At 47.2% G+C, this 288,358-nt stretch overlaps 2 protein-coding genes and 1 pseudogene across 2 annotated transcripts; 1 reads left to right on the top strand and 2 right to left on the bottom strand.

Moving 5' to 3' along the window:
- Positions 1-9,850: 9,850 nt before the first annotated feature.
- Positions 9,851-125,354, top strand: B4GALNT3 (beta-1,4-N-acetyl-galactosaminyltransferase 3). Its single transcript, XM_075553151.1, has 20 exons — positions 9,851-10,019; positions 98,452-98,555; positions 99,404-99,481; positions 108,088-108,183; positions 108,606-108,696; positions 109,027-109,127; positions 109,573-109,640; positions 110,532-110,610; positions 110,699-110,765; positions 112,300-112,443; positions 114,191-114,300; positions 115,241-115,341; positions 115,612-115,673; positions 116,522-117,302; positions 119,500-119,819; positions 121,469-121,622; positions 121,833-121,905; positions 122,319-122,472; positions 122,930-123,056; positions 125,246-125,354. Exons 1-20 carry the CDS (start codon positions 9,851-9,853, stop codon positions 125,352-125,354), a joined length of 2,988 nt encoding a protein of 995 aa, XP_075409266.1.
- Positions 125,355-129,265: 3,911 nt separating this feature from the next.
- NINJ2 (ninjurin 2) lies at positions 129,266-130,531 on the bottom strand. Its single transcript, XM_075553152.1, has 2 exons — positions 130,300-130,531; positions 129,266-129,432 (listed from the first exon to the last, which is right to left on the bottom strand). The coding sequence occupies exons 1-2, from the start codon at positions 130,451-130,453 to the stop codon at positions 129,266-129,268; spliced, it is 321 nt and encodes a 106-aa protein (XP_075409267.1). The 5' UTR covers positions 130,454-130,531.
- A 135,078-nt stretch (positions 130,532-265,609) lies between these two features.
- LOC142451970 (U2 spliceosomal RNA) lies at positions 265,610-265,787 on the bottom strand (annotated as a pseudogene).
- Between the last annotated feature and the right edge of the window lie 22,571 nt (positions 265,788-288,358).

Here is a 288,358-nt window from a genome sequence, read left to right on the forward strand (position 1 = left end):
ACCGGCGCATGTACAGTGGTACAGATAAGAGTTCTCGATACACAGAATCCAGAACAGATAATCCTACCAGGAACAGTAATGGGAGTAGCGATATCATGAGGGTAGGGGGAAGGTGGGGGAAAAAGGGGAGAAAGGGGGACCTAATTGCAAGGATCAACATATAACCCCCTGCCCTGCCCTCAAGGGGGATGAACAACAGAAATGTGGGTGAAGGGAGACAGAGGATAGTGTAAGATATGAAAACAATAATAATTTATAATTTATCAAGGGTTCATGAGGATTGGGGTGGGGATAAAAGAGGAGCTGATATCAAGGGCTCAAGTAGAAAGAAAATGTTTTTTAAATGATGGCAATATATCTACAAATATGCTTGATACATTTGATGTTATAAGGACTGTAAGAGCCCCCAATGACGCAATTTGTAAAAAATAAAGTGAAAAAGCAGCAGCAAGTGCATTGGGATCTGAAGTTAGAGAGTCTGAGGTTACAGCCTCTAGTTATGATATGTACGGATTACCTACATGACCTTGAGCAAGTTATTTAACATCACAGAGTCCATCTTTTAAAAATTCATTTTATTAGGGGCTCATATCACAATCCATACATACATCAATTGTGTAAAGCACATTTATGCATTCATTGCCTTCATCATTCTCAAAACATTTGCTCTCCACGTAAGCCCCAGGCATCAGCTCTTCATTTTTTCCCCTCCCCGCTCCCCTCTCTCTCATGAACCCTTGATAATTCATAAATTATTTAGTCATATCTTGCACTGTCCGACATCTCCCCTCACCCACTCTTCCGTTGTCCGTCCCCAGGGAGGAGGTCACATGTGGATCCTTGTATTTGGTTCCCTCTTTCCAACCCACCCTCCCTCTGCCCTCCCAGTGTCTCCACTCTCAGCACTGGTCCTGAAGGGATCATCTGCCCGGATTCCCTGTGTTTCCAGTTCCTATCTGTACCAGTGTACATCCTCTGGTCTAGCTAGACTTGTAAGGTAGAACTGGGATCATGATAGTGGGGGAGGAGGAAGTATTTAGGAACTAGAGGAAAGTTGTATGTTTCATTGTTGCTACATCACACCCTGACTGAGAGCTCGTGTCTTTATCTATGAAATGGAATCAATGAAACTACCACCTCTGGGTAAGAATGATTTACATGAGATGAAGGAGGACGACCACTAGTTCAATTTAATGTAAAAGAAAGTCAGAATTATCCCTTTTTATGATACCATTAAAAGTCAGAAATTGATGTCCCCACCCCCAGCCAGTCCTGGGGCTTTGGGGCTTGGCTCAAGGGGAGTCCCTCTGGGACATGGGGTACAGTGAATGGTATGACTCCTTGCTGGGCATGCCTACACAGTAGGGTATGCTGGGCCCCCCTAGGGTTTCCCATATGGGCTCCAATAAATGTCTTTTCTTTTGCTTAAAAAAAAGCCAGAAATTGATTCAGAGCAAGCAATATGCAAACAGGTTTGAAAGTGAGGGGTGCATGTCTTAGTGGAATGGACACAACAGCAGCAGGAAACAGAATCTAAAACCAAACCTGCTGTCATGGAGCCGATTTGACTCACAGTGACCCTGTAAAACAGAGTAGAACTGTCTTTTTGGGTTTTCGAGGCTGTAAATCTTTATCGGAGTACATAGTCTCGTCTTCTTTTCTTGGATCTACTAGTAGAGTTGAACAGTTGCCTTGTGGCTAGGAGCCCAACGCAGAACCCTTGACTTTTCCAGATAAGAGAATTAAAAAGCAAAAAAAATTAAAAAAAGAGAACCAAAAAGCAAAACAAAACAAAACTCCCTGCCACTGAGTCAATTCTGACTAAAAGAGGAGCGACAAAGGAGAGATGTGAGTCACAAGGATTTCCTTTCTTCCTTACACTTCCCTTCCCTGTATCCTCTCACCACGAGCACTGAAAGCAATCATTTCTTCAAGATGTAGCAACAGAGTAAAAGCAAGACAAGGAGGGCACAAAATTGAGAGGTGCGGGGTGATCTCCTTTGTCTTCTGAATTTCATTGGCATTGACGACAATCCGACAATCCGTAGCTCTCAAATGGGCTCTGACTCACGGCAGTCCCATGTGTTGCCAAGTGGAAACGTGGTCATCAGGCTCCCACGGCTGAGGCTTTTTGGAAGCAGATCACCAGGCCTTACTATGGGCAGGTTCAAACGGCCAACCCTTTTGCTTTGTAGTCCAGTGTCTGTAATCCAGCGGTTCGTGCCACCAGTGAGTCAGAGCCTGCAGTCTGTAGGCTTCTTTTTCTGTGATATGTTTATTCCCTTGAACTAAAGGCATGTTTTATAGCTCTTCCAGTTTCCCCATAACAGATACATCAAGCGTTTGGTTAATTGAAATGATTGCACGAGACCTCTCAGGAGCGCCAGACTTAAGCAGAGAATTGGATGGGCTGCCTGCCACATAGTTCCATGACAAAGTGCTGAACGTGGCTTGGTCTGACAACTCCAATGAGAGAAGATGACTAATGATTACAATCTAGCCTACCGGATGGGGCAATTCTGCTCTACAACATGTGATCGCTGAGTCAGAATTGATTCGATGGCACTGTCAGGTGAGCCTTGGGCTACTAAACACAGGCTGCTGTCTCCAACCTGCCAGCCAGCGGAGAAGGAGAAAGTTGTCTATTCCCAGAAAGATTTACAAAGCCTCAGAAACTAGATATAGGGTCATCGTGAGTTGTAATAGACTCAATAGCAGGAAGGGGTTTGCAGGGGAGGGAGGGGAAAAAATGAGGAGCTGATACCAAGGGCTCAGGCAGAATGCAAGTGTTTTGAGAATGATGATGACAACACATGTACAAATGTGCTTGACACAATGGATCAATGGATGGATTATGATAAGAGTTGTACGAGCGCCATGTGTCAATCAGAGATGTTGCCAGGAGATTGTTTATTCCACCTGTCTTATGTGGATAGACCTGCAGAGATAATGATATGGACAAAAAACAAGCACAGCAAAACAAAGCAACAAAAGAAAACAAAACAACAACAAGAAAAAAGAAAAGCCTATGAATAGTTCAAGGTCTATTTGTTGACCTCTAGGAGTGTTTTCCGGTTGAGTTTGCTGGGGTGTCATGCCTTGGCCCCAAGGTCAAATTTTGGTATTCCTTGGGTACTTCGTTGCTTTGCTCCACTCTCCACCCAAACCCCTGGCATCAGGTCCTCATTTTTCCCCTCTCTCCCCACTCCCCCTCCCTCATGAGCCCTTGATAATTTATAAATTATTATTTTGTCATAAAAAAGAGTTGTACGAGCCCCTAATAAAAGAATTTTTAAAAATATAGACTCAATGGCAGTTGGTAACATCAAACATAGGAATTGCCCTTCAGGCTCCCTTTTTGCTAAAGAACTAAACTGAAAGGTCTAGGGGTATTCACTCAAAGTGCTACCCTCATCTTCAAACATCACTGAATTCCAAATGGACTTTGTGTTCCAGGGTAGGAATGCAAAGTCTCCACTTTGGAAGTCTAACAGTGAACTAGAGAAACAAGACTGAAACTCAAAGTTAGCCTCAACAGACCAGCGGTTGGTATAGACTGTGCATTCTACTAAAGCTCTAAGAAGGGGTTGCTAAGGACTAGATGGGGCCACGAAAGCTTCGTATACCCTGACATGGACCTCAAAGAAGAGAAAACTGTGCTGGAGGACAGTGAATAAACTCATTTTAGCTGGAGTAGGCTGCATGCCAGATGATGTTGGAAAAGTTTCTTGGAACGCCTTGAATTCCTGATTAATAGTTTGCATTTTAATCAATAAGCACTGAGAAGTCATTTACCATTCTTGAGCAGGCATGCGTATGCATGATGGGTTGAGGGCGGGATGGCTAGAATGGAGATAAAGTATCCGAGAGTCACGGAGCTCTTTAAGAAAAGTGACAATAATTCCATAGAGATGACTGGGTGTCTCACCAAGTGGCAGCAGAGAGAAGGGAAAGCAAAGCACAACACTCAATTCTGGGACTCCCTCTCTTAGAAGATGTGTTAGTCTGGTAACTTTAGAGAAACAAATCCACAGAAACTCATGTATAAGAGAGAGTTTTATATAAAGGTTAAGTGCACATGAAGTAAACATCGCAACCCAGTGCTGCCTAAGCCCACAAGTCCAACATTATCCCATAAGACCGCCACCAATCCACAAAGTCCTCCTCCATCTCACAAAACACACACACAATGATACCGCATCTGTAGGAGAAAAGCTGAGTCAGTGAATGTGTAAGCATCTCAGTGCTGGCAGGGGTCTCCACACGGCTGCTCCAGCACCCAGGGCTGCATCAGGGCTTCTCCTTGTGGAATGTCTTGCAGGAAGTCAGCGGTGCAAGCTGAAGCAGGGAACTGCTAAGGCAGCTGCAACTTGGTGTGACCATCACAAAGCAAGAGACCTGAAAACTCCAAAGGCAAGGCTCATTGAGCCATTTATCCCTCCGCCCTTCAATTAACCCCACATGTGTTTACCGGCCAGGTTGGCACAATAAACTAACTACCTCAGAAGAGTATCTGGATACTATTTATTTGATTTTCAATTGTGCAGGATTTCATTTGACCTTTCACCTTTCTTTTAAGTCCAGAGACCTTTTCCCATGAGAGAAAGGAAGAAAAAAATTATACATTCTTTGCTCTATGACTTTGGGTAATTCATTTTGCTCCTCTGGACCATGATTATCTGTTTAAAGTTTGTCCTCTATTAACCAGAAACCTGAAGAAGAATTAATACCTTTGAATTGTGTTGTTGGTGAAGAACACTGAACATACTCTGGATTGCTAGGAGAATGAACAAATTAGTCTTAGGTGAAGTACAATCAGAACGCTCCTTAGAAGTGGGGATGGCTCCTTTGGACATGTAATCAGGAAGGACCCGTCCTTGAGGAAGGACTCCATGTTTGGTAGAGGGGTCATTGAAAAGGAGACAGAGTTTCAGTTAGAGGGGCTGACATGGAGTCTGCAACAGTGGGCTTCAGCGGAGTGAGATTGTGAGGAAGTGCAGAACCAGGCAATGGATTCACTCTGTGGTACACAGGGTCACTACGAGTCAGAACTGGCTCACCAGCTTCTGACAACACCCACCACCGGAGGGGTGTCACGTCAACCCCACCCAGTGGCACAATGGAAGAAAGATCCGGTGATCTGTTTCTGTCAAAATGGAAAACTCCCAGGTCTGTCTGAATAAGACAGTCTTGATGAACAATCTGGAGGAGAAACCAACCGATGATGGTTCCGGGTGACATGGGAGAGGGGGAGGTGGGGGGAAAGGAAGTGGTGTTAACAAACCCAGGGACAAGGGAACAACAAGTGATCCAAATCAGTGGCGAGGAGGGTATAGGAGGCCTGGTAGGGCGTGAGCAAGGGTAATGTAACCGAGAGGAATTACTGAAACCCAAATGAAGACTGAGCATGATAGTGGGACAAGAGGAAAGTAAAAGGAAATAGAGGGTAAGAGCTAGGAGGCAAAGGGCATTTATAGAGGTCTAAATACAGGCATGTACATATGTAAATATATTTATATATGAGGATGGGGAAATAGATTTATGTGAATATATTTATAGGTTTAGTATTAAGGTAGCAGGTGGACATTGAGCCTCCACTCAAGTACCCCCTCAATGCAAGAGTACTTTGTTCTATTAAACTGGCATTCCATGATGCTCACCTTCCTGACACGGTCACTGAAGACAAAGTGGGTGCATAAGCAAATGTGGTGAAGAAAGCTGATGGTGCCTGGCTATCAAAAGATATAGCGTCTGTGGTCCGAAAGGCTTGAAGGTAAACAAGTGGCCAACTAGCTCAGAAGCAACAAAGCCCATATGGAAGAAGCACACCAGCCTGTGTGATCACGAGGTGTCGAAGGGATCAGATATCAAGCATCAAAGAACAAAAAGTCAAATCATTGTAAATGAGGGGGAGTACAGATTGGGGACCCAAGACCCATCTGTAGGCAACTGGACATCCCGTTACAGAAGGGTCGTTGGGACGAGATGAGCCAGTCAGGGTGCAGTATAGCAATGATGAAACATACAACTTTCCTCCAGTTCCTAAATGCTTTCTCCACCCCACCCCCCTCCCCACTATCATGATCCCAATTCTACCTTACGAATCTGGCTAGATCAGAAGATGTACACTGGTACTGATAGAAATTGGAAACACAGGGAATCCTGGACAGATGATCCCTTCAGGACCAGTGCCAAGAGTGGCAATACCAGGAGGGTGAGGAAGTGGGGTTGGAAAGGGGGAACTGATTACAAGTATCTACATATAACCTCCTCCTTGGGGGATGGACAACAGAAAAGTGGGTGAAGGGAGACATCAGACAGTGTAAGATATGACAAAAATAATAATTTATAAATTGTCAAGGGTTCATGGGGGACGGGGAGAGAGGGGGAAAAATGAGGAGCTGATGCCAGGGGCTTGAGGGGAGAGCAGATGTTTGGAGAATGATCAGGGCAGTGAATGTACAGATGTGCATGACACAATTGATGTATGTATAGATTGTGATAAGAGTTGTATGAACCTCCAATAAAATTATTGAAAACAAAAGATTGAAAACTAAAAATAAAATCAAACTTATTGCTATCAAGTTGATTATAGCCAAGAAAACTCTATGGGGCAGTTCTATTCTATAATGCCTGAGATCACTGTGATGGATTGAATTATATCCTCCAGAAATATGTGTTGTAAACTGTACTCCTTATACCTGGTTTCAGGGGCGATAGTGCTATAGTAAGGAGACCTGATGGCATAGTGGGTTACGTGTTAGACTGCTAACTGCAAGGTTAACAGCTTGAAACCACCAGCCTTTCTGAGGGAGCAAGATGAGGCTTTCCACTCCAGTAATGATTTACAGTCTCAGAAACCCACAGGGGAAGTTCCACTTTGTCCTATAGGGTCACTATGAGGCAGAATCAACTTGATAGCAGTGAGTTTGGTTTGGTGGCACAGTAGTAGCCTTGGTGACACTGTCAGGTAAACAATGGATTGTTGACTCCAAGAGCCATGGTCCAAACCCACAGCTGCTCTCAGAAGAAAAAAGAGGCTGTCTGCTGCTGTGATTACTCAAGGCCAGCAGTTCGAAACCACCAGCTGCTCCAAGAAGATGAGGCTTTCTACTGCCATAAAGAGGCACAGTCTCAGAAACCTTTCAGGCAATTCTACCCTGTCCTTTGGGTCAACAGAAAAGGACATGGTAGGGAATTGTTGAGGTTATTTGCTTCTGTAAAGATCTAAAGCCTCAGCAACCCTAACTAGGGTTCCTATGAGTCTGAATGAATTCGGTGGCAAGTGGGTTCCATATACCTGTGATTTAGAGTGAGGGTGTATTAGCTTATCTCTCTGGCTATTTGGGAAATGGTTGTCTTTGTTATGTTAATAAGACAGTGTGCATGTAGGTTGTATCTTAAATCAACCTTTTCTTTAAAAAAATTTTTTTAAATCAACCTTTTCTGAGATTTAAAAAAAGAAAAAAGCTCAAGCTTGCAGAATGGGGAAGATGGGTGTCATGTCCCATGATTGCCACGTGCTGTTGTTAGACGGCACCGAGTCATCTCAGAATGACATCGGCCCTAGTTCAGGGTGAAGCACTCCCCAGTCCAGCGCTAACCTCTCAATTACTCTATAGTTGAGCCCATTGTTGCAGCCACTGTGTCAGTCCACCTCCTCTTCCTCTTTTTCACTGACCCTCCTCTGTACCAAGTACTTCTCCAGGGACTGTTCTTTCATGACAACGTGTCCCAGTAGGTGAGACAAAGTGTCACCATCATTACCTCCAAGGAACATGGATGGCAAGATGGGGGTCTCACCTACTTTGGATATGCTGCCATCTTATAGACGCTCAAAAGAGACAAGGATCGATCTTCCTCCAGAGTCAACAGAGAGAGGAAACTTTCTTTGCGAGAGACAGCACCCTAAATTTGGACTTCTAGCCTCCTAACTGTGAGAAAATAAATTTGCTTGTGAAGGTCACCCACTCGTAGAAAGTCTGCTAGAGCCACCCCAGGTAACTAAGACAGCTGCCGCGAGTCTGACTTAGTGACAATGGGGTGGGTTTTTTGGTTTGATGTTTTCCTTGACCCACAGCTGAGAAGTGGGATGCATATCTTGATCTTTCCGCCTCTAAAAGGGGATTCCTGTCCTCTTTTGACTTTTAATTCTCCTGCAGAGCGATTCCATGTCAGTCTGGGAGAGACTACTTTGCCCTGACAAGGCCATTGTGATTCTCCTGGAATCCAGATTTCAGAGTTCACGGAGTTGGGTGACCTACCCAGCCTGTCTGCTCTTACATGTTCTTATGAACCGTGAGCCTTTAAGAACTGTTCTCCTAAAGTCACCTACCAGTCCAACAATAGCCAAGTAAGCTGGGGTTGTTTTTTTTTTAACCTCTGGAGCACTGGCTCTTTTGGAGAATTGCCATTTGGAAGAGCAGGAACCCCAGCGTCTGACTGAAAAATGTATGACGTGTCCTTAGGGATTCAGGTTCTCCAAAGAGCTGGAGCTCTGCACAATGTTTTGATGCGATCTCCTGAGAAATCAATGTAACAATAATCTATGTAACTTCTTCCAGTGCCTCCCCCCTTTGACTACCTTCTCTTTTTGAAAAAAAATATTTTGCCACCTTCTCAATATGTTTAGGTTGATTCTGTCCGATTCAAATCCTATCTAATCACAATAAATATATTGTTATATATTTTTTGGTTGCAAACTAAATTTACTAAAGGCACTATTATTGAACTTATAACTACATATGTTACCAAAAAAAGGTACATTAGTGTAAACACGACAAACGATTTCAAGAAATACACAGCTAGTAGGTAAATGATACAATAAAATACATTCTTACACTAGTTTTTAGTGTTTCTCTGAGCATTTACGTTTTTTGGAGCCCCGAGGGGCTGTGTAAGTGCCTCAGGGTCTCTCTGAGATGTGGCCGAGGTTGGAAAGGAAGGGTCATCAAATCTGACCTGGAAGAAGCTGTGGGTGAATTAAGTATTCTTCGCTTCCCCCCTTGCTAGTATGTCTATTCTTTCTGTCTCATGTAGGGAGTAAGGAAGGTGCAAGTCAGGAAAAGCCTCGAAGTCAGAGCCTTGGCGTCACTCAGACAGGTACCCAGTGTCTCCCAAGTGAAGCTTCACTTCTGGGGAGCAGCGAGGGCCCCAGCGGGCCGGCTGGCCGTTCGGCACTTTAGTTTCCCCGGGACACCTGGAGTCCAGATCATAACCAGCCCCTTTCCATAGCCCATCCATCTCCAGTTAGCCGTGGGGCCGGGGACCACTTCTCAGGCCCCATCTCTTGTTCCGCCTGAGAGGCCGGACTGCAGGCAGGTCCGCAGGCCAGCAGGGGCTCCGTCCCCTTCCGTGGGCTCTCGGGGGCGGAGTCCACCTGCGCCCGGGGGCGGGGCCAGGGCGGGGGCGGGACAGGTGGGGCTGGCGGCTTTCCGGCTCGCGCGCAGCCCGAGCTGGGAGCTGAAGGAAGCTAGAGGCGAGCCCAGAGGGCAATTAGGGATCCCTCCTCCTGGGGGTTCGTGGAAGCGCGAGCCGGGGAGGCCGAGGGGCGGCGGCGTGGAGGAGAGCCGAGCGCCCAGCGGGGACACCCGCGGGAGGAGGCGTCGGGCTCGGCTCCGGGAGAGGGACCTGCGAGCCGGCGAGCGGCGCCCGCGCAGCCGGAGGGAGCCGCTCGGAGCATGAGCCCGCGTCCCGCTGGAGAGCGGCCGGCGGAGACGGCCTCGGAGCAGCCCTGAACCCCCGGGACCGGGCCGGGGACGCCGGGCGCCAGGGGCGCTGGGCCGGGCCGCGGGGCCGGGGCTGGGTGGGGAGCAGCCCGCGCTGGCGGCGGCCGCCTCCGCCCCGCGCCATGGGGAGCCCCCGGGCCGCGCTGCAACTGCTGCTGCTGCGCCCGGTCAAGCTGCTGCGGAGACGCTTCCGGCTGCTGCTGGCGCTTGCCCTGGTGTCCGTGGCGCTCTGGACTCTCTATCTGGAGCTGGTGGTCTCGGCCCAGGTCGGCGGGAACCCCTTGAACCGGAGTAAGTAGCGCGGGGGCGAGGGGAGGCGGGCAGGGGGTTGGGGGGAGGCCGCGCCGAGCGCGCCCGCGTTGGGGGGACCCGCCTCTCAGCCTCAGACCCGGGTTCCTACTCGCTTTCCTCTCCCAGGTGTCCGGCGCCGCCCCGCTGTCTTCGCGGGGCCAGGCGCGGATGTTGGGACCGGGGGCGCGAAGGGCGAGCGGCTCTCCGCTCGCCCCTAGGAGACTTGGGGCACCTCCGCCGCCCTAAACTTTCTGCATCCTGGAAGAGAAAGGTGCGGTCCCCGCGCGGGCGTGGCATTTATGTCTGGGAGGTCGTCTGCCCGGTCCACCCAGGCCCCGCGCCCCAGTGTGCGCGGCCCAAACACTGCCCACCGCCTGTCCAGTGGCTCCCTCGGTTTCCCCTCCTGCTAGGTCTTCTGGGGCTCTCTCTGCCTTTAAACAATACCTCTGGACACCTCTCGCAACTCTCTGCCCTCTTCTTCCAAGTCTCCTGTCTCCTCACCAAATCTTCTCCTTGTCACTTGTCCTGCCCCCCCCACCCCCCCGCTAGTTATCTGACCCAAAAACCCATCAAATCGATTCGGACTCAGCGACCCTATAGAGCCGCTATCCCCCACCTGCCCCCGTGGGTTTCCAGGACTAACTTTTTAGCCTTATCTTTCAATGGCCAAGTGGCTGGTGGCTTTTTTTTCTTTTCTTACTTTTATCAGGGGCTCTTAACATCTCTTATCACAATCCAGTGTGTCAAGCACATTCACACATATGCTGCCATCATCATTTTCAAAGCATTCTCTTCTCACTTGAGCCCCTGATATCAGCTCCCCAATTCTTCCCCCTCCCTACCCCCCCTCCCTCATGAACCCTTGATAAGTTATAATGATTACTTTCATATCTTAAACATCGTCCTCTGTCTCCCCTCACCCACTTTTCTGTTATTCATCCCCCTGGGAGGGAGTTTTAGGCTGATTCTTGTGATCAATTTCCCCCTTTCTCTCCCCACCGTCCCCTAATCCTACTGGTATCTCTACTCGAATTGTTGGACCTGAGAGGTTTATCTATACTGAATGCCTTGTATGTTGGGCTCTTATCTGTAGCAGTGTGCAGGTTCTGGTCTAATCCGATTTGTAAGGCAGAACTGAGGTCATGATAGTGGGGGGAAGGAAGCACCAAAGAACTAGAGGAAAGTTGTGTGCTTCATTGGTGCTATGCTGTACCCTGACTGGCTCCTGTCTTCCCTGTGACCCCTCTGTGAGGGGATGTCCAATTGTCTACAGATGGGCACTCCATGCCCCCACCCATTCACCTTGGGTATGATTTTGTTCTGGGTCTTAGATGCCTGATAACTGATCCCTTTGACACCTAATGATCCCACAGGCTAGTATGCTTCTTCCATGTGGGGTTTGTAGCTTCTGAGCTTGATGCCTGCTAGTTTATCTTCAAGCCTTTAAGTCCCCAGACGCTGTATCTTTTGATAGCTGGGCACCATCAGCTTTTTTCACCACATTTGGTTATGCACCCATTTTGTCTTCAGTGATCATGTCGGGAAGGTGAGCATCACAGGATGTTGGATTGTTAGAACAAAGTGTTCTTGTGTTGAGGCTGGTGGTTCCCACTGCAATAGAGCTCCTTCAGAGACGTTAATGTTTAAAAGGTTAAGATAATAGCCAGAAGAAGAAAATAAAAAAGAGGAACCCCAGGACTGTCAGGTGCCCTTCCGAAGCCTGAAGGGCTTCAAAGTTCTAGACCAGGGATCAGCAAACTTTTGAGATGGAAGAGCCAATCCTGTCCCTCACAAAAATTAAAAAATCATTTGAAGGCCATACATATAGTCTTACAAATAAATGTAATCACCATTCTCGGAGTAACGCGCTTTAAAGATGACTTACTTTACTTCATAACCACATATACATACCACATGAGCCACAGATGGCTCGTGGGCTGCAGTGTGCCGACCCCTGTTCTAGAAGATTGCCTCACATGCTTTACTTCATCCTTTCAAGAAACTCAGAGAAAAAGCCCTAACCCCATCTGTGGAGGAATGGAGAAATAAACTCTGGCCCATGTGCACATATGCACCCTTAAGAAACAAGGACAAGACTGTCAAACACTTCATGACAAGAACAGCATTAGAAGACATGGTGCCAGCAGTTATTCAGTCTCATAAAGACAAATACTGCGGGAGACCACTATCATAAAGGGAAAAAAGGTTTTACACCAAAAAGGCAAAGACTTTGAAGACTGATGATGCTTGGAGTGGAAAGAACCGTGTAAGAGGGGGTGGGACGGGCAGGGAGGAGAGGTGGGGGGCATAAAATGAAAGAACCACATACATGAGTGCGAGGTTGACTGGGGTTGGGGTACTGTCATTTTTTGGTGAGATGCACTGTGCTTGTGTTCCAGTCTTTGTATGTGTCATATTCCACAAATAAAAGAGAGAAAATACCGTATATTCTCGAGGATAAGCTGAGTTTTTTTCAGCAAATTTTTTATGCTGCAAAAGCCCCCCAATTTTTTGTGGCAAAATTAGATGCCTCAGCTTATCCTCAAGTATATACAGTAGATAAATTAAAAACAAAACAAAAAACCGGGTCACAGGCTTAAAAACCGTCCTAGAGGTTTTTCCTAGATTCCTTACCTGTCAGATCTAAACGCTGGTCTGCACTGCTTATAAACGGAGAAAAAATAAAATTGAAACGGACCTCTTTGTGACATGAGCTAGTTTCAAACAAAAAAAAAATTAAAAGAACACTCAGGGAGAATGACTGATGGGTGTTCACCCCTCTGCCCAGAACTGGGTGTGGTGCTTTCCCTCCTGTGGCCAAAGAGAGGCAATGAGGCTGGGTCAGGCGAGAAGGATATATTTATGTCCTAACTCTATAGCAGTGGAAATTATTCCGGCCAGTTGGGAGATGGGTCCTAATCTTAGCTCCGCCTCTAAGTAGCTGGGGGATCGAGGGAGAAGGGCAACTCTCTCCGGTCAGTGAGGATGGCTGCTCACAGGAGCTCCAATGCCCTTTTCCTCCTGGACCCTCGGAAGGTCGGGGTCTGCACTTAGTGGTCCCAGAGTTAGACAGCTCAGCACATCTCACGGAAGGCTGTTCCCCAGCCCTAATTGGGAAGGTTTTCCCTTTCCTCCAATGACCACAATCTGAGTGGGTTACACCTGGGGTTGGTAACACAGGTAGACAGTTTGAAAACCACTAGCTGCTCTGTGGGCTTTCTACTCCCAGAAAGAGTTACAGCCCCAGAAACCCACAGGGACAGTTCTACTCGGCCCTCTAGGGTGGCTGTGTGTTCGAACCACTCAGTGGAAGTGAGTTTGGGTTTTTGCGTCCCCTCCTCTAGGTCTTTCCTCTGCAAGACATGCCCCTCAGATAGGCCAAGTGGACGAGCCCAGTTGGAATGTGCATAGGAGAGGAGACCCTGGGAGGGACCGTTCTTTTCTCTGTGGATACTCCTTGCCCACATGGCTACTATTAGTGTGGGGAAGCAGGAGAGCACTTGCTTTTTGGCCCTGAATTCAGTGACCCTTCTCCCACCCAACATTTCCTCTGTCTACAGTGTACTTTTTTTCTTCCTTTCCTTTGTTGGGGTCTTGATCGATCATCCACATACCATAAACGTAACCGCTTAAAGGTGTGTAATTCAATGGTTTGGGTATATTTCCTCCAGGGTACTCACTCCCCCCCTCCCCCCAGACCAGGGCCCAGTTTGCCAGCCGAGTCATGGAGCGCCCTGGCTCCTGCGCTGTGGATGGTCTGTATCCTCAGCACAAGCTATCATCGCCCTTCAGTCTGTTGTGTTTACCGTTTGGGTGGATCTCACCTCACTCAGTGAGTTCCCTTATACGTCGTGTCCTCTTCCCAACAGCATTTTCTCCAGAAGAAAGTGTTCTGGCTTTCTATTCCAGATCTGGCTCTGTCCTTAATCATCCTTCTTCACAAGACTCTGCCCTACCCTGGCCATGGCAGGCCGCTGCTTTCCCTGATGCTGTGCTGGAGGGCCCTTTTCATGCTGAACTGACCTATTGCTCTTTTATAATTTTCTTGGTTTTTCCTTTTGGAAGGGGACTTGGGTACATAGGCAGCCTCATGACCCATTGTCTCCACCTTTTTTAATTTTCGCAGTAAAACACGAATTAAGATAGGGTAGGAACTAATCATATCCATTTATATTTGCCTAACTGACTTGGAAAAAATAACCAAACTCTGGAAAGATACACAAGCCACTTGCAATGTAGTCACCCCTTGGTGAGAGGGGTCTGTCTCCCATTCTGTGTGTGTGTGTCTGTTACGAAGTCCAGCCATGTTGCCTCAAAGTTTCCTCTTATTCTTTAGGTCTGAGCTCTCGGGAGCTATTGCTCTTCAGGGGGAGTAGGGAACAAAAGAACTAGGAAACAGAGGTAGGAAGGGAGTTGCTGCATTCCCTCTTCTACACCCTGGCCGACTAACAGCAACCAGGGCAGTAAAACTGCCCCTCCCAGGACTGTAGCCATGGCCTTGACCACAGCAACCAGAGCGGCATCCTGGCTTTACTCCCCAACCAGCCGCCCTGCCTCCTCTTGCTAGCAATCCCTGCCAGCTTATTCCACCGCGAGTTTTCCTGTCAGCTGAAGAGCCAGCCTCTTTTCCACAGGACCTTTCATTTGCCTGTCCCTGTGTGACGGATGCATGGATCTAGCCCTGAAGGAAGTGCATGGAGAGATGGCAGTCATAAACTCCAGGGTGGCCAAGTAAATGAGAGGGAGCAGGCTTCCTGCTTCGTCTTCTTAGAATAACCCAGTAGTTTCAGATATAGATGGTGTGCAATTTGGGCTCCTTATATAGAAAATAAAAGATGTGACCCAAATTGGAGTTGTTTCAGAGGCAGAGCACCATCATTAATGGGTAGAAACTGGGTCCCCTGTTCAAAAGAATTAGACTGCGCATTCATTCATTTGAGCAAATATGTCTTTAGCACACCCTTAGTAGAGCAAGGCGCTGTCCCCCATCATTTGGAAGACACGAGATTAAACAGGCTAGGTTTCTGCCCTCTTGCAGCCCCCTGTGAAGAAAGAGAGTGTGTAGAAACCATAGAAAGCAGTCAATACGCTTCACAAAATGTAGAACTAGACGGTGCTGTGAGATTTCTGAACGGAAGGCACCGTTCTTTCAGGGAAGATCTCTTTCAGGAGATTTGGCAGACTTGGTAAGATTTTGATGGCTACAGAAAGAGAAGGCTATGCTAGGCAGAAGGAAAAAAACCAGAGTGTAAACAAAGGCCAAATGTCAGACAAAGGCTCAGAAAAACTCAAAGTCACTGTCATCCCATCAATTCCGACTCATAGCGACACTACAGGACATAGTAGAGCTGCCCCCTTTGCGTTTCTTAGGCTTTTCATCTGTTTGAGAAGCGGCAGCTTCATCTTTCTCCCAAGGAGTGGCGGTGGGTTCAAGCCTCTGACCTGGTTAGCAGTTCAGTGTGTAGCCCACTGCACAACCAGGTGTCCTCGGAAAGGCTGGGGCTGGGAAATGAGAGCCCATTGGGTCTGGTGAAGCAGAGGGTGGGAGGGAGAACATAGGCTGGTGTCTGTAGAACAGCCAGGCAAGCTTTGCAACAGAACAGAGCCTTAGGACAAACGGATGAATGCTTGACTGAGGGACAAATGGCTGCAGTCAGAACCCACTAGCTGCAGGGAAAGAAAGACCTGGTAATGTGCTCCTGGGAAAGAAAAAGCAAGCGGCAGCCAAGACAGCTCCATGGACAGTCCTCCTCTCAAGGAGCCCTGGGGGTGGAGCCGTTATGGGTTGGGCTGCTAACCCCAAGGTCTGCAGCTTGACACCACCAGTCACTGTGCGGGAGAAAGACGGGGCTTTCTACTCCAGTGCCAGAACCTCACAGGGGCCGGTCTACGCCGTCTTAGAAGGTCAGCATCGACTCGCTGGTGCCGAGTTTTACTTTTAGTGTTTTGAGTCTCACTCTTGTCACCTGGGGTTGGCATGAGTCGGAACGGGCCGGATGGCACCAAACAACAACATTGTAGAAAGGCAGAAGCATGAGGGATAGTAAAAATACTGAACACGTTTGATCTAGGATGGTGATGCTGGAACATTAACCCTTCTGAATCATGACGCTGCCTTGGGGGGAGAAGGAAGGGTGGTGGTAGGGTATTTAGAAGTCCTGGGGTGTTCACTGTTTACCATGGTGGGCAAAAGTACAACAGTATTTTAACGACTGGTGTGTGCTGGCAGAAATACAGCCCCAGGAGCAATTAGGGGACGTGAAAGACTCCGTTCTGGACGGTTTTAATGCTGTACTCATTTGATCAGATTGGATTAGTGGAGGCCCTGCCTGAAGACAGACCTGCACTAAAATGGTTTCTAGGCTCGGCTCTAATTGACCTATTGCTGGGACCCAGTGAGCGCCAGAGCCAAGCTATCACATGTGGGTACGGAGCCAGGGCAGAGAAGGACAGCATGTGCCAGTCTCTTTCCAGAGCTCACAGGTCTGGGCCTGGCATGTGCGCTCCTGTGGAAGCGCCAGGTTTTTACCTGCAGCACCCCGAAGTGTTCTCCATTAGGTTCTCGGGAACCTAATTGGCTTGAACTGGCTTTAATTTCTTAACGAATCTCAGTTTGGCCTCTGATTTCTAATTGACTCTGAGTTTTGAGTGGGCCCAGGGAGGCACACCCACACAAGTCAGGGAAGCATTTCAGCTGGTGTTGGTCGGGCAGGAGAAGTGTCGCCACAACCATTCAGATCTGGAAAGAATACAAACCCTCCACTCACAGAGGTAACTCAGGGCAGAGCAGTCACCTGAGAAGCCGAGGCAGGGAGAGAGCGAGCGAATGGGACAGATGTGTGGGCAGTGGAGGGATGGCATGATGGCTTCAGCTGAAATGGGGAGAGAAGCAAGTGCAGAAGGAACGTACGACTCGGGTGTGCAGTGCCAGTGTCTCAAGCTGCCCTGCCTGGGCTGCCTCTCTTCCATGGGATCTCTGGCTCCTTCTCCTGTGTCCTATTTGCCTCTGTTTGCACTGACATGCGTCTTCCAATCAGTTTTCAACGCCAGCTGCAGACTGTGCACTCACATAAATACCTTCTAGCTCTGGTTACTGAGCTCTGCATTTACAAACACCCACTAGCTTCCACTCACTGGTACCCTGCTTATCAGTGACCCTGAGCATCGAAAGGTCCGTGGGGAAATGGGATGAACACATCCTAGGCTCATACGTATAAAGAAATCACCGTTAAGCTCAAATACAGATGACATTAAATTAAGCCAGTGCTTATTTACTTAGTCTAAGCCTGTTTAAGAGGTTACAGGATAGAAGATAGGAGACCTTGCTCCAGGTTTGGCCAGCAGACTCTCAACCACCCCAGTCTGCCACCTCCATCCTGCCTTCACCCAGGGATGGGAGCGGGGGCGGGGTGGTGGGGGACTCAAAGACTCCCACACCACCAGTCTGAGTGGAGGTCCCTTTGCCTGCTCTGTGTTGCTGGGGGCTGCCTGCCACTCCCTGTCATGGGAGTTGTTCAGTCCCCACCCCAGCTCGGTTCCTAGTGCTCTTCTGAAGCCACCACTTATGTGCTGGCCTCAGGAGGGGCTAGTAGGTGCACAGCAGTAATTTTCCAGGCCCAGAGTCTGGCCTTGCCCTCTAGAGTGAGTTTCATGGAGCAGAGCTGGGCCGCTACCGCCATCACAAAGTTTGCTTTGGATGGGGGCCTAGAGGCTGCTCCTGGAGTCTGCCACTCACTCTCTAATTTTCTCCCCAAACTAGCTCCAGCAGCCTCCCCTTTTACTGTCCACAGGCATGTTTCCTGTGGACGAGAAGTACGCCTAAGCTAGGTCTGCCCCACAGTTTGAGCTTCCAGACTATTCTCCTTTGAGCGGTGGCCACACAGTCCTCCCTGTCTAAATGAAAAGCACAGCTGGAAGAGATAAGTCATTTGAGTGGTGTAAAGAGAGTGTGTCGGGCTGATTATGTTTTATATTCCGAGCAAAGCAGGACAGGTGAAAAAGCCCAAACCACAAAACGTGGCTGTCGAGGCGAATCCGACTGAGGGAGACAGGATGGGAGCTCGCGTTTCCACGGCTGTCATCTCTGACGATCTTGACCTCCGGCCATTCTGCTCAGCAGCTGAGCACTCTGTGCCATCGGGGCTCCTTCATGTCCGGCAGAGCTCTACTTATTTTTCACGAGACGCCTAGACTCTCACAGAGTCTGTTTATATAACAGGAGGTCCAGTATTGCCTTCAGGTGCCTCCACTCCACTGGTTCTATAGGGGATCAGCTCTGCACGAGCAGATCCTGGGTCTTTCTCTCTCCTGTGGAGCGGCTGGGTGGGTCCAGTCCAACAAACTTCCTGTTAGCAGCCCAGTGCTTACTGTTACAAGCACCACGAACCTTAGCACCACCAAGGCCCTGGGATTGTGCACTAGGTCAGAGGTCATTGTATGCAGCTCTTTCGTTATGTACACTTGGCTCCGAAGTAAAACTGAAAATGAAATTAAGACTATCCAGGGTGTGACGTGGCACCGAAGAAGAATACAGCTCTCCTCTAGTTCCTAAATGCTCCCCCGCCCCCCCACTGTCATGATCCGGATTCTACCTTGCAAGTCTGGATAGAGCAGAGGATGTACACTGGTGCAGATAGGAGCTGGAGGCACAGGGAATCCAGGGTGGATGATCCCTTCAGGACCAGGGATGTGAGGGGCGATACTGGGAGGGTAGAGGGTGAGTGGGTTGGAAAGAGGGAACAGATTACAAGGATCTACATGTGACCTCCTCCCTGGGGGAATGACAACAGAAAAGGGGGTGAAGGGAGATGTCGTACAGGGCAAGATATGACAAAATAATAACCTATAAATTATCAAGGGCTCATGAGGGAGGAGGGAGGGGAAAAAAGAGGACTTGATGCAAAGGGCTTAAGTGGAGAGCAAGTGTTTTGAAAATGATGAGGGCAATGAATGTACAGATGTACTTTACACAATTGATGTATGTATGGATTGTGATAAGAGTTGTATGAGCCCCTAATAAAATGTTTTTTTTTAAAAAGAAAATAAGACTATCATAGTTTCATTTATAAAATTTTTAAAGAATTTTATTCAGATAATGGTAATTTCATTGGTAAATATGTATTTATGGCTCTCAAGCATTTTTAAATTGTTGTGAGGGACACTATTGGTTCTTCTGTCCCAAACGTTTGCCGACCCCTACGGCAGGTAAACAAAATGATGATTTAAAAAAAAATTCTTGTGCTTTTAAAAATATGTGTTTTTTTAATCATATGTTTATATTCCTAATGACAAAATTTCTGATATTGACCAACTTCAAAAAGAATACATGTAAATTATCCTTGTGATCCTCTGTTAAATTTTTATTCAAGCCCATTGGACATAGAGAAAGGTAGCCATGGATGGGTACAACTTAATGCATTCTGACAAATGGCATATGCCTGGCCAAGGAGCAAAGCACCTTGATGAAGAATCAGCTCCCCCTGCTTTTTACAAAATTTCTTCAACATTTATTTTAATATTATTAGAATAGTTGATGATCTAGGATGATTTCTTTTGAGCAATAAATTCTTTTAAAAAATATTTTTATTGGGGGTGCTTACATCTCTTATTACAATCCATACATTCCTCCACTATCAAACACATTTGCACATATGCCGCCATCATCATTTCCAAAGCATTCTCTTCCTACTTGAGCCCTTGATATCAGCTCCCCATTTCTTGCCCCTCCCTCCCCTGCGACCCTCCCTCCTGAACCCTTGATAAATTATAGATTATTTTTAATCAACTCCCTTTCAAGTAAGGCCATCAACATATATGAATTTTATTTCTTATGATTATAAAAATAATACATCTTCATTCTCCCAAAAGACAGCTGTGTTTCTGGGCAGTATTAACTCCTGAAAAGTAGTGTGTTTGTATGTGTGTGTGTTTTGAAGGCACCCTAATACAATGGCTATAATAACGGATAAAATGTCTAAGGAACACCAAGTTCTAAATGCTATAAAAGGAGTCCAAGGAACTCCATTGAGGCAGCCAGGAAACACCACCGCCCCAAATGCTATAAAATAGGACCCTCTGCAGCAAGTTAACAGGAGTAGCTGTACTTCTTTTGAGCAGCTAGCTATATTCCGTTTTGACTTTTGAGCTTTTGACTGCAGGTTAGGTGGCGGTTCGGAGATCAGGTCATCCGCCCTGTTTCATTCAGCCCATGCGTGGCCATCCCCTCAGTGCCCCGTACCTGCTGTCCTTCCTCTCTGCTAGCGCTTTCCACCCATTCCTCCTTCTTTTCTCGCCTCTGTACTTTGTCCCTGGTCAACGCTGCCCTTCAGCCATGGGTTTTTACCACCCCCCCAAAAAAATGGTTTGTAATGACAGTTGTATATCCCCTCCCGCTCTCCCTTTGGGGGGGTTCTTGTCATCAAGTGCTGTCGACTCTGGCTCAAGTCAAATCATCGTTGTGACTGTACAATAGGAAACCCGTCGGATCCGGCCTTCCTCACGTTGTCATGTTCGAGCCCATCACTGCTGCCGACGTGTCAGTCCATTTTGTCATGGCTCTTCCCTTTATCAAGGCTGGTGGTGCAACTGGTTAGGTGCTGGGCTGTGAGCCCCGTGGTTGGCAGCCCCGCAGGAGACAGACTGGGCTTTTAACTCCTGTGAACTTACAGTCTCAGGAACCCATAGCGTTTGCGGTGGGCCACGCGGTGAGTGTTCAGCTTTAACACTCCTAGTGTCCTTTTCCAGGCACTGGTCTCTCCTTTAGTGTTGGCTACTAGAAAGTAGAACAGGCGTCCTCCAACTATGGCCCGCGGGCCACGTGCTGCCTGCAGAGGACATTTATCCGGCCCGCCGGGTGTTTTTGCCCGTTTGTTTTTTTACTTCAAACTAAGATATGTGCAGTGTGCATAGGAATTTGTCCATAGTTTTTTTTAAAACTATAGTCTGGCCCTCCAACAGGTCTGAGGGACAGTGAACTGGTCCCCTGTTTAAAAAGTTTGAGGAGCCCCTAAAGTAGAGAATTCAAGTTTTTGTTCACCTGGAAAAAAGTGTCAAGCGTGTTATGTTCTGTATTTTTGTATCAGTTTTGTGCCTATATCTTCATTTTCCTTTCCCCCACTCCCAAAGCTACTTCAAATTTTTGTTATCTCACAGTCTGTGGTCCCTTGTAAGTACTTTAACACGCCGTCCCCCTCCTCCCCTGCTCGCTTGAGTCAAGCACAGCAAAGGCAGGCAAAGAGCAAATGGTTTACAGGACAGAATGACGATACCAACCATTACTACTGTGACCTTAGCTGTCATTAAAAGGAAAAAGTAAAGGACAACAAGCCGTGATAACCAGATGCTGCATTCTGTAAGACCTTAAAGAAGAATTGTAGATTTTTAAAAGTTATAACTTATTTTTGACTCCCCACTGTTTTTAGTTTATTTACATGTGGAAAAATTGAATGATAATGATAAAGACTACCTAAACTTGGGATTTACTCCCAGATGTTGCAGCCCGGACCACTGGGATTGAAAACTGGCATAAATACAAGGATGACTCAGTAAAGCTGGAAGTACCCTGATAATGACCGAGAAAACATTGTAAAGGGCTGCCCAAGAAGAACCGAGAGAGTTTGCCATGCAAGCACCTCTCTCAGGGAAGCCCCTCAAACCGGCAGGAAAGACCTCTTGCTTGACCCGCGGCTGATAAACACATAAAGTCATATATATTACAGAGCCCAAGGCTGGGAAAGCAGGGAAGAAAAGTGGGGGCGGAATCATGACGTGGCACTCCAGACAGACCAAGGATTCGGTACATAAATGGCCAAGAAATTGAGTAATGAGTATTTTTTTTCACTTTTCACTTACTTTGCAAATCTTGATATTTTTTGAATGCAAAAAATATGTTCGGCAAACTAACTTAAAAAAATAGAGGACCAAGTTGACGGTTTCTGGAAAGCATGGAATTTGAATGCAGAGCGGGTGTGAATGCAAGCTCTATTACTCCCCACAACACATACAGCCAGGGCACAAAAGCTCAGGGACTGGCAGACAGTTGCCTGTCACAGGCATCTCAGTTTCAATCCAGGTTACTGTAAGTCCTTGAGCAAGTCCCTTTTGAGCACGTCAGTTTAATAATCTTGGAGTGGGGTGGCTGTTTCAGGGTCGGGGTGAATTATTTTTCATACCGCTGCTTAAGAAGGGCAAGGGGACACTCAGTCTTTGGCATTCTGGTACTAGTCTTTCAAGCGTCAGTGGCCTCAGCGAAGAAGGCGGTTGTCCCAGTACTTCTGGCCACTTGCCCTCCAAGGTCATCTCTGACAGCATGGTGTCATACGGGCTGTTGACTCAATGATTAAAGACTTCCCTGCTGAGATCTTCTTACCAATCCTCTGATCCACTTCTTTGCACCCTGCCTGCCAATCCAGGGTGCAATCGGATGCAGGCAGGTGTGTGTACACACACCCACTCCCTCCTTCACCCACCAAGCTAGTCCTGACTGTTCACCACCACCACCTCTGAGTCAAAGAGGACATTCAGGATTTCCTAATGAACCAGTGACAAAATGTAATACATGTTCTCAATTCATCCTTTCTATTTCTACTGGGTGGAAAGCCTGGGGTAAAAAGCACATTCCAGGTGAGTGACTGAGCCGCTGATGCTGGGGACATTGCACAAGCTCAAAGAAGGAGGGGAGAAATTGAGGGAGTGAACGGCTTTATTTTCATTTAACTTTAGTGACTATTTTTCATATCTCCCAGCTTTATTTATTTCTGTTTCAAATTCTCTAGTCCCTTTTAAAATACAGTCATGGAAAGCCATGGCAAGATAAATGGCTTTCCAATAGCACCGATGGTGGGTGATTGCCCACCTCATTTGAGGGAGGGAAAGCCCCTTCCCTCGCTGTCACCTATCCCCTACCCCTGCCTTCCCTATAACACCTTCTATCAGTTGTTACAACATCACACTGTGTTAGGCAGCGTTCTCCAGAGAAACAAACCAGGACACTTATAATTATAATATATATATAATTATATATATATTAATTACTGAACAATTAATATACTGAAGGCCCTTCAACTTCTAGGGCTGCTGGTCCAAGGTCAAGGAAGTAGACAGCAAAGAAGCCTGCCCTCAGGCAAGGCAGGTAGAGTGGACGCCCAGGCAGTAGGGTGGGACAGCAACAGTCAGTAGCGTGGGGGCACAGGGAAGCAGGCCCAATGGGGTCTCCACCTCCAGCGATGTACCAATTCAACAGGATCCAAAGGAGTAACATGATCCACAAATTGGCTCAGCCCACAGGTAGTACAGCACACAATTGAGGCAAAGAACTAGCTCAAGCAGCAGTATGCTGTCCAGTCACTGGGGACAAAGCAAGAGGGGAACTGGCCTTTGAAAGCCATTTATCTCGCCACCCTCCAGTCAAGCTGTGACCTGGTTAAACTCCGCCCACATGTTTCTATGGAAGCCTACTTGACACAATAAACCTAACAATCACAACCACATTTTAAGTTAGTTTCTCAAGCTGAGGACTCTTGGAATAAATTTGAACCTAAAGAGCCCTGCTGGCCTAGTGGTTACACATTGGTCTGATAACCACAAGGTCAACAGTTCGAAACTACCAGCTGTTCCATGGGAGAAAGACATGTCTTTCTCCTTTCGTAAAGAGTTATAGTCTCAGAAACTCACATGGGCATTTCTACCCTGGACTATTGGGTGGTGATGAATCAGAATGGACTAGATGGCAGTGAGTTTGAAAGCATATAGGAGGGCAAGCCTGTGATTACCGATTCTCAGGAGAGATTGCTTTTTCTTTTCCCCAACAGTTTTATTGACACATCATTTACATATCATTAAATTGAATAATTTAATTATTCAATCATATTAAGGGGAATTGTACAATCAGCACCATACCTATCAGAGCATTCTCAGTGATCGTGTCATGAAGGTGAGTATTGAGCAGGGCCGTGATGTAAGAACTGATTGTTCTTAAATTGGTGCTAGGATTTAGTGTGAGTCTAGAACTTATTCCTGGATCTATGCTATTTTTCTTTTCTTTTTCAATTTGCTGTGAGATTACTCCAAGAGAGCCCAGGCAGACTTTCTTGTCTCCCTTGTACAGGTGGAAACTTTAAAATTTTATTTTTCATAGTTCAGCCTTTCAGTGATGATATAACCTTTTAAAAGGCCCAATTTCATGAGGAATCTCATTTGTCAGCCTCAGCTGGACCTAAAGTCTTCTGGCACAGTCATTAGCACCTGGGCCATACAGTTACTGCCTCTGACACACTTAGGGGCTGCCAAAGTGTTAACTTACTGCCTGTTGCACTAATTTTCACATTTTTTTTGGCCACTGGAGATTTCCCTGCTTTATTGAGGGCTTAACTGTGTTGGTATATATACTTTTTCTTAAGTTGGTTATATTTTATTGAGTATTTTGGTGCGGGTCTTCTCCAAAAGGCATGGATATCTAAGACCGCCTCCAGCTAGCTCTAGTGGTCTGTGACTATCGGTGTGATGGTGACACACAAGCCAGAGTGACTATTGCCATCGGGGACTGTAGCATAAGCCAAGTGAATGTTCAGGGAATCCAAGTTCTGTATTGAAGAGGATCTCACAATAAGGCAGTCACGGCCTGATTGTGGAGTCTCTTGTGTGCTGGTTATTGCTCTGGTTGGATTGTGCACCTCCCAATATAAAGGGACTTCAAAAATTTTGGGGGAAATGCCATTATCTTATAATTCCATGTTCCCATGAACTTTTTACCACTCCCTTCCCCCCATGTGTTGTAAATCCTAAATTCTGTGCCTCTAGTTCTCATCTCATATAGGAATAAGTTTTTCATTACGGTAACAAGGCGGGATTAGAGCAGAGTGTGTTTTGAGTTAATCTGTTAGTAGAGCTAAAAGGAGCAGGTTGGGCCAGCAGAGATGAGGGGCGAGGGGTGCCAACCCACACGAAGACTGGCTCAGAGAGAAACTCAATGGAAACAAAGGACCTTCCCCAGAGCCAACAAGCAGACAGAGTCTCAGGCTGGCTCCCTGGATTTGGATTTAGAGCCTCCTAACCTGTGAGAAAGTAACTTTTTTTGTGGGTTCAAGCTATCAAGCTGTGGTATTTCTGTTATAACAGCACCAGGTAACTAAGGCAGCTGCTGAGTTTGGACTTGGTAGAGAGTAACAAGTGCACTTAAGGGTTTGATATGATAAAGGTAGATTTCTTTTTGTTTGCTCTTTTTAAAAAAAAAATCCACCAATTCTTCTATTTACTAACAGCTTCTGTAGCCCAGGAACTTGGGTCACACAGGTAGATCAAGCTCCTGGAAGATTGCAGGCTGGCTTGGAGCAGCTTCTGTGGTGGAGTCTGCAGCACCTGGAGGTGGGCAATGAATGCCCAGCTGAGAAGGGTGGTAGAAGGAAGCCGAGACACATCGAAGAAAGAAGTGACAGCCTTGGAGAGTCGAGTTGATGTTGAAAACTGCAGAAGACTACTGTGCGGTATCCGGGATTCATAGCTGGTTCTCTGGAGACACTCAGCTGTACTAGGGCTGCAACAGCAGTGAGCTTGAGCCTGACCTTGGACACCCGGGATCTCAAACATGCTCTCCTGATGGGGCTGGGGAAATGCCTTCATTCCACCTTCTGTCCATCTCTGGGGTTTGGATACTGTGCTGGCCCTGCAGGAGACTACAAAGGGAGTGGGAGACGCACTTATTTAGTCAATATGCATTTATAGAGTGCTTATTATATATCTGACAGCCTTTCAGGTATTAGGGTTGCTATGAGTAAGAATTGGCTCTACAGCAGCAGGTGTATGTGTGTGTGTGTCTGTGTGTGTGTATAGGGGGTATGTCACAGCCAGGAACATGAAATTGAGTCTCTGCAGACATGGAGTTTCCATTTCTGGTGAGGAAAAGAAATACAGTAGTAACATAAATAAGAATTCTAGCTGGTGGTGAATTCTTGGAAGAAAGTAAATGCATCAAGATAATAGCACAAAGTGACTGGCTGTAGGGAGGGAGTGAGGGATGATTGGCTGGGAGTGCGAGGCCTGAGGAAGGTTCCTAGCCAGGTGGGCTTGGGGGGAAGATGGATCATGTAGGGCTCTCCGAGCTGGTTCTCACTCAGGGAGAAGAGACCCATGCTCCTTTGGGTTTTCAGTGCCTGGTTTTTTTGGAACTGGCTCCTCAGGCATTTCTTCTGAGGCACCCCTGGTGGACCCGAACCTCTCCCCTTTCGGTTAGTAGTGCAGCAGCACATTCACTCTCTGGCCCAGAGGAGCGCCGCTTTATGGGTGGAAGACCTGACTAAGCAGGAGAAGCGAGTCAGGGTTAAAGGGACCTCGGAAGTCGGGAAGGGGAGCTGAGTGGAAGAGGGAAGAATGTAGAACAGGTCATTGCTCATTTGTAGGATGAACGGCTCCTTCCGAGCCCCTCCCTTTGTCCTGAAAACAACGCTCTCCTTACCTCCCTGGCAGGAGTCTCAGCTCGGGGTTTCCTACTGGGAGTTTTGAGAGAGCACTCTTGGCAAAGGGGCACGGGCCTGGGCAGAAACTAATGGTGGCGGTTTTTATCTTCGTAACAAACCTGGACTCTGCAAGCAGGAGGGTGGGGTGGGGTGGGGTGTGCGGCAGGTGGACGTCCTACTGCAAGCCCAATTGGAATTGACCTCTGCTTCCTCCCGCCCCCACACTTATTTATTTATCTTGGTACCCCCATTAGTGCACTTATCAAAGTCTGCTTTGCACCAGTTATTTATGTCTGCGTTGGTCTTCCCCCATGGGATTGGGAATTTCTCGAGGGCTGGTCTGGGCATCTCCCCACCTTGGTCTCCCTGGCACAGAGATCTTAACCTTCTGTGGCTTCTAACAGTCTGATGATAAAATGAAAGGGTGAATCTTTTCCTCAAAATATTTGCTCCTCCCCACTCCTGTTCTCCCCACCTACTGTCTACTGGCAGCCCCTGGGCAGCACAAATGGCTAAGCTCTTGATTATGCGTCAAAAGGTTAGCAGTTAGACCTGCCCAGCCACACCTTCAGAAGACAGGCATGCCACCTGCTTGCGAAAGGTCAGCCTTGACAACCCCCTGGCGCCCGTTCTGCTCCGCACACATGGGGTCGTCATGAAGCAGAATGGACCCAACAATAACTAACAACATATTTTTACATACTATTTTCGGGAGGCACATGGGTTTCTGCCACCTGTTCGCACATCACTCGTTAAGACTCGGCCCGAGTGCTTTGCCCACGCCCGCCACATAGTGACGTTTGGTTGACTTGTGAACGGTGCCCCGATGAAAGCCCCTTTCTGCTGCACTTCGTTTGCAAGGGACAGATGTTAGGTAGGAGGACCAGAGCCAGGAAGCAGCCCTGTTGCTAGGAGATGCAGAAGCGTGTGTAAGCTCTGTAAGCAACTGACTAGACGAGAGCAGGGGTCGGCAAACTTTTGAAACTGAAGAACCAGTCCCGCCCCTCACAACAATGTAAAACTTATTGGAGAACCATAAATATATATGTATTTTCACAAACCTATGAAGTCACTGTTAATCTGAATAAAGAGCTTTTAAACTTTTCCAGGTTTACTTCAGCGCCCACGTACCTACTGAGAGTCACAGAGGGCTCAGGAGCCGCAGTCTGCCGCCCCCCTGGCTAGTGCATGGTAGCTTCCCTCTCGGCCTTCTTGACTTTAGGGAACCGGAGCTGGGACTTTCTTCCTCCTTGGTCTCGTCTTCTCTTGGATTTTCTAGTGCTGAGCCCTTTTCGTTTGCTCCTGCGGTTCCCTAGTCTCATGAAATCTCGTGTTGGAGAACTCTGCTCATCCTTTAAATCCCACCTCTTCCCTGTAGTCTCCCTCGTGCCCTTTTTGGAACTTCTCCTGTACTTGTCTAGTGAATGCTTACTTTCTTTTATTCTTCCTTTTTTTCTGGGTTAGTCAGGTGTCTGTCAACTGCATTCTTAGAGTAGATGGTTCCCAAGTGTCTGGACAGGATACTTTCTTTCTCTCTTCCTCAGTATAAGCACCGCGGAAGAGAATAGAGTCCGCATAGCCTTCACAGTGCCCTTGTTTCCTTCACACGGCCTCGCCATCTTTCCTGCCTTGCCTTCTGGAGTTGCTGCTGTGTCACATGCCAGTGTTGTTACGTCCACTTTCTGTCTCCTTTCATCATGCCAGAGTGGTCAATGCCAAGGTCCTGATCTCAGACTACCTGAGTTTGAATCCTGCTTCAGTGCAGATTGTTGAGCTTCCTTATGTCCAGTCTAGTCCCTACCCATAAACTGAGAATATGACTTTACCGAGAGGAATCCAAGCAAGCTGCCCAGAGCAAAGTGCTGAGCTCAGGATCAGATCTCCGGACTCCTAGACGGAGCTCTTCCTGCCTCAACATGTCACTCCATCCTGCCGTTGATCACTCCCTTTTGGTTTGCTGAGAATGCCTTCTTGCCTTGCTGAGCTTCATGAGGTCAGGAAAATTCATTTTTCCTTCCAGCTGTCCAACCATTCAAGCAAGCCCTGGTGGTGTAGTGTTACATGTTGGGCTGTTACCCCAAGGTCAGTACTTCAAACCCACCAGCCACTTCAAGGGAGAAAGATGAGGCGTTCTGCTCCCATAAAGATCGATAGCTTCAGAGACCCCCAAGGGGTGAGTTTTACTGTGTCTGACAGGGTCGTCATGAATCAGAGTGGACCTGATGGCAGTGTCCAGGCAACCTGATGGTGCTGTGCATGTGCATCACCTACTTTCCGTGGCTGTCACAAAATCTGTTCCTCTCTCCTTATCAGTGAACTAGCTAGTTGTTCCTGCCTGGTTTGGGATGGGTCATACTCCAACTCAGCTACTGGTGGAGGGGAATCTGTGGTTTTCTGAAGCTTCTTTAGTGAGTCCCTACATTGATATCGAGAAGTGATTGCATTCTTTTATTTCCACTTTGGGTGAGGGTATGCAGTAACATGTAGCCTTTCAACAATTTCTACATGTACAATTCAGGGACGTTGATTATTCTCTTCACCTGTGTCACCCCTCTTCCCAAATTTCTTACCACCCTTGACTTGGCTAAGTTCACTGCTCCTAAACTTCTCATCTGTGCTTTCGAGTTCCTGCTATCAATTTGATTTCATATAGATAATGGGCTAGTTGACGTTCAACCATTTTAAGATAGAGCATATAAAAAAGAACCAATGGCACTGGCAGAAGAAGTCCAAGCTGCGCTGAAAGCACTGGCCAAAAGTAAGCTCAGGAATTGATGGAAAAACAATTCAAATGTTTCAACAAGCTGATGAAGCGCTGGAAGCACTCACGACTCTATGCCTGGAAATTTGAAAGACAGCTCCTTGGCCAACTGACTGGAAGAGATCCATATTTGTGCCCCATGCAAAGAAGGTAACCCAACAGAATGCTCGAATCATAGAACAATATCATTAACATGTGAAGGTAAACATTTGCTGAAGATCAATAACAGTTGCAGCAGTACATTGACAAGGAACTACCAGAGATTCAGAAGAGGCTATTTACCAAGGAATATCACTGTTGACATCAGATGGATCTTCCTGAAAGCAGAGCATACCAGGAAGGTGTTTACTGGTGTTTTATTGACTGTGCTAATTCATTCAGCTGTGTGGAACATGGATTAGGAAAATTTTCCGTCATAATAAGTCCAATGAGTCTAGGTTTCTTAAGAAATTTTAATTCTGTTTCCTTTGTTTTTTTCCCTTCTGATCAGGATTTATAAATTGAGTCCTTGATCAAAATGTTCCTCAGTAGTAGCAGAGTACCATTTAATTCTTGTTTCATAATAAAGGAGGCTGTGTTAGTCCAGGTAGACTAGAGAAATAAATCCAGGGAGATTCATATGCATATGTGTATAAGAAAGCACTTTATATAAAGAGTAATTGTATATTAAGAAAACATCCCAGCCCAGTCCAGATCAAGTCCTAAAGTCCAATATTAGCTCATATGTCCGATACCACCCTATAAATTCCTCTTTAGACTCACGCAACACATGTAATGATGCCGAATGCAGGAAGACAACAGGCCAGTGGGTGGAAAGTCTTGTGGATCCAGTGGCCATGGAAGCATCTCAGCACTGGAGTGGGTCTCCACATGGCTCCTCCAGCTCCGGGACTCTGACTCCATCAGTGTAGTTCCATATGGCTTGTCAACAGGAATGTGAAGCAGAGAGAGTGTGTGTCTGGCCTCCAGGGAGCTATTTACCTCGGTCGTACCTGCAACCTGATTCTCAGGCTAAAATTCACTTCTTCATTCTTTTTATTTTTTCACTACTTCACTCTTACTAGTCTCAAGTTGACACCAGATTATGTAACTACTACAGAGGCAGTTATTGATAGAGACAAATAGATCTTATCCCAATTCCTCCTTTGCTGCTTCAGATGAATAGAGACCATTATTTTAGTGTGTATGACTGCTCAAAAGCTTTTCAAACACCAGGAACTACTCAAGGAACTAGGAGTTAAGAAAGAAAATAGATAGCCCATTGCACTATCTCATTAAAGCATGACGCTGTACTTTAGAGTCAAGAAAACGAATCCTAAGATGTTTGAGTCTGCCTAAGTCCTATCAGCAGCTGCTCCTTTTTATTTATTGGCTTGATTGTTGCTGTAACAACATCCGCCAATTTGCCCCATTTCGGTTATATGACTTAGTGATACCAGTTACACCAGTGTCCTCCCTTTTGCTATTGTGACTCATTCTGCAGTGACTATAGGCCAGTTCACCTGGCGATTTTTAGGTCCCTAGGGAATACACCCAGGAAGCAGAAGAGGCTCTTTGCTCCCATAACTGTTTACAGTTTTGAAACCCACCTGCCCGTAGGGTTGCTGTGAGCTGCCGTTGACTGGATGGCGGTGATTTTGGTTGGTGTGAGGGCACATACATAGGAGGAGAATTGCTGGTCATACGACAGTTCTATTTTTTCAGCTTATTCTTTTTTGAGGAATTGCCCTACTGTTTTCCACAGCTTTTATACCATTTTCTGTCCCCACAAGTCATGGGCCAGTGGTCCAGTCTCACACAGCTCCCCGATAAGGACTGAGTGTTCTCTTTTTTAACTTCATATTTCGCTAGTTGATCTCTCTAGGTTCTAATATCCATTTGTGATGACTACACAGAAACTCATAGACCAAAGTCGTGAGTAAAGGATGTTAACAAGTTCTAATGTCATTGACAAATGCTCAGGGTAGTTGTTAACCAGTACACGTTACCAAGTTTCAGGTCTGCTAATAAGTGCCCAAAGGCACCCTGCTCTGCTATGAGCCTGAAGGTATTCAGCTTAAGCTCCAGGGGTCAGCAAACCCAACTTCCTGAATGAAGTGTGCAGAGGCACTCCGCTTCAGTAAGCTCCAACCCAATGACCCTCAGTTCCACTTTCGTGGGTCAGCAAGTCCAACGTCTCCAATTAAGTGCCCAGAGGCACCCTACTCTGCAAGCCAGCCTCCACACAAAAGCACTCATCTCGACTTGCCCCATGGGTTGGAAGTCCATCATTCTGTTCCATGCTCTGGCTCCTGGTTCTGCTGCTGCCCGTCACATGGCACAACGGTCTTCTGGACCAGGAGTTAAGGAGCCTCCAGAGGACAGGCTCCACTCCCAGCGATTGCTGATAATGAGATCTCGCATCCTGCTTCTCATTTTGTACCCCGCAGAACGCCACTCCATGGAATCCTGTTCACAATTACCCACAGGTGATTTCTATCCGTATCCTCCCCACACGTTCTTCCCAGACCCATGCAGGGAAAGGTCATTTAGTGGCAGTTAGAAACTTAGGCTGGAAAAGCTACATTCAATAATTCACTGCCCCTGCACTCACCAACTTCTTGAGTGCAAAACTATGTTTATTTTATTTATTTAATTTTGTTTGAGATGAACTTGTTTGTCACTAAAGACTCCAAGTCTATTTCTGTTTTACTTTTCCTTACTTTTTAATTTTTGATGTTTATTTGAACCACATGAATCAGATCTTTGACTACACAGAGACCAGGATCACAATTAATGGTCCTGAACAGAAAGGGAGGGACAAAAAGGAACAACATTCAAAATCTTTTTAAAAAATCCAAAAGATTAGACTTGCAGGTCTCATAGAGACTTGTGGAACCCTTCAGCCTGCCTTTTAAAAAAGGGTTTTAAAATATCACGTACATAATACAAACCTCAAACCATTACAACTCAGTCTGACATTGTACAGGATTTCCAAGACTGTAAATCTTTACAGAAGCAGCTAGTGAGTTTGAACCATTAACCTTAAGGCTAACAGTCCAACACTTATCTAACAGCGTTACCAGGGCTCCATTAGTATACATATATTGGGTGTTAAATCTGATGCTATTTTTATTTCTGTGGGAAAAAATTCCAGTAAATCCTAATTGGCCCTTTCTTTAGTTAACTTACTCCATAAATCATTATAATTAAACCATTATTATAACTCCTATACATAATTATTACTAAGTGTGAACACTTATAAATTAGTTTTAAGTCACTGGAGAGAAAAACCCCAATAATAATACTAAAATATATATATTTTTAAGTTGATGAGGATGTGGGTGGTTGGACCGTTTGTCCATTTCATTGTGGGGTCTTAGGAAATTGAGAGGGGCCATCTGAGATGCAACTATTTGTTTTATCCAAAGCAAAGATGAGCGAAGAAGACCTAAGGGAACAGTTAGTCCAAAGGACTGTGGACCACGTGGGTTACACATCCCACTATGCCAAGACGAGGACCACGTGGGTTACACATCCCACTATTGCCAAGACTAGAACCAGGATCGCAACAAAAGGTCCTGAACAGCAACAACAAAAGGTCCTGAAAGGAAAAGGCGTGAAGAAAAGTAGAGCAACATTCAACAACATAAAAATAGCCTAGGTTTGCTGATTGGATAGACTGGCAGACTTTGACCCTTTTAGACACACTTCAAACTTGGAACTCAACTCTCCCAGTAAGTCAACTTTCAGCCAAATAATACAGGGGCCTGTTAAGTGAGTAAAAGGTCCTCTTCAGTACAGTCTACTGTACAAGCATCGCTGGACCCAATTGGGCCCCCCATTTACCCAAAAACAAAGCTTAGACGAAGGCAGGGGCAGTAAAGAGGGACTCAGTAGACACAGGGAGCCCAGGGAGGAAGTGGGGACAGTGCTCCAACCGACATCCAGGAGTTGCAACTGGTCTTAGGAAACAACATGTGCAGAAGTTTTGTGAATGTTAAAGTAGAATGTGAAACTAATTTATACTGTACACTATCATCTAAACCACAATTTCTAAAAACCAAAGAACAGAAAACTAATTTGCACTGTAAACGTTCATCCAATCCATAATAAGATGTTTTAAGAAAAATTGGTTTGTACCACTTTATAAAAAAGAAAAGTGCATAAACAGCTTATGAAGAGTAAGATTTCTGGAAAAGTGGAAATAAATTGTAAAATTTTTAAGGAAACAATTATGTTTTTTTTTCCAGTGTCCTTTACAGACCTGAAGTAGTTTTTTTTTTGGTTAGGTTAGCAAGATAAGCATGTATTGTGCATAACTTAGTTTGCTCCAAATGAGTACACTTGGTATGTTTAGAAATCGGAAGCCTTGAAAGACAGAAAAAGAACACACCAAAGGTGGTTGTTTTTTGGTTTTTTTTTGTCCTAAAATCAAGGAGGGAATAGCACCATAAAAGTTTGGGGGTATTTTTTCTGATCCGTGTACTTCTAAGAAGGTTTGGGAAGTTTGAGGGTGGGGAACACTTTCCCTGAGCTGGTAGTTTTTGTGAGCCAGTCGCAAGATGGAGCCGAGGGCGAGAGAGAACGATCGTACCTTGTTTGCGCTCGGAACCTCTCTCAAAGGTACACAGAGCCACTTAGGCTGCAGTCACGTTTCAGGAACAGACGTCACTGCCTCTCTGCTCCTTGAAGATCGGCCTTCCTCTGCCTCTTTGGGAAGGAGTTCTTTGCCATAGCTTAGGACGCACAGAGCGTCACGGGGATAGAGGCGGCACTCTCCCAGAACCATAAATCCTGGGGAGACAGAAGGCAGAGCTTGTCACCATCTCTGTATTGAGGGAAGAAGCTAAGGCAGGCTCACTGGACCCTTTAATACCGAGGTCCAGGCCGACCCGTCAGGAGTTGGGAAGCTTACCCAGTGTTCTGGTTCTCAGCACTAAGTAAGGGGCATGGGCTGGTTCAGAAGTACAGAGTATGTTCCAGAACCTCTTTGGGGTAACTTCGCTCTCCCGGAGGATGTGGCTGTAGCTTTGATGGTGTGATTGTCGTACTGTACCCAGAACGCTCCCCTAGGCCTGTGCGTGCATGTTGCTCCCGTGGACGGCCAAACGGGGGGTTCCGGACCTTTGACTTTGGTCAAGAACGGGAAGAGGATACACGTGGGTCAGCTCCTGACTGCCTACAGAGAGCCAATGGAGGAGAGAAAGGAACGATGGGGAAGGGGTGGTGCTTCTCGGGACTCTTGATGAGGGAGGAGACGAGCAACTGTGTCACCTGCAGAGGAGAGGCATGGAGGGGTGAGGCGCAGGGAGCAATCAGCACCTTTGGGCAAGGAGCGGGAGCAGCCACGGGGGGTGGGGGGGACTGTGTGGGCACCTGCTACCTGTCTTAGCCAGGAAAGCGAGGGAAGCCATGTTTCAGAATTGTACAGTGCTCGTGCTCGCCAAGGTCCCGGAGCTTACCTATCGTACTCAAACTGAGGCCACCCTGGATTAGGGATTTAAATACAGTCCCCATGTTTTTGTCTTTGCTTTTTTTTATAACCACATGGGCGTGTGGCGGCGATTTTTTCTTTTCAGAGATCCTGGGGTTTGTGACAGCAGCAAGAGGGATACGATACGAAAAGCAAAAGATATGAAACTCCTCGGTAGGATTCCTGAGACTAGTAAGTCTTCGTGGATAAAACGGCCTCATTTGTCTCCTGGGGAGCAACGGGTGGGTTTAAACTGCTGACCTTATGATGTATAGCAGCTAAATACACAACCCACTGGGCCACTAGGGTTCTTGTAGCAACCAGATAATAGAATACCAAAAACAAACACCTTCATTGCCATTGAGTTGATTCCAGGTGACAGCAACCCCATAGGGCAGAGTCGACTATATGGCTAATGGCTATGGCCATAGGAAGCCCGACTGTCTCCTTCCTGCAGAGCAGCGGGTAGCTCGGAACTGCTGACTGCGTTGGCATCCCAACAAGTAACCCACTGTGCCATCAGGGTCGTGGCTTATTCAGAACCAACACCACCAAGGCATGAGTCGTCTTTCTTGTAGGCATATGGTGAGTGGTAAGAACCCAGGCTTGGGAGTCAGGGTGCTGGGTTCCAGTCTTGGTTCTTATAGGAACTGACTCTGTGACTTGGGGCTAGTCATTTCGGCCTCCTGAACCTTCTCTGTAAGTGGAGGAGGATTAGCTAGCTGGTCCTCAAGATTCCCGCTAGCTGATAAAATGGTACTTGCTCCAGTGCTGTGGATCCTGAGTGGGAAGTGGCTGGCTTCAAATGCTGCCTTCCCTCGGCTAGTAGCTGGGCACCATGCCTTCTTGTACATTCAGGAATTGAGGCTTGGATCCCGGGCACAACAGCTGTGCTCCCTGAGACAATAGCTGCCCTCCCCCTTCTCACACTCCCTCTTCCCTTTACCTGGGAGCAGAAGGGTTGTTTTTCTGGGATCAGGGAGCAGCGAGGGAAGGGGTGTGCTTGCCTGTGCCCTAGGCGATGAGGGTTGGGTTTTCATAGGCCCTGGTGACTGGTCATTCTCATTGTTTTCCTATTCCTCCTTTGTACTTCCAGGAGCCCTGGCGGTGGAATGGGTTGATAGTTGGGCTGCTGACTGCAGGGTCAGTAGTTCAAAACACCAGCTGCTCTGTGGGAGAAAGGTGAAAAGATTTGCAGACTGGAAACCAGCAGGGGCAGCTCTAGTCTGCTCTACAGGGTGACTATGAGTTGGCATCGTCTAGATGGCAGTTGGTAGGAGTCTTTGCCCTTTTCAGCTGGGGACCAGACCCACCCTTAGAGCCTTCCCTCCTTCCCCTACCTGCTGGGCAGCCATCATATAACACTGTAGCCTGTTCACAGCGGGACTTCGGCCCAGGGACTGGCTGTAGGGCACCAGCTTATTTTGGCAGTTCCCTCCAGACTTCCCGAGGAGACCATCCGAAGCTGAGGGAAATATTGATGGGAGTCTGGGAATCCCTCCAGGAAGTGACTTCCCCTCCTCAGCAGGGTTCCTGACTAGGTCAAGTAATTTGCTGAACATCCCGAGATGGATGTGGCACATCCTATTAGACGGGAAAAACGCACTCTAGCTCCACAAGGTTGTCACGGCCAGTTGAACGCCTGGCATTTCCTAAACTCTTGCTAACGGCGAGTTTTCCCTTCCCTTGGTGTGTCTCGAGGTGAATGTAGACAGCGCACACCTCGCAGGTGTAGATAGGGAGGGGGACAAAGCCAAAACAAACGGAAGGGACACAAAATCAAGTTCCACACAGGGATGCCTTGTTTCTCTTGCATTTCACCAGTTCCCAGTCCAACTGACGGTGCTGGGGAGCGGGGCTTCGCTCTGGGCTGCCTTTGCTAAGCCCTTGCCATCCTGAGGCAGACAGCTCTCAGTCATTACCTCACCCGGGGCCCCAGGCGCCCGGAGCGAGTGGTGGAACTGCCTGGGTGGAGAGCTAGAAGCTAATTTTAGACCTGGAGACTCCCTGCTAAAAGCTGTGGCTGGGTCCAGGCAGCTGGACTGGAACAACCCAGGGAAAGGCTACGTCTTCTTGCAGGGAGCCCTGGACACGGCCCTCCACGGCTGCTCCCGGCACCTCCTGCCTCTGTGTCCACTGCCTGGGAGGCCTGGCACAAGGGTTCCTCTGGACAGAGGGTGGGTCCTTGAAGCCACCGCTTCCTTTCTCCCCCTTGCATTAAAGGATATTTTTATCCTCTAGCCTCTCTTGCCAGATGGCTCTGGAGGCCAGAAACTACTGATAGGGGACCTCATAAAGCCACCAGAAGGGGCTCTGAAAAGGGCCAGATGAAGACAGTGGGCGAAGAAGCCCTCCCCACCTGTCCTGACGAAAGGTCTCCAACCCCACACCAGAGTGGCCAGAACTGTTCATGCCTTTCGCTGTTAGCCTGAAGGTGCGAGGGTGGAGTCCACTCAGAGGCACCTCCTAAGAAAGGCCTGGCAATCGGCTTCTGAAAAATACCCCACGGCAAACCGTGTGGGGCACAGTGCCTGACACACATGGAGTCACCAGGAGTCCGCAGAGACTTAGTTTGAGTCTTGTTGGGTGTGTATGACATTAAATGAGCATTTTCTTTACAGGCTCTATTCATAAATGATCAAGTTGCTTTTTAACGGCATATGAGTCCTCAAGGACCTACTGATGACAAGTAGATCAGTGGGGTGGCTCCTGGGTGCGTGACCGTGTGTTCGCACTATTGTGCTCATATTCACACAGGGATGGACTCTTCCTTGCCTGCTGGGCTGGGCTCCTGGGCTCTCACAGCACCCCAGGTGGCTCCAGGCACCTGTGTGGCCCAGGTGTGACCTCATGAGAGAAGTAGGCAAAGAGATGGAGCTTGGGGAGCTCCCTCCTTGGAGCTGCTCTGCCTTTGTTTATCCTGGAAGACATCGCCATGGATTTGCAGATTCCTCACTCACAGATTCTGTCTCGATCCAAACTTTCCCCCGCCCTACAAGGGGCTGCAGTACTCTGGAGACCCTGCAGTGGTGTGCAGTGCCGTACCCGTGGTTTTCTGACCCACAGCAAACTGTAGGCGAGCTTTATGTGTCTAAAAGCCTGGTTGGAGGAGCACTGGTGGCATTGTGGTTACTCGGTTACATGTTGGGCTGCTCTTGAAAGGTCAGCAGTTCAAAGCCACTATCCACTTTGGGGGGAAGAAAGATGGGGCTGTCTACTCCTGTCAAAAGTTACCGTCTCAGAAACTCACGGAGGCAGTTCTCCCCTGTCCTCCAGGATTGCTGAGTCGCAGTGAGTTCGGGTGCTCCTTAGGGAGAGGGCACAGATCATGTTTGCTGCTCTGGTTGTTCTGCACCAGGTAGCTGCAACGTGGCGCCTGCTGATGGCTCCCCGAGACCGTAGCTACTTCCCCAGGGGAAAGGCTGTGCCCATGCTTTCTCCTAGGATCCCACAGAACTAGGGCTCCTATATACCACAGACTGTCAAGAAGACAAACGGATCAGTCTTGGAAGAAGTACGGCCAGAGTGCTCCATAGAGGCAAGGTGGGTGAGACTTCGTCTTACATACTTTGGACATGTGATAAGCCGCTGGCGCAATCAGTCTCTGGAGAAAGCGTCCTAGGGCAAGTAGAGGGCAGTGACACAGAGGAAGGCCCTCAATGAGGTGGATGGACACCATGGCTGCAGCCATGGGCTCGCGCACAGGAACCACGTGAGGACGGGCAGCACCGGGCCGGGCGTCCTTCTGTGCAGAGGGTCACTGTGCTTTAGAAGCGACTCGATGGCACCTGACCACAACAGTCACCTTTCGCTGACTCTCAGAATTTCTATTCTAACAAATTGCTTTCCTCCCAGCCCCGCCAGGGTGCTGGCGTCTGCACTGGCAGTGATTGTCCTTCTGAGGCTGAGATGCTAGTGATAAGAAGCATCTTGTCCTTGTCCCACCCCAAGAACAAGCAATTCTGTTGTGTTGGCGCATGCCAGGTTCCCCACTTATCTTTGGGGGTCATCAGCTTCGGCTGAAAAGGCTGAGGCTTTGAAATCCTTGGTCCACCCCAGTGAGTCTCAGCCTGGCGGCACAGTAGAATCACCGAGAGAGCAGGTGCTAAGGCCTTGCTGCTTCACAGGCTTGATGGCCGGGGGAGTGCGGGCGGCGTGGGGAGTTAAGCATCCGCTCACCGGGTGGACTGTAATGAGCAGCCAGGTGAAGAACTACAGGTCTACCCTTGCTCTTGAGATGGAATGAGGCAAGGGGGGTCCACAGAGTTCCTGAGGGTGGGGGGAGAGGAGAGAATTCCACGACCTTTTCATTCCGTTCCTCCAACTTTTTGAAGCCCACTTGTATGGCTGAGTGCTCAGATAAGAATGCCCTTGGGTTCCTCACGGATTCGATCAGGGAAGGTGGGAAATGTGTCTTCATTTTCTCCCTAAGCTCCATGAAATTTTGTGTATATGTTTATGACTGTATGCTGTTTTCTTTTTTTTTCCACCCCCACCCCCTGACTATATGCTGTTTTCTCACCAAACTTCTGTCAAAATACCTGTTTGTCGCTAAGTATTCCTGTAGAGGTTGCAATAATTGATCTTTATTGGACAATAATTTATGTATAGCACAGACTTTTATTGCAGACACTATACACACCCTTCCTACTATCATGTAAATTAAGTCATTAGAACATTCCATCACACCAGGAAGTTCACACAAGACCCTTTCTCCTTTTCTCCTTCCTCCAAGCAACCATCTTCTGATTTCTAGAATAGTTTTGCTTCCTCTTAAACTTTCTAAATGGAATTATCCTCTCAAGTGTGTATTTTTATGATGCAATTTATCTATTTTTTACAAGACCTATTTATTGGGAGGTAACACATATCTTATCATTCCATAGTTGAATCACATCGAGCTGTATTGTACAACTGCTACCACAATCACTTACAAAACACTTTCTTCTTGAGCTCCTTGATATCAGCTCCCCTGGCACCCTCAAGTATGTATTCTTTTGTGCCTGATTTTTCTCATTTGAAATAATGCTTTCAAGGTCTTTCCATAGTGTATCAGTAGTTTACTTTTTAATGGATAGGTAGTATTCTGTTTTATGGCTATATCACAGTTGTGTCTTGATGGATATTTTACTTTGAGCTTTTACTAATAAAGCACAAACCATTCTTGCTCAAGGCTTTGTGTAGATATACAAGGGTGCATCAAAAAGTTCATGGCAAAGTTGAAGGAAAAGAGAATAGAATTTCCCCATGAACTTTTAAAAGTCCACTTGTATTCTTAAATTTCTCCTCTGTATGTAAGAAGAGAATTGCTGTGTTAACAGGGTAAGTGGGATATATAATTGTAGAAGAAATTGTCAAAACTGTTTCTTTCTCTCTCTCTTTAAACTGTTTTTCAATTCACCACTTCCTTGGCAACACTTAGCATCGTCAGTCTTTTTAATTTTAATAATTCAAGTGGGTATAAAGGGATATCACATTATGGCCTTACTGTGCATTTCCCTTATGACCAATGAAATTGATAATCTTTTCACTTGTTTGGCAGTTATTCATATATCTTCATGAAGTATCTGTTAAAATCATTTGTTCATTTTTTATTGGATTATCTTATTGATTTGCCAGAGCCCTTTCTATATCCTGGATATGAACTTTGGGTCAGATAGGCGTGGCAAATACCTTCCCCACCCCAGCTGATGACTTGCCTTTCACTTTTTTAGTCCTGTGATGAGCATAAGTTGTTTTTTTTAAATCGTGTTGGAATATAATTCACGTATCATACAATTCGGTAGTTTAATCATATTAAGAAGAGTTGTACTAACATCACCACAATCAATCTTAGAACATTTTCTTTTTTCTTGTACTCATTATTAGCTCCCCATTTCCTCCCAACCTCCTCTGACATACCCCCAAGAAACCATTAATCCAGTTACTCTGTATAGATTTACCAGTCTTGGATTTCATGTACAGAAAAACACACAGTGAAACAAAAAACTAACAACATAGCAAAGTACAACAGAGAAAAACCTCAGTTGAAAAGAAAGAGAATATTAAAAAGCTAGAACAAATTTAAAGTGGGTCAAAAGGGAGATCAAATGATAAGGTGTTCAGTTTTAACTGTATCTGCCATAATTCACTTTCTAATGCACTCTGCATGATAGCAAGGCTAATCACATTGCTGGTCTTTGGCCAGAGGGGGTTCACTGGAAGCTTACTCCATGTTTGCATCCTGAAAATAGAGTTTGGGCTTCGTCATGCATAACCTTCAAAGAAATCAGGTGTTCACAATTGAAGTTCTGATACCATTCCCTCCTTCGGATTTGGATTTTATTGTTTACAATCCTTAGATCACACTGTGCTTTTCCCAAGTGAACTTAGTTGGTGCCTCATGTAGATGGCTCTTTGTCTAAAGACAAGCCTTTAAGTTGCTATTCTTTCTGATAACCAGTTGCTATTCTTTCTAGTTTCTTTGCCACACCCAGTGATCTCCATGAGGGGAGCATCCAGCAGGGCCATGTCATAAGAACTAATTGTTCTTAGTTTGGGGCTGGAATTAGTACATTAAGCCCATTCACTTATCTGTGGTTTATATTTATCTCTGCTTCACCTTGGAGACATCATTGACATTTTATGGTAGAGAACATTATCACTTCACTTAGTTTTTAAGTTTGATGAAATTCAATTATTCTTTTATTTTTAGGCTTGTGCCTTTTATGTCATGTTTAAGAAGTCTCTGCCTATTCTAAGGTTATTAAAATATCATTTATATGTTCTAGAAGTCTACAGTTTTAGCTTTTGAGTTTAAGTCTATAATTGATTTTCTTTCAATTTTTTTTTCTTTTTCTCCTTTTTTTTTTAAAGCATTTAAATTAGGAATTAGGTGGTGGGGTTTGCATTCAGACCATCGACTCTGCATTCAACAGTTCAAACCTCTTGTTGGTCCTCCCCTGCAGATCATAGCCACCCCCTTTCCCCCCAATTTCTCTTCTCCCTCTGGAGCTCCATCCTCCCTCTCAGCCACATCATTAGTGATAGCTTGTAGTCCGTTACTCCATCTTCCCTCCCTGGGGAACCTCCCAAGTCTGTTCCCTTTGCTTTGCAAGCCTTTGTCTTGGGTTTGATCCGTGTAGCATGTGTTCATATGGTATTTGCCCTTTTATACTTGACTTGCTTTACTCAGCGTGATCGTGTCCAGATCCAGCAGGTCATGAGGTGTTTCATGGTTTCATCATTTGCATATAGAAGTACAGGGTTGGAGTGTTGGCAAAGACTGAGTGTCTGTGGAGCCTTTCTATGTCCTCTGTGGCACAGTGGTTGACGGGGTTGACTGTTCACTGAAAGACTGGCAGTTTGAAGCCACTCGTCTCTTTACAGGGGAAAGATGTGGCAGCCCTCGGGCCGTCCACAGCTTGCAATCCTGTAGGGTCCATATGAGTCAGAATTGGCTCAGTGGCTGTGGGTTTGGTTTGTGCTCTTTGTGCCAGGCACTCTGTGAAGTACTGTGCATGCAGTAGATAATTGTAATCTTTAAACTTTCCCTGCTAAAAAACAAACAAACTTTGCCTGTGAGGCATTATTTTCCTTTTATAGATAAGTAAATCAGGTCCCAGCATAGTTAAATAACTTGCCCCAAGTTATACAGGCACTCTGTTACAAAACCAACACTTTAAATCACATCCGACTCAATCACTTCAACACCTGAGACTCCGCCTTGCTTAATGCCCCACGGTGGCTCTCTTTCCATTATGGTCTGGATATTTCTCTCTCTGCTTTTGAGATGGCTCTTACGCAGAGAGAAGGGTTTTGATGGAGGTGTGGTTTTTGTCTTTCAGCACAACATAGCCCCCCAAAACAAAGGATGCCCCCCCAAGGGGACGAATATCAGACATATGGGTGAAGGGAGACAATGGACGGTGTAAGATACAAAATAACAATAATAATATATAATTGATCAAGGATTCATGAGGGTGGGGGGGGGGAGGATCTGATACCAGAGGCTCAAATAGAAAGAAAATATTTTGTAAATGTTGATGGCAACATATGTACAAGTGTGCTTAATACAATCGAATGATGGATTGATAGGATTTGTAAGAGCCCCCCCCCATAAGATGAAGAAAAGAAAACAAAGGATGGTGACTTGGTTCGTACCCTCTAGTAAGGTGGAGACTCAAAATACATCCCACCTTAATCCAGTTCATGAGCATAGCAGAGAGCTCCCTCCAAAATGGGCTCATAACCAGACACAGACACTCAAACCCCCAAAACTCACTGACATAGAGGCAATTTCAACCCACATCGACCCTGTAGAACAGAGTAAAACTGCCCCTGTGGGCTTCCTTGACTGTAACTCGTTATGAGATTAGAAAGCCTCATCATTCTTCCAAGGAGGGCCTGGTGGTTTCTAACTGTTGACCTTGCAGTTAGTAGCCCGATGCATAACCCACTATGCCACCCACAACCGTAGCTGGCAAGAATTTATAAAATATCAATCACATAAGGGATTATGGATAAAGAGCCACATTAATTTCCTACATCTCTAGTATCATTACGACTGAAGGGTGGTTTTGACTGAGATTCTGCCTCTCCCCAGCTAGCATGTCACCGTTTCCACCCAAGTCTAATGGCCACCGAAAGACCAGACACTTCAGATTGCTGACCACTCTATGTTGATCTGGGGTGCTCCAAACCTGTGCCCTCTCCTGTGCACTCGGATGACCGTAATGACCATAGGGCAGTGGTTCTCAACCTTCCTTGTGCCGCGACCCTTTCATACAGTTCCTCATGTGATGGTGACCCCAACCATAACATTATTTTCGTTGTTACTTCATAACTGTAATTTTGCTACTGTGATGAATTATCATGTAAACATCTGATAGGCAGAATGTGTTTTCATTGTTATAGATTGAACATAATTAAAGCATAGTAATTAATCACAAAAACAATATAGAATTATATTGTGAAATATTTATTTCTAATTACAAATAAATGGAATTTTGGTTTGAAGCACGGTATAGCATGGGTAACAGTCTTCACACTAGGTACTTATAGGTGGGCGTAACTGCATGTGGGTGGACCTGCCAGGAGACGGATAGAGGAGCCATGTCTCGATTCTCCAGGCCATCAGAAATATTTGTTTTCCGATGGTCTTAGGCGACTCCTGTGAAAGGATCATTCAACCCCCAAAGAGGTCACAACCCACAGGTTGAGAACCGCTGCCCTAGGGGATTGGTCATATATGAATTGATTATAATGAATTGCAGCAACTATACCTGTGGCCCATTTGGTGTGACGATCTGATTTGTTTTGTCCTTGATACATGTCTTATAGTTGCCTATGTGCATGCTGATTTCTGATTAGCTCTCAGGAGTCAGGGATTCCTAACTGTGTGAGACAACAATAACAACATGCACTCCAAATAGAAGAAAGAGGCAGGAATGACTGGGATGGCACCTATGGAAACAAGAACATGACTGTTATAACAAGCTGACAAAGCAGAACTGTGGGGCTAGGCTCGTTGGTAGAAAGCCTAGAAGGCCAAGGTTGAGAATGTATGTCGATAAGCACATCCTTAGAGAGGTTTCTTCCAGGGAGCTGTGCAAGTAGGAGACATTCATTGCCCTGTCCTAAAAGCTCTCAGGGATGATGTGACCTAAATCCACAATAAACAGCCAGTTGGCGAGTTTAGGGACAGACCAATACAGCTTTGGTGTAGAAAGAAGACACAGAATTGAGAGTCCAGTGTTCCATCTGAGGACAGGACTCCTGGAGGCAGAGCGTCCAGCCATTCCAGTTGGACCCATCTCCTGAGAATCTGCACTTCCACCCAAGGTATACTGAATCAGAATCTACATTTTAATCGCTAAAGGATTCTAATGTATACATATGTAACTAAGATCTGTAAGAGTCACCCAGGACGGAGATTCAAGGAGACAGCAAATCTGAAATGTTATCACAAATTGCGCCTGTATTTTAGTGCTCCCACCTCACAGGTAAATTCACCATGACCACCAAGTCCATTCTGACTCAAAGTAATTCTACAGGACAGAGTAGAAAACTGCCCCTGTGGGTTTCTGAGACTTTCACTTTATGGGAGCAAACAGGAGCAATTGGTGGGTTTGAACTATTGACCTTGTGGTTATCTGATCAGTCTGTAGTCTACTACACCTCCAGGGCTCCACTCTTCCAACTTACAGTGACCCCTGTATAGAGTTTCTGAGGTTGTAGGTCTTTATGGGAACAGACAACCTCAGCTGGTGGGTTTGAATCACTTGTGGTTAGCAATCTACAACGTACTCGACAGGGCACCAGGGCTCCTTCATGTCTTCCCTGATGAATCAAATTCCACATGTTACAAACAAAAACACACTCCCCCAGGGACAAGTAGAAGGTGGAAGCAGTATAATTGAACTGGGCAGAGGGGCGTAGTTGAAGGAGCATGGCTTTGGATCATCATGGACATTGAGCTGGTCTATATTTATACAGTCATTTCATTTTGTGTTGAAAGACTTCTGTACTGGTAGGAACTAACCAGCTTCTTTCCTGAGTGTCATCCCTAGCCCAGCCTTGAACTTCTACATTTCCACACAACTCATCAACCCAAGGGCTGGCATCCATTCTCAGTGATCAGTACCCTGCTCCAGCTTCAGTTACGTGTTTTTAGCTCAACCCCAGGTGAAATTGAGTATGAGTGTTGGCACCACTTACTTTTTGGCTTAGGATTTTGCCTTGACAAATTATTTGAGCTCTTTCCATTTAACTTTCTTCATCCATAAAAGTGGGATTGCTGTGTATTGTAGACTCAATCCCGACTCATAGTGACTCCATAGGACAAAGGAGAACTACCCCATAGGGCAGGGGGGTCAAACTGGCCATCTATGGACTGCATGCGGCCCCCCCGAGGTAATTTATTGTGGCCCGAGATGCTCTGAAATAAAATGAAAATAGAAACAATTGTTATGAAGAAAATAGCGCTCAGGGGAGATGGAGGCAATACCGAATACACAATTCCCTCGTTAACCCTTGAACTGCTGAAGACGAGTGTGCACGTGGCCCAGGGCCTTCCCTGGGGGCCTGTGGACATGGATAAACGCGCTGACTCGGTTCCAGCGACGTTTGGAAGCCATGTATCTGCCACTCTCAGTGTCACGTCATGCAAACACATCCCAAGAGCGAGAAGGTTAAAAAGAGCGCTCTGGGTGTGCTGTGAGGAATCAGACCTCGCGGCAGCGCTGGTGAACATGTTTAGAGGGAAGCCATGACAATTGTGCATCACGTTTGTCAGCTGTCCAACATTTTGTTTTTTATTAGTTACTTTGTTATATTTTCCCGTCACAACATAAGAGGTAAGTGAAAACCAGTAGGAGGAGAGCACTGACAAGTTTTGGTAAAAAGAATAATTTTAGTTTTATAAGTCCATGAAATAAAATAAATGTTGAAATAAAAGTAATTATATAGTGTTTAATTATCCTACCCATATGCTCCTGAATCCTCACTTCAAAATATAAATTTAACAAAATGTGTACATGTGATGTGGCCCGCGTGCATCTTGCCTGTTGCACCAAATGGCCCGTTGAAGTTGAGTCCGACCCCTGGCATAGGCTTTCCTGGCTGTGGTCTCTGTGGGAGCAGATCCCCAGGTCTTGTCCCAACCTCCGACCTTTGGGGATTGCACAGACGGCATGACCTGGTGGCTCTCAGAAGTTGGTGGTGCCCAGTTAGCTGCTAACAAATCACCAGGGAGGTTGTTAAATGTACAGACCTCTAGAGAAATTCTAATTCAGTAGATCTGGGTGGGGTCTAGCAATCCTAATCATTACCTAGTGCCCATAGGTGATCTTGATTGACAGCTGAATCTAGAAATCAGTCTACTCTCTTTTCAGGGGCAGGACGGGGCCATCTCCTGCCTTAGCCTCTCCACACACCACCTGGAAGAGCAGTGCACCAATGGTGGGTGCTCAGCCCCCCCACCCCCCGAACTGACTGATGCACTCAGTTGGACCAAGGAGGTCCCTTAGCTCTTTGGATTGAGAGCCTTCTCCTCACCCTCTATGGCTGCCTCTGTCACAAACCTCATCCCATCCCCTAGGGAGGGGCTAGGCTTCTAAGGATGAGAGCAAAGGACAAGGAGAAACAAGTCTGAGCGTCTTATTAGACTTCAGGATGAACTAGCCACACAAGGTGAAGATTGGGTTTCCTTCCCAGGAGGGGTAGATCCGGTCTAGGCAGATTAGCTTGTTTATGAGTGTTTTCGTCATCACCCCCCCCCCCCCCGGGCTTGGACCCAGTTGGCTGACCTTGTCCAAGCCACCTGTTAATAGGGCTTCCTGTGTCCTGTGCTGGGCCCCCAGCACCCTCCTGGCCTACCACTGGCTCTCTGATTCGCAACAGCTGTCACTGAGCTCTTTCGCTCGGGCAGCTGCACTCAGTGCCTCGTAATTATGCCCTCGGGGGCCCCCTTGGAGGGGGACTATTGCACCATGGCTGCAGGATGCTTCTCCCAAGTTTGCATTCGTTCCAATTGGCAAAGATATGGAAGGTGGCATGGGGCCGGGGTAGAGGGCTGAGACACAGATCTTAGGAGACAGGCACAGAGGGGTGAGGAGAAAAGGAAACAAAAAGGAGAAGGCAGGTGGGAGGACGGGCAGAGGAAAGAGAAGTTAAAGTCTGGAAAGGCAAGGAAGAGGGGAGCGGCCCCGGGGCAGTCTGAGCCCAGAGGTTGAGAGTGGGATCATCCTCGTCATTAAAGGAGGAGCACTCTCCCCCGTTTTTGTTTCAACACGTCCCAGATGCTGTGACACAGTAGAGACAACGGGTAGGATGTCTTGGGAGTTGCAGCGCACCACCGATGATCCTGCAGAATGAGATCCCAGGGGATGGTGGGGAGTGTGCGTCGTGACTCACACACACGCCCATGGCCTCTCTGGTTTGTTGCCCCAGCCTTGCATACCTGTTTTCTCACCAACCCACTACCTACTCAGCGACCACACCCCGCGGGTGCCAGGATCCTCCACAGGCTTCCTCCCCGGCCTCGCAGGGCCAGCCATGCTCACACGGTCTTCCCTCTTACAAGCTCAGGTTTCCTGGGAGCCATGACCTGTCTGCGATCAGTTTTCAAATCCTGCAGGGCTCTCGCACAAGGCATTATTCCTGTCCGGGTCTCGGCTTTCTGACCTGTAAAATGAACCTCTGGCCCACTGCTCGCTTCTTACTCTGTGGAGCCATGAATGGGTGTTTTCACGGAGCTGAAAGCCTGTCTGAGTCCTGGTGGCACAGTGGGTGGAATGTGGGGCCTGCTAATTGATAGGCCAGTGGTTCAAGCCCACCAGCGGCTCCGTGGAGGAAGTCGTGGCCATCTGCTTCCTTGTTAATAAGTACGGTTTCGGAAACGGGAAGGGGGCAATTTGTGTCACACAGGGTGGCTCTGTGTCGCTATCGACTCTTCTGCGGGGAGTTGCGTTGCGTTGCGTTGGGAGCTTGTCAGTTGAAAGGTCCTAAAGTCGGCTTCTCCTCTTCCCCCTCCGCCTGTCCCCACCTTCAGTTCTGCTAGGCAGATCCTCTCTTCTCCCGGGGAGGGCAGGGACCCACTAAATGACAGCGTGCCAACGTGATTCCATGCACTAATGATGAAAATGCCGGCTCAGATCACACAGATAAGGCCTGGATTAGCAAAGCCAATCACTGAAGGTCTCCGAGTCTTGGTGGTAGACCTCAACTCCCCAATTCATTGGCCTAAGTCCTCATCCCACTCAACCTCTGCACGTCTGGACCCTGTTGGCCACCTGCTTCCTTTTTAAAATTCAGAAAGCAATGCGTGTCCACGACTTAAAAAGGAAGAAAAAGAGAAGCCATAAGTCCTGTCATCTGTCCATCCAATCATGAAATGTGTCTCCAATTCAGCCTCATCCCCCCATCCCGTGCTCTGGGCCTTCACCATGGCATCTCACATCACGTGCGTTTAAGTGTCTGTTGCTACCTAGTTGGGGTCGGGGACTGCTCCTCTCTCTATACCTTCATTGTTGGGCACTATGCCAGCACCTCTAGGCTTTCTCTAAGTATCTGTTGAAAGAATAAATGAATGAATAAGTGTGTGAATCATAAGAAAATTGGATTTAGTCATAAGACTAGCATTCGCATCTTTGCTCTACCACTTAATTGTTACCTCAATTTCTGAACCCTTAAAATTGGGGGTAATTATCTATGCCTGCCCTGCTGCCCTTTGGAGTTCTTGTGAAATTCACGTTGAAGCAGTCACGCAGAGCACCAACCCAGTGCTAGTTGAATCCGTTTCTAAATGGACCCAGTTGCTTTCCTCTGTCTCCACACCTGCAGGCCGCCCCTCTGCTGCTGAATGCTCCCACGTGCAGAGCCACAGAATGGGACCAGCAGTTATGAGCCTGCCTGGGTGGGGGGTATGTGTGTCCTACGGATTCATTAGCAGGTAGAGTCCAACCCCACCCAGTGGAGCTTAGGTGCAGATGCTGAGCCAAAGACCCAGTGCTTGGGAACGGGGAAGGGAGGAAGACACAGGAAGGGATTTGAGGGGAGTATTTGGAGCGGTAGAAATAGGGTAGTTAGTTTGAAGTGAATGAATTTATTTTAGGACAATGTTTATAGACTTAGAATCTTTTAAAAAAATCATTTTATTAAGGGCTCATACAACTCTTTTTACAATCCGTACATACATCATTTGTGTTCAGCACATTGGCACATGTGTTGCCATCATCATTCTCGACTTAGACTGTTTTTTAATGAGTGGTAGGATGACATCACTGCTATCTCTTCAAGTCTCCATCCATCATCCCATGTCTGGGACTCAACCTTTTGCCCTTGATTCACCCCCAAACACACACACATACACACACACACACACACACACACACTCAGTACACACGCGTACACATTGTAGATCTGACTGGAACAGCAGTTCAGAACCACGATCCTTACTGGAACTATGTGGAGTCATTCCTCCTCCTCTGCAAGGGACACGTTCCCAGACCCCCTCGGGGATCCTGAAGCCCTGGGGAAGCACCAGACCCTTTCTGTACTATGCTTTTCTCACACCCACACACCTAGTGTAAGGTTTAATTACTCAGGCACCTTTCCTAAGCATCAAACGCATTGCCATCAGGTCGATTCTGACTGGCAGAGACCCTGTGTGGGTTCCTAGACTGTACATCTTTCTGGGAGCAGACAGAATCCTCTTTCTCTGGAGGAGCAGCTGCAGGGTTTGGGGCGCCGACCTGCACTTACCAGCCCAGTGTCTAACCTACAGCATGACCATGGCGCTATGAATTTGGCACTGTAAGTGATTAACAGTAACTAGTTAAAATGAGCGATTATTAAGTTTAAGACCGATCACTTAAACGTAAACACTGTAGGAACTTGGCAGTGATACCCCCAGTGGCGACTAAGTGGCTAATGGCAGGTAGCCTGCACTGCGTGGAACAGCTAGACAAGAGGACGAGTCACACATCCTGGGGGACGGGCCCACAGGGGGGAACTGCGTATGAGATTTCATTGTGCCACTCCAAAAGATATACAATTTAAAACTTACACATTGCTTATTTCTAGAGTTTTCCATTTCATATTTTTGGACCATGGCAAAATGGGGATCACTGGAACCTTGGAATGCAAAATCGCAGATAAGGGGAAACAATTATACTTTATTTTAAATTTAATTGTTTGGTGTTTTTTTTCACCCCAAACCATTTGATTGGGGGTTAATACAGATATCATATTATTCCATAGTTCAATCACATCAAGCAGTATTGCACAGTTGCTACCACAATCAGTTTCAGAACATTCTCCTTTCTTGAACTCCTGATATCAGCTCCCTTTCACCCCCACCCACCCTGCACCTCCAGGAACCCTTATTCTCGTTGCTGTGTCTATAGGCTCATCAGTCCTTGGTTTCATATACTGGAAAAGAGAAAAACATATCATGAAAATTCAAGAGGGCTACCCCCAGTGACAAGATACATCAGAGGTAAACCCCAATATGAAAAAAACAAAAACCCCAGAATGTTTGAAAACCAAATCAGGCCCAATGTGTATCAACTGACAAGGTTTTAACCGTTCAAGTCAGGTTTATCATATTTATCTCCCGTAGTCATCTCTCCAGTGCATTCTGTTTGGTTAACTATCCCTCTTATTTTGGATAGAGGGAAATCACTGGAGGCAATTATACTTTAATGAAATATAAACATGTATCTATGTTGTTTGTGTCCCACTAACTTGATTTCAGACTTCACGGTAGGTTGAGGCCCTCTGTTTGTTAACCACTGCCTGTCTGACTCAACAGTTTGCTTTCAATTCCATGCTGCTACATCGTGTGGGCCTCCATTTTCACTTGAAGATGCAGCATGGCCAACAGTCAAATCCCCGTGTGTTTGACTTCAAAGCCCACGTGCTGAGTCATGGCTCTTCCTCTGGCCCTTGGCTAGGGCCCCCATCAGCCTTTAATTGGGTCGTTAATCAAGACTCATTATATTTGGCCTGCTTCCTCGTACCCCAGGATATTTGGCCAAGGTGACAGTCAAGTCAGCCTTGTGTTATTAAGAGGCACATAGCCTGCAGCTGAGCAGACAGCCCTTGGATGGTAAGAGGTGGAATCTCCCTTCTGCATTAGGCTATTGTTGGGTGCCATCTAGTAGATTTCAGCTCAGAGTGACCCCAGGTGACAGTAGAACTGGCCCACAGGGTTTCTTAGGCTGTGATCCTTACAGAAGCAGATCACCAGGTCCTGTGTGAGTGGCTGGGTGTGTTTTAACTCTCACCTTTTGGCTAGATGTTTTAACTGTTGTGCTGCTTTGGTCCAGGTGCCAAGATGACTACAGAGAAGCACAGTAAGAGTGACCTGCTGCACCTTGGCCAGGTGCAGGCGAACACAGAGGCAGGCAGTTTCCCCAGGCACTTGTCTTTACCGTCCTTGGAGAGGGAGAGGTGTGAGGACAGCTTTGTCTTATCTTGCCTCTTTCCCGCTCTTCTTTGGACTCTCCTGGAAGTTGAGGCGGGTCTCCTGTGCCACCCCAAGCTCTGTTGCTGTGGAGGCAATTCTGACTCATGGCCACCCTGTAAGACAATTAGAATTGCCCCGAAGGGTTTCCAGGTCTGTAATCTTGATGGAAGCAGACAGTCATATCTTCTTCCCCTAGAGTGGCTGCTGGGTTCAAGCCACTGCCCTTTTGGTTAGCAGCCTCACCACTGGCCTCCTTTCCTATGCCCCCACCTTATAGAGCAGTGGTTCTCAACCTTCCTCATGCCGCGGCTCTGTAATACTGTTCCTCATGTTGTGGTGGTCCCCCCAACCATAAAATTATTTTCGTTGCCACTTCATAACTGGAATTTTGCTACTGTTATGAATTGGGAAACTCCTGTGAAAGGGTCGTTCAACCCCCAAAGGGGTCATGACCCACAGGTTGAGAACCGCTGTTGTAGAAGGATCCCAGCTGGATAGATCCACCTGGACTCTGGATCCCACCTCCTCGGCTAGATCTCTTGATCTTATAAAGTGGAGCAAACAGAAAAGAAAGAAAGAGCAAGAAAGAAGGACCGCGTCAACAAAGGGAAGGAGGGAGGATGGGCGGAGAGTCCAAATAGTAATTAGAGAAGAAAGACGAACTGGAGAAAGGGGCTAAGGAACAGGCGTGGACACAGAAGAGAACTTCCAGAGAGGCTGTTCCTGCAGCCACAGGCCTCTAATATCTTTGAACTTCAAAAGCTGCCGGAAGGCACTGGTAGTGACTGTGGGCTTTATGGGGAGAAAGGCAAGTAAAGGGGTGTTCCAGTCCCAGTTGTAAACTCCTGGGCAGTGGGAGGCGAGAGGAAGGAGCTCCTGAGTGTCTCACAGTAGGGATGATGCCTGTTGAGATAAGGGAGAAGTAAACAGAGATGTCCTGCCAAGCTTGTCCTTTCCCCTCCTGTGCCAAGCAGTGGACCATTGATGGGATGACTGTGCATGCGAATGTCTGACCAGGCTGCGAGGAAGCACGGGCTGTAGAACAAGGACCGCTCTTGTGATGGGTTTGTTTTTGAAACCTCTTCTATTTAAAATTAGAAACTTTGTTAGTCTGGGTAGACTAGAGACACAAATTTATAGACATAAGTGTATAAGAAAGCTTTACATACAAGAGCAATTGTACATTAAGATGGCATCCCAGCCCAGTCCAAGCCCCTAAGCCCGATATTAGCCCCTATGCTCATTACCAGTTGATAAATTCCTCTTCAGACTCACACAACACATGCAATGACATTGAATGCAGGAAGATCACAGGCCAGTGGGTGGGAACTCTTGTGGATCCAGTGGCGGTAGAGGCATCTCAATGCTGGCAGCGGTCTCCACATGTTTCCTCCAGCTCAGGAAACTAGCATAGTTCCATGTGTCTTGTCAGCTGCACTATCTCCCATTGAGTGAGCTGAGCTAGAGAGTGTCTCCCACCTCTGAGGAGGAAGACAGGAGTTCCTGGAATCCTTGGGAGAAGGTCATGCCTACACAGAGGCCTCATTGGCTGTGAGCTAGTTGACAGGCTAGACTCTACCCTTTCTCTCTTAATCCTCTCAAATTGGCAAACAGTTATATAACCACCACAGAAACCAACACGCAAAACTGGTCTGAAGTGATCTCAGCATTCCCCCACCCCCACCCCATGAACCTCATAAAACCCCACAGATGATAATACATTTGAGGTTTGCTTTTCATTGATTTCTATGGTGTTGGTTTTGGGTACCGTCAATCCTTTCTTGACTCATGGAGACCCCGTGTGATGAAACAGAACAGCCCCGTCGGTTTTCTTGGTTGTAATCTTTATGGAAGCGGGTCAACAGGCCATCCTCCTTGAGAGCTGCCAGCTTTGTGCCTGGCAGCCTGGTGCTTAACCACTACCACCAGGGCTCCTTTCCCTGGTTCCTAGAGAGTCTTGGGAGGGGCAAGGGTTCATGGCTTCAAATGAAACAAAAAATGGCTCAGCCCTCCATTGAAGGTGGCAGCGTGGTGCATAGGAGGACCAAAATGAAGATCCCAAGTGGTACCTTACTGCCTCAACTGCCAGAGCAAGGATGGGTTTCTCCCGCCTTTAAAACAATGTCTCCCTCAGACGTGCGCATAAGCAAACGTGGTGAAGAAAGCAGATGGTGCCCGGCTATCAAAAAGATATAGCGTCTGGGGTCTTAAAGGCTTGAAGGCAAACAAGTGGCCATCTAGCTCAGAAGCAACAAAACCCACAGAGAAGAAGCACACAAGCCTTAGTGAATACGAAGTGTTGAAGGGACCAGGTAGCAGACACCAAAGAACAAAAACCATCATTGTGTGATCACCTTGCCCACATAAACGCTGAAGACGAATGTGTGCATAAGTAAGTGTGGTGAAGAAGGCTGATGGTGCCCGGCTACTGAGAGATATAGTATCTGGGGACTTAAAGGGTTGAAAATAAACTAGCGGCCATCTAGCCCAGAAGCAACAAAGCCCACATGGAAGCAGCACACCAGCCTGTGTGATCATGAAGGACCGAGGGGACCAGGTTTCAAGCAACAAAGGCAGGGGGGCGGGGGAAATCATATCATCGTGAATGAGGGGAGTGTGTGATGGGGACCCAATTCCCATCTGTAGACAGCTGGACATCCCTTGCAGAGTGGGTAGCGAGGAGACGAGTCACTCAGGGTTCAGGATAGCAACAATGAAACTCAAAACCTTCCTCTAGTTGTTGAATGCTTCCTCCCCTCCCAATTATCATGACCCCAATTCTACCTTGCGGACCTGGTTAGACCAGAGGATGCACAGCGGTGCAGTAGGGCTCTGGAAGCACAGGGAATCTAGGACGGATGAACCCCCTCAGGACCAGTGGTGAGAATGGCGACACCGGAAGGGAAGGGGATATAGAAAGGGGGTACTGATCTCGGGGATCTACATGTAACCTCCTCTCTGGGGGTTGGGCAACAGGAAAGTGGGTGACGGGAGACGCCTGGCAGTGTAAGATAGGATAGAGTAATAATTTATAAGTTATTAAGGGTTCTTGAGGGAGGGGGGAGCAGGGAGGGGGGAGGAAAAAAGGAAAATGAGCTGATTCCAGGAACCCAAGTGGAAGGCGAATTTTGAGAATGATGAGGGCAACGAATGTATAAGGGTGCTTTACTCACTTGATGTATGTATGGATTGTGATAAGAGTTGTATGAGCCCCAATAAAATGATATATTAAACAAAAAAGAATGAATAAGCATGTTATCAGACAGAGGGTATTGTAGAGTAGATTTTAGTAGCTAAAGTTAAAGGTAAAATGTAACATCACATTTGATTCCCCTTTCGACTCATTTAAAAGTTGTATCCGTTTTTGAAAAGTAAAGGTGAAATTCATGGAGATTAACCCTCTGGCACATCTCCTTGAACATAGACATGGGCTGTGACTCGCCTAGCTGTCACGCATGCTGCCTAAGGAAGTGGATTACGGCAGATTGGCTACAGTAAAATTGAGCACCTTATCATTTAATCTCCCTTTTGACCCATTTTAGACTTGCTCTAGTTTTTAATATTTTCTGCTTTCTTTTTGATTGAGGTTTTTCTCTATCTTTGTTGCTAGCTTTTTCGTTTCGTTGGTTTTTGTTTAGTATGTTGTTCAGTATATGAAACTCAGGATGAGTGAATCTCTAGAGACAGTAGCTAATTAATGGTGTGCAGGGGATTTGACAGGAGTGCTGAGGGGAAATGGGGAGCTAATAACAAAGAGTACAAGAAAGAATAAAATGTTCTAGAATTGATTGTCGTGATTATTGTACAACTATTCTTGAGCTGACTGAACTATAGGATTGTATGACTTGGGGGTTATTTCCCAATAAAATTATCTAAATAAATAAATAAGTAAAACAATGTCTCCCTTCCAAAAAGCCCTCTTCGAATAGCTATTTAGTTCTCAACTCTCAAACTCCCTGTCATCCAGTGGATTCTGACCCAGAGGTCTAGCCACTCTAGCGCCATGCCTGCCATCCTCTGACACCGTTGTTGGTTGCCTTGGAATCGATGAGACTGACTAACGAGACCCCCGTGTGCAGAGTAGAACTGACTGCCGCACCCGGTTTGCAAGACTGTGATCGGTCAGAAGCTGATCGCCAAGCCTGTCTCCGGAGGTGCCTCTGGATAGGTCCTACCCTCCCACCTTTGGGTGAGGAGTTGAGCACCCTCGGCTTCCATCGCATCCATGCCTGCTTAGTGCGACCCTGTAGGACAGGGTGGAACTGCCCCGTGAGTTTCTGAGACTAATTCTTTAAGGGAGTAGAAATCCCCATCTTTCTCCTGGGGAGCGGCTAGTGGGTTCCAACTGCTGACCTTACAGTTAGCAGCCCGATTTGTGACCACTCTGACACCAGGGCTCCCGTCTGCTTGCTAATGTGTACTATATTAACTTATATCTGTTGGCGCCTTTTTAAAGCAAACAAAAAACACTTTTCTCTTTTTTACTATATATATATATGCAACAAAACACTTAACATCTCAACAATCCTCATATGCATATCATCACGTTGCTCAACCTTATTGTTTCCAGATTTTCCATCACCCTGGACAGGAGCCCCACATGCCCAGAACAATGGTTCCTCCTTTCCCTCTCCTTCCCTCCTGCCCCTGGTAACCACTAACTAACGTTGGTCTCTTTTGCCTGTTCTAGATATTTCATGTAAGTACTTAAAAAAAAAAACCAAACACCTGTTTCTTCCCTCTTTGTATCATTTACTCCAGGATCCTCACGTTTGAGAATCAGCTTCTTGACATCAGGGAACCAACTCTTAACCCCCTGGGCCTTCAATCCCTCGTCTTCTCCCCCTGCAGAACACCCCACCTGTATTTCTAGTCTCACCTATTTTGTAAAGCATCTACCTTAGGGCTTAACACATATTCTATCCTATAACCAAGGAACTAACGAGTTATTTGGTAGCTCTGATTAAAGACCACTTGGGGTTAGCCCCCCTCGTAGATAAATAGCATCCAGTAAAAGGGTAAGGAGAGAGGTTGGCAAGGCAGTCGCTCGCATAGCATGGCACCTTCTTCCCAACAGTCTCCAACTTTAGACTCCTTTGACCCATCAGGGAAGGCGTACCCCCACTGCCACCACCCCTTCCTCACCCCTGCATTGGAGACTTGCTTGGGAGACACTCCAGGTCAAGAATTGGCTGAGTGTACTTGTGGGTGGGGTGGGGGTGGGTGCCAGCGGGGGGGTGGTAGAGGGAGTGGCCCCTGTTCCTTGTGATTTCTGTTCTTTCTCATGCTTTCCTGCCCCGTTTTCAGAATGTCCCCACTGGATGAGATGTTGTCTGCCCTCCACAGGACATCATCAAGGGGGAGAGTGTCCTGAAGCCCCTTGTTTCACATTACCCAGGCCAGGTTTGCTATCTCCAGAGAGATAGAGGGCTGAAGAGGTCTGCCTCTCAAATTGTCCTGCAGCTGGGATCGGTGAATGGCGAGCTGGAAACAAAGCTCTGTGGAACGTGCCAAGGATTTTCATCTCTCCCACGAAGAGCCCTAGATCAGTGACTAGTGGCAGACTTGCCATTTGCAACTCCATCCATCGTTTTTTGTCTTCTTTCATTTGCATAGATTTGAGCCAGTTAAGCATCAAGCTGTAACCCAATTTCTCTCTCTTTCTCTGCCGCAGCCTGGGCCTCTAAAGGATCATCAGTGCAATGTACCTATGAATCCTAGGTACAGTGTACCTATAGATATGCCCCTGAAAAAGCCTATGCAGGCCAAGTGGGTTGCTGTCGTCACGGCGGGGTGCCCTCGCGTTGGCTCCCACTCACGGCGACCTCACGTAGAGCAGAAGGAAACAGCACCCGGTCGGGCGCCATCCTCACAGTGGCCATGATGTTTGAGCCTATTGCTGCAGCCACCGTGTCCCACCGTCTCCTAGAGGGGCTTCCTCTATTTTTTGACCTTTTACTTTATCAAGCATGACATCTTTCTCCAGGGCCTGGTCCCCACCTGACAAGAGGTCCAGCAAAGTATGCTCACCGCTGTCTCTTCTGGCTCCTGGTGACTTGTGTGTGCGGAGTAGCACTGCTTCAGGGGGGTTCATGCTGGGGCCTTTGAGGTGCCTCTGACTGGATTTTAACCGCTAGTTTTCTTTTTTTTTTAATCATTTTTTGGGGGCTCGTACAACTCTTTTTTTTAAAACATTTTATTAGGGGCTCATACAACTCTTATCACAATCCACACATATACATGCATCAATTGTATAAAGCACATCCGTACATTCTTTGCCCTAATCACTCTGAAAGCATTTGCTCTCCACTTAAGCCCTTGGCATCAGGTCCTCTTTTTTTTCCCCCTCCCTCCCCACTCCCCCCTCCCTCATGAGCCCTCGATAATTTATAAATTATTATTTTGTCATATCTTGTCCTATCCGGCGTCTCCCTTCACCCCCTTTTCTGTTGTCCGTCCCCCAGGGAGGAGGTCACATGTAGATCCTTGTAATCTGTTCCCCCTTTCCAACCCATTCACCCTCTACTCTCCCAGTATCACCCCTCACACTCCTGGTCCTGAATTAACTGCTAGTTTTCTGATGAGTAGTCCAATGCTTAACTCTGTGCTCTACCCAGGGATTATTTTTAATGCCCCAAATGAGGGGGCTCATTACTTAAAGGAACCCAGGATGAGGGTTGGGTTCCACTTGTGTGCTGGTCATCAAGTCTCAGAAGCTCATAGCTGGAACAGGCCTTAAAGGTCATTGTTTTTAGTATGAATGCTGAGGATTCAAAGGGTCACTGGTTTCACAAAACTGATGGGTGAACAGGACCAAACCTTAGGCCTCCTGGCTGGTAGTCCACAGGAGCCACGGAATGCGGCAGAACTTTCTAATCTTGATTCTCTTGTATTTTTAGTCATATCCTTTCTTCTTCCACTTAAAAATCACTCTGATTATTTTTTTAAAATTCAAAAGCGTATATAAAATAAGGAGTCTCTTCCCACGGATTACCATTATAGAAATTCAATAATGCCACTTTCTGAATGGCTTCCAGGTTGTTTTGTGCTGAACAGGTTTCAGTGGAGCTTCCAGACTGAGATGGACTAGAAAGAAAGGCCTGGTGAGCTACTGCTCAACAAAGCCAGCCAACAGAAACCCTGTGGATGGCAACAGTCTGATCTCGACCAATCAGAATAGTGGTGAAATGCAGTTCAAATGTGCTAGTCACTGCTCCGGAGACAGAAGCAGTCTGCTTTCCTAAAGCCCTGTACGGCTGGTCTACTCTGTTCTGTAGGCTTGGAATTTATTAGAATTGTGTTGACAGCACTGGGTTTTGGTTTGGTATGCTATATATAAACATAATGTATACATTCTTGCATATATAGACAGTGGTACTTTATTTTTCAAAACCATTGATTGGGAGTTAATACAGATGTCATTCCATAGTTCAGTCACCTCAACAGCCTTGTACAATTGCTACCACAATGAGTTTCAAAACATCCTCTTCTAGAAATTCTTGAACTCCTTGACATCGGCTCCCTTTTACGCCCCCCTCCCCTCTTCCCACATAAGTACATTTTAAAATACATGTCTGATTTCTAAATAGCTCTTTGAAGACCTTATATAGGGTGGCTGTGAGTTGGAAACTACTCGATGGCAGCGGATTTAGTTCATAATAATGCATCCAAATTGATTTCCCAGTTGTGATCCTGGGCCTTACTAATGAAAGATGCTAGCAATCGAAGAAACGTGTGGAACAGATGGGAATTCTCTGCCCTGCCTTCATGAATAATTTTGCAAATCTAAAGTTATTTTAAAATCCAAAGTGTATTTTAAAGTGTACTTATATCTCTAGATGCAGAAATGTATCTGTGTGTGTCGTCAAGTCAGTTCCAACTGAGAGCAGCTCTCTAGGAGAGAGCTTCGTCTTCCTCTGGTGGGGCGGCTGGGGGTGTGAATCGTCAGCCTGGGCCTAGGAGCTCAATACCGAACCCACAGGGCCAGAAGGCCTCCTCACTCCTTTCAAATGACCTTTTTGGCTTCCAGGACCCCATCGAGGACACCCAGCACCTTTAATCGTCACGTCTCTTTGGGTGCCTCTTGGCTGTGATGGCTTTAATTCGATTTACTTTTGTAACAGGTGGAAGCCCTTTTCCTATCAAAAAGCTGCGTGTTCTGGTCTGTGTGTGCTGCTTTCCGCATCTGTTTACATCACCACAGGGCTCCATTGGTTCACCGTGCCCACCGTTTTATACTGGCTGTGGCAGGCCGGCGCTGTCTGAATGCGTGGCTGGACCTAGGTGCTGCCTAGTGAATTAGTCATGCACTCCCTACTGCCTCAGAGTTTGGACAAGATGGGAGGTCTAGGACACCGAGGTGAGTGGATTGATCAAGCTCAGAGGGAGGGAACAGCGCGATCTGGAGTACTGAGTCACCATCGCCACTGACACCTCACCCCACATGCGGCTCCCTGCATATGTGAACACTTACATCTCTGGCTGAAAGACTTGATCGTGAGGCTGGTTGGACTTGATGTGCAGGCTCCAGCAGAGAGCGGCGCTTGGTAACTGCGTTAGTCTGAGTTGACTAGAGAAACACATTCATAGACACTCATGTGTGTAAGAGAGAACTTTATATCAAAGAGAAATTGTACATTAAGGAAACATCCCAGCCTAGTCCAGATGAAGTCCCTAAGTCCGATATTAGCCCATATGTCTATATGAGTCCATAAATTCCTCTTAAGACTCATGCAACACCTGCAATGACACCAAGTGCAGGAAGATCACAGGCCAGTGGGTGGAAAGTCTTGTGGATCCACTGGTGGTGGAAGCATCTCAGCGCTGGCGAGGGTTTCCATGTGGCTCCTACAGCTCCAAGGCTCTGGCATAGCTCCACGTGGCTTGTCAACAGGCATGTCTTACAGGGAGGCAAAGCAGAGAGAGTGTCTCCCATCTCCAAGAAGAATACCGGAGTTCCCAAAATCCTCAGGAGAAGGCCACGCCCAAAGAGAGTCCTCATTGGCTATGGCCTGATAGACTCCACCCCTTTGCAAGTTGACAGGAGAATATGTAACTATCACAGTAACCATGGGAGTCAAGCAACAGCTGGGCACTGCCTTGACGTGCAGAGGGACGTTTCTGGTGCCACTTGGTGGCCCCCTGTCAGGAGTACTTGAATAGAGTGTTGGTATTAACTGATAGCGTCTCTGGGTGGTGCAGAAGGAGCACGGCTGCTAACTGAGGTTCTAGTCCACCTGGGAGGAACAGAACAGCCTGGTGATCTGTTTCAGAAAACTCAGCCACTGAACCCCTGAGGAGCACAGTTCTACAGGAACCTCATGAGGATTTCCATCAATGAGCCCTGACTCAGCAGCCCCGTGTTTGTGAACTTGTGAAAGAAACTTCTAACGGTCAGCTGTTACAACTGGAAGGGACCTGAAAAGTTACCCCAGCCAATGCCCACCACCAGAGAGGGCAGCACGGCTCTGCGTACTGCCACTTTCTTCTGACTCCTTCAGCCTCACAACCATGTCAAAGACACACATCTGGTTAACGTTAGTAGGTGACAGACATGTTTTCAGCCACTTCTGAACAGGTTCTGAGTTCCAGAAGGGAATTTCACATTCCTTCATGTCATCGCCTTAGATGAGCTAGTACATATTTTGAAACAACTTAGAAAAAAGAAAAAAGATTTTTTATAAAATATAGCCATTTTAACTCAGATTTGGTTCTCTGTGGATGTCCCTTAGAATTGGCTCTGGCCTCTGATCTGCTTTAAGTTTCCCTCACCCACCCACCCTCCAACCTTCACCACCATGGACCCTCAACTTGACCTCCAGCTCCCAAAGCAGAGGTTTAGGACTGCTAGCCTGCCTGCAGGCATTACAAGGTCTTTTTAGGATATCCTTGGGCTTGGGACTTCATAAACTCCAGGAAAGGGAAAAATAGACAGCTCTTTCTGTCTCGTTCTGCAGAAGCCCCTGACTGTAAACTAGAGCAGACCACGGCTCAGAGAGGAGTCAGGGAGCCATGGTCTGGAGCTTTCTTCTTTGCAGCCTTGTGAGGTAGACAGGACAGTGTGTGACCCAGGCTTGGGCAGAGGTACCAGGCTAGGGTGTTACTCAGGAAAGGTGGAGACACACTCAACTGGTTTTTCTCACCCAACACGCTCTCTCTGCCAGGCCCCAGCAAGCATTTGACGGGCACATTCCTACCACCCTGGCTGCCAACATTTTACGATGATGGACAGCTTGTCCCGAGGCTCCGTGGGGGCAGAGGACCTGTGCTCCTCCCCCCTTCTGGAACTCAGGACCTGTTCAGAATGGGTAGATGGGGCCTCTGATCAGAAAGGTCAACAGACACCTAAGAACTACTTTGCAAAATGCAATTGCTTAATAATACATAGGCATTACAAGGCGACCTAGGGCCACCATCTTCAGGAGACAGGGCAGTTTTTAGGGCAAGGGGGACTTGGGAAGCCACTCTGGAGCGGGTGAGAGTGCCCTCTTGGGGGATTAAAATGATATTCAGCCCGGATATGGAGTAGGAAAAAAAAATAGCAACTTTGCTCCCAGGGAGTCTCTACTCTCCCAAGTGCTGATTTCATTGACCCAAATCAGGTCTCTGCTGCTATTTGCTGGGACCTATTTTAAGAGAGTCTTATAAATACACAAAGGCGGAAATGCCTGGGAGGAGGGTGGCAAGAGGATGTGGTTCCACTCCAGGACAGGATCTAACTGAAATCACACCTCCCCTCTGGATTCCAAACTGACAGGAGGGATGCCTCTCTCAAGGGGTGTTTGGAAGGAGGTGCTGAGAGCAGAACTGGCCTTGAGAGATGCCTACCAGTCCTGATGATGCATGTCCCGGGGAGGAGGCCAGGGAAGGGGTGGGGTGGTGGGGACAGCATGGGAGCTCATTGTATGCCAGTCATCGCCTGCTGCACCAACAGTGTCTTCCCGGAGGACAGGGAGGCTCGGTGTGAGTGAGCTCCATCAGTACTTAGAGTATTGGACCTTGACAAGGCTTCATATCCAGGAAAATAGGCTCGACCCTTCCCCTTATTTTTTAGGTAGGTGAGTGCTGAGGCCAAGTTGTTCCAGCTAACTGCTTCATCCCGAAGCCAAGTTTTGAGGAGCGTGGGGCACCCGGAGAGACAGTGGTGGGTACCAATGTGTGTGGCTAAGCCATGGCAGCAAAAGGGCAGGCAAGAGGGCACCAGATACCCACCTGGCAATTGTACACAAGACAAGCCTTTGAAGAACTGGAATTCTACAGGCTTTTGTCCAGATGCTGAGCTGGCTACCGGCTGGCTTAGTAAGCTATGGAACTAAGAAGGCTATTGTGTCAACTCTTGGAGGGGTTGGTATGGTCTTCCTGGAGGCTAAGGAAGCCGGTGGGTAGGAGTAGCAACTCTCCCTGATCCTCAGGTTTCTTCCTGAGAAAAGCTTTGTGGGAGGTGCTGGGCTGGGGGAGGGCTGGTAAGGGGAGTCCGCTGGGCTGCGGGAGGCAGGCTCTTTCAAGTGCTAGTCAGACTGTTTTGTAAGCTGTTTAACCCCCCCACCGCCGCCGCCGCAGACCCAAGGGTGCAATGTGAGTCATTTAATCTAATTGGTTTAATAAGTAAATGATCGGGGTACAAAGAGGAGGGGGTGGGCACGGAAGGGAGGGGCAGCACTATCTACAAACCACAAGGAGTCAGCTATGAAAAGAAACCTGCTGCCAGCTCTCTATGGATCCTAATAATTCCACTGGGTAGTGATGCTTTGGGAAGGAGGGAGAATGGAGAAACCCAGATGTTGGGGTGGAAGGAAGAGATAGAGGCCATTGGCCACAGAGTCTCAGTATCCATCTTAAAGAATGAAACGTTCACATATTATTATTGAACAAGTATGTAAAGCATTCTTTACTTTGAAAAAATTGAGCTCTAATTTATAGATTAAAAAGGTCACTATTAAAAATGGTTCAGGGGCATTTAGCACATTCAAAATGGTTGGCAAACAAATGAAGAGGGAAAGAGAGAGAGTGGAACACATCCTGGCTCACCGAGCCGAGCCCTAGGATGATACTCCTGCTCAGAGCAGCCAATGCACAGAGAGGACCATAGGACCAGCCCCATCAGGAGACACGATTTCCCTCACTGACCCAAAGCGCTGTGAGGGACAACACTGGAGGCACAGTGTGAGAATTGTGCCCGATCTGACCCCACCACACCATGGGCAAAAAGCTAAGGGCGTGCAACAGCGCAGCAAGGGGAGGAAAGCAATGATGCCTTGGGGATACCAACAAAAGACTTTGGAGCCAGGGCGTGGCACCCCATCAGACTCAACCCGCCTAAAGGTCAGCAAACAGAGCCGAAACTATTTGTGGACTTTCCTTTTCTGTCGTTTTTTGTTTTGCTGTCTTGTTTTTGTGCTTTTTATTGTCTCTGCATGTCTATCTAGATAAGATAGGTGTGTTAAACAATTCGGAGGAGAAAACAATGGACCATCGGTTCTGGTGGGGGACATGGGAGAGAGGGAGATGGGGGAAAGGAAATGGGTGTTAACAAATCCAGGGACTAGGGAATAACAAGTGATCTAAAATCTATGGTGAGGAGGGTGGAAGATGCCTGGTAGAGCGTGTTCAAGGGCAGTGTAGCTGCGAGGAATGACTAAAATTCAGATGAAGGTTGAACATGATAGTGGGACAAGAGGAAAGAAAAAGGAAATAGAGGAAAGAACTAGGAGGCAAAGGACATTTATAGAGGTCTAAATATAGGCATGTACATATGTAAATGTATTTATAAGGATAGGGAAATAGATCTATGTACATATATTTATATGTTAAGTATTAAGGAAGCAAGTGGACATTGGGCCTCTACTCAAGTACTCCTTCAATGCAAGAACACTTTGTTCTAATAACCTGGCATTCCATGATGCTCACCTTCCCGACATGATCACTGAAGACAAAGTGGGTGCATAAGCAAGTGTGGTGAAGAAAGCTGATGGTGCCCAGCTATCAAAAGATGCGGCACCTGGGGTCTTAAGGGCTTGAAGGTAAACAAGCAGCCATCTAGCTGAGAAGCAACAAAGTCCACATGGAAGAAGCACACCAGCCTGTGTGATCATGAGGTGTCGATGGGATCAGGTATATGTCAGTCCAAGTAGACTAGAGAAACAAATTCATAGAGACACCATATGTCTATGAGAAAGAGGTTTATATACAAGACCAATTGAATATAAAGAAAGCATCCCAACCCAGACTAGTCCAAGCCCATAAGTCCAATATTAGCCCATATGTCAGATATCAATCTATAAAGCCCTCTTCAGACTCATGAAACACAAGTAATGACGCCGAATGCAGGACAGTCACAGGCCAGTGGGTAGAAAGTCTTTGGATCAGTGGTGTTGTAAGCTTCTCAGTGCTGGCAGGGATCTCCATGTGGCTTCTCCAGCACCCCGGGCTGCATCAGGGTAGGTCCATATGGCTTCTCCTCAGGGACGTCTCACAGGGAGTCAGCCTTGTCAGTAGAATGTCTCTCAGGGAGTGAACAGAGAGAGACAGTGTCTTCCCCCTCCAAAGAGGAAATCCCAAAGTTTTCCCAGAATCCCCAGGAGAAAGCCATGTCCACGCAGAGGCCTCGTTGGCTATGGCCCAATTAACAGACTAGGCTCCATCCCTTCACCCCTAACCCTCTCAAGTCCCAAATTGACACCAGATTATGTAACTGCCACAGGGTATGAGGCATCAAAGACCCAGAACAAAATCATATCAATGGGAATAAGGGGGAGTGAGGAGTGGAGACCCAAAGCCCATCTGTAGACAATTGGACATCCCCTTACAGAAGGGTCACAAGGAAGAAAATAGCCCGTCAGGTACAGTATAGCACTGAAGAATCATATAACTTTCCTCTAGTTCTTTAATACTTCCTCCCCCCCCCACTATTATGACCCCAATTCTACCTTACTAATCAGGCTAGACCAGAGCATGTACATGGGTACAGATAAGAGCTGGAAACACAGGGGATCCAGGACAGATAAACCCCTCAGGACCAATACTGAGAGTAGCCATACCAGGAGGGGAAGGAGAAGGTGGGGGGCAAAAAGGGGGAACTGATCACAAGGATCTACATATAACCCCCTCCCAGGGGGATGAGCAACAGAAAAGTGGGTGAAGGGAGACATTGGCCAGTATAAGACATGGAAAATAATAACTTATAAATTATCAAGGGTTCATGAGGGAGGGAGGGAAAAATGAGCTGATGCCAAGGGCTCAAATAGAAAATGTTTTGAAAATGATGATGGCAACATATGTACAAATGTGTTTGACGCAATGGATGGATGTATAGATTGTGATAAGAGCTGTATGAGCCCAATAATATAATAACAACAAAATGGTTTACAACCTTCAACTCTTATCTAGTTCCCAAACTTTCTCAACACTCCCCCCACACCCAACCACCGCGCCAGCACAGACCCATTAAGTAATCATTCCCCAATTGCTGGAGAAGGTCACGGTGTTGGATAAAGTAAGCTCTAATTCACTGTGATCAGGTTGAATGTGATTCTTCGTTGCCCTATAGGACAGAGTCCATCTGCCCCAGTGGGTTTTGGACGCTGTAAATCTTTCTGGGAGCAGAAAGCCTTTCTCCTTTGGAGCAGCTGCGGGGTTCACACTGCTGACCTTGAAGTCAGTAGCCCAGTTGTAGCCCACTGTGTCACAGGGATCCCTGGGATAAAATGAAGGGTCCAGGGAAAAGGAGGAGGCTCAATGGGATGGATTGACGTGGTGACTGCCACAGTGGGTGCTGACAAACCAACGGGCTGTGAGGATGGTGAAGGACTGGGTGCATTTTGTTCTGTTACGTGAAAGGCAAAAGAAGGAGAGATTATTCTAACAAGTCCATAACCACTTCACCAAGTACTAAGGAGGCTATAATAATAAAAGACCTAAAAGGAAGTCGTGTGGGCAAGGATGTGCAGAGACTGGAGCTGTCCTTCACTCCTGGGGAGGAGAGCATTAAATGGGGCAGCCGCTGTGAAAAACAATTCTCGGCCATAGCTCAGAAGCTTAAACCCGGACTCACAGGACCCCTCTGCGCAGAGTAGACCTGCTCCCCCGGGTCTACCCAGCTGTGTCCTGTGGAAGCTGATCTCCGGGCCTTGCTGCTGAGGTTCTTCTTTCTGAATCTGCACAGCCAACCTTCCGGCTACAGCGTCAACACTTAGCCAGTTGTGCTACCCAGACACCAAAAGTATCTTAATTTTTCTTTTTAAAGTCCATTGCTATTGATTAAATTCTTTTTAATTTATTTTTTTAAATCATTTTATTGGGGGCACAGGCAACTCTTATCACAATCCATACATACGCCCATTGTGTCAAGCACATTTGTACATATGTTGCCATTATCATTTTCAAAACATTTTCTTTCTACTTGAGCCCTTGGTATCAGCTCCTTATTTTTTCCCTTCCTCCCTCCCTCGCTCCCTCCCTCATGAACCCTTGATAACTTATAAATTATTATTATTTTTCCATTTCTTACACTGACCGATGTTTCCCTTCACCCACTTTTCTGTTGTCTATCCCCTGGGAGGGGGTTATATATAGATCCTTATGATCGGGTCCCTCTCTCTCCCCCCACTTTCTACTTCCCCTCCTGGTATGGCTACTCTCAGTATTGGTTCTGAGGGGCTTATCTGTCCTGGATCCCCTGTGTTTCCAGCTCTTATCTGTACCCATGTACATGCTCTGGTCTAGCCAAATTTGTAAGGTAGAATTGGGGTCATGATAGTGGGGAGGGAAGCATTAAAGAACTAGAGGAAAGTTATATATTTCATCAGTGCTATACTGCACCCGGACTGGCTTGTCTCCTCCCTGTGACTCTTCCATAAGGGGATGTCCAATTGCCTACAGATGGGCTTTGGGTCTCCACTCTGCACTTTCCCTCATTTACAATGATATGATTTTTTTGTTCTGATGATGCCTGATACCTGATCCCATCGACATATCATGATCACACAGGCTGGTGTGGACTTTGTTGCTTGTCAGCTAGATGGTGACTTGTTTATCTTCAAGCCTTTAAGACCCCAGATGCTATATCTTTTGATAGCCGGGCACCATCAGCTTTCTTCACCACACTTGCTTACATATCCTCTTTGTCTTCAGCAATCGTGTCAGGATGGTGAGTATAATGAGATGCCAGGTTAATAAAACAAAGTGTTCTTGCGTTGAGGGAGTACTTGAGTAGAGAACAATGTATATCTGCTACCTTAATAGTAAACCTCTGTACATAGATCTATTTCCCTATCATTATATATAAATATATTTGCATATGTACATGCCTGTATTTAGACCTCAATAAATGCCCTTTGCCCCCTAGCTCTTTCCTCTATATCCTTTTACTTTCCTCTTGTCCCACCAATCATGTTCAGCCTTCATTTGGGTTTCAGTAATTCCTCTGGGTTACATTGCCCTTGATCAAGCCCTACCAGACCTCCTACACCCCTCTCACCATTGATTTTAGATACCTTGTTGTTCCCTTGTCCCTGGGTTTATTAACACCCACTTCCTTTTCCCCACCTCCTCCTTTCCCATGTCCCCCCAGAACTGACAATTCATTGTTTTCTCCTCCAAATTGTTTATCACACCTAACTTATCTAGATAGACATGCAGAGACGATAATAAGTACAAAAACAAGACAGAGCAAAACAACAAAATAGAAAAGCCTATAAATAGTTCCAGGTCTGTTTGTTGACCTTTAAGAGTATTTTTCCAGTGCCATGCCCTTGCCCAAAAATCTATTTTTGGTATTCCCTGGGACTTCATTGTTTTGCTCCCCTTGCTGGTCTGTTGCATGCTCTTAGCGTTTCGCCCCAGTGTGGTGGAGTCAGATCAGGCACAATTCCTGCACTGTTCCTCCAGTGTCATCCCTCACAGTGCTGTGGGCAGTGAGGGATGTTGGGTCTCATGGTGGGGCTAGCCCTATGTTCCTCTCTGTGCATTGGCTGCTCTGAGCTGGAATATTGTCCTCGGGGCTTGGTGGGCCAGGGTGTGTTCCACATTCTCTTATTCCCACTCCGTTCGCTCCCGAGTGCTCTGATCAGACATGCCCCTCTCCCTGGGCTGCAGCTTCATTGCTGTCCTCTGAAGTGAATTCTTCTGTGGGGAGGAGGGGTTGTTTACAGAGTTGGGATTGGAACTGGCCCCACAGACCTCTCTATTGGTTCCCTGCTTTGTGCCAGTATGTTGCATTCACGGTTGTTACACCTGGTTGAAGTCTTGTTTCTCTCTCCCTCTCCTGTGGAGATGTAAACAGCACCTTCCTCTTGGGTGGTTTAGTGCCTTATTCCCCTGCTACCCATGTCTTTTTTTTTTCTTTCCCCCTCCTTTTTAGTTGGCTGCTGCACCCCTGGATTGAGTCTGGCCCCTGTCGTAGTACCTGGGTCTCACCCCAGGAATATATATATATATATATATATATATATATATATATATATATATATATATATATATATATATATATATATATATATATATATATTAGCTTTTTCCCTATTCCCCTTTTGCATTTTTAAGCTTACCTCAGCAGACTCGTGTTGTACTTGTCCTTTTGTGCTTGGCTTACTTCGCTTAGCATAATTTCCTCCAGTTCTTCCCATGCAAGAATGTGCTTCATACGTTCATCACTGCTCTTTAGGATGCATAGTACTCCATTGTATGTATGTACCACAGTTTTTTAATCCATTCATCTGTTGATGGAAATTTGAGTTGTTTCCAACTCCTTGCAATTGTGAACTGTGCCGTGATGAACATTGGAGCACAGATGTCTGGCCGTGGTTTGGTTCTTGCCTCTTCTGGGTATATGCCCAGTAGGAAGTTGCTGGGTCGTATGGTAGCTCAGTTTCCATCTGTTTTATATCACCAGATCGATTTCCATAGTGGCTGTACATACCTACAGGTCCACCAGCATTGGATGAGAGTTCCTGTCTCCCCACAGCCCCTCCAACACTTGTTGCTTTCTGATTTTTTGAATTGGTCTGTCTTTCAGGATGTTAGGTGGTGTCTTATAGTTGTTATAATTTGCATTTCTCTTATGGCTAATGATTGGGAACATTTATTTTTATCATATGTTTATTGGCCATTCAGATTTCTGCCCTTGTGAAACTTCTGTTCAGGTCCTTTGCCCACCTCCTTAATGGACAATTATTTTTTTTCATTTTGGAAACTAGCAGAGTACTATAGATTGTAGTAATCAAGCCTTTGTCTGATGTGTCATTGCTAAAGATGTTTTCCCAGTCCATGGGCTCTCTTATTACTCTCTTGGTGAATTCTTTCAATGTACACGGGTGTTTTATCTTCAGTATATCCTACTTTTCAATTTTTGCCTCATCTGTATTTGTGTTTTATGTCCTTCCCTATTTCCAATAGCTATTTATTCCATGTGCCAAAGTTCTCAGGTTTGTCTCAATTCCCTCATTGATGGCCCTAATAGTTTGGGGTTTTACCTCGAGGTCTGTGATCCACCTTGAGTTTTTTCTTGTGCATGGAGTGAGATAAGAGTCTTGCTTCATTTTTCTGCAGGACAATATCCATTTTTTTCCAGCATCTTGTTGAAAAGGGCATCTACTTCCCATTGGACATTTTTTGGGCCCTTGTCAAAGATCAGTTGTCCATATGCTGATAATTGTATTTCTGGGTTTTCAGTTCTTTTCCATTGGTCTGAGTATCTGTCATTATACCATGCGGTTTTGACAACAGTGGCTGTGTAGTATGTGCTAACGTCAGGTAAAGCAAGCCCGCCCACTGTGTCCTTCTTCTTGAGGAGTTCTCTGCTAATTCTGGGCTTCTTCCCTCTCCAAGTTGGTAATCAGTTTTTTCATTTCTTTGAAGAAAGATGAGGGTAATTTTATTGGGATGGCATTAAACATTAAGCAGTGTCTTGGACAGAACTGACATCTTTACTATCTTGAGTCTTCCGTTCCACGAGCATGGGATATTCTTCCATTTGTTGAGGTCACTCTTGGTTTCTTGTAATAGCGTTCTGTAGTTTTCCTCATACAAATCCTTTGTCTTTTTAGTCAGGTATATCCCTAGATGTGTCAATTTGTGCTTGGCTATTGTGAAGGATACTTCCCTTTTGATCCCCTCTTCCATGGTCTTGTCCAATGTGTATAGCAGTCTGCTGATTGTGTATCCTGCCACTCTGCCATATTCCTCTATCACTTCCAGTACTACTCTTGTGGAGCTTTTGGGATTTTCCATATATAAAATATCATCTGCAAATCACTTCCTCCTTCCCCAGACGAATCCCTTTGATGTCTTTTCTTTGCCCTATGCTGTTACCTAGGACCTCCAGTATGATGTTAAATAAGAGTGGGGACAAGGGGCATCCTTGTCTGATCCCCTTTTTCAGTGGGATTGTGTTAGTCTTTTCTCCATTGACTACCACGTTGGCTGTTGGTTTTTCATGTATAGCTTGTATTGTCTTGAGGAAGTTTCCTTCCATTCCTATCTTCTCAAGTGTCTTAAACAGGAATTGGTGTTGGATGTTGTCGAATGCTTTTTCTGCATCTATCGCTATTATCATGTGGTTATTGTCATTTTTCAAGTCAATGTGGTGCATATTACTAATGGTCTTTTGTATGTTGAACCATCTCTGCCTGCTTCCTTGGTATGAATCCCACTTGTTCATAGTGAATTGTTTGTTTTCTATACTTTTGTATCCCATTGACCAGTACTTTGTTAAGGATTTTTGCATTGGTGTTCATTAGGGATACTGGTCTGTAGGTCTTGATTCTTGTGGGATCCTTGCCCGGTTTAGGTCCCATCTGTGTTTTAAAAATATATACTCCCATCTGATGGGTAAAAATTCAAGGCATAATGTGTGGTATTGATGGGGTTGCCTGGAAACAGACTCTCTTAAACAATGCAGATGGCAATGTGAATCATTTTCAAAATTTTGGGAGATTAATATTCAATATTCACTAAAATTTAAAATATACACCTTTTAATCCAGCACTCTGACCTTGGAACTTGATGTATAGAATCATAGCAGTTAGGTGCCGTCTCAATCCATAGCAAAACCCGTTGTACAACACAGGGAAACACTGCCTGGTCTTGCTCCATCCTTGCAGTTACGTCTGAGCTCATTGTTGCAGGCCCTGTGTTAGTCCTTCTCATTGTGGCTCTTCCTCTGTTCTGCTGACCATCCACCAAGTATGATGTCCTTTTCCGGGAACTGGTCTCTCCTGATAGCATGTTAAGGCACGTGAGACGTTCTTGGCATCCTCGCTTCTAGGGAGCATTCTGGCTGCACTTGTCAGACAGATTTATTTGTTCAGTATTCTTCAACACCAAGATTCACTGGTGCCATTTCTCCCTGTCTTCCTTATTTATTCATTAGGCAGCTTTCACATGCTTATGAGGTGCCTAGCTGATCAAGGATATTTACCTCAGCATTGCATGATTCTGCCCTGTTACTATCACATGACTGGTTATCGTAAGGAGTGTGTACCGCTGTTATCAGTCACTTTATAGACCTGTCTTTTGTTTGGCAGAAAATTGAACCATGGGGGTGAGGTATTGACAGGCATAATGGGGAGCTATGGGTCACAGGCTCTGGTGTCCCATGAGTATTTATTCAACTAGTTTTTTAAATTAAAAGATCATTTTATTGGGGACTCTTATAGCTCTTATAACACTCCATACATCAATTGTATCAAGCGTATTTGTACATTTGTTGACATCATTATTTTCTAAACATTTACTTTCTATTTGAGCCCCTGGTATTAACTCCTTTTTCCCCCCTCCCCCTCCCACCCTCATGATCCCTTGATAACTGATAAATTATTATTATTTTCATATCTTACAGGGACCGCTGTCTCCCTTCCCCCATGGTTTTTGTCGTTTGTCCCCCAGAGTGGGGGTGGTGGTGAAGGGGGTTATGCATCCATCATTGTGATCGGTTTCCCCCTCCCTGCCCACCTTCCCTCTAACCTCCTGGTATCAATACTCCCATTCCAGTTCCCATCAGAACTCTTTTAATAAGCAGGCTCAAAAGGCCAATTTAGAAAATAAATAACAGACTCTGGCATCTCTGTGAGAATCCGTAGCTGTTTTTGTAAGGTGGTGGCCTCCAGGGAAACCTAGCTCTTGTGTCTCTGCCCGCTCATGGGAATAACTGCATCTGACCTGACAAATTGCCGGCAACAGGTTCTTTCAGCGATGGAAAACATATACCCCGATGACCTGGAAATGCTAAGCAGTTAATGGCTTCCCAGGGGTTTTAGGTGTTACTAGGATACCGACAGGTCATTAAAGATCAAAGTTTGTGCTCAGAACACTTCAAATTCACTGTGCTTCAGTTAGCTTCACAAGTACGCACGTAGGAGAACTGGTCTGCGGGGTAGAGCGGTGACATTAGCAGCGTGCAACTGGGCGTGGGGAGGGGGCAGTCATCAGTCACCCTCTTGCTTTGGTGACTCCTTCAAATCGCTTCTCTCTTACCTTCTCCTTAAAACAATTTTTTTTTCTGAAGTAAAACAGTTTATTGGAAATCTATTTAATACATTTTAAATGGTAGCTCAGTATTTCCAAACAGGGTGGGCTGGAGAAGGGTGCTACCACCTGGGGACAGGTGTCTGGCCCAGCTGCTGCAGGAGCTGGTCTGTGCTCCTCCCCGACTCAGCTGCGGTCAGGAGGCTGCTTCCCGGGGCTCCTGTCAGAGAGCTGTTGCCTGCACAGGCCTTTCCATGCAAGACCTCCGAGAGCTGAGCAGGGGCCATCAGTAACTCGGGGTAAATGTGGGCTGGTCTAGCAGGCCGGGGACGGCCATGTCAGGAAGTGCCCTGGCCCCAGGGCCGTCGGACAGCGTAGCTGGGCTGTTTCTTTGCGGCAGCAGAGCGCCTGTGCTGGGCCTGGCTCAGCCTCGCCGACCTGGAGGTCAGCTCCACAGGTGGGAGCAGCATCACATGTCACATGCAGGTTCCTAACAAGCAGTCGAGAGAGTCACCTGTGCCATGGAAGGGCAGATGCCCAAGAACAGGGGCGGGCCGGAGGGAGGAGACAGGCCCAGTGCCCCAGGGCTCCAGTTAAAACAATTTTTTTAATAAGGTTCAAAGTAGCCTGCCCCACTTCTGAGTTTTTCATCAGCTCATCTTAGACCGACTCAATTTCCTTGGGTCCCCACCAGGCCTGATTGATCTGTTGCTTCTCTGGACTTATTTCCGAAAAAACGAGGCACGTTCAGATTGTGTGGCTGCTGATTCCCGGCTCAGCAGCAAAAGGTGAAGAGAGCGGAACGTCTCACTCAGCCTTCAGCCGGGCTGGACCGGTCCACGGAAGCTTCCAGGGAGTTTTCTGTGATTTGCCACGCCCCCTCCCTATGCTCGTGTGGGAGTATTTCAAAATAGGCTTGACCGAGGAGTGGCTCTCTGCCGCCCCACTTCTGTGTGTGGTTTGGGCCAGCTGTGCCTTTGTCCATGCATGGTGCAGTACCTGGATTAGGGAAAGGAGAGTGGCGGGGGGGATGCTAGGGGACTGGCAAGTCTGGAAGGCATGGGGTGATGGAGGGGGAGTCTTGGGATGAACATTTTTTTCCTCTTGAGCTATTTGTGCATTTTTAACGAACTTTCTCATTGACCTGGCTGTAAGTGGGGTAGGTGGATATGGACGGGTCAGCCCTGTCTGGTTCTTTTATTAGCAAAATGAGTACCTTTGGTAGGGCTGAGGCCAGTAGGAACCCTGGTGGTGTGGTGGGCTCAGTGTTTGGCTGGTCAAGATGCAAGGTCAGCGGTTCAAGCCCACCAGCGCCCCTACAGAGAAAGATGAGGCTGTCTGTCCTAGTAAAGAGGTACAGTGTCAGCTGATCCAAAAGGCTCAAGTAGAAAGCACATGTGTAGAAAATGATGATGACTCAAAGACCCAGAATAAAAAATACTCATATCATTGTGAATGAGGGGGAGTGCAGAGTGGAGACCCAAAGCCCATCTGTAGACAATTGGACATCGCCTTACAGAAGGAAGAGAGGAGTCAGTCAAGGTGCAGTGTAACACTGATGAAACATGCAACTTTCCTCTAGTTCTTTAATGCTTCCTCCCCCCCACCACTATCATGACCTCAATTCTACCTTACAAATCTGGCTAGAACAGAGCATGTACGTGGGTATAGATAAGAGCTGGAAATATCAGAATCCAGGACAGATAACCCCCTCAGGACCAATATTGAGAGTAGCAATATCAGGTGCGTAAGGGTAAGGTGGGGGGAGAAAGGGAGAACCGATCACAATGAACTATGTATAACCCCCTCCCAGGGGGATGGACAACAGAAAAATGGGTGAAAGGAGACATTGGTCAGTGTAAGACATGAAAAAATAATAATAATTTATAAATTATCAAGGGTTCATGAGGGAGGGAGGGAAAAATGAGCTGATACTAAGGACTCAAGTAGAAAGAAAATGTTTTGAAAATGATGATGGCAACATATGTACAAATGTGCTTGATACAATTGATGTATGGATTGTTATAAGAGCTGTAAGAGTCCCCAATAAAATGATCATATATATATATATATATATATATGTGTGTGTGTGTGTGTGTGTGTGTGTGTGTGTAAATTGTTTTCCTAACTGATTTATTGATTACATTTCTAAACTTCTAAATGTACAGAATAAGTTGCTAGGTGAAAAAAAAACATGTGACGTGTCGGGAGCCCAAAGGAGCCGGCCCATTCAGTGTGACAGTGTCCCTGTGAGTTAGAATTGCGTGATGGCAGTGGCTAAGGACAATAGAGGACCCCTGGTGGTGAAGTGGTTAAGGACTTGGCTGCTAACCAACTGGTTTGGGTTTCGAACCCCCCAGAGGATCTGTGGGAGAAACAGACCCAGCAATACGCTCCCATAAAGATGAGAATTTAACTCACTGCTATGGAGTTGATGCCAGTTCAGAGCAAGCCTACAGAACAAAGTTGAACTGCTCCCATGGGTTTTTGTGACTATAACTCTTCACAGGAGTAGACAAAAATCCCTTCTTTCTCCTGAGGAATAGCTGGTGGTTTCGAACCGCTGACCTTGTGGTTAGTAGCCTAAAGCGTAACCACTGTGCCACCATAAGGATTACAACCCTGGACATTATATGGGGCAGTTCTGCTCTGACCTCAAGGGGCTCGATGAGTTGGAATGGACTTGACGGTACATGATAACAAAAGCAAGGGCAACAGAGGCAGCCTAAACAAACCCCAAACCTACTGCTACCAAGGCAGTGCCAACTTACAGGGCAGAACTGCCTCACACAGTTTCCAAAAAGCTGTTTAAGAAAAAAAAAAAAAACAGACAAGGAAACCTTTTATTGTGGTTTGGGTGAAAGTTTACAGAGCAAATTAGTTTTGCTGGTTGTAATCCCGCAATGTGGCAGCACTTTGCCCACTCCTTGCTGGTGCTCGCCGGTTCTCTGCGGCCTTCTTTTCATCCTCGGAGCTCTGGTCCTGGGTCCCTGCTGCCCTTTGCATCGGGGGGTCGCTGGTTGTTCTGAGGAGTCTGCCCCCGCCCCACCCCCTGAGGTTAGTGTTCATCGCTGTCTATTGCTTGGCTGAAAGTTGAGTCCCAGGGTGGGGTCATTTCCAGGCTTGACCCCCAGGCCACAATCTAGGGGGTTCCATCAGACCATCAGAAGTTTGTTCCACATTCCCGTCCGCATGTTCTCTCTACCCCATCCCCCAGTACCTGATCCTTCAGTTGCGATCCTGATCAGAATGGGGGGTTTGGGGTGGTAGCTGGGCACCATGTAGTTCTCTGGGTCTCACAGTAGTGGAACCCATGGTTCACCTGGCCCCTAAACCTTTGGACCAATCATTTTCCTTGAGTTTTGGGGATCGCTGATTTTCTTCACTCTGCTTTGCCCTGGATGGGAAAAAAAACAAAAGTTGGGTGTTAGATGGCTGGCCACTCACAAGCTTTTAAAAAAATCATTTTATTGGGGGCTCTTACAGCTCTTATAACATTCTATACATCAATTATATCAAGCATGTTTGTACATATGTTGCCATCATGTTTTTCTAAATACTTACGTTCTATTTGAGCCCTGGACTTGCAAGCTTTCAAGACGTTTGATGCTGCCCACCAAAGTAGGATTGTAAACCCTTGTCTTTGTGGATTGTTATGCCACTTGATGGAGATGTCCTCTGAAACTGTGGTGCTAAGCCACCCCCCCCCCCCATCCCCACGCCCAGGGCCTCCTTCCCTTTCGATGTTTGGGTATGCCTACAATTTCCAAGCTGCCCTGGTGTATGCTCAACTCTGTCCATGGTTAAACCTGGAGGACATTATGCTGAGTGAAAGAAACCTGTCCCCAAAGGACAAACATTGAATGTCGCTACTAGTAGAAAGGAAAATGTTCACACACAGAATCATTCTTCCATGGTTCCCGGGGGTGAATCACTAACTAGAGAGTCAACATTTGGGTGAAGGGAAAGAAGAGGGAGGTCAGCACAACGTGACCACGATAAAGGGAGAGTCAGACAGCAAAGGAGAATGCTCCTGCGCCAATGAAAATCAACCACCTACAGTAAGGAGGTGGATAGGTAGACATGCACCCACCAGTACATGTCGGGATGGCAGAGGCTCTTTCTATGTGTGTATTTGCAGGGGCTGCAGATATATCTGAGGTTGTGAATCTCCACAGAAGCCAGCAGCCACATCTTTCTCCCGTCGAGTGGCTAGGAGGTTAGAACGGCAGGCCTGAGTGCTTAACCACGGCGCCACCAGAGCACCTCAGAGGAAACCTAGTTCGTGCAAGTAGCCAACCACCCGATTACCAGCTTGAAAAGTTGGGGTTAAACTCACCCACCCAACTGCACCTCCAACTGCCCGACGATCTGCCTTGAAAGCTGGCGTGGGCAGTTCTACCCCGCACCCCTGGGGTTGGTATGAGTTAGAGCGCTGGCTGGACGGCAGTGGGTTTATCTTATTAAGGACATGAGAGATCTGTGAAACTGATCATGCAGTATCAAATAAGCGATGCGACTATGTGGGCTGGATTTCCAGGAAAACGATTCGTTGCATGTTACGATGGCCAGGCCACATGTCCTGATTTGTGGTGTAGAAAATACGGTCACTGCTACATGAGACAACCAGTTGACTAAGTCACATTTTTGGATTTAATGTCATTTTCCTTTTAGACGAAGAGCTGGTGCTTAGACTGTGAGACAATATAAACCAGACATGAAGTAGGTGAGCCAGGGTCCTAAGAGTGGAGAGTGAAGGTAAACGGGCAGAGATGGTTTTGTGACTTTGACCAATGGCCGAGCCAAAGAATGATACTTTTAAAATCACACTGCCACCCAGTGATAGATTATTCGAAAAGATGGAAAACAAATGTAAATGTTATTGTATTTGAATAACTGATTATTGATAGTGTCTTTCCTTGTTGCTGATTATTGGTAGCTCGTTGATGATCAAGAGCCTCTTTCTGATTATTGGTTATTACTGATAGCTTTATTCTTTGTTGCTTACTATTGGTGGCTTATTGATTACTGATAGCCTCTTCCTGATTATTGGTATCAATAGCGTCTTTCCTTGCTGTTGTTACTGGTTCCACTCAGGTCATGCACAGCTGTGTCCATCTGGCTGGGCTCTTTCAGAAGCAGGTGGCCCACGCTTTCTTACGAGATGCCTCTGTGGAGTTTTGAACTGCCAACCCTTTGGCTCATAGTTAGTTAAAGTTCTTAGCCATTTGTGCCACCCAAATTCCTCCCCCTTCTCAGACTTGCAATGGCTCTAAAAAGTGTGAACCCAGAGAAAACGACTGCTTTTCCTCTTCCACGAAGAATATGAAGCAGGAGAAAGTTTAACGTGCTTGTGGCTTTTTCTGCGTAAGTAGGTTAGCAAAGGCACTTGGAGAACGAAAGAATGAACGCCAATCAAAGGTGTTTCAGTGAAAGGCAATAGACACTTACCTAGATATTTAAAGCTAGTGAAGGTGGCATTCAAGGGTGAGTGACACAGCCCCGCTCGTGAGGCGCTCAGACGCGTCTGGAGATGATAACAGATTCTAGATTGAGGACTGGCCTGGCTCCCCACACTCAGAGAAGCGTGTTCTCCAGGCCATTGGCTCTTCCATCTTGACGTTATTCTCACCAGGAGGACTGTTCAGGGCTAGGAGTCCAGACTACAAAGCATCACCTTTCTGCTCCTGGCAAGGCTGTAATTCCAACGTCAGGTTCATAACCTGGAAGCAGCCCCACACGTTGGGGTGTGGTGTGATCTGAAAACTCCTGGGCTGGAAGAGAGAAAACATGCTTTCTTTCCCTGGTTCTACTTCAGACTTGCTCTGTGACCACAGACCTATCATTCAGTGACCCCCGCCCTCAAGACTTACGAATTCCTAAATAAGTCTCATGTGGGGGCTTACAGCAATGATCTCTAGAGTGGAAATGAATGATGGACTCAGACAGCAACAATCTTAGTATTATAATTTAAAAAAATCTTTGTTAAAAATTTCAAAGGCCCAGTCAGATGATTATTTGACATCATCTTTCAAAAAAAAAAAAAAAGGGTTTTGAACTTGACTGTCTGCATGAGTCTGGAACTTACTTTTCCTGGGGATATTTTACTCAATCAACTCTTCCATCGTCCACGTGATCTGTGCAGTCTTTTAAGTATTGTTGAGCTAACTTCACGCATCCGTGTCTGTGTCTGCTTGGTTTCTGGAAATACATAATGACTTGCAGACAAGCCCACGTGTGTTTTAGGAACAACAGGAACAATCCAGCTGTTTTCACATAAAAGGTTCAGAAAAATCCCATGTTAAGATGGTCCCTTCCCCCATCCACTTCCCTGAATGAAGCTAATGGAGCTACCAGGATCTCACCCCAACCACCACCCACTACACACATCACACACACAACTACAAGGGCACATGGCCCAGACACTTGCCTGAGACTCTGAGTCCCAACTACCACACAGGTGTTTGCAGTATTGTCTAGCTGCTGAGATTCCACTTGCTGCTAGTTCCTGGCCTTTCTGGGGGCTGGTTGTATGGTTCCCCCTGTAGCCTTTGCCAAGATTCTCTTTTGCCCCCAGTGGAGCAGAGAGTGGAGTATTGGGCTGTTAATCATGGACCAGCAGTTTGTACCCACGAATATTGCCATAACAATGACAAACAAACAAACAAGCAAGCAACCACTGTCATCGAGTTGACTTGGACTCATAGAAACCCTATAAGCAAGGTGGGACTGTCCTGGGCTTTCTCAGACTGCAAGTCTTCACAGAACAGACAACCTCATCTATCTCCTCTCCTGCAAAGCGACCCGGTGGGTTTGAGCTTCTGACCTCACAGTGAGCAGCTCAGTGTATAACTCACTACACCATCATTCTTGAAAGCCTACATGGCAGTTCTACTGCATCCTAGAGGGTTGCTAAGAGTCAGAATTGACTCGAAGGCAGTGAGTTAAGTTAGGAAGGGAGGCAGGCCGGCCGGGATGCTAGCTAGAACAAACTACCTGCAGTGAAGGACCAGTTTTTCCAGTTTGCTTTTTTAAAAAATATATTAAATTTCTAATCTGCTACCTACTGCTGTGAGGTCATGCGATATAGTACCAGCGTGCAGCTTGTTCCGCATGCAACTCATTACAAGAGTCCAAGATATCCACGATGGTGTATTCACGTTCAGTGAGACAAGCCCACTGATCACACAGCTGGGTCTTGCCACCATAGCAGGTTGCTATAACTGTTTCAAAGGAGTACTCAAAGTTTCTGTGCCTTCCTTGTGTGGCGCAGTACCCAGTGGTTTGCAGACCAGTGTTGGCACTGAACTGGACTCTCTAGGGACCCAGGCGATTTCACCCTCCCTGAAGCTGGGATGTGCTCTCCCCAGGTCAGTGGACTAGGATCTCACGACCCTTGGGCTCAACTAGAAGTTCATTCTCACCTCTTAGTGTCTAGAATTTCTCCTACTCTACCCTGCCTTCATCCTCTGCTCTCCACTCATTCCCACCCTCCTTCTCACTCCCTGTTCCCCATTCACTCTACCCTCCTCCTCCTCAATCCTGCTCCCATCCACTCCCACCCTCCTCCACTCTTGTTCCCCATCCTCCTCTTTAACTTTTCTCTCCATTCACCCTCACTCTCTTCCATCACCTCTGCTCCCCACTCCACCCTCCTCCACTGCCAAGCCCAGCCCTCTCCTCCTCCACCGCCCCTGCTCCCCAGCCTTTCCTCATCCTCATTTGAACACAGGCTCCGATCCACACTGGGAGGCCAGCATAAGGCCTGTCTCCGCCTTCAGCTCCCGCTTAGAGCTCAGGGAGAGCGAGACAGTCTCTTGTATGCCCAGGTAGAATGCCATGAAGAAAGAGGTCTCTTGGCGTCTCCTTTGGGGTTGTGGCTTTGCTAGCTGTGCCCCAGGGAGCACCAGTGCAGTGCGGAGACAGCCTTCAGCTGGGTGCTGCTTCCCCAGACCGTTGGGGCAGTGCCTGCCAATCCATGCCACCCCTGGCCCAGAGGAGTGGCCAGAAGACACCCGAGCCTCCTGTAAACCCCGCTTGTCCCTTAGTCCCTCCACGTGTGGCAAATGGCTGAGGCTCACCGTAGGAATATAGAATCAGGCCCAGGTCATGGAGCCCCTCTCTGTAGATGCGGTGTGTTGGGACCCCTCATTCAGCTGACGGATAGGGTGGGACTAATCTCTGTGAAGGAGACGTGGTTCCTGACTGCACCGTGCTGGTGTCCAACCCTGCCATCGAGTGGGCAGAGTCCTCCCTCTCGAGCAGCCAGAGCGAAGCACCACACTGTGGCACTGTGACTGGCCTGGCCCTTGACGCTGGCTCCTCTTTGATATAAACCATTCTAAGCACTTATCATGCCCCGATCAGCAAAATCAAAAGCCTGGGGGCACAACGGGTTAAGTGTTTTGGGGGCTAACGGAAAGGTGGGTGGTGCAACATACCCCAGCTGTTCTGCAGAAGAAAGCTGTGGCAGTCTGCCCCCTTAAGGACCTTATGGACCGTCGGTTCTGCTCTGCCCTAGGTGGGTTGAGCTGGGTTTTATCAGCACATGGGAAATGACAATAGGATGGATTGGAATAAGCCAAGGGATGAGACCAGGAGTAGGAATGAACGCGGCTATAAAAACATGCGCTGGGTCGACTGTGGTGGGGTCGTTGGTTCTAGCACGGGAGCTAACAGACAGCCCACATATGTGGGTGGTGGGTGAGAGGGCCTATGCTTTCCTCTCTGCCCTGTCCTTGAATCACTCTATGGGGCACACGAATACTCTCACACATATGGGGCCACCGTAAGTTGGAACTGACCCCACGCAAGTGGTTGTACATGCTTTCTCAGATAATTGCCAATTCCACCATTTCACACATTCAATTCCGTGACCTTCGTTACATATAGTCGCTGGGTTGTGCAGTGCTGTAGTTTATTGTGCCAGCCTGGCCGATAAACACAAGTAGGATTAACTGAAGGGCAGAGGGATAAATGGCTCGGTGAGCCACACCTTGGTTGTTCTGTGCCTCAGTTTAAAGGGGTACACTACCTGTGGGATGCCTAGCCTGTGGACTGTGTCGCTGTAAGTTGAGGTCCCTTTAAGCCCACATGATTGGAATGTTCATCTCTGGAGCTGGGGACCAACAGTTGATGACAGTTGGGGACCTGCCTTGCTGTTTGCTGCCTGTAGAGAGAGCCCAGCTCTCTCTACAGAAGGGGACTGGTAACTGGCAGCCCTCAAAACTTGAAGGACTGCTAGTGTCTCACTGCTTTATAATTTAACTGTTAATGTCTTATATTATCTATCTGTATATTATTTAATGGTTTATTTCTTGAATTATATATCTATCTTTATAAATATATTTATATATAATTACTAGCAATCTGGTTTGTCTCTCTAGAGAACCCTGTCCAATACATGCAGTCACTGCCACCATCCGATTCCAGATTATTCTGCCACCATTGGCAGAGACGTTGGGCACCCTGAGCGAAGTCTTCCTACCTACCCACCCACCCCCGCCCTGTCACCATTCTTGTCTCTATACATCAAGAGGAACTTCCCCGTCCCATTCCTCACCCCACCTTCCCAAGAACAGGTTAGGACAACCTCAGCTTGGCTCGGCAAGGCACCTACATCAGACCTCCCAGATGTAGCACCTGGCAGCCCTCCTGATCAGAGAATGCATCTGATTTGCTTTCCAGTCTGGTCCAGAAAAGAGGGGGAGTTCAACAAGATGCGTACAAGTATGTTCCAAGAGGAGACATCAAGCGGAAGGAGCACTGAGGGCGGGGGGGTTTGGGGAGGGCTGGTTCTGGACCCCAGATCCTACGTGGCCCTAGAAAATGTGCTTGGCCTGCGGTCCTTGTTCTCTCTGCCCCCCTTGGATTCTGCTCCTGCTTGTACTCAGTGCGCAGACAGGTACACGGAGGATGCAGGTGAAGGGAGAGAAAGTGTGAGCGCAGTGTCCTGGTGTGGAAATCTGTTCTTTAGAGGTCGTGAGGTCTTGGGTAGATATGTATGTACCCATCTGAGTGGTCAGGAGGGGACACTTCCACCCAGGGTCCTCTATAATCTCTTCACCCGGGTCTCACACCTCGCCACTCAGGAAGGGGCCCCGCTGATACCGTGGGCAGGTTACCATTGGGCCACGAGGTCAGCAGTTGGAAACTACCAGCCATTCTCTGGTGGGAAGAAGAGGCTTTCGAATCCCGTACAGAGGTACAGTCTCAAAAACCCACATGGGCCAGGCCCTTCTCCCCTGTCCCACAGGGTCGCTGTGAGTCAGAATCGGTCAACCCTCAGGACCTTCATACTGTCACTTGTAAACTGGGAATGGTAAAAAACAAAAACAAAACTGGGAATGGTAATATCTACCCCTGAAAGAATTGTTACGGAGATTAAATGAGACAGCTCACTGACTGGCCTTGGGTACATGCCCATAGCATTGACCCCTTAGTAGCCTGAGGGCGCTGATGTGTGAGGGAAGCTTTGTCTCCCAGTCCTCTCTGGCTTCCACTGCTGCAGGCTGTTGTTTCCGTCGGTCGCCGTTGTGTCAGGGCCACCTCACGGGGACTTTATGTAAGCAGAGTAGCATGTTGCTGTGGAACTGGCCCCTCTGATCCAAGCCACGGTGGGGCCACCTCGAGTGGGCCAGGAGAGAGACTTCCTGGGATCTGGGGCCTCCTCCCAAATGAAAAGAGAAGTCGAAGTGAGAACTCAGGCTCTCCACTCGCTGCCAGGCTGCTGTCCCGCTGTGACTCCAAACCCTCAGGCCTTCCTTGGGCAACCGCAGAGCTTCAGGCAGATGAGTCTGTCTATGCCTTTTCATCCACTGCTCCACTGCTGTCTCACAGAATCAGAGTTTTCCCATGCCTCCGTGGCTTTTCCAGAACTCCTGGGGACCCTGATTACCCATTCCCTTATCCCAGAAAATGTCTATGGAAAATCTCTACCTGAGATTCCTGCAAGTCTGGAAAATGGAAAATCACCGAGCAACATCCCAATTGTTAGCATCAGGAAGCCTGGCTGTCTAATGTGTGTCTGCCTGCTTGCATAAAGCAGAACTGGCTGGTGCATGCCCTGCCTGTGGGTACGGGCATGAGTGCTGGGGCCACCCACATGCCCACGGACCTGGGGGTCTTTTCATTCATCACAGACAACTGCCCTAGTTTCACCAAGACACAGATGGAGCTGAAAATCTCAGTTTGTAATTTTCCATGACAGTAGTTAACAATGTAGAAATATGGTGAAGAAAGCATATGGTGCCCGGCTATCAATCGGAATAGTGTCTGGGGCCTGAAAGGCTTGCACTCAAACAAGGAGCCATCTAAGTGAGCAGTCAACTAAGTCCACATGTTAGAAGCACACCAGCCGGTGTGATCCAAGGATGACAATAACAAAATCCAAATATGACAAAGGGAAAAGTATATGAGCTTAAATTGTGAACCCCAATTTGTGGAAGGTTATGGAGGACAGTGGGAACCTCAAATCCATCTGCAGAGTGTCTAGTCAGATTAAGCCTCTGGCACATCCTCTCTTGCCACAGGGGAGGGACTCAAACAGTTTGTCAGAGATTATTGGAAACTTGATTATGGTGAATCGAACCATGGTATAATATGATAGGTACTTGGTCAACTGACCTCCCTCTTGACCCAACCCAAATTTGCTCTAGGCGCAAATATTTCTCGTTTGTTCCATGACAGAAATTTCTTCTCTGGCTTTTTAAATATATATATATATATACATATATTTAATCATTTTATTAGGGGCTCATACAACTCTTTTCACAATCCATACATACATCATTTGTGTCCAGCACATTCGTACGTATGTTGCCATCATCATTCTCAAAACACCTGCTTTCTACTTGAGCCCTTGGCATCAGCTCCTCATTTTCCCCCTCCCTCTCTGCTCCCCTCTCCCCTTGATAATTTAAATAATTATTATTTTATCATATCTTACACCATCCGACGTCTCCCTCACCCAGTTCTCTGCTGTCCGTCCTCCAGGGAGGAGGTTACATGTAACCTTGTCATCTGTTCCCCCTTTCTCGTTCACTCTCCCTTCACCCTCCTGATATTGCCACTCTCACCACTGATCCTGAGGGGTTCATCTGTCCTGAATCCCCTGTATTTCCAGTTCCTATCTGTGCCAGTGTACATCTTCTGGTCTAGTTGGTTATGTAAGGTAGAATTGGGATCATGATGGTGGGGGGAGGAAGCATTTAAGAACTAGAGGAAAATTGTATGTTTCATCGTAGTTACAGTGCACTCTGACTGGCTCGTCACCTCCCCACAACCCTTCTGCAAGGGGATGTCCAGTTTCCCCCAGATGGGCCCTGGGTCCCCACTCTGCACTCCCCCCTCATTCACAACGCTATGATTTTTTTTTTTTTTTTTTTGGTCTTTGACGCCTGATACCTGATCCCTTCAATGCCTTTTCATCTCACAGGCGGGTGTGCATTTTCCATGTGGGCTTTGTTGTTTCTTAGCTAGATGGCCACCTTCAAGCCTTTAAAGACCCTGATACTATATCATTTGATTGGCTTTTTAATATTGTTGGTGGTCTTTTCTTTCTTACTTTTTAATTTATTTTTATCTTTATATTATTGTTATTTTCTTTTGTGTGTGTGTGTGTTTTCTGTTAGTTTTCCCAGTTTATGAAGCACCGAAGGAGTGAATGCATAGAGATAGTAACTGATGTCATGGATTATCAGGGCCAGGGAGGCCCAGGGGGATTGGGGAACACACAATGTATTCTGGAGGGGAGAGGGAGCACTAGAACTGATGGTGATGATGTATAGACAACTCTTTTTAAAAGCAATTTAAAACCAGAGGAGGGAGGGGAGAGGAGGACTGGTAGGGAGTGTGACTAAGAGCAAGGTAACTGAGAGGAATTACTGAAACCAGAATGAAGGCTAAACATGGTAGTGGGACGGGAGGAAAGCATGCTATAGTTTATTTCTCTAGAAGCACTCCTGGTACCAAAATGTATTGGACAGGGTTCTCTAGAGAGACAAACCAGATTGCTAGTAATTATATATAAATATATTTATAAAGAGATATATAATTCAAGAAATAAACCGTTAAATAATATACTGATAGATAGTACAAGAAATTAACAGTTAAATTATAAAGCAGTGAGACACTAGCAGTCCATCAAGTTTTGAGAGCTGCCAGTTGCCAGTCCCCTTCTGTAGAGAGAGCTGGGCTGTATATACCCAGGCAGCAAACAGCAAGGCAGGTCCCCAACTGTCATCAACTGTCAGTCCCCAGCTCCAGAGATGAACATTCCAATCATGTGGGCTTAAAGGGACCTCAACTTACAGCGACACAGTCCACAGGCTAGGCATCCCACAGGTAGTATACCCCGTTAAACTGAGGCACGGAACAACCAAGGTGAGGCTCACCGAGCCATTTATCCCTCTGCCCTTCAGTTAATCCTACTTGTGTTTATCGGCCAGGCTGGCACAATAAACTATAGCAAAAGTGAAAGGAAATAGAGGAAAGGAGTAGGAGTCAAAGTGCATACAGAGAAGCCTAAATATAGACATGTACATATGTAAATATATTTATGATTATGGGGGCAATAGACTTATGTGCATATATTTATAGGTTCAGTAGTAAGGTAGCAGATGGACATTGGGCCTCCTCATGCATAATCCCCCAATACAATAGCACCTCGCCCTGCTAAACGGTCATTGCATGATACCCACCTTCCCGACATGATCACTGAAGACAGATGTGTGTGTAAGCAAACATGGTGAAGAAAGCTGATGGTGTCCAGCTATCAAAAAGATATAGCATCTGGGGTCTTAAAGGCTTGAAGGCAAACAAGCGGCCATCTAGCTCAGAAGCAACAAAGCCCACAGAGAAGAAGCACACAGCCTAAGCGAATACAAGGTGTTGAATGGACCATGTAGCAGACACCAAGGAACAAAAACAATCATTGTGTGATCACCTTCCTCACATAATCGCTGAAGACGAAGGTGTGCATAAGCAAGTGTGGTGAAGAAGGCTGATGGTGCCAGGCTACTGAGAGATATAGCGTCTGGGGACTTAAAGGCTTGAAAGCAAACAAGCAGCCATCTAGCCCGGAAGCAACAAAGCCCACACGGAAGCAGCACACCAACATGTGTGATCATGAAGGGCAGAGGGGACCAGGTCTCCAACAACAAAGGTGGGGTGGTGGTGAGAATCACATCACCGTGAAAGAGGGGGAGTGCATGATGGGGACCCAATGCCCACCTGTAGACAGCTGGACACCCCTTCCAGAGGGGTAGTGGGGAGGAGATGAGTCACTCAGGGTTCAGTGTAGCAACAATGAAACTCAAAATCTTCCTCTAGTTCCTGAATGCTTCCTCCCCTCCCAATTATCATGACCCCAATTCTACCTTGCAGACCCGGTTATACAGCAGTGCAGTAGGGATCTGGAAACACAGGGAATCTAGGACGGACGAACCCCTCAACACCCGCGGTCGGAGTGGTGACACCAGGAGGGAAGGAGATGTAGAAAGGGAGAACCGATCTTGGAGATCTATGTGTAACCTCCTCTCTGGGAGATTGGCAAGGGGGAGGCGGGTGAGGGGAGACGCCGGGGAGTATAAGATAAGATATAATAATTATTTATAAACTATCAAGGGACCAGGGGTGGGATCGGGGAGGGAGGGGGATGGGGGGAAAAAAAGGGAAACCGAGCTGATTCCAGGAACCCAAGTGGAAGGTGAATTATGAGAATGACGAGTGCAACGAATGTATAAGGGTGCTTTGCTCAATTGATGTATGTACAGATTGTGATAAGAGCCTTATGAGTCCCAATAAAAAGATTTATTAATTTTTTAAAAAGCAATTTAACTGTGGAAGTGAATGATATGTAAATATTGTATCAAGGAAACTACTGGGGGAAAAAAGCCAGAAAAGAAACCAGACTTGACCAGTGGTTCCATGGGTGAAGGAGGAAGAGGTCTGCTTAGGGGGCACTCAGTTTATGTGAAGGACGGTAGAATAACTTGGAAAAGGACATCAGTAGTGGGTCTACAACACAGCGTATCATCAATGGCACTGAAATACACATGCATAGTTGTTGGGTTGTAGAATATTTTGTTTGTATTTTTGCCACAGTTCAAAGAATAGTTAAATAGTTAACGTGCATGATACTGGTATACAACAGGTGCTTAATGTGTGCCTAGTGGTTGGTTGGCTGGTTCATTTATGTGTTCATCAATACCTTCTCCCATCTCTGACCGCTGGCCGCTACCTGCCACTAAACTTCATTTTCAAAAGGCTCCCAGGAAGGTTTTCCCCTGCCTTCATTCCAGGTTCAGAGGCCTGTCTTTGTTGCTGTCTGGAAGTGCAGCCCAGTGGACTTGGGAAGTCTGTCCTAACATAGGGATGTGGTAAACCAAAGTTGTCCTTGTCTTTTTTTTTCTTTTTTCTTTAAATCGTTTCATTGGGGGCTCATGCAACTCTTCTAACAATACATACGTACATCCATCCATTGTGTGGAGCACATTTTACATTTGTGGCCATCATCATTTTCCAAACATGTTCTTTCTACTCGCTCCTCATTTTTCCCCTCTCTCCCCTCTCCTCCCTCTCTCCCTCCCCCATGAACCCTTGATAATTTATAAATTATTATTATTTTTCATGTCTTACACTGACCTGTATCTCCCTTCACCCCCTTTTCTGTTGTCTGTCCCCCTGGGAGGGGCTTATAGGTAGATCATTGTGATCGGTTCCCCCTTTCTCCCCCCACCTTCCCCTTATCCTGATATCGATAACTCTCAATTTTGATCCTGAGGGGTTTATCTGTCCTGCATTCCCAGTGTTTCCAGCTCTTATTCTGTACCAGTGTACATGCTCTGGTCTAGTCGTATCTGTAAGGTAAAATTTGGGTCGTGATAGTGGGGGGGCCACTAAAGGACTAGAGGAAAGTCGTATGTTTCATCGTTTCTACACTGCACCCTGACTGGTTCATCTCTTCCTTGTGACCCTTTTGTAGGGGGATGTCCAATGGTCTACAGATGGACTTTGGGTCTCTACTCTGCACTCCCCCTCATTCACAATGATACGATTTTTTGTTTTGGGTCTTTAATGCCTGATACCTGATCCCACTGACACCTCATGATCACACGGGCTGGTGTGCTTCTTCCATGTGAACTTTGTTGCTTCTCAGCTAAATGGCCGCTTGTTTATCTTCAAGCCTTTAAGACCCCAGGTGGTTCTTGTCTTGATCCTGGGCATGTGGGGATCCTTGTCTTGGTCCTTGGTCCTTGATCCGAGTCAGGCTGCTTGGACAGGCCTTCCAAGTCCTGGACCCACAGTCCTCTGGGTTCTTTGGAAACCATCCCATTTCTTCAGAGATCTTTAGACACAACTGTATTAGTGACTGTAATTATCCTGTTATAACAACAACCCAACCAGCTGCAACCAAGCTGACTACTGACTCATGGCAAACCCACGTGTGTCAGAGTAGAAGGGGGCTCCCTTCGATTTTCGGTGGCTGTGATCTTTGACGAATACCTGAGTGCTTAACCTGTGCACCACTCAGCGACTTCTCTGCCATAATACTGACTAGCAAACAAAAGCCCCCAAAACAGAAACAAACGAAACTCACTGCCATCAAGTTGATTTTGACTTATAGCGACCCTATAGGGCAGAGAAGAACTTTCCTTGTGGCCTTCTGAACATGAAACTCTTTATAGAAGTAGAAACCCTCAGCTTTCTCCCAAGGCGCAGTGGATGGTTTCAAGCTGCTGACCTTGAGGTTAGTAACCCACTATGCCACCCAGGCTCGTTGACAAGCAAACAGGTCCTTCGTTTTTTGTAATGATGGTAGCCATGATGCTAGTGAGTGACTCAGGGCCTGACCACACTCTCTGGGGCTTCTGTCAGTCACATCCACGGGTTAGGGAATGGAAAGCTATTGATGTAGGCCACGTGTGCAGGTGCTACGTACCCAGAGCAGTGGTAACAGGATATCAGGGACATTCGTTCTCCCTGCCTCCTCTCCTCATCCACTCGCTCGGTTTTTAATAGAATCTGGCTGTTTGGGTCAAGCAGAGACAAGCAGGGAGGTTTGCGTGAGCAGGCACCACTGACAGCAGAAGTGAAGTACATAGCACATTCCTGGCACAGGCTCTGATACCCTCTTTGGGCTCCCTTAGTGACACCAACCAAGGCAGTAAATGGAGCCCCGCTGTCTAGCTGGCAAGCCGTGGCCTGCCAGCCTTCTGGGTTCAAGCTGCCCACCTCCTGCAGTTGAATGTTGAACCACTTACGCCAGCAGAGCTTCCTCTGTTGCTCTTCACGGTTGTGACTCCCAGCAAGGTTTGTAACCTCATTAAGCCCTGTTCCTCTCCGCCCCCATTGTGATTATTGAAATAATCTATGTGCCTGACACAAATAGTAATGATATGGCTATAGGAAGAGTAATTTTTATTGTATCCAGTTGCCTGCATGTCCCCGTCTGGAACTTGAAGGTGAGATTTGGGTCTGTCTGGAAGACCCCTCCCTGCTTTCTTCCCTGACTGTCCCCAGCTTTGTCCTGCTGAGGACATGTGACTGGTCCTTCAGTGCTCTCCAGGGACAGCCACAGTCCCTGCTGTTCCTCCTGTGACTCGGAGCTTGCTCCTGGAATTTGTGGGATGGTGCCCTGGGTCTCACAGCCTCGCTCTCTTGGATAAGTGTTGGGCTTCTTCATTGCCCTTCTCCTTCCAGGTTTAGTGTCTGGTGAGCAAAATATTGTGCAAATTCACCCAAGGTCTGAGTCCTTGGCATTGGGTGGAGATGGTGGGACCAGTCCACGTAAACAGCTCTCCTCCTTCCTCGGTTTTCCCTCAGGCGTGCGAACCTTTGGCAGTGGAGCCTGCCAAAACTGGAGAGAGAGAGAGAGAGAGAGAGAGAGAGAGAGAGAGAGAGAGAGAGAGAGAGAGAGAGAGCGAGAGAGAGAGAGAGAGGTTGCTATTGTTAGGTGTCGTCGAGTTGGTTACAGCTCATCGCGATGACCTAATGTACGAAGGGACAGGACCCTGCCCCATCCTCAGTCTTAGCTGTGGGGAGCCCATTTGTTTCCAGCCATGATGTCAGTCTGTCTCTCTGAGGGTCTTCCTTTGTTTGCTGAGCCAAGCCAGATGTCCTTCTCCAGGTACTTGCTCCTGAGAGCAGGTCCAAAGAATGTGTGACAAGGCCTTACCTGTCTTGCTTCTAAGGAGCATCCGGACGAACGTCCAAGACAGAAGACTTGCAGTCTTTTGGAAGTCCATGATATAACTGATACTCTCTGCCAACGCCAAAGGTTATTAATTCTTTTCAGTCATCTCTATTTACTTTTCAACTTTCGAAAATACCTTAGCTGCCAGACTGACCTAAGTCCTTAAAGTGACATCTTGTCTCTTTACTACGTTATTCTTAAGCTCATAAAGTATGAACATTTATCGATGTTGGTGCAAGAAAAAAATCATGGGAGTGAGAAGTGACTGGATCTAACTCATTTGAGGCTGATGGTATGGCGTTCTGTGTCGATCTGTAGACCATGGGACCAGATTTAGGGAAATACAGTGTGAAAGCCAGAACCTGTGCAAAGCAGAAACTATTCAACAAAGGAATATTGAAATTAAGTGGTTAGATTATACCTGGTCAAAGATAGAAAATTGTTGAGACAAAGAAAGACAAGACTTACCGAAAACCAAATTCACTGCCATCGAGTCAATTCTGTCTCATAGAGATCCTATAGGACAGCGTAGGACAACCCCGGTAGCCACTGGTAGTGCCACTGGTTGAGTGTTAGACTGTTAACCTTGAGGTTAGTGGTTCAAATCCAGCCATCTCACCTCGAAAGAAAGATGAGGCTGCCTGCTCCTGTAAAGATTGACAGCCTTCAAAACCCTGTGTTGTTGTTGTTAGGTGCCGTTGAGTGGGTTCCGACCCACAGTGATCCTCCATACAATAGAATGAAACCATGCCTGGTCCTGTACTGTCTCACAGTGATTCCTATGCTCAAGTCCACAGAAACCCTATGGAGTGTCACAATCAACTCGGTGACTCCCTTCTTCAGGCACAGGGGTTAGGATTTGGGTGGGAGATGGAGAAGGGTGACCCTAGTTCACCCTTAACAGTGCGTCCAGCCAGAGGCTTTATTAATTAACAAGCCTTAAGACTTCACACAAGCATTTCTTCGGAACTTTTGGCCTGCTGTGTTAAAAGTGCTTTCAACTGATTTCTGACCGGGGACAAGAGTTAATGGCTCAGGCCCCCCGCTCTGCTGCTGAGCAGGGAGGGACCTCCTTTCTCCCTGCTCTGATGGCTTCAGATCACCATATGGACCACAGTCAGAGCAGAGGTGGAAGAATGAAAGCCAGCTCCAGGTCTCCTGCAGCGTGAACCGGGTAAAGCAGAACGCAGAGCGGTGTGTGGAGTGCTCGTGCGACTCAGGCACAAAAGCCTGTACCTGGATGAGGCATACTTCCTCACTGAGTGGCCTTGGCTGACGACTCCGCCGCTCAGTGTCTGTTCCCTCGCGTCTGGAGTGGAGATGACAGACATCGTGCAGGGAGGTCGTGAGCGAGCCGTGAAATCGTGTCCGTGAGAGTCTTCTGAGAACACACACACACACAGGTGGCCTGTGTGCCCTCTTGTCACGGAGTCTCAGTGATAGTCGTCAGGAGTTTGCAGAGCTGCCTCCCACCGAGGAGGGTGCTGGCCATTTGATAGCCCAGCTTTGGGAGGGCAGACTGTCAGGACCGCGGCGGGGCGAGTCTGTCACCTGAGATCGGGGTGCCTGTCTCCTGATTCAAACGTGACACCTGTTGCAGGAGGAACAGGCTCTGGCAGCTGGCACTCAGGGAGGAGAGGCGCAGCCCTGAACAGGAGGGCTTGCTTCACTGACCAGAGGGCCAGGGACAAGTGTCAACAGCAAAATCAGCCCCGTCGTCAGTTGCCAGTTCCCCAGGGGGCCAGCAGTGCCTGGCAGGGTGGAGGCAGAGCAGAGGAGTTGCTCAACTGCCCACCCCCCTGTCAGATATATAATATGTACTTGAGGAATGCATTTATGGCATGATGGGAAGTGGGGAGCTGGATGGGTGGGGGATCAAAATGCAGTACCTGTGAAGCAAGCAGGCAGGGTTGTGCCTGGCACCTAGTGCTGTGCTGCCACTGAGCCATTGCTGGCCCTCGGGTTGGTCACTGCCAGAGAGCTGATCGTGACTCATAGCCCACCCTAGGGCAGCGGGGCTCAACCTGTGGGTCGCAACCCCTTTGGAGGGAGTGTCCAATGACCCTTTCATAGGGGTAGCCCGATTCATAACAGTCGTAAAATGACAGTGATGAAGTAGCAACAAAAATAATTGTTACGGTTGGGGGGTCACCACCACATGAGGCGCTGAATGAAAGGGTCGTGACGTGAGGAAGGTTGGGAACCACTGCCATAGGGTTTACATGGACTTCGGCATAGGAATCATTGTGGCGACAGGACAGGACCAGGCATGGTTTCGTTATGTTGTTGGAACCAACTCAGTGACACCTAACAACAACAACAACAACCACTTGGGGTTTCCGAAGAAACCTTTGCAGGAACAGACAGCCCCGTCTTTCTTTCGAGGTGAGGCTGCTGTATTTGAACCACTGACCTGGAGGTTAGCAGTCTGACACTTAACTGGTGGCACTACCAGTGACTAAGGACAGTCTGCAGTTTTTTTGGTTCCTAGGACCAAGTTGTTTCTCCTCCATCAACAAAAACTCACTGCCTTCTAAACTAGTCTTTTGAGCTATTATCAATTGGGTCCCCTAGAGATAGTTCTTAAAAGAGCAGACTGCTCAATGCAGACACTTTTTTTAATACATTTTATTAGGGGCTCAAACAACTCTTATCACAATCCATACATATACGTACATCAGTTGTATAAAGCACATCCGTACATTCTTTGCCCTAATCATTTTCAAAGCATTTGCTCTCCACTTAAGCCCTTTGCATCAGGTCCTCTTTTTTTTTTCTCCTCCCTCCCCGCTGCCCCCTCCCTCATGAGCCCTTGATAATCCACAGATTGTTATTTTGTCATATCTTGCCCTATCCGGAGTCTCCCTTCCCCCCCTGCTCTGCTGTCCATCTCCCAGGGAGGAGGTCACATGTGGATCCTTGTAATCAGTTCCCCCTTTCCAAACCACTCACCCTCTACTCTCCCAGTATCGCCCCTCACACCCGTGGTCCTGAAGGTATCATCCACCCTGGATTCCCTGTGCCTCCAGCTCCCATATGCACCAGTGTACAACCTCTGCCCTATCCAGCCCTGCAAGGTAGAATTCAGATCATGGTAGTTGGGAGGAGGAAGCATCCAGGATCTGGGGGAAAGCTGTGTTCTTCATCGGTACTACATCACACCCTGACTGACCCATCTCCTCTCCTAAACCCCTCTGTGAGGGGATCTCCAGTGGCCGACAAATGGGCCTTGGGTCTCCACTCTGCACTTCCCCCTTAATTCACTATGGTTTTATATATTGTGTGTGTGTGTGTGTGTGTGTATATATATATATATATTTTTTTTTTTTGCATGATGCCTTATACCTGGTCCCTTTGGCACCTCGTGATTGCACAGGCTGGTGTGCTTCTTCCATGTGGGCTTTATTGCTTCTGAGCTAGATGGCCACTTGTTCACCTTCAAGCCTTTAAGACCCCAGACACTATCTCTTTTGATAGCCAGGCACCATCAGCTTTCTTTGCCACATTTGCTTATGCACCTGTTTGTCTTTGGCGATTGTATCATGGAGGTGTGCAGCCAATGATATGATTTTTTGTTCTTTGATGCCTGATAACTGATCCCTTCGGGACCACGCGATCACACAGGCTGGTATGTTCTTCCATGTGGGCTTTATTGCTTCTGAGCTAGATGGCCGCTTGTTTATCTTCAAGCCTTTAAGACCTTAGACGCTATCTCTTTTGATAGCCGGGCATCATCAGCTTTCTTCACCACATTTACTTGTTCACCTGCTTTGATTTCAGCAGTTGTGTCGGGAGTGTGAGCATCATAGAGTGCCAATTTAATAAAAGAAGGTATTCATGCATTGAGAGAGTGCTTGAGTAGAGGCCCAAGGTACTTCCGCCACCTTAATACTAAACCTATAAATATAGACACATAGATCTATTTCCCCATCCTCATATATATATTTGCACGTACATGTCTTTGTCTAGATCTCTATAAATGCCCTTTGACTCCTAGCTCTTTCCTCCATCTCCCTTGACTTTCCTCCTGCCCTACTACCATGCTCCGTCCCCACCTGGGTTACAGCTATACCTCTTCTTTACGTAACCTTACCCTTGATCATTCAGGAGGAGATGAAGGGGGAGGAGGAGAGAGTGGAGCACAGCCTTGCCCACCAGGCCGTGAATATGATGTTCCTGAGTAGAGCAGCCAGTCCACAGAGAGAACAACATGGCTGGCCCCACTATGAGGCATGATGCCCCTCAGTGACTAAGGACGATACAGGGGACAGCACCGGAGACACAGTTTGGGAATTGCACCTGACCTGATCCCACCACACCGAGGCAAAGCACTGGGGGAGTGCAGCGGAACAGCTAGGGAATGTACCGGCAAGGTCCCCAGGGAATGCTGAAAGTGGACTTTGGGCCCCTTGATCCCAGTTCTCTTATGGAAGTTTTGATTTAAAAGTTTTTGATAAAAAGGTAGCCGGGCACGGTTCATTTCTTCTGGTCTCCTGGTGAAAGAGGCAAAGCAAATGGCATTGTATTAGTAGTTCTTCTCACACCCTTGCCTAGAAGTAGATGGTCCTTAGTCATAAGGGCAAAGCCAAGGAAGAGATGACCTAATAATTCAGGGGCAGGGGCAGGTCAAGGCCTGTCCTACCCCTCCCAAGGGTGACTCATCTTTCACCCAGGACTCTGAGCCCCCAACCCACTAGCCAACAGCTCCCCAGGGCTGGGAAGGGTGAGGGAGGACTCCTACTGTAGCCAGTGTTTGAGTCTGGATTAGCAGACACTTCTCCTGTGAACTCATCCAGACGTGCCAGGTGTGGACTCCACGCGTGCTTTGTCTCTCTCACGTTGCACAGCGTCCTGATTCCCCAGTATCTACCCCTGCCCTGAACTAGTTTGACCTGTTTCTGGCTGCCAGCTGGTCCTCCATGGAAACAGAAGAGACCTTGCTGCCGAAGTCCCCATAACCATAACAAACCCAGCTGGGTAGGGGGGTGGAGATAGAGAGAGATAGAAAGAGTGTGTGTGTGTGCGCTGAAACCCAAAGGCACAGCCTTCAACCGGAGGCCTGGGCCCCAGGGGCTCCATGCAGTCTGTGCCACAAAGTGCCCGTAGGAGAACATGGGCATGACAAGACGCTGACTCTGGACACAGAGAGACTGTCTTTTCTGGTCCTGGCTTTGGGAAAACTGGCTCTGGGCCTTTAAATTCTCTGGGCCTCTCTGACTCGGGCTGTAAAATGGGGAGTAAATCGGACCTGCCTCAGGTCACAAGATTCTTCTAAGAATTGCATGAGATCCTGGCTGCAAGATGCTCAGTAAGTGATAGAGGGCCACAGGAAACTTCAGTGTGTGGGCGAAGCACCCACGCCCGGGCACACCTCCCCACCCCTGCGTTCCAATGCGTGGCCTCCCCAATTCCAAGGGAACAGCACAGGAGCACCCAGAAGAACCCTGGCGTTCACGTCACGTGAGGCCCACGTTTATGGGCTGTGCTCTTGGTCTGTGCCTGGTGGCTGCCCGGATCCTTTCAGGTGGCCAAGCAGGGGCTCCTGTGACCCTTGTGCTCACTGCCCACTGCTGGACCCCAGGGGAAGCTGGCGGTCAGCTTCACCCCTCTTGTGCAGTGCCCGCCACAGTGCTGTGGAGGCTTCTTGCTGAAGTGGGCTCCTGGAGATGCGTCTGAGCACTTGGGTCCGAGAGACCCTAGAGAAGTGCTTTAATCGCCTGCTCCCGTTTCCCTCAGTTGTAACCTGAGGACTAAGTCTTCTTCTTCTTCTTTTTAATTAAAAGGTCATTTTATTAGGGACTCTTACAATTGTTACAATCCACTCATCGATTGCGTCAGGCAAGTTTGTACATATGTGGCCTTCATTCTTTTCTAGACATTTACTTTCTATTGAGCCCTTGATATCAGCTCCTCTTTTTTTCCCCTCTACCCCCCATCACCCCCTGATAGATTATACATTGTTATTATTCTCATATCTCACACCGACCGCTGTCTCCCGTCCCCCGTGTTTCTGTTGTTCTCCCCCTGGAGAGGGGTGTCTGGTTCTGTGTCGATCATTGTGATTGGTTCCCCCTTTCTCCCTTTCCCTTTCCCTCCCCCACTTCCCCCTCCCCTTCGGTCTCGCTATTGTCACCACTACTGGATTCTGTGTGTCCCTTTGTCCATGCCTGTGCACATGCTCCAGTCTGGTCTGAACTGGGAGGAACCACTGGGGTTAGGATAGTTGGGGGTGAGGAAGCCTCAAGGAACCAGAGGAATATTGTGTGTTTCATCGTTACTGCACCCTGGTTGACTCACCCTTCCCTCTGGCCCCTCTGTGGGGGGTTTGTTCCTTTGGGACTAAGTCATCCTGAAAGCCACATCAAGCTCCCGCTAGTCGGTGATACCATTTTATGGCCACCCGCGGTTGACTTGTGCGTGCCGGGCATCCTCTTTGGCAGGGCACTGAGCTCTGGTGAGGGGAGAGGTTGACCACTGCCCGTGGGCACCCCACGCCTCTCCTGGGCTCTTCTCCATACTCTTGGCTTTTTGCCTTCCCAGATGTGTGAAGCGGGGCCTTCAGGATGCAGACATCGTCAATCAATCACAGCCTCGAGATCAGTCCAGGAATAGCCGGGCCTCCAATCTTTCCGCCCCGGTGGTTTATGAATGGACTTGACACACGCATTTCACAACTGTTTCTCCACTGCTGCCTTTGGGAGAGATTGCCGTCTGGCGGGGCAGGGGGTGGGGGGCGGATCGTCAACAAAGAAGAAGGGTCCGTTTGCCCTGACTCTGGGTGTGCTGTTGAGTTGATTTCCCTCACAGCGACCCCATGTGACAGTAGTAGAATGGGCCCTCTTTTCAGTTCCTGAACTGGAAACAGACTGCCAGACCTGGTCTCCCATGAAGTGGCGTTGCATCCCTGCCCTTTCTGTGCGCAGCCGCGTGCTTCCTGGAGCCCCACCAGGGCTCCTCCGCCGAAGGAGGGGGAGGCGACAACTTCTCGTAGGATGTGCTGCGCCCATGTTCTCTTCCTGCCCAAATGGCCTTGGCCCAGTTGGTAACTGCCCCCACGTTTTCACCCTTCTCTGAGCAGGGATGGCAGAAGCAAGGTGCTCTGCTGAAACGTAATGAGCTCTCCGGGTTACAGAGCCTCTCCGTCCTCCGCTCCTTTCCCTAGGATATAGCAGCTGGAGAGAACTAGCCAAAGCGCTGTCCAGCAGGGACATCCCAGCCGGGGACCCCAAGCTCCAGTTCTACCGCCCGCAGAAGCTGAGCCGCCAGGTATGTGGTCAGCACGTTAACGCAGCCCCTACGGCCTTGGAGGAAAGCTCCACTTTTCCATGTGTAGAAGAGGAAGAGGAACCAGCCCCTGAACCCCTAGTCTGGTATCTGGGGTTTCTGACTGAGGGAGCAGAGATGTCTACTCGGCTCTCCTCAAAACACAGGGACTGGCTATCCTCTTTCTGCTTTTGTCTGGGTGTTTAAGATGCCCAGCCCGACCTTCTCCAGGCATGTGGCCACTGTCGCCAACAGCAGCAGAAGGCCTGAGACAGAGCCAGCATGTCCTGCCTCGTGCTGGCGTGAGGCTGATGTCAGATCCATCGCTGCTCAGAGTCCGCGATGATGAGGCAGGCCGACTCTCCTCCCTGCTCCTAGCCAAGGGTAGAGATTTGTAAAGGAACATTCTCCCTGGAATGTTTCTGGGGCCGATAATCCCCAGAGAGAAAGGACCAGCTCTTGGTAGGATGTAGGGGATCTGGGGTTTAATGTAGTCTGGAGCCCTTAGGAGACCTCTGGGCAGAAACAATCTATGTGGTGGGATCAGAACCGAACTGGCCTGTGAATCTGAATGGGTAAGGGAAGGGGGCACTGGGATGTTCTCTATGGGTAACACCTCTGGGCCCCTGCATTCAGGGGGTCCTACTCTAATTAGAAACGCCGTTTCTTTTCTTCGCATGGGAAAGACTGGGGGAATTCAGGAAAGTTTAAGAACCTCAGATATATACATTGATAAAACTCCTCGGGAAGCATACTCAGGCACAGAGTATTTCCCCACAGGACAGGTACTGAACCCTGTCTGGTCCCCAGTTCTCTTCATGTCCTCCCTCACTTCTGTGTTCTCCCACTAGGACCAGGAAGCTGACCGAGGAGGGAGCAATAACAGCAGCTACTTGAAGTGGAACCAACCTGTTCCCTGGCTCTCAGAGGTAAGGGACTCTGTACCATGTTCTTTGAAAGGATTAAAAAGTAGAGGGGGGGGGGGGGTTGTTTGTTTGTTTCTGACAGATAATCCCAGAGGCCACAGAATAAGTTTTTCCCTTGGCTGTTACTTCCAAAAGTTTTTACCACCAAGGAAGGGTTCGAGACTCATTGGATTTTTTTCCTTTAAAGCAGACCAACTTTATTACATGCACCATCTCATGTCAGACTTCACACTAAGTTCGCACCATTGTTCTTGTTTTATGAGTGGCGGAGACAAGGCTTGGGAGGCTTAGAGAACGTGTTGTGGCTACACGGATCCCCATTCGAAGAGCTAGACTTTCCTAAATGGCCTTTCTTGGGCCATTAGGCCCTACAAACTATCCCAAGGAAAAAGCGGCTGTTTGTTAAAAAGGCAAGTGGAGGACACTGCATTCTACATCATCTTCTTGGAAATGTACGTTAGCGTGTGACAGGTCTGTGAAGCCCCACAGTAACCACTCAGCCAACTCTGACCACTGAATTGCTTCCCTGCACCACCACCCTCCCCAAAAACCACCCACTAACATTCTGTGAAAGCAAGTGTTCTGTGGGGCATACGTTGTTGTTGTTGTTAGGTGGCCTTGAATCCGTGCCAACCCATAGCGCCCTTACACACAGCAGAAGGAAGCACGGCCGTCCTGTCCCATCCTCACAGTGGCCCCTCTGTTTGAGCCCATAGTTGCAGTTACTGAGTCAGTCCCCCTGGTCAAGATCCTTCTTCTTTTCTGCTGCCCCTCTGCTTCACCAATTGCGATGTCCTTCTCCAGGGACCGGTTTTCCCTGACACCATGTCCAGAGTACATGAGATGAAGTCCCCCGTCCTTGCCTCTACGGAGCATTCTGTCTGTACTTCTTCTTCTTTTTTTTTTTAATACATTTTATTAGGGGCTCATACAACTCTTATCACAATCCATACATATACATACATCAATTGTATAAAGCACATCTGTACATTCTTTGCCCTAATCATTCTCAAAGCATTTGCTCTCCACTTAAGCCCTCTGCATCAGGTCCTCTTTTTTTCCCCCTCCCTCCCCGCTCCCCCTTCCCTCATGAGCCCTTGATAATTTATAGATTGTTATTTTGTCATATCTTGCCCTATCCGGAGTCTCCCTTCCCCCCTTCTCTGCCGTCCATCTCCCAGGGAGGAGGTCACATGTGGATCCTTGTAATCAGTTCCCCCTTTCCAACCCACTCACCCTCCACTCTCCCAGCATCGCCCCTCACACCCTTGGTCCTGAAGGTATCATCCACCCTGGATTCCCTGTGTCTCCAGCTCCCATATGCACCAGTGTACAACGTCTGCCCTATCCAGTCCTGCAAGGTAGAATTCGGACCATGGTAGTTGGGGGAGGAAGCATCCAGGATCTAGGGGAAAGTTGTGTTCTTCATCGGTGCTACATCGCACCCTGACTGACCCATCTCCTCTCCTAAACCCCTCTATGAGGGGATCTCCAGTGGCCGACAAATGGGCTTTGGGTCTCCACTCTGCACTTCCCCCTTCATTCACTATGGTGTATATATATACATGTATATATATATATTTTTTGCATGATGCCTTATATCTGGTCCCTTTGGCACCTTGTGATTGCACAGGCTGGTGTGCTTCTTCCATGTGGGCTTTATTGCTTCTGAGCTAGATGGCCGCTTGTTCACCTTCAAGCTTTTAAGACCCCAGACACTATCTCTTTTGATAGCCGGGCACCATCAGCTTTCTTCACCACATTTGCTTATGCACCCATTTGTCTTCGGTGATCGTATCATGGAGGTGTGCAGCCAATGATATGATTTTTTGTTCTTTGATGCCTGATAACTGATCCCTTCGGGACCACGTGATCACACAGGCTGGTGTGTTCTTCCATGTGGGCTTTATTGCTTCTGAGCTAGATGGCCGCTTATTTATCTTCAAGCCTTTAAGACCCTAGACACTATCTCTTTTGATAGCCGGGCACCATCAGCTTTCTTCACCACATTTACTTGTTCACCTGCTTTGGCTTCAGCAGTTGTGTCGGGAGGATGAGCATTGTAGAGTTCCAATTTAATAAAAGAAGGTATTCATGCATTGAGGGAGTGCTTGAGTAGAGGCCCAAGGTCCTTCCGCCACCTTACTACTAAACCTATCTGTCTGTGCTTCTTCCAGACAGATCTGTTTGCTCTCCGGCAGTCCATGGTACTTTCAATATTCTTCACCAGCACCTTAATGCAAACACATCGATCCATCTTCCTTATTCAATGTCAATAAGGTCTTCCTTAGTCAATGTCCAGCTCTTTTAAAAAAGCATTTTATTGGGGGCTTGTACAGCTCTTATCAGAATCTATCCATTGTGCCAAGCGCATTTGTACATATGCTGCCATCATCATTGTCAAAGCATTTTCTTTCTACTCGAGCCCTTGGTATCAGCTCCTCGTTTTTCCTCCTCCCTCCCTCCAGTGTCCAACTCGTGTATGCCTGTCAGACTATTAAAGACTCTGGCTTGGGCCAGGCGCCCCAAAGTCCTCAAAGTAAGAGCCTCCCTTCAACCCTTTAAAGACGTCTGGTGCATCAGATTGAGCCCATGCCATGCGCCGTTGGCTGGAACAGACAGTAGGAAATTATTTTAGGGAACTTTTAGAGGAAGATGCAAACACAAGCATCCTAACCATGTTGGTACCATTTATTACAGAGGTTGGATAAATTGGACAGGGTCTTTTTCTTCTGGCGAAGAAGGAAGGCTCGGGAAAGTTCATTAACGCCCTCTAGATTGTGTTGAGTAAGTGCTTATGCCAAGATTCCCTAGCAGTAGAGTGCGTTGGGGACAGCAGGCTTAACTTGGGTCTCTTATTCTACAGCCTGCCCACAGCTCAGTGTCTTTGGGTCCTGAGGCCTGTGGGCAGAGACTACTTTTCGTGGCCTGCTAGAATCGGCCAGTTCACCGTCTTTGTCCATGTCTTCACAGAAACCTTCATTAAACAGAAATATCAAAATGCCCTCCAACTAGATCTATACACTTCTTTTTGCCCCCAGTCTGTTTAAAAAAATCATTTTATTGGGGACTTATACAACTCTTATCACAATAGCTTATATCCATCTATTGTATCAAGCACATTTGTACATTTGTTGCCATCAAATTTTCAAACATTTTCTTTCTACTTGAGCCCTTGGGATCAGCTCTTCTTTTCCCCCCTCCCTTCCTCCCCCTCCCTCCCTTATAAGCCCTTGATAATTTATAAATTATTATTATTTCATGTCTTACACTGTCCGATGTCTCCGAGCTTCACCCACTTTTCTGTTGTCTGTCCCCCTGAGAGGGGGTTATATGTAGATCATTGTGATCAGTTTCCCCTTTCTCCCCCCACCTTACCCTTACCCTCTTGATATTGCTACTCTCATTATTGGACCTGAGTAGTTTATCTGTCCTGGATTCCCTCCCTGTGTTTCCAGCTCTTACCTGTACCCATGTACATGCTCTGGTCTAGCCTGATTTGTAAGGTAGAATTGGGGTCATGATAGTGGGGTGGGGAAGCACTAAAGAACTAGAGGAAGGTTGTATGTTTCGTCGGTGCTATACTGCACCCTGACTGGTTCGTCTCTTCCTTGTGACCCTTCTGTAAGGGGGGTGCTCAATTGTCTAAGATAGGCTTTGCATCTCCACTCTGCATCCCCCCTCATTCACATTGATATGATTTTTTGGTTCTGGGATTTCACGGGCTGGAAGTCACTGTTAACACCCTATCAGCAGCTGGCATCGTATAGAGGGTGTCAAAGAGAGAGAGAGAGAGACCGATTGGATTAGACAGGGGGGTGCTTATTAATATCATCCCACTTCACAGACAATAACGAACAAACCCAACACCCATCTCTTCATGTTCTGGTCACTGTGACCATCTCTTGACCAGATCGCGGTGTCTGCGCTCCAGGACACTTTCCATAGAAAACCAAAATAGTTTCAAGGAGGGCATTCGGCAAAGACAAAATCCGAGCAAGCCAGGGTTTGGGCAGGTGATTTCCCGCGGGCTTTGGTCAGGCGATGTCTCTCTCTTGCCGACCGGGCGGCGACACAGATCGGACGTTGCTTGTTGTACTTTTTCACCAGGTAGGTTGACACAGCTTTCCGTGAGCCCACAGAGCTGACCCACCACCTGCTTTAGCACATTCTTACTACCCTGCACCCACTAGCAGGCACGCCACGCCCTTCGCGCCCCACCTCTGGGGGGCTGCGACCTGCCCTCCATCCCCACAGGCTTGCCTATTCTGGAAATCTAATACCAACGGCTTAGTACATCAGGGTGGTGCTGAGGGTAAGGCATGGAGCTGCTACCCGGGAGGTCACCAGTTCAACCCCGCAGCTGCTCCTCTGGAGAAAGAGGAGGCGGTCTGTACCCACAAAGACACATCGTCTTGGAAAGCCTAGGTAGGGCTGCACTGAGTCGGAATCGGGGGCATTGGGTTTGGGGGTCCTTTGTGATGGGCTCCTTTCGCTTAGCGTCATGTTTCTGAGGTCCGTCCGTGCTGTAGCCTGTAGCGGGGCTGGCTTCCTTTAGATTGCTGAGTAGCGTTCGGCAGCGTGCACACCCCGTGTTAGCCTCTCGCCAGCTGGTGGGCCGTTGGATAGTGGTGGTTTTGTGGTTGCGGTAAGCAGCACTGCTGTGGGCCTACTATGTGCTTTCTTCAGAATCCCAACCCATGTCCAGTCTGCACCTTCAGCATGGTGCCTCAGTGGGCTGTGTGCAGCACCTCAGTGCAGGTGCTGGCTGAGCATCAGGACGGGGATCGAGGTGTGCATGCTCCAGCTTTTTATCCTCCTGGGGGCATTCCCTGAATGACAGGTGCCAGCAGGGCGCTGAGAGTAGATTTGAAACAAAAACCCAGAACCCGAAGCGACTGCTACCATCGAGTCAGCCCTGTGCCATAGCGACTCTGGAGAACAGAATAGAATTGCTCCCTGTGGTTCCCAAGGTGGCAAATCTTGATGGGAGCAGGCAGCCTCCTCTTCCCCGCATCCCCGAGCTGCTGGTGGGTTTGAACCACTGGCTTTGCTGTTAACAACCCAAGATGTAGCCCACTATGCCCCAGGGCTCCTTGAGAGCAGATGAAGTACTATGGGGAGGGGGAGGGAGAGGTGATTTTGGGAGTCAGCAAGGAAGGTGGGGGGCGATGCTGACACAACTCATTTTAAAGGCGAGTTAATCGTGGGGGGCGGGAATGTTCTGAAATGGATTGTGGTGATGGTTGTACAGTTCTTCTCGATAGGATCCATCTACTGGATTGTGTGATGTGTGGGTTAAGTGCCCATAAAACTGTTTTAAAAAAAGAGTTGATGAAGTACTTGGACGCGTTGGGTAGGAAGCTGGTCTGTAGGAACCTGTGTCCTGATCCACCTGCTAAGTTTGAAGTCACGTGGTCCTGACTTGCATGCTTCTCTGCCAAGGTGAGGTCTCACTGGCCCTTGAGTTGAACCATCAGCCATGTGTGGTAGTCTGATCAGCTAAGCAGCCTGCTCTGGATAGGGAGGGACCACTGAGGGCTTGCATGCTATGATCCCTCCTGACCTCTCCTGAGGGTAGAACCAGCCACTCCTCTACCCCCTTCTGTAACTCACACCTCTGGGCTGGCTCCTGGTGCAAGTGACACACCAGTTTGCTTAGTCCTTGTCCTTGGAGGACCACATTTCTTTCATCTGTAACCACAGGCCTGGAACACACCAGACACTCGCTGCTTAACGTGTCCCAGCCCTCCCTTCTCCAAGCATTGTTCATTTGCATGCTTACTATGCTTACTACTGTCCAGTCCTGCCCAGAAAGAGAGCCGCTAACCATGGCGAGGATGGGGGAGCACCCCCAAGGGGAGAAACCATCCGGGAGGAGCCTGGAAGGATGAGCAGGCTTCTGCCACGTGCGGAGGGAGAACAGAAGGGCCTTCCATTCAAGAACTAGTACAGGGCACTTCAAAAAGTGAGGGGGACAATTCCACGAGCCTGTCATCCCATTTCTTCACAAGCTTTCCGAAGCCCCCTGGTAACTGTCGAGGCGTGGAGAGACTGAGGAAAGAGAATGGCATTGTTTGCTGGAGGAGAACCTGGTGTGGGTAGAGGACAGGCGTGGTGCGAGGGGAGGGGAGGCTGGGAAACCAGACCTCCATGTGCCAGGGGCAGGCTTGGGCAGTTGTGACGTCATCAGGTCTGTGTCTTATAGAACGCCAGCTCTAGAGGGAGTCTGAGGACCCGTGGAGAGGGGCTGGGAGCCTGTGAGGAGGCTCCGCTGCAGGCCTGGCCGAGGCAGGGAGTGGACAGTTCTGGGGCCTGGCCCTGCCCTTTCTTTGTGTCTTTGTGTTCCTGTCCACCTCCACCGCCCCACAGGTTCATTCTTACATATCCTTGGGTAATCAGTTGACCTCTCCTCCCTCCATATCCTCATCTCGAACGTGACAAGGTCCCAGTAGGTCTTTTCTCCTCCATCCTTAACTGGGAGTTCAAATCCAGCAGTGGCCACAGGTATGCTCTGTGTCCTTGCCTGGGCTTAGTCCCACCTAGACAACGGTGAGAGTTGTCTGGGAGAATGGGCCAGAGACCTGTGTCCCTGACAGGTACAGGTACAGAGTGCCCCCCCCCAATTGGAACAATGCCAGCCCTGGTGGGGTCACCGGTGGGGTCACAGGTCAGGCCAAGGGGAGGAAGTCAGCACTCCCTGGGACTGTGGGAAGCATGGTCCAAGGACTAGCTTCATGCTGGGTAAGGGACCAGATGCCACCGGAGAGGGGCGCTCCCTCATGTACCCTGTTCCCCACAGGGCCTCAGGCAACCATTGCTGAGCAAAGAAAGCCATGGCAGGAGGGGCAAGGAAGCTAGCCCAGCTCTTCCCTTGCCGTGTGTGTGTGTGTGTGTGTGTGTGTGTGCCTGCCTCCCCACCCCCCAGGAACTTCTGGCCTCCTGGCCAGCCGTACAAACTGCTCTGGTAGGATGCTTGCTTCCCCATGGACCATGGCTAGCGGGCAGGAGCTGGGCACACTGCCCTGAAAGTCTTCCAGGGAGGGGGCAGCGAGGAGGCTATTCCAGGAGAAGGCAGCGTCTTGTAAACCAAATTGAAGGAATTTCCCCAGAAGGAGTACAATGTCCCCATTCTTTCTCTCCATGAAGCCTTTACCCAGCTGCCCCCACCACCCCAGCCTTCATTCCCTCCCACCCACCCTGGCCCCCTGCTCATGGTCCCAGAGCTGTGTGGCTGCTTCCCAAGGACCTGCATTCCGAGCAGCCAGTGAGCGTGGACCAGCCAGTGTGCTCCTGAGGTGCCAAGTCGCTGAAGTGTGTCAGGAGTGACAGACCCTCCTGTGTCTTTTCTGGTTCCAGCTGTGTAGTCGTGTTTCCTGGAGCCTGGGAACTGCCCCCTCCGCCCCCCTACCCGCCCCAACTCAGATCCTCGCTATTCCTCCTGAGGTCTCCCTTACCACCATCAGACCCCCTCCCATCCTCCAGACCCTGGGCCACTGCCTTCTGTCTGGGTATCCCTTCTACCCCGTCCCCTGTTCCTCTGGGCAGCCCTGGCTTCCTATCTGATGTGCTTCTGGGGAGAGCAGGGCAGGGCCTGCTGGGACAGAGTACATTGAGCCCCACCTCCCCCAACTGGAGGGGGCAGGGAGGGAGACAGGGACTGTCAGGGGGTAACCTGAACCTCTTTGTCAGAGGAACCTGGGCCTCTATCACCACCGCTTCCCCTCCGCTCTCCAAGCCCTGCCTTTCACCGCTCAGAGCACACATGCACAGGCTCCTGCCTCCGCCCTTTCTTCTGAAGGGGACCCTTTGCTCCAGGTCTCAAGGCTCCCTCTGGTCCCTCACAACACCTCAGCCTGGCCAGGGGCAAGGGTGCTCCCTGGGCAGCCCAGCACCTGTGTGGGTGGGTGTCCTGGGGCCAGCCTGACCCAGTGGGCGTGCGAGCTCTGGAAAGGGCAGAGGGGAGGCGGGGAGCATGAGCTGCAGGGGCAGCCAGATGGGGCCCCCAGAAACCTCCTGCAGTGCTCTCCCAGCTGCCTCTCAGCCGGGGAGCAGATAGGGTTTCATCTGCAGGCAGCTGTGCAGCGTTCTTTTATTGGGCCCTTGGGGAGTTAGGGGGAGCCCCAACCCAGCTCCACCCAGTTCTGTCCCCTGATCTCCCCCTGCCGTCAACTTGGCATGTCTGTAGTGGAAGTCACCTCTCTGCTGGAAAGCACAAAATCAGACTGCCATTTTGCTGCATGGACAGAGGGAAACGGAAGAGAGAGAGAGAGAGAGAGAGAGAGAGAGAGAGAGAGAGAGAGAGAGAGAGAGAGAGAGAGAGAGAGAGAGAGAGCGAGCGAGCACAGGAGGGGGAGGGCGGGGGAGGCTCTTCAGAAAAACAGACCCAGCCCTGGGGGAGGAACCCACAGATTGGGTATCATTGCTTTCCCACCCAGCCACCCCCAAGAAGCTGGGTTTCCAAGGGTGGGGACTAGACCTGAGAGGGAGCTGTGACCTGAGCATGGGCATCTGTCTGCCCTCTCAGCTCCTCAAGCGAGGAGCCTCATGGTCATCTGGGGAGGTGTGCCCTGCCTCACCTGCCCCACCCCATGCCTTGCCCTGTACAGTTCCAGGGTCATGCCAACCTGCATGTGTTTGAAGACTGGTGTGGCAGCTCCATCCAGCAGCTCCGGAGGAACCTCCACTTCCCACTGTACCCTCATGTGAGTACCTGCCCGGCCTGCCTCCCCCCTCTCCCCATCACCCCTGTGACTCCCCACCGCCCCCTCCTGGCTCTCGGATTGGTCCTCATCCTTGCCTTCTTTACTGGCTCATCTTCTAGACTTTGGTTCCCCTTTTCCTCTGCCTGCAACACCTCCCTGGTACCACCACCCCTCCCCTCCCCTGGGAGTCCTGCCGCTTCTCGGCCAAGCTCACTCTGAGACTCTCACTGTGGTGCCCAGTGCCCTTCACCCAGGGCCACCACCTAATAGCGTGCATGGTGCATGCCGGGCAAGGCCACCTGGACAGAGAGGCCACTTTCCAACCCGGCCTGCCTATCTTTCCCCTCCCTGGTCCTCCTTCTGTGGACCAGTCTCCTCTCCCCTCTTCCCAATCACAGTTTCCTTCCCCTTTCCTGGCCCAGATCCGCACAACCCTGAGGAAGCTGGCTGTGTCCCCCAAATGGACCAACTACGGCCTCCGCATCTTTGGCTACCTGCACCCCTTCACCAATGGTAAGACCCGCCCCAAAGCCCTGTCCACCTCCGTCCTGCCCCAGAATGGCCTGGTCCCCAGAGCTCTGCCTGCCCTTGAGAAACAAGCCAAGAGGAGGTGCCACGTTGCTCCTAGTCTGTCACCGGTTTAAGAGGGGCCGTGGATTCTTGGTGACATCGTTTCTGGAATAACTAACCCTTTCCCCGTCTGAGTCTGCCCATCTTCACCGTGCCTCCCATGCAGGCAGGAGGCCAAGGCACCGAGCCCCCTGCAGAGAATTTAACCACGGCGACATTTTAAGAAGTCACCCGGCTTCCACACCGACGCCTGTTTCTCTCTCTCTTTCCCAGGGAAGGTCCAGTTTGCCATTTCCGCCGATGACAATGCCGAATTCTGGCTGAGCCACGATGACCAGGTCGCAGGCCTTCAGCTGCTGGCCAGTGTCGGCAAGGTAGGGTCAGCTCAGCCGCAGGGGCTTCTGGGAGCCAGGACATCCCGTCAGCATGCTCTCATTCCCACTAGCTTCTCTGGTGTGGCTCCTGGGGGAGAAGGGGCCCCGGGGAGAAGGGGCCCCAAAGCAGCACCCTCCTCCTCATGCCCAGTCCATTTGTACAGAGGGACAAACTGAGGTACGGGAGAGGTACAGCATCTGATTATGAGGGAAATGCCAGAAGGATCCATCCCTGGGTCGGGACTAGGAGCCCCTCGCCCACACATGTACTGAGGGCTCACTCGGTGCGCTGGCTGGTGGCTCTGGGCCCTCCTGAGATGGGCCAGGTGCCCCTCCCTTGAGCCCCTTTTCACCCCTTTTCATTCTTTCTGTTTTCTCTTCTGTTCCGCCTGTCCTCCTCTCCCCCTTCTTCCTCTTCTCTTGATATCTGTGCCCACCCCCCCAGACTGGAAAGGAGTGGACTGCCCCCGGAGAGTTTGGGAAATTTCAGAGTCAGATTTCGAAGCCAGTGAGGTAAGTAGGGAGCGTCACAGGGCACATAGCTCAAGCCAAGGTCAAATCAAAGTTGGAGAACCCGGCTGCCTTCTCCCCGGCCTTCTGGGCCGGTGGAGTCTGGCCCAGGTTTCCTCCATCTATAGATGGGGAAGCTGAGGCCAGGGGAGGGGTGGGACTTTGTGGAAGGTCAAACAAGTGTTTTGTGACACTTTGGAGCAGGAAATTGGTCTCCCTTCTCTCTCCAAGTCCTCGCCCTTCCCATCCCAGAATTGTTGACCTCAACCCAGAATTGCCCACCTCTGTGGGTGCTGGGCTCCTGGAAGTGCCTAGGCTGTTGGTGAGTTTGCAGGATCCTCTTAGTAACCCAGAGGATCCTCCTGGGCCTTCTCCGGCCCCTCAGAGTGACTGGACTAAGGTCCACATGCTGGGAGAGAGGACCCAGCCCAACTTCAGAGTGCCACCTGGTGGCCAGTCCAGCAACACGGTGATCAACAGCATGGACTCTGAAGCAGGACTGAAGTAGGACTCCCCGGAACAAATACCAGCCCCACAGCTCACGACCTGGATGACTTTGGGCAAATGACCCAAGAGTCTGGGCCTCGGTGTTAAGCAGGCCCTGCCTGAATTAGTATATAGAAAGCACTTAGAACAACACCTGGCATATAGCAGCTCCTCTCGTGGGTTAGTTGTGATGGTTTCCTTTGATCCTCAATTATCCTGTGAAGTAAGTCCTCTCTGTCCCCTCGGATCGATGAGAGGACTCGTGTCACATGGTAGGAAGTGGCAGAGTGGGTGTCCTAGCCCCAGGGGCTCCATGCATGCTCCTGAGATCCTGAGCACACAGAAGGAAGGACCGAGGGGGGTGATCACAGGGACCTGAGGAGACACCTTGCTTTGTCCTCCTGCCAGTCTGTCAGCCGCCCGCAGGTACTACTTCGAGGTCCTGCACAAACAGAATGACGAAGGCACCGATCACGTGGAAGTGGCGGTGAGTGCACCCACCTGTCCCTTGATCTCTTCCTACCGGAGACCCAGCTGCCTCCAGCCCATCACAGCCACCCTCTCTCCTCTTCCAGTGGCGGCGGAACGAGCCTGGAGCCAAGTTCACCATCATCGATTCAGCTGCCTTGTCCCTCTTCACGAGTGAGTAGGCCCTGCCCTCAAGCCAGTGGCTGAGGTGACTGACAGTCTCCTTCACCTCTGTGATCCCTGGTCCCACTAAGACTCTGTCTATCAGCAAGCCCTCCTTTGTCTGGTCTTTGTTCCTTTGAGACTAAATAAATGTTCTCCTTAAAAAAAAAAAAACAGATAATGGTGGGGCAGAATAGGAGGGGGAGGAACTACCTTGGCCTTGACTGCCAGGAGGCAGCCTTCTTGGGGCCAAACTCAAAGCTCACTGCCATCAAGTTAATTCTGACTCAGTGGCGCTATAGGACAGAGTAGAACTGCCCCATGGAGTTCCTGAGACATTAGATCTTTATGGGAGCAGACAGCCTCATCTTTGTCCTGCTGGGTGGCTGGTGGGTTCAAACTGCTGACCTTGCATGGTAGTCATGGCTGATTTGTGTGACTCTGTAGCTCGACTGCCTGGGTTCAAACTCAGCTTAGTCCCCATCATTAAGCCCTGGTGGCGTAATGTTTAAGCCAAAAGACTGGTGGTTTGAACCCAGTAGCCGCCACTCTGCAGAAGAGAAGACCTGGGGGTCTGTGCCTGTAAAGAGGGTGGGCTTGAAAGCCCATGGGAGCAGATGTAGTCCATCCTGTGGGGTCACATGAGTCAGAATCTACAAGGCAGCAAATGACAGAGGGTGCAACACGAGGCAAACTACTTAGCTTCTCCATGCCCGAGTTCTTCCCCTGTAGAATAGAAAGGACAACTGTATAGAACTCTTGTGTTAGTTTTGAAGCTTCAATGGGTTGGCATTTAGTAAGATACTTGCAGAATAGTATCTGGCTTATCAGGTGGTAAGCGCTCTATAAGTCGCTGCCGAATTGATTCATGATATTTATTAATTGTATTGTAGTATATATATACGTATAGCTCAGGGTGAACGCTCAGCATTCCCAGGCGTACCGCTGAGCCATGTCAAGGACATCAATGCCCCCAGAATCAGTGCAGACTCATCTTTAGGACACGGATACTCCCTGCTCTCAAAACATCGGCTCGCCCCTTCCCACCCACAGCAGGTCGCCAATAATGAACTGGGCCTCCTCAGGATGGCCTGTTCTTGACATTTCCTCCGAGGCTCTGAGAAGCTCACCACAGGTATTCGTCCTCTGGTGAGTCAGCAGGTGATCTCCCAGACCCCTCATGTTGTAGCAGAGCTGACAGCTCCGTGGCTGTCTTCTGTTGCTATGCCGTGCTTGGTTCATCCCTTGCTCCGTCTCTCGGAGGCATCTATGACTAGCAGAAAGCAGTCTGAAGAGGAGGTGTCATTCTAGTCTACATGCAGTGGTGGTGCGAGCTGGCCACCCCTCTGGTTCAGGGGCCATCGCGTGACAAGATGCTGAAACGACAAGGCAGGGGGTCAGGGCTAGAGGGGAGAGGCTCAAAGGACATCCCAGAAGGGCCCCTCTGGACGACAGACATCTTGTCCCAGTCTTCCCCTGCCCCTCAGGGAAGAGGGGAACTGGCTGTGGACCTCAACGCTTCCCTCTTCTTCCTCCCTGGACCCAGATGAGACAATCCTAAGGATGGATGAGGTGGGCCACATCCCACAGACAGCCGCCAGCCACTCTGGCTCCCCAGACTCTGTGCCCAGGGATGACCAGTTCCCTGCTGACATGCTGAGGCCTGACGCTCGGGACTCCCTCTTTCGAGGTAATGCCTTGGCCGCCCGCTTGCCACTGGGGGCAGTGCGGTGCCAGGTCCACAGGTGGATGTGGGAGGTGGGCATCGCGAGACTCAGGCGAGGCGTCAGTGTGAAAGGAGGGTCCCTGGTGCTCCAGCTGCTAACCCACCCGGTTGGTAGTGTGAGCCCACTGGACGTTCCTTGGGAGCAAGGTGTGGCCATCTGCTCCCGTGAAGATGTCCAGCCGGGGAACCCTGTGGGGCATGTCTGCTCCATCTTGTAGGGTCCCGACGGGTCAGAGTCAACTCCACAGCAATGGGTGGTAAGCCAGGTAAAATGTACCTGGAAAAGTACCCCCAAATGAACGGACCATTGGACGATCATGCAGATGGCGACAAAGGAAACATTTGCATGACCTGTACTGTGTTAGGATAGACTAGAGAAACAGATCCAGAGACACTCATATGTGTGTAAGAGAGAGTTTTGTATCAAAGAGTAATTGTGTAGTGAGAAAACATCCCAGCTCAGTCCAGATCAAGCCCATAAGTCCTGTATTAGCCCATGTGTCCGATACTCTCTTCAGACTCACGCAGCACATGCAATGATGCAGGAAGATCACAGGTCAGTGGGTGGAGAGTGTTGTGGACCCAGTGGCAGTGGAAGCATCTTAGCGCTGGTGTGGGTCTTCACGTGGCTCCTCCATCTCCAGGGCTCTGGCTCCATCAGAGTAGCTCCATGTGGCCTGTCAACAGAAATGTATGACAGAGAGTATGTCTCCCGCCTCCAGTAAGAAGATGTGAGCTCCCAGAATCCCCAGCGGAAGGCCATGCCCACACAGAGGCCTCACTGGTTATGACCTAACAGGCTAGCCTCCACCCCTTCGCTCAAGTTGAAAAGAGATTATGTAACTGTGGCATGCACCCAGAACAAAAAATAGAGCCAGACCCTGAAGTCCCTCCCGCTGCGCCCCTCCTGGACTACACATGTCACGGTGGCTTCCGGAGCTCTCATCCAGTGAGAGAAACACGAACGCACTGCACTGTTCCAGTCTGCGTGCCTCCTCTTCTTCCTCCCCAGCAGTTTTGTTGGGGTGTCATTCGCACGCCCAGCCATCCAGTCGTTCTGGTGCATCGAGAAGAGGGGTACATCGTCACCACAATCCATTTCAGGACATGTTCCTCGGTCTCATCCTCATCCTCATCCTCATTCTCCTCCGGGCCTTATTCGCCTTGACAGTGTTGGCATTTCCAAAACAGTGGGGGGGGGACACGACACAGTGACCAGCGGAAGAGCAGGGGGTCACCCACGGAAGGCAGTTCAGTCCTTGGCATTTCATGAGCTGCGGGGCCTTGTGTCCCGCTGGCTGTTCGAGGCCTTTAGTGAGGTTAGCCGTGGGGCCCAAGGGGTAAGCTGACTGGTTAACAGCTGCTGCGACCTTGTCGTGTGCTCTGCTGAAGAGGAGAGCCTGGGAAACCCTGCAAGCAGCTCAACTGGGAATTGGAGTCAGGTCCTCAGCATCCAGGAACCATAGCAACAACCTGTGTTTTTATTCCAAAGGCGCTGCAACCCTTTCCTGGCCTTGGCCGGGGGCGGGGCCCCGGGCTGTGCTCCCCAGTGTTCCCACAGCTCAGTTGGGCAGCTGCAGATAGTGGATGGCCAGCAGGGCTCTGGCCACAGCCACCATTGGTGACTAGAAAAAGGTCCTGCTTAGGCCGAGGACCGCACCCCTCGTCACAGACGTACATCAGCCTCATCTTCTTCCCTTCCCGCCCTCAGTGCCTCTGATCCCCAAGTCGCATCTCCGCCACGTCCTGCCCGACTGTCCCTACAAGCCCAGCTACCTGGTGGATGGGCTCCCTCTGCAGCGCTACCAGGGCCTCCGCTTTGTGAGTCTGGGGGGCCTGGGCAGTGAGGGGAAGGAGCGGGAAAGGGCTTGATGCCTGTGCCTGAGGTGGGAGGTGGGGACTCGGACTCCCTCCCCTTGCCCCTCGGCCCTCCCCCGCTTGCCTCTGACCCCAGTAGACTGCCTTGCGACACTCCAGCTCAAGCGCCTACTTAAAGGCTACCCTACCCTTCCCTCTCCCAACTCTATGCCAGGCAGGATGTCAAGAGAACTGACCCCAGGTTTCCTGCTCTTTGCTGCCAGGGACACACAGCCCAGTCCAGTCCAGCCAGGGTCATACAGCTAACTAGAGCAGCGGTTCTCAACCTGTGGGGTTGAACGACCCTTTCACAGGGGTTGCCCTATTCATAACAGTAGCAAAGTTACAGTGATGAAGTAGCAACGAAAATAATTTTATGGCTGAGGGTCGCCACAACATGAGAAACTGTATGAAAGGGTCGCGGCAAGAGGCAGGTTGAGAACCACTGGACTAGCTGATCAGCCAACTGTATTGATGAGCCTTGTATACAAGACACGGGAGAAAAGCAACTGTGGAGGCGGGCTTCACTTTCAAGAACCTTTCGGTACACACCGAAGAGGCAGAGTGAACAGTAGAAATCCAGACGTGGAGTTGGCCACCAGAGGGACTGCGAGCTGGGTCTGAAGGGGACAAGGGAACCTGTATCATCCACAGCTAGCCAGTGGAGGTGTGAAGATTCAGGGATCTGGTGGCGGAGAGAACTGGGAATGGTTCCCAGCTGCCTCTGAGATGTGAACCAGACAGGAGAGGAGGCAGGAAAGGCTGTGGCGTTGTGGTCCTGTCATGCAGAGCCAGGACCCTGCTGTCCCATGGCAGGTATCTAGGAGCCCTAACAGACTCCAGCTGGGGATTGCTTACCAAGACCCTGCCCTCTTATGCTTTCGGCTGCTCTCCATTCTCCCAGGTCCATCTGTCCTTTGTTTACCCCAACGACTACACCCGCCTGAGCCACATGGAGACCCATAATAAATGCTTCTACCAGGAAAGCAGCTACTACCAGGACAGGTCAGTGATGCCGGCGAGACTTACAGAAAGGGGCCCAGCTGGGACCAGGGGAGTGCCTGGGCCGACACCAATGCTCTGCAGCCCAGGAGCCCCTGCTGAGTTCACTTACCCTCTGCTCCCGCCTCCTTCCTTGGCACTACCTCCAGTGTGCTTTCAGGTCTCTGCTGGGCCCTCCAGCCAGCAAGGGCTGGGCCCTGTCTACGAGGTTAATCTGCACAGCTGGCTCCTGCCCCTCACTGGCTCAAGTCTCCATCTCTTTTCCTCCTGCAGGTTCAGCTTTCAGGAGTACATCAAGATTGACCAGCCTGAGAGCCAAGGACCTGAGCAGCCAGGTATAGAGTGGCTACTGGGACCTCGGGGGAGTCGGGGCAACCACTTTCTGCTTCTATGAGAAGCTCAGGCTCTGCCAGCTCTCCCTGGGGAAGCTTCCACTCCACACGCCCACCCCCACACGCAGGGGAGTCAGGAGCGGTACCTCCTACCTCAAGGCATGTGTAACACGTGGCCCTCTGTTCCTTTTCCTTTAAATCTCGTGTTATGTTTGCTGTTGAGAATAAGCAGCAATTCACCCGGCTCTACAGGCACAGTTGAGTGACACGTGACATTCTGGGAGTTGTGCGACTTTTCCGAGTCTTTGTTTCCAAGGGCACACTGGTTGGCTGGGGGTCCTTTGGAGCCCTGGGTTGCTAGTCTTTCCAAGCACACCTTACTGAGAGGGCAGGACATAGGTGGGGCCATTTATTGGGCCCCTACCTATACCAGTATCTGCTAGCTCTTTATGAACGGTGTATAACTCAACCCTCACAATCACCCTAGAGGGGAAACAGATCCTTGTCCCGTTCGTGGAGTGGGAGAAACTGGGATCAATTGAGATGGAGTAATATGCCCCTGGGATCTTACTTAGTGGCGGACTGCTTATGCGTAGGACTGCCAACCTCAAGGTCAGCAGTTTGAAAGCGCCCGCCTTCAGGCTTTCTCATCTTGGGACCCACAGGGGAAGTTCTGCTCTGCCCTGGAGGGTCGCAGTGAGTCTCAATGGACTCAGTGGCAGTGAGAATTTGTCCAAGGTCCGCACAGCACCGTCAGGAACACGGGGTGTGTCTCACACGGGCTCTTGTGGGGAGAAGGGTGGGAAGCCCCTGACGGGAGGCTTCGTATGATTCCTGGTGTGGTCTTGCAGGGTCTGAAGAGGGCCTTGAAGACGCACAGTATGGCGATGCCGCCGAGCAGGCGCTGGCGCGTGGTGAAGAGGGGAACCGCAGGCTGCCTGCCTCCACCCCCGGGCAGGACGTCAATCACCTCCGCAGCCCGCTGCGGCGGCTCCTGGCTCAGCCTCAGGAGAGCCTGTTGGTGCCCTTGACCAGGCAGAACGCCACCGCTTCCTCCCCAGTGAGGACCAGTGATGTCCCAGCCCAGCAAGCAAAGATGGCAGCAAGAAAGGCCAGCCCCAAGCCTGGCCAGGATGCTCGTCTTGGTGACCCTCGGCTCCCTGAGCGCCTGGCAGGGAGCCTGCCACGAGTTAGGAGGGCGGGGACGGCTGGGGACGGCCCTAGGAAGACCCTAGAACAGTCCCAGTGGCTGAATCAAGTGGAGTCATTCATTGCAGAGCAGAGGAAGGGAGACCAGATGGAGCCTAAGGTCCCCAGGAGGGATTGGCACGATGGGGAGGAGGAGTTGGTAGTGGCCGCTGCAGGCCAGGAAACCCAAGAGGAAGGAGAGGAAGAGGGGGGAGAAGAGGAGGAAGAATTGGATATGAGCGAGGTGTTCGAATACGTGCCTGTGTTTGACCCAGTAGTAAACTGGGACCAGACCTTTAGTGCCCGCAACCTTGACTTGCAAGCCCTGCGGACCGACTGGATTGACCTGAACTGTAACACGTCTGGCAACCTGCTGCTTCCTGAGCAGGAGGCTCTCGAAGTCACAAGGATCTTCTTGAAGAAGCTCAACCAGAGGACCCGGGGGTAAGGTAAAGGGGCTCTCCTAGGGCCAGGGGCTGGGCCACACCACAGCCAGCAGCCCCTACCCCCACCCCACCCCGCTAACTGTAGAAGTAGCTGGATCTCTGCTCTCCAATCCAGGCTCCTGAAAAGGCCAAGTGCCTCGGAGATGCTGCCCTGGAGGGAGGTTCTGGGTGGGGAGGGGGGGTCCTGAGGTCTCCCGTCCACCCCACCCCCCCACCGGAAAGGAGCAAGGCAGACACACAGCAAACAAAGCCAAGACAAAAACCCACAACTACACGTGAAAGTTTTAGATGGGGGCTAGAAGGCTAGGGCACGAGGTGTGACTATGTCTTTGTTTTCTTATTCAACCAAGCAACCTTTTTTTTTGGGGGGGGGTTGAGTAAGTAAAATTCATCACTTAAAAGTATACAATTCACTGGTTTTTAGTGATTCACAGAATCGAGTAACCATCACCATTTTCTAATTCAAGAACATTTTCATCTCCCTGAAAAGAAACCTCATATCTATTAGCATCACCCGTGCCCTCCCTCCCTCTCCAGAACCCCTAGACACCCCTGTCTGTCTCCATGGATTGGCCTTTTCTGAATAGTTCGTGTCAGTGGAGACCTGCGACACGGGATCTGTTGTGGGTGAAGTCTTACACTTGGCACGGCGTTTTCTAGGTTCACCCACGTGGTAGCACGTCTGACTACTTTTTTATGACTGACTACTCTTCCACTGAGGAGCTTCATGACCCCAGTGGTGCAATAGTCAAGCACTCAGCTGCTAACCCAAAGACAAGGCCATTAGAACCCCCGGGCTGCTCTGGTGGTGGAGGGGCTACCCATGGGGCTGCTCACCAGGATGTCAGCGGTTTGAAGCCACCAGCCACCCCCTGGGAGAAAGATGAGACCCACTGCTCCCCAGGGGCAGCTCTTCCTTGGCCTGTGGGGTGGCCGCGAGTCGGCGTCCACTCGATGGCAGGATGTGAGCTGCTCTGTGGAAGAAAACACTTGGAGAAGGTTTGCAGCCTAGCACACCGATGGGGGCAGTTCCGCTCGGCTCTGCACGTGGCAGGGAGTTTGACAGTAACTCGACGGCACACGACACACATCTGTGTGAACAGACCCGTTTTCTTGGTCTTTTCCCCAGTGGGTGGGCATTTGAGTTGCTCCCACTTGGGGGTGGGGGGTAGGGAATAATGTTGCCATGGACATTTGTGTACAAGTGGTTATGCGAATGTATGTTACAAACCCCGAGGAGTGGAATTGTTGGGCCATGTGAGAACTCTGTGGCTAGTCTTCTGAACCACTGCCAGACTCCTTTCCCAAGTGGTCAGGCCTTCTTGTCCATTTCTGCCAGCACACATGAGGTTCCGGTTTCTCCAGATCCTCACAACATGTCTAGTGGTCTTTTTAGTAAGGTCATCCTGGCGCTTGTGAAATGATATTTCATGGTGGATTGGATCTGTAGTTCCCTCGTGGCTAATGAAGAGGAAGGAGCCTTGGTGGGGTAGTGAGTGGGCTGCTAACTTCAAAGTCAACAGTTCAAAACCACCCCACAGAAGAAAGAGGAGCCTTTCCACTCCCGTAAAGCACTACAGTCTCAGAAACCCACAGGGCAGTTCTACCCTGTCCTGCAGGCTCACTGTGAGTCAGAATCAGCTCAGGGTGGAGAGCTTGGGTTTTTGTTTTTTGTTTTTTAATGACTCATGAAAGGAGCCCTGATGGCTGCGTAGGGGGTTACACGCTGGGCCACTCACTGCAGAGCCAACAGTCCCAACCCCCTCGCCATCCCCAGGAGAAGGAGCAGGCTTTCTACTCCGATGGAGATCAACAGGCTGAGAAGCCCATAAAGTCAATTCTGCACTGTCCTATGAGTTGGAACCTTTTCTCTGGCAGTGAGTCTGTTTTTGTTTTCAGAGTGCCTGATGATGTGTCCACCAATCAACTTTTGGTTTGAACAGAACATTGTAGGAATGAGGGTCGACTTCGCTGTGAGCCCTCCCACTCACTGTCAGTACTTAGGCTCTGAGAGCTGTCAGCGCCAACAGAGATCATCAGGCCGAATGGGCACATTGCAATGGTTGCATTGGATCCTGGAGTGGTTGAAATCTCACCCAAGGTCCCCAGTTAGCCAGTGAGGAAGCCCTGCTGTCCATGGTGGAGGAAAAGGGGGAGAGGGAGATGACTCCAATCCCACCCCTCTTCCGCCACAGGAGGTACCAGCTCCAGCGCATTGTGAACGTGGAGAAGCGGCAGGACCACCTCCGGGGGGGCCGCTACCTGCTGGAACTTGAGCTGCTGGAACAAGGCCAGCGCCTGGTTCGGCTCTCCGAGTATGTGTCTACACGAGGCTGGCAGGGCATCGATCCGGCTGGCGGGGATGAAGTTGAGGTCCGGAACCTGCAAGGCCTGGTCTGGGGCCCACACAACCACCGGAGACACATCCTGAATGCCCAGACACCCGAGCCCAAACTGTGCTGGCCTTTGGGCTTCTCCTGGAATCACCGAGCCACGGTCCACTTCATCGTGCCTGGTGAGCCTCAAGCCGGGTCCTGGGCATTGGGTCCCAGGGCAGGGAGCCTCCTAGTGACCATGAGCACCTAGGTCTGCTTGAGAGAGGGGAGGAAGCCGAGGCTCACAAAAGAAAAGGGCTTGGCCACATCCATTTCTAGTGAGTGTCAGAGCTGGAAAGGGACCCCGGCTCCTAGGCCAGTGCTCCAGGTCTTAGGCTTAGAAGCACTGTCAGTGGCAAGGAGGGTGTAGGCGGCCTGGTAGGGTGTGATCAAGGCCAATGTAACTGAGAGGAATGTAACGATGGAGAAATAGATCTATGTGCATATAGTTATATGTTAAGTATTAAGATAGCAGATGGACATTGGGTCTCTACTCAAGTACTCCCTCAATGCAAGAACACTTAGTTCTATTAAACTGGCATTCCATGATGCTCACCTTTCCCACGATCACTAAAGACTAAGCGGGCGCATAAGCAAACGTGGTGAAGAAAGCTGATGGTGCCCAGCTATCAAAAGATATAGCATCTGTGTTTTAAAGACTTGGCGATAAATAAGCAGCCATCTAACGGAGAAGCAACAAAGCCCACATGGAAGAAGCATAGGATCTGGTATCAGGCATCAAAGAACAAAAAATCATATCATTGTGAATGAGGGGGAGTGCAGAGTAGAGACTCAAAGCCCATCTGTAGGCAACTTACAGAAGGGTCCTGGGGAGGAGACGAGCCAGTCAGGGTTCAGTATAGCACTGATGAATCATACAACTTTCTTCTAGTTCTTTAATGCTTCCCCCACCCCCACTATCATGATCCCAATTCTATCTTACAAATCTAGCTAGACCAGAGCATGTACACGGGTACAAATAAGAGCTGGAAACACAGGGAATCCAGGACAGATAAACCCCTCAGGACCAATACTGAAAGTAGCGGTACCAAGAGGGGAAGGGGAAGGTGGGGGGAGAAAGGGGGAACCAATCACATTGATTTACATATAAACCCCCTCCCTGGGGGATGGACGACAGAGAAGTGGGTGAAGGGAGACATCTGACAGTATAAGACATGACAAAATAATTTATAAATTATCAAGGGTTCGTGAGAGAGGGAGGGGATAAAAATGAGCTGATACCAAGGGCTCAAGTAGAAAGTAAATGTTTTGAGAATGATGATGGCAACAAATGTACAAATGTGCTTGACACAGTGGATGGATGTATGGATTGTGATAAGAGCTGTACGAGCCCCCAATAAAATGATTTTTTAAAAAAAGAAGAAGCACTAGTCAGCCTGCGGTTCCAACTAGTCCAGGGGAACTAGACGATGTAGTGGTTCACAGAGCTGCTCGGCTGGCTCTTAGAGGAAGAGGAACCCAGCAGCAGGGGTCCGGCCAGGAGGCGGCATGGGCAACCGCCGATGATAGCGAGCAGGCAGGCCTTGGGATTGTTGGAGAGAGCGGAACTCTGGTGATGAGCTTAGGCTGAGGCTTTCCGCAGGGCCTGTCTGGGTGGGAGAGGGGGTTGAGCGCAGAGGCCCCTTTTGTCGTGGACCCTTCCTCTTCCCTTGTGTCTCTGTGTTGCGCAGCCCCTTAAGCAGAACACCCAGTTCACCACGTCCCCTAGAGCAGAGGTGCTCACCTGTTGTCGCCCTCTGCTGCCTCCCTCCACCCCCCACTGAGGTAGTAAAGAACCAGGCGCGCTGGGTGCAGCAGTTCATCAGGGACATGGAAAAGCTGTTCCAGGTCACCGGTGACCCACACTTCAACATCATCATTACTGACTACAGCAGCGAGGACATGGATGTGGAGAAGGCACTGAAGAGGTCCAAGCTGCGGAGGTGAGAGGCGGGTGCTGGACCAGGGCTCTCCCCTGCCTCGGCTGCCTCCTTCCCTGGGTCCCAGGACTGCCAGGTCTGGTGCCGAGACAGTGCTCCACCTCACCTCCTGATTCCTTCTCCAAGAACTCACCTCCCCAGATACCACCAGCAACAGCCCCTCCAGCTCCTCAGTCCTCATCCCCAGCCCCCTCGCCTCTCTTCTCCCTGCAGCTACCAGTACATGAAGCTCAGTGGGAACTTTGAGCGCTCAGCTGGGCTGCAGGCCGGCATTGACCTGGTGAAGGTGCGTGGCCTAGGAGGTGTGTGCGATTCAAGGCTGGGAGAGGCAGACATTGGGGTGTGCAGTGTGGTCAACTCGTAGGGGAGGAAGACAGAACACAGGCAGGGAGGACCTATCCGTATGCAGGGCCAGTGGTGAGGGACACTAGGCTGGGGACGATGTAGTGCACATGCAGTCATCCAGAGCGCAAGGGGTTCATAATGAACGGCAGCACGGGCAGCTCAGAATCCACCCCGATCACTAAAATCTATGCTCTGATCCCCAGAGCTGTGGGGCTCCTCCCAACAGTCCGTCTTAGGGCTGTCTTTCAGTCATTCCAACGATGGGGAAGAGCCGGGGGATTTGTCGGAGCAGGGGACCTGCTCTCCTATCTCAGGTCTGTCGGGCCTGCTGACCCAGCTCCCGTCTGTCCCCAGGACGCACACAGCATCATCTTCCTCTGTGACCTCCACATCCACTTTCCAGCTGGAGTCGTCGATGCCATCCGGAAGCACTGCGTGGAGGGCAAGATGGCTTTCGCCCCCATGGTGATGAGGCTGCACTGTGGAGCCACCCCCCAGTGGCCGGAGGGTGAGCCCCGCCCCAGGCTACAGAGGGTGGGGAAGACCTCTCTGATCATGGCCCTCGGCCTCGGAGCCTCATGTCTGCCAGTGCCAACCTCTCCTCCCGGCAGCCCCAGCTCCCGCTGCCTTTGCTCCCCAGAAAGGGCCCCGGTGACGGCAACAGTAGCAGCAGCAAACATTCCCAGCTTCAGCATTGGCCTGTGGTCACCCCTGTGTGTTTGCTGGCCACTGGATCTCGGCATAGGGGTATCTCCCCCAAACAGACCAGGAATTATTTTTTCTCTCACTAAGACAAGTTCTCGGTTCCAGCTGACCATCTCCCTCCCACAGGGGCCCCCTTGGTGCCCCTCCTTCAGAAGTGCATCATCAAGGAGCCCACACCAGCCCCCAGGCTTCCTCACGCCACCCTCTAGCCTCACGAGCATGGCTTGGCTCAGCGCAACCCTCTTCTCGTTTGCCCACAGGCTACTGGGAGGTGAACGGATTCGGACTGCTTGGCATCTACAAGTCAGACCTGGACAGGATCGGGGGCATGAACACCAAGGAGTTTCGAGACCGCTGGGGCGGGGAGGACTGGGAGCTCCTGGACAGGTGACTGGGGAGAGGAGGACAGTGAAAGGCTGGGACTGGAATTCTTTCCCATCAGGGGCCTTGGGGAGGGAATGGGGCTGGACCAGCCCAGGAGGCCAGTCAGATGCTGCGAGAAGAGCAATGAAACGGGGGCGCCTCCCGCTTCATGGGGGTCAAATGTATCTCACAGGGACTCTGCGATCTTAATCTGTTAGGGAGGATGACCTCCCTTTGCCTGCGTCACAGGGCTGGTGCAGAAGTGTTTGGTAGATGGACAGGGGAAAACAAAACCTGCAGTAGCACGGACCTCCCGGACAATGCTCTCAGCACCAGGCAAGGCAGACGCTCCGTGAAACTATGCTGACTCTCTCCCAAGTCTGGAGCAGCTCCCGTGTCTCTGCAGTAGCCCAGAGGTGGCGGCTGAAGATGGGCGCCCAGATAACTGACCCTGGGCAGGGGGTCAGCAAAAGAGACCAGGTGGGCCCTTAAAGGGCAACAAGACCCCCAGCCGGGTCCCTGGAAGCCTAGGGAGAAGAGGGGGTGGGGGAGGAGGAAGTGGCCAGTGGGGGGGTAGAGCCCCAGACCTGCAGGTGGGCAGGAAGAGTACTCACCAGGAGCCAGTGTGGGACTGGCATGAGGCTGTAGAGGTCTGAGGAGGTGTGGATGGTGAGGAAGTGGAGACCTTAGTGGGAGATTCTCCTTTCAAGAACTTAACCACCAAGAGAAGGGGAGGGAGATAGGATGGTATCTTGAGGTGGCCGCTTAAGGGGAACAGATGAGAGAGAGAGAGAAATCCAGAAAAGGAAGAAGTCTCCTTGAGGCAGGGATCTGAGAGGAGGTGGGCAGACAAGGTCGGGAGTACCTGGCATGGTGGTGGGGGGGGGGGCACGAAGCAGCACACTTCTTGAGAAACAGCTCGAGTGAGAGCCAGTGAGGGTCTCATCTCTTCCCTCATTATCAAAAGCCCTCTTGGAAGTGTTCAAAGGCATTGGTGTCACGTGGAGCTCTAAGGTGTCCCTCCAACACCCGAGCCGGGGTGCCCCCAACCACTTCATGTGCACGGGGAAGCCGGATGGTGAGTGGAGATGCCACCGAAGAGCCAATGCCTTTGAATGACGGTGTTGGAACCACAGGCCACTAGAAGAACAAGGTGACCCATTTTGGGAAAAGTGTGGCCGGAATGCTCCTTGGAAGCACAGGGAGTGAGACTTTGTCTCACATCCTTTAGACACGTGGCCGGCAGGGGCTAGTCCCTGGGGCCATCATCTTGGGTACATGGTTATCAAAGCAGAGAGATCTTCAGGGAGCTAGACTGACCCTCCTCCGTGGCCCTGACCCTGAGCTCAGACACGGCAATGATTGGGAGGACGGTGTGGGACCAGGCAGTGTTTCCTGGCAGCCCCGAACCACACCGCGCCTCATTGACTCCCTTCCCTGCCCTCCACCGAGCTCCGGAAGGTAGATGTAAGCACCTCCATTTCTCAGGTAAGAAAACGGAGTCTGGAAGAGAAGTTTAATAACTGACTCCAAATCTTAAAATGAGTAAGTGTCAGACGGATCAACCAGGCCTGTTCGTTTGTTTGTTTGTTTTTCGGCCGAGAGAGAAGGAAGGAACGGGAGATGGCAGCACTAAGGGAGTTGAAGGCAGCAGGGAGGGACGTTGGAGGTTAATCCAGGTGTCCTGAAGCCCAGTCGGAGGAGAGCCCAGAGTGGACTGAAACCATGGGTTGGGAGGCCTGGTCTGCTGTTCCTGCCGCTCGGGATCTTCATGCTGGACCAGGCCTTCGGATAGAGCTTGCCCCCAGCCCAATCCTTCCCAGCCCCGCCAGAGACCTCCCGGTGCTGCCCATGTGACAGAGGAGCGGGAAGGCTGGTCCCCTGCTTCCACCCAGCACTTGCGTCAAACGCTGGAGGCGGAACCACAGTTACTGGTCACCTCGTGTGTGTAAAATCTGTGGCCTCTCCTGGTTCACAGACTCTCTTTCTGGAGACAAGCAGACTGAGGAGCTGAGCGATAGCACTGCTGACATCTCTACTAAGTCACGAAGTCGGAATTCAACCCCACTCTCTCCTTCACTCCTCCCTGCTGCCCAGCGGGAGGCAGACTGGGGAGGAAAGGGACAGGGCCCCACACAGTTGTGGAAGGGCAGGTTCCTGGGGGCTGGGACCTCTCCGCTTTGCTTGGCTCATTCTGCCCTCCCCCCATTCAGGATCCTCCAAGCAGGCCTGGAAGTGGAACGCCTCTCCCTCAGGAATTTCTTCCATCACTTCCACTCCAAGCGTGGCATGTGGAACCGCCGCCAGATGAGGACACCGTAACCCTCAGGGGTGGCCCGCTGGACCAACCACTTCCTGCTCCTTGTCTCCGTGCTGCAGTTGCTCCCCCGGGGCCCGGCTCTGCTGGGGAAGGACAGACGGACAGACAGGAAAAGGGCAAAGGCTGGGCCCTAGGAAGCCTCAGAGCGAAGACACTCCCCGCCCCCACTCCATGGGGCCTGTCCCCTCACTCAGAGAGAGGTGTCTCCATCTCCTTCTCCATCTGGGCCTCTGGAAGGGAGGGGGAGAGGGGCCGGGGAAGGTGGGGGCTGCCACAGCTGACAGAGATGGATCAGCTCCTGAGAAGGACGAAAGACGGGACAAGGAGGTGGAGGGAAGAAAGAGCGCTTGAGAGAGAGAGAGACCACGTTATCCACGAGGATGAGTCCCCGCGCACCTCACAGGGAGTCTAGACATGGACTGAAAACTTCGTCTGGACATGTTTTATTAGGACTTTTTTTTTTTAACTGAAAACCCATACAGTAGCTGCCCAGTCCCTCTCGCACCTAGCAGCGGCTGCGGCTGGAACTGCACATCTGGACAGAGCCCCGCGTGCATACCTCAGACCCACTCCGATGTGGCGGGCTGGCCCCACGGGGAGTGGGCTCACTTCTTCCCCTTGCCCGTGCCTTCCAGACACACACACACACACCCACACACACACCCATACACACACACACACACACACACACACACCACCACCACCCCCTCTCCCAGGGAGCCACAGAAACTATCCTGACCCTCCAGGTGGAGCTAAAGCCACATGGAGCAGAATCACAGAACATGACATCATCTATCTAGTGTGACAGGGGCATTGGGAGAAGGGGTGGGTGGACAGTGGGCCAGGCTCTTCCTTCACCCACGTGTGGCACACAGGACTCGACTGTGGAAAGGGCAGGTAAGGGGCGCCCCTCTCCTCTCATAGCTTGCCTGTGAGGTTCAGCCTCACGGGACAATGTGAAGACGAGGGAGCACCGATGTAGGGGTCCTTCTGTTCACTGGCTCCCTTCAGATGAGGCGAGGGGTGGCGGCAGACAGGAAGGATGGAAAGGCATGTGGGAACCCTGGAGCAGTCTTCGCCACCCAGCACCCACCCTTGTGGACTTGCCCTCCTGCCTGGACGACCCCAGCAGCAAGGGCTGGCTGCTGTTGAGAGGAATGTACTGCACCTGTGCCTTGAGGGGAAGAAGAGGAGACGGGTGGTGCCGTGAGCCAGTGGGCAGGGCGGGGAGGGGACAAGCTGAGAAGGTTGGGGAGGTGTGGGCATCTTCAAGTGGAAGGGAGAAGGGGACATGAGGGAAGCCTTTTCAGGGAAAGAAAAAAGAAAGCCCTTGACCTTCATAGTCTACTGCCACCTCCCCTCTCCTGCTGACCCCACCTGGTGACCACACACTTATCTTGCACTAACTATCCCCAGGTGCCTTTGTGGCTGGGGACTTTTCTACTGCTGCGCTGCTGCCTCTATTGCTGCTGAATTCACCAATGGTGCACTGGATGCTGGGGCTTGAACTCCAGGATCTGTTCAGTGGGGTGAGCTCAGGGCTTCTGCTGTGCAGGATGGCAAGGGGCAGCAGGGCCGTGAGACCAGTGAGCGGTGCGCCATCCTGTGATAACCCAATGCACAGCATTAGGAGCATCAGGGTCTACCTGGTGGGTTGGCTCCACACCCGCCAAGAGCTTAATCACCTTGGTGGAAGAAGAACGGAGCTGCATGAGCACCTTCTGTGGGAGAAACCCTGTCTCCCTCTCAGGAGTCAGGACTAGGTGTGGCTTACAGATGCCAGGCCGGACCCCTGGCCCTGGCTTTTTATGATCTCTACTCAGGCTTGTTGCCTTCTAGAAGGAGCTCCTGGGCAGTGGGAGGTGAGCCACCTGGTGGGACCCAGGTTTCCTTGTGGGGCCACTTTCATCTTTGGGCATTGCAGCACCATTGGCAAGCCTGCAACAGTCCAAAGAGCCCCCTGGCCTCACCTGCTGATGAGCCAGCCCAGCCTGCCCTCTGCCCTGCCCACCCATCCCCCCCTCTGTCCCTGGGCCAGTGCCTTGTGTTTGATGTTTGTTATCTCTACACCATCTGCCTTAAGGGGATGGGCCTGTCTGGGCCTCCACTCTGTAGGGAAAAGCCTTGGGTTTGGGGAGGGAGGGGGAGAGGGGGTGGGGGTGGGGTTAATAAAGTATCTTCTTAGAAAAAGAAAAATGGCTCTAGTGTGTGTTCCTGTCATCTTGCATGGTGGGAGAGGGTGGGACTGAGGGGCGCAGGCATCACATCTCTGCCCTTCCTCTGCCAGGCAGGCACCTGATTGGCATGCCCCATCCGCCCCCATCCATGCTACCGCCACCCTGTACAGCCAGCCTGTGTGAGCACTGGAAAGGACCTGTCTGTCTGTCCTAGGCGCTCACGGTTAGATAGATGAGCCGGCATTTTCTGAGGGACGGTTCCAAATGAGAAAGAATTCGGGATTCCCTAGGCCAGTGGTTCTCCAACCATAACATTATTTTCGTTGCTACTTCATCACTGCTACTGTTATGAATCAGGAGACCCCTGTGAGTCATTCTAGCCCCAAAGGGGTCTCGACCCACAGGTTGAGAACTGCCACCCTAGGCGAAGGCCAGACAGCAGTGGAGAGGAGCCAAGGCATGACTTAGTCTAAAATAAGCAGGCAATTGAATCATTTGCGTTTGAGCTGGGGCTGCCTGTGATGTTTTACAGGTGCAAATTTCCCTTCCTAGTTCTATTTTGCCTAAGCAGAGATCATAATTAGTCTGCATTCCTTAAACACGTGTTTAAGAGAATGTGTAAATGTGAAAGCTAGAGTAGGCTTGTAGTAGATTCTGGAAGGAGATTGTGTAGATGTACCCACCAATCCAGAAGTGACTAGTGTGGAATTGTTATAGCAGATGATAATTAGTCAAAGGTATGTGGTTCTAAGGTAGGTTGAATCAGAGCTGGGCCCCAGGAAAGGGGTGATTTTTAAAGTCTGGGGTGTGTTTCTCCAAGCCTTTCCCAGGACACAGGTGGAGAGGGGCCTTCAGACACCATCCCTGATGGCTGGGCCTTCACCACTGAAGACATACAGGTTGACTCACCATGGAGTTGCTGAAAACTTTATAGACAGAAATCATTCCATTTCACAGAGAGTAAAAGACCCGGAGCAGAGCAAAGGGGCGGGGCAGGGTCAGAAATAGCTTCTGAAACCGGGAAGATTTGGTGCTTCTGGTACACTCCGTTCGGGAGTTGCTACCACGAGGGAAAGATTGGCAGTAGCTGGGCCGGAGCTCAAGGCTCCAGAGCAAGATGGAATTCGCTGAATGAAAGTATCAACTCTTGATTCAGATGCTTGTAAGGAGAGAGCAAGAGGATCTACATTTCCCTTTGAGAAGCTCTCAGGAGGCTGTGCTCAGCAGCCTAGGAGATCCAGGAGGAAGGAGGTGGAAGCAGTTCGGGGATCAGTACCTGCAGAAGAAACACAGGGGCCATGAGAGGGCAGTGCTCCTCACACCTGAATGCGTACACGGTTCACCTGGCAATCTTGACTCTGGGGAGGGGCCTCAATGAGGTTTTCAACCTTTCATGTGGTGGTGGCTGATACTGCTGGCCCATGGGCCACACTTCGAGCCCTCAGGATGCTGGACCAAGCCACGGAGGAACTTCCTCCAGGCTTCCAGCTTTCTTCCCCTACTACACAGCCACTCCTTCCCACCACCACCAAGTCTACAGAGAAACCCCAAACTGAAGGAGAGCCAGGCACTTACAGACCACGAGGGGGCTCAGGGCATGCTTTCTGGTCAATCCAAGCGCTTCTCCAAGATCCCTTCTTCATCCCCCTATTCTAAAGTCTCCTTTGGCTGGGTCTCACCCCAACCACTCTGACAGGCCTCCCAGCCTTCTCCCTCACCTGGACCCCAGGCTCTGTTCAGAGAGGATGTCTTGAGGCCCTGGCAGCCAGGACCCCTGACTTATGTGCCCCGAAGGCCGTGATGAAGATGTTGATGACAACAGTGATGAAGACCAAGGCGGTGGCGGCATTGTTGAGCTGGTTTAATTTCCACTGCTTCGCCACTTCGTTCAGGTTCAGTCGCGCTGCGGAGAATGGGGAGAAGGGAGGTAAGGGTGAGCGCCTCAGCCTGGAGCTCCCTCTGACACCACTGGAGTTTGGAGACAAGTTGTGATAGAAAGCAAGGGGGCGGGGATAGAAAGCACTGGGCTGAGCCTTTTGCTCTCACTGAACAGCCCCACATGGTGCTTATTGGGGTGTGGATTTGGGAACTTACACTGGGTCACCTACCTCAAATAAACAAACTCACCTGCACTGAGTCAATTTTGACTCAAAGTGACCCTAGAGGACAGGGTAGAACTGTCCCCTGGGTTTCCAAAGCTGTAGCTCTTTACAGGAGTAGAAAGCCTCGTCTTTCTCCTGTGGAGCTGACGGATGGTTTTGAACTGCCGACCTTGTGACTAGTAGCCCTACAGGTAATCCCGGGCTCTGATGGTGGGAATGAATGTGCTCACAGAACAGAATGGGCTATGAGGAAACTCTGGCACAAGGCAGGGCAGTCATTCCACAGGTCTTTGGGGTAGGTAGTGGGGGGGATGGGTGAGGCAAGCTATGAAATGCCAGGAGGTAGGACTTCAGACTCCTCACTGTCTAGGAACTGGCATTTGGGCATTTGTGGACGCAGAAGGCGCTTGCCAGCTGCTCTTGGGTGCGTTCTGACTCCTGGTGACACCGTGCGTGCAGAGCAGTGCTGCTGCCACCTTTCAGATCACCGGCTCTGTCTCCGGGGGCCTCTCTGGGTGGCTTCCAATCGCCAAGCAATGGCTCCCAATGCCAACTTAGCTTCTGTTGGCAGCTGGATACACAGTGTTTTGTAGGGGGCGGGGTAGGGGGGGGTGGAAGGCTTTCTCCCGCCTCCAGGGGGCGCTGAAGGCCACCGCTGAGCTCCTCACCTATGACCACGAGGAGGATCCCGATGACCACCTGCAGCAGCAGGGAGATGCTGAGGAGGGCGATGAGCGGCGTGTAGTAATGAGAAGATGGCCCCTGCTCCAGCACCGCCTTCAGCCGCGTGGCGTTGGACAGGAAGAGGGCCACGTCCAGCATGCTCTCTGCCACACTCTTCTTGGTGGCATAGTGGTTCAGGTTGATGGTCTGGTTCCCCCTAGGGTTGCCGTTCCCAGGCTGCAAGGGCGAAAGCACAAGCTTTGACCTGGGAGGTTCCCCACCAGCAGCAATTGAAGATATAAAAGGTAGAACAAGCGGCTTTTACGTTTTAGTGCCCCTTTCCCCCTCCTCCAAAGCAGGTGCGCCACCTAGGGCAAAATCAAACCCCACAAACATCCTTCTCGGTTGGTTTTGTGACCTGGAAAAAGTAGAGTTGGGCCAGATGAGCTTTAAGCACCTTTGAGCGCCCTGAAATGATGTGCGGTGATTAGTACCCCAGAGAGGATTCTCCGCACACCCCCTCACACCTTCAGAGGTCCTTCTGAAGAGAGGGTTGAAAATGGACCGTCAGCATTTTATTCCCTGTGTTCTCTGCGTTGGTCACAGAGGTGCTGCGGCACAGATGAAACAGGAAAAAGTACACGGCCTAAGGCAGCTTAGCAAATAGTCCGCGGTTTGTAATTATTGTGACTCCAGCAGCCACACCAACCATAAGACCAATTGGAGGACCGCAGCCGCTCTGAACAGGACTTTTGCACCAGCAATCCACTGGCATTGAGTCAATCCTGGCTCGTAGGGACCCTATCAGGATAGGGCTTCCAAGAGGGGGACTTAAAAAGAAATTTTAGGTATGTTTCCTTTTTTAAAAAAAATTGGTAACTGGTTTTTATTATTGGTTGTTCTGAGGCTCAGTAGAGAGAAATTATAAACAATTTGTACATAAACCTTTTGTTGTTGTTCGGGGTCGCACTGGCTATATATTTTAATGTGTGGGGTTGGAAGGAGGTGCGAGGGCGGGTAGTTTGACCGCTTTGCTGCCATTGGCTGAGGCTAAGACGGTAAATCTTTATGAGAGCAAACAGCCTCCTCTTTCTCCTACAGAGCCATGGGCGGGTTTGAACCCCTGGCAGTTAGCAGCCCAGTGCCTGACACTCGGTGCCACCAGAGCTCCTTAAGACTCCAAACTCACTGCCCTGAAGTTGATTCCAGCTCAGAGTGACCCCACAGGGCAGAGATGAACCAACTCTGTGGGTTTCTGAGACTCTAAATCTTTACTGAAAGAGACTTTAAGCCTTTCCAGAAAGCCTCATCTTTCTCCGGTGGAGCATCTGGTAGGATTGAACTACCGACCTTGTGGTTAGCAGCCCAACACATAACCCACTACATCACCAGAGCTCCTTAAGAGGTCTTGAAATACGGTGGTCTCCAAGCTTTCTTGATAGTGCACTAGAAAAAAAGGTTTTGACACTGCATCCTTAATAATGTATGCATTATTTCATTGTAAAGTATATACATACCCATCAGGTTACTATATGTTAGAGAACTTTAAATGATTGCATACAAATACATAGAAGTAGAAGTTTAATATTTTCTTATCGTTTCCCAACGGGGGGACTTGAGACATGTCTTTGTGAGATGTCTTCTATAGAATCAATATGCCTTGCTACAGATGGACCCACACCTCACCTGAGCCCACAGAGGAGAGCCTTTGTCCCTCCAGCCTCCTGAAGTTTGCCCTCAAGGTTAAGCTCCAAGTCCTCATTCTCTTCTACCTCCTCCAGCAGGGTCCTCCTCTCCTGACCCCTTGCTCCCTCTGCTGGGAGGACACTCACAGCTCCATCTGAGGCAGGGGCTGGGATGGCAAAGACACCTGGTCTAGGGGACAGGCTCAGCCGTGGTAACGCATGTCACTTGGGACCACTCCATTTCCCCGACCATCACCAGAGGGTCCCGAGCAAAGAGCAAAGGGTGCTTCTTTCATGTTGCCCCTGGGACACACGTTCCTCCAGGGTGTCGGCATTTACACAGGGCAATTTCCTGGGCCTGGGTTGCCCCTTATCAACACTTCATCTGTACTCAACTCCTGGACAGGCTGGGAGCCCTAGAAGCCAATCAACAGTATGTACCTAGGTCGGGGTGGCAGCTTGTCTATTGGTGCTGGGGAGTGAGCAGCAGAGGTCAGGGCTAGGGCCTGGAATTGCCCTCAAGAGCAGGTAAGAAACTGCTGACTTGTCCCTAGGTACCTGGTGAGCATGTACCCACTGTGCTGTTGGCTACTCATCCCAGGCCCTGGTTCAAACCCGCCCCCCCCACCCTGCCCGCTGTGGCCCAAATCAGCCTGGGTCCCTGAGCCCCAGGAATAGATATGGCCGTTTCCCTCAAAGAAACCGGGCTGCAGGCCAAGGGAGTACATGTTTCCTGCCTCTCCTTGGCTCCTTCCTGTTTGACCTCGGCCCTGGGCTCCAGCCAGTGCTGCGCAGAGCGAGCTTCAGGGTTGAAGGAGATGTAAAGCCTACAGTCTGGGTCCAGCGCTTTGGAGATGCGGTCTGCATGAGCCTGAGCTTGTCTGTGTCCGGGTTAATGAGGGTGAGGGCCTCCCAAGACCAACACAAAGGCTGCGTGATCCAGGCCCATTTGCTAAAACTTTGTTTCATCTCAAAGGCTGCCCAATAAATGAGAGAGTAGCTGGTTCAGCCACAGCCTCCCCACCTGACCAACCCAGGCACAGCTGTGAGTCGGAGCTTCCCTGCCCTCTGACTCTCCCTAGGGCAGAACCCACTCCTCCCCCTTTGTCCACCACATCCTCAAGTGTGCCCAGCAGCTACCAGGCTGCAAGCGTTGCCCTCTCTCCTTCCAAATCCACATCTGGTAAGGTCTTAAGGGCAGGCCCCTTCCATGAAATTTTGCATTTTAACCATGGTCAAAACTGTTCACTGTTGTATTTTGAGCGCTGACCAAACTGGGGGGAATTGGGGGAACTCTGGGGGATGTAAAGATCTTCTCAAGCGGGCCAGCCCCATTACCAACTAAGTGGACAGCCCCCACCTCCACCCCCCAGAAGAATTCGTTTCAGAGGACAGCACTGAAGCTACAGCTCAAGGAGAGGTAGGGACGTATCTGATCAGAGCACGCAGAAGCAAACGAAGGGGGAGGAAAAAAGAGTGGAGCACATCCTGGCCCAAGACCTAAGGACAATATTTCTGCTCAGAGCAGGAAATGCACAGAGAGGACCAGGCCCCACCATGGGACACGATGTTCCTCACAGACCCATAGCATCATGGGGATAACACTGGGGACACATGGTGGGAATTGTGCCTGTCCTGACCCCACCACACTGAGGTGAGACGCTGGGGGTATGCAACAGAACAGCAAGGGGAGCAGAGCAATGACTACAGAGCAGCAAGGGGAGCAGAGCAATGAAGTCCCCAGGGAACACCAAAAATAGACTGTGGGGCCAGGGAGGGGCACCCTATCAGAAAACACCCATAAAGTAAAGGTGTTTGAGCGATTTATAGGCTTTTCTTTCTTTCTGTTTTTTCTTCTTTTTTTTTTCTGTTTTTCATCATTGCCTTTTGTTCTTATTGCCATTGTTTTATTTTCTATTGTTGTTTTGTTGTGCTCAGGCTTTTGTTTGTCACTGTGTGTCTATCTGGATGGGATAGGCAGAATAAACAAGCCGGAAGAGAGAACAACAGGATGACAATGCAGGCGGGGGGGGGGGGGGGGAGACTTGGGAGAGGGGGAGGCAGGGGAAAGGAAGTGGGTCAAGGGACAAGGGAACAACAAGTGACTGAAAATCGATGGCAAGGAGGGTGTAGGAGGTCTGGTAGGGCTTGATCAAGGGCAATGTAACCTAGAGGAATTCCTGAAACCCAAATGAAGGCTGAACATGATAGTGGGACAAGAGGAAAGTACAAAGAAATAGAGGAAAGAACTAGGAAGCAGAGGGTAGTGATAGAGATCTAAATACAGGCATAATCAGATGTTAATCTATTTATATACAACGAAGGAGAAATAGATCTATGTACATATATTTATAGGTATAGTATTAAGGAAATAGATGGACGTTGGGCCTCTACTAAAGTACTCCCTCAACACAAAAACACTTTTTTCTAATGATCCGGCACTCTAAGATGCTCACCTTCCCAACATGATCACTAAAGACAAAGCAGGTACATAAGCAAATGTGATGAAGAAAGCTGATGGTGCCTGGCTATCAAAAGATATAGCATCTGGTGTCTTAAAGGCTTGAAGGTAAACAAGTGGCCATCTAGCTGAGAAACAACAAAGCCCACATGGAAGAAGCACACCAGCCTGTGTGATCATGAAGTGTTGATGAGATCAGGAATCAGGCACCAAAGACCCAGAGCAAAAAAATCATAATGTGAAAGAGGTGGGGAGTGTGGAGTGGAGGACCAAAGCCAATCTGTAAGCAATTGGACATACTTACAGGTTTGTGGGGAGAAGATGGGCCAGTAAAGTGTAGCACCAATGAAACATACAGCTTTCCTGTGGTTCTTTAATGCTCTCCCCCCCACTATCATAACCCTAATTCTACCTTACAAATCTAGCTAGACCAGAGCACGTACATGGGTACAGATAAGAGTTGGAAACATAGGGAATATAGGACAGATAATTGAGAGTAGCCATACCAGGAGGAGAAAAGGAAGGTAGGGGGATAAAGGGGGAAGTGATCACAATGATCTACCTATAACCCACTCCCAGGGGGATGTACAACAGACAAGGGGGTGGGGGGAGACACTGGACAGTGCAGGACATGAATAATGATTTGTAAATTATCAAGGGTTCATGAGGGAGGTAGGGAAGGGGAGGGAGGGGAAAATGAGGAGCTGAAACCAAGGGCTCAAGTAGAAAATGCTTTGAAAACGATGATGGCAACAGGTACAAATGTACTGGAGACAATGGATGTATGTGTATGGATTGTGATAAGAGTTGTATGAGCCCCCAATAAAATGATTTAAAAAAAAAAAACAACTTCCAAAGCTTCCATGAAGACTACCGCTACGTGGAAGTCACAGTGGACTGTGGGCCTTATACTTTCTCCTCTCTCGATGTCTGGCCTGTTTTATTTCGTGCCAGCCTCGGTAAGACTGCTTTACAACAGGTTGCCTTTTCAGGGATTTACTAGGTGGCAATGGGTACTTTTGTTCGGGTGGGGTGGGGGAAGTGCATCTCAGCAGGGCGCCGGCCCCCTCCGACGTGCAGAAGCCAGCCGTTCTCCAGAGCGGCCACGTGGCGGCGAGCGGGGTTCAGAGAAGGGGTTTCCCGGGCTTGGCAACACTGCAGCCATGCTAAGGGGTCTAGACTGAGGAACCCAAGACATGGCAGGGTGGGTGAGAAAGGTGGGCTCCCTCGAGATGCCGGACCCGGTGCCCGTTGGCACGTCCACTCAGGGCATCAAGCTACGTGTCAAAAGAGTTCTAGAACAAACGACAAGGCGGGCCTGGGTGGGGCTGGGGGTGGGGTGGGGCTAGGGCAGGAGAGAAACGCTGGGGGATATGTGGGGGTGTGGGGTTGGACTCCGGCCGATCAGGGGTGTGGGTCGGAGGGAGGCCGTTGGGAGACTGGAAGAAGTCGCTGGGACGCGGATTCCTTCCCCAAGGAAAGATTCTCTTCGTCCCTCTGAGCTCCCTTGGGTGCGTCCAGCCAAGAAGCAGAAGGGTGCTGCTAATCTAGCCCGAGGGGTGAATTGCTAAGTAGCCCCTAAATCCCGCAGGCTGACACCCGGAGCAACGTGGCCAGGGGTCAGGAGAGACAAAGATGTCACGGGGCGCAGCAGAGCGACCCTGGCGCCCGCTCCCGAGGAGCTGGGCCTTTAAGGCCCGGCCCCGCAGCCCGGGAACAAAGGCCGGGAATGTGGGCGGGACCCGCGATCCGAGCCGCCCGGCGCGTGAGTCATTCCCACGGGCTCGGGCTCACGCCCGCCCCGCCCCGTCCCGCCCCGCCCCTAGGCCAGGCCCGCCCCCTCGCCCCCCCCTCCCCCGTTGACCTCTGGAGGCCGCCCGCGGGCGCCCGCTGCAGCCTGCCTGCCGGGCCTTTGGGCGGGCGCTTCCCCTCCCCCTCCCCGCGGGCCCACCCCCCCCTGCTGGCATCTGGGGCCTCCGAATGGAGGGGCTGGGGGGCCAGCGTTCCTGGTTTCTGGGTCAGCTCTGCCTCTGGGCTGGGGACTTTGGGCCTCAGTTTCCACATCTGTAAAAGGGGAGGGAGCTATGGAAAGAATGGATGAGACCACCTTCCTTCCCGAAGGTCATCGGATGACTAGCCGGTTTCCGTGGCTTGTGTGTGCGTCGTTTTCCGTCATTCTGAATATCTGTCTCCATGGCCCCGTCTCTCAGTATCCTTAGTATGTTTTATTCGTTCCCACTCCGTTGTTTTGTTTTTAAATCATTTTCTCGGGGGCTCTTACAACTCTTACAACATTCCATGCACCCGTTGGGTCACAGCACATTTGTACCTATGTTGCCATCATTCTTTGCGAAACATTTTCTTTCTACTTGAGCCCTCCTTGTTCCCTCCCACCCTGCCCGCTCCGTTTTACTCAGGCCGAACCAGACTGGCCCTTCGCCCTGGATTCCCCAAGGCTTAATCAAATGTGGGAAGGGCAGTCCCTCAAGATGCTGCCCATCGGTGACCTTGGAATACCAGACAGGGGATTCTGGGTGAAATGGGGTTGGAGCAGGGGCGGGTGGGATGGAAGTGGAGCCGGTGAAATCAAACAGGGGAGGGCTGGCCAAGGGAGGAGGGGGTTTCCCAGCCTACCCTGCTCCTAGGCCTGCCCGGGCAGTCATTGCCCTCCCTGTACCAGCTCCCACTTCCCAGGCACCCACACTGTCCAGCCACGTCCCAGCTCCCCGGACTGCTGTGTTGCGTTCCTTGAAGTCTCAGTTCTACTGGACAATTACTTATCCCTTAATCCTAGTTGGCCTCTCTGTCCCTTAATCCTTGTTGGCCTCTCTGTCCATTTACGGAACCTAAATTGGGTAGGAAAAGAAAGCTCCTTTAAAGAGAACAAACAGCCCTCCTGATGGTACGGCCAGTGGAGACAAAACCCCAATAAACCTCACCGCCCCTTTCAGAAACGCAAGATAAGGCTGTTTTTCCAGAGGGCCATGGAAGCCACTGCCCTACCCTAAAGCCAAGGAATTCACCACTCCATCCTTTTAGGACCTGCAGCAACAGGAAACAGGTGCCCTGTGAGGAAGGGACAGACCTGGCTAAGAGGCTGAGAGGTAGGGATTTGTGCAGCCAGCGGGTATCCTGCAAGTATCCAGGACCCAGGTTCAAATCCTGCCTCCGATATAAGCTCGCTTCCCCTCCCAGAGCTCTTTTTCTGATCTGTAAGATGAAGGTTTAGAACAAGTCGTTTCTTGGGTCCCAGCACAGAGGGATCTAGGAGCAGGAAGCCCCCTGTCTGAAGTGGTGTGCCTGCGAGAAGCAGAGGTTGGGCAGTTATGGGGCAGGCCCAGTGAGTCACTTTGTCCCAGGCAACATGAGGGGAGGCCCGGGTGACCCTCAGATTAGTCATCCTGGCCAGCTCTGAGAAAGGCTATGTGGCAGCCTCCCTGTGTTCCAGCTCAAACCAAGGGCTCCAAGCAAAACCAGCCCCAGAGAAGCCGGGGCCTGTGGCTCCTCTGATGGTCTTAAAATGCCCAGCTGCCCAGGAAACCCTGGCTTCAGCCTGAGAAGGAGGTGGTAGTGAGTCTGGCCATAGAAGATGGATTTCCTATAAGGAGGAAAGGGCAGACTCCGCCCTAGGAAGAATAATCTGTTCGCAGGAATAGGTTTGGGTGCCCTGCTCTGCCTATTAGCTTTGAATTCGATGTCTAAGGGTGGGTTGCTGGAGTCAGAATTGATCCCTTGGCTGTGAGTTTGGTTTTGTTTGAAGATCCCTAAGGACCAGGACCAGGAAGTATTTCGTTCTTTTGTGCCTAAGGCCACCATGGGTCAGAACCTATTCGTTGGCAACTAACAACACAGGAGCTGCTGGTGAATAGTGGATTCCTCATAGGGCTGCTGACCTCAACATCAGCAGTTCAAAACCACCAGCTGCTCCATGGGGGAGAAAATGAGACATTGTAAAAGAGTTAGTCTTGGAAACCCACCGGGGCAGTTCTCTGTCCTACAGGGCTGCTATGAGTCAGAATGGGCTCAAAGGCAGCGAGTTTGTTTGTTTGTGTTTCAGACCCCTGTCCCTTGTCTGAACTAAGTTTGCAAGAAGCCCTGGCTGTCCACTGTGCACACAGGGGGCGTGAGCTCAGTTCATGGGACAGCAGATCAGTTCCCACTGACAGTGCACATTCCCTAGGCCTTGCACAAGATCAAACACGTGACACGACACATCTTCTCTAGCCTTACAACCACCCTTGGAGGAAGGCGCTGTGTCTGCCCAGTTAACAAGTGGACTCAGAGAGTCTGAGTAACTCGCCCAAGATTGCACAGCACAGTTTGCCTCCCAGGTCCCTATGTGCCCTGGTCCAGCATTGTCACCCTGCTCGACAGCTTCTCAGAAGACATGAGTTCCTGCCTCCAAATAGTTCCGGATCTCAGCAAATACACGTGGCTCAAGACTGAAACAGACAATGACATAAGACTACAAAGACAAGCGAGTTACATTTGCCCATCATGACTATGATACCGCTCCCTGAGACTGAGTTGACTTTTGTCTTCCTGACTCTTCCATGGGCTGAGTCCCCCACAGTCTGCCGTGGCAGAGAGGACATGGGCTCGGCTGGGATTAGTAGGGGACCCAGTGGATCGGAGAGTGTGGTTAGAAAAGAGACCGTCCCTTGTGAATTTGGAACCACATGAATGTTGGAATTATTTAAGACAACAAAAACCTGGGGCAGGGGTGGGTGGGGGAGGAAAAGGCTCACCGAGTGATAGGTTAAAGTAAAGGAGAAGTTATAACTCCATCTGACCAGGTTTTAGCTTCTTTATCTGTGAAATGGGAGTAATAGCTGCCCTGGCGAGCACAAAAAGCTACTTAAAAGATCACGAGCTTTGATCACTGGGAAGAGCAGAGAGAAGTCTCTCCCACTCAGGATTACATTACACTCCCACCTGGGGACCCAGAGGCATTTGAAGTAATGTATGTTCTGATTCCGCACAGGTACCAATTGTCTCCGCAGGAACACTCAGGGCCCTTGAAATACTGCCACCTAGTCCCCATCTCTCTCTTTTGCTTCTGTGCCTCCCCTTCTTTAAGCTCCCTCAAACCCACCTCTCAGGGAAGAAACTGTTCAGAATAGCCAGTCGAAATTGGGTCTCCAAAGTCTCTGCCCTTCCCTACAAGGCAGTCCAGACCCTCTCATCTGGGCCTCAGCTGCCTCTCTAGCCTGGTAGCCAGCTCCCCCTTGCACCTGGGGACAGGGCCGAGCTAACCATTACTAATTACATCTGCTCCGCCCAGCACGGCGCACAGTGCTTGCTGTTCAGAAGCACAGGGCTAAACCAGATTACTCACTGTTCCCTCAGTCCACCCTGCCCTTCCTGCTCTGCTCAGGACTAAAGGTTTCTCCTACCCATAATTCTCTGGGGGATCCCTCCCTCCTGCCCACCCAGACCCCCTCCTCCAGTGTGTTTCACGCAGGTCCAGTGCAAATGCTGATCCATGGGCTTTGCTGACTTGGGCTTTGTTTAGACCTTTTGTAGATGGCTCATTCTGTTGCCTCCATTGGGGTCCTAGGCCTCATGGACTCTACCTACCACAATCCCCTGGGTTTGGCTCAATGCCTTTCTTGTTCACAGTAGGTGCACAAGAGAAGTGAATTTTTTATGTGAGCGTGTTTACACACTATATCATCTCTCTCTGGAGCATTGCGGTTTCAAAAGTGGTGGGGGAAAGAGGGGAGTTTTTTTTTTTAACATTTTATTAGGGGCTCATACAACTCTTATCACAATCCATACATATACATACATCAATTGTATAAAGCACTGTACATTCTTTGCCCTAATCATTTTCAAAGCATTTGCTCTCCACTTAAGCCCTTTGCATCAGGTCCTCTTTTTTCCCCTCCCTCCCCGCTCCCCCTTCCCTCAAAATTATTATTTTGTCATAACTTGCCCTATCTGGTGTCTCCCTTCACCCCCTTTTCTGTTGTCCATCTCCCAGGGAGGAGGTCACATGTAGATCCTCGTAATCGGTTCCCCCTTTCCAACCCACCCACCCTCTCTACTCTCGCAGTATCGCCCCTCACACTCCTGGTCCTGAAAGTATCATCCACCTTGCATTCCCTGTGCCTCTAGCTCCTATCTGCACCAGTGTACATCCTCTGCTCTATCCAGGCTTGCAAGGTAGAATTCGGATCATGGTAGTTTGAGGGGGAGGAAGCATTTATGAACTGGGGGAAGAGGGGATTTTTAAGAGTGTACTTTCAGGCCCTTTGGCTCCTGGGTGGTGGGGTGTCTGGACAATAAATCTTTGTCTTCAAAAATAAACACCCTCAAAACTATGGAAAGTTCATAGACATTAACAAAGATGTGGGTGCTCAAGACCAGAATCCTGGGGAACACCAAGGTCAATTAACATAAAGTTGTTCACAAAGACAATGTTTTTACTTCTTACTTTGATAAATCATGATTAGGGTCTTAGAAGCTGGTGAGCAGCCATCTAAAGTACATCTATTGGCCTCTTCCTGTCTGGAGAAGGGAAGCGTTATGGAAATGGAAAGAAACATGGAAACAACTGAATAGATTAATGAACCAAGCAAGCATCAGTCACTGTAACCCTGAGGGCAGAGGAAATAGATGGTGGCCCGCCACCACAGCAGCCAAATGCTCTAAAAGGCGTGACCACACTGGAGTGTTCTGGATCCAGACGGAGAAAGGTGAGGAACAGAACCCAAGCTCATGAAAAAGGTCAGGTTTCTTGGTTGGTTAGAGACCAAGAAGACTGTGGCTCTTAGCTGCCCTTCAGGTCTCGAACTGACCTCACCCCTGTGTTAGAATCTTCAACCATTTAAGATCAACAGGGCGGCATTGGCCCAAGGACACGGCGGGGGGGGGGGGGGGGGGGGGCGTTAGGAAGGAGGAATGGTAACTAACAGGAATCCTGGGAAGAGGTGGGATTAACTCACGGGTACATTAAAGGAACTGAACTGATGAGTCGAAACAAAATGTGTACAAGTTGTTGAGTGTAAAACTTATGATCTGCTCTCTAAACGCTCACCTAACTCACACACCCAAAAAAGTTAAATAAATCAATGTCCCTGGTCCAGGAAGAGCCCTTTCTCTACAGCATTTGTCTTCAATCCAATCTTCCTGAGAGGAACCTCGGGGAGGGAATGACTCAGGCTGGACCGGCCTAGAAATCTTGGAGCCCTGGGCTCCGTCTCTGGAAGCTCCAGCCCTTGCCTCTGGCTGCAAACGGGTGCTCGCAGTTGAGCCCCTCCTCCAGGGCGAGGCCTCCTTCAGGAAGGAGTGCAATGTTTCCCGTCGCCCACTAGGGGTCCCCAGGAACCAGCTCATCAGGGTTAGTTCTGCGCTAAGTCCGACTGCAGGCTAGACCTCCCGGAGGGAGCTTCTGCAGAGTGGAGGAATTGACAGGGTTTCTCCCTAACAACAACAGACAAACAAACAAACTCACTGCCACCAGTTCATTCCAACTCCCAGAGACCCCACAAGACGGAGCAGAACTGCCTCTGTAATCTTTTCGGGAGCGGAGCCGAAAGTTTAGTCTTTCTCCTGAGGTGCAGCTGGTGGGTTTGAAGTGCTGACCCTGTGCTTAGCAACGCAAGGCATAAGGCGCCATGCCACTGGAGCTCTGCATTCAACGTGGAAATGGAGTGTTGGGGGGCGGCGGGGGGTGGGGTACGGGCAGGGCTAGTGTAGTGGCTGGCAGGAACCCCTGGGGCTGGTTTGCCTTTTCTTGGGGAGTGTTTTCCCCTGCGTGAATGAGGTCACTTCGAAGATGGATTTCCCTCAGGTGGCTAGTTAATCACGGAATTGCTGCACAGAAATTTGGGGTGAATTTATCTGCTCCCTCCCAACACCTACCCTAAACCTAAGTGCTTTCAGAATGAGTGCCTTGTTCCGGGGGCTCTGAGACCCATCAGGCATTTTTGCTTAGTTTTGGGGTTCTCAATGGCTTCCCCCAACTCCTAGGTAGCTCATCTCTGCTCACAGAAATCCTCCTCATGCCTCAAAGACCACAGATTGAAGTATCCTTAAGCAATCATCATCATGCTATTGCTGTCTGCCAGGCACAGCCCCAGAAAACCCAAGCCCCATTGCCACTGGGTTAAATAACAACTCACAGTGACCCATAGGACATAGTACAACTGCTCCAGTGGGTTTCCAGGGCTGCAATTCTGTGTGGCTGTGTCTTTCCCCCACAGAGCAGCTGGCAGGTTTGAACTCCCCATTTTCAGTTAGCAGCTGAGCACTTCATACATGTGCCCCCAGAGCTCCTCGGACCCCCTAAAAACTCCCTGCTGAGTTGATCCTGATTCACAGCGTGTAGGACAGGCTGCAATGGCCCCTGTGGGTCTCCAAGGCTGTACATCTTTCCGGGAGCAGAAAGCCACATCCTCTGCATTCCCCGTTTAAAAAAACCTCACTGTCATTGAGTTGATTCTGACTCATAAGGACCCTACAGGATGGGGTCAAACTGGCCCTGTGGGTTTCTGCGACTGTAACGCTTTAGAGGAGTAGAAAGCCTCATCTTTGTCCCGAGGAGTATCGAACTGCTGACCTTCTTTCTGGTTAACAACCCAACTCATAATCCTTGAGTAACCAGGGCTCATTGGAATCCCTATAAGCAGGCATGCTTCCATTTGACAAGTGAAGAAATGGAGACTAAGCAGGATCCATTCTCAGAGCCACTAGATACTAGAGAGTCCCAATGTTAAAATCCCAAACCCACGGTCTTTCTGCTACACCAGTGGTCCTCCAGGCAACAGCGTCCCTTGAGACCTTCATCAGCTCACCCTGAAGTCACTGTCATCAAGCCGATCCCCACCCTAGTGAGTGACCTTACGCGACAGGGGAGGTAGCTTTCCCAGACTACAACTCTACCCAGAAGACAAAGGCTCACCTGCCACCAGGGCTCCTTGAGAACTTGATAGAAATGCAAATTCTCAGGTTCCATTCCAGAAGCAATGAATCAGAAAATCTGTGGGTGGAGCCCAGCCATCAGTTTTAACAAGCCCGCCTGCCCGGTGATGCTAACGCAGGTGCCAGTCAATTTGGGGACCATGAGGACCATACCACTCGTTGTCACTGGGCTTTCAGACGGAGCCTCGGAGCTTTTGTCTGGTTCCAGTTTTCCAAACAGTAAAGCACATACGGCGTTGCAGCGAGTCATGTGGATTTTGTTTGTTTCCCAGTGAATACAGAAGTCATGTTTACCTTATGCGGCCGTCTCTTAAGCGGCAATAGCCTTATGAGAAAGTTGGACATTTAATGAGCACGATCAAAACATGACATGAAGTGAGCACATGCGGTTGGAAAGCTGCCTCAACAGACCTGCTTGACGGAAGGGTTTCCACGAAGGTCCCGTTCGTGCTTTCCTTAGAAAGCGCAGTGGCCAGGAAGCGCAACGAAATGAGCCTGACTTGAACCCGGGCAGAGCCCTGGGGTCGGGACCCTAACCATTCCGTCATCACCCACTGCGTGAGCCCCTCAAAGGCGGGGCGGAGTTTAAAGTAGTTATAGATCATATAGCTAGACTGCTCCGGAAAAATCGTAACTCAGTTAAGACGCATCCTCTGTGCCGGCAGCCCGCATTCTCCAGTCGCTCTGGTCCCCTCGGTGCCAGGGCTGCCCAGCTGTGTCGTATCACGTGTCAGCTTCCCAACACGTGGCGTGTCACGTGTCAGCTTCTGCAACATTTATTCCCAGATCTTATCCATCTGGTCCCTCAGGAGCACTTCTTGAGTCGACTTTGTGCTGGAGTCCAGAGAGGAAGCTTAAGCACAGGTTCGCGGAAGAGCCTTTCCAGAACTTGACCATCGAGCCACACAGCCACATTCCGCGTGATGGTGCCTATGAGTTTTGCACAGTCCCTCCAGATTCGACACGTCAAGAAGGCGAGGATCCTTCCCTTGGACTCAAGACAATTAGAATAAGAACCAAGGCGCCGTACCTACCATTTCTGTTTGGCTGCTGCCCAGGTGGGAAGACCTGGGAGCCGATCCTATCTGACACCCAGGTGGGAACTGGGAAGGTGGTGAATTTCTCATCCCGCCTCACCCTGCAGTCAGCCTGCCAGATGACTACTGTTCCTTTCAGTTCAACAAGCATGTTTTCAGCCCCTGTCATGTGCTAGGCATCTATGATAAACCAGCGATCTCTGCCTTCCCCAGACGTCCAGCCCTGTAATCCCTAAAATGACACGGCTTAGCAGCAGCGAAGTGTATCAAGGGAGATAAAAAAGACCTTCCATCTCACTCCAAACCAGATAAGCTTCCTGGGAGCAGGGCCTTTATCTGCCGTGTTCACTGGCATACCCCAGAGCCTGGCACAGAGCCCGGCATGCTGAATGAATGAATGACCAGTGAAGAAAAGCATATAACAGCCTGCAGAGTCCTTGAGAAGGGTCTTGACAGGCAGGGCCAACGTTAGCTGAGCTCCACAACCCTCTTCCACTCAAACCCTCCGTAGGTGACACTCACTATCTTATTGGGGTGTGATTGACTCTTGAGGCCCCTCAATACCTCACCATAGTGTGTGTGTGTGTGTGTATACCCCTGTGGTCAGCAGCGTTTGGGCCCTAGCCATAAGGAAGGAGCCTTGGTGGTGTAGGGGTTTTCAATTGGGCTGCTAGCCAGAAGGTCAGCAGTTAGAAACCACCAGCTGCTCCTTGGGAGAAAAATGAGGCTTTCTACTCCTGTCAAGAGTTACCACAGTCTCAGAAACCCACAGGGGCAGTTCTGCCCTGCCCTATAGGGTGGCTGTGAGTCAGAACCAACTAGATGGCTGTGAGTGAATGACAGACAGACAGACGAGGAAGGGATGTGCTATACTCACTGCAGGAAGCCCAGCTGGAGTTCCAGGAGCAGGTGAGGTCAAGACAGAGACGTTCTTGGGCCACGGAGACTCAAGGATCAAAGCCTAGGTGGGAAGTACGCTCAAGAGGCCCCTTTGAATGGCCTGCCAGCTCTGAGTCAGCTGTCCCCTGCCAACTTCAGCCAGTCCCAAGGGGCCTTCACCACGAACAGCCTGCCTGGATTGCCCTCGTCCCAGGAATCTCCCTTTCCTCTCCTCTCAGCCCAGCACATTCAGCCCAGATCCTCCCCCAGGATTTGAATGCCAGCTAGTGAGGAGGGAGACACATTGTCCCAGAGTCAACACCTACACTCTGAGTGGCTGCTATGGATGGTGGGCCAGGGCCTGGGGAAAACCAGCATGAATGAGCAGTGAATAGAAGGTGTTGCCCTTACAGCTAGGGGATCTGAATTGAACCTGATCTCCATCTCCTCCTTCCATGGTCTCAGGCAGGTCATACAACTCGTTTCTTCTCCATTTCCTCATTAGTAAAACAAGGGATGCCACCCCGTACCCCCTCTCCACAGCCATTGTGAGGCGCTGGTGTATATTCTAATGAGCACAAATGGAAGGGATGAGTCGGGACTAGCAAGACTCAGTAAAAACAATGCTGCACAAGTCCCAGGCCAGTTCTTCCCCAACTCCAAGTCCCAGGCCAGTTCTTCCCCAACTCCAAGTCCCAGGCCAGTTCTTCCCCAACTCCAAGTCCCAGGCCAGTTCTTCCCCAACTCCAAGTCCCAGGCCAGTTCTTCCCCAACTCCAGGTCCCAGGCCAGTTCGAACCCCAACCCTTGTCCACTTAGGAACACATTCAATGGCCCAGGCTCCACGGCCTCCCAAGGGCACGGCTTCGCTTTTCATAACCGCTTTATTAGACTCTGTCCCAAGCCCTGTCTAAGTGCTTTTCTGGCCTTATCTCCTTCACGGCACCTAGTCGCTCTAAGGAAAACCAGGGCGGGGGAGGTCACAGAGTAGGAGACGAAGGAGCCAGGATTTGAAAGCAAGTCTGGCTTGAGTCAGAGTGCAAATTCGGAGCTGCTGTGTTACTCTGCCCATGCTGGTTAGCTCTAGCTCTTTTGCCACCTTCTTGAAAGGTCGAATTCCTGGAGAAATGTTTCTTCCTGAGACTAGCACAGTGCCTGGCTGTCGTGCGTGCTCAGGAATGAAAGAATGCATGCATGCAGGCGTGCTTGCCCTTAGCCATTGGCCTAGAGCTAGGCTGGAAGCAGCCTTTTATACAGCACAGGGCAATGCCCCAGGGATCCAAAGCAGTTGCCAGGGTCAGTGCTGGGCGGTCACCTTCTTTCTAAAAATACAAAAAGTGTGTGGCCTTCAAGGCCACCAACTAGATATCCAGCTGCTCTCTGGGGTCAACCCCGTACAGCCCAATCCCGCCACCTGGCACCCGCTCTTTCTGGGCCTCCTGCCTGACAGTTGACCCCTGTCATTCCCGTGACTGTTTACTGGGAGACAAGGTCCAGCTTGGCAGTGGTGGGAACCCCTGAGCAGTCAGGTCCAGCCCAGCTTTGCTCAGGTTGAGCTGCGGGACAGCAGGATCACTGTAGACAGTATAAGCCTTTCCCCTCCTTAACCCAAATAAAGCAAGCTGCCCTCCTGTGCCCCCCATGGCTCAATTTTCAGCCAAACAATTGACAGATCTATAGGGTGAACCCATAGCGGTTACCCATGGGACTGTTAAGTGCGAGGTCAGCAGTTCGAAACCTCCATGGGCGATAGAGGAAGCTTTGTACTCGGGAGTAAAGAGCTACTGTCTCAGCAACCCCAGGGACAGTGCTGCCCCGTCCTACAGGGCCATTGTGAGCCGCAATGGACTTGATGGCCGGGAGTTTCCTGTCTGGTCTTACAGGGTGAACAGGAACACCAGGGGGCACACACTCCTGACAACAGTCAACCATTCGAGATCCGAAGGACAGTGTTTGCCCAGGAAGGTATAGGAATGGAGGAGGAAAGGAAACCAGAAACACAGGGAAGAAGTAAGATAAGTGCTGAGATGTGGGGTTCGCAATCAATGCTGTGAAACAAAATGCATATGGATTGTTGAATGGAAAACCTATTTGCTCTGTAAGCCTTCGCCCAGTTCATCAGAAATAGCTTGAAAAGATAAAGAAAGCAGGCCCTTCTTATTGCTGGGGCTCCATTTCCACAGCCACAAACTGTGAGCAGTAATCCCGCCAGCCCTACTTGGTCTTTGAGAGGGGCCCTGGCCTAGGGGAACCTACACTGGACTTCGAGTTAGGTCAAGACGGGGCTTTGCCCTTTAATGGCTGCATAACCTAGCACCTCATGGTATTCACCTGTCAAAAATGGGCACAGCTAAATTATAAAACAGTGTGATGGCAGTAACCTATTTTTAAATACATGTATATGCATAGATGATCCTGGCAGGAGATGGGCTAAAATATTAAATATTTTCTCTAGATGTTAGAATATCAGGTTTTTTAATCTCTAACATTTTTCAAGGTTAATTGCTTTTAAAATGAGTTGTATAGGGTGAAGGGAGTGGGAAGGGAGGGGAAAAAATGAAAAATGAGGACTGATTCCAAGAGCCCAAGTGGAAAACAAATGTTTTGAGAATGATGAAGGCAACGAATGTACAAATGTGCTTGACACAATTGACGTATGACATATTTGTACACAATGTGTATGAGCCCCCGATAAAATGATTCAAAAACAATGAGTTGTATATACATAATCACAGTCAGTTCTAGTGCTCCCTCCTCCCTCCAGCATTCATTGTTTGTTCCCTGAATCCCCTCACCCTCCCTATCTTACACACCCTCCACATCACCGATAAAACATTGCAGCAGTTATCTATCTACTCCTGTGCTTCACAAACTGGGAAGCCCAACAGAAACAATGATAAATTAATTACATGGCCAGGACAAACTACTACTACTAATAATATAAAGATAAAATTCTAATAATGTGTAAGAAAGAAAAGAATGCCATCAATATTTTAAAAGCCAGGGAAGGCATTTTTGTCAGGGAACAAGCAAGAAACACTTGAGCCTGGAACAAATTCAGGTCAAGAGGGAGGTCAATTGACCACGTATCAACTTCAATCCATCATAATCAAGTTTACACTGATCTCCGCCTGATGGTAAAGCTGTTCGAGTCCCTTGCCTGTGGCCAGAGGGGCATCTTTCCAGAGGCTATATCAGCCCAGAGACTCTGCAGATAGGTTTTGGGCTCCCACTGTCCTCCAGAGCCTTCTCCAAGTTGGGTGTGCACAGTTTAAGCTCTGACACTTTCCCCTTCGTTGTATTTGGAGTTTGTTATTGTCATCTTTGGATCACACAGGCTGGTGTGCTTCTCTGAGGTGGGCTTAGATGGCTGCTTGTTTGAATACAAGCACTTAAGACCCCAGACAGACACTATTCTGATTGATAGCCGGGCACCATCAGCTTTCTTCGTCACACTTTGCTGTAGCACTCGTATCTTCAGCGATCATTCCATGAAGGTGAGTATTGAGCAGGGCCATGTTATCAGAACTAACTGTTCTTGGACTGAGGCTAGAGTGAAGTGGGAGCCCAGAATCCATCTGCTTGTCCACGGTTTACTTTGACAAACACAGTGACAAAGACAAAACCCCATAAGAGCACCACCGGCATCACCACCAACAGCAACAAAGCAACCACCAAACAAATAAAAGGCAGAAAAACAGAAACCCAAAGAAACAAAAAAGAGAAATATTCTCAATCACCCTCCTGGGGTATATGGTGACTGTGTCGATAACATCAACATTTTCCCAAGGACACAGAATTCCAGACACTGTCGGCATGAGGAGTCTGTGGGAGTGCAGGTCCATCGTGAGGGGCAACCCTTGAGTCGTTGCCCAGCACAATTCAAATCTCCCAAGATTCCTGCCCAGCAGATTAAAGCCTGTCATGTCACTGCGAGGGGGCCATCGAGGTACTAAGTATATGGTGGTTCTGGGTCCCTTTCCACTGGACACCCACCAAGCCACGGGTTCCTCCCAAGGTCCAGTGGTCACCACTTCCACAGCCCTGGGGTGGCTCCTCTCTGCTTCCTCTCCCATCAGAGTACCCCAGTCCTCCTTCCAAGGGTGCAGGCAGCTTCAAGGCAGGGCTTAGCTCATCCAGCTAGGCCTTAATGTTGAGTCCCTCTGGGGTGACCCCTGGGGGATGCCATGCTGCCTGCAAGGTCAGCGTCCAAGGTCCTCAGATGCCCTTTCCTTTTGGTTCTCTGCACTTTTTTTCATCATTGAACAAACATGTGCTGTAAATTGAAGAAAAAAACCCCAAACCTTACAGCATCCACCACATAACCATATAATTGGTGTTTAACTATTTGTCTTGTCAGAAGAATGTATGTTTCAGTGGCTTGCAAACTGTCAAGTGTTTTGAAAGTTTAAGGTAAGGGGTACTTCTTAATCTAACGTTCACTGAGGACATTTGGGAGCGATGAAAAAACCCCAACAAAAATACCCTTACTGCTATGAGGTCAATTTCAACTCATAGTGACCCCATAGGACAGGGCAGAACTGCCCTATCTCAATTCTGAGACTGTAACTCCTTACAGGAATAAAAAGTCACTTCTTTTTCCTGTGGAGCAGTTGGTGGATTTGAACTGCTAACCATGTGGGTTAGCAGACCAACACATAACCCACTGTGCCACCAGGGTCTTGGGAAGCTAGAGGGATGAGTAGCTTTTTCCTTCTAACTTCACACCAGGAAATGCTATTCAAGAGAATCACTCGGGATTTCATTGTTGGTTCTGTCCTTATTGGGTGGAAAGGAGAGTCTGGTTGTAGATGTGACTCCCACAGAGGCCCAGCCCTTCAACCACCTATGATTTCACTGAGGTCATGCCTAGCCTGCTCTGGGGATGAGTCAGCAGCTCCGAGTCCTGTGTGCCCTGCCCTGGGCTCTGGCATGGGAAGATATCTCTGTTTGCTTTCCAGTCCGTCAACAAGCACGTACTGAGAATCTAGCTACATCGGGCCAGTCAGGTACAGAAAACACAGCATGGAGATAAACCATCCAATCTGTGGTCCATTAGAGAGAGAGATGGGTGCATGGGAGATGCAACTGAAGGTGGGGAGGCAGGACAGTCCTCATCTGGGGAAGGCAGAAGAAACTTCTAGGAACTTAATACCAACTCAACTGGGCCTTGCAGGATAAAGAGAATTTTTCCAGAGTGTTCTTTCTCTGGCAACCACAGAGGCCTGGCCTTGGAACCAATGCCATCACGGGAGGGAGAAAAAACATTTCGGAACTGGAATCAGTGTAAACCGCCAGCAGGATATAATTTGCAAGACCCTGTACAAAATGTACCTATGGGGACCCTTTGTTGAAAATGTATTCAGAATTTCAAGACAGTTACAGCAGAGCATTCAACCAAATGCACGGCCCTTCTTAGCACCAGGTCGTTTCCCCAGGAAGCCAGCCCTCACTACCAGGAAGTGCAGGAGACACAGAGTAAGGAATCCGTGTTGCCCAGAGGGCCACAGTTCTTGGGAAACGCCACTGGGTTTCATGGTTTGCTTCCTGGGTCAAGGTTGGCCTCTAGAAGGAGAGAGAGCCTAGGCTGAACTGCTTCTGGACTAAACACTTCCCTTTGGGGCCAGGGGAGTGTTCTGCTCTCTCAGAGAAGGCGGTCAAAAAGGCTGTTGGTGTCTCTCCCCAGGGCCCCAGGTGTGCGGAGCCCCAAAGAACACTGGCTGCCTCCAGCTGTGCAGGTGGTGGGTACTGTTTCTCCCTGGGAAGTGCCACCTGAAGGGATTCAATTTCCAACTGTATGCATGTCCACCTGCCAGTGGGGCATCCCGCTCAGCCCTGGGTCTAGCTCTCTCATTTTACAAACGGGCAACGGAGAAACCGAGAGGGAAAGGACCTGGTCACCCAGCTAGGCTGGGCTGAAACCAGACCATGGGTTGGCATAGCTCCCAGCATGTGCCCTTTTCCTAACAGCCTGATGCCTCTGTCTGCCGGCACCGGTCTATAGGGACCAGGGCTTGGAGCTGCCCCTGCCGTGGTCTTCAGCCCTCTAGGACCTGGGTGGTGTGGATGATTGGAACACTCAGCTGCTAACAGAAAGATGGGAAGCTTGGATCTGCCTCGAGGTGCCTGAGATGAAAGGCACCTGTTTCTGAAAAAGAAAACTCTGTCACCAGGCCTTGAGGACGATGTTTCCAATTAGAGCAGCCAGTCCACAGGGAGGACCACATGGCTGGCCCACTATGAGACATGATGCCCCTCACTGACCCATGACCCTACAGGGGACAGCACCGGAGACACAGTGTGGGAATTGCACCCAATCTGGTCCCGCCACACCGAGGCAAAACATTAAGGGGGTGCAACAGAACATCAAGGGAATGAGCAGCGAGGTCCCCAGGGAATGCCGAAGGTGGACTTTGGGGCCAGGGCGCGGTGCCTCAACATACTGCACTGGATAACACTCCTAAAGGCCAACAAACAGTCTTTGAACTAACTACAAGCTTTTCTTTCTTGTGTTTTTTTTTGTCATTGGTATGTTGTTGTTTTGTTGTATATTGTTGTTTGGTTTTGCTCTGTCTTGTTTTTGTGCATGTTATTATCTCTGTAGATCTGTCTAAATAAGACAGGCTGGATGAACACTCTGGAGGAGAAAACAACGGGACATGGGGGGACATGGGAGAGGAGGAGGTACAAGTGCGGGGAAAGGTAGTGGTGTTAACAAACCCAGGTAAAAGGGAACAACAAGTGATCCAAATTGGTGGTGAGGAGAGTGTGGGAGGCCTGGTAGGGCATGACCAAGGGTAATGTAACCAAGAGGAATTGCTGAAACCCTGGTGGGGACTGAGCATGATAGTGGGACAGGATGATAGAGGAAAGAGCTGCAAAGGGCATTTATAGACGTCTAGATAAAGACATGTACATATGCAAATATATTTATATATGAGGATGGGGAAATAGATCTATGTGCCTATATTTATAGGTTTAGTATTAAGGTAGCAGAAGGACATTGGGCCTCCACTCAGGCACTCCCTCAATGCAAGGATACTTTCTTCTATTAAATTGGCATTCTATGATGCTCACCTTCCCGACACAACCACCGAAGACAAAGTGGGTGAATAAGCAAATGTGGTGAAGAAAGCTGATGGTGCCCGGCTATCAAAAGACATAGCGTTTTGGGTCTTAAAGGCTTGAAGGTAAACAAGTGGCCATCTAGCTCAGAAGCAACAAAGCCCAAATGGGAGAAGCACACCAACCTGTGTGATCATGAGGCTCCGAAGGGATCAGTTATCAGGCATCAAAAAACAAAAAATCATATCATTGTGTGCTCACCTCCATGATACTATCACTGAAGACAAATGGGTGCATAAGCAAATGTGGCAAAGAAAGCTGATGGTGGCCAGCTATAAAAAGATATGGCGTCTGGGGTCTTAAAGGCTTGAAGGTAAACAAGCAGTCATCTAGCTCAAAAGCAACAAAGCCCACATGGAAGAAGCATATCAACCTGTGCGATCATGAGGTGTCGAAGGGGTCAGGCATCAGGCATCAAAGAACAAAAAATCTTACCATAGTAAAAGAGGGGGGAGTGCAGAGTGGAGACCCAAAGCCCATTAGTCGGCCACTGGAGATCCCCTTGCAGAGGGGTCTCGGGGAGGAGACAAGCTAGTCAAGGTGTGATGTAGCACCGATGAAAAATACAACTTTCCTCTAGTTCCTAAAAGCCTCCTCCTCCCCCCAGACCCCCCACTCTCATGATCCCAATTCTACCTTGCAAGTCTGGATAGAGCAGAGGATGTACAGATAGGAACTGGAAAGACAGGGAATCCAGGGCGGATGATCCCTTCAGGACCAGTGGTGTGAGTGGTGATACTGGGAGAGTAGGAGGGTGGGTTGGGAAGGGGGAACCGATTACAAGGATCTACATGTGAACTCCTCCCTGGGGGAAGGACAACAGAAAAGGGGGTGAGGGGAGACATTGGATAGGTCAAGATATGACAAAATAATAATTTATAAATTATCAAGGGTTCATGAGGAATGGGGGAGTGGGGAGGGAGGGGAAAATGAGGAGCTGATGTCAGGGGCTTAAGTGGAGAGCAAATGTTTTGAGAATAATGAGGGCAATGAATGTACAAATGTGCTTTACACAATTAATGTATATATGGATTGCGATAAGAGTTGTATGATCCCCTAATAAAACGCTTATAAATAAATAAATTAATTAATTAAAAAAATAACAATCAGTCATCAGGAATCCTGTGGATAGCAGCAGGACTCTGGCCCCGTCCTGCTCTGTATTCCCTTTCATACAGGAAAGAGGTGCACACGACACAGAGGGCAACTGGTTCGTGGTGGGAAGAGGAGGTGTGGTCTGCAGGGAAGATGCTCACCAGCCCAGCTCTAAGACTTTAACCCTCACTGTGAGCAGAGGGATGTGGGAGGTGCCCTGCCAAGGTCACAGGACAGGCAGGTCAAAGGGGAATGCGGAGGCAAGACTGGGTTTATCAGGTTGGGACTGCAAACGTGAGGGAGCGGTGGGATCCAGGTGGCCCTGCTGCTGACTCAGGGGGAGGAGGGCAGCCAGGAAAAACCCACCCTGAGTCCCAGAGGCAGGAGCACCCTGGTTATCAGTTAGCAGCATAAAGTGCCCCAAGGGTGTCAAATATTTTGTTTGTATAGAATAGAGTATTTTTACATGTGCTGTCTGACAGAGTTTTCACAGCTGCCCGAGGACACAGCTGAGGCTGCATTCAAGGAAGAGGGAAAGGAGGGCCACAAGAAGTGAAGCCACATCCTTAGCCTCTCTGACTAGTCGAGGTCTAACACGGGGGACACACCACCACCACCTCCACCACCTCCACCTCCACCACCTCCACCTCCACCACCTCCACCACCTCCACCTCCACCTCCACCACCTCCACCTCCACCACCTCCACCACCACCACCTCCACCTCCACCACCACCACCTCCACCTCCACCACCTCCACTTCCATCTCTACCTCCACCACCTCCACCTCCACCACCTCCACCCCCACCTCCACCACCTCGACCTCCATCTCTACCTCCACCACCTCCACCTCCACATCCACCACCTCCATCTCTACCTCCACCACCCCCACCTCCACCACCTCCACCTCCACCACCTCCACCTCCATCTCTACCTCCACCTCCACCACCTCCACCTCCACCTCCACCTCCACCACCTCCACCACCACCTCCACCACCTCCACCTCCACCTCCACCTCCACCACCTCCATCTCTACCTCCACCACCATCACCTCCACCTCCACCACCTCCACCACCTCCCCCACCACCATCACCACCCCCCCCACAACCACCACCTCCACCTCCACCACCTCCACCTCCACCTCCACCACCTCTACCTCCACCACCTCCATCTCCACCACCTCCACCTCCTCCACCACTACCCCCACCCCCATCTCCACCCACACCTCCACCTCCACCTCTTCCACCACTATCTTCACCTCCACTACCTCCACCACCACCTCCACCACCACCTCCACCTCCACCTCTACCACCACTATCTTCACCTCCACCTCCACCTCCACCACCATCTCCACCTCCACCACCACCACCACCACCCCCATCTCCATCCCCACCTCCACCTCCACCCCCCCACCATCACCACCACCAACAAAAATGCTGGTCCTGAGCATGAGTCTGACTCATGACAATCCCATGTGTGTCATAGTCGAACTGCATGTGCTGTGTTTTCTTTATTTTTGATTTTTTCAGGAGAGTTTTCCATGATTGACTTTTTAGGAACTGATCACCAGACTTTGCCTTGATGGCCCCTCTGCTGGGATGTGAACCTCTAACCTTCTGAACTGATTAACCTTTGGACCACCCAGGGTTGGAGCCTGGTTTTTCTGGTCTCAGCCTGATGCTCTGAGATCTGGGCTCTGGGATCCCCCTTCTCCCCAGCATTACAGCCGGCCCCTCCCCATCTCAGTGACTTTGTGTGAGGGAATGAAGGGGCCTGGAGGATCGCAGGCACTTCATAAATACTGTAAAGCAGTGATTGAGCGTCCTGTTCCCATTGCTTGGTATTACCTCTGTGCCCTGTCCACCATCCACCCAGGGCGTGCTTCCTTATTTTAAGAATAGGACTTGCTCCACCAGGCCTTCAGGACACCATCCAGCTGATGACTGGTATGCCCGCTCCCTGTACTGCATGCTGCTGTGGCCCAGGATGCTTGTTTACTGTCAAGTCAGAGTTATTTAGTACACAGGGAGGGGATGACCTGCCTAGACCCGCTCTCTGTGGGATGAAATGACAGCTACCACAGTCCATTTCCCAAGTCAGTGTGCCATGAAGCCAAATACCCTCAGCCATGCACACGGTGAACACATAGCAGCCAAATTAACTTACAGACAGCAAAATGGGGCCGGGGAAGAGGGAGAGGCTCTATATAAATGGGCTTCCAAAAATTGATGGCGCCATTAATAAGTGGGAAAAGAATTTTTCTTAGGTTTCCAGCTATACTTTGTTACCACCTTAGTAAATACAGTCAGTATTCCAAATAACACACCCACACAAAATGGAAAAACTAAATGAAAAGGTAATGCGATTTTTCCACGAACTTTTTGAAGTCCTCTCTGGAAAATCACACATTGACTCTCCAGACTCCCTTTCCTTAGCCACCTTTGTGACAATCTTTCTAACTTCAGAATAAAGAAAGTCTTTATAAGACTGCCCCAGAACAGGAGGAAAGTCAAGGGAAATTGAGGAAAGAGCTAGGAGGCAAAGGGCATTTATAGAGGTCTAGACAAAGACATGTACATATGCAAATATATATATGAGGATGGGGAAATAAATCTCTATGCCTATATTTATAGGTTTAGTATGAAGGTGGCGGAAGGACCTTGGGCCTCTATTCAAGCACTCCCTCAATGCATGAATACTTTCTTCTATTAAATTGGTATTCTATGATGCACACCCTCCCGACAAAACTGCTGAAGCCAAAGCGGGTAAACAAGCAAATGTGGTGAAGAAAGCTGATGGTGCCTGGCTATCAAAAGAGATAGCATCTGGAGTCTTAAAGGCTTGAAGATATACAAGCGGCCATCTAGCTCAGAAGCAACAAAGCCCACATGGAAGAACATATCAGCCTGTGTGATCACGTGGTTCCGAAGGGATCAGTTATCAGGCATCAAAGAACAAAAAATCATATCATTAGGTGCACACCTCCATGATATGATCGTCGAGGACAAACAGGTGCATAAGCAAATGTGGTGAAGAAAGCTGATGGTGCCCGGCTATCAAAAGAGATAGCGTCTGGGGTCTTAAAGGCTTGAAGGTAAACAAGCGGCCATCTAGCTCAGAAGCAACAAAGCCTGCATGGAAGAAGCACACCAGACTGTGCGATCATGAGGTGTCGAGGGGATCAGATATAAGGCATCATCAGAAAAAAAAAATCTTACCATAGTGAATGAAGGGGGAAATGCAAAGTGGAAACCCAAAGCCCATTTGTCGGCCACTGGAGATCCCCTCGCAGAGGGATCTAGGGGAGGAGATGAGTCAGTCAGGGTGTGATGTAGCACCGATGAAGAATACAGCTTTCTTCCAGTTCCTAAATACTCCCCCCCACCCCCCCAACTACCATGATCCGAATTCTACCTTGCAAGTCTGGATGGAGCAGAGGATGTACACTGGTGCAGATAGGAGCTGGAGGCACAGGCAATCCAGGGTGGATGATATCTTCAGGACCAGGGGTGTGAGGGGCGATACTGGGAGGGTGGAGGGTGAGTGGGTTGGAAAGAGGGAACCAATTACAAGGATCTACATGTGACCTCCTCCCTGGGGGATGGACAACAGAAAAGGGGGTGAAGGGAGACGGGGGACAGGGCAAGATATGACAAAATAATAATTTATAAATTATCAAGGGCTCATGAGGAAGGGGGGGTGGGGAGGGAGGGGAAAAAAGAGGACCTGATGCCAAGGGCTTAAGTGGAGAGCAAATGCTTTGAAAATGATGAGGGCAAAGAATGTACAGATGTGCTGTATACAATTGATGTATGTGTGGATTGTGATAAGAGTTGTATGAGTCCCTAATAAAATGTTTAAAAAAAGAGACTTCCACACAATTCAGAAGTCATACATGATCCACAAATGACCACATAAAAATTAAAAACAATTTTATTTTACTTATTTATTTTTTTAAAACCATTTAAGCTCAAAATAATCATACCAACAACACATATTCTCTAATAGCATGCCAAATATTGTTCTGAACAATATTATATATATAAACTTATATATATATAAATTTACTTAATTCTCATAATACCCCATGAGATGAATGTTATTATAGATTGAGAATCTGAGATTAAGTAACTAAACCATGGCCATTCACCTAGTAAGAAGGAGACAAAACAGCCAGGATTATGAAGCCGACTGCCTTCAACACGGGTGCCCCGGCCACTCCCTACCCTGCCACTTACTGTCTGCGTCACAAGACAAAGACAAACCGGGAAGCCATTGCAACACAGAGCACGCAGAATGTACAGGCTGATCACTCTTAAAACTGAACCTGACAGACAAACAGGCAGAGAACATAAACAGACAAACCACTAAAGGAGCTTCATAGAGGCTGGTATGAAATAACATCTTTTCCCATTATCGTGGCAAAGATTTCACAAGTTACTAACACCCAATGAAGTGTGGATAAAGTCACTTTCACACATCAGGTGGGAATGTAAGTGACTGTGAATGTATTCAAATCACTACAGTTTTAACTACAAGTTAGCCATTATCTATTACACCAATTTTTGTTTACTCATTTACCCTAGAAATCTACTTCTGTTACTTTTTTTCCACACAGAATATTTCCCAAAGTGCAAAAAGAAATTTTTGGTCATGAAAAAACATGATAAATGACCTGATTTCTGCTCATAGTGTAAATACATTGGGCAACACCAACCCAATGAATCCTATGTCTGACTTAAGATTGAGGTAGCTCCATATGCACAGCTATGGAACAACACCTAAAACATATTTAGAGGGCAGTAGAGGTGGCTAAGACTATGAATTAATGCAATATAATTTAAAATCTAAGCAAAATAAATGATATATAGTCTAGATTTTATATATAAGTCAGAATGGATTTGATGACAGTGAGTTTGAGTTTGAGACAGTATATCTATCTCTCTGTCTATCTCTATCTATCTATCTATAAGTCATTTTATTGGGGGCTCATATAATTCTTATCACAATCCATACATACATCCATTGTGTCAAGCACATTTGTACATTTATTGCCATCATAATTCTCAAAATATTTGCTTTCTACTTGAGCCCTTGGTATCAGTTCCTCATTTTTCCCCTTCCTTCCCACCCCTCCCTCACAAACCCTTAATAATTTATAAATTATTATTATTTAGCCATATCTTACACAAGACAATATATTTTTTATACATGATATGCATTAGGTTAAGCATAGAAGAAAAAATACAGTGGGAAGAATTTATATCATACTGAGGACTGCTTCTTGTGGCACAGTGTGTTGTGAGTTGGGGAGCTAACCACAAGGTTGGCAGGTCAAACCCACCAGCAGCTCTTAGGGAGAAAGATGAGGTTGTCTGCTTCAGTAGTCGAGATTTAATGTCTTGTGGTAGCAATTGTACAACACCACTTGATATGACTGAACTATGGAATGGTATGTCGCCCGGATTAGCTCCTTATAAAATGGTTTAGGGAGAAAAAAAGAAAAGACTTACAGTCTCTCAAACCCTAAGGGGGTTTTGACTCAATGGCAGTGCAGGAAAGGCTGTCTCTTTCTAAGTTTATATTTTCCCAATTTGAATTTTTAACAAATTTTAAATTATTTTATTGGGAGCTCTTAGAGATCCAATTTGAATTTTAGACAACTAACATACCTTCCTTTCATCATCAGAACAATACAGATAAAAAATTAAGTACACAATAAATAAATAACACTCTCCTGTTCATTGTTTTTTATTCTACACGCATGTACCTACTGAGTCCTAGGCACTGGGATACTAGATGTTGGAAAGCAAACAGTGATCAAACCAGCTCCTGCCCACAAGAAACCTCTCCTCTGAGAGAAACCGCCTGCAAATCCAGTGAAAGCCGTTCCATGTGGAAGGCGCTCTTGGAGAAATATGAGAGCCGGAAGGGAGGAAAATGAGCTAATATCCACCAGGCAGATCGGGTGGTAGCAAGCTCAGACAGGTGCGGAGAGTGCAAAGCTCAAGAGATAGGAATAGGGGCCTAGGCTGTGGCAGGAGGGGGCCCGGAGATGAGGCGGCAGGTGGGTGTGTGCTGAGTCTGGGAGGAGGAGGAAGACAGAGCAGCAAGGACCCTTTGAGGTATTTAGTATCATGAATGAGAAGCAAGTAGATTTTTCTCAGCTGAGTGACATTCGTGCTGCAGCAAGTTAGAAGCATTTCTATGGAGGCAGCACAAAGGGTGGATTGGAGCAGAGGCATCCGTTGGCCATTGCAGGAGGCCAGGGGAGACTCTCTGGCACTCTGTAGGACAGTGGGGGAGGGGAGTATGGAAATGAGACCAGTGCCCAAAGAGAGGTTACTGAAGTCCAACCGGCTGGACTTGGTCAATGACTGGACGTGGAGGAGGACGCCCTGTGTTTCTGGTTGGGCGGCAACCTCAGTACGCTCACAGTCTGGCATCGTGCTGTCCGCTTAACAGCCCTAATAGGATTGAATGTATGAACAAACAACTTTCCAGATAAGCGGCTGGTGTGTAAATGGAGTGGGGCCCTTGGTACTAGCTGGGGGTCTGTGACTCCAGCTGATCCTGGCCCAGGTGTCGGGGTGTTTGAAAGTCTGTTGGGGGCACTGGCCCTCTCTGACTGGTGCTCACTTCTAACCATCAGCCAGGACAATCCCACTGGTTAATAAGCGCACTCAGATGCAGATTGTAGGGGTGGGTGAAGATGGGCTGGAGGGGCGGGAGAGAGAGAATTGCGAGGGACCCTCTATTCAAAGGGGTCCAAGGCTTTCTCTGACCCTGGTCTCCGCGTGTTGGGCAGTTAGGGCTCCTGGCTGTGCACTGTGGCCAAAGTCCAGGCCGCTCAGCGCCTAGATTTCACAAGCCCCCGCAGGGCCTCCCCTCCCCTCCTGCTGACAGCGCTCTCCCTGGGCAAAAATAGCCCCGTCCACACACGTCAACGATCCGGGGTGCTGACTTTGTTGACTCTCTCTCAGTCATCCCTGCTGTGGGCCTGCAAGCCGGGGCTTGTCTGCTGCCCGAGGGCCCTGCTGACCGCAGAAGCTTCGAGCAGGGCAGTCCTACTGGAAGCCCTACTTCGTTGCATGCCGTCCATTCTGACTCCCGGGGGAGCGGAAGGACAGAATAGACACGCTCCAGAGGGTCTCCTGGGCGCTCATCTTTCTTGATGGAACAGAGCACTGGGTTCTTTGCTCCCTCGCACGGGCTCCTGGGATCGAACTGCATCCTTTCGGCTACTAGCCGGCTGTCTAAGCAATGCGTCACCAGGGCTTCTTATCCGAGCTTCTCCGGCAGTGTCTGCGCTGGACAGACGTCCTCGAGGGAACAGTGCGGTGTTACCCGCCCGGCTCCTTTCCCTGGCTCTCCGGGGCACTTCTTATGCAGCTGAGCTTTGTGGGAGCTGCCTCTGAGGGTGCAGGGCGTTTCTCCTGTGCTGTTTCTCACATATGAGGGATGAAGGGTCCTTTGAAAAGGAAGACTTCTGGCAGAAAGGAATTGGAAGATGTGGGATAGGAAAGAATCGGCTCACTTCAAGCAAAGAAAGCCATCCAAATTAACCAAAGCCATCTCCTTGCCCACTCCCCTTCCCCCCCCCCCCCCCATGGCTCTGCTCATCCCTCTAGCTTTTCCTTTTTTAAAAAATCGGCTCCTTAAACATAGAGGATAACCAACAATCTGTGGGCCCGCACATATGTTGTTTGCATTTTTGGTGAACTTTCCATTAATCTATAACGGCTAAATACTGTGGACTTTGAAGTGAGAAAAGTGGCTTTCCTAGGCACCTTACTACCCCAGTGACCTTGGAAGCTGAGGTTTCTGAGCTTTGGTTTCCTCAACTGCCAACGATGGATAAGCAATTGTTCCTCTCTCAGTGGCTGTTATGAAAATGAAAAGAGGGAACATTAGGAAACAGCATGGAGTGCGCACACACAGACACACACAAACAAGTTGCTGTTAAGTCAGCTCTGGCTGGTGGCACGTCCATGTGTACTGTGCTCTAGTGGAGCTTTAATGACTATTCTCTTTCAGCAGATGCCAGGCCTTTCTTCGGAGGCACCTCTGGATAGATTCAAATCACCAATTCAACTATCGGTAAGCCCAGCACTTAACCCTAGCACCACCCGGGGATTCCATAAAGTAGCCAGAACTAACAAGGCCGCTCCCATCAAGTCCTTTCTGCTTCTCAGCAGCCCAACAGGACAGGGGAGCCCTGCCTCTGTGGGCTTCTGAGACCGTGACTCCTGGGAATAGAAAGCTTCGTCTTTCTCCCACCAAGTAGCCCGGAGCCAGTGAACCCCTACAAGGGTTTCCTTTCTCCGTTGGAGGTCTTCAGAGTTGGCGCTGGTGGCAATGCAACACGATGATGCTGAAGAAAAGGAGGGAGCTGTTACAGGTGCTGAAGAAGAAGATACGGCTCCGATTAATGGGAAGGCCATCCTCCATGGGGCCATGATGATTTGGTTCATGGCTTTTGAACCCTTGAAGAATCAATTTGGTCAGTATCCTTTCTATTTAAAAAATCTCTTTTATGGTGAACAAAACGTACTTCAGACTTTATTTGGACTTTTTGACTGCTCGTTTTTTTCTACGCTTGAATCCAGTCCAGCAGACAGCATTGTATGTAATCATCGCCTTTGTCTACTCCGATCTATGACAGGGTCTTGGTCTTTCTGTGTTCTTTCTGGCCGTGACACATATTTTTAGAGTCCTGTGTAGAACGACCCTCAGGGTTTGGTCCTGATGTTTTCTCATGATTTGACTGCAGTTATGGGTTTGGAGGAAATAAGCCTAGAGGTTAGGGACCCTTCTCATCCCATCCCATCACACCAGGGCACAGCGGCTGTCCATTTGACTTGCCACTGGTCACATTAACCTTGATCACCTAATTGTGGCAGTGCTTGCCTGGCTTTCCCACTGCACAGGTACTTGTTAGCCCTCCTTCCAGATTCTCTTATTTGGAAGCAAGTCATTAAGTCCAGCCCACATTCAAAGGGGTGGGAGGAATAGAACTTAAAAAAAAATCAATACTATAATGACTTAGTTATTATTAATAATTACTTAACATCAAGTATTTAGTCAGTGTACAATTTTTTTCATTTGTCCACATTGCAATTGGTTTGATCTGTTTTTCTTCATTTCATTTAATCTACATGGGGATTTCAAAAAGGTCGTGGCAAAATGGAATTGAAAGAAAATGGAATTTTCCCATGACCTTTTTGAGTCTCCATTGTACCCTCGGCCCCTTGTTTCCTTACAATTTATTTTTGGTGGAAAATCAGTCAGGTGCCTGGGAAGTTGGTTCCGACTCACAGTGAACCCAACAGCACAAAGCACTGCCGCTCCTATGCCATTCGCACAATTGTTGCCATGTCTGAGCCCATTGATGCAGCCCCTGTCACATCCTTGTTTTTCCCAGTCCATTACTTTACCAAGATGAAGTCCTTCTCTGGGAATGGGTCTCTCCTTACAGCATGGCCAAAGCATGAGAGGAATTCTCTCACCCTTGCCTCTGAGGACATTCTGGTTGTAGTCTTCCAAGACAGATTTGCTTGTTCTTTTCACAATCCTTGGTACTTTCAGTAATCTTAGCCAGCACCAAAGTGCAAATGCATTGGTTCTTCTTGGGTCTTCCTTATTCAATGTCAAGTTTCACATGCAGATGAGGCAGCTGGAAATCCCAGACCCTGGGTCAGATGCAACTTAGTCCTCAAAGTAACATCTTTGCTTTTCTTCAACACTTTAAAGAGGTCCTTGCGCAGCAGATTACCCAATGCAATGCATCCTTTGATCTCTTCTGCTTCCATGTGGATCCAAGCAAGACAAAATCCTTGACAACTTCAATCTTTTCTCCGTTTATCATTGATGTCATCTGCTGGGACTTTGGTTTCTTTTTCTTTTTTAATCATTTTATTGGATGCTCTTACAGCTCTTATAACAATCCATCCATCCATTGTGTCAGGCACCTTTGTACATATGTTGCCATCATCCTTTTCAAAACACTTTCTACTTGAGCCCTTGGTATCAGCTCCTCACTTTTTCCCTCCTTCCCCTCCCTTCCCTCCCTTATAAAACCTTGATAATTTATAAATTATTGCTTTCATCTCTTACCGACCGATGTCTCTAGTCATCCCTTTTCTGTTCTTTGTCCTCCTTGGGGGGTGTTTGTAAGCTGATCATTGTGATCGGTTCCCCCTTTCTCTCCCCTACCTTCCTCCTACCCTCATGGTATCAGTACTCCCATTATTGTTCCTGAGGAGCTTATCTGTCCTAGATTCCATGTCAAGACCTCTTATCTGTACCAGTGTACATGCTCTGGTCTAGCTGGACTTATAAGGTCCAACTGGAATCATGATGGGGGGGGAGCACGGGGGAGAGAAAAGCAATAAAGAACTAAAGAAATGTTGTTTGTTTCTCTGCACTGCGCCCTGGCTGGCTCGTCCCTTCCTTGTGACCCTTTTGTGAGGGGATATCCAATAGCCTATGGATGGGCTTTGGATATCCACTCTGCCTCCCCTGCCCCCATCGTTCACATCAATATGATTGTTCTGGGTCTTCTGATGCCTGATATCTGATCCATTGACACCTCATGATCACTCAGGCTGGTGTGTTTATTCCACGTGGTGTTTTGTTGCTTCTGACCTAGATGGCCACTTGTTTATGACCCCAGATGCTATATCTTTTGATAGCTGGGCATCATCAGCTTTCTTCACGTTTGCTTCTCCACCCATTTGTCTTCAGTGATTGTGCCAGTAACGTAGGCATCACAGGTGATTAGAACAAAGTGTTCTTACATTGAGGGAATACTTGAGTAGAGGCCCAAAATCTGCCTGCTACCTTAATATTTAACATATATGTACATGGATCGATGTCCCTATCAATATATATAAATACATTTACATATGTGTCTATATTTAGACCTCTATAAATATCCTTTGCCTCCTAGTTCTTTCATCTATTTCCTTTTACTTTCCTCTTGTCTCACTATCATGTTCGACCTTCATCAGCTTTCATTAATTCCTCTTGGTTATGGCTACATTGCTCTTGATCAAGCTACATTGCTCTTGATCAAGCCCTACCAGACATCCTATGCCCTCCTCACCATCAATTTTTAGATCACTTGTTGTTCCCTTGTCCCTGGGTTTGTTGGCTCCCCCAATCCTTTCCTCCACCTCCCCCAGACTTTGGTTTTCTTTCCACTGAGTTGTGGTCCATACTGAAGGCTGCAATCCTTGATCTTCATCAGCAAGTGCTTCAAGTCCTCCACCCTTTCAGGAGACAAGGTTGTACCATCTGTATATCTGTCCTGTAGAGTCTCTCATAGTTTAGTAGATAACCTGCAAGATGAGTCCCAGTAGTCCTTGCCTCTTGGTATTTACACATTGTGTTGTTTCCTCACACAATGACTAGGGCTGATCTAGAAAGAATATTGCTGCAATGGTGGTGTGTTATCCTGGGTGGACTAGAGAAACAAATTCATAGACACTCATTTGTGTATGAGAAAGAGCTTTATATACAAGAGCAATTGAATATTGAGAAAACGTTCCAGCCCAGTCCAGATCAAGTCCATAAGTCCAATATTAGCTCATATGTCTGATGCCAATCTATAAAGTCCTCTTCAGACTCACAAAACACATGAAATGATGCTGAATGCAGGAAGATCACAGGCCCGTGGTGTAAAGTCTTGTGGATCCAGTGGCAGTGTAAGCATCTCAGTGCTGGCAGGGGTTTCTAGGTGGCGCCTCCTACTCAGGGCACTAATGTAGCTTCATGTGTCTTGTCAGCTAGAATGCTCCCAGGGAGTGTGTCTGTGTCCCACCTCCAGCAAGCTATTTATCTCCATGGCGCCTCCAAATGAGGTCATCAAACCGTGACCTGATTGAAAGGCTAAACTATACCCCTTCACTCTTCAGTCTCAAACTGACACCAGATTATGTAACTACTGCAGACCACCCGGTGACAACTTGACACTTTCACCCAACTCTTTAGTCACATATAATTTTACATTTATTTATTTTTAAATATTTTAATTGGGGACTCTTACATCTCTTATCACAATCTATACATTCATCCAGTGTGTCAAGCATATTTGCACCCATGCCACCATCATCATTTTCAAAGCATTCTCTTCCCACTTGATCCCGATATCAGCTCCACATTTCTTCCCCCTCCCTCTCCCACAAACCCTTGATAAGTTATAGATTATTACTTTCATATCTTTCATATCTTACATCATCTTCCATCACCCCTCACCCATTTTTGTTATTCATCCCCCTGGGAGGGGGTTCTAGTTTGATACTTGTGATCAATTCCCCCCTTACTCCCCCACCTTCCCCTAATCCTCCTGGAATTTCTACTCTCCTTGTTGGCCCTGAGGGGTTTATCTGTCCTGGATTCCCTGTGTTGCAGGCTCTTATCTGTAGCAGTGTGCATGCTCTGGTCTAATCCGATTTGTAAGGTAGAATTGAGGTCATGATAGTGGGGGAAAGGAAGCACCAAAGAATTAGAGGAAAGTTGTGTGTTTCATTGGTGCTATACTGCACCTTGACTGGTTCCTCTCTTCTCTGTGACCCCTCTGTTAGGGGATGTCCAATTGTCTACAGATGGGCATTGGATCTCCTCCCCATTCCCACCCACCCCACCCCCCACCCCTGCACCCGGCCCCGCTCCATTCATCTTGGGTATGGTTTTGTTCTGGGTCTAGATGCCTGATACCTGATCCCATTGATACCTCATAATCACACAGGCTGGTATGCTTCTTCCAGGTGGGCTTTGTTGCTTCTCAGCTTGATGGCCGCTTGTTTATCTTCAAGCCTTTAAGACCCCATATGCTATATCTTTGATAGCCAGGCACCATCAGCTTTCTTTACCACATTGTTCATGCACCCATTTTGTCTTCAGCAATTGTGTCAAGAAGGTGAGCATCACAGAATGCTGGATTGTTAGAACAAAATGTTCTTGTGTTGAGAGAGTACTTAAGTGGAGGCCCAATGTCCATCTGCAAACGTAATTCTTTTTTTTTTTTTTTTTGGGAGAGAGTGATAGAGTGAGGGAGTGAGAGAGTGAGTGAGTGAGTGAGTGAGTGAGAGAGTGAGTGAGTGAGTGAGTTAGTGGGAGGGTGAGTGAGTGAGTGAGAGTGAATGAGGGAGTAAGAGAGTGAGTGAGTGATAGAGTGAGTTAGGGAGTTAGTGGGAGAGTGAGTGAGTGAGAGAGTGAGTGAGAGAGTGAGTCTCAAATGTAATTCTTAACATATAGCTATGAGTACATAGTTCTATTCCTCTCTCGTTTTATACATATATAAATGACTGCATTAAGGCCTCTATAAATGCTTTGGCATATATAATTTTAAATAAACAATAATAAAATCATATCTCTACCTAACAGGATAAAACTAAAATGCATACAATTCAATATATGACACCCTCATTTAAACATAACATTCTATATGTGAATAAAAAAATATCCTATGCCTAACAATTGCAATTAAGTAACACCTACACCTATGAATATATTGCTCCACCTATGAAAATTTGTAAGCCAACCACTTCATGCCTTTATCTGCCCCATTTTGGTTATCCAATTTCTATATTGCCCACTTACATCAACCCAGTGCTCTGACGAGACAATCATATTCTTTGACGTGAAGAATCTTCATTCCAGTTGGAACCTTGTGATAGCCATATCCATAATAAGCAAAGTCAAATCAGGACAGGCAGTCCATTAATTCAGTGGCAACATGCACTAGTTCACAGGCTCAAATATCTTCTCTAGCTCTCTGGTGATCCGACCAGCATGTGGCTGCCTTAGCTAGTTCTCTGCCTCAACTTGTGAGCTACACTACCTGTGGGACAGCCATCCTGTGGATCATGTCACTAGAGCTTGAGGTTCCTTTAAGACCTGTTTCACCACACTGCTGGTGTGTACATCACTTGAGCTTGAGGTTGGTGGATCATGTCATCTTGCATTGCTTGAATTCGATATCCCATTCTAGCCTACTTCACTAAGCTCCTGAACTGCTGGCTGCTAGTGAACTTCCCTGCTGTTTTCTGCCTGTGGGTGGAATGCCTGCATTGCCCGAGGGAAGACTCAGCTGTCTGCTTCCTTGACCTTTGACCCAGCAACCTACTTGAGTTGAAGGACTTCCAGTGTATTAACTGCTCCACCGAAGTGAGTTGAACTGAGCCTTCTGTACTTCTGTGTGGACTAATCCGCTGCTATATTCCTTTTTGCTATATAAAGCAATCAATCAATCTATCTATCTATCATCATCATAAGTGTTCTGGTTTTGGTTCTCTAGAGAATCCTACCTAACACAGGTGGTATCAGAAGGTGGTATCAGAGGCTAGGTCATCAGAAACACTGCAGCTTCCATTTTGCCTTCTAGGATTGTTTGTCCCGGGGGAAACCAGCTCCCCTCTCATATGGACACTCAAGCAGCCCAGGGGAAAGCCCGGGGAGCAGGGAATGCAGGCAACAGCAGACGTATTAGGTTGCCAGCATTGGAGTGAGCCATTTGACAGTGCATCCTCCAGCACTAGTGAAACCAAGTCAACATCTTGACTATGATCTCATGAGTGCCATCAAGCCAGACATTCCAGGTAAATGGTTCCCCAAGGAATGACCCATAGAAATGATGAGAATAATACATGTTTATTGTTGTCTTAAGCGACTAAGTTTGGGGGTCATTTGTCATGTGGCAATAAAGAAGAGCTATGGAGTGCCTGGGTTTTGCTCATGTGTATCTGTATCTCCTGGAGTTCTTGTTAACTGGTAGACACACTTAGAGTATTTTATCCATGGTATTGATTGAGAGGAAAATAATATGTGATTATCTCTCCGCTTTTGACTGCCTTATGTCTTTATTTTGACCTTTTCTTAAAAGATGGTTCCACTGACTATAGTTCCAGATTGTTGCTATTTTCTCCCAGCAGAATGAAAATACTCATTTTCCATTGGGTTTACATTATTGCTGTTGAGAAGTCAGTTTCTACCCCCTCAGGTGGCTTTAAAAATCTTTTTGTGCTCGGTGCTCTCAGCTTTACAAAATGTCGAAGTAGATAGATTTCTTTCTTCCCTGCCTTTTTCTCCCTCAGTGCTGCTTGGGATTTCTTGTGCTTCGAAACCTGAAGGTTGATATCTTTCACAACTTCTGAAAATGTCTCAATATTTCTTCTCCAAAGATCATTTCTCCACCACTCTCTGTTGTCTCCTTCTGGAACTCAGATTAAACATTGACTGGACTTGCTTATCTTTAATTCTCTAAGTCTTCCATATTTTATGTAGAGCTTTTGAGATATAAAAAGAGAGGCTTGAACAAGCAAATAAGTGCAGACAGAGGAAGATGGATATCCTGACACACGAGACCTCCACGGATCCCAGAAACAGAAGCTAAAAAGAAACAAGGTCCTTTCTCCAGAGCCAGGGAGAAGAGCAAGGCTTTCTTAGAGCTGGGGTCCTGGATTTGGACTTACAGCCTCTAAAGCTGTGAGAAAATGATTTCTGTTGATGAAGCCACCGCTTGTCATATTTCTGTTCTGGCAGCACTAGGTCACTATGTCAGTATGTGATTAGAAAATTTCAGGAGAGATTCCCCTTCACCCACCCCCGGCCCCCTTCTTTGCCAGAAACAAAACCAAGCAGGTCTCCTTGGAAGAACGCCCTCCCCTCAACTTTCTGTTGTGTTGGCGCCAACTCATAGGACCCTATAGGACAGAGTAGAATTGCCTCATCAAGATTTTTTTATTTATAATTATTTTTGTTACTTTAATTTCATTTCTTGAAAAGATTGTCCTCTCGGGAATTTCAGCATTATGCAGAAGTCTCTAGTTCAAGGCCTATCCTCCTTGGGCCCAGGTTTTATCTCCTCTCTTTTTGGCCTGGACCATTACGATGCAGAGTTCATGGCACGAGGGGTTTCAGCTTCCCCCAGGGCACATAAGCACCCCACCATTCTTCTTTTCCTCTGTGGCATTTTATATTCTCGCAGTTTGCTTCCTTAGAGCAGGAGTGGGGGCTGTCCTGTCGGTCGTATAAGGCCGAGGAAACCATCAAGACCAGCTCCCATCGCATGCCTCACCAAAGAGAAGCCGCTCCAGCAGTGATGTTGGGGGGTGAGTTAATTAAATGTTTGACCAGCATGGCCCGAGAATGATGTTATAAATATCCAAATGGTCCCTGGCATGAAAAAGGTTCCCCGCCCTTGCCTTAGAGTGTCTCCAGCTCAGCCACACTTTTAATTCCTTTAAGGCTGGTTTGCCGCATTTTTAGGTAGTCTGTTTTGGGACTGTTTATTCCCAGCCATGCTGCCAGAGCTTAAAGGGAACCTCAGTATACAAAGCATGCAAATATGGAGCTGTTTTATTGAAGTTGAGGGGCGGAGACGAGGCTCCCACTGGCTCGCTTCCCCTCTTGGCAGTGACCGAGTTGGCATCTCTGGCCAACCTTAGGGCTTGAAGAAGAAGGTGGAAATCCATCATTCCAGGGCTCCAGATCTACAACTGGATATTCTGATTGCTAGATTCAGTGTGTCTGTTCTTTAACTATTCTAAATGTTGAATATTATAGTCTTATGATTTAGCACTCCTTTTCTAGACTCTATGAAGTCGGTTGCATTTGGTTATTACAGCTCTTCTGTCAGGTGGTAATAGCATCAATCAGTGCTGCCTTTAATTGGTTGTACGTTTCTTATCTTCAGTCTGCTCTCTGGTTTCCTAGATTAAAAATTCACAAACCATCTCAACCATCATGTGCTTATTTGTGTGAACTTAAGGCTATTAATACTAATGCCTTATATTAAGTGTATATAATAAAGCAAACCCAAACCCACTGCCATCTACCCGATTCTGACTCATAGTGGCCCTATCTACCCGATATGGGGTTTCAATGTTTGAAATCTTTATGGGAGTAGACAGCCTCCTTTTTCTCCTTTGGAGCGGCTAGTGGGTTTGAACCCCTACCTTGAAGTTAGAAGCCCAGTGCCTACAGATGAGGAAGCTTTGCTTTGATGTCAAACAACCAACTGTGAGTTCTCATCTTACGTGACCTCTCAACAGCATCTGATGTGGCTGATACTAATGTTTGTGTGGCTTCCAGGTAGCTACATTCTTTTGATTATTCCCATGGTTTGGGTGAAAGTATATAGAGCAAGCTGGTTTTCAGCTCAACGATCGATACACATTTTGTTTTATAACCATTACTTGCAATGCCCTCAGTGTACAGCACTCTCCCCATTTCCTCCCTGGCTTCCCCGTTTCCCTTCATCCTTTTTGGGTTTTTTTTCTGCCTTCTGAGCTTTGCTCTTGGCAAATGCTTCCCTTTTGGTCTCCTCTGGTGGAGTATTCTGAGGAGTGCGGTCCTCATCAGTGTTAGCGTTACTTTAGAGGCCTGTCTGTTACTGAGCAGCAAAGTGATCCCGGGTTGAGGGGAATGGGCTCAGGGATCTGAGGGTATCTAAGCTAAGGGCCAGTAAGTCTGGTCAATTTTGTACCTTTGGATTGTGCTCTACATTTTCTTCCTGTTTTCGCCAGGGCCACCTGTGGTCTTGGGGAGCGAGATCGGGAGAGGGCTTGCTGGCCTCCCTCCAGCTCTTCTGGTCTTAGGCTCGTGGAGACGACAGCCCTTGGAGCAAAGTGATTCCTTGAGCCTTTGAGTTTCTGCTTTTCTCCACAATCTGTAGCTTACTAACTAGTTATTGTCATGTTTGTGGAATGTCCAGAATAAGCAAATCTACAGAGAAGGAAGTAGATTGGTGGTTGCCAGGGACCGGGAGGAAGAAGGAATGGGGGGCATTGGGTGACTGCTGACCGGAATGCAGGATTTCTTTTAGAGGCAGGAACAATGTTCTAAAATTGGATTATCATGTAGTCATGCAACTCTATAATATATTAACAGCCACTGAGTTGTATCCTTAAAACTTTAAAAAATTATATTCTTTAAATGGATGAATATGTACACTTTATATCCCTCCTTGCCAAAAATCTGTTTAAAAGGAATCAATTACAGACTCGTTGGTGACTCATGAGATTCAGATCATAATGCAGTCAAAGCCATATGCAGAGATAAATAGCATCATTATGTAGGAAAGAAGAAGAAGAAAAATAAGCATACAAAATTAATCTAAGGAAAGTAGAAATAGCAAAGTAAGATTTTTTTCAGACATTTGTGAATTACGGAGCAGAGTATCAATAGATTTGGTAAGTAAACTTCTGGGTTATTTTGAAAGAAAAGTAAAATGAACTATTTCTGGTAAATACAATCATAAAACAAAACAGAAAGACAATATGAGTTGGCAAAAGTAGAATTCATAAAAAAGATATAAATACAGGTGAAGAATTGCAAAAACATTAAAATCTGAATATCTTAAAATATCAATTCTCAATTTAATTAATTGAAGGTATTACAATACCAACTTGATAGAATAATTCTACTGTTAATTTTTCAAAATATTAAGTATGGATAGAAAAGAATACTTGAAGGTGAGGGAAAAAAGGTGGGATAAGGTGAGAAAGCTGATCCTAGAACAATTTTTTTAAATCTATGAAATAAACACATCAGACAACTCTGAAACAGTTCTTGGTATCTTAGTACAGGTAAGAATCTAATGTATATAAAAGAGGCATCACAAACTGACTAGGAAACCAACCAGGAAAGGGATAAATTATTCAAAGCGAAACATCAAATGGATTAAGGTGTTAAAGGTAAAAACAGAGCAATAAAATTAGTAGACTCCTGTAGATCAACTTTCAGCCAACCAATAGAAAGGCCTATAAATTGAATGATAACATCAAGGAGGAATGCACCTCTTAGATCCACCAACCAAACCAGACCAAAAGGGCAGCCTTTTCCCAAAGACAGCAGCACTCAGGAGCGGGAAGGGGCAGGGATGGAAGACAATGGAACAGCGAACATCCAGAGGAAGCGACAGGGTGGGGAATGCAGTTGATGGCCTGGAACAACGTGTGTACAGATTGTTGGACGGACACCTCGCCTGCTCGGTACGCTGCCCCGAGCACCATAAAACGTTGTTAAGAGGGCCACAGAGTGAAAATAAAGACAAACAAACTAGAAGACAGGACAGTGACTTGGTAATGGCGAAGGATTTTCTTAACATGAAAATAGAAATAACCAAGTAAACCTTTGAAACTTCTCTCACATTGAAAGCCTCTTACAAATCGACAGGAATGCCTCAAGGTCACACATTTATATTCTGAATAGAGAGACGCACTCAATGCATATGGAGTCTATTCAGGATCCCAGTTTTCTAGACAAATCAACAACAATTCCCTTTATAGATACAGGGGGAAATATAGAAGGCTAAATAAGCACCGGGACACTTAGGTTGTGGTAGGATGGTCGTTTTCTGGTTCCACCACCTGCATGCACCTGGGCACGTCCGTCTCCACATGTATCAAACAGTAGTAATGGTAGGAGTGCCTTCCCGATGGGGTTGTTGTGAGGAATAGCTGAGGCCATTCATGTAAAACGCTTCCCACTGAGCCTGACCCATAGCAAACCTCAGCTTTTGCCACTGTGATATGTTCTTTCACAGACAGGCTTTAAGCCACTGCCGCCAAGTCGATCCCAATTCATAGTGACTGTAAATCATTTTTGTTGTTGTTGCTTTGGATCTTTTTTAAAATTTCAAATAATTTTATTGCGGGCTTGTGCAGCTCTTATAACATTCCATACATCAATTCTATCAAGCATATTTGTACATATGTTGCTGTCATTATTTTCAAAACATTTTCTCCTTGAGCCCTTGATATCAGTCCTTTGTTTTACCCTCCCTTCCTTGTGCATCCTTGGTTCCTGAAGACTTCCTCCCCACCACTACCATGACCCAGTTCTACCTTATAAATCTGGCTAGACTAGAGAACACACATTGGTACAGATAAGAGCTCTGTACCAATTATATATACATATATATTAATAATTTTATTGGGGGCTCGCACAATTCTTATCACAATCCATACATACATCCATTGTGTCAAGCACATTTGTATATTTGTTGCCATCATCATTCTCAAAATATTTGCTTTCTCCTTGAGCCCTTGGTATCAGCTCCTCATTTTTCCCCCTCCCTCCTTGCCCATCCCCCCACGAACCCTTGATAATTTATAAATTATTATTATTTTGTCACGTCTTACACTGTCTGACGTCTCCCTCCACCCACTTCAATTATATATTGTTATTTCGTATCTTACACTGTCCATTGTCTCCCTTCACCCACATTTCTGTTATTCATCCCCTTGGGGGTGGGGGGGACTATATAGTCAACCTTGTGATGGGTTCTTCCTTTCTCACCCTTCCCCCTCCCTGACCACCTTCTACCCTCATGATGTTGCTACTCCCACTACTGCTCCTGAGGGGCTTATCTTTCTTGCATTCCATGTGGCCAGAGCTCTTATCTGTACCAGTGTGTGTTCTCCAGTCTAGCCAGATCTGTAAGGTAGAACTGGGTCATGGTAGTGGTGGGGAGGAAGTCTTCAGGAACCAGAGAAATTATGTGATTCATCGGTGCTATACTGCACCTTGGTTGAATCATCCCTTCCTTATACCACTTCTGTGGGGGATATCCAATTATCTACAGGTGGGTTTCAGGTCTCCACTCCAACCCCTCTCTTTGCATCGATATAGTTGTTTGTTTTGGATCTTGTGATATCTGATGCCTGATCCCGTCAACACCTCATGATCATGCAGGCTGGTGTGCTGCTTCCATGAGGGCTTTGTTGCTTCCCTGCTAGATGGCTCCTTGTTTGACTTCAAGCCTTTAAGACCCCAGATGCTGTATCTTTTGACAGCCGGGCACCACGAGCTTTCTTCACCACATTGGCTTGTACTCATTTTGTCTTCAGCGATCATGTTGGGAAGGTGAGTATCACAGAGCCAGCTATTAGAACAAAGTGTTCTAGTGTTGAGGGAGGGCTTGAGTAGAGGCCCAAAGTCTGTCTGCTATCTTAATACTTAACATATAAATATATGTACATAGACCTATATCCCTATCTTTATAATAATATATTTACATATTTACATGCCTATAGCTATATCTCAATAAGTAGCTTTTGCCTCCTATTTCTTTCCTCTATTTTCTTTCACCCTCCATTTGGCTTTCAGTATTTCTTCTTGAGTACATTGCTCTTGATCAAGCCCCACCTGGCATTATACGGCCCTCCTCGCTATCGATTTTAGATCTCTTGTTGTTCCCATATCTCTGAGTTTGTTGGGTGACTGTAAATTTTTATGGGAGCAGACAGCCTCACCTCTCTCCCGCAGAGTGACTAGTGGGTTTGAACGGATGACCTCATGGTTAGCAGCCCAATGCCTAACCCACAGCACCACCAGGGCACCTTAAGAAGTGCTATAGGAGGCTGCTCTCTAAGCATTGTGTTAGCTCCGAATTACCAGCGTGGATGGACTGAGGTATAGCTAGTTTTGGAGAAATGTTACAAGCCAGAGGCCTTTGTCTTGTTGAACTCTCGCTATACTAAAGGGGTCCTTTCGTATAAAGGGCCTTTTATGATAACCAGTAGGAGTTTCTTTACGAGGATCCCTCTGGGCTCTTTTGCGTAGGCAAGAGGTCCCCTTCAAAGCAGATAGGTATTCTGTAGGGAAATGAGCTTGCCAGTGGGTGGGGTGAGAGAGAGCGGCTGCCACACAGACTGCACTTCTCACGGTGTGTGGCAGCTCATAGCTGAAACTCCCTGTGTGTGTAGATATGTACAGATAGGACTGTGCCAGTGGCCTGTTTCATGTATGCCCAAAGACATCTCCATACTTGGCTCCATCACAGGTGCTTACATTCCTCTCCCCTGGGCATCAAGGGGTGAGTGCCAAAATCTATGTTTACCGCGGAGCTCTCTCCACAGCTGCATTTTGTCCCCCACCCCCTCTCTGCTCTTTCTCTGCTCAGGGAGAGAAGACCGGTTCTGGATGCCAGAGAGGGGCCAAGATAGCTGCCCGAGCTTGTCTGTGTTACTGGATTGGGCTGTGTCAAGGGTGTGAATGGTGTGAACTCGGTGCAGGTCACCTTCCACAAGAGTTCGCCCATGACTCAGTCTGGGCTAGTGAGAAAGGGGGAAAGGGAGGCAGAGAGACGCGGAAAACACAGCCATCAATCGAATCTAAGACTCTAATTGAAGTCATTTTGGAATACTCCCAATACACCAAGGCGTCACGGTAGAGTAGTATGTTAAGCACTGGACTGCTGGCTGCAAGGTTAGCAGTTCAAACCCACCAGTCACTGCAAGGGAGAAAGGTGGGGTCTCTGTTCTGTAAGATTTGCAGTCTCAGAAGCCCCGAGGAGCTGCTCCGCTCTGTCCAGTAGGTCGGTTGTAAGTCAGTATCAGCTCGATGGTACTGGGTGAATATATTCCGAACTTAAAAAAAAAAAGTCAGTGTTTAATAGCCTTTCTGCATATATCCTCATTATAAAACAGCCTTTTGGTTATTGCGATTCCATGTTTGCCTATGTGAACAGAACCAAATTTTTGATAGTGATTACCTCTGGAAGATAGAATGAAGGAGGATTTGATATCCTTTTGAATTCATCTTTTTATAGTGATTGGGATTTAAAAAATAAGCATGTGTTCCTTTTATAAGCAGAATAGATAGAAATATTCATCTAAAATATTATCCACCCCATTTAAAGATGAATCAATGCTCTGAGAATTTAAGAGACTTGGCAGAATCTCCCAGCATATTAGTGGCTACAGTGGGATTTGAAACCCAATTTACCTTGACGGAACTATGTGAGCAGGATCACTTAGTCCCACCATTATCTGAGAGCATGAGCGCTCTCACACCCCCAACTTTGGGACCTTCTGCCTCTCCTCCTCAGCCAGATTAGAGCTGCACCCCAGCACACAGAGCAGAGGACAGCCTTCCTCCTGCAGGCACTCCCCACTGATTGGCTGGGGCCCTAAACTCAGAACACTTCCTTTCCTTCTGACCCATCGCCCCAGGGGTTCTCACGGTCAGCACTCCTGCCCACCAGCTCACTTGTTTCTGAGTCTTAGAGAATGTGCCCAGAAGCAAGTTGGCACAAAGATTCACATCGATTCCTTTCCGCCCTCACCTCCCGAGCAACTGGGGGGTAGGGGGTCTTGGCCACCATCACACTCCATCGCCTCAGGCCTGAATTTCTCAAAGTGAGTCTTGGGAGGTCCTTTGAGTGGGGGGCCCTCCTGAAAGACGAGCAAGGAAGGTGGTTAAGGCTACGAGGAAAATAGGACTCAGAATTGGTTAACTGAATGAAGAAACAGTTTGAAACTAGATTCATGGGAAAGCAGGTGGCAGGATAATCGAACCTCCCTGCCTCCGTTTCTCATTGACTTTGTTCTAATATTGATGTAATTTAAAAGAATCACTCTTGACTTCCCAAAGAAATCAAAGATTTGTGTGGAAACATCTTCTGAACTACTCAAGAGTGAAAACAAAAACACAAAACAAAGCTTCCAATTCTTCTGACTGGGGGCACTATGTCCTCTGAAGGAGGGTGTGTCCACAGTGACCTTACAATTTCTTGAGTTATCTCTTTCTTTCCCATATTTTTTCATGTCTGCATTCCAGAATCTGGCAGAGTGGCCAGTGCCGACTGAATGCTACATAAATATGTGCTGACTGACTGAATGAACTGGGTTCAATTCTTTTGAAGGCACATCCAGGTTTGCAAGTAGGTAGGTGCCTTTTATATTGTTTGCTAGTCACAAAAAGAAATAATGTATCTTTGAAAGGGTAAAAGTAACCTGTAAAAAACAACCAAACAATTTCCCACGGATTTAGCGCAGAGCTCAGGAACAGCTTATTCACCCACCTGACTCAGCACACCTCACACTCATGAAGCCAGTGGCAATCTCCTAAGTCAACACCCATTAGGTGAAGAACAGACATGTCGCCTCAGGTGTGATCTCCCAATGTGATAACTGAGGAACACCATACGAACACGCTGCAGGTGTTTGTTCACATTACAGGTGATGACACGGGGGACCTGCAGTCAGATGTGCTCAGCTGACCTCCAGGTATGTCATTCGAGTAACAGGATGGGGATTTTAGAAAATAGGTAACAGCTTCGTTGAGATATAGTTCAACTACCTTACCCTTCGCCCATTTAAAGAGTACGAGTCAAGGAGCCCTAGCGGTGTTTCGTATTCGACGGCAAGCAGAGAGACTTGGGGTTCAAACTCACCCTGTTGCTCTGTGGGAGGAAGAGCTGGTGGTTTGCTTCTGTCAAGGCGACAGCCAAAACAAGGAGTATAGGGGGACACGAGGGGGCTAGTCTGATTCTGTCACATGGGCTTGCTGTGTGTTTGAATGAATGAAGGGTACCAGTCGATGGTTCTTAGCCGCTTCACAGAGTTGTGCAAACGTCACCACAGTCAATCTCAGAATATTTTCATCATCTCAGAAAGAAATGCCATGCCCCTTAGGAGCCACTTTCTCTTAGTGACCCATATCTCTTAGTCCACTCCCCTGTCCCCCTCCCTCCCCCAACATGTAGGCAACCACGAATCCACATTTTTTCTCCATAAGTTTGTGGGGCATGGGGTCTTTTGGGTCTGGCTTTTTTCTTTTCTTTTTTTACTCTTTAATATTATTATTTTAACTTTTTTATTAATAATTTTATTGGGGGGCTCTCACAAATCTTATGACAATCCATCATTCAATTGTATTAATCACACTTGTACATATGTTGCCATCAACATTTCCAAAACATTTTCTTTCTATCTGAGCACTTGCTATCAGCTCCTCTGTTTTCCCCTCCCTTCCCCACCCTCCCACCCTCATGAATCCTTCATCAATTATATATTATTTTTGTTATTTCATATCTTACACTGTCCATTGTCCCTTCACCCACATTTCTGTTTTTTGTCCCCCCGGGGAGGGGTGGCTATATATCCAACCTTGTGATGGGTTCCCCCTTTCTCACCCCCCCCACCAGCCCCTACCCTCATGATATCACTACTCCCACTACTGTTCCTGAGGGCTTTATCTGTCCCGAATTCCATGTGTTGAGAGCTCTTATCTGTACCAATGTGTGTACTCTGGTCTAGCCGAATTTATAAGATAGAACTGGATCATAGTAATAGGAAGCATTCAGGAACTAGAGGAATGATGTGTGTTTCGTCGGTGCTATACTGCACCCTGGTTGAATTGTCCCTTCTTTGTAACCCTTCTGTGAGGGGATGTCCAATTGTCTACAGATGGGTTTGGGTCTCTACTCCAACCCCCCCCTTTCACATAGATATAATTATTTGTTTTGGCTCTTTTGAGACCGAATACCTGATCCGGTCGACACCTCATGATCACACTGTGCTTCTTGCATGAGGGCTTATTTGCTTCCCTGCTGGATGGTTACTTATTTAACTTCAAGCCTTTAAGACCCCAGCCACTAGATCTTTTGGTAGCCAGGCAGGGTCTGGCTTTTTTCACTTAGCGTTTTCCAAAGTCTCTTCATGTTGTAGCATGTGCCGGTACATCATGTCTTCTTACTGCTGACTGACAGTTCATCGTTCGTTTATTAACCAGGCCAAGGACAGGTGCATTGGCTAGCTTTCCAAACCCAAACCACAGCCTCTGAGTTCATGAGAACTCACTTTGACCCCATAAGACAGAGTAGAATTGCTTCTTATGACTTCTGCGACCACAGTTCCACAGGAGAGCCTTTGAATGGCTGGCTTTGCAATTAGCAGTCAATGCTTAAGCCACTGATTAACTTTCAAAAACCAACTCACTGTCGTCAAGTTCATTGCCACCCCGGTCAATTAAGTATGCCGGTTCTAATTGTTAGAATAACCTCTAATGGAAAAGAAGTCGACATCTAATTTACAAAGTAGTCATCAATTTATTCAGTAAGAAGGAAAGAAAAAAGGGTTGGAAAAAGCAGGCAGAGTGTCCCACAGTTGAAGCTAGTGGCAGGCCCTTCTCGGCACAGTACGATGCATATTAGATTATATGCAAACTATCTGACCACAAAGTAGGCATTCTGTAGATGATGAGGATCAGGATGATAACTGAACTAGAGAGCCTTTGACATCACAACCTCAGGGCAAGAAGTGGCACCCAAATCAAATGGAAAAGCAGACACACAAAAGACGAGACAGAAAGCGCGTTTACCCGGGAAACAGGTCTCAGCTGTACTCCAGGGACCTGTCAGGGTAGTCCTGCCAGCTTTCCACAGAGGAACCCATTAAGGAAAAATACCTCTCAGGTGTGGCAAGGGCCTGTGAGTGAGTGACACTCAGCATCCGGGGAATGACGCTCAGCTGGGGGAATGCTGAGCTAATGCTACCTTTCTCAGGAAGTAGGTCAGGAGGAAATATCCTGAGTGAGCAACTCCTAATTGCTTCTTCAGGCAGAGACCTGCGCCCCATCGGGCTGGGGGTGGGAGGAGGAAATCACATATCCTCCTTTTTGGCAAGAGCAAGGTGGCCTCTCACATACTTTTCCTGGCTCAAGCGCTCTTCTGGCAGGCGGCCATCTCCTTTGCGCTGGGGGTTCCTCTGGCTTTCCGGGACTGAGCACCAGTGAGTGGAAGCTGGGGTTCTTAAAGATTTTTCAAGGACAAAGGAGACGTGCTGGTCAAAAATGGTGTCCCCTCTCAGCCCTTGGATTCTGGAGACAGAGGACAATTGTGATAGGCCACTGGCTCCTGATTAGCCGCTGGTGCTATGGTCTACACCAAACAGAGAGAAGCAGCCCAGCCCCCCAAGGAGTGACAAAATGGACTCCCCAGTCCTCAAAAAACTCCTCTAGAAATCTTCCCCCGTTCACTAATAACACACGCCACCACCATCAATGGCTGTTCAGGCCAGCTTGTCGTGAGCAGCGGGTTAGCCATTTCAACAGTACCACAAACCAAACGCTAATCTCAAATCATGATAAACACTTAATAATGTGCTTACTATGTGCCGGGCATTTTTTTTAAGTCATGCATATATACTTTATTTATTTATTTAAACCATTTTACTGGGGCTCATGCAGTTCTTATCACAGTCCATCCATTGTGTCAAGCACATTTGTACATTTGTTGCCATCATCATTTTCAAAACATTGTCTTTCTATTTGAGCCCTTGGTATCAGCTCCTCATTTTCCCTCTCCCCCCTTACCCTCCCTTCCTCACATGTCAAGCATTTTTATAAGCATTTGCAATATCTCGACTTCATCCTCACGACAGTTTTTACCCCAAATTCACAGATAAGAATGCTGAGGCATAATGATCTTAAATGAGGCAGCACAGCCCAGAGAATGGCAGAACTGGGCTTCACACCCAGGTAGTCTGGCTCCAGAGCCCCAGCTCGTCAACCCCTGGAACGAAAAACCATGGACACAAAGTGCAGCTTGGGGGACACGTTTTTTTTTTGGGGGGGGGGCGTGTTTTTAATGATTTTGACTCAAGACCTAAAATCTCAGCTTCTAGAAGAACCACTTATTTTTACCGGTCTTGTCCCTCTCCTCAAATTTGACCTTGGCTTCCTGACGGGCCTTGCATTTAAGGGGGACAAGTTTTTGGCAACTGCTAATCCCCCGACCATCCTACTTTGGCCTGGGCTAATGTGGGGAGGGGCAAGAGCAGGGTGGCGAGCTCTGGACTTGACTCCCGGCCTGCCATTTAGAGATGACTGAACGCCCAGTGTGTGTCAGGTGCGTCCCTGGCTTGCGCGCCTCAGCTAGCCTGGGTGACAGCCACAACACTGCTCCTCACCGGTTCTGTTTCCTTGTATGTAAAGTGGACCAGGAGATTTAAGATGCCTTGATTTTTTTTGCTTTTGTTGTTCAACACCATGTAGAAAACAATGAAGCATTTAGGCACCAATAGGGCACTGTACGGGGTACTGAAGGGGTCATAAAATTCTGAGTAAAATACAGATCTTGACTTCGCAAGTCTCACAGTCCAATTCTATTTTCCAAATTGTAAATCCTTTTCAGTGAAGCGAGGCCGATCGCCAGGAGCATTTTTTCAAATGGAGGAGACGGTGTTTGACTCTGGAGGGGCTCACAGTCCAACTGTAGCCAGAATGTGACCCTGGGTTGACTCTTAGCCTAAGGATTTTCTGCTCCCAACCATCAGACATCATCCTGACATCAGAGATCAAAAGCTACAAAGTCCACTTTGTGTTCTTAATTTTCGACACCACAGTCCTGCTGTCCCACCCCACCAGCGCACGCTGGCGCTGACAACCCAAAGATGCAGACTCACTGTTGTTGAGGGACTGAGAATTAGCTCCCTCTGGCAGCCCTACCAGCGCTAAGATAGTGGAGGCGCCATCAGCAAAGGCACAGCTACCATATGCATCGTGACTCATGTCCCATCCCGCTGACTCTGAACTGAAGCCTCTTGCTCCACCAAGTAATTACTGGTGCACAGGAAGCACTCAGATAGAGATAAGGTCATTCTGGTGGCTCAGAAGAGGACCTTCCTGAGCCAAGGCCACTGCCAGACACACCTTCTAATACAGCAGCTGTCACTGAGGCCTGCAAACAGTGGGCGCTCAACACAGCTTCCTGTTAGATGAGCTACATTTGCCTAGGACAGCCGCAGGTTGGGGAACTAGACAGGGATCTAACATGTGAGCCTAGAGCAGCGGTTCTCAACCTGAGGGTCGCGACCCCTTTGGGGGTCAAATGACCCTTTCATGGGGGTTACCCGATTCATAACAGTAGCAACATGACAGTGATGAAGGAGCCGTAAAAATAACTTTATGGTTGGGGGTGTCACCACCACGTGAGGAACTGGAGGGAAGGGTTGTGGCAAGAGGAAGGTTGAGAACCGCTGCTCTAGACTCTGAAGGAAATGACTTTAGCTCTCTCGTGTTTAGCAGAACAGCACGATCACTTTTGCAAACTGTCCCAAGAGCTTCCTTTTCTTCCAAAAGTTAGATTAGAGAAAGAGGCACGTCATCGCCGTGCTTGCCTCGAGATAGTGCAAGAGAGCAAAATGAATTTTAAAAATTATTTCACTTAAACTCTTCTTGGTGACACCTCCCTGAATATTTTCTATCTAGGTATCCCATACCTGCCACGTGTCTTTCTTGTCAATAACTTTCTCTCAAGACCAGAGTCAAGGCAGATAAAATTCCAGGAATTTCCTGGAACCAAGGCCACAACTGCTCATTGGAGGAGACGACGGTGCCAATGTACTGTGCGTTCCCCAATACCTGTTTGCCTTTCTTGGAGGGTGGTAAACTTTTTGACTGGGGGCATGGCCACTTAGCTAACATCAATCTTTCCTGATCTTTGCAGTCAGTGATGGCCATGCAAGTCTAACCACATTCTGGCTAATGACAAACCAGCAGGCCAACGGGGCCCTTAGAAGTAAGGTGTATGCCCTTCTTATAACCCCGTTTCCTTCTCTCGTTCCTTTTTGCCTAAATGAACAAGTTTTGACCTTATTTATAAGGAAACTATCTTAAATGCAAAGAAACAAACCATAAGGAGACTGTATTTCCTCCATAGCTTGTCTCCCCAAAGCATGTGTCAACTTGGCGGGGCCAGGATTCTCAGTCGTTAGGCAGTTATGTAATGATGGAATTATCCCCATGATATGAGCTGATGTGATCAGCCAATCAGTTGTAAGGGGTTTGAGGAAGGATGCACTACCCTGAATCAGGTTACAACCCTGATTTGATATCAGGCACTTTCTCTGGGATGTGGGCTGCATCACCTTTTATCTTAGAAGGGATTAAAGGAAACAGAAGTGATTAGAGAGCGGAGATCTACCTATACGCACAAGAGAGAAGAGCCAGAAGTGAAGTGCATCCTTTGGACCTGAGGTCCCTGCCCTGAGAAACTCCTAGACTCCAGGGCAAGCTTGATGCCAAGACAAATGGGTATCTTCAAGGAACATTGGGACTACAGATGTCAAAGGAAACACGAACTCCCCCTCAGAGCCAATACCAAAATTCAAAACAGTAAGCTCACTGCCATTGCATTGATTCCAATTCATCGTGGCCTCCCTATAGAACAGGGTAGAGTTGCCCTTGTGGGGGTTTCTGAGACTGCAAATATTTTTTTAAACATTTTATTAGGGGCTCATACAACTCTTATCACAATCCATACATATACATACATCAACTGTATAAAGCACATCTGTACATTTTTTCCCCTAATCATTTTCAAAGCATTTGCTCTCCATTTAAGCCTTTTGCATCAGGTCCTCTTTTTTCCCCCCTCCCTCCCTGCTCCCCCCTCCCTCATGAACCCTTGATAATTTATAGATTGTTATTTTGTCATATCTTGCCCTATCCGGAGTCTCCCTTCCGCCCCCCTTCTCTGCCATCCATCTCCCAGGGAGGAGGTCACATGAGGATCCTTGTAATCAGTTCCCCCTTTCCAACCTATTCACCCTCTACTCTCCCAGTATCACCCCTCACACCCCTGGTCCTGAAGGTATCATCCACGCCGGATTCCCTGTGCCTCCAGCTCCCATATGCACCAGTGTACAACCTCTGCCCTATCCAGTCCTGCAAGGTAGAATTTGGATCATGGTAGTTGGGGGGAGGAAGCATCCAGGATCTGGGGGAAAGGTGTGTTCTTCCTCGGTACCACCTCGCACCCTGAATGACCCATCTCCTCTCCTAAACCCCTCTGTGAGGGGATTTCCAGTGGCCGACAAATGGGCTTTGGGTCTCCACTCTACACTTCCCCCTTTATTCACTATGGTATATAGATATATATATTTGCATGATGCCTTATACCTGGTCCCTTTGGCACCTCGTGGAGACTGCAAATCTTTACAGGAGTAGAAAATATCATCTTTCCCTACTGATGTGGCTGGTGGTTTAGACTTGCTGACCTTCAGGTTAGCATCCCAATAAATGACCTACTACTCCACCAAGCTTCTTCAGAACCAACACAGAGGAAAATTTCCTCTAAAGTTGGTGCCCTAAATTTGGATTTCCAGCCCCATAAGCTGTGAAATAATATTTTTTTGTTTGTTAAAGCCACCCACGGGTGATATTTCTGTTATAGCAGCACTAAGAACTAGGGAAGGATTTCATACCAGGAGTGGGGTGCTGCTCTAACGATGCCTAAGAGGTGGACTCTCATTTGAAACTGAGTACGGAGTAGAGGTTAGAAGAGTGTTAGGTGCCTATGAGTAAAAGCCTACATTGCCTTGAAGAGGCTGTTGGTGGCATTGTGAACATCAAAGGCAGTTCTGGTGAGGGCCTGGAAGGAAGTGAGGAGGGCTATAATGATAGAGATGGCACTGACAGCGAGAAACAGGCATGTCTGATCAAGTTAACACTGCAGAAGTTAGCAAAAATCTCCTGTTTCTTCATCTTTTGGCATTAGTGGTTGGTACATAATCTTTCATTACAGTAATAGTAATGGGTCTTCTGAGTGTATGGATGTTATATTATCACCGATAGCTCTCGAGATCTTGGCCAGGAAGCATGGCCGACATCCAGAGTCTGGAGAGCAGGGCTACTGCCTAGCCCTAGATGATCTCAGAGAACACTGGATTATTTTTAAGACTTGAGAGCTAATGCACATTGTTCTGCTGGATTTATTATATGCCTAGTGCCCATAATCCCATCTTTCCTCCCAAATTTTCCCATTTGTACTGGAAATACTTTGGAAGCAGATACTTGCATTCTAGATTCACAGATGAAGAGGAATTTTTCCCCAGGATGAAATTTGGACTTTGAGCTTATTTAAGATTTTCAGGATGATATAATGGAATGGCATGCTTTACATATGACAAAGGCATGAATGCTGTGCAAGTTTAGAAGTGAAATGTTATGGATCAAATTGTGTCCCTCCACCCGTCCAAAAAAAGAACCAAGACCAGGCCATGATTCTCAGTATTATGCTATCTTCTATGTTGTGACTTGATGTAATTAGCTTCCATTTTATGATCTGAGCCGATGTGTTGTAAATCCTAATTTTTAAAAATCATTTTATTGGGGACTCGTACAACTCTTAGCACAATCCATCCATCCATCCATCCATTGTGCCAAGCACATTTGTACATTTGTTGCCATCATCATTCTCAAAACATTTGCTTTCTACTTGAGCCCTTGGTATCAGCTCGTCATTTTTTCCCCTTCCTCCCCATCCTCCCTCCCTCATGTACCCTTGATAATTTATAAATTATTTGTATTATGTTATTATCTTCTATGTCATGATCTGATGTAATTAATCCATTTTATGATCAGATCCTATGTGTTATAAATCCTGATCTACATGATGTTAAGAAGTGGGATTAGAGAAATAATGGTAATGAGAAGAAATAGCTACAAACATTGACAATAAAAGCTGGGATGGATGAAGTATGTGTTTAAGAAGATGTAGAGTCACCAAAAATGAAATGGAACCTGTGGTCAATATCATAGGCATTGGTGAACTGAAATGCACTGTTATTAGCCATTTCTGGTCAGAACAATAGTATGGTCTCCTATGCCAAGGGTAACAAGTTAAGGAGGAGTGGCATAGCATTCACTGTCTAAAAGAACATCCAGAGAGCTACCAGTGACAGTATAACATCCATACACTCACAGGACACACCACTATCACTGTACTTCAAGGTTATGTACCAACCGCTAATGCCAAAGACGAGGAAATAGGAGATTTTTGCTAACTTTTGCAGTCTTAAATTGATCAGACATGCCATCAAGAGACATGGATAATTACTGGTGATTAGAAAGTGAAAGTTAGCAACAAAGAATAATGATGGGAAGCTGGAGCAGGGCCTTGGTGAAAGAAACAATGCCAGAGATCACATGATAGAGCTCTGCAAGATCAGTGACTTTACCTTTGGACCTCACTGAATGGAATACACGGGAATCAAATTGACTCCGTGTGTGGAAAGAGACGACGGAGAACTTCAGCATCATCGGTCAGAACAAAATGATGAGGTCGACTGTGGAGCAAACATTAATTTCTCATATGCAAATTCAAGTAGGAGCAGAAGAAAAGTAAAACAAGTCTGACTTTGAGGATATCCTACCCAAATGTACAGACCATCTCAAGAATAGATTTGATCCGATAAACACCGGTGATTGATGACTAGATGAATTGGGGGGATGACATCATGCTTAAAAAACGGAAAAGGTCATTCAAAAATCAGAAAGAAAAGTCCAAAATGGGTATCAGAAGAGCCTCTGAAGCTTGCTCTTAAACAGAGGCCACCTGTAGTAAAAGGAAGAAATGATGAAGTAAAAGAGCTGAACAGAAGATTTCCAAGGGTTACCTGAGAAGAAAAAGTGAAGCATTATAATGAACATGCAAAGCGGTGGGGTTACCCTGCGCATTTGTCAAGCTGCAATAATGAAGATTTCTATGGACAAAATACGGAATGATCCAAGATGCTTAGAAAATGCTGTGTGAATTATATGTCACTAAAACTACTTTTTTCAAGATGGAAGTAATACAGAGTCACTGAACCAAGAAGAACTGGTCAACGTTTCACGAGGCATCGCATGATTAATAATCAATGGTAATAAGAGAAGAAATTTAAGCTGCCCTGACGGCATTGGTGAAGACAAGCCTCCAGGAATTGACAGATCATCAATGGAAGTGTTTCATCAAATTGACGCAGCAATGGAAGCACTCACTAGCCTATGCCAAGAAGTTTGGAAGACAGCTACCCAGCCAAGTAACTGAGAGAGATCCATATTTGAGCCCATTCCAAAGAAAGGTGATCCAACAGAAAGTGGAAACTATTGAACAATATCATTGACCTGACACGCAAGTAAAACTTTTCTGAAGAGAATTTAAAAATAGTTGCAACAGTACATCAACAGGGATCTGCCAGAAATTCAAGTCAGATTCACAAGAGGACCCGGAACAAGGGCTGTGATTGGTGATGTCAGCTGGACCTTGGCCGAAAGCAGAAACTACCTGTGCTGTATTGACTTTGTCCAGGCATTCAGTTGTGTGAGTTATAACAAATTATGGATAACATTGCCAAGACCGGGGATTTCAGGACACTTGATTGCACTCTAGCAGAGCCTGTTTCCGAGACCAAGGCAGTTGTTCAAAAAGGAAGAACAGGATATTGCGTGCTTTCAAATTAGGAAAGGTGTCACCAGTTGCTGAATGTTGAATTGATTTGCTTGGTAAACCTCCACCCAATTCATCATAAAATTTTTTGAAAAATAAGCCAGGAAAGGTGTGTGTCAAGGTTTTATCCTTTCTGCTATTTATTTAATCTGCATGCTGAGCAAATAATCCAAGGAGCTGTTTGGTATGAAGAAGAAGGGATCAAGATCAGAGGAAGGCTCAGTAACAACCTGCAGTATGCAGATGACATTCCCTGGCTTGCCGACAGTGAGGAGCACTTGAAACGCTTCCTGATGCAGTCAAAGAACACAGCCTTCAGTATGGATTGCATGTCGGCACAAGGAAAACAAAAGGTCTCACGATTGAGCCAATAAGCAACATCAGGATAAACAAAGAAACGTTGACGTCATCAAGGATTCCATTTTCCTTAGAGTCACAGCAACACCCATGGAAGCGGCAATCAAGAAATTAAATGACACATCGCCCTGGGCACGAGGTCTGTTGCACAAGATCTCCTTAAAGGGTTGGAAAGCGAAGATGTCTCCTTGAGGACTAAGGTGGGCCTGGCCCGGCCGTGCTCTTTTCAGTTGCCTCCTGCGCATGTGATGGTGGACACTGAATAAAGAAGATCGAAGAACTATGTACTTGAATTCTTGGAAAAGAACATTGAATATACCATGGCCTGCCATAAGAGTAGAGGCGCTCTCATGGCATAGTGGTTACTCATTGCACTGCTAACTGCAAGGTTAGCAGTTTGAAACTGCCAGCCACTCCTTGGGAGGACGATGGGGCTTTTTACTCCTGTAAAGAAAGAGTTCGTCTCAGAAGCTCACAGTGGCAGTTCTACTCTGTCCCAGCGCTCTAAGTTGGCGTTGACTCAATGGCAGTGAAGTGTACGCGTGAACAGATCTGTCTTGGAAGAAGCACAGCCAGAATGCTCCCGAGGAGTGGGGATGGCGCAATTTCATCTCGAGCATTTCACACATGTTCTCAGAAGGGACCAGTCCCTGGGAAAAGGACATCATGTTTGGTAAAGTGAAAGGTCAGCAAAAAAGAGGAAGACTCTCCATGGGATGCATGGACAGACACAGTGGCTACAACAGTGAGCTCGAGCAGGGTCGGAATGGTAAGCATGGCATCGATGCAGCAGGATCATGCGCATTCCTGTCTGTGCTGGACGTGGGGTCGCTAGGGGTGGGAATGGACGCGATGTCAACTATCAACAGCAACAATAGTGTCAATAAGGTAGGATTGAATGTGCAGGATTTGGTTGCATATGGAATCGATTTCTTTTCAATACAAAAGAGATGAAACAAATGAGCAGGAAGAGGCATGGCAGTAACATCACAAAAGAAAAGCCAGGAGCTGAGTGAGCCCTGGGACCTAGGGTTTCTATGCTGAGAACCTTTTAGAGCCCTGGGCAGATGAATGCCAAGAAATATGGAGAGCTCCAAGGAACGCCAGGCCCCCAGATATTAAAAGGAGACACGAACTTTCCTCCAAAGTCAGCACAGAGAAAGCTAGCACCCTAACTTTAGACTTCTAGCCTTCTAAACTGAGAGAGAATAAAGCCCTGAGTTTGGTAAAGCCATCCATTCGTGGCATTTCTGTAACGGCAGCAGTAAATATCTAAGAATTTTCTCTCTTATTAAACCCCTAAAATAACTCATTTTTTCAGGATAGGAAATGGAGGTTCAGAAAGATCTTGCCCGAGATACCCAGCGAGGAAGAATGGTACTAGAAAATAAATCCAGGTAGCTCCGACTCTAAACCCTGTGCATTATATAATATAGATTGTTTAACCACATCATATTAATAATGTAGCATATATTGTCTCAATGAGATCTATCTTTCTTTGGGGGGGGGGCAAAAAAAAAAACTATCCTTTTGGATCTTTGTACCATTGCTTTACGGCCTTCTTCATGGGCACCTGCTCAGCTGGACTTGAACTGGGGATGACTTGGAGGAGGATGTGTGCTATGTGGTGCCCATGGTAGGTTCAGCAGATGGCACTCTTCCCTCACCGTCATGCCCACTTAGTTCTTCCTCTGGGACCTGCCCTCCTTCCCTCTCTTTGCCTAAGCCTGCGTTTCCCACTTACCTCCGGGTCATACCAACTTCCTCCATCCCTACACGTCCTTCAGCGCCTGGGGCTTAACATGAATCCGGCCTCCCTCTTGCCCTCAACAAAGAGCATCTTGGTTATTTCTCGAGGAGGTGCTTCTGCACAGACGTCATATGGTTAGCTCATTTTTTTTTTCTTTAGAGAAGGAAACAAAGGCCTCTCACCTTAGAGCTCAGCCTGCTTGCTTCTTGGGTTGTGTTTGCACCCAGAGTGTCTGTCTAGCTCAGACTCCCAGAGGCCTTACGGGCAGAACTGTGTCTTAACATGCCAGGTGGCGTGCGTTGTCAGCACTCTATGAACAGCAAGTAGCTGTCATGTAAAGATGAGAAAATTGACTGGCTTGGGGAGGCTGTGATCTTGGTCTCTTCCAGTTAGTGCACAAACTCATGTCCCTGATCCACAGAGGCCAAAGTGGGGCTCCAGGAAGACCACGCGCATGGTCTCTCTGAAGAATCAGAGATAAGTGATTTGTGTAAAAGTGGGTTGTTGGTGGTGGAGCTCTCTGACCATTGGGGATGATAGAAATGATAATCTATGGAAATCTCTCTCACTTATAGTAAGTGAATGATTGAATGAACCTCAAAGGGGAGATGTAGGCACCACTAAAGGTGTAAATGAAATGTTTCATATTTATCAAAGGGAGAATCTCTCTCTCTCTCTCTCTCTCTCTCTCTCTCTCTGTGACTCAATCCCTGTAAAGGCTTTCAGCTTCCCATTCTTACCTTTTATTTTCTTCCATTCTTTCTCGACATCTACTTGCCTTTTAAAGGCAGGCTCAACTGCCACCCTTCTTGGGAAGTTTCTCTCAGCTCCCATAGGCTAAATGTATCTCTCTTGCCCAGTCCTCCGGAAGAATTGGGTCCATTCCATGAGAACAGCATGTCCCATGGGGTATGCAGAGGGCGATGTGTGAGACTGCCACCCCCTGGCTGCATCCCCCTGAAACTTGGGCCATGAGCCTCACAGATGTCATCTACTCACTCACTGACAGTCGAGAGAAGAGCCTGCTGAGTGTCACAGAGGGGATGGAGATGCAGGAAGCGTGTGGGAGGAAGGGTCTACAGAGAGAAACTGAGGCATGGCTACTCTCTGAGAAACAGGGAAAACCTCCTGGAACTCAACGGACCTGCCTTAGCTTTCCGGGTCCCACAAGTTTTCGCCTTTGATTCCCATTGTTCTCTTTTAGTGCTCTGCAGAGATTCCAGCCTTTACCGTCCAGGTGGCAATGTCCATCAAAGAGGATCTGATCCAGGGCAAGGGCTGCAGAAAGGAGTAGATTCAATTGACCAGAGGAGGTGAATTGGCTAAAAGAATTCTTGAAAAGTATGGGACTGGTTTAGGGAGAGGTCTCAGAATGGGAAAGCAAGACGGTGCAGCCACTGCCCATGGCGGTCTGGCCTGGTTGGAAACCGTCCTCGGGGCACAGAGACGACTCTTGCCTCCTCAGTGACAGGCAGTCTCGGAAGAGAGGAGGAAACAGAGGCTGAGAACCCGATTCCTGGGTTAAAGTGGACCAAGGTGCACCGAGGTGCACCGAGTCTCCAGATGGCGTCTCTTTCCACTGTGAATCCCTGTGGCTCACCCCTCCCGCTTTCTTGCCTTCTGCTAAATAACTGGGGCTCTCAGGGAACAGAAGAGGACTGTGGGAAGGCCCCCGGGGCTTGGTCTGTTGGGGACCCATGGGTGGTGGTAGTGCTCAGTGGTCAGAAAGGGACAGCAGGGGACAATGACCTGTGTGGGGCAAAGCTAGTGTGAGGGGTTGCAAACCTTTGCCAGGAACCCTACCCCACAGCCCTCCCCAAACAGGAAGGCAGCTGAGATGCCAAGCTCAGGGATGTCTTGACTATGTCATGGGCCTATCTACCTACCTGTATGTTGAGAAGCGAGGCTTTTGGGTACACTAAGGAAAACTGGTGAGTGGCCTCCTTTTCTTGGATCTTTAAGAATGATTCGCAATATAACAACCTCTTATGGGACTTAATTTCGGAGACAAGAATCCCGAGTGAAGCCAATAAAGGATTAAACATTCTTTTCCACAATGAACTTGGAAAGTCTCTGGTGACTGCAGGTTAACATGGCCTCCATCTCCTTACGAGACAGAGTGGTCACCCCTGTTGTTGTCCAGGGCCCCCAGCCAAAAGCGGTTGGAAAGAAGCCAGGCGGTACTAAGAGAACAGAAGAGGAAAGATGCGGGGGAAGAGGGCATAACAGTCAGAGCACACTGGCCCTGGCAAAGGCATCCCAGAGTTCTTCGATCTCCATGAAAGCCTTTGTCCAATCCTGAGAAACAGCATTCTCAGTCGGGCTCTCTGTCTCCATCACCTGAGCATTCCTGCTGCCTCCCGGGCTTGTCTTCACAACTGCCGATGAGGCAAGTGTCCTGGCCCAAGCACAACACCTGACATCCTCTTTCCTCCTGGGCTTGTAATTAGGGGGTGTCTGTACAATTCTCAAGCTCCTTGGGATAAAAGGACCTGTCTGGTCCCTGTGCTTTTTCTCACGGTTCCCTGAGCTCTCAAAGGTGGTGATTGTAGGCAGCGGTTCACACAGCCGAGAGCGGCAGCGCCCACCCAGGCACTCAGCCAGGCTCACCGGGTGTTCTTGCCCTGGGCCCCCGGACCCTGGTGTGTCAGAGGGGTTGGTGCCGGCACGTTTCTGTCCTCTGTGCTCATTACCCAGGATGTTCTGATTTCCTCATCGCTGCTCTCTTGGTTTAGCCACAGAGGTTGGGCAACTACCTCTGGGCCGCGGGGTTAGGTTTGCTTCCGAGGAAAGGGCTTCTCTTGTACGAGTCAATCTGATGTCAGGTCTTAGTTTCCAGCAGGTCTTGGTCGCCTCAAAGCCTGAGCCTGAGCCTTCGCTCCAACACTGGTTCCAGGAAAGGTGACTTTTTCTCTGGACATTGCTGTTCAGAGGTCTCATGTATGAAGACATATGTGTGCTCCCAGCCTGTGATGTACACTTCTTAGGAGTCCAGGTACCGGCCCAGAATCCTGCTAGCTGTGTGACTTTGAACAAATTACTGAATCCCCTTGTATCATGCGTTTCAGGATTGTTACTCTTTTACAGAGATGTTGTAAGAATTAAATAAGGATGCATTTGAGGTGCCTAGCATTTGGTAACTGCAGTCAAAGTAGTTTCATTTTCTGAGGAATGCTGTCAACTGGGGCACCATGGGCATCCTATGATTTCAGATCAGCAAGCCTTCCTTGGCTGAAACCCAACTGAAAACCAAACCCCCTGACTTCTAGCAGATTCCAACTCATAGCGACCCTATAGGACAGGACAGAACTGCCCCTGTGGATTTCTGAGACCATAACTCATCATGAGAGTAGAAATCCTTGTCGTTCTTCTGTGGATCACCTGGTGGATTTGAACTACTGACCTTGTAGTTGGTAGCCCCGTGCATAACCGTTATGTCGCCAGTGCTTCTTTCTTTGGGGAAAAAAACCCCAAGTAACTTTTCATGCCTAACCAAGTGCCTTTCCCCCCTGAGTGCGGGTAGGCTTTCTGACTGGGCTTAGGGGACAGAAGACGGAGAGGCAGGAGAGATGCCTGGCTTTCCTTTGATGTATGCGTTTCTCTGCAGACCGGACTACCGCATGCTGTGGGTGTGAAAAGGTCTCGCTTCATCTTCTTAAGGATCACCTCCTTTGCCTTGCCTCAATTGAAGGACGAGTACGTAGTACACCTCGATCACCATCCTCAAAGTCTGGTTTTCCTGCTAGCTGTACTGGTTCTCAACCTGTGGGTCACGAGCGACCCTTTCACAGGGGTTGCCCGATTCATATCAGTAGCAAAATGACAGTGATGACGTAGCAATGAAAATCATGTTATGGTTGGGGGTCACCACCCCATGAGGAACTGTAGGAAAGGGTGGCCTGAGGAAGGTTGAGAAGCACTGTGCTAGCAAGAAGAATCAGACTCCACCCCTGTGTAGCAGGGGCTCTCTATCCACACACCGCAGGCCATGACCCGGATGAATCAGAGACGTGGGCATGTGGGAGAGGCTGAACCACAGTCCTCCCTCCCACGGCATTTTCACCACAGCATTGGCTTCCCGAAGGACTCCTGGATCCAGGCTCTCAAAGAAGAGTCCCTTTCCCTGCCTTGCTCAGGATAGATGCGAGCTACTAGGTGCGGAAAGGAAAGAGCCCCCAAACAGAGAGCCCTGCTCTTTCCTCTCAGGCCTTGACTGGCAAAGAGCCCTATTTCCCTGCCCAGGCCCCCCACCCCCGTTCCTGGCAAAACTATCAGAAGAAAGAACACAGCCAACAGGAAGTGGCCCACTAATCCCTTCCCTCTCAAGCTCCTCTGTTTTCCCAGACTCTTCTTGTGAAGAAAGAAATAGGGCGGGGCCGTAGTGTCCCCTTCACAAGACACACCTCAGTTCTTTTTTAAAAAGCCCACCACCAGAGTTGGCATATGATCCGTGGATTATTTATATGTTCCTGAGCTATCTCTTCAGATGCTAACACACAGTTCCCTCATGCTAAAATAAGCCTCTTATGTATTTACTTTTTTTTTGGTTTTGACTGAGCTTCATCTTTTAAAAACATAGATTTATCCATCTAGCAGAGAAGTAACAAGCCCACATGGAAGAAGCACACCAGCCTTTGCGATTATGAGGTATCGACGGAATCAGGTAACAGGCACCCAGAAAACCCAAAACAAAAAAAAAAAAACATATTGTTGAGAACAAGGGGCTTTGGAGCAGAGACCCCAAACCCATCTGTAGACAATAGGACATCCCATCACAGAAGGGTCACAAGGAAGGGATGAGTAAACCAGGGTGCAGTATAGCACCAATGAAACACAATATTCCTCTGGATCTTTCAGGCTTCCTCACCTCCCACTATCATGTCCCCAATTCTACCTTTTCAATTCCAGCCAGATCAGAGCATACACATTGGTACAGAACACAGAATTCAGGTCAGATACCCCCATCAGGAACAGAAATGGGAGTAGCGATACCAGGAGGGTAGTGGGAAGGTGGGGTGGGGAGGAGAGGAAAGTGATCACAATGATTGACAGATGACCACACCCCCATGCCCCCAGGGGATGAACCACAGCAACCAATCAGGAAGGACCTCAGTGGTCTGTGTAAGATATGAAAACAATAATAATTCACAATTTATCAAGAGGTCATGAGGGTGGGAGGTGGGGGAAGGAAAAAAGATCAGTTGATACCAAGGGCTCAAATAGAAAGTAAATGGTTAGAAAACGATGATGGCAACCTATGTACAAATATGTTTGATCCAACTGATGTATGGAATGTTATAAGAGCCCCCAATAAAATGATTTTTTAAATGTAGATTTAAATTTATATATAGAAGTTTCTTACAAAAGCAACTAAAGTAAATTTGAATAAACAACAAGAAAAATCAAACAGGGGCAGAGATGGGGTTGAGGTATAAGGTAGTCCCCTGGTGCTGCCCTGGTTTGGGGTCACGGGCGACAGGGAAAGGTGGGTGAGCGAGGATGGAAGAGGTGAGAAAGGCCAAGGGACTCAGCTGCCCTTTTGCCTGGGCGGTTTGCACAGTGCAATTGGCCAAAGCAGTGGGGCTGCTGGGGATGAGGCATCTGATATCTTTGAAGAGATAGATGCTAAAGAGCTTCCCAGGAAAGGGGTAGTGGAGAGAGAAGTTCTGGAACTGACACAGCGGGAGGCCTTGGCTGGGGTGAAGTGTGCCTGGGCTCCTGGCTTCTAGGTTGCCATGGTTTCTATTTAGGATACAGTACACTCACTAGCGTTCGCCCATATCCTTTTGATTGGGTAAAGTAGGTCCTCCTGGTCTGCTATGGGAGAATACTACCCCATCGTCTACACGGGCTTGCTGGGAAGATCTTAAAAAGAGGGAATAAATATAAAGTCATTTTACAAACTGGAAGGAACCAGACAAAATATTTCAAGTCTTGTTATTCAATGGCACAGTGAATAACAGTGCTGTGGTATTCGGAAACGGATAAAGCCCTTTTCCAAAGGAGACTCTTACTTATTTGCTCAATACCATACTACATAAACGTCGCCTCACGGGCTTCCTCAGTTTTCCAGAGTGCTGAATGGTGGCAACGGTGTTCTGTCACTAGGACCGTACCGACTTGCGGGAACTCCTGGTCGGACGGCACGGAGATTCCACCCTGACTGTAGCAAGTGGTTAAAAATCAGCAGGTGCAGGGTGGTGTGTTATTCTTGAATTCCCAACCCAGAATGTTAGTTGAGGAAGGGGAAGACTTAGTGGCCAGTGGGGTCAACTCCCACAGTTTGACAGATGAAGAAACAGAGGCTCAGAGAGCTTTTTCCCTTGCTCAAGAGACTTCTCAGACCTCAGGAGCTGTTTGGGTTGACTGCACGAAGGCCAGTCGGATAGCTTCTTGGCCCTTGGCCCTGCTCAGCCATAGTGGCAAAGATCTGGCCTCCGAGGAGACAGCAGTGTTGAATTAGGAGCTGAATTACCTCTTACCGGAGACATTTGGTCTCAGCTGCGGAGAAAAGGAGGCTTTAAGCCGCACAGGTTAGCAAAAGGCAAACACACTTTGTCAATAGGGACCCTTGAGAAACGGACAAGAGGGGAGATACCTGTGGTTTTCTTGCCTTTCGCCTGGACTCGGCTGGTTTTCAAAGGCTGAGCTGCCAAAGCCCCGAGAGGCCTCTCAGACCTGGTAAGAGCCCTGCTCAGGTGCAGACAAACTGGTCTCAAGTGTCTCCGGCAAAGCTACATGGGCCTCACCAACCCCCAAATTCTCAGAACGGCCATGCTTCTTCATGACAGGGCAGCGAAAGCAACCGCATACTTTTCCAAGGCCCTGAGCCTCCTGGGGGATTTGGTGGAGAGGAGGGGGCCATCAATTTCTCTGGAGAGAAGCAGTAACCAGGATGAATGGTTCAGGAGAGAGATATTTTCTTCTCAAGGCTATCAGATTTTAAGCCAGCAAGTATTTATTGGGACTCTATCGTGTGGCCAGTCCTGAGCGGACACATTACATTGGCTAGGAGATACGGAACATGGTAACGACTCAGCCCCTACTTCCAAGGATCTTGCTGGGTCTAGGAGACTCCTTTCAAGGACAGGGGAGTCAGAAGCGATGTTGAGGCTAAAGAGGAAGGTTCCGGAAGGAGGGCGGGAAATCAGTTGTGGGGCCACCGAGTGCTGAAGGGCTTCCTGGAGCAGAGAAATAGTTACACAGGCCTCTGCTTTTGGTTAGTGGGTGAGCCGGAGAGGGAGCAGCCTGGGCAGAGGTGGGGGAAACGGAGGCACTGGTTTCTCAGTGTATAATTCAGTGACCTTAATTATATTCACAATGCCGTGAAATCATCAACCCTATGGATTTCCAAACTTTTTCATCACCCCAAACAGAAACTTAGTGCCCGTTAAGCAATCATTCCCCACTGTCTCCTCCCCCAGCCTCTGAGGGCGCGCGTGCTTGCTCATGCAGGCTATTTCGTATCAGCAGGTACCATTCAGTATTTGCCTTATTTCATTCAGCATGTTTTCAAGGGGCAGCCGTGCCACAGCTCCGGTACCAGAGCTTCATGTCTCCTTAGCTTACTGCCAGCAGGTCGACGGTGACGCCTCAGGGCAGTCCGAACTGCCAACTCTGCTGCTCGCAGCCCCCGGTAACCACCACCTCACCCGCGGCCCTTTCATTTCTTTCTGTAGCCAAATAGCATTCCGCTGTGCGTGTGGGCGCAAGGAGACCTGGTGGCAGTGCAGTCTCAATTGAGTACAGTCTCGATCGAGCAGCCATCCAACAGTGCGGCGTCTCCTAATCCACGTGGAAAAAGCACACCAGCAGGTGTGATCTAAGGGTTGCAAATAAAACGCAAAGGAGGGAATGCTATCAAAGCGCACACTGTGAACGCGGGTTTGCTGAAGGGTAGGGATGGCAGTGGAAGCCCAGAAACCATTTGCAGGGTTCACACGTGGATTAAGCCTCCGGTGAATCCCCTGACCATAGACGGCGGACGTGAATCATCTTGCTACCAAGCAGAGTGAATTGGAAAGTGGATTATTGCAGAAGCAGTTCGGCTGAAATGTAACACTTTATCATTTGAGCTCCTTTTGGACTCGTGTCAAATGTGTTCTAAAGGGAGATAACAAAGGGTATAAGATACGAAAATAATAATTGGTAGGAAAAAAGAAAATAATAATTGACAATTTATCAAGGGTTCATGAGGGTGGGAGGGTAGAGGAGGGAGGGAAAAAAGAGGAGCTGATACCAAGGGCTTAAGTAGAAAGAAAATGTTTTGAAAATGATGATGGCAACAAATGTACAAATGCGCTTGATACAATTGATATATGAATTGTTATAAGAGATAAAGAGCCCCCAATAAAATTATTTATTAAAAATTGTTCTATTTTCTTATATTTTCTGCTTTTAATTAAAAAAAATTTTTTTGCCTTTTTTCTATTGAGGTTTTTCTCTGTTTATTTTGTTTCTGGTTTTAACTTTTTGAGGGGGCACTATGTTTTCCTGTATATGAAATCTAGGATAGGTAAATCTACAGAGACAACAACGGGGCTCATGGTTTCTTGGGGGTATGACGGGAGATCAGGGAAAATGGGGAGCTAATAACACTGGGTACAAGGATGAAGATGTTCTAAAATTGATTGTGGTGATGACTGTACAATTCTTTTTAATGTGATTAAATTATTGACTTGTATGCTGCATGAGTTATATGTCAATAAAACTAAGAAAGCATTTTAAGAAAAAGATGTATCATCTCAGGCACCCCAGGGGTTGTTCTACTCTGTCCTATAAGGTCACTATGAGTCGGAATCGACTGGATGGGGGAGAGTGAGTGCATGCATATTTTGTTTATCCATTTGTCTCTAGATGGACACAGGGGTTGTTTCCACCTCCTGCCATTGTGAATAATGCTGTCTGCCACTTTTACCATACACACTGAAAGGGCCGCTGAATGCACTTCTGTTCGGTATGAAGTTTCTTATTCAGGGATACTAACAGCACACTAACAATTACTTGGAGGAATTTTAAAATGTTTTGAAGTGCTAAAGAGGTACTCAAGCTTGAAAAATTCGGCCGCCACTACATCAGACCAAGGACACACTCAACTTTTCATGGATCAGCGCTTCTAGTTCCAATCTTTCTCCCCCTTCTCGCCTCAACTCCTTCCTTGAACAAATAGTAGCTACTAGAATATAGTAGCGGTGAAGACAGCATGGAAGGAAGACAGCGAGATAAAAAACGAGCGTGCTACTGCAACAGGGGAAACAGCTTGTCGAATCTCTTCAGGGAAGCCCGCAGGAGTCTGTCCATTTGAGGGTCCTCTAAGAAAGCAATCTGTCACCTCTCTGTCATGGCTATTGTTTCCCACTCTACACATGTCTGCAACAGGTCAGAAGTGGGAGGAGTGGGCATGTCCTCCAAATTCCCCTCACCCCCAGGTCTCATCTTCGTCCTTTAGAAAAGTGTTGTTTTACGCTTCCCAGGAGGTCACAGACTCCCTAAGAGCCTATCAAGGCTATGGATACTCTCTCTCTCAAAACCATTACATGTATACATTCAGACACACCAACTACAGGGTTTCATCATATTTTGAATTTACTATAAAACCTGGGTTAGAGACTTTTGTTTGCTCCGTGTGGGTTGCTTTCGATAAGTTTACATTTACATTCTCTTGATTTTTCAAAGCTCAGTGCTTATGCACTTCTAAGTATTCTGTTGTCCACATTGCAATGTGGCGATTGCTTTTGAGGTTTTAGACTAGAAAAGGCCTGTGTGTTTTCCGGTAGACTTCACCGCAAGGTTGAGTTCTCAGGGCTGCTGGGCTGAGGTGTATCAGCTCAGGATAGGAACTAAAAACAGAATACTCTCCTGTCGGTGCTGTTTCATAACGTTACTGTCCTAGGAACTGTGGGCTGGTAAATATGGCTTCATTGAAACGAAACACTGCTCCCATCTCTAGGAAGACTCTTCCCGCTCCCACGCTCCCTCCCACCCACCCACTGATGTTGCTTTCTTTTCATCTTGCTCCTCATTTGCGAAGCACCTTCTCCAACGGCTCATCCTCCTGCTGAAGCAGCTTGCTCAGCTACTCAGTGCTTCCAGACCCTGAGTCCAATTGGGCATCATCAGGGAAGGTTGCTTGTTTTGTTTTCCTGGTCCACACAAAACATCATTCTTTGCCTGATCCAAACTCTGACTCTACAAGCCCAATGATCATTTTCCAACTTGAGTTCAAGGTCAGCTGGCCCAAGAGCATCTATCCTTGGATTTAGTTTGCATCCAGCCATGTGCTTTGGAATAATGAGAGGGTCTCTGGGGGAGCGCTCCAGAGAAAATCAACAGATCTCCTAATGAGAGTACAGGCCAGGATGTGACAATTTGCACCACACAAAGGAGGTACATTCCCTAAATACCAGGATATTGAGCAATAGTTCAAAGAATGAAATTCGCTGCCATTACAGCCTTTCCTCTACACTCAACTGAACTCGATGTTCTATCCTTTTCCTCCACGTGCAAATGACTCGCCGTTCTCTATCATCTTACTCTTCTGGGCTGAGGTCTAGCTTAGCTCCCTTGGGTCCCAAACATGGTTGTTTAGATCTCTTTACAGCAGTGGTTTTCAACCTTCCTCAGGCCACGACCCTTTAATAAGATAATTCCTCATGTGGTGGTGACTCCCAACCATAACATTATTTTTGTTGCTACTTCATCACTGTCATTTTGCTACTGTGATGAATCAGGCGACCCCTGTGAAAGGGTTGTTAGACCTGAAAAGGGGCCATGACCCATAGGTTGAGAACCGCTGCTTTACAGGTTGTACAAAGGCATGAGCCCTTTGATGGGAAACTGCCAGGGAAGAGCCCTATATATTGAATTTCCTCCACTTATTTTCTTTCTTTCTTTCTTTCTTCCATTTATTTTATTTCTTGATTTAAAAAGTTCATTTATAGTATCTAATAAATAATTTTGGAGTTCTAATTAAGTTAGGCTCTTAGGACATGGGGAATATGGAAGGTTTAAGGCTAAACTAAGATACTAAGACATGAGAAAATACAAGAATGAATGAGATCTGGATTTCCTTTTAACAAGTTTGCTGTCCAATAGAAGAAATAAGACATATAAATCAATCACGAGACATGGTAAATCCTTGCCCTAGCTTCCTAACTCTGCCATATAGTCAGTGCTCTAGGCACGTTGGTGAATAAGTGTTTTAGAGAACCAAAGAAGGTATGGCATTTATGCTGATGTTGAAGAATAGAGTTGGAGGTGCTAAGACGCAGCAAAAGGCATTCTAGGAAAGGATGACATGGAAGAAGGTTTATAAGCAGTAGGGGTGGATCTACATGCAGATCAGCAAATACTTCTGTTCAGCAAGAACAGTGAAGAAAAAGAGAGAGAAGTTTGGAAAGCTAGAGTGGAGTCAACCAGTGTAGGATCTGGACTATCAGGCTCTATTCTTGATGGTACTTGCTGTCTGGGCCTCTTTTAGGAGCAGATTTTGAGGTCAAACAGACCTAGATTTGAATTATAGCTCTTCTAAAAACTAACATCTCAAACTTTGTCTGTTATATATAAAGTGGGAATCATTATATCCAGATTTATTAATAGAACTAGAATATAGGCAATCAAAACATTTAGTACAGAAGCAAAGAGTAAGCAATTAATAAATGGTTGAATGAATCATCCTATGAAACATGCTGTAGATAGGTGTGTATAGAGCTAGAATCCTCTCTAATAGTATGTAAGCTATTGGAGGGGAGGACACCAGTTTGTTCTTGCTTCTTTTACAGTGCTTACATGAATTCTTATACTAAGCAGGTCATTACTGAAATATAGAAGAAACAGTAAGATACATAAGCAACTAGGCTCTGAGCAGGATATTCATGAACTGTGGGAGAATCTGTCTTCTTGAGTGAGGACGAATGGTGCCTTTTCTCAGACTGCTCCCTGTTCTAATGGAAACTTGGCAGACACAGGGAAAAGTACTGAGGGAGGCCAGAGACTCGTAGATTTAGGGATGAGAAGAGTCTGTCCTCAGCATAAGACATAAAGTTCTAGCTCTGGACAAGATTTGAAACACTACTTCTGATAAGTATTCATATGACCTTTGGACTGGTTCCCAATGTCCACGGTGTTAAGAAGCATCTGTGTAAAATCACCCTAATTCCCTAGCTAGCTGCCTGCCTGGCAACTTTGGTCTGGGTTATCAAGGAGGCTGTGTGAGCTAAGAGTTAATACGTAGCAATGTTTGGGTCCTTGAACTCATGGCCTTGGTTCCCAATACTGTTGTTCCAGACATAAGGAACCACGGGCAATCTCTTCTCTCTAGGGCATCCCTGAACATTGATTATGAATCTATGACGTAAAATACCTCCCACCACCGACCATGGCAATAACACGCAAAGTGCAGTATGAATCATCAGGAAGGACAATTTGGAGGCGCCTGCCTTGAAAGAGTTTCACTCCTGGTGCAGGGAAAGGAGAAATAGTATAAATCGTAGAGAGAGGCTGCCTCATTCAAATACTAGCTTTCAATGAATAACAGGAACTGCCATTCTCATTGTGGCATTATTCACAATAGCGAAAAGATGGAGACAACCTAAATGCCCACCAAATGGAAGAATGGACAAGTAAACTATGGGACACACATATATGCAATACTATGTAACATTAAAGAAAAATGATGAACCTACGAAAGACCACATAACATGGATGAACCTGGAGGACATTATGTTGAGTAAAACAAGTCAATAACAAAAAGACAAATATTGTATTACTATAAAAAGTTAAGGAAAAGTTTTCATACTAAAAGAAACAGTCAGCCAATCCATAGAGAAGACCGTATGGCCGGCCCCACTATAAGACATGACATCCCTAACCGACCCATAGCCCTACAGGTGACAACACTGGAGGCACAGGGTGGAAATTCTGCCTGATCTGATCCTACCGCACCGAGGCAAAACACTAAGGGTGTGCAACAGAACAGCAAGGAGAACAAAGCAACGAAGTCCCCAGGGAATACCAAAAATCGACTTTGGGGCCAGGGTTTGGCACCCTATCAGACTTGACCGTAAAATACTCCTAAAGGCCAACAAACAGTCCTTGAACTAACTATGTTGTTGTTGTTGTGTTCTTTGTTTTGTCTTTTTCTATCATTGGCTTTTTGTTGTTGTTTTGTTTTCTTTTTTGTTGCTTGATTTTGTTCTGCCTTGTTTTTGTGCATGTTATTATCTCCGCAGGTCTGTCTAAATAAGATAGGCTGAATGGACAATCTGGAGGGGAAAACAACGGGACCGACAGTTCCCAGGGTGACATGGGAGTGGGGGAGGTGGGGGGAAAGGAAGTGGTGTTAACAAACCCAGGGACAAGGGAACAACAAGTGATCCAAATTGGTGGTGAGGAGGGTGTAGGAGGCCTGGTAGAGCATGGCCAAGGGTAATATAACCGAGAGGAATTACTGAAACTCTAATGAAAGCTGAGCATGATAGTGGGACAAGAGGAAAGTAAAAGGAAATAGAAGAAAGAGCTAGGAGGCAAAGGGCATTTATAGAGGTCTAAATACAGGCATGTACATATGTAAATATGTTTATATATGAGGATGTGGAAATAGATCTATGTGCATATATGTATAGATTTAGTATTAAGGTAGCAGATGGACATTGGGCCTCCACTCAAGTACTCCCTAAATGCAAGAATGCTTTGTTCTATTAAACTGGCATTCCATGATGCTCACCTTCCCAACATAAGCACTGCAGACAAATGGGTGCATAAGCAAATATGGTGAAGAGAGCTGATGGTGCCCAACTGTCAAAAGATATAGCATCTAGGGTCTTAAAGGCTTGAAGGTAAACAAGTGGTCATCTAATTCGGAAACAACAAAGCCCAAAGGGAAGAAGCACATCAGCCTGTGTGATCGTGAGGTATCGAAGGGATGAGGTATCAGACATCAAAGAACAAAAAGCATATCATTGTGATTGAGGGAGAGTACGGAGTGGGGACTCAAAGCCCATCTGAAGGCAACTGGACATCTCCTTACGGAAGGGTCCTCTGGAGGAAACAAGCCAGTCAGGGTGCAGTGTAGCACCGATGAAACATACAACTTTTCTCTAGTTCTTAAATGCTTCCTCTCCCCCACTCCCCCAACTATTATGATCCCAATTCTACCTTACAAATCTGGCCAGACCAGAGGATGTACACTGGTACAGATAGGAACAGGAAACACAGGGAATCCAGGACAGATGATCCCTTCAAGACCGGTGCTAAGAGTAGAGATACTGGAAGGGTGGAGGAAGGGTGGGGTGGAAAGGGGGAACCAATTACAAGGATCTACATATAACCTCCTCCCTGGGGGACGAACAACAGAAAAGTGGGTGTAGAGAGATGTCGGACAGTGTAGGATATGACAAAATAATAATTTATAAATTATCAAGAATTCATGAGGGAGGGGGGAATGGGGAGGGAGGGGGAAAAATGAGTTCATGCCAGGGGCTTAAGTGGAGAGCAAATGTTTTGAGAATGATGAAGGCAATGAATGTCTAAATGTGCTTTACACAATTGTTATATGTAGGGATTGTGATAAGAGTTGCACTGGGAGACGTGCAAGAGTTAATGGCAATGGAGGCAGGTACTGTTGCATGTAGAATGCAGCAGGAATAGTGATCTACAAACTGTAGATTATGGAGAGACGCACAAGCTGAACAGAAGTGGGAGGAAGGACGGGACTATATCCTACAAATAAAACAACAAAGACAAACATTGGCAGGGGACAGTCTATATGCAAATATGCTCATGAATATAGTGGAGCACACACAGGACGAAGTTATGAAAACTTCTTAGACATAATCAGATTCCTTGAGGGCATGCGTCACTGGGCTCAGGGCCACAGTCTCAGGGGACTCCAAGGTCAACTGGCATAATATAGTTCACAAAGAATATTCTCTAGATCCTGCTTTGGGGAATAGCAACTGGGTTCTTAAAAGCTGGTGAATGGCCATCCAGCATGCAACTAACTATTGATCTCTCCCTATCCAGAGCAAAGAAAGTGAAGAAGGAAAAAAAAAATTGAAAGACACGCAGACGCAATGGACTAGTCCAATGGACAAGTGCACCACAGAAACATAAGACTCCATGACCCTGAGCCCAGAAGACCTTGATGGGGCCTGGCTACGACTAACAACTGCTTTGAAAGGAGTCACATTAGGTTGTCGTGGATAAAGTGTTAGAAAATGTGAAAGAAAACGCAAAAATCGTACAAAACAAAGCAAAACACCAGTCTTTATTGGTCAGGTTGAGACGAGGAGAACCTCTGAGTCTATGACCCTTAGTCACTCCTCAGGTCTGGAACGGAACTCACCCCCACAATTCAATTTTCAGCCAAGCCACAGACAGCTCTACAAGGGAAACAGTAACCCAGGGGATATGCACTCCTTAGCATACGCAACCGGTTAAGACCAGAAGGACAGCATTCATCCGGGAACAATGGGAGAAGAGTTAGGAAAGGAGGAGGAATGGGAACTAGGAGCACACAGAGGAAGTGGGCTATGGGATGTTACATTGGGGGCTGGCAATCAATGCCGGGGACCAAAATGTGTTCAATGGAAAACCATTATGCTTTGTAAAACTTCAGCCAATAATAAGTTAAAAGCAAAACAAAGACCCGTGACTTTCTTATTTGCTAGCTGACACTGGGCAACTACTTAACCTTTTTTGCACCTTCGTTTTCTTACCTGTAAAGTAGGAATAATAATACTATTTATCGTATATACTCGAGTATAAGCCAACACGAATATCAGTTGAGGCACTTAATTTTACCACAAAAACTGCTTTTAAAAAGTGTTGAAAAACTTGGCTTATACACAAGCATATACGGTACCTTAGAACGGGCGGGTACTAGTATAAAATTATTCACATAGGTGTCTAGTAAAGTACTTTCTGCAGGGCTGGATAGGGCAGAGGCTGTACACTGGTACATATGGGGGCTGGAGGCACAGGGAATCCAGGGTGGATGATACCTTCAGGACCAGGAGTGTGAGGGGCGATGCTGGGAGAGTGGAGGGTGAGTGGGTTGGAAAGGAGGAACTGATTACAAGGATCCACATGTGACCTCCTCCCTGGGAGATGGACGGCAGAGAAGGGGGCGAAGGGAGACTCCGGATAGGGCAAGACATGACAAAATAACAATGTATAAATTACCAAGGGCACATGAGGGAGGGGGGAACGGGGAGGGAGGGGGAAAAAAAAAGAGGACCTGATGCAAAGGGCTTAAGTGGAGAGCAAATGCTTTGAGAATGATTGGGGCAGGGAATGTGCAGATGTGCTTTATACAATTGATGTATGTATATGTATGGATGGTGATAAGAGTTGTATGAGCCCCTAATAAAATGGTTTTTTTTTAAAGTACTTTCCCTGGCAAGCACTCAGTAATTGGAGTTTTGGGTGGCACAAATAGTTAACATGTTTGGCTGCTAACTGAAAGATGGAAGGTCCCAAGTCACGCAGAGGTACATTGGAAGAAAGGCTTGGTGATCAATATTTTAAAATCCGCCATTGCAAATGCATTGGCACAGTTCTGCTCCGGTACACATGGGGCTGCATGGGTCGGAAGCACTACCACCAACTTGTGGTGGTAACTTACATGACTGAGATAAAGAATAACGTCAGATGCACAGCGGTGCAGTAGGGATCTGGAAACACAGGGAATCTAGGACAGACGAACCCCTCAACACCAGCGGTGGGAGTGGCGACACCGGGAGGGAAGGAGGGGTAGAAAGGGAGAACGGATCTTGGAGATCTATGTGTGACCTCCTCTCTGGGGGATGGGCAATGGGAAAGTGGGTGAGGGGAGACGCCAGGCAGTGTAAGATAAGATAAAATAATTATTTATAAACTATTAAGGGAGCAGGGGGAAGGGGGAAGTGGGGAGGGAGGGGTGAAAAAAGGAAACCGAGCTGATTCCAGGAACCCAAGTGGAAGGCGAATTTTGAGAATGATGAGTGCAATGAATGTATAAGGGTGCTTTGCTCAATTGATGTATGTATGGATTGTGATAAGAGTTGTATGAGCCCAATAAAAAGATCTATTAAAATTTTAAAAAAAAGAATAACATCAGAGCTGAAAAACAGCATGTGCCATTAAGGAATTTCTAGGTCATGCTTTTAGAGTTCAAGCTTCCTGGTAGATGCAGATTCTATCTTTCATGGACTACTTCAACACCCATCTCCAATGTCTTACAATCAGATAGGTGCTCAAAATTTAAACATATAATTAAGTGCATCCCCAGTTTCCAAACGAATGGTATACATAACTAGGAAGCTTAGGGTGGCAAGACTGGTATGAAGTGGGCAGTCAGAGCAGGAGGTAAGACTGGCATGGACTATGACAGATTTCACTAGGAATCGGAGGACTCTAGATTATAAAAGTCGACAATGGGCTGGGGCCTCAAAGGAGGGCAGGGGCAGACTTGTTGGGTGCTAAGGTATGCTACATGCACCCTATGGACGACACCAATGTGCTCAGCGTCTGGAAGAGAATCCCCTGGGGCCTGCCTATCTGCTGCCCACACGGCCCTGGCCCAAATCTCAGTCGGCAGGGCCACAGGGTCCAATCTTGTCGGTTCGCCAGCTTCCTCTTTCATCACACCCAGTGCCAAATGGGAAGCCTGAGGGGTGCGAGGCTTGGCCCTAGGGCAGGCCAAGTGCTGAGTCCAAAGAACAAGCCCGAGAATGTCAGAAGCCCGCATGATTTTCAGGCTGAACTGAGACACAACTCTGAGCAGGGAAGGGGCCACGTGTCCCAAGCTTCTGACTGGCCTGTGTCATAACACCTTTCAACAAGGCAAACACAGGGTGAAGATTTTTTTCTTCTTTTTTGAACATTCTGGAACTCTCTGTGAGGAATCATTTCTTCCCCTCTCAGGAGGTAGAAACCTGTTCTTTGCTCTGTATCTCCTCATAGTATGTTTGGCTTAATAGAGGCCACAATGCTTGGCTACCTAGGGAGCCGTCTGAGGAGGAGAGAAAGCAGAAGCACAGCCTGGGTGTCTTGGTTTCCAGGACTCTCCATATAGTAAAATCTACTCAAGACGGACAGTCTAGGTGATGAAATAGAGTCTCCAGTCCCCACTTCTCCCATCTCAGTCTCCGTCCTCAGGGGAGTCTAAGATAATAGAGTGGGATGTCTCCAAACTTTGCCCAGGTCCTTCCTCAGGACCGCCTGCCTCTGAGGCAACCATTTTCCCCACTTTGAAAGAAAGTGGTAAAAACACTAAAATAGAGTTTTAGAAAGAAAGTGACTCTTCAGACATAATTATAGCCACAGTGGGCCACTGCTCTCTTTAAGCAGGAAAGCGGCTTCTAAATATAGTCTGCAAAACACAAATCCCGGAGCAGCTCGCCCTCCCACCCGATCCTGCTAACAACTGCATGCTGCAGTCTCCCTTCTGAGAGACCTTGGCTCAGCCGCATTCCCCTCCAGGGTGGGCTTGGTGGTCCTTTCCATCAAACCAGGGGGTGCATTGGAAACCACTTTAAGGTGGTGTCGTAAATGGTTTCTGTCGAAGGGGCTTAGACAGACCTAGGAGCTGGAGCAGAAGAGGAGGAAGGTAAGGGCTATGTGCAAAGGGCTATGGGAGAGGACTCCACACTAGCATGGCGCACAGGCTTGGGTTCAACTCCTTGCCAGCTCATTTTCTATTTTGAACCAAAGCCAGGCGCTTAAGTATAGTTGTCCTCATCCTCATAATTCCGAGATGCAGTGGGTATGTCTGTCACAGAAAAGGATGCTCGCTCGGCAAAAGTACCGAAGGAAAACCAAAACGGAAGACTGTCCCACGCCTCCACTGGACAGTCTCTGATGACGCTTGGGGAACGTTTAGGACAGGCATCTGTGAAATTACTCACCTGAGAAACCGCCCCCATCAGCTGCGGGGGAAAACAGACTTTCCCTGTGTTGTGTGTATGAGTGTGTGCACTGTTTTTACGCCACGGGCTCGGATTCCCCTTCTGTGCTTGCATCTCATTTTCAGTCAGAGGCAGAGGAAGGTGAAAAAACTCAAGCACACAAGATTTCCAGAAAACTTGATCAGAAACTCCTGGAAGGCTAGCATTCCAAACAGGGTAGAGCTCTGGATTTCTGTAGCAAGCCAGAGGAGCTGAGTTCTTTAAAATCAAAGATTTCCTAAGTTTCTACCACTACAAAATTTTCCAGAAAGAGATGCAGATGAGAAGGTTACTAGATGGTGAGGAAGCCCAAGGTATTTGGTAATGATGCTCAAGTTTGGGGAAGTTCAGCTGAAATAGCAATTTGTGGGTGGAATATTAGCAGGGGAGTTGGCTGCAAAATTCATCATGGATTAGAGGGATGTTGGAGCTGGGGGCTGGGGCGGGATGGAGTTTGAATTTCGGCTCAGGAGATGGAAAAGGGATGCTGTGTGTTCGGGGTTAAAAGCCCTCCCCAGCTCCTGGTGTCTAAGATTGACCAGTAAGTAGAATCAGAGAATCCATTCAGCAAAAGCAGAGGGGAAAACAAATCTCTTTTGTTGGTTTGTCCTGGTTGGAAATCAAACACTGTAGCCATCCGAAGAAATTCCAGTGTCAGGAGTGTTCAGGCCAGTAAGGGAGGACAACAATGCAGCCAGCCTTTTGACCACAGGGCAAATCAGCCCAACGGGTCCTCGCCTGCCATTCTCCAGCACTGTACTATGGAATGTTCTCTGGCTGGCTGTGCATCTCCCCTGATTCTAGTCCATAGGGCACTTCCTGCTTGTCCTCTCTTTTCCTGTGACCCCAAAATGTCATCTGGCAAGGCTCAACATTCCTGTCTGGAATTGAGCAGCTTGGACAGCTTGTGTGAGTCACAGGTAATTTTCAACGGCTGTGGGAAAACTCTGAATGGAGTGAAAGTACCAAGTTATGATGAGGCTGAGCATAAGGAATGGGGGCATGGGGTAACGTGTGGAGAAGGCTCTAGAAGTCAACTGCGGTGTCCACCCCTCCGCTTTCATGTTCTTTCATCAACACAGAAAATGTTCAATTGACCCACAGCTAGCCTTAGAAAATGTGACCTTTCGTAAAATGAGGAAACACAAATTACAGCCCCGCCTGTAGCTTGGAAGCTTTGGAAACATGGCACCACAGTGAGGCAAGCTGGGGAGGGTGCCAATCGAAACCAGAGCCAGGTGTGGAAAGTGCATGCCATTAGCACCAAAAAGCCAGGGAGCCTTGGTGGTGCAGTGGTTAAGTACTCGTCGAGGGTTGGAACTCGCCGACCATGCTGCAGGAGAAAGATGTGGCAGGATATTCCCATAAAGATGACAATCCTGGAAGACCTATGGGGCAGTTCTACTTTTTCCTACAGGACCATTAAGAGTTGAATCTGCTCAATGGCAATGGTTAGCACAACAGTTAATGGGTGGGGTTGAACCTGATCTCAGATCCAGTGCTTTTTCTGACAATGGATTTCAATAAGAAATGTGAAGTAAGAGGGGGACTTCAAAAAGTTCATGGAAAAATTGAATAAAAAGATATTAGAACACTTCTATGAACTTTTTGAAGGCCCCTTATAGACCTTAGTTTGACATTAGGCTTAGGACAAAGATCTAAGACTTTCCTTTCCAGGGAAGCTCTGTGAAAGTTGACTAATTGCTTCTCTAATTTATCCAGTATCCCCTGCTGGACCAATCTATCTAAAACCCCATTACAAAACTGATCATGAAAAAAATGTTCCAAAGTTCACTGTGGTGATGACAGATAGCACAGCCCTTCTTAATGGGAATGAGTTTTGCATTGTATGATGTTATTTATATCTCAATAAACAATTTAAGAATGGATATCGAATTTTATCAAGTAATTTTTCTGCATCAACTGATATAATCATGATTCTTTTAAAAATATTGTGTATTATTTACATGATGGATCACATTGTTTTTCTCATATTAAACCATCCTTGCATACCTGGAAAAAACCTAATCATGGCATTTAAGAACCGTAAAAATTTCCCTCAAAAAACCGCCAAAAGCAAACAAACAAACCCCCCACTGCCACTGAGTGAATTCTTTCTCACAGAAACCCCACAGGACCAGGTAGCAGTGCCCTAGTGTGTTTCCAAGACTGTAGCTCTTTACAGGAGTAGAAAGCCTCATCTACTTGATCAAAAGCACACCACTCTGTCTGGCTATTTAAATATCCTGAATAATTTGGCCCCACCTATCCACTTGTGCTCTCCCCACCACACCTTCTAGTTTAGTGCAGGCTGACCTCATTGTTCCCACAATGCTTCCGAGTCCCACCTCTGGGTCTAAATATTCTGCACCTTTACTCCTGAAATTGAATTTCTTCTTTGCCAATTCAAAAAAAGTGGAGATTTTACCAACTGACTCAATGTTCATCTTTCCCATTTCCTAGCAATTATCAAGTCATTCCTTTATACATAAAGGAATAAACATATTGAATTGGCCTCTCCAACTAGACTATAAACTACTGTGAATTTTGTTATTGTGCCTAACACAATACTGAACACATGGTGTTCTACAAACAGCTACTGATTAATTGTATTCTTTTACAATTTAAAGATTCAACACACATAAAAAATACGTCTCCTTCCCATCATGTGAGATTTCAAGACCATATAACTTATGAGCATGTTAGCTACAGGCAAATTTTTGGGCCCTCTGTTTAGTTAGTAATCTAGGAAGAAAATGTAGAGAATGATTGGGCCTAAATGTAAGGGGGTGGATGAGTTCAAAGTAGAATAAACCCTGACATTTTGAATGCTTATCTGAAAATCAGACACCTCCAGTATGCTGCACTTTACCTCGCATTCAGATCCAGGGCACCATAACATGAATTCCTTTGTATTTAAGCCTCCTCCTCCTCCTTCTCCTTTAGAGAGAGTGGGTACAAGTACAAGAAAGATGTTGGGAGAAATGATACACTTCTTAAAATGCAACAGAAGTTAACCTGAATTCAATCTTGTGGAAACAGAAAAATCTATTTTATAGGAAACTTTCAGAATGACTGCCCTGAACTCTTCCAAAGTGCCAACATTATAAAAGAAAAAACAAACAAACATAAGTCGGGGAGGCAAGGGACTGCTATTAGAAGAGAGTTAAAGAGATGTAACAACCAAAATGCATTGAGTAATCCTTGATTATAGTTGCAATTTTTTAAAAGAGGAAAAAGGGATAAAACGTATTATTGTAGGCATAGTTGGGAAACAGGAACAACAACTAAGTGCTAAGATCTTGAGAAGGACTGTGTCTGCTTCTGTAGGAGAATAGCCTTCTTCGGAGACACATGCCAGATTATTTAGGGAGGATCTCTGCAACTCCCTTTCCTATAGAAAAATAGAAGAGTGTCTATAGAAAGAGATGCGGGAGAAATACGGGGCTGTCTGTTCCCATAAAGACGGACAGTCTCAAGAACCCTAGGAGCAGGTCTACTCTGTCCTAGATAGTGTCAATGCTGGAATCGCCTCAATGGCAGGGGGTTTTATAGAAAGAAAGTAAATGTGGTGGGATTTATGAATGTAGAGTTTGAGTATTAACTGTACTCGCTTTTCTACTTTTCTGTAGCGGAAAATAAAATTGGATGGGGGGCAGGTCCTTTTAGACCCTGGAGCACCAGAGAAACACTGACTTTCTATGAATCTATTGCATCAAATATTAATCTATTGACCACATAGGGTCAGTGTACTTTATTAAACTCAGTCCTCAGAGTTACCAGAGGGAGCTGATATGCAGTGACTTGGCAAGTGAGACTGGATAAATCTATCAAGAGTGATTCTTCACGGGGGGCCCTCCCCCCTCCCAGGTGTCCCAGGTGTGGGGACTTCTTTTCTGCTCCCTATTTGAAATCATCTTGGTAGCAGTAAGTTTGGATTCCGGGGTTTACCATATAGGGTCTGTGCCACTTGCCTTAGCTACTTCAGGATTTACTGGGTTGTGTTGTTCTTGTTCGGTCAAGGTTATACACTCCCCAGAGCAGGGACTTGTTTCACTTTTCAAATAATCCTTCCTCCGTCAACTCCCCAAACCCAGGCTTTGAACAGAGCTAATTATATAGTAGGTCCCGAGTAAATATTTTTCTATTGATTGATAATTGACTGTCCCGTAAGTGTTGAGGGAAAAGCATGTATGGAAGTATAAGCAGAGCGGGTCAAGGTTGAGGTCAAAAGGTTTATCCAACTGAGGTAATAAAATACTGCTGGGTAGGGCCTTGCAGAAGGAATGTCAAGTGTGGGCTTTGACACAACCTAATTCTCTCTGGCAACCAGGTGTTCCTGACTTAGGTAGTGATTAGAGCTTAGGGGTGGGGTAAAAGAAATACAGTCTTGGCAAAAGCTCATGAATACCTAAGCACAGAATGTCCCCAACTTGGCACTGTGGGGCAGCTGCTCACACAGGCCCGTGAGTTCTTCCCAAGGAAGTGGGGCCAAACAAAGGACTGGAGACTTCAAAAAGGGAGTTCTCAGATCTGCATTCTGGTTCTTTGTGCAGAGTCATTCTGCCTTGAGGGGCCTGCAACACTTGTGATGCAAGGAGAACAACCAGAACCTCTTCCAGAAGATGGTGGCGAGAACCATCCCCTGCACTGCTTCAGAAGGAAGATGCTGCCCACATGGTGAGCAGCGAGGTGCAGCTGAGCACCTAGGCCTGCTGCGTTCCTCCCCAGCTGTGCTGCAGCTGGTGAAGGGCAGTAGACTCATCTCTTCTTGTCTTGAGGAACTTTTCAATGATGCTGGAAGACCTAGAGAATACATTTCCTTTCTACTCCGGCCAGGGCATCCAGTTCCATTGTGACACACTTGTAGTCATTTCCTACCACATTGGATCCTCTCGTTGACCATTGAGCCTTTCTTTTGCTGACATAGGTACTTAGTTTTAAATCTACTTAACTACGTTCCTTCTTGTATTTTTATCTATTTGATGTCATAAAAGTCTTGAATGCCCCCATAAAATGACAAGCTTCTTGGGGACCACACTACACGATACTTAGGGCTCCCATGCTTGCCTGCTGTATCCAGTACACAGGAAACATCGGATGTTGGTGGTGGGGTTAGGTGCCATCAGGCTAATTTCAACTCAGCGATTTCACGAGACCTAGAACTGCCCCAGCAGGTTTTGTGAGCTGTCATACTTACTGGAACAGATCACCATGTCTTTCTCCCACAGAGTCACTGGGCGGGTTTGAACTTCCAACCTTGAAGTTGGCAGTTGTCTTATCCCTTGTTCTACTAGGAATCCTTAAATATTACATACAGAATAAATATATGGAAATTCGTAAGTGATCTGTTGTCTATCTATATTGTGGGTTACTATGTAGTGGTTAAAACGAAGGCAGTGGCTCTACATATTTTGATATGGAGAGATTTCCGATTCATGTTATTGTGTCAAAGGCAAAAACACTCAAGCAAGTGCAGTATGAAACGCCTTATGAAAAAAAAAAAAAAAGAAACGCCTTATGTCGAAAGAAGTGGCAGAAGAAGTAAGTGATCTGTTAATTTTTTTCCTCAGACATTCTCTTGTGGTTAGATGCCATTAGTCAGTTTCAATTCAGGGCAACTCTACGTACAACAGGAAAAAACCACTCCTGGCCCTGCACCATCACATTCATGGTACTTGTGAGTTCACATTCAGATTATTCTAGGCACAACATTTGTTACCACCCAGCGTCGATGGAAGCAGAACCCAGCACACGCTGGATGCTGCTTTTCAAAAGGAACGGTGGGGAGTCAAATCTGCTGTGTAACGCAGCTAGCACAGCGCTTGTTACAGCAGCAGTTGCTAGGTGTTGTCGAGTTCTTTCCAACTCAGTGCCCCTGGGCACAACAGAATGAAACACTGCCTGGCACAGCACCACGTTCACAATCGTTGCTATGTTTCAATCCACTGTTGCAGCTACTGTGTCAATCCACCCGCTCAAAGGGCTGCCTTTGTGTTTTGTTTCTGTGCAGACCCCCACTTTACCAAGCATGTCTTTTTTCCAGGGCTGGTCTCTCCGGATAACATGTCCAAAGTACATGAGATAAACTCCTGCCATGCTCATTTCGAAGGAGTACTCTGGCTATACTTCTTCCAAGGGCCGATTAATTTGTTCTTCTGGTAGGCCAGAGTACTTTGAATCTTCTTCACCAATACCATAATTCAAATGCATTGATTCTTCTCTGGTCTTCTTCAGTCACTGTCCAACTTTGCTGTGCATTTGAGGCAGTCGGTAATCCCCTAGCTCGGCTCAGGCTCACCTGAGTCCTCAAAGTGACATCCTTGCTCTTCAACACCTGAAAGAGGTCTTGTGCGGCAGATTTTCCCAGTGCAATATGTCGTTTGGTTTCTTTACTGCTGCTTCCATGAACATGGATTGTAGATCCAAGCGACACTTACATAGCACTTAACGTGGTAAGAACATTGCTTTTAATGCTTTATACGGATTAACTCATTTAACCCTCACAATTAGTCCTATTAGGAAACTGAGGCAGAGAGAGGTATTCTGCCCTGGTTCAGACATCACAACAAGAAAATGAGTAGAAAAGTGGTTCAAACCCAAGCAGACGAGCTGCAGAGCCTACGCCATTCTTAACCACTGTGGTGCTCAATAAATGTGCACTGCCCTCCACTTCTTTCCTCCCCCCGCTGTTTGTACAAGTTGTAAGAGTATATATGCCTTAATGATAGCACTCTGAACATTGTATTAGAATTAACTAAAAAGAAAAAAAATCCCCATACGTACCCTAACCTATGGCTTCATCTATGGACTTGAGAGTGTGAGGCAGTTCAGTGGAGCTACTGATGCCTTCTGGAAACTATGTGTGGTGGTTACTAAGAGAAACATGCCCATTTGCCTGGGCTGTATTTAGTCATGTGGTATACATAGATCTCCTGTGTAAGTGCCTCCCAAAGACAGACTCTAACCCCAAACCTGGATCCTATCAAGTAGGACTTCACCTCAATAGACAAGGCTATTGATGGTGCAGGTATTAAGCCCACTTTTAAGGAGGATTTGTATTAAGGGGTAAGTGGAGGGTAGACCTGATAACTATTTTGAGGAAAGTAGGTATGAAGTTTCTAGGACTCTGATTCTTGGCTCCTAACGTCTCTGAGACCTTAGGCCCAGATACTACTGGAAAGTGAACTAGGAGGCTTTGCCCCAGGCCTAAGTTCCCCAAGAGTGTGTTGGACACACTATCATGCTTAATGCTGTTCCAGATTAAATCAGCATCCTTCAAATTTGCCAGACCTATTGTCACAGTAATCTGTATTCCCAGTTCACACATGGAATGTTTGTTCTCTGGCAGCCAAATGCACTTGGAACTGGCAGTGATGATCTCATCAAGCAGGAAAGCTGAGCAGTTCGTCAGATGATGAACACGCTATTGAGATTGAAGAGTTGAGTGTCACACAATGAAAATATCTGGGCAGTGCCAAATCAGGAGTTTCCAGTTTGGGAAAGCTTAGGGATCATCCTATCCAAAGTCCTTTTAATTTTTCCCAAGGTGGAAACTGAGACTTAAAAAAAAAAGGCAGGGGGGTAGATGCCAGGGCTTCTGGCCTGTGAAAAGTCCAAATGCAATTGTTCTCATATAATTATTCATTCTGAAAAACAGTCCTGTGAGCTGCTCAGGTCTCCCTTTTCATGACCCTATGGCTTTCAGTGCTAAACTGCAGCCATTAATTCACGCCAGATGCCTTGTAACATATATTCCTGGTAACATCTACTTAATAGTCTGTTTTTATTTTCAATGGTCCCATTTGTATTGTGCTTACTGATATTTAGGGAGATCATTCTCCCACTCCCCACCCCCACCCTCTCCATGGCTCCAATGCGGCAGATTTCTCTGCACTTGGATACCTGATGGATGGATGGAGGGCCAGATTGAAGATGGAGAATGACATGATCTTCATAAATTGCTTGCCTACCCTGAATCTAGGGACTTAAGGGATGGGTCCTTCAAATGGTCTACAGGGGTTTTTCTCTATAATCATGCTTGGCAGTGATCCTCACTCGGCCTTTGTCCTGAAATTATTTGACAATATGCTTGTACTATTTTAAATTGACTCGCTGGTATCACATCAAATCAAAAAACCCTGCCTTCCACGTCTTTGTTACCTGGTTTTGTACCCTTTCCATTTTCTCTGGAGAAGTCCTGGTGACATAGTGGGTTAAGTGCTAAATTGCCAGTTTGACAAGGTGAGTTCAACTCCATCAGCCACTCCTGAGGAGAGAAATGAGTCTAATTCCTTCCATAAAGATTCACAGCCTTCAAATCCCTAGGGACTGGTTCCCTTCTGTCCTACAGGGTCTTGATGAGCCAGGAATGTACTCCGTGGCAGAAGGGACCTTTTCTTCAACGGGCCAGCCTTCTCCCTCAGAAAGGATTCTTCTAGTGATATAAGATGCTCCATTCTATGGGGACATCAGGTCTTTTATGGGAGACTTGTCTTTTCAAGTACTCTATGCACTGGAAAGTGATTGCACTGAGCTGTTCCCTGTGGGTGGTGATGTCTATGCCTGGTTTGCAGGTCAATTCCAATGAGTCTTTGGATAAAGGCAAACTCTGTCCTTTCCCAACCCTAGTGGATGGATGGGGAGGGAGCATTAGGTTGAGAGGAAGAGTATCTCCTAACCAGTGTATCTCCTGGAAGCAGGGAAAGACTGCCAGACAAATCACTTTGATTAGACCCCTTTGCTACAGAAACAAGCTGGGGGAGGAGTGTCTTTTATAACACTGCTCTAGAGTTAGTTTATCTCCTAGGATGGCCCGAAAAACACCAGCTGTTTTTGAAGACAATGGGGTTTAAGAGTAAACGAGCTGAGCACCACCATAGCCTCAGCCTGGCCTTAACCTGATGAAAAGTGCACAGCTTTGTAGTCACACAGGAGTCCCTGGGTGGTGCAGACAGCTGCTATCTGAAAGGCTGAAGGTTCAAGTCAACCCAGAGGTAATTCAAGACAGGCCTGGCGATCTCCTTCCGAACTACCAGCCGACGAATCTCCTATGGAGCACAGTTCTACTCTCACACACACTTCTACCGAATTGGTAGCTCATTTGTTTTGTCATGTTTTTTGGTCAGCCCTGAATTGAAATTAAGGTTGCGGCCACGTACAAGCTGTTGACCAAATCAAAGTCTCTGAACCTGCAAGTTTTCTTGTAGTGTGAATTGGGCTCAATGATACCTAGTGTTGCCAATAAGAATGATAAATAATCCGAAAACAAAGGTAAAAATGCCTGCGTGATATAAGTGCTTTGAAAGCAGAAGCTATTCTTATTAATAAGGGAAGCCTAGGGGAAACTCAGCAGGAAACCAAGGGCTCTCCGAGAAAAGGGAACCGAAATAGCCCGCACACTGGGCTCCACCCACCCGTCGCTCGTCCACCCGGAGGGGAAACCGGAAGGGGACGCTCTACCCTCCTCCCGCCCTAAGCACGGTGGTCAATCCCGACCCTGAAGCGGTGTTTGGCTTGAGACCCGGGTGAGGGCTGCTCCCCGGCGTCTGGTGGGGGAAGGAAGAGAGAAAGCCACGTAACCCAAGCTCAAGGCCAAACCCACAGCAGGCCTCCGCACCGGAAGCGGGGTGGGAGGTGGAGGAGTGTCCTCAGGCCGCGTCCCCCCACGGTTTGCTCAGCCGGAGTCAGCTGACTTGTTCGCGCAGGTCGGCCGGCTCGGACCATCCGGGCTCTCAGTCCCCGCCCTCGGGCCCCGGTCTGCGCCTGCCGGGCTGACCCGGCGTCGGCCGCGCGCGCACCTCCCTGCGCGGCGCCGGCCACCTCCCCAGCCAATCAGCTGCCGGCTGACCTGCGCGCGCACCTCCCTGCGCGGCGCCGGCCACCTCCCCAGCCAATCAGCTGCCGCTGAGCCGCGTGCGCACCTCCCTGCGCGGCGCCGGCCCCCTCCTCAGCCAATCAGCTGCCGGCTGAGCCGCGTGCGCACCTCCCTGCGCGGCGCCGGCCCCCTCCCCAGCTAATCAGCTGCCGCCCGGCCTCCCCGCGCACGCCTGCCTTTCCTGAGCGGTTTGGGCCGAGGGACGGCGAGCTGTCCTTAGTCACCCTTCAGAGGCCCCAGCTCCTCCTTATGAAAAGGGTATTCACATTTCCACGAAGGCCTCTGCCAATGAATGCAGTACTTGAGGACAGGCGGGAGGCCTCCCAAGGCCCAACACAGCCCAACACTGTGCCTTCGTCTGTCTCCCGGAGTTCTCAAGAGGATCCATTAAGGGCCGCTAGGGACTCCCGGGAAAACAGCGGGCCTTTTCTTCTTTTCAAAACCACCCCACCTGTGACCCTAAGTGACCCCTCCTTTCCAATTTTCGCAAGGTCTCTGTAGCGCGAATCATTGTTCTATGGCGGCCATCGCAACCCAGGTTTGGTAGAGAGGAGAGAACGGTATTTGGGAGTAAGGAAATCCTTGCAGTTTGAGAAGATCTACCCCCCGGCCTGAATTCCCCCAGTTACTGCGTAGTTCACAAACTAGAGAGGGGAGGAATAAACAAATAAGCCCTGGAGTTTTTTCATCTGCCCTCCCTTCAGCTACAAAAGAATCCTGTAAAGGGACGATCATTATTCTTAGGCCTGGAGGTAGCAGGGGGTGGTAGCGTTGAAGAAACCGAGTCTCACGAAGAACCGTACAGCTCCTGAGCGTCTGGCTGGCCAAGGAAGCCAGTATGTTTTTCTAAGTGATGCAGTTTACCAGGGCACCAAGTACTTGCCAGACCCTTGTTTGCTTGGAGAGCTCACAGCTAGTGCAATAAATATTCCCTGTCTTTAAGTGAAAGGCCTTTCCAGGAGTCATTTCGCAGTCTTTGGTCAGCACAAACTGACCTCCCATTGCTGGCAGATTTTGAGATGCCCCTTTTCACATCTACCCTGCCGTCTTCCTTCTCACACATTCTCTGGACCCACAGCCTTCCCACTGCTGGCTGCAGTCCATCTGCTGTTACGGGGTAGGTACTCTGCCACACTTTGGCGGAATACGGAATTACTCATTGATCTTTACGGGTGGTTGATTGTGACTCCTCTCGACCCCATAGGAAGAGTAGAACAACCATCACGTTTCCAAGACTGTAATCTATGGAAGCAGACTGCCTCAACTTTTTCCAGAAGAACTCCAAGTGGGGTTTAAACCACCCACTGGCCTTTTTGGTAAACAGTGGAGCGCTTAACCACTGTACCACCAGGACTCCTTTGTGAAGTCTTCTTGGATCTCACCTGCGTGGATCAGCTGCCTCCATCTGCACCTCTACTTCTCCTTTAGGCAGTTTTTATCACACCATGATTGCAATAATGTCCTCTAGCTCACTCTGTAGTTGGAAGGAAGCTACCTGAATATAGATTCAAGAGGTGGTCTTCACCACCACCTCAGCATTTAGCTGAATGTCAGCCCAGCCCTCAGGATGCCAACGTTTTCTCGGAGACACTACTTTAAAAACTAAGAAACTAGCGTTTGGAAGTTAAAAGAAGGTTAGGAGGAAATTGGAGAGGACAGTAAAAACATGGCCTTTAATCATAACGACAACAGCATTAACAGCTCTGATTCATAGAGTGCTTATTATATTCTAGACACTTCTGAGCGTTCCTTTAACTTGCTTTGAATCACGTTGTGAAAACGAAGATCCTTGCTCACTTGGGGCCTGAGACTGCATTTCTAACAGGCTCTTGGAGGATGTTCATGCAGCTGGTCCTTTCACCACACTTTGTGTAGCAAGACTTGAGTGTATTAACTCATTTCATCGTCTCAAATAGTCCTATGAGGCAGTTACCACTAGTATCCCCACTTAACCTTTATATATATGAATTTAATGTCAAGATAAACACAGGCAAATTAGAAGTGGAGAACAGTATACACAGGATACAATGGTGGAGCAAACAGAAAACCCCAGGCAGAGTGCACAGTGTTTACCATAGGCCGCCATGCTTAGGAGGTACACATGTGCAGAGGGTTGTTGTATGGAGTAGGGACTGTGTGCTACTATTTAGGGCTAGGAGCTTTTCAAAGGCCTTGGGTATTGAAGACCTTGAAAGAATTCATTGGTACCCATATATGAAAACAACATTTAAATTAATAATTCCAAAATTCAAATAATTAAAACTCAAGACTTTCACATGAAATAATCCATATTTAATGAGTGAGATGGGCATGTTTTAACACTCTTGATAATAAATGAGGTGGACTCTCAGCGTAACAGCCTAAGGTCTATGACATACCGCTTAGGCTCTGGCCACAGTGCATCTGGATATAATCCTGAGGGCAGTTGGGAACCTCTGATATAAGCAGAAAAGTGTTCTCTGTGGCTACAGTGTCTGTAGAGTGAACTGGAGGGAGGCCAGACTGGAGGCCCAGAGGCTAGAGATCAGAGAGGCAGTTCCAGTCTTCTTGACTTCAAGACTGTCTCTCCTCCGTGCCAACATTAGCATAAAATGATAGCATTATACAACCCAACTCTTCTTTGAAGCTTCTGGCCACAATCTGACTCAGCATTCTACATTTACTTAAGATTTCAGGACAAGCCTTTTATTTTCTTTTGTGCCAAATCCTTATTAAGGCCAACTGTGCTCTAGGGGAGCTATGAAGAGCTCGAGCTCAGACGGGTTTGAACCCCAGATCTTTCAAGCTGTTCGACATGTGGCTTAGTTTCTCAGTTTTGATTCCTTATTGGTAAATGGTAACATACATGCCACACAGGGTAGTTTGGAAGGGACCCGTTTCTCCCATGGGATGTGGTTATTGTTAGCTTTCCCCGACTGACGGCGACTCTGCACACAAAACGAAATGCTGCCTGCTCCTGCACCATTCCAATGATTCGTTTCAGATCAGGCCATTGCAATCCACAGGGTTTTGATTGGTTGCATTCAGAAGTAGATCACCAGGTCTTTCTTCCTAGTCTAGTCTGACAGTTCCACTGAAACCTGTTCAGTATCATGGCAACTGGCAGATGTCTGGTGTCTGCACACAAGGTGCATTGACCAGGAATGGGGCCAGGTTTTCTATAGAGAAGGCAAGATTTTGACGACGGAACTACCAATGCCTCCTAGTTATAAATGGTAGCTATTGTCATATATAAGGAACCCTGGTGGTATAGCAGGCTACACATTGAGCTGCTAATGGCAAGGTCAATGGTTTGAACCCATTAGCTGCTCTGAAGGAGAAGATGAGGCTGTGTTCCCATGAAGACTTAAGGATTCAGAAGTGCTAAGGAGTTCTGTCTATTCCATAGGGACTGTATGAGTTGGAATCAACTCAGTGGTAGTAGCTTTGTTTTTGTTTATTTGCTTTTAGTGATCATATCCAAGGAGTCCTAGTGACAGTATCAGTTAAGCGTTGGCTTGCTAACTACAAGGTTGGCTGTTTAAATGCACCAGTCACTCAGCAGGAGAAGAAGGATGAGGGCATCTGCTCTGGTAAGGATTTGCAGCCTCAACACCCCAATTCTGGCCAATATCAATCAGAATCAACTTAGAGGCAGTGTGTTTTGGTTTATTATCATATATAAGGAGCCCTGGGGACACGGTGGGTTAGCACCAGGCTGCTAACGACAAGGTTGGCAATTCAAACCCACCAGGTGCTCCTTGTGAGAATGCTGAGGTGGTGGCTCTCTTGTGGAGATTTACCATTTTGGAAACTGAGGAGCAGTTCTGATCCGTCTTATTGGTCACTATGCGTTGGAGTCAAATTGATGGCAGTAGGTGTTTTTATGTTTTTTGTTTTAAATTAGATGTCATTCTTCTGTGACCCGGTCACGTTTTTTCTTGAAAAGGAATCGAGGGTGGGGTAAATAATTCTTCATTAATCATCTGAAATAGGAATTATGACCCCCATTTTGCAGATAAAGAAACTGGGCCCCAGACAAGATTAACTTAAGGAACTAGGAACAGGAAGGGGGGAATCAGCAAAAGCTAGAATTTTAGTTTTGCTTCGCCTTTGCATCCTCTTCCAAAGTCAACATCTGCTCCTTCCACCACTCTTTGATGGGTTCCAAACGCCAAACCTTTGTCATGGCACGAGTCAGCCAGTCATAGCGATTGGCAGGCTTCTGTATCCTCTCTTCCTGCCTCTACTAGCCTCCATTTCCTTCTTCCTCACTCAACCTCCCACCACCTTGCTCCCCAATTTTAAAGCTTGTAGAGTGCCTTTATTTACGTTCCTGTCTCTTTGAGACTCAGACAAAACCGCCCTGGCCTGGGATGCCTTCCAGGGTACCTCCCTTTAAAGGGAAGAGATAAGTAGGTCACATCAGGATGATGGGGGAGGAAGCTGACTTCTTATGGGCGGAGGAAAAATACTGTCGATCACATGGAGAATGGAAAACAAAATAACAGGGCTCCTCTCCCATATTTTCTCTCAACCCACCCTTCCCTTCGCCCCCACCCTCCCCTCTCAGTGGCAGCCCCGTCCCAGGCACTAGCACCATGAAAAGCATTTGGGAGATGGCACAGGCAGTACTGATCATTTCGGGACCCTGGACACTAGCAGACACATAATCGAGCAAGACGTGTTTCTTCCTCTGCTCCCCTCCCTGCCTCCTCTTCAAGCGGACCCTACAACCCCTGGATACATTTTTCTCTCGTCTGGAGAAATCTCAGCTTTTCTCAGAGGATTTGGCGCTCCTGCCCTGGTGACGGCCCACGTGGCCCGGAGCACAGATCTCTGCAGCTGGGCCAGAAAGGCACTGGCTGGGATTGCCTGGCAGGCCCGGGATCCGGGATGACAGACTTTGTGTTGTGGCAACCAGAAACAAGGCCTGGGCTTTGCGAGCTTGCTGCTCCCCCCACCCCCACCCTCACCCTCCGTGGAATGCAGCTCACGACAAGGGGCGTGGATGAGTATTCAATTTCATAGATTACTGTGAAAACCACACATACACACACACACACACACACACACACACACGGCGCGGCACTAAAGGTCCAGCCCTATCCTGCCCACAACCCCTTGGGACAGTGGCCTGTTTGAATCAACACGGGCGGTCACATTTCTAGGAAACTGCGGCCAGCCGGCCGAGGGTGAAAGGCCCCGGCTGTGTGAGTGTGAGCAGCCGCCCGGCAGCCTACAGATTAGGACTGAAAATGTGTATCCGGGCAGACGCCTGCCCACCACTTCTTTCCTGGGCCAGCGCACAAAAACAAAAAGACCAAAGCTTGACCCTCACACCTTAGGGTAAACAAGCCCAGTTCCCTGGCTGGGGGCTGTGGAAACAGGGAGTTCACTTCTGGAGAGGCGGAGGGGTTTTCCATGCTCTTGCTTTGGAGGCTGGCGGCCTTCCAGTGGCGAGGCTCGTCGGTTCGGGACAGTGGCTGCTCTTGCACAGAGGCTTGGACAGGGATGCTTCAGACTGCACATTGCCACTCACTGCCTGGCTAGGTGTCAACTCTTTCCCCTGCCCAGCTTTGCCCCGACTCCTGGGCAGATTCTTCCGAACCTGCCCCTTGGTTTCTCATCGCCTGTGTAGAAAGGGGCTACTCCCCCAAAGTCCTTGGTGCCCTATGGGAAAGTCAGCCTCCAACAGGGACAGGGCTGGGTGACAGGAGAGAGACATCCAGCTTCACCTGTACCCGCCCTTATGCTTCATCTCCCTGGTGGAGTGAGCCTGCCAGACACACCTTTCCCACGTGGGAATAATCTCTCATCAAGGTGGGTCTAAATCCCCACAAGTATGTAGCAGGCATGTGGTAGTAAAGGCAGTATCACGGTGCCCTGTATTGAAAGGAGAACTTTGGACTTGTGAAGCTCAGCTCCTTCCTGCTCTCCAGAAATGACTGGCAGCTCCTCCTTGGCACCTGCTCCAGCTGGAACCCCTGCTTGATCCTGGGTGGGCAGCCTCTGGCCAGAACTGGTACAGATGCGACCTACGGCTTGACTAGGACTCCCTGAGAAATAACAGTCAGCCCCGGAGCCACCATTTCCCAAACCCAGTCAGTGATTCAGTGACCTGTAGCTAAGTAGTAGTTCTGACATGAGAGCATGCATCAGAATTGGGGGGTGGGGGCTTATTAAAATAGCTAAGCCCTGCCCCCAAGGGTTCTGACTCATTTCTGACAAGCTCCCAGGTGATGGGATGGCCCTGCTCTCTGGACCACACTTAAAATCCAGAGTTAGAACAAAGTTAGAACAAAGCCTAGGCTTGAGTCCCAGCCCTGGCATTTCCATACCTGTGATCTTGTACCTGGCCTCTAAGCATCCTCATGAGTTAAAAGTGTACCTAGGGAGGTGGGAGGATTAGATCACCTTGTATTTTGAATGACAAGTTGATTATAAATTAGTTAATAAGTGTAATATTTGAGGAGTAGTATGCTAACTGCCCCAGTATTCCATCCAGTGTCCTGGCTGACTTTGGGCAGATCAACTGGGAAGAGACAAGGCCTAATTAAAAATCAAACATCTCTGATCTCAGGTTTCACCTCTCGTAGACTAATGGCCCCTTCAAAAACTTTGGGAGGAGGGTTAGGTCTTGGGGGACTTAGCCATGCTCCTCATTCTTTGCTCACTCGTCCCCAGGCCCTCCACCTACCAGGCCGGGTGCTTCTGCACAGTAAAGAATATCCATTCCCTGAGTCACTGGCCACCTCATCCCTGAAGACAACAGCCTGGCCCTCGACAGCCACTGCTACCTTTTTTAAAGAACCTACCTTTGTCATCATATCTCCCCATCTTGCACACTCATTCAACTTCTAGTCTAGACAAATTGGACTACTTACTTTTCCAGAAATACGCCCAATGCTTTCTTTTCTCTAGCCTTTGCTCACACTGTTCTCGCCTCTGGAATAGCTTGCCCACTAATCAAAGTCTTTTCATGAAAAACAGGGGGGAAAAAAGATTGATGTTGTCAAGGATTCGCTCTCACTTGGATCCACAATGAACACCTGTGGAAGCAGCAGTCAAGAAATCAAATGACTTAGCAAATCTGCTGCATAAAACCTCTTTAAAGGGCAAAGATGTCACACGTGGGTCACTAAGGTGTGATATTTTTCATCACCTTGTACAAACGAAAGCCAGATAAAGAACAAGGAAGACTGTAGAAGAATTGATGCATTTGAATTACGGTGTTAGAGAAGACTATTGAAATTATTACGGACTGTCAGAAGGAGGAACATCTATTTTGGACAAAGCACAACCAACATGCTCCTTAGAATCAAGGATGGTGAGACTTTGTCATAAACTTTGGACATGTTATCAGGAAAGACTAGTCCTTGGAAAAAGATATCGTGCTGCATAATGCCAAGGGTCAGTGGAAAGGAAGACCCTCAGTCAGATGGATTATCCCAGTGGCCGAAACAATGGACGCAAAGAGCAGTAAGTGTGAGTCTCATGCAGGGTTTCCTTGTGCAGGGTCAACACCGATCAGTGCTGTGCATTCTTCAGAGCTCACTCAGTGACCGCCTCCTCTAAGAAGCCATCCCAAATCCTCGTACTTGACATTTCTTTCTATTTAATAGAAGTGATTTGTACATTTTTTAAAGATGGTAGCAGGGCGTGTTACTGAAGTTGTGGGGTATCAGATTTAACTAAATCAGGATGCCACCATTTCACCCCCTTCTACATAATGTCTTACATTAACCCTCTGGGAAGGGGCTTTATAGATTCAGTGGTCTTCACATGTGTCCCTGATGTCCTATTTCTAAAGTCTATCCTTGGGCATACTCAGAAATTAAAAATAAGATTTGAGATATGATGTAAAGGTTTCAAAAAATGGGACAACTTTTTTTATACCATTTTATTGGGGGCTCTTACAGCTCTTATCACAACCCATACATCCATCCATTGTGTCAAGCACATTTGTACATATTTTACCATCATTTTCAAACCTTTCTACTTGAGCCCTTGCTATCAACTCCTCACTTCCCCTCCCCCACCCTCCTTCCCTCATGAACCCTTGATAATTTATGATTTTTTCCCCCCATGTCTTACACTGACCACTGTCTCCCTTCACCCACTCTTCCGTTGTCCATCCCCTTAGGAAGGGGTTATATGTAGGTCACTGTGATCAGTTCTCCCCCCACCTTCGTAGGACAACCATTTAAAAGGAGATGCTTACTTACACATAAGATTACTTAGTTGTTTAATTTCCAGTGGTAATCAGAAAGAGATCATAAATGTGTATAGATACAGATATATATGTTGTGCGCCATTGAGTTGATTTGGACTCATAGAACTGCCCCCATAAGGTTCCTTAGGTTGAAATATTTACAGGAGCAGATAGCCAAGCTTTTTCTTCCATTGGGCTGGGCGTCACTTGGGTTCATAACACACATGTAAAGATACACATACATACATACATCTACAATATCGCCGAGACTCAGAAAGCTACCTATTTGTCTCCAGGCACACCTGCTTCTATAAATTTATTTTTAAGCTACATCGTTATTTTTTCCCTCCTCTATTTTAAATATGCAGAGTCCCTAGTACTGTCAGGGACTGACTGCTAACTGCAAGGTTGGAGGTTCAAACCCATCAGTCATTCCTCTCGAGAAAGATGAGCCTGTCTGCTCTCATAAAGATTTTACCTCAGAAACTCTATATAGGGCTACTGAGATCTAGAATCGATTTGATGGTAGTGAGTTTTATTATTATTATTATTTTGGTTTTCTAAATACATGGGTTGGTAGGAGAAGTATAAAAGAAATAAAGTAAAAAAAAGTCATTCGTAAACATAACTCAAAAATAATTTGTTTTAACATTTTGGTGTATTTTCTGCCAAGAATGTCTCTACATTTATTTACGTTATTTTAAAGGAATTGATATAAAGGTTTATACATTTATGTATAGTACTTTTTTTGACTCAATATTAAGTATTTTTGTATTCCTTTATTTTCTTCAGCATGAAAAATTATGTACTTTAACATGTATTCATAGATGTATCCCTTCATTTTTAGACCTGCCAAATTCTGCTGTTAAAAAAATGTCAATGAATCTTCCTGCATATCTGAATATAGCACTGATTTGTTTTTCAGACCGGTTCTAGAAGTAGGGGTTTTAACACCCTGGGTACATATAGCCAAATTGTTTTTTTGAACTTCCACTTGAAAATATTTCCAGAGTATATTATCTATACAGCCTTCCTTCTTTTTAAGACTAGCAATTTAAAACACCAGCTTCTCTGTGGGAGAAATAGGGGGCTGAATGCTCTCAAATGATGTATAGTTTCCAAAGCCTATGGATTAGTTCAACTCTGTCCTGTGGGGTCGTAATGTCAGGATTGCCCCGAGGGCAATGGATATACTCATACCATTGTTTCTTTCTGGTTGTATTTAACTCTCTCTAGCTTGAATTTGAGGAGCCCTAGTGGCAAGTGGGCTACACTTGGGGCTTTTAACCCCCGTGTCAGCAGTTCAAACCAACTAGCCACCCTTTGGGAGAAAGATTCAACTTCCTGCTCTCATAAAGATTTATAGTCTTGGAAATCCAAAGGGCCTGCTCTACCCTGTCCTACAAGGTCATTCTGAGTCAGAATTGATTCAATGGCAGTGAGTTTTTGAAATCTCGAATATGAATTCAGTATGTCTAAGTCTTAGCTCCCCTATGCGTTGCCAATTACACTACTGAAGGGACGAGGTGGCCAAGCCACCTTTAGAATCAGCATGAATCCAATTGCCATCGGGAAGTAGATCCAGGCATCACCTTCCCACCTTCCCATTCCTCATGGCCAGACACTTGTGTGGCTCTTCTTCTCTCACCCTAACTGCCCATTAAGCAGGTAGACTTCATCCCAGGCCACCTTGAGTCAGACCCAAACATCCCTGGTCACTGGGGCCTGGGTCAGAGGGCACAAGCTTTAGGCTGAACAGTCTGTGAAACTGCATTTGAGACTAGTTAGCTGTCCACCTCTCCTCCACTCTCAGCCTTCTGGGGATAGAATACAAGCTGGAAGGACTCTCTTCTTCATGACTGCCTGCATAAATAGCCACTCTAAGTCAGAGCCTCGTTGCCCTTGTGACTTCATTAACTCTCTGTAACAACTCACAGAATTTATGGAGACGACAAGGAGACTTCAAAAAGTTCATTAAAAAATTCCATTCCATTTGCTGTGAACTTTTGGAAGTGCTCTCCTATTAATCTTGACTTAGCATTACACCAGGAGTGGCCTTGGTAGCACAGTGGTTAAGCACTGAGCTGCTCACCGGAAGGTCAAAGCTAGCTGCTGGAAGAAAGACATAAAGGCGTAAAGTCCATTTCTGTAAAAGACCTACAACTTCAAAAACCCTATGGGGCAATTCTACCCTGTCCTATACAGTCACTGTAAGTCAGAATTGCATTGATGGCAACAGACGCAATTTTTGGTTGTTACAGTTACATTCCCATTGATTTTAACCAGAAAGGAGATCAACCAAGAGACACACCTGGTAAGGTCTGCTAGAGTTTCCTGCAGCAGACTTCCATTGTCCCCAGGGATATCCCACACCCTTCCCCATGCACAAATGTCTTCATCAATCTAGGACACCCTCAAAGAGAAAGCACCAAGGACCAGGGGCCATATAAGTCATTGGGACCTCAATGTATATACATGACTGGAGCTTCAACACCCACGCATGGATCCATGAATGAGCTCCACTGATTCCATCATGTCCCTCTTCCTTTGGAGGGAGCAGCTCTACTCTGTCCTATAGGGTCCCTGAGTGTCAGAAAGGGAGTAGCTCAAAGGATCCCCGATGAGGTAATTAGTGGACTGCTAACCAAAAGGTCAGTAGTTTGAATCCACCAGAAAGATGAGGCTTCCGTAGAGATTTACAGCCTCAAATATCCTATAGAGCAGTTCCACTCAGCTTCACACTGTCACTATGGCTCCAAATAGTTGCCCGGTGGTTTTAGAGAACAAGTTCTTGGTAGCCCAGGGATTCCCAAGACTCAGGCATAAGCACAAGTGTGAGGCGGCACAGGATCGGGCAGTGTTGGTTCCGTTGCTTGCGTTTAGAGTCGCTGTGAGTTAGAACTGACTTGGTGGCACCCAATAACAACAACCATTCTCAAGAGCCAGACGCAAAACCCACGACGAGTGTTGTGTTCCACACCCCTGAGCCAAGTGTAAGCTGACCATCTTTATTCACACAGTGCTCGGCATCCAGCACAAGTGGGAGAAGGCGGGCCGAGAGCTAAGTCTGTTTGGAAGCCTTGGTAAGCAGCAGAGGAGCTCCCGAGGGAAACAAGGCTTGCAATGGTGGTTAAAGAAGAGAAAAAGGAATTTCCTTAACTCTTCAGATAATACAGACTCTGGGAGCAGTGGGAATTTGGAAACCCAGTCCAGTCCGGAGCCCGGGTGGTAGTAACCTTGGCTTCAGGCAGGGTTTCCACTAAGGCCTGGGAAAAGGACAGAATCCTGTGAGTTGGAAGGCCTCTGGAGTGGAGGAGTGGGGTCGGGAAGTGTCCAAAGGCAGTTCCAGACATCCATGGTAAGGCAACCTGCTTTGAGCACTGTGTGTCATGCACTTTCCCTCGTCTGGACCACTACCAACCATCCCACAATGAATCGCAGGGAAATACAGCTACATGGAGAGCAGAGGCTCCAAGGAATGCTTCTTACACTGGAGTTCCTGAGATGAAATGCAGACGTTTGCAATGCAGCAAGATGCACCCTCACATACACATGTGCATCATACCCTCCAAAGCAGCCACAGTTCAGAACAGTTCAAGACAAGGGCAAGTATTGAAACGCTCAGGGTGTGCCCAAGGTCTGCAGAGGGTGTTGAATTACACAGTGCCGCCACTTACATGAGCCTTAGGCAGGCAATGCTACCCTGAAGCCACCAGTTGGATGGATTGGCCATGTTGTTGTTGTTTAAAACATGTCATAATTACAAGAAGAAAATTAAAAACTACCCAGCGGAGGGAATGATGCCACATTTTGGGGAAATGCTCTTAATAACTAAATTGTTTTCTTACAGTTAGCTGTATTCTCTCACTTGACTAAAGCTTTCTAACGTTTTTTTTTTGTTTTGTTTTTGGTTGTTGTTATATAAATCATTTTACTGGGAGCTCTTACAGCTCTTATAACACTCCATACATCAGTTGTATCTAGCACATTTGTACATGTGTTGCCATCATCATTTTAAAAACATTTTCTTTCTACTTGAGCCCTTGATATCAGCTCTTCTGTTTCCCCCTCCCTCCTCCACCTTCCCACCCTCGTGATCCCTTGATAAATTGTAAATGATTATTTTCATATCTTGCACCATCCGATGTCTCCCTTTACCCATGTTGTTCATGCCTGGGGTGGAGGGGGTTGTATGTCAATCAGTTCTCCCTTTCTCCCCCTTCTGCCCCACTTTCCCCCTCCCCTCATGGTATCACTACACTCATTATTGGCCCTGAGGAGTTTATCTGTCCTGGATTCTGTGTTTTGAGAGTCTTATCTGCGCCAGTGTCCATGCTTTGGTCTAGCCGGATTTGAAAGGTAGAACTGGGGTCATGATGGGGGTGGGGGTGGGGTGGGGAGGTGCATTAAAGCACTAGAGGAATGTTGTGTGCCTTGGCTGCTTCATGCAGGAGGGTCATTCTAAGGGATTGATTGGTGGGCCAGGATGTGGTTCTCTCTCTCTCTCTCTTTCTTTATCCCTCCTTCCCTCCCTCCCTCTTAGTTTGTTCCCCTGTGGTCTGGGCAGACCCACTCTCCCAGGGCTGTATCTTCAGTTCTGTCTTCTGTAGAGCAATCTTCTGGGAAGGGGTTGATGTAACTGGGATTGGGCTGGCCGGCAGATCTGAGGTCTGTTTCGTGCAGTACTTAGTTCAGTGTTGAAGCTCAGTAAATATTTGTCTCTCTCTGCTGTGGTTTATTTTGCTGGTGAGATGAGAATCAATAGAAGATAATCGATGTACTCAAAATAAATGATGTCTATAAATTCAGTATTACAACAAAGAGAACAACATTTACATGGTAAGGAAAGGTGTCATGGCTTCATAAAATCCCATTATTAGTTGTGCTTGGAGCTGTAAGGTGTTTTTCTAATAACAAGAACAGGAAGCAGTAAATCATTTACATGCTTTCTACTTTCTGTCATTCCTGGGAAGAATAACACTTGTCCAAGTTTTAGACAAGACAAGAATTAGTCTTGGGGTGATAAAGCAGAACAAAGTTATTTCGTCCATGTAAGAATTCAGCCCACTATAATGAATTCACGGTTCCCTTCCTTGAACTGAGATAACTTTTCCATTCCTAGCAAGCATAGAATAAAATATATCCATTGGTTAGTAAATATTAGTTGAATGAATGGAAGAAATGGCTTAGCTATAGTCCACAGATCTTTCCCACACTTGGTAAGTCATTAAAAGAAGTGTGGGGGGCTGAGCTAATATTTATTCAGCATGTAGTATGTTGTTGCTGTTGTTAGGGGCCATCTAGCTGGTTGCAACTGGCAGCCCTATGGAGAGCTCAGTCCTGTGCCAGCCTCACAATCCTGCCTAGGTTTGAGCCTGGGGTTGCAGCCACTGTGTCAGTCCACCTCATTGAGGGTTTTCATCTTCATCACTGAGCCTCTAATTTACCAAGTACAATGACCTTCTCTAGGGACTGATGCCTACTAATAACATGTCTAAACTCCATGGGACGAGTCTCGCCATCCTTGCTGTTAAGGAGCATTCTGGTTGTACTTCTTTCAACACTGCTTTGTTGATTCTTCCGGCAGTCCTTCACCAACCTCCTAATTCAAATGCATTCCTTAGAATTCCAGTGCTAAGCAGACTCCTTCAGTCTGCTTTATTCATTTTTCATCCTTCATATGCAAATGCAACAATCATGGAAAGCATCATGCATTGGGCCAGACACACCTACATTCTCAAAGTGGTAAATGCAATATGCCATTTGATTTCTTGACTGTTCCTTCGATGGGTGTTGATGGTGGATGCCAGTAAAATTAATCCTTGACAACTTCCATCTCTTCTCCGTTTATCATGATTTTGCTCTTCGGCCCAGCTGTGAGGGGATTTTTGTTTTCTTTATGTTAAGATTTAATCCATACTGAAGGCTATATTCTTTTATCTTCATCAGTAAGTGCTCCAAGACGTCTTCACTTTCAGCAAGCAAGGTTATGTCATCTGCACATTGTAGGTTCTTAGTGAGTCTATGTAATCCAGTTTCTCAGATTATTTGCTCAGCATACAGAATAAGGATGGGGGAGGGATACAATCCTGACATCGACTTTTCTGATTTTAAATCATGCAGTAACCGCTGGTTCTGTTTGAACCACTGCCTCTTGTCTATGTAGAGATTCTGCATGAGCACAATTAAGTGTCTAAAATTCCCATCGTCACAATGTTATCTATGATTTGTTATGAGCCACACAGTTGAACATAGACAATAAAGCCACCCTATAGGACAGCGTCGCAGAGGCAGTAAAACTCAGGTTACCATCTTTTTCTGGCCTTGGTAGCACAATGGTTAAGTGCTTGGTTGTCAGCTAAATAGTCTGTAGTTTGAATTTACCAATTGCTCCACGGGAGGAAAATGTAGACGTCTGCTTGGTAAAGAGCACAGGTTTAGAAACCGTGTAGAGCAGTTGTGCTCTGTCCTGCAGCGTTGCTACGAGTTGAAATTGAGACCACAGCAGTATAGCAGTATAATTTACTATGACCTTTTATATGTCTCCTCCTCTGGATTTCATGTGGTAGCTGCTATATGAAAGGAAAGTGGCATCATGCCTCTACCTGTCTTTAAGGAGCCCTCGCGGTGTAGTAGTTAAGCGTTGGACTGCTAACCACAAGGTGAGCAGCTCAAAACCGCCAGCTGCTCCTAGGGAGAAAGGTGAGGCTTTCTAGTCCTGTAAACAGTTGCAGTCTTGGAAACTCAGGGGCAGTTCTACCCTGTCCTATTCGGATGCTGTGAGTCAGCATCAACTTGATGGCGGTGAGTTTGGTTTGGGGTATCTGACCTTAGCCAAAGTTTACCTTCCTCAAAAGACCACAGCCACTCACTTTTCAAGGAGAATCCAATGTTCAATTTAAACCTGAGGGCTAGGACAGGAAATTGTACAAACTAATAATGGGTAACCTTCTTGCCAACCAAATGAATTAGTGACCAAATGAAGGTGATGGATAAAATATTAGAACAACCCCAGTGGATTAGGAGAGATGGAAAAATTTTAGTGAAGAAGAAAAAGACCCTCTTTAGTTATCCCCAGCAATACGGTCATTATCAAGGACTGGCCAGATATTTCCTCTTCCTGTACACTCCCTATTCTGTTCAAATACAAAACCCTAAACCTGTCACTCAGGATTGTTTAACCCATCAGAACATCAAAAACTTGTTCTACCAAGACTGAAAAAAAAAAAGTGCAAGCTATTTCAATCAGGACACAGCTTGATGACCTCATCTGGAAGCATGACGGAGATAATAGCTCACTGGACGCCTGATACACACTCCCTTCCTGTGAGACATTCCTGCTGACAAATGCTGGAGGAGCCACGTGGAGACACCCCCACCCCACACCCGCTAGCACAGGGATGCTTCCACTGCCTTGGATTCACAAGACTTCCCACTCACGGGCCTGTGATCTTCCCGCATTTGGCATCATTGCATGTGTTGAGTGAGTTTCCAGAAGAATTCATGGGTGAATATTGGACTTAGGGGGTAATATTGAACTCATGGACTTGATCTGGACTGGGCTGGGATTTTTTCTTAATGTACAATTGCTCTTTGAAATAAAGTTCTCTCTTTACACACATAAAGAGTATCTATGAATTTGTTTCTGTAGTCAACCAAGAATAACAATTCCTTTAAGAAAATTAAAAGACAAGCCACAGACTGAGAGAAAATACTGGAAAAACACATATCTGATAAAGGACTTGTGTACAAAGGATGCTGAAAACTCAACTGTAAGAAAGCAAACATCTCAATTAAATCATGGGCAAAAGATAAGATCAGACATCTCTGATAAGATACACAGGTGACAAGTAAGAAGTGAACAATGTTCAACACCACAGGCCGATGGGGAACCGGAACTAAACCAACGAGACACCACTGCACACCCAGTGGAATGGCTGTAATCCCAAATATGGGCAACACCCAATGCTGACAAAGATGGAGCCACAGGAATGCTCACTCCTTGTTGGTGGGAATGCAAAAATGGTACAGCAACTTTGGAAGATAGCATGGCAGTTTCATACAAGCGGAACTGTAATGTTCCATTATTTGTCCTCTATGTTTATCTAGATGAGCTGAAAACCCGTGTCCACATAAAAACCTGAACGTAAATGTTTATAGCGGTTATCTTCATAATTGCCCCAAATTGGAAGCAGCCAGATGCCTTTCAATAGCTGAACGGTGTGTCTATATAAAGTTATTATTCCGCAATTTGAAAAATGAGTCATCAAGCCACAAAAAGATAACAGAGGAATCTTAAATGCAGATTGCTAAGTGAAAATTGGAAAGACATACATACTCTATGATTCCAAGTAGATAGCATTCTGGAAAAAGCAAAAGTATGGAGGCAGTGGTCACGCAGGATTTGAGGAGATGGAGTGGGAGATGAATAGTGGGACACAGGGAATTTTTAGGGCAGCACACTATTCTGTCAGACACATGCAATGGTAGGCACAGGACATTATATATTTGCCAAAACTTGTGGAACGGCATGAAGAGGAAGCCCTAATGTAAACTCTCTAGACTTTAGTTGATAATGTGTCGTGATGCATTCATTGGTTGTAACACATGCACCACACTGATGCAAGATGCTAATAATAGAGGAAATTGTGGTGGACAAGAGAGAGTATATGGGAGCAGTCTGTACTTTCTACTAAAATGTTATACAAATATAAAACATCACTACAAATAAAGGCTATTACTTTATAGAAAGCAGGAGAATACACCGCAGGCCCCAGAGATTGAGTTGGAGTCCTGGCATTGTCACAGACTGGTGACTTTATACCTATTACTGATCCTCTCTAGCTCCTGATTTTCTTAACCAATTCAACAAATATTTTTCAAGGGCTTTCTGTGCGCAAGCACTGTTTTGAGCTCGAGGGAGGGCCATGAATAAAACAGAGGAGGTTTTTCTCTAATGGAGTTTATGTTCTAGAGGGAGAGAGAGCAAATAAATAATGAATGAACAGTGTAACTTATACCTTGTGAGCAGCGCCATATAAAATAAGGAATACAGTCTGCAGAGAGAGATTTTAATACAAACTTGAGGCAGTAATAGTTAAGACCCGAATGAACTAGAAGGAACTGGCCTAACTGGGGTTAAAAAAAAAAGCCTGGGGAAGACTATTCCAGGTGGACCCACATTTGGGTTCTGGGTGGCAGTTAAGGAAAGTGGCGCTGGCTACGCAATTGTACTCATTCTGTGGCTTTGACAAAGTACTCTAAGTTTCCCTGGTGGTATCTCAGGCAGCTGCCCAGGGTGGAGGGGCCCAGATGGAGCTCCCACCACCCTGCCTGATGCATATACAGGCATACCACACACAAACATACATGCACCACAGCACACCACACATGCACAGCGCTATAACAAAGGAACCCCCTGTGTAATCTGAGGTGTAGACTGGATTGCTGCTGGAAATGTTTGAAAAACAGAATCTGTGGCCAAAAATGGTCAATCTCAAAAATCCTTTTCCATTCCTAAATCATCTGACGCTATGAAAACTTATAACACAACAACCTTGGTGATCGTTTTTACAGAAGGACTGATTTTACTCGGTTTGGAGGAGTGCGGATTCCAAAGACCCGATTCTCCTCTAACCACATTCCCTTCCCTGGCCCTACAGGAGGGAACGGGGCCTCTGAGAGGAGTCTGATACCTTCCAAGCAGCCCCAGGGAGGGAAGGGCACCCAGTCTGCTCTTTCTAGCAGACTGTATAAATTTACCTTCTCTGGACTGGCCGAATAAGACTCTGTCTCTCTCCTACACAGGGGAGCTTTGTGAAGACAACTGAGGGATGGCCCCGGGTTTTGGTGTTGTTGTTGTTAACCCCAACCTATAAAATGTAAGTTGGCTAGCTGCCTGTCTTCTTAACCCAAACTGCTATCTTTCCTTGTCTCCAGGGGACAACCCATCAGTTCTCAAATAAGTCTCTTTGGTCCTGGGGTTTGGGGAGAGGCACTGTGCGGAATGTGCAATCATTTTCTGGTAACATGGATCTAATTAGCTCTTTGACTGACATGAGGAAGCAGAAGCCAAGAGGGATTTAAACAATCTGTTTTCTCACATATTTCGAAACAAGTAAAGAAGCAAACAGGGAAATGGAGAGGCAGAGATAATGCCTGGGCAAGGCCAGGTAGGGAACATTTGGGGAAAGGCGAATACGTGAGAAGAGAAGTAGTGGGATGGAGGGGAGGGGGATAGGAAGGCAGGGGGAGAGAGACTATCAAGTGACCAAAGCATTAATCCATTCTGCCTCCAGCTTCATCTCCACTCCCAATTCCCCCCTCTCCACTCTACCAGAGACAACTTACTTGGAAGTCAATGATTTCTCTTTCTGATTCCATTCTGCTGCACTCAAGCTCCTTCACTCACACCGGGTGCCGGTAACAGACTGCGTGGGCTACCCCAGGTTTTGCTGTCTGAGTCTCTGCTGCTTTCTTTGGGTGGGAGAGAGCACACAGCTGGCAGGACAGACCTGCTATTCATCCATCTGATGTGGGATGCCCGTCTTGGCTTCAGCCTCTGGGGAAAGTGTACACACACATACATGTGCAAGTAAGCTCAGAGTCATCTGAGCTTACCCAGCTTGCTTTAAGTGAATAGCTTTTACTGGCAAAGTAAACCTAATTATTTACCAAATAAATTGAGAAAAAATAAAAAGCAACCACCAGCCTAAGGATGCTGCCTGACTTCATCCTGGTGATGCGGTGTAGGATCAGCGAAAGTGAGGTGGTCTCAAGCAAATTCCAAGGACAGAGGTTTCAGGATTTCTGCTATTCTTCTTCTTGTTCCTTTGAAAGTTTAAGAGCAGGGAGAAGTGTAATTTATATTACAGGCCCCAAAGGATAAGTTTTGGAGTACAAAATGAGTGAGCAATATTACAGAGGTTGGCTGATCTCATCAATGTCTCCCTTGATTATCAGGGAGCAAGCAGAGCAGAGCTGGAAATGCAAATACAGTTTTTGAAAGCTGTTGGATTTTCTGTATTTTAAAATTAAAGCTATAAGAGGTAAGTCTTTTTAAGGAAAAAGTTGGGTTTTTTGGTGGTTTTGTTTTTCCCTCTGTTTACATTATGGCCCAAAATTCTTCTAGCTTGTTCCTTAAGCTACTTTTAGACACAAGCTTGTTTTTGTGTGGGTGTAGGTGTGTCTGTGAGTGTCCATGTGGGGAGAATGTTGATAGGAAAGCATCTAGTTCAAAGTTTATGGTGTGGCGGGGGAGGAACAAAGTCACAAATTTGCTCCAGCATACTCAAATGCACAAAAACAACAAAAGGTAATTTCTTTATTCCTTTTTAAAAAAGTTTTATTGGCATATAATTCACACATCACACATTTTTATAGTTCAATCACATTAAAAAGAGTTATATAATCATCACCACACTCAGTTTTAAAACATCTTTCTTCCTGCTTGTGCTCACTGTTAGTCGCTCCCCCAACCTTGCCTGCCATAGCCCCCAGAAAGCATGCATCCAGTTACTGTCCATTGAGTTACATATCCTGGATTTCATATACAGAAACACATACAACAAACAAGCAAACAGAGAAACCAACAACAAGGATAAAGTAAAACAGCAACAAAAACCTCAATCAAAAAGTAGGTAGAACATATGAAAGAGTAGACCAAATTTAAAATGGCTCAAAAGGGAAATGAAATGATAAGCTTTAACATTTTATCCTGACTGCATCTATAAGAATCCACTTTCCAAGGCACTCTGCTTGATATCAAGGCTATTCCCAGACCTGTGCTATGGACAAAGACGAGTCACTGAAGGCTCAATCCATTTTTATTCCTATTAAGTAATCTAAAGGCTTCCTAAATCCCTATTCTGTAAGAGAGAGCTGGACAATTGGATGAGGGCCTGTGGTAGTTACATAATCTGGTGCCAGCTTGAGATTATTAAGTGAAGGGGTGGAGTTTGGTCTGCCAATCAGGTCGCTGCTTGAAGAACTCCTTTGGAGGCGCTGTGGAGATAACTAGTTGGCGGGAGGTGGTACACACACACTCTCTGCTTCGCATTCCTGTTGACAAGCCACATGGAGCTCCACGCTGATGGAGCCAGAACTCTGGAACTGGAGGAACCACATGGAAACCCACGCTAGTGCTGAGATGCTTCCACTGCCCCTGGATTCACAAGACTTTCCACCCACAGACTTGTGATCTTTTTTCCTGCATTCAGCATCATTGCATGTGCTGTATGAGTCTGAAGAAGAATTTAGACTGGTAATGGACATATGGGGTAATATCGGATTTATGGACGTAACCTGGACTGGTCTTGGATGTTTTCTCAGTACAAAATTACTCTTTTGGGAGATTTATTGCAACCACATAAGGGAGCAGTAGCTACATGTTGGCAGCTACTTAAGCACCAGCTGCTCCATGGGAGAAAGATGAGGTTTTCTACTCTCATCAAGAGTTATAGTTGGGGGTACTTCCAGGAAGATGGCAACAGAGTAACACATACCAGAGGGACTCTGCAGAAATCAGCCCAGTAAAGTTATTAAGAGGGAAATTCAACACTGCTGGATCACAGGAGGAGCATCATAAAGATAAGTAGACACAGAGCCACAAGATTTTGAGGGGTTGAGGGCTTTTGGCTTAGCACAGTGGAGGCTGGGCAGGGTTTGACCTTAGCCCCGCGACTAAGTCTTGGCTGGAGCCGGGACAATTAGGAACCAGCACAGGGGCTGTATCTCAACACGACCACAGTTTGCAGCTGCCTTGGGGCAGGGATTAAACCCTTGTAGTCCCATGGGTAGGGATCGGGGCTCAGCTATATTGTTACTTTTGTTTCCCTCTCTTCTCTCTATCTTCCCACAGTCTCAGTGGGCTTAGGGCTTTTTCTCTCTTGTTTTTATCGCTTCCCTGTTCTCTCACACACCACTGCCAACCTCCAAACCACTTCCCTTAGCCTAGGGCATTAATGCCTGCCCCCTACTCAGTTGGGTGAGCTCTACCCTGTGCAGTGTAGCCCAAGGCTGGAGAAAGCCCAGCTGACCTCCACCAGGGAATACTCTGTGCAACTTCTTACTGGGGGAATTTCTGCCTGTGTAGCTAAGGGAGCTCTTTTTTTTCTCTTTTGTCCCACGTGACTGAGGGAACTTCATCCTGCCTACCTTAGTGCCTCACACAGCCTGGAAGCTCAGCCAACAATCGCCAATGTTCCAAGCTGCTGCAGGAACTTCTGCCCAACCTCCGCAGTAAACTACCTGGTCAGGGCAATTCTGTCCACAATTGATGGTGTTCTACACCAAAGCAGGCAACTCACCAGACTTTTGTGGCACTCCCCTTGAGAGTGAAGCCACAGGAGGATAAAGAGGTAGGCTAATCCCATATGGAAATTAGCTGTATTCAGTTTGAAGAAGCATTCCTACGAGTTTCCCAGAGATAGCCAGTGCTCTTCGACTCCCTGGAAAATGGCACCTGGCTCCTCTAAAACAACACAACACAAACATCAATCAGCCCCAATGACCTCAACAATAACACAGGAGAAACAAAAGGCAATGGCAGAAGATTTCCCGAAACTAGCATCATACATAGAAGAAGCAGACATTGAGCTACCACAGAAATAAATTTTCAGAATGCTGCTTGGAGTCATACAGGATATGGGGGAAACAATATAGAAAAAGGATGAAATGGTAGAGGAGAGATAGTCCATGCACCAAAGGGAAATACAAGAGCATAGGGAGGAGATAACAAAAACCAGTAGCAGACACACAGATCTCAAAAATAGACTGGAGGAAGCAGAGAACCTCCAAGCAGTGACTTGGAGGACAGCCAAGCAGACTTTAACAAACGCGAACAAAAATCTAATAGGATCATCAGAGAAGCTGAAGAAAACCTAAGAGCTATGTCTGATGATATGAAGCGGAACAACATTAGAATCATTGGCTTACTGGAAGAAGACACAAAAAGAAGTCATCTGAAACAATAGTAAGAGAATTCCTGGAGGAAAACTTCCCCAGTTTAATGAATGAAAACCAGGCAACCATTCAGGAGGCTGAAAGAACACCAGCTAGACTGAATCCTAAGAAGAAGTTATCAAGGCACAAAATAGTTAAACTATCCAACTTTGAGGAAAAGGAGAAAATCATGAGAGCAGCTAGGAAAAAATAAGCAATCACATATAAAGGTTGCCAAATAAGAATATGCTCAGACCTATCAGCAGAAACTATGAAAAAGAGGAGAGAGTAGAGTAACATATTTCAAAAATTGAAGGAAACAATGCAAACCCAAGAAAACACTACCCAGCCAAATTATCAATCAAAATAAATGGGGAAGTAAGAGTATTCCCAGATAAGAAAAAACTCAAAGAATATGTTAGAAGATTCCCAGCCCTCCAAAGATCCTTGGTGACCCAGTAAAGGCAGAAGTACAATACTCAGCAAGCATAAATAAGAGACTGACACATAAAACAACCTCACCCACAGGGCAACAAAGGCAAAACAGACCCCAAGATAGCATTGGCTTAAGGATGGAAAGAAGTCAAGAATGATACACACACACACATGCACAACACACTAATAAGAAAGGAAGGTAGGAAAACACCCAATGTAAAGGGTATAAGATGACATCACAGAGTTCACAGATGGAGATAATAACCCTGAATATCAATGGACTGAACTCAAGCATTAAAAGACTGAGAGTAGCAGACTGGCCTAGAAAACACAACCCAGCAATCTGCTGCCTACAGGAGACACATCTCAAGATTACAGACAAAAAATAGGCTGAGAATCAAAGACTGGAGAAAGGCATATGAAGCAAACAGCAATTCAAAAAGAGCAGGGGCTGCAATCCTAATCTCTGATAAAATTGACCTCAAAGTACATACCATAAAAACAGATAAGGAGGGACACTATATAATACTCAAGGGAATAGTAGAAAAAAAACCCCACTAAGCATTCTAAATATATATTCCCTGAATGAGAAACCCGCTGAATAGGTCAACCAAACACTACCAAAGATGAAAAAAAAAAAATTCACAGCCTCAACAATTATAGTGGGTGACTTCAATACACTGTTCTCTGAGAAAGATTGATCACATGGAAAGAAACTCAACAAGGAGGCTAGAGATATAGACACTACAATTAGACAATATGACCTGATAGATATTTACAGAGCTTTTCATCCAAATTATAAAAAATTCACATTCTTTTCAAGCCCGCATGGCACATATTTGAAGATAGACCACATGCTGGGGCATAAGGCAAATCTACATAAATTTAATCACATTGATATTATACAGACCTCTCTCTCTGGCCACTGTGCCATAAAGCTGGAAATCAACAAAAGGAAGACGAAGAAAAGGAGAACAAACAAGTGGAGGATGAATAACTCTCTACTGCAAAAGGAGTGCGTACTGGTACAGATCAGAGATGAAATGAGGAAATTTCTAGAAACCAACGAGAATGAGAATGCAACGTACCAAAAGTTATGGGACACAGCAAAGGCAGTTATCAGAAGTTTCATAGCAATACATGGACACCTGAACAAGGACACCTGATTGATATGCTGACACAAAATTTACAACAACTAGAGCAGAAGCAGCAGGACAATCCTATGAATAGCAAAAGAAATAATAAATCAGGGCTGAGATTCAGGAGAGGGGAAATAAGAAAACTATGGAAAAATGCTGCTAAAAGTGTGTTCTTTGAAAGGATAAACAGAATCAACAGACTGCTGGCAAAACAAAACAAAGAAAGGAGGGATCAAATTTCAATAGTAAGAATGAGGGGTGAAAGAGGGGCCATTACGACAGACCCTAATGAAATCAAAAGGATAATTACACAGTAGTACAAAGGATTGTACTCCAATGAATTTAACAACTTGGAAGACATACAAATTCTTGGAAAAACAATCCTTCCCTAGACTATCCCCAAGGGACGGACATCAAGAATCTCAACAGACCTATAGCAATAGAAGAAATAGACAAAGTTATCAAGGGATTACCTACAAAAAAATCCCCTGGACCAGATGGCTTCACAGGAGAATTCTACCACGCATTTAGGGAAGAACAAACATCAATCCTACACAAACTCTTCCAGAACATAGAAAAAGATGGCAAACTACCGAACTCCTTCTGTGAAGCTTGTATAACTCTGATACCCAAACCAGGCAAGGATCCGACAAGAATTGAGAGCTACAGACCAATATCCCTAATGAACATTGATGCAAAAATCTTTAACAAAATACTGGCTAATAGAATACAAAAGTATATGAAACAAATAATTTACAATGACCAAGTGGGATTCATACCAGGGATGGTTCAACATACAAAAGACCATTAGTATCATTCACCACATTGACATGAAAAGCTCTAAGAATCACATGATAATATTGATAGATGCAGAAAAAGCATTTGACAACATCCAACACCAATTCCTGTGTAAGACACTTGAGAAGATAGGAATGGAAGGAAAATTCTTCAAGACAATACAAGCTATATATGGAAAACCCACAGCCAACATGTTAGTCAATGGAGAAGAGATTACACTATCTCACTGAAAAAAGGGGATGAGACACGGATGCCCCTTGTCTCCACTCTTATTTAACATGGTACTGGAGGCTTTAGCCAACAGCATACAGCAATGAAAAGACATCAAAGGTATTCATCTGGGGAAGGAAGAGGTGAAATTATCATTATTTGCAGATGATACGATTTTATATATGGAAAATCCCAAAAGCTCCACAAGGGGAGTCCTGAAAGCAAAAGAGTACTTTGGCAGAGTTTGAGGATACAAGATCAACAAACAGAAGTCCATCGGACTGCTATACACATAAGACCACAGACGAGGAAATCAAAAAGGTGGTACCCTTCACAATAGCCAAGCACAAATTGAAATATCTAGGGATATACCTGACTAAAAGAACAAAGATAAAAAAAAAGAACAAAGATGTATATGAGGAAAACTAAAGAATACCATTACAAGAAACCAAGAGTGACCTCAACAAATGGAAAAATATTCCATGCTCGTGGATTGGAAGACTCAATATATCAATATAGTCAAGATGTCAGTTCTGTCCAAGACACTATGTAAGTTAAATGCAATCCCTATACAATTACCCTCATCTTTCTTCAAAGAACTGGAAAAACTGATTACCAACTTCATATGGAGAGGGAAGAAGCCCAGAATTAGCAGAGAACTTCTCAAGAAGAAGGACACACGGGGAGGGCTTGTTTTACCTGACTTTAGCACATATTCTACAACTACAGTTGTCAAAACCGCATGGTTTTGGTATAATGACAGATACTCAGACCAATGGAAAAGAACTGAAAACCCCAAATCATCAGCATACAGACAACTGTTCTTTGATAAGGGCCCAAAAAATACCCAATGGGAAGCAGATTCCCTCTTCAACAAGTGGTTCTGGAAAAATCAGATATGTACCTGCAGAAAAATGAAGCAAGACCCATATCTCACTCCATGCACAAGAATAAACTCAAGGTGGATCACAGACCTTGAAGTTAAACTCCAAACTATTAGGGCCATCAATGAGGGAATTGGGACCAACTTGAGAACTTTGGCACAGGGAATACATAGGCTATCAGAAATAGGGAAGGACACAAACACACAGGAGGCACAAATTGACAAATGGGATATACTGAAGATAAAACACCTGTTTACATCGAAAGAATTCACTAAGAGAGTCCACAGACTGGGAAAACATCTTTAGCAATAACACATCGGACAAAGGACTTATCAATAAAATCTACAATACTCTGCTAGCTTCCCAAAAGAAAAGAAATAATTGCCCACTGAGGAGGTGGGCAAAGGACCTGAACAGAAATTTCAAAGGGGCAAAAATCTGAATGGCCAATAAACATATGAGAAAATGTTCCCGATCTTTAGCCATAAGAGAAATGCAAATTAAAACAATGAGATACCACCTAACACCCTCAAAGATAGTGCAATTCAAAACAATCAGAAAGCAATAAGTGCTGAAAGGGCTGTGGAGAGACAGGAACTCATCCACTGCTGGTGGACCTGTAGGTATGTACAGCCAATATGGAAATCGACCTGGAAATATCTAAAACAGACGGAAATTGAGCTACCATATGACTCAGCAATCCCGTTACTGGGCATTTACCCAGAAGAGGCAAGAAACACACCACAGCCAGACATCTGTGCTCCAATGTTCATCACGGCACAGTTCACAATTGCAAGGAGTTGGAAACAACCTAAATTTCCATCCACTGACTAGTGGATTCAAAAGCTGTGGTACATACATACAATGGAGTACTACGTATCGCTAAAAAGCAGTGATGAACGTATGAAGCACATTGCACATGGGAAGAACAGGAGGAAACCATGCTAAGTAAAGTAAGGCACGCACAAAAGGACAAGTACAACATGAGTCCACTGAGGTAAGCTTAAAAAAATACAAAGGGGTATAGGAAAAAAGCTACTATATACAAGCATTCCTGGGGCAAGGACCAGGTAATATGGTAGGGGCCAGACCAAATCCAGGGATACATATGGTAGCCAAATAAAAAGGAGGGGGGAAAGAAAAAAAGGAAAAAGAAATGAGTAGTCTGGGAACAGGGCACTAAACCACCCAAGGGGAGGGTATTGTTTATATCTCCACAGGGAAAGAGGGACCAGACTTCAACCCAGTGCTCCAAGACATGAATAAAACATGATGGCGTGATTTTTGTGCACATATTACTATATCTGCAGGTCCACCTAGATAAGATAGGCAGGACAAACAATGTGAGAATAAAATAACGGAACCAACAGTCCCGGAGGAACATGAGAGCGTGGGAGGTAGGGGAAGGGAGGAGGTGTTGGCCAAGCCAGTGACAAGGGAACAACGAGTGGTTCAAAACCAGTGGAGGGAGGGATGGGAGGACTGGTAGGAAGTGACCAAGGGCAAGGTAACTGAGAGGAATTACTGAAACCAGAATGAAGGCAGAACATGATAGTGGGACAGGAGGAAAGCGTAAGGTAATGGAGGAAAGGAGTAGGAGGCAAAGGGCATAGATAGAAGCTTAAATACAGAGATGTACACATGTAAATATATTTATGATTATGGGTGAAATAGACCTAGGTGCATATATTTATAGGATCAGTAGTAGGGTAGCAGGTGGACATGGGGCCTCCTTGTGTGCATTCCCTCAATACAAGAGCACCTTGCTCAGCTAAACGGTCATTCCATGATACCCACCTTCCCGACATGTTCGCTAAAGACAGACATGTGCATAATCAAATGTGGTGAAGAAAGCTGATGGTGCCTGCTATCAAAAAGATAGAGCATCTGGGGTCTTAAAGGCTTGAAGGCAAACAAGCGGCAATCTAGCTCGGAAGCAACAAAGCCCATAGAGATGAAGCACACAGCCTAAGTGAACATGAGGTTTTGAAGTGATCAGGTAGCAGACACCAAAGAACAAAACCCATCATTGTGTGATCACCTTCCCCACATAAACGCTGAAGATGAATCTATGCATAACTAAGTGTGGTGAAGAAAGCTGATGGTTCCTGGTTATAGAGATATAGCATCTGAGGACTTAAAGGCTTGAAAGCAAACACGCGCCATCTAACCCAGAAGCAATAAAGCCCACATGGAAGCAGTACATCAACATGTATGATCATGAAGGGCTGAGGGACCAGGTTTCAAGCACCAAAGGCAGGGGGAAAATCATATCATCATGAATGAGGGGAGTTCATGATAGGGACCCAATGCCCATCTGTAGACAACTGGACATCCCTTGCAGAGGGGTAGTGGGGAGGAGATGAGCCACTCAGGGTTCAGTGTAGCAATAATGAAACTCACAACCTTCCTCTAGTTCTTAAACGCTTCCTCCCCACCCTCACCCCAACTATCATGATTCCAATTCTACCTTGTAAACCTGGTTAGACCAGAGGATGCACAGCGGTACATCCTCTAGTTAGGCACAGAGGATGCACAGTTGGGATCTGGAAACACAGGGAATCTAGGACACATGAACCCCTCAGGAACAACGGTGAGAGTGGCGATACTGGGAGGGAAGGTGGGTAGAAAGGAGGAATAGATCTCGGGGATCTACATATAACCTCATCTCTGGAGGATGGGCAACAGGAAAGTGGGTGAAGGGAGACACCGGGCAGTGTAAGATAAGATAAAATAATAATTTATAAATCATTAAGTGTTCATGAGGGAGGGGAGAGCAGGGAAGTGGGGGGGGGAATGAGTTGATTCCAGGAACCCAAGTGGAAGGCTAATTTTGAGAATGATGAGGGCAATGAATGTATAAGGGTGCTTTACACAATTGATGTATGTGTGGATTGTGATAAGAGTTGTATGAGGCCCAATAAAATGATTTGAGGAAAAAAAAGAAACAAAAACATGGTGTGGAGTAGGGAACCAGTGGAGAGGTCTGAAGGGATGGCCCAAATCCCAACTACGTGGGTAGATGCCCCTCCCCCAAGAATAATTTATTTCAGAGGACAGCACTGAAGCAGCAGCTCAGGGAGAGGGACAAGTCTGATCAGAACACATGGGAGCAAATGAAGGAGGAGGAAGAGAGAGTGGAACACATCCTGGCCCACCAAGCCTTGACAATGATATTCCCGCTCAGAGCAGTCAATCAACAGAGAAGACCATATGGCCAGCCCCACTATGAGACATGATATCCCTTACTGACCTATAGCCCTACAGGGGACAATACTGGAGACACAGTGTGGGAATTGCGTCCGATCTGACCGAGGCAAAACACTAAGGGCGTGCAACAGAACAACAAGGGAAACAGAGCAATGAAGTCCACAAGGAATACCAAAAATAGACTTTGGGGCCAGGGCTTGGCACCCCACCAGACTCGACTGTAAAACACTCCTAAAGGCCAACAAACAGTCCTTGAACTAACTACAAGCTTTTCTTTTTTGGTTGTTGTTGTGTTGTGTTTTGTTTTTATCATTGACTTTTTGTGGTTGTTGTTTTATTGTGTTGCTTGGTTTTGCTCTGTTTTGTTTTTGTGCATGTCCACAGGTCTGTCTAAATAAGATAAGTGGATGAACAATCTGGAGGAGAAAACAATTGGACCTACATTTCCAGGGGTACATGAGAGAAGGAGAGGTGAGGGGAAAGGAAGTGGTGTTAATAAACCCAGGGACAAGGGGATAACAAGTAATACAAATCGGTGGCGAGGAGGGTGTAGGAGGCCTGGTAGTGCTTGATCAAGAGTAATGTAACCGAGAGGAATTACTGTAACCCAAATGAAGACTGAGCATGATAATGGTACAATGGGAGGTAAAAGGAAATAGAAGAAAGAGCTAGGAGGCAAAGGGCATTTATACAGGTCTAAATAAAGGCATATACATATGCAAATATACTTATATATGAGGATGTGGAAATAGATTTATGTGCACATAGTTATAAGTTTAGTATTAAGGTAGCAGATGGACTTTGGGCCTCTACTCAAGTACTCCCTCAATGCAAGAATACTTTGTTCTTTTAAACTGGCATTCCATGATGCTCAACTTCCCGACACGATCACTGAAGGAAAATGGGTGCATAAGCAAAAGTGGTGAAGAAAGCTGATGGTACCCAGCTATCAAAAGGTCTTAAAGGCTTGAAGGTTTACAAGCGGCCATCTAGCTCAGAAGCAACTAAGCCCACATGGAAGAAGCACACTGGCCTGTGCGATCATGAGGTGTCGAAGGGATCCGGTATCAGGCATCAAAGAACAAAAAATCCTATCATTGTGAATGAGGAGGAGTGCGGAGTGGAGACCCAAGACCCATCTGTAGGCAACTGGACATCCCCTTACGGAAGGGTCGCAGGGAGGAGACAAGTCAGTCAGGGTGCAGTATAGCAACGATGAAACATACAACTTTCCTCTAGCTCTTAAATGCTTCCTCTCCCTTCTTTTCCCCCACTATCATGATCCCAATTCTATCTTACAAATCTGGCTAGACCAGTGGATGTATACTGGTACAGATAGGAACTGGAGACACAGGGAATCCAGGACAGATGATCCCTTCAGGACCAGTGGTGAGAGTGGTGACACCAGGAGGTTGGAGGGAAGGTGGAGTGGAAAGGGGGAACTGATTATAGGGATCTTTATATAACCTCCTCCCTGGGGGAACGGACAACAGAAAAGTGGGTGAAGGGAGATGTGGGACAATGTAAGATGTGACAAAATAACAATTTATAAATTATCAAGGGTTCATGAGGGAGAGGGGAGCGGGGAGGGAGGGAGGAAAATGAGGAACTGATGCCAGGGGCTTACGTGGAGAGCAAATGTCTTGAGAATGATTCGGTTAACAAATGTACAAATGTGCTTTATACAAGTGATCTATGTATGGGTTGTCATAAGAGTTTATGAGCCCCCCCAAAAATGATTTTTTTAATTGCTCTTTTTTATAAAGATCTTGAATTTGTTTCTCTAGTCAACCTGACTAACCCAGGACCCTACTTTACTCTCATGTAAAAGCCAGCATATTGTTTCAGTAATTTAAAAGTATAAGCACTCAATCTAGAACAGTCTTTTAGGATTTCTACCCCACCCCCACCTCAGATGATTGCATCCAGATGCATGAGGAAGGGGTGTGGCTTATGTAACACTTAGCAGCAGGGGATACATCCGGTGGCTTCTCCATCTCTGCTAGTTTTCACTACAGAGCTTTTGGGTTGGGTAGAGTGGGGCGGGGCTGTTCAATGACTTTAGAGAGGCTGGTCTGGTCTTCCCACTGGCATGATGGCTGATGCCCATGGTAACTCCTGGTCCCTTCTGTTCTTCAGAACCCAGCTGTCTCCCTTCACTCTGCTCAATCTTGGTTCTCACAATGATGTGGACCTTCCTAGGCTTGGCTTTCCCCTGTAGGTGATCCCTCCTCAGTGTTACCAGAGGTCCATTCTTCTAACACAACCTCTATAAATTCTCTTACCGGAACCTCATCGAACACTTCTACTTCCCCTTGGGCACCTGAAAACAGAGAGCTACTGATGGTCACTGAAGGAAAGCAAGCTCACCCGCCTCTGCTGGCTGACGTTGCTCTGATGAACTGCTCCAGGTTGGTAATCTCCTTTCAGACTTCCAAATGGGAGTGAGACATAGAACCCACTGTGTTGTCAACATTCCGTTGACATCTATGTACACTACGTATACCCCGATACACTACTGAAGCAGCGGTTCTCAACCTTTGGGTCAGGAACCTTTGGGGGTTGAATGACCCTTTCACAGGGGTCGTCTGATTCATATCAGTAGCAAAATTACAGTTATGAAGTAGCAACAAAAATAATTTTATGTTTGGGGGTCACCAAAACATGAGGAACTGTATGAAAAGGTCGTGGCATTAGGAAGGTTGAGAACTACTGTATTAAAGAGACTATCCTAAGCACCAACACATTTCCACTTATTAGCTCTCTAACAATTCTGCAAGGTAGGTAATCCTATCACCTCTGTTTTACGGATGAGAAAACAGAAGCATGAAAAAGGTTAAATAACTGCCCACAGTTGAAAGTTTTGAGCCCAAACAATTTGGGTTCAGAGTTCATGCTATTATCCATGATTTGGGCACAGGGAAGAGAGATTGAGACATATGCTTAAATACCTGCTCTCTTTTCCTTGCCTTAATTTATTCCTATTATCTCAAAGGAGGCCTTTGCCTCCTTTCTCTTCCTATTTGGTAGTGACCTACCTTATGTGGACATCTAGGATAAAAATCCAAAGGGGAAATAAAGAAATTTAGGAATCCTCTTTTTCAACAACACCTGACTATCAGGAATATTGCCTCGGTGGGATGTGAGAAGCAAAACAGTAACTGTTTCTTTGACTTCCATTTCTGTGATCCTTATTGCCAGCTCGTTCAGTATGTGTGGCTATATCTGGTTGCATAGAGTAGAAATCAGAACAAGAAAACGCAAAAGGGAAAAACTACCTGAATAGATTTCAAAATATTTTTCCTATTAATAAACACACTGTTTTTCAAATGGTTTGGGTTGGCAAAGCCTTTCTGGATATGAATCCCCCTACTTAGAAGTAAACAGCAAACAGGAGTTGGCGAGTTTTTAATCTACCAAATCACGTCATGACTCTGGCCAAGGGGTTAGGACACTTATCTGAAAAAATTCTAGAAAGCAAATATCATTGCCTTTGTAGGGCCATTTAAGGAGTCGCCATTGGAACTTCTCAACTCAGCTATTGTACTGTGAAAACGGCCACGTATGACATGCAAATGAATAAATATGGCTGCGTTCTAATGAAACTTCATTTACAGTTACAGGGAGTGGGCCACATTTGGCCCCACTACTTGTAGCTGCTGGTCCTCACTGTAGAACATAAGCAGAAAGAGAATCTGGAAGCCTAGTTATGTCAACCATGCTTCAAGGTCATGCTGGTCAAGCCCAGTTCCCATCTGAGAGGTAACTAACGGTTCAGCCCCCCTGCACGAAAGATCTGTTAAGCACTATGAGGTTATAAAGGTATCAAAGACATACCCCGGTGGGACACCTGCCTGGAACGTTAAGGAGAGCGATGAGTATTCTGACATTTGGCTGTGAAACTGAAAATCTATCTACTTGGAGGTGGTTACATCTTGATGGGAAATGTTTCTGTTTCTTTATGCTGCTGGGATTTTATGGTGTGAAGCCCAGGGGACATTTTTAGGGAAACGGTCTTTTGGGAAGTATATTTTTGTGAAGCATATTTTTGACAACATGCTTGAATATATCTGAGTGTGCAGACTGGTGAGAAAGCAGTCGTGGAATTGGGGGACTATTATTATGGAGGCATAATAATAATGGGATTGTAGGGGTTTTCTCTGCAGGAGGAACAAAGAGTTGTAGGGCCCTGAGGGAGCCAGAAATAAGATGATACCCCAACATTAAGCTGCAGGAACAGCTCTAATGTGAGAGCCAAGTGACCTGGGTTCCACTCTGTGCTGAGTCACTGTGTGTCCTTGGCCAAGTTATTCAATTTCTGTAGAGCTTATGTCTTCCTTAGTGAACAGTGAAGGCGTCTAGTGGGAAGATCCCTGAGATGTTTCTGCCTCTGGAATTCTATTTCTAATATGCGCTTATATTAAATCCTTCATGTGTCACAGTGTAAGAGCTCAGAAGTAGGCCTGGCTTTTACTCTGTGGGAGAAAAGGAGCTAAAACATGTTCCTTCTAGAAAGAGAGCAAATAAAAAAAACCCAAAAGCAGTACGTTCCATTTAATTTTACCAATGAAGCCCTCCCTAATGGGCGATTTATGTGATTAGAAAATTTGGAGAGGGGTGGAATTACCCCTGTCTGTTACTAGTGGAGACAAGGCAGGGCAGACACACTAAAAACAAGACACAGAATTGAGAATAAAGGCATACTTCTGAAGATGCTTATAGATTTATTTAGGTTAATTTTCACATGAACTCAATCACTTCTAAATACCTGGCTTTAGGAATTTGAGGATCAGGATGGACATGAAGGGTCATTTTCTGGGAGTCTAAAGATAAAGTTGACCGTTCAGGGACTGGTGAGGAATCAAGATTGGCCAAATAAGAAATTAAGAATTAGATTGGGTGCCTCTACACCACTACTCTCCTATAGAGCTTTCTGTGATCCTGGAATGTTCTCCATCATCATTATCCCACTATAGTCATTATTCACCACAGGCGGATCCTGAGCACAAGAAATTTGGCTAGTTTCATGGGAAAGAAGAATGATGAAAATCAAAAGACACATGGAAATAATTCGTCCAATGGACTAGTGGATTGCAGCCATGTCTCCATGCACGAGGCCAGAGGAACTAGATGGTGCCCAGCTGCAACTCAATGTGTAACCATGACAACACATCCTGCCCATCAGATATTTGCATGACGATGCATCAAAGGAGCAAAATGACAGTGATGAGGTAGCAAGGAAAATAATTTTATGGCTGGGGGGGTCACCGCAACATGAGGAACTATATTAAAGGGTCTGGGCATTAGGCAGATTGAGAACCACTGACTTAGACTACGGCCCTTAGTCACCCTTCAGGCTTAGCGTTGAACTCACACCTGTGGTAGAATATTAACCATTTAAGAGCAAAAGGACAGCACTGACCAAGGACAACATTCCGAAGGTTAGGAAAGGAAACAGGAAGCACAGGAATGTGCTGGTCCAGGAGAAGACTGCAAGGGATGAGTTGACAACAAAAGGCATGTGACAAAAAGTGTGACAAAAATTGATTGTAAGCTGATAGATGCTCTGTAACCTTCATTTAATTTATACTACAATTTTTTGAAAAATTGGATAGTAGGTCGGAATATCTGAATTTAAATACATTTAGAAAATAAACAAATTTAGAGATGTCCTGACGACACAGATGCTAAAACCCCAGATGCTAACCAAAAAGTCAGTGGTTCCAACCCACCAGCCTCTCTGTGGGATTCTGACGGTGCAGTCGGCTTCCAGAAGGATCACAGCCTCGGAGCCCCAGGAGGCAGTTCTACCCCGCCCTAGAGGACGGCTAGGAGTGGGAATCCATTCGAAAGCAACTTGACCGAAAGCCAGCCGAGCTGAAGGCACACAGCTCTGGTGGGAATGCCCCAGAGGCCCGGGGGTGTTCTTGGTTGTGGTAAGTAAAATTCCCCTTCATTCGTTTGCATTCAGGGTGGGGGGATTTCACCTGTGACTCACTGGTCACAAAATGATTAAGAAAAGAGCCTCCCTCCTGCTGATACGGGACACTTCTCACCCCGAGGAGTGCCAGACCCGCTCTGGGAGGCAGTGAGGGAGGCATGGTTCATGGCGCATCTTTTCTTGGTAACAAGCAAGAGATACATGTAGAGGCGTGGTTTTCACATGTTCCAAAGCAGAGGAAGCCATTCTCCAGGGAAATTTGACGTGGAACTTATAGATCAGTTATCTATCAACTACCATGAGAATTCTGCGTAGGTGATGTGGTTTATAAACCACAAAGGGCCTTTGTTTGAAAGCACAGCTACTTAACCCACTGACAGCAGCGTAGATGTGCTCCTCCGGACCTATTCTTTCTTTGCTTTGCACTGACAGAGTTGTCCTCAGAAGGCTGAGGGGCACTGTTGCCCTTGGGCTCTCAGGGTTCAGGGGTGGGCAAGAGGAAAGCCCATCCTCAGTAGCCTGTGGAGATCCGAGGGCAGAGATGCAGCTGCTTCATTCACAGGAACAGCTTAGAGATTGTGTTACCCCTTTACACCCATTTGCCCCCATTACCCCACTACCCCAGACGCGAGTACAGGCGAATGTGTGCGAATAGTTATTTACAAACCACAGAGTACTTCTATATATTTTATCACTTCAGCGTGACGCACCCACGATGGACCCATGAGGAACCGAAAACCAAAGTGACCTGCCCAAGGTCATTGCCACCAGCAGGGCCCAAGTCGAGTTTCCTCGTTTCTAGTGCTTAATACTTCACACACACACACACACACACACACACACACACATTCACTCATCGGTGCAGTCTACCATAGGATGTGATACATGCACACGTTCATTGCCGCTACCGGGCATTGGAGCTGAATGGGTTATTGTTAACAGTAAGTCACTCTCAACCAAGGAGACAGACAGACAGACAGACCTGGTTTTGACTCCTGGTCCTGCCATTTGCAAGCTGGGCTTTCATGTGTTACCTTACCCCTGTGAAGTCTGTTTCTTCCTGTGAAAATAGAGCCCATACTCCATAATTGAAGAGTCCCTGGGTAGAACAAACAGTTAATGACCGCAGCTGCTAACTGAAAAGCTGGCGATTCAAGTCCACTTAGAGGCACCTTGGAAGAAAGGCCTGGCTTTCTTTTTCTTTTCAAATTGCCCTTGTAAAATCTATGGAGCATAGTTCTGCCCTGGCACACAGGGGGACTCCATTAGTCCTGATCAACTTGACAGCAACTGGTTTTACTTTAGTACATAATTTCTGAAGAGTCTTGTGAGGATTAAATTCAATCAGATCAAGGATGTAAAACAAATGAGCTGCCTGCCACAAAATTAGAAGAACTTAATCAACGACGCTAATATTCATCATGATCAGAATGTCATCAACATCAGGCTGGTTGCCGAGCCCTCTGGAGGCTTTTCCTTGCTCTCCTTTATCTCCGCCCAAGGCTTCCCGCCCTACCAGAGATGTTCCCTAGAGGTTCCTGAGAGGCGGCCGTCTCTGAGGATTTACAGAGCTGTTACCAGCAAATTGCATGTTTAGTGCTTAGAGGAGGAAGGGTTCGTTGAAACAGGGATAAAATGCATGGCTGTTCAAAGAACCCATCAAGATGCGCCACGGGACCAGAAGAAAACCCCGCTGCAGGTTTGGCCTGCATGTCCAGAGCCACAAGAGGAAGAGAAAGTGAAGCGGGGGCATCGGCGTGAGCGTGAGCTGCTGCTTAAGCCACTGTGAAGGTGAAGTCAAGAAAAATTTTCTGAAAAAGCCAATTGTCTTCCTGTCAGGTTTTGTCAAGGGAGGCCTGCAGGACCTTACACAATGGAACATGCAAAGTGCGAGTGGTCTGGGACATTTCGCACTGGGCCCTGCTCCTCCACACTGCTTTACCTTCGCAGAGGGGAGTTGGAGAAAATGAAACAGCAAAAGCCCAGCACCTCCCTGCGTGCTCAGTCTCAGGGCAGAGATTTTGTGGGGGCCATGGTCATGTGTTCTCAGTTGCTGTTCTGCTAACCAGCGCTGTGCCCACAACACTGAGAGTCTGCACGCGGTGCTTACGTCACTCTTTCATCTGTACGCCCTTTGGTTTCTATCTCTGAACCTCCCACTGCAGGGAACCTCTACAGAGAAGCATAATGGGGGGGGGGGTAGGGGCTTAGGCTTCTGAAGAGGAGCCCCTTTGCATAGTATATTTCTGGGCTCTCTAAAACCAAGTCAGATGCCTAAAGGGAAACTTGTTTTTAAAAGTGTGGGCACTTCAGACCCAAGTGAGCAGGGTGCACAACTGGAAGTGCAGCTTCCTGAGCCCTCTCATAATATGGCATAGGGGGTGGTGACTAACTGATCTTCAAGTGAGTCATTTCCTCTGTTACCTCGGTTTTGTGCATTTGCGAAATGGGGAGAACAAGCTTATAAAGAAATGTGCATTCACCCTTTTGTGGCCTCCCTAACTATGAAACAAATGCATGCTCATGATAGAAAAGATAGAATAAAAATATACAGAAGAAGAGATCATAATAATTATCCTTAAAACCAAACCGCCTAGAGATAAGCACAGCTCTCTCTCTCTCTCTCTCTCTCTCTCTCTCTCTCTCTCTCTCTCTCTCTCTCTCTCTCTCTCTCTCTCTCTCTCTCTCTCTCTCTCTCTGTAGTTCCAAAATAAGCTACATAATTGCAAGATGAACATGCAGGGTTCCCTGTTTAAAAAAAAAAGAAAGAAAATGTCAAGACAGCAGCGGCAAAGCAATCTAGCAAGTGGGAGATCCATCTGAGCACAGGGCCTTGTGTGGCTGCAGATCACACACCCTGTGGGTCACCTTCTCAAAATAATATACAATCAGCTGCTGAGTCTTTTCTCCGCACCAAGTGCCTGGCATTAGTTCTACCACGCACAACTTCCTAAGATCAATGAATGCTCTTCCACCCCATCCCTTTTGCAGATAAGAAACAATGGGAAGCCGGGAGTTGAAGTAACTGGCCTGAGTTCATGAGGCTCCTCAGTGGTCCTAGTCACACAGTAGCCTTTGGCTTGCAAGCCCCCCACACCCCCCTTCAGGTTCAGGTTTATGAATGTGGGAAATAAAATGGAGACCATACAATGTCCACAACCTTCCACTGCATTCCGTCCCGTGTGTGTCATGAGTGTTATTGTTTCTGTTTTTCACCTTCTGTCATTAAATACAAGAGAAAAGGAAAGGCTGTTGGTAGGAAAAATGAAGTCCTAGCTGACAAGCCTTTGGGTCAACAAACCCAAGCCACACTCCCTGCCATCAGGTTGGCCGACCACAGGGACGATACAGCACAGGGTAGAACTGCCCCATGGGGTTCTGCGACTGGAACTCGTTCTCGGAGTAGAGAGCCCCCATCCTCCTTCGAGTGGCTGGTGGTTTCAAACTGTTGACCTTGCAGTTAGCAACCCAACTGGTAACCACAGTGCCACCAGAGCTCCTGCTTCCACTGCCAGATTACATTAATGAGAGACGCCAACCCCATGGGATCAGAGCAGGACTGTGCGGCCAGTAAAGGGCTTGGTAAAGGCTAAGCTGGTGTGTTAGCCCGTACCCCTCATCTGACAAACACTAACATTTCACTCCCCTGCTCAGAATGTCCCCCATATGAAAAAGAGGCTTTTTGGTTGTTGTTTTTTCAGGACCCAACTTCCAAGGAGACTTTTGTAAACATTTTACTTTCTACAATTTGTAAAAAAAAAAAAAAATTAAGCACAAATCATGTTATGATATCAAGCAGTGTTCAACCTCCCCCTTAGACACATATTCTCTCTCTCTTAAATGCCACAGATTATGCAAAAAAAGGAGCCAATATTAGTTCTGAAGCGACTATTGAAACCATACTATAAACCACTGCAGACTTGGGCAAATGTATTTCATTTCTGTAAGTCTTGAGAGCTACACCTGTAAGACTGGTTCATTCTAAGCACCTTCCAGAGAGTAGTGAAGAGAGGACCTATGTGAGGCCTCTTCCAAATCGAGGTATTTCTGAACTAAGAGCCAACTCGAGGTCACTGCACAACAAAAGCTCTGCCTAGGCCTTGGTTCATCAGTGAAAATTGAAACTCTATTCCAGTCCTTGGGACCTCGGCATGAGGGGCTGGGAAGAAGAGGAGGGCAGGTAGAGCCTGGCTTCCTCCCACGTGGCTTTTTTTTTTTTTGGCTGCTGCTGAACTGTGGCTAAAAGGAAGCTACCTTTTGGGGGTGGGGGGACTCACAACATACCACCCACAGCTTGTGTGTGTGTGTGTGTGTGCATGCGTGTGCACGCAAGAAGAGAGCATTCAGGCACTTGTTTGTCCCTGTAATCTGAGCCTTGTGGAGCTCAGTTAGGGTTACCAGCCACAGGTCAGTGTCGCCTCGTTAACAATAGCCGGTGATGTCATCTCCCTCACAGGAGGAGAGGGACAGTGGGGAAGGAAAAGTCCCTTCTCAGTTGGGTACTAAGTTTCCACCTATCAAAATTCCATCTTTCTCGATGACCTGCTTGCAAGGTTGTGGTATAAAAAGATTGAATAAGAAACAACATTAGGCTTTAGATATGTGTAATGTGTGTACAAAAGTTTTCCCCTAAATTTCTGCCTACTGAAGATCCCACCAGGCCAACCTCAACACATTTGCAAGGGACATGTGTGCTTTGGGTCCCCCATGCAGTGGGGCAGTGGTGCTGCCCTCTGCCACGTGAACCCTTGGCTCTAGGCCGCTGGCCTGAAGCTGTCTCCCTCTGCTTTTTGCTAGCAGCCCTCTGGTGCCTTCTCCCAGTTACTAGCCAGTCTGAAGACAAAGCTCGCATCTTACCTAGTGCTTACACTTACCTTCTTGCAGTTGAGTCTCTGGGCAGCCCACTGAATCACTTTTATTTCAGTGACAAGCGACTTGAGATCCAACGCTAGTTAGCAGCTGAGCCGAGATTGACACCTGAGTCTTTTTACAGTAAATCAGGTATTCCCTTCTCAGTGCTTGCAGACTCACTCCCCCAGGCTTCGGAACCTCCTGCTTCCAGATGCCCTTGAACCTTGCTTACACTTCTCCCCCACCACGCTGCCATTTTCCTTCCTCATTCCTTTCCGTGCCTCCCCTCCATCATCTGCCTGTTTTTCCGCTGTAGTTCCGTCACAGCGCTGGGCCACCTGCTTCCCCAGCCTCGGCAAGCCTGCAGTTGCCGAACACTTCCCAATTCGTTTCAAAAAACGTACAAATGGGAAAGAAGCTTAGCCTTTGCTGCCTTTGATTTCTCCCCTCACTCGAGGTGAACGCCTACTTGAGAGACTGGGCCTCCTCAGTCTCAGAGTGCGTTGCATTTTGCTTTCGGTTCTCATTGCAGTTTGAAAACTAATGGGGTATGTGCACCCTCTGTGAATCATTATGTAATTGTTAATTAATACACTAACAATGATACAATTCTAGGTAGGTGGAAGGATATTTGGAGAATGGAGAAAAGGAAAAAATTATAAATAACTTCATGACCCCACCAGATCCACGCAGAAAGTCCACTTGAATAATGACGGTGTTAGAAAATTTCGCTCTCTGCTAGTGCCTGTAATTATCACACTATTTTTGCACTTAGAATGGCTTCTAAGCCAACGATCCCTTTTCAAGACACCACTGTCAATTCATGAGCACAGGGTGCCATTGTCGGCACAGGCCTGGTCTGCTAGAGAGTAGCCACACATTCGGCTTCATTTAACGGGCGAGGTCAGCTTATTTTAGACAGTTCGGCTGCTCATTAGGTCAAAGAAGGCCTGTATGTGGGGTGTGTTTGGATCAGCTGATCTTTGTGTAACAGTAGCTGTGCCTAGACAGTCTTTTCCAGAGCTAGGCATTCAAAAGTTACTTGCAAATTTAGATTAGTTCAGAAAACTTCAGATTGTTCTCTGTGTAGGGAAGCGATTAGTTAACAATCGGAGAAACATACTAGTAGATGAATCTTAGAGATGTCAATTAAGGATCCCTGGTCGCACTATGGTTACGCACTTGACTGCTAGCTAACCCCAAAGTGGCAGTTCAAACCCAATAGTCGCTCTGCTGGTGAAATTTGTGGCAGGCTGTACAGGTCACAGCGTGGGAAACCCTGTGAGGCCATTCAGCTCTGCTCTGTGGGGCTGCTGTGAGTCAAAGTCTACTCAATGGCAATGGATTTGACTTTGGGGGGTTAAAAAGGTCAATTAGCAATAGAAGGACCATATGCCCTCCCATAGTCTCATTGGTGTGCCTTCGGGGGAAAAAACAAGCAAACAGTCAAAATAGTGGCTTCCTGGGGGATCTGTTAGATCAGTTCAATTCAACGCAGAGAGGAAACTCAGAAAGCTGTGGAAACTGGTTTTTATTGAAAAGGGATGATCTTGATAGATTTTCTCAAAGCACACAGGATAATCATGGGGCTCATTATCAGGGAGTTTTAGCAAAGTGCAAAATTACACTGGGAAAAAACCCAAACTCACTGCCAACGAGTTGATGCCAACGCCTAGCAAGCCCACCCCACAGGGTAGAATTGCCCCCGTGAGTTTTCAAGAGCAGAAAGCCCCATGCTTCTCCCTCTGAGCAGATGGAGGTTTGGAACTGCTGACCCTGCAGATCTAAATCCAATGAGTAACTGCTCCTCCACAAGGGCTACTTCACTGGGCAGAAGTTCTCCTGATGCCAGCGCGCCCCTGCTCACCCCCGAGGACAGCAAAGGCTGTCTTCTGAGAATGTTGATGGGAAATCCTACCCCATCCACCCGACGGCCCTGATCTTGCCCCTCCTGGTTTATTTTTGTTGTCCAAACGGAAAGAATATTATAAAGAAACACAATCGGGGGCCCTCAAAGATGCCCCAACTGCTGTCTCGGCATAGTATAAATCAAAGAGTGCACAATTTGAGGGGAAGAGATGAAAATACCATCTTCACAACCGTCTAGACCTTGAGGAAGAGTATGCTGAGGAACAATAGCTTCACATTTTGCCACTATTATTTAATCACACTTCCTATGACTTTGTAGCAATCATCTTTTAATTACTCTCATATTACAGCCTTTTGTAGCTTGTCTTAAAATTGCAGTTGCTACACTGTCCAGGCATGCCGCATTCACGGACATCAAGTCAGTGCCGACTCATAGCGACCCTATAGGGCCGGGGAGAACTGCTCCCGGCGTTTCAGCGGCTGCAACTCGTAATGGGAGTAGAAAGCCCAGTCTTTCTCCCGCAGAGCGGCTGGTGGTTTCAGACTACTGATCTTGGGGATCACAGCCCAAAGCGTAAACACTATGCCACCAGGGCTCCTGTAGGCATACCACAGATATATGAACTGTGGGCGCTAAAAGTGACCATATTGGTGGTGGAGATGGCCACAGAGGTAACAGACAAGTAGCACAGAAAATATTCCTTCCTAAATGTATAAACTACTCCTATGAATCTGAGGAAAAACCTACCCCACCTAGCTGAGAAATGGCCAACAATTTGACAGGAAAAGAGACTCCGATGGACCAAATGTGAAAAAGAAAAAGAAAGTTCTAGTTCACTCCTAATTACAGCACCACAACTTCAAACAACAATGGGATATTATTTCACACCCGGCAGGTTGACCAAAGCAAAATGATGAACAAGGACAATGAGAAAGCTCAGGCACATCTGATTGGAAGTGTAAATTACAACGTCCATGTCGGAGACCAATCCAGTGTTCTTTGGTAAAGTTGAAAGTGTCCTTATTCTAAGACCTTGCAGTCACTTCTAAATTGTATGTCAGGCAGTGTTTCTCAACGAGAGTTCCTTAATCGGAACTCAGAACAGAGAAAATGATTAGATAACTATTTTCTCAGCACTCCTAAGGATGCCTCATAAGCAGTACTCTCATTCTAGGTCATAGGAAAGAAGTTTGCCCATTACACAGAATGGTTACTTTCGGGTGTTTGTCTTGTTAAACCCAGTGAAGAAGACTGCCAGAGCACCTCCTATTTAGAATACCACACTATTAGTGACAATAAACAATTGGAACTCATTTGTGTTTTCAGAGGGGAGTGGATAAATAAATTGCATGCTATACAGACACTTAAATAAATGAACCAGATCTATGTAATTCAACATAGACAAATCATGAAACTAAAAAATATTGATTTAAACTATTGTAGGACATTTTGAAAGTATTGATACCATGAACAAATATTTTCTAAAATATGCAAACTGTCCTCCATATTATTTCTTATTTTCATAGTAAGCAATATAAAATTGGGGTCCAGCTATGCACCAAGTTCATGTCACACCAAGTTTCCTGAGGAAGTAGGAAAATATATCGAGGGAGAGAAGTATAGTAGTAGTTACTGGCTGTCTTCCTGATTATTCTGGTTCTCCTTCATGGCATGTGATAGACACTTCTTCATTTTCTTCAAAATGAGGCATGGCCATGTGACTTGCTTTAGCCAATAAAAGAGGAGTGGAAGTGTTTGTTAGTCCCAAGCGCAAGACTCACAACCCGTGTGCACAACTGAAAGTAAGGAAGCAAAGCAAGAAGGCTGCCATAGACACTGAGTTTATATTTATCTCTGAACTTCCTGGCAGAAAACAAAGGATACAGAAAGGCAGATGACACCAGTTACCCACAATAGAAAAAAGATTTTCCGAGAACTAAATTAAAAAAACACACACACACCAAAAAAACCCAACCACCAAGTACACATATACAATAAAGTTACATAAGAAAGGTAGCTGTGGAACTACTGTCCTAACTATTCCACGTGTGCACTTTGTTGTAAACTGTTTCAAGCCTCGTTGGAAAACAAAATCGAGTAAGATGTGAATCCTCTTTCTAGCCACTGCTTTCTTTCCAGATTCTTCTTCTTGTCGGTTTGTGCTTTGTCTCTCCTATGGCAACGGAAACTTCATTGCTGGAGAGACTTCTTATCAACCCCTAACATGACCACGATGCTAAAAACAGACTCAAAAATCAATTGCCATTTAGTGAATTTTGCTGTAGTGATCCTATTGGAGCTGCTGTCAAGGGTTTCTGAAGCTGTAAATCTTTTTTTTTTAATCATTTTATTGGGGGCTCATACAACTCTTATCACAATTCATACATACATCCATTGTGTCAAGCACATTTGTACATTTGTTGCCATCATCATTCTCAAAACATTTTCTTTCTACTTGAGCCCTTGGTATCAGCTCCTCATTTCCCCCCCTCCCTCCTTGCCCCATCTCCCTCACAAACCCTTGATAATTTATAAATTATTATTTTGTCATGCCTTACACTGTCTGACATCTCTCTTCACCCACTTTTCTGTTGTCCTTCCTCCAGGAAGGAGGTTATATGTGGATCCTTGTGATCCAGTCCCCCTTTCTACCCCACCTTCCCTCCACCCTCCTGGTATCACCACTTTTACCACTGGTCCTGAGGGACTCATCTGTCCTGTATTCCCTGTGTTTCCAGTTCCAAGCTGTACCAGTGTACATCCTCCGGTTTAGCTAGATTTGTAAGGTAGAATTGGGATCATGATATTGGGGGGGGGGGAAGAAGCATTTAAGAACTAGAGGAAAGTTGTATGATTCATTGGTGCTACACTGTACCCTGACTGGCTCATTTACTCCTCGCATCCCATCTGTAAGGGGATGTCCAGTTGCCTACAGATGGACTTCGGGTCCCCACTCCGTACTCCCCCTCATTCACAATATGATTTTTGTTTTTTGATGCCTGATACCTGATCCCATTGACACCTCATGATCACACAGGCTGGTGTGCATCTTCCATGTGGGCTTTGTTGCTTCTGAGCTAGATGGCCGCTTGTTTATCTTCAAGCCTTTAAGAATCCAGATGCTATATCTTTTGATAGCCAAGCACCATCAGTTTTCTTCATCACATTTGCTTATGTACTGGCTTTGTCTTCAGTGACCGTGTCAGGAAGGTGAGCATCATGGAATACCAGTTTAATAGAACAAAGTGTTCTTGCATTGAGGGAGTATTTGAGTGGAGGCCCAATGTCCATATGCTACCTTAATACTAAACATATAAATATATGCACAAACATCGATTTCCCCTTCATCATATATATTTTCATATGTACATGCCTGTATTTATAACTCTATAAATGTCCTTTGCTTCCTAGTTCTTTCCACTATTTCCTTTTACTTTCCTTGTCCCACTATCATGTTCAGCCTTCATTTGGGTTTCAGTAATTCCTCTTGGCTACATTGCCTTGATCAAGCCCTACACCCTCCTCACCACCAATTTTGGATTACTTGTTGTTCCCTTGTCCCTGGGTTTGTTAACACCACTTCCTTTCCCCCTCCTCCCCCTCTCCCATGTTGCCCCAGAACTATTGGTCCTGTTGTTTTCTCCTCCAGATTGTTTATCATGCCTATCTTATCTAAATAGACCTGAAGAGATAATAAAATGCACAAAAACAAGACAGAGCAAAACAAAGCAACAAAAGAAAAGAAAACAAAAAACAACCAATGCCAAAAAAGGAGAGAATAGCCTATCAATAGTTCAAGGTCTGTTTGTTGACCTTTAGGAGTGTTTTCCAGTGGAAAGTCTAATGGGGTGTCACACCCTGGCCCCAAAGTCTATTTTTGGTATTCCCTCGGGACTTCCTTGCTCTGCTCCCCTTACTGTTCTGTTGCAAGCCTTTAGCATTTTGCCTTGGTGTGGTGGGGTCAGATCAAATGCAATTCCCACACTGAGTCCCCAGTGTTGTCCCCCCTAGGACTATGGGTCAGTGAGGAATGTCATGTCTCATAGTGGGGCCGGCTATATGGTCTTCTCTGTGCAGTGGCTGCTCTGAGCAGGGATATCATCCTCAAGGCTTGGTGGGCCAGGATATGCTCCACTCTCTCTCCCTCCCCCTTCGTTTGCTCCTGTGTGCTCTGATCAGACATGTCCCTCTCCCTGAGCTGTAGCTTCAGTGCTGTCCTCTGAAGTGAATTCTTCTAGGAGGAAGCTGTAAATCTTTACCAGAGCTGACAGATGCTTTGCTCTCCTGGAGTGTGAGGATGGGTACAAACTGCTGGCCTTGCACGTAGCAACCCAAATGCATAACCAATGACCAAGGCCACGAGGGCTCCTTACTACACTAAGGACAAGTCTGACATAACTAAAATGAGTCTATAATCTAGGCTTAGTCTTGTTCTCCAGCATCAAGATTAGAAAGGGATTCTCTCTGAATTTATGAAGGGGCTTCGAAAAGATTGTGGGAAAAATCCATTATCTTTTCCCTACAACATGCTGAAGCCTCTTGGATTTATAAACCAGTTTTATGAATGTCCACACCCACTTTTCATTACCCATCCTCCTCACACAGTATTTTATGTTAAATACCCCACAGCACACCATTGTGGCTGTTGGTGCTAGATGCAGTAGAGTTGGTTCTGGCTCAAAGCAACCACGGGTAAAGCTGATCCAAACCATTGCCTGGTCTTGCACAATTGTTGTGTTTGAGTCCATCGTAGCAGCCACTGTCAGTCTATCGCATTGAGGGCCTTCTTTTTGTGTGTGCTGACCCTCTAGTCAAGATCATTCCAAGGGCTCAGTAATACTACCCTGTAGATGAAAGCAAAGGAATCGATTCAGTAACGAAAACTAGCCTTGTGCCAGGAGCTGGATGCTTCTGTTCTATTTCTCAGAGGATTACCGTCTTGCTATGGAATTTGGCCTTTCTGGGTATTTGGCTTCATGTTTGTCTATTGTAACATTCTGCTAACTTTATATATATATAAATACATATATATATAAAGGTGTATATATATATAAAGATGTATATATATATATATAAAGGTATATATATCTATAAAGGTGTATCTATAAAGGTGTATATATATATAGGTGTATATATATATAAAGGTGTATATATATATATATATATATATATGAAAATTTACAAATTACAAAAAAAAAGGAAAAAAGAAGAAGAACCAAAGAGCTAAATGAATGTCAGACAGCATCAGGCCTGTGGTGAAACAGTGGATGAGATCCACCTCCCAGGCATAAAGCGACAAGTGATACCGAGGTAAAACTTTAGCCCTCAGCTGAGTGCATTATTTGCATTGTAGCCACCGCTCAGCAGTTATAGAGCCACAGTGTTTACACGTTGAGCCGCCCACCACAGGTCCAGCAGGTCGAAACCAGAAGCTGCTCCTTGGGAGAAAGATCAGGCCTTGGACCCCGGTAAAGGGTTCCAGTCTTGGAAAGCCGCAGGGGACAATTCTGCTCTGTCTGATAGGGTCACAGTGAGTCGGACTCAATTCAGTGGCAGCGAGTGAATGAGAAAGAGCAGTTTGGTTTTTAAAGGAAAGGAGTTAGAGGAGCAGCAGTAAGATTGACGATGGCCCTATTTCCATAATGAGCGCTCTGGGGAACACTATTTTAAGAGCGACTAAGGAGCTAGCATGTCACAAACAATTTTCTTTCTTTCTTTACTTTCGTGCACTGTTCCTGGAAGGTCGGTAATACCAGGTCAATGCATGGAGTGGATGGAGCAAGCTTCTAGTCCAAAAGTCCACTTAATATATTGTCCTCGGATAGAGGACATATCAGATATTAAACTGATAAGAACAGATACTACACTTGATCTTAGCTAAAAGGCCAAGAAGCGATGGCGCAGCAATTTTCAACCAGCTCCTAACCTAAAAGTTGGCTCTTTGAATCTACCCAGCGGCTCCGCTGAAGAAAGACCTGGTGAACTGCTTCTGTGAAGATGATGGTAAGTCCAGACAACCCTACGGAGCAGTTCTACGCTGTAACACACAGGGCCTCCATGAATTGGGGGCCGATTTGATGGCAGCTTATAACAAGCAGGTCTACCCTTGAAAAGGGGGATCAGGGTTACATCTGGAAAATGATTCCCTCCCTAGTCTCTAGTGCAGACTCATCAAATATTAAAATTTGAGAAGTCCTACAGAAACCAAAACTACTTTAACTTTGAATGTATTTGTGAGCACAGGATTCCTTGCTCCCTCCTTAGACTGCATAAGGGCAACATCTTGACGTCTACATCTGCAGACCTAGGCTTTTCTGTGTGATTCTGACAGTCTCGCTGAGTTCCTGGGTCAGGCTTCGGTTAAGCCCGGATTCCTCATTTGAACACGGAAGCTAATGGTGCGTGCCCATGCTTAACAATGAATTAGAGTGAACACCAGGGCTCAGAACACCTTGGAAACAAGGTTCTAGGGGAACAATGCCATTATCTCAGCCACGTCTGCACAAAGGGCAAGACATCAGTAGACATCCAAGTGCGGACCTAGCAGATGCTCCACTTTGGTTTCTGCCCTGGTCTGCAGGAGTCTATAGGAACGACGCGCACTTCAGGAAACAAACCAATCTCAGGTGGGTCCTTGTTTCAAACCTAGATGGAAAATGGAAGAAAGGAAATGGAGTGAAATCAACAAAGCAAGGGGACATATAAGAACCATAAAAGTTGACATTTAAAAGGCTTCCTAGTAGCTAGCACTGGGTAAAGCCATTGAAATTGTGCTGCATATAAATTTCTCTCATTCAATCCTCTGGGGCAAAAAAAAAAAGCGTAGGTAGGAGGTGGACAAAATTGAAGTTCAGAGCAAGGTAGTAGCTTGTCCAGATCATATGGGTCTGACATGCCAAGGCCAAGACCAGAACCAGGCCTGTGTGACTGGTTCATAGAACACAAATATTTCCTTAAGTGGTGAACAGGAGGTGGTCTTAGGCCAGAAAGTTTTATTTTAATAGTTTTGTATTTTGATAAATGTTAGAGAAAATATACGATAAATAGCACGCCTATGGTTTCGTTTATGGGTATAGTGAGAAGCAAGGCAAAACAAAATAAAACTAAATTTTTAAAATCATTTTATTAGGGGCTCGTACAACTCTTATCACAATCCATACATACATCAATTGTGTAAAGCACATTTGTACATTCATTGCCCTCATCACTCTCAAAACATTTGTTCTCCACCTAAGCCCCTGGCATCAGATATTCGTTTTTCCCCCCTCCCTGCTCCTCCCTCCCTCATGAACCCTTGATAATTAACAAATTATTATTTTGTCATATCTTGCCCCGTCCGACGTCTCCCTTCACCCCCTTTTCTGTTGTCCATCCCCCAGAGAGGAGGTCACATGTAGATCCTTGTAATTAGTTCCCCCTTTCCAACCTACCGTCCCTCTACCCTCCCAGTATCGCCACTCACACCACTGGTCCTGAAGTGATCATCCGCCCTGGATTCCCTGTGTTTCCAGTTCCTATCTGTACCAGTGTACTCCTCTAGTCTAGCTAGATTTGTAAGGTAGAATTGGGATCGTGATAGTGTGGGAGGAGGAAGAATTTAGGAACTAGAGGAAAGTTGTATGTTTCCTCTTTGCTACCCTGCACCCTGACTGACTCATCTGCTCCCCGAGACTCTTCTGTAAGGAGATGTCCAGTGGTTTACAAATGGGCTTTGGGTCTCCACCTGCACTCCCCGCCTCATTCACAATGATAAGATTTTTTTGTTCTGATGATGCCTGATTCCTTTGACACCTCGTGATCGCACAGGCTGGTATGCTTCTTCCATGTGGGCTTTGTTGCTTCTGAGCTAGATAACTTCTTGTTTACCTTCAAGCCTTTAAGACCCTAGACTCTGTATCTTTTGATAGCTGGGCACCATCAGCTTTCTTCACCACATTTGCTCATTCACCTGCTTTGTCTTCAGTGATTGCGTCGGGAAGGTGAGCATCATAGAACTCCAAAAACAAAATCTCTTTTTAAGAAATTAATTGTACAGGCAGCAACATCCACAAAGGTGGTATTCTGGGGACTGCCACTGGGGAATTACCACACCACAGTCATCTACCTGCCAACAGGATAAAGGCCACAGGCCAAACAAAGACCAATGGGATTCACTTAAAGGAGCGATTGCTTCTGTCCCCTACCAAACAAAAGTCTCCCCTAGGCCCTTTGGAAGGAAGTGCATGAGAGGAAATGAAATTCCTTGAATGTTGCAGGTTGGCAACAGTTGCTATGTTTACCTGGATGGGGGTTGGACCTAGGGGAAATCTGTGATTGTGAGATCTGATTCACAGAAATGCCACAGACTGACAAGAAATACCTTCTACAGAGAAGGAAATGTGGTCGTGCACCGTTGGCAACCCTCTCCCTGACCTCTCCACTGTGCAGTTGCCTGGATCATCTTTCAGGTCTGCGGAGAAAGGGAGGTCTTGGTCAAGACTTCTTGGTTGCAAAATAAACCCACTCAACTGGTTCAAGGCAAGAAGGGGACAAAAGAAAAAGAAGCGGGGGGGGGGGGCAGGGAAATGGGTGAATTTGCAGGATTTCTTATAGACGCAAAGAAGAGGAGCTGGATGTAGAAGTGGAAACCCAGTTTGTTTCTTTAGGTCGTTAGTCTCTGCTTCCCTGAGGCTCCGTTTCATTGTTTCTCCTCTTAGCTTCTCCAACCATGACCACCTGGGGCCCTGCTTTATGTCACTTTTCAATTCGAGACCCTAGAAGACACATACTAGTGTCTCTGGGCCTCGCTTGTAAATTCCCGCCTGGTGACCTAGCTTGGGTCAAAAGTTCCTCATGTCCAGAGGAAACAATTATCAGGTATTCTGAAATTCAGCATCTATGAACCTGGAGTACGCAGTTGGTATTTGTTCCTGTGAGTTTTAATAGTATTAATAGAGACTGAAAGTAGGCTCTCTAGAGTCCCTGGGTCTCTTGTTTTTCTTTCGTTTTCAGTTTGGCAAGTTCTATTGATATTCGATATTGTAGATAAAGGACTGTATCAGGACCGATGTTTTTTCTGTTTCTTCTTCATTCTATCTGACTCTAATTTCCTCGAAGCCCAAGGATGATGAACACTCATGGTGGACACTCACAAGGTCATAAAGTTGAAATCCTTTGGGATATGGGGGGAAGAATGAAAGAGCTGGACAATCAGTAATGGCCATCAGTCCATTGGCACTGTGCTGGGTGCCATGCGGAACTGCTGAAGTGGTGATGATGATGGGTGTCACTGTTGTTAATTACCATCAACTCCGTTTCACAGCAGGACAACCCCATGTGCACAGAGTAGAACGACTCCGTGGGATTTTCAAGACTGTGACTTTTCATAGCAGATTGCCTTTGTTGTTAGATGCCATCGAGTCAGCTCTAACCCATGGCAACCCTACGCACCACAGAAAGAAACCCTGCAAGGTCCTGGGCCATCCTCACAATTGTTACTGTGCCTATGCCAGCTGATGCAGCCACTGTGCCAATCCATCTCATTGAGAACCTTCCTCTTTTTTGCTGTTCTACTTTACCAAACAAGATGTACTTCTCTAAGAAATAGTCTGATCTGACAATATGTCCAAAGTAAGTAAGACGAAGTCTTACCATCCTTGCCTCTGAGGAGCACTTTGGCCTTACTTCTTAGAACACAGATTGGCTAGTCCTTCCATAATTCAAATGCATTGATTTTTCTGAGGTCTTCCTTATTCAATGTCCAATCTTTCACATACATATTAAATAATGGAGAATACCATGGGTTGGGTCAGGCACACCTTAGTCCTCAAAGTAACATCCTTGCTCTTCAATATTATAAAGAGATTTGGGGCAGCAGATTTACCTAATACAATATATCTTTTGATCTCTTCCATTTGCTTTAGTTGCTCTACGATTAAGAGAAAGTTTTAAGTCTTTTCTGGCTTCCAGTTTGACCTTTTCAGAGAAGATTGACAGGTCTTAATTCCAAAGTGCCTATGGTTGAGTTTATGCTGTCAACCTTTTGACGAGTTATTTAGAATTTAACAATCTGCACCACCCAGACTCCTTGATCATGGTAATAGTGATAAAATAGATGAACCTTATGAAACGATAACAAGGAAAACACATTCCTATATAGTGAAAACAAAATTATAATTCAGAATTCAAAGATTTGAGTTCTACACTTGACTTTGCTTCTTCACTAGCTTAATAATCTCAAACTAATCACTTCATCAGTCAGGATACTTATCTATAAAAAATGATCATGCTTTTTTTAAGGCAGAAGCTTCTATGATTTTATAGTCTATGATCCTATACCTGAACAAGAAAACAGATCTTAGAGGAAATGAGGTCTTCAGAGCCAGATGAATATCAGCAAAGTCTATTGTCTTGCAGGAAATGAATCTTAAGGAGATTTGAAATTTTCAAGGATATATTTTGTGGGAAGGAACAGATGAGGCTTGGTGTAGGAGGGAGGATCTAAAGCAGTATTTCCCAAAGTGGGCAGTGATGATGTTCCCCGGGGGTTCTAGAATGATCAGGGCTGGGGGTGGGAGGATGGTGAGGGGAGGGTTGGGGCTTACAAAAGCATCTACCTATACTTTATCCTGGATTATGGGCTATGATACAAAAGTTTTTAATTTCCAGAGGGATGCTGAGTAATTTATTTTTTCCAGAAAAGAGGGTAGTAGGCCAGATAAGTTTGGGAACTATGGGATGTAGCATCTAAGGACTATAAAGTAAAATGATGTTGAAGACTCCAAGACTAGAAAAGGACCCCAAGATCAAAATGCGATCTGAGTAAATCGTTTCTCTTTTCTGGGTGGCACTTCTCTTTCTTTCTTTCTTTTTTTCTCCAAGATGAGTGTCTCGTTTATTTTTGTATGGTGGCACTTCTCTTTCAATTCTATTTTTCAGAGGAAAGGATTACATAGGAAAGCAAATGACAACTAAGTCTTTCTAGTTGTAGTACAGTCTGAATTGAAGTGTAAATGTACATATTGGCTTAGTGAGGACAAGAATGAGGCGAGACTGGTGAGGTAGCTTGAAACCTATGTTAAGAAATTCCCCTGAATTAGAACAGAGCAATTTTTTTTTAACCAATAACCCCCTCTGGTTTTTACCATTAAAATGTTAAGATCCCAACCCTTTCTTCCTCTTTGTAAATGTTGACTAACCTATTTGATAGTACCAATACTCACAGGAAATGAACCAAGATCGAGACTACTTCACACACTGACAGCCATCACAGGTTCAGTGCAATGGATCATTTTGATATGGCCTTTCTCGCCACAATCTTATAACTCTGAAATTACTTAGTGGAACTATACCAATAGAATACTTGTTGGCCCACCAAAAGGATTGGATAGCTTGCACAAATGCAAATCAAACACATGAAACCTCTATGGGGTTAGGACCAAGCAGATAAGCTGTATGGAGAAAAATAAAGAAATGGGTCAGTTTTGCGATCTCACAGGTTTAAATGGAACCACCCACAGGTGGAAGCAGGAGCCCTTCCCATTACCGAGAAGACAAGACAACAAAGTGCATCCTTGGGCTCGCTGTACTGAGAACCGCCTAGACCCAGAAGACAGCGAAAGAGTGCTGTAACAACAGAGCTTACTCAAGAAGGCGAGAAGCTGTGGTAGACAGTGACAGCAGAACCAGGAAATCGATGTAAGACCGTTCAGTGGGCGTGCCAACCCACAGAGCAAATGCTGAGTGCCTGCGGGCAGGAGACTTTTTGGCAGAGACGAGTGCCTCAGGGCACTTGTCTATATAGGTAGGCTTAGACTTACTGGCAGAATTAGGTACCGCTGGGCACTTAATGGTAGGGCTAAAGAATGCGGAACATTTGCTAGAAACGAGCAGATTATAGGCTGAGGGGCTCAGGACTAGAGAGTTCTGCCTGTGGTCACTAGAGAAGAGGTTGTCCTGAGGGAGGAGCTGTATCCTGAGTTATTCCTAGTCCTAAATGGCACTTGTATTTTCCCCAATAAACCCTATAACTGTATGGTCTGTGAGTTCTGTGTGGTCATTGCAAGGAAAAACTGAACCCAGAGGGAGAAAGAGGAGGCTCAGGGGAAAGAGGAGGCTCTCTACTGCTGTCAAGATGTACAGACTAGGCACCCCAGAGGGGCAGTTCTTATGAGATCCTCCTAAGCCTGAATCAACTCAATTACAGTGAGTTTGGTTGTTTTGTTTTAAACTGAATTTAGCAGAGGAGAAAATGCTGTGGAAAGACAGCCTTGCACTGTTGATGCTGATACTTCTTCCCCCTTGTAAAGTTTGATGAGGAAATCTGACACCACTATTTTTACCTAAGTCTGCAAGATGACTCCAGCAGTCTGTCAGTGGTTCTCAACCTTTCTAATGCTGCGACCCTTTCATACAGGTCCGCATGTTGTGCTGACACCCAACCATAACATTATTTTTGTTGCTACTTCATAGCTGTAATTTTGCTACTGTTATGAATCTTCATGTAAATATCTGATATGCAGGATGTATTTTCATTGTTACAAATTGAACATAATTAAAGCATAAGGATCAATCACAAAACAGTATGTAATTATTTATTGTGAAATATTTATTTCTAATGACAAATGACATTTTGTCTTGAAGCATGGTGTAGTATGGGTAACAGTCTCAGTATAACAACAGTAAACTATGTTGCTACATTTTGCAACAGTATGCATAAAAAGTCAAAGTCAATGTGAAGGTTGAGATAGCTTCCTTTTCACCAGATCAGCATATCTGCATGGGGCGGGCCCTCCTGGAGATGAATAGAGGAGCAGTGCCTTGGTTCCTAAGACCATAGAAGATATGTGTTTTCCAATGCTTTTACGCGACCCCTGTGAAAGGGTCATTTGACCCCCAAAGGGGTTAGGACCCACAGGTTGAGAACCACTGGGTCTACGTGGTGTCACGGTGGGCAACCAAGGCAGATGAACCACCATCTTATGAAAGAATGACAACACCAAAAAAGAATTCCCAAGGCAAAATCTTTCCAATGTGTATAATTATAATCTCTGAGCAACAACTTGATGAATTATATTTTTATTTTAACACATGCAAAAATAAGAAACCCTTTCAGCAGTTAATAATCAGCTGTGAATTACAGTCATGATGAGGAAGAAGAGACCTGGCACACGGTTACCCATCAAGATTTCAGTCTAGAAAACTCTATGACGCGATGGGCAGTTCTCTGTCCTGAGTTGCTGTGAATTGGAATCAACTCAGTGGCACACAACTACTTGGTCAGGAGAGAGCTTGAGACCTGACTTCTCCCCCAGCTATACGGGGATATAGGTGGAGAGCTGGTTGATAGCCTGTTCTCATCCATTTTTCAAATCAGATTTTTAAGACCCTTGATATTCCAGTTGGGAGAAGCTCTTAGTTTCTTAAGCTAAAAGGAGAATAGAATAAGAAATAAGATTGACCCTGACTCATGGTACCCATGTGTGTCAGAGTAGAAATGTTTTTTTTGTTTCCCCAGATTTATTTAAATTTTTGGTGAAAGTACACACAAAAAAAGATATACACCATTTAAATCTATGTGTGTAATTTAGTGATACGGTTTATATTCTTCAAATTGTATAACCATTCTCATTATCCTTTTCTCTATCATTCCACGACCATTAGCACAGTCTCACTGCCCCGGGAAACACTGGGAGGAAGTGGTGTGAGCAGTGTGGAGATTGAAATGGACAAGTTGTAACAAAATGTGTATGAATTGTTGTATACAAAACTCACGATCTTCTGTAAACCTTCACCTAAGTCACAATTAAAAGTGTGTGTGTGTGTGTTTTAATGCATTAAAAAAAATAAACTTTTGACCTATAATCATAAAATAGTGGGACTATGTTTCAAGACCTATTTCTTAACAATAAACTTTTAGACAGACATGACACCAAAGGCACAGGCAACAAAAATAGATCAATGGGATCTTATCAAAATTAAAGACTTCCTCAAAGAATTTTGCCAACTAAGAGACAACCTACAAATTTGGAGCAAAATAACACTCCTAACTAAACTTAGTAAGAAAAAGACAAACAGTCCATCTGAAAAATAATCAAGGGACCTGATTAGACAGTTCAACAAAGAAGATATTCAAATGGCCAACATATATATAAAAATATGTTCAATGTCTACTGTTCTATTGGCTATGAGAGAGATGCAGGAGGTACCATTTCATCTGTGCTAGGATGCCTAAGATAAATAAGAGAAAGGGGGAGGGAGGAAGAAAGTAAATATTAGTAAGCACATGTGGAGTTGGAACCCTTGCCAATTGCTGGTGGGATGGAGAATGGTACAGCCATTGTGGGAAGCAGACTGGCAATTCTTTAAAAAGAAAAAATAGAACTGCCAAATGACCTAGCATTCTGATTCCCAGGAGAATATCCAGGGGGCTTGAGAGCAGCAACAGGAATAGACAGCCCTACACCAGTGTTCATAAGGGCCCCGAAGTGGAAACAGTCTAAATGTCCATAAGTGAATGAATGGATAAGCAAATATATATATTCCAAGGAAGACCACTCAGTCAAAAAAGAAGTGATAAAGTCCCGATAGACAGATGGGCTGGATGAAATGTAAAAATATTTATCTGAAGGAAATAAGCCAATCACAAATGGATAAACGTTGTATGATCTCACTTATATGAAGCGGAAAAAAATAGCCAAATATATAGAGACTGAAGTTTATTGGTAGATACCAGGTGTGGGAAAGAGGAAGAAAAAGGAGTCATTTGGGGGATCAGTGGAGTTCTGGTGTGATCATTGGAAAATTGGCACAGATTAAGGATAATGTATGTACAATTGATTGTCAAACCTGATGTCACTAACCTGCACATCTCAAAAGGCTGAATTGATAAGTGTTATCTATAGGGTTTTTAAGAACTGATCTTTCAGAAGTAGATCACCAGGTCTGTATTAGTCTGAGTACTTAAGAGAAACAAATCCACAGCAACTCATGTAGAGGAGAGAGTTTTATATAAAGGTTAAGTGTACATCAAGAAAACATTCCAACCCAGTGCTGCCCAAGCCCCCAAGTCCAACATTAACCCATATGTCCAATACCAATCCACAAAGACCTCCTCCATCTCACAAAACATACACTATGATGCTGACTGCAGGAGGAAAGCCAAAATCAGTGAATGTGCAAGCATCTCAGCGCTGGCAGGGGTCTCCACATGGCTGCTCCAGCACCCAGGGCTACTCCTCAGGAATGTCTTGCAGGAAGTGAGCCTTGCCAGCTGAAGCAGGGAACTGCTAAGGCAGCTGCATCCCTGGTGCAACCATCACAAAGCAAGAGACTGGAGAACTAGAAAGGCGAGGCTCACCGAGCCACTTACCCCTTCACCCTTCAATTAACCCCACATGTGTTTATCGGCCAGGTTGGCACAATAAACTAACTCAATCTACCCCTTGCCAATATGGCACGTGTACATAATTCTTTAGCTTCACAATTGCAATTAAGTAACACCTACACTTTAACCCTATAATCCTGTGAATTTCCCCCTCCCCCCCACCTCTGAAGGTTTGTAAGTCAACCACTTCATGCCTTTATCCCCCTAATTTTGGGTATTCAATTTATATACTGCCCACTTATATCAACCCAGTGCTCTGAGAAGATAATCATATTTTTTTGACATGACAAGTCTTCATTCCAGTTGGACCCTTGTGAAGTCTGCATCCATAAGCAAAGTCAAATACAGACACGCCATCCATAAAGTCAGCAATAATATGCACCAGTTCACAGATTCAAAAATCTCCATCTGGTCGGGTTCTGGTCAACTTAGTATGGGCTGCCTCAATCAGCTTCCACAGGGTGCTCATTGGTCACCTTGCTGTTAGACCATGGACTCTCACCAATACTCAACAAGCCAGGCCCCCTTGTGCTAGGTCATGAACTTTAGACCAGTCAATCTGCTCTCATCTTCTTTCTTGTAAACCAAGTCCACAGGTGTCAGTGGCCAAACTCAACCCGTCTCTTTATTGCTGCATTTCTACCGCTTCCATTCAACAAGTAGATCCAGGTGCTCACCTAGCAAGCATTTTAGCCTGCGCACAGGTTCCCTTTAACATTCAGTTCCAGAGAGGAGTTTTCTTACGGTTCCAGATTTTTTCAAGCTTCTGACAGACCACTGGTTCCTGAGTACTCCAAAGCACTGGGTGGGGCATATCTTTCTTTGCAGGTATGGCCTAAACCCATCTAAAGATCAATTTTTAATGGGCCACAGCAAGTGGGTTTACAAACTTACTATTTTCCTACTTCCCATATTTTCCCCAGAAAACAACTGAGTAAATTATGGCTTTATCTGACCTCTGGCTAGACAAAGAAGGAAAAGTACCATGAGAGAGAGGTCAAACAAACATCTCTCCATTTTATGGTTTCTTTCTCCTGTACCCCACTCCCAAGGTACCATCATGTGTTAGTCTGGGTTCTTTAGAGAAAGAAACAAATCCACAGCAACTCATGTATAAGAGAGAGTTTCATATAAAGGTTAAGTGTGCATCAAGAAAACATCCCAACTCAGTGCTGCCCAAGCCCCCAAGTCCAACATTAACCCATTAACCCATATGTCCAACACCAATCCACAAAGTCCTCCTCCATCTCACAAAACATACACTATTACACTGACTGCAGGAAGAAAGCTGAATCAGTGAATGTGTAAGCATCCCAGTGCTGGCAGGGGTCTCCACATGGCTGCTCCAGCACCCAGGGCTGCATAGGGGTACGTCCATGTGGCTTCTCCTCAGGGATGTCTTGCAGGAAGTGAGCCTTGCCCGCTAAAGCAGGGAACTGCTAAGGAAGCTGCAACCTGGTGCAACCATCACAAAGCAAGAGACTGGAGATCTAGAAAGGCGAGGCTCACCGAACCATTTCTCTCTCCTCCCTTCAATTGACCCTGCATGTGTTTATCGGTCAGGCTGGCACAATAAACTAACTCAAGGTCTTGGGTAGGCACCTCTGTGTAGACTCAAACCTCTCATCCTTGGGTAGGAGCGACTCCCTGTAACCACTGTGCCACTCAGGGTCTCATCCGGAAAATCAGAGGAACATAGGCACCCAGAAAGGTTTTGTTGATTGTATATTAAGGTGAGGGAACTCAGTTAGATGGTCTGACTCCTCTTTTTAAGAACTTTGGTGTGGTTTTTCATCCCCAGTACCTCCAGAGTGATAGCTTTTCAGAGAGGGAGGGAGAACGAGAAGGGGTGGGCAGTGGGGGTGGAGAGAGAGAACGCTCAAAACCCTAACTGTTCCCTTTGAACTAAAACTCCAAATTGCTTTCTGGGGGGCGGGGGGGGGGGGAGGGCAGAAACAACAACTATCTTTCAGATGTTTTCCTCGCCCTTCTCAAGTTATGTGGGAAGGAATAAGCAACGAAGGGATACAACAATAAAGGAATGCAAACACATTTCTTGAGGTTCTTTTGTGTTCTAGGCACTTTTTTACCTACTATTTATCCACCCATTTTCACAGATGAAGAAACGGGTGGGGAGTGGGTCAGAGGATTTAAGGAATTCAAGATTGCCCCATTATAAAAGGTGTAAGTGGAATCTTAAATTCTTCTGTCTGCCAAGCCAAAGTAAAGTATTATCAGGCCAGTTGCAGTCCAGTAGCCACAAGGGGACCAAAGGAGTTGGATGCCTTAAAGCAGTGTTCTCAAACTTGAGCACCCAATAGAATGACCTGGAGGGCTCTTGAAAGTACACATCTTTGGGTGTCACATCCACCATTTCTAATCCTGTGGATCTGGTTTGCTGAAGAATTTGCATTTCCCAGGTAATGCTGCTGTTGCTGATCCAACCAGGATCATACCAAGAGAACCACTCGCTTAGAGTTGATATGAAACGTGTTACCCTATATAGAATTTCCAAGGCTGTAAATCTTTATGGGCACAGATGGTCTCCCACTTCTCCCCAGGAGCAGCTGGTGGGTTTGAACCATTGACCTTGTGGTTTGCAGCCCAATGCTTACCTGATGGTGCCATCATGGCTCCTCTTGAGCTAGTAAGAGGAAGGTTCAAAAAGTTCATGAAAAATGGAATTTGTCCAAGAACTTTTTGAGATCCCCCCTCTCCCTCCTCGCAGACATCTCCATGAACAGAAAACCATCTCTCCATAAAATTTCTAGAGATGGTAGAGCAGGGCAGTGTCTCTTTCATGGTCATTGCTAGGGGCCAGAGTCAGTTCTGACTCATTAAGATCCTACGTCCAACAGAATGAACTCCTGCCCGGGTCTCATAAGACGCTCAAGGCAGAGCTCTCCATGTTTAGAGTCCTGATGGGACTGTGTTTGCTTGATTCCTGGCTCCGCTGCAAAGATTGCACCCTTATTGAACAATCTCACTCTTTAACATGGTTTGTGCTTGCAAATTAATATCCGCTGATCATTAATAGCCTCCAAAGAATATCTGATGTTTTGTTGGGTTTTTTTTGTGACTTAAATTGTGTGTGTGTATTTTTTTGGGTTTGTTTTCTGTGGCTGTGTTTTTTAATGTTTCACCCCTTCCTTCCCCCTTCACTGTCTGCTATGCCAGTACGGTCGGTCTGAGGAATCGGGGAGGTTATGGTGAAGAGGAACAATAAGCAACCACAGAAATGAAGGCAGAGAAAAATGCAGAAAAACTTGAAAGTTGACTCAGAGACTACATAAGGCTTAGCAAATGTAAAAACTGTATAGAAACTACATGCAAAACCAAGCTGTTTCCGCATGGTGAGTGTAATTAAGGTCATTAAAATATCTGAGTGGTTGAAATATTGTGTTATTATAGATGGTTCACCACAATAAAAAAATTAATGTTGCTGCCCTCGTTATTCCTTAAACTAAGAAAAAAAATAGTGGCAAGAATTATTGTAACATTTCATTTGTGTTTCTTTGCAGATTAAATCATGTTTCAATACTTTGTGTGTCCCTCCTCAGCTTTGTCAGCTCCTTACTTCCGAACCGCCAGTGCCCTCTGTGTGAAGAATGCTCGGCGCCTCACATTCAGTCCCAGGCCCGGGAGGGGGATGGGCAGGGGCCTCACAGCTGCTGTTTATCTCCCTCCCGCTGTAACCAGAGAACAATGGGTCCTGCCGAGGAAGGGATGAGAAAACGACTTCCATTGTTAGCGCAGTGCTGAAGACGGGGCTCTGAACTTGGAGGTCAGGTCCTGTTCCTTCCATTCGGTTCTGAGTTTTCTCAGAAGCATAGGCCCTCTTCAAGGATATTCTGTTAATATACCGTTAATGTCGGAATGCCAAGAGAAGGGTCTTGTGGTCAGTGCAGCCCAGAACCGTAAACACACTAAGAACACAAACTGATGACCACACTTACTGAATGAGGAGCACTCCCTCTTTCTGGCTTTGGGTGAGGTCAGTTGGACAGAATCCTGGAATTGTCGACATAAGCATGTGTCTGTTGGGCTGACGCATAGTGATCCCATGTGACAGGCAGAACTTCCCCAGGAGGCTTTTCTTGCCATAATCTTTATGTATATTTATATATGAATTATATGTAAATGAAAATAAAAGTACATGTAGATATATAAAGTTCTATGTCATTGCTCAGAATATATGCAGCAAAACATACGTCAATTTGACAGGTTCTACAGGTGCTATTTAGTGACATTGATTAAACATGCTCCAGGATGTGCAGCCTCACCCTCCTTTGCTGGGGTTTCCTCCCCCATTAACATGAACTCACTGCCCCCAAGGTTCTATCTACTCTTCTGAGTGGCTGTTAACCACTTGACTCCATGTATCAAAACCAAACTCACTGCCATCAAGTCACTGCCAGTTCATAGTGACCCTATAGGACAGGGTAGAACTGACCTTGTGAATTTCTGAGACTGTAACTCTTCTTGGGTTACAAGTAGAAGCCCTTACCTTTCTGCCAAGGAGTAGCAGTGGTTTGAACTGCTGACCTGGCAGCTAACAGCCAGTGCATAACCACTATACCACCAAGACTCATTTTAGATAGTTCTTAAAAGAGCATGATACTCAAGGCAGACACTTCTTACTAGTTTAAAGTGTTGCTTGGCTTTATGAACACTTCAGGGTTCATATTTGATTTAAGATTTTAAAAGTGTCTCAGCAATAGTTTCAGAAGCTCATCCGTCCTCGTTGCTCCAAAAAGTCTGGAGACCGTGAGGATTGGAAACTCTGATTTGCATTTCCCCTTTTTTGATCAGGATTCTTCTATAGAATCTTTGCTCAAAGTGTTCAATAACGGAAGCAGGGTGCCATTCAGTCTTCTAGTTTCATAGCCAAGGAAAGTTATTTCTGGAGGCATTAGCTACATAATCCATTTCTTCCTCCTATTCCCGACTCTTCTGCTGCTGCTGCTGCTCCAGGTGAATAGAGCCCAGTTGTTGTGCCATAGATGTACTATTTGCAAGTTTTTAAGATCCCAGGCATTTGCTCAGAGCACACAGAAGTAAACCAAGAGGGGGAGAGCGAGAGCGAGCGAGAGAGAGAGAGAGCGAGCGAGCGAGAGAGAGAGAGAGAGAGAGAGAGAGAGAGAACTGCATCCTGGCCCACCAAGCCTCAAGGACTACCTTGCTGCTCAGAACAGCATTGGCTGGCCCCACCAAAAAAACACGGCATCCCCTCACTGACCCATAGCATTATAGGGAACAGGGGGAACATGGGAGAGGGGAAGGTGGTGAAGCCAAAAAAACAAACCCAGGGACAAGGGAACAACAAGTGATCTAAAATAAATGGCGAGGAGGGCATAGAATGAATACATGGTGGGGTTTGATCAAGTGCAATACAACCCAGAGAAATTACTGAAAACCGAATGAAGGTTGAATTGGTGGTGTGACAAAGGCAAGTAAAAGGAAATAGAGAAAAGACCTAGGAGGCAAAGGACATTTATAGAGGTCTAAATACAGGCACATACATATATAAATGTATTTATATATAATGATAGGGACATAGATCTATGTGCATATATTTATATGTTAAGTATTAAAGTAGCAGACAAACTTTGGGCCTCTACTCAAGTACTCCCTCAACACAAGAACACTTTGTTCAAATAACCTGGCATTCTGTGATGCTCACCTTCCCGACATGATAGCTGAAGACAAAACGGGTGCATAAGGAAAAGTGGTGAAGAAAGCTGATGGTGCCCAGCTATTAAAAGATATAGTGTCTGGGGTCTTAAAGGCTTGAATATAAACAAGCAACCATCTAGCTGGGAAACAACAAAGCCCACATGGAAGAAGCATACCAGCCTGTGTGATCGTGAGGTATCTATGGGATCAGGTATCAGACATCAGAAGACCCCAAACAAACAATCATATTGATGCGAATGAAGGAGTGGAGACCAAAAGCCCATCTGTAGACAATTGGACATCCCCTCACAGAAGGGTCACAGGAAGGGACAAGCCAGCCGGGGTGCAGTATAGCACTGATGAAACATACATTTCTCTAGTTCTAATGCTTCCCCTCACCACCCCCCATTATCATGACCTCAGTTCTACCCTACAAATTCAGCTAGACCAGAACATGTACACTGGTACAGATAAGAGTTCTTGACACACAGAATCCAGGACAGATAAACCCCTCAGGAACAATAATGGGAGTAGAGATTCCATGAGGGTAGGGGAAGGTGGGGGGAGACAGGGAGAACCAATTGCAATCATCGATACATAATTCTCCCCCACACACACCCAGGGTAACAAACAACAGAAACATGGGTGAAGGGAGACAGCAGACTGTGTAAGATATGAAAATAATAGTAATTTATAATGTATCAAGGGTTCATTAGGGTGGGGAGGAAAAAAAATGCCAGGTACTCTAAAAGGAACTAGGAAGTAGAAGGAAAGCATTGGCAATAACTTTTACAGAAGTAGATCACCAAGACATTCTCCTATGGAGTCACCGAGTGAGTTTGAACCCTGAATCAGTAGCACCACCATGTTTGATTCCAACTCATGTGACAGAGTAGAATTGGAGCATCAACCAAACCCAACCCACTGCCATTGAATTGACCCTAAAGGACAGCGTGGAACTGCCCCTTTGGGTTTTCAAGGCTGCAAATCTTTATGGGATCCCAAAGCCTCCACTTTCTCCTCTGAATCACCTGGTGACTTAGAACAGCTGATCTTGTGGTTATCAGGGCATCAAGTACACCAACATGCCACCAGTACTCCTGAACTGGCCCATCAAACCAACGAATCAAATCAGCAGCCAGCAAGCTGATTCTGAGTCTTAGCAACCCTATAGGACAGGGTAGACCTGTTCCTGTAGATTCCTGAGGCTGTAAATCTTCACAGGAGCAGAAAGCTGGTGGTTTTGAACTGCTGACCTATGGTTAGCAGTCCAACTATTAACCCACTATACCGCCAGGGCTACTCAGAGACTCTATAACCAAATGATTGGGTAGGATGGGTAGGTTCATATGGATAGGAGTAAGTAATTGTTGTGATCTAGCTTGAAAAATGTGTGATTTTTGTGAATATTGTCACAGATGGAGGCTAATCTTGAGGGATTTTGACAGTTCTATATTTGTGATGAGTTACAGCGCCCCCCCCTCGCTGGGACACTTGTTGGCACAGTGTGAAAGGGGATGGGAGTAGGGGACTGTGCCTATTTCCTCAGCATGCTGCTTATGGGTTCAGATGGATATGCTCTCTTGCAGCTCATTAACTTTGCTTTAGCCAGCACTTGATGGACCAACGGCACTCATGCACCATCAATGGCCCTTGGTGGATTCATCTTCTCATCTCAGCTTTTGCCAGGCCTGTTTTATGACAACTTCCATGTGCCACTACTAGAACACATTGTATTTGTGCTTGTAATGTGCCAATAAGGAAAATTCCTAGCAATTGATGAATAGGGAGTTGAGACTTGAAAAGTAGGTAGGAGGAAGATGAAATATAGTGAGCTATCTGGAAAAAAAGACAAGAGAGTGAAAATCAGAAGCAACTCTGGTACAAATAATATCTTTTACCTATTCAGAACATTGGTGAGCCCTGGTAGTGTGATGGTTATGCATAGGGCTGCGATCCTCATGGTTGGCGGTTTGAAACCACCAACCAGCATCTCCTTGGGAGAAAAACTGGGCTTTCTACTCCCATAAACAGTTACCGTCCAGGAAGCCCCCAGAGGGGTCACTGTGAGTCAGCACGGACTCAGTGCGTTAGGATGGGGTTTTGTCCTATTTAGGATATTCAGAGAACCTACTCCCCATTCACATTCTCAATTTGTGGACCTTTAATTGGACACTTTTCTCTTTTTAAAATAATGATTTCTCATTCTTTAGTGTTTTCTTGCTTATTTTCAGTGTTTTGGCTTTCTAAGTCCTTATGCCTGATTTCAGCTTTTCTATCCCTTCTACAGTTTCTGAAAGTCACTCTCTTCCTTCCAGCCCCTTATCAATCTCCTTGTGCTTGTAGAAGCTGCACACAGAGAACTCACCATGTGTCAGACACTATCCTGAGCATCTTACATGTGTGAATTTAATTCTCACGACCTTTCTAGGAGAGATTCTATTGTCACCCTGTTTCACAGGAGAAAACTGAAGCACAGGGAAGCCAAGTAATGAGACTGAGGTTCCCCATCTCGGAATTGACAAACTCATTATGGATGAGTCAATTTGACTCCTCTTGACCCTATAAGCCAGAGCAGAACTGCCTCACAAGGGTTTAAATGAAAGGAATGAAGTAGGTCAATGTGACAACCAAGAGCACACAAAAGTCCGGATGACAAATTTTAAATATTTATCATCTTGTACCACCTTCATAATCCAGTTTTTACCAGAGATTATGTTTGGGTTATTTGGTTATCGTTTAAAACTTTTACTAGCAAGGTGTCAAAACTGAATTTTGACAAAGGAGCATTGAGAAGAGCATAACTCAAACTCTTTGGGGTGGACATGAGGGGGTACACCCCCCAAAAATGGTAAAAAAAAAAAAAACTGTGATGGGCAGAGCTTTTGTAGTATGCATTTTTCCCAGTAGGTGAGCATCCAGCAACTTGCTCTGAGTTAGCGCACCCATTGGCATCGCCTGGGATGGTTCTCTCTGGTCACATTGAATTTTTCATAGAAGCAGTTTTGCTTGAATCTTGTTTTTTTTGTGTGTGTGTGATGTCCAATTTAAGAGAACAGCATGAGGTTGTGAAATTTTGTTTCCTGCTCACGAAAAATGCCACAGAAACTGTTGTGATGTTGAATACAGCTTACAAGAATGGTACTATGGGAAAAATCTCAAGTGTACAAGTGGCTTTCTTGTTACACAAAGGTGAAATGTCAATTGATGACAAATCTCATTGTGGACAACCATCAACTTCCTGAACAGATGAAAATGTCAACAAAAATCCATGCACTTGTGCTTGAAGACCGACGACGAGGGACCATTGAAGAAATGGGGAAGTTATCTGGACCATCTTGGAGCTCAGTTCAGTGAATTTTATCAGAAGATTTGGGGATGAGAAGGATCACTGTGAAATTTGTGCCTCAGGTTCTGACTGACCAGGAAAAAGAGCGCCGAGTGGAAATATGCTGTGCTTTGAAAGAACAGCTCCGAAGAGACCCAGACTTTTCCCCAAGGTCAATACTGGTGAGGAGACATGGTGCTATTCTTATGACCCCGAAAGCGAACATCAGTGAAGCCAGCGAGAGACACCATGTCACTTTGCCCAAAAAAAGCCCATCGAGTGAAATCCAAGATCAACACGATGCTCATTTGTTTTATTTTTATGTGAGGGGGATAGTGCATTTGGAGTTTGTTCCACCAGGTCAGACTGTTAATCAAGCTTTCTATTTAGAGGTTCTGAAAAGATTGCGTAACAGTGTGTGACCCAAAAAAAGGCCTGATCTGTGGCAGATGAGGTACTGGTTTTGCCACCACAACAATGCACCTGCTCACGCAGCCATCTCAGTGCACCCGTTTTTGGCAAAAAAAAAAAAACAGCATGCCTCTCTTGCCCCATATACCTTATTCACCTGACCTCACTCTGTGTGACTTATTTTTGTTTCTGTCAATGAAGAGAAAGAGACATGAAAGGACAGTGATTTGACGATGCAGAAGAGGTGAAGAAAAAAAGGAGGGATATACTGTCAGCCATCCAGAAGAGTGTGCGAAATGTTTCCAAGAATGAAATCACAGATTTGACAAATGTATTAAGTGCAACGGGGAGTCCTTTGAAGGTGATAGGTTGTTTTGTGAAAAATATTTAATACATAGCTTTGAAAAACATTCTGTTTTTTGGGGAGTGGGTTTCCCTCCTTGTACAATCTCTGAAAGGAATAGGAAATCTGAAATCCTGTACCGTGTAAGCCTTAGAAAGAAGAGGTAAAATATTTCCCCCAAGTAAAGAGAAAACCTTGAAGAACAATGGAACAGAACCAGCCAGAAGTTGTCAGGGAAAGCCGCACCTGGATATGTTGAAGCTGCGGGGACAGGCGCTTCTAGCATCCCAGAAGAGGACCTGCCGGCAGAATGAGGAAGATGAGGGGAGAACGAGGCAAGAGAAACGAGAAGGAAAGACCATTTGTTGGAAATCTCCAAGGCAATCACAACAGCAGGCGAGAAACAAAAACTCCTCCGAAAGGCCCAGTCAGCACCTCCGGAGAAAAATGCCTAGATGGGCTGAGAGTCTGAAGTTTTGAAAGCAAAGATGGCAGAGAAGGAGCAATAATCGATATCAGACTGGGACCCTAGCTGCCTGTGACAGGAGCTGAAGAGGCAGGCGCTGTGATAGTAGACCAAAGTCCCTCCTGAGTCTCTGGGTGCCTTTGGCTTAAAACAATGAAAGAGGAGGCAGGCGAACCGTCAAAAGGGCACCTCTTGTAGAGGTTCCGTTTCAGAGTAACACTCCCCCCATCTGAAAGACTTTTCTCAACGCTTTGTCACGCCCTGCTTAAGAGCTGCCTGCCCTGCCCATAAATTCACCTCATCCCCTGCCCTAAAACTTGCCATGTTAACTGAAGGTGGGCCAGATTCTTGGATGTTACAGAAAGGGCCATTTTTAAAAACTTTATTTCCTTTTCTTTTTAGCTGTTTTTCGGTTCCCCGCCATGGTAAGTGGGACTTGCTTAAATTGTAACTAAAATGTGTTAGATTTAAGTAAGTATGGCATACAGATAACTGCTATCTAAACCCAAACTGAACTTCCTGCCATGAAGTCCATGTCAACTCCTTGCAACATTAGAGACTCCCTTCAGGAGAGAGTAGAAGGGCCGCCGTGGGTTTCCCAGACGTCAGTCTTTATTGGAGCTGACAGCTTCATCTTGTTCACACAGAGCTGCCGGTGGGTTCAAACAACTGACCTTTCAGTCAGCAGCTCAATAGTAAGTCATTAGATTACTGGGGTGCCGATGATATGAAACTAAAAAGCTCAACTGTCATCCAGCCGAATCTGACACATGGTGAGCCTATAGGGCAGGGTACAATGTCCTCTGGGTTTCTGAGGCTGTAAATCTTTGTGGGAGTAGAAAGCCTCATTTTTCTCCCTCAGAGAGGTGGGTGGTTTCGACCTGCTGAACTCATGTTTACTAGCCCGGTGCATAATCCACTATGCCATCAGGGTACCTTAACTCCTATAGACACATTAATATCACAAATCTGTCACCTCTTTCATTATGCCTTGCCTTCTAAGACCTGAATGATTCCTTCTTTTATTGATCTCTCAGCATTTGTTATTGGTAAAATTTGTTAAATTATTCATTGGACCACCTTTTATCCCAACTACTGCTGAAGCAATCAAGGTTTTTTCTTCAAACATTGTTCTTGTGTTAGCCCCAGAACTTAGAGAGGGAGGCAGGATTCGTGGTGGGGTAGGGGTGGGTGCCTGCAAAATCCTTCCAGTATACACCATATCCAGGGTGTATGCACAGTACACAGGGGAGTGTACACAGTATACAGGGGACTCAGTGCCCTATGGGATAGCCTATGGGGCAGGCGCCCAGACCTTCCTCACTTCACTGTTGTTGATTCTTCTGTTGTTGCCAGGCGCTTTGAGTGGGCTCATAGCAACCCTGTGCAGAACAGAAACACTACCCTGCCTTGCACCAGCTTTGCAAGTGTTGCTATTTCTGAGCCCATTGTCGCAGCCACTGGTGCCCATCCTTCTCCTTGAGGGTTTCCCTCTTTTCCATTATCGAGCTTGACGTCCTTCTCCAGAGACTAGGTTATTCTGTCCCCAAACCAAACTCACCGCCATCCAATCGATCTTCACTTATAATGACCCTATAGGACAGCGCAGGACTAACTGCCCCTGTGCGTTTCTGAGACCTTGAGGTTAGTAGCCCGACATGTAACCACTAGGCCACTCCAAATGGCTTTCAGAGGTTCCCCCCAAAATAGAGCCCTGGTTTTCCATGAGGACCTGTTTCAGCTACACTTCTGTATCGGCTTCCCCGCCTTTCCTCTTCCACTCTTCCGGTTGCATGGGTTTACTGTACTCACTACCACCCCACAAAACCAACCAACAACCAACCAAACACAACCTCTTGGAATCTTAGAATTCAAGCACTATTTTCTGAGAACCCAGGCTAATGTCGGAGCCTTAGTCTTTTGATATCTCTTGGTTTCGTTTCGGTTTGTTTTTTAATCTAACATGACACGATGCTTGCAACCACGGCACAGGACTAAGAAAGTTGATGCTGGGCGTCAGTGCACCTTGGTTAGATGACGGAGAGAGCCATGTCTTGTTTCAAGATTAGACTAAGCAACGGCCACAACCTGAAAATAGCCCCTCGTGCAGTCAGCTGTTCTGAGGTCACTGTCTCTCATGGGCCGTGATAGAACCGCCTCCACCATCTATCGCTGTGTCCAAGCAGCGCTGGTGTGGCAGCTTCTTACACAGAACAGCGCTCGGCCCTTCCTTCTCACCCTGACGACAGAAACAAAGGCTTATTTATTTGTTTTAAATTCAGGTAAAATTCACCTACATAAAAGTCACCATTTGAAAGTGCACAACCCAGCAGCATTTAGAGCAACCCCCATCACGTTCTAGTTGTAAAACACACTCTGCACCCCAACAGGGAGCCCCGTATCCATTAACCAATGGCTCCCCATTCTCCAGTCCCTGGCAACCGCCAATCTGCTTTCTGCCCCTATGGCGCTCTCATGGAGGCCCTCCAATAGATGACTTTTTTGTGTGTCTGGCTTTTTTCGTACATGTTTTCAAGGGTCATCTAAGTTGTAGCATGTGTCAGGATTTGATTCCTTTTTAAATTTTTTAATCACTTTATTGGGAATTTGTACAACTCTTATCACAATCCACACATCCATCCATTGTGTGAAGCTCATTTGTACATTTGTTGCCATCATCATTTTCTAAACATTTTCTTTCTACTTGAGCCCTTGGTATCGGCTTCTCATTTTTCCCCCTCCCTCCTCCACCCTCTCTCCTGATTTGATTCCTTTTTTATGGCTAAAAATATCCTATTGTACGGAGAAGCTTCAAAACGTTTGTGGACAAATGTCATTCTCTTTCACTTCTATTTTTCCATGACCTTTTTGAAGCCCTAT

The sequence above is a fragment of the Tenrec ecaudatus genome, chromosome 6, assembly GCF_050624435.1.
Source record: "Tenrec ecaudatus isolate mTenEca1 chromosome 6, mTenEca1.hap1, whole genome shotgun sequence".
Classification (NCBI taxonomy): domain Eukaryota; kingdom Metazoa; phylum Chordata; class Mammalia; order Afrosoricida; family Tenrecidae; genus Tenrec; species Tenrec ecaudatus.

Bases quoted from the DNA above. Each gene is read 5' to 3' on its own strand.
- B4GALNT3 (XM_075553151.1), top strand. From the start codon at position 9,851: ATGGGGAGCCCCCGGGCCGCGCTGCAACTGCTGCTGCTGCGCCCGGTC. The intron at 10,020-98,451 runs GTAAGTAGCGCG...TCCTTTCCCTAG, and splicing joins CGGGAACCCCTTGAACCGGA to GATATAGCAGCTGGAGAGAA. The intron at 119,820-121,468 runs GTGAGCCTCAAG...CCACTGAGGTAG, and splicing joins GGTCCACTTCATCGTGCCTG to TAAAGAACCAGGCGCGCTGG.
- NINJ2 (XM_075553152.1), bottom strand. From the start codon at position 130,453: ATGCTGGACGTGGCCCTCTTCCTGTCCAACGCCACGCGGCTGAAGGCG. The intron at 129,433-130,299 runs GTGAGGAGCTCA...CATTCTCCGCAG, and splicing joins GATCCTCCTCGTGGTCATAG to CGCGACTGAACCTGAACGAA.